The following is a 288,358-nucleotide window of genomic DNA, read 5'->3' as shown; positions in this document are numbered from 1 at the left end:
ATGTAAATTGTGTCAAAGCCACTTAACAGAAGTTGTAGTAAATTTGAACTGTGTCAGTCCAGTTTTCAGAGTTTCTTACATAATTGATCATAAAAGTCATTTTGGTCATATTGATAAGACACAGATTTGAAAGCTGTAAATGGCCTATTTTTATTCCTATATATTCACAATTACAACAAAATGTTTTCCTAAAATGTGTAAAGCAAACGCTCTGGTTACTAAAGTAACCCACGGAAATGCTATTAGTGGATTTGATTCAGAAAATCCACATATTGAGAGGATTCGGTTCAGAAGGCACTTGTCTGAAAGAGTATGGAATGGGCCAATGAATGCCAATGAATTGGCAGCGTAAGCTTGCGCAGTTGTGCTTCATTGCCAATTAACCCAGCATATAAGTACAGGTGGAGCAAGCAGACGTTATCCTTTTTAGCTGAAGAGACTTTGCTAACAGCTAAGGGACAGTCATTATGGCGATGGTAAATAGCATTTCCGTTCCGAGGGTTACTTTAGTAACCAGAGCGTTCCCCTTCGGGTGGGGAACTCCAATGCTATTAATGAATTTGATTTAGAAAATCCACGTATTGGGAGAACTGTGGACAACGCCATAATGACTGCACCTTACCAATGCCTCCGATGAGAGGATAGTCAAGCAAGCGTGACGCACCCACATCATGGGAGGCGCGGTCCTCCAACGTGTCCCTGGCCCTAACTTATCCCACTTCAACAGAAGTTTTACGGATTTAGGTATATTTTTTGGGTAGTCGTGAGCGTGTAGATAATTCTAGGAAATTATGACAGTACGTTGGGAAGCATGCAATCCTGATAGGTAGGATGCTGTGGAGGCCATCAGCTACCCAATGGGAGAGATAAGATGGCAAGATTACATATGGACTAGCCCTAAGAAGGGGGAGTGTGCATAAGAAAAGGGTTAGCGGAGAGGGAAGACACGGGTCCACCCGAGAGGGGGGACTGAACCGTGGCGAAATAGGCATATAGGATCACAATGTAGTGGGCCAGCAAGTGACTCCTCAGCTGAGTCAGTGCTGGGGGCCACGGAGGAATCTGCAGGGCTCACCTGACGGGGAACTTTACTGACAGATAAAAAGGCACAAAAATCTCTGTGTTAGGGAGAATGGCGCAGGAAGCGTGTTTCAACACCCTACCGAGTTATTTCCTCAATCACCAAAGGGTTACCTAATACCCTTGAGGAAACCGGCTCCACTTGCAGATTGTATAACCTTGCAAATGTGTTGGATGTCGTCCAGCCCGCAGCTCTGCAGATGTCTGTTAGAGAGGCGCCGCGTGCATGCGCCCAAGAGGATGCAACGCTCCGAGTGGAGTGTGCAAGCACTCCCGGGGACACGGCTCACCTCGACTTGAATAAGCGAGTGAAATGGCATCCACAATCCAATGGGATAATCTTTGTTTCGATATGGCACTTCCCTGCTGCCGACCACCATAACAGACAAAAAGCTGCTCAGATGATCTAAAGTACTCAGTAAGGTCCATATAGATGCGCAGAGCGCGAACTGGACAAAGTAAGGAAAGGGCGGGGTCTGCCTCCTCCGGGGGCAGCGCTTGCAGGTTCACTACCTGATCTCTAAAGGGGGTGGTAGGAACCTTGGGCACATAACCCGGGCGGGGTCTCAGGATAACGTGAGAGTAATCCGGCCCGAATTCCAGGCACGAGTCACTGACCGAAAATGCCTCCAGGTCCCCGACCCTCTTGATGGAGGCCAACGCGACCAGCAAAGCTCGAGTGATTCAAAGGGATCTGTGATTCGAGTGATTCAAAGGGATCTGTGCGCAAACTTGTGAGAACGAGGGCGAGATCCCAAGAGGGCATGAGAGGGGGGCCGGATGGATTAATTCGCCTAGCACCTCTGAGGAACAGGATGATGAGGTTAGGCTTTCCCACGGTGCTGCCAGCTTCTCTTGAAGGAAAGAGAGCACAACACTGATCTGGCAGTCTCAGGGGTCTTCTCTGTGAGAGATGCACCATTCAGTGAATAGACTCCACTTCAGGGCGTAGGCGTGCCTCATGGAGGGGGCTCTAGCCTGAGTGATGGTATTAACCACCGCACTCGATAAGTTAAGTCTTCCTCGCGTCTAATGACCACATGTGGAGGTTCCAAAGATCGGGGCGAGGGTGTTAGATGGTGCCCTGTCCCTGAGAGAGTAGGTCCTCTCTCAAAGGGATCCGCCAGGGGAGGGCCGTCGCGAGGAGGGAGAGCTCTAAAATCCAGGTCCGGTTGGGCCAGAGGGGTGCAACTAGCAGAACCTGTTCCTCATCCTGCTTGACCTTGCACAGTAACTGCGCGAGCAGGCTCACTGGGGGAAACACATACTTGCGCTGCCCCGAAGCCAGCTGTGGGCCAGTGCATCCGTGCCGAGAGAGCCCTTGGTCAGGGAAAAAAAGAACAACGGGCAATGAGCGATCTCGGGGGAAGCAAACAGATCGATCTGGGCCTCCCCGAATCACGCCCATATCAGCTGAACAGACTCGGGGTAGAGTCTCCATTCTATGAGGCGTATCTGCTGCCGTGAGCACATCGGCTGCACGGTTGAGCGTGCTTGGAACGTGAATGGCGCGCAGCGATTTCAGCCGTGGGTGACTCCAGAGGAGCAGACGGAGGGTGAGCTGAGACATTCGGCGAGAGTGCATACCCCCTATATGGTTGATATACGCCGCCGTACTGTCCATCCTGACCAGCACGTGTTGCTGCTCCAGCACTGGAAAAAACCGGTGGAGAGCGAGGAACACTGCCAACAGCTCTAGGCGGTTGATATGCCAATGCAACTAGGCACCCTTCCACAGGCCCGCGGCTGCATGCCCACGACACACGGCCCCCCAGCCCGTGTTGGAAGCATCTGTTGAAACAACAACATGACTGGACGCCTGTCCTAGAGGCACACCGGCCTGTAGGAACGAGGGGTCATTCCAAGGGCTGAGGGCGCGGCGACACAACGCAGTAACAGAGACTCGGTGTGTGCCATGCGCGTCTTGGGACTCAATCGTAAAGCCAGTGATGTGTGGCTGCGTGACGGCGGCTGCGGATGCCATATACCCCAGGAGCCTCTGAAAGAGCTACAGTGGGACCACTAGTTTGCCGTCGAGCTCTCTCAGACAGTCCAGCAACAGGCGAGCGTGTTCCCTGGAGAGGTGTGCTACCATGGTAACCGAGTCCAGCTCCATCCCGAGAAAAGAGATCCTCTGCACGGGGGCGAGTTTGCTCTTTTCTGGGTTGACCTGAAGCCCCAACAGGCGGAGGTGCCTAAGCACCTTGTCTCTGTGCATAATCAATTGCTCCCGCGAGTGGGCTGAAATCAGCCAGTCATCGAGATAATTGAGTATGCGGATGCCCGCGAGCCAAAGGGACGCTAAGGCACCCTCCGCGAGTTTGGTGAAGACCCGCGGAGACAGAGAGAGCCCGAAGGGGAGGACCTTGTATTGCGTTCGACCTTCGAACGCAAACCGCAGAAACTGACGGTGGTGTGGAAGAATGGAGACATGGAAGTACGCGTCCTTCAGGTCTATGGCTGCAAACCAATCCCGAGGACGAACGCATTGGAGAATGTGCCTCTGCGTGAGCATTCTGAACGGCAGCCTGTGCAGACAGTGGTTCAAAATGCGCAGATCTAGGATTGGCCGTGACTCACCGCTCTTTTTGGGTATGATGAAGTACGGGCTGTAAAACCCACTCTCCATCTAGGGTGGAGGAACTGGCTCGATTGCACCCTTCGCCAGGAGGACAGCTATCTCCTCTCGCAAGACAGCGGCGGACAGGGGGCTGACCCTGGTGAAATACACGCCCGTGAACTTGAGGGGCCGTTTCGCGAACTGAATCGCATAACCGAGTCTGATTGTGCGTATGAGCCACCGCGAAGGGCTGGCCCGCGCTAACCAGGCAGGCAGAGCCCTCGCTAATGGAGTCATCGCTACAATCACTGACGTACCAGCGGTGAGGCAGTGCGGAGTGGGTGTGCTGATCCGGGAAGCGCGAGGGTCCCGCGGAAGAGCTGGAGGAGAGCGATTCGCTCTGGCTCCGCACCCTGACTCTGGAGAGGGGGCTCGAGGGTTGGGGGAAAGGAGACCGTCCCCCCAGCGCTTGTGAGCCACTGGCGAAGCCCAAAGAACCTGCAAACTGGAAAGCAGCGCGTCCCGGACTGGCAAGGTTCGTGCTGTCACATCCGGGGAAGGGGAAAAGTGATTGATGTTTTCGTGGCACTGAAAAGTACCGTTGGAATAGGGGCCCCGCCCTCCAACTCGGAAAGAGCAAGTTTCCTCTTCTCCGGATGGCCTGTCTCAGGGACACTTCGCGGTCAATTTACCGGACTTAACAGCGCCCTGGGCAGGGGGGGCTGCCTGCCGTCGAGGTGTTCGACGCGCCCGCTTTGCCGGTGGCGCAGGCGGGGCAGCACTCGTTGGCAGGCTTACGGTCCCGCTGATAGATGACATTACCCATCGCATCCGACTGCTCTCTCACCGCCTTGAATTCCTGGGTGAACTCACCGACAGTGTCGTCGAACAGGCCAGCCTGGGATATGGGCGAGTCAAGAAAGCAAACTTTGTCGATATCGCGCATATCGGCCAGGTTTAGCCAGAGGTGGCGTTCCTGGACCACTAGTGTGGACATCGTCCTCCCCAGCGCACACACGGCGGACTTAGTAGTCCGAAGAGCATAGTTGGTCACAGTGCGCTGCTCGTGTAACAAGCCTGGGTTAGACCCGCCCTTGTGCAGCTCGACCAGCGCCTGTGCTTGGTAGCGCTGGTAGGTGGCCATCGCGTGCAAGGCGGAAGCAGCCTGGCCCACAGCCTTGTAAGCTCTGGCTCAGAGGGAGACAGACAACCTACAGGCTTTGGTCAGGAGAGGGGGCGGACCCTGCCAAGTCTAGGCACCACGTGGGCAAAGATTGACTGTGATAGCGCGCTCCACCGACGGGATCGCCTCATACCCCCTGGCAGCTCCACCATCAAGGACGGTGAGGGCGGAGGGACACGCAGCATGGGCAGAGAAAGGTGCCCTCCAAGACTGCGTGAGCCTACTGTGCACCTCGGGGAAGAAGGGGACGAGAGACTTCGCCTTCTGGTCCTCTACGTAACACCCATGTAGTCTGTCCGGCTGCGGAGCTTGGGGATGAACCAACTCCAACCCCACAGACGAAGCAGCCCGGGAAAGCACCGCTAACATGTCCGCCTCAGGATCCGTTTTGACGACACTCACCTGCCCGGAGGGGGCGAGCGGGGTCTGGATCTTCGTCGGACAATGAAAGCTTACCCTCCGATGCCGCGGTGGACGTCTGGTCTCTGGTGTCAGCGAGCGTGAGAGCTACCATCTGGTTAGACGGATCACTCCCACTGCCCGAAGCTTGGATGGAGCGCTTGGAGGAGCGGGAGGTCCGCAAGCTCTTGGGCGGCGGATTATCTCCCGCTGGGACCCTCAGATCTGCCCGAGTGCCCGCTGCAGAGCAGGACGCAACTGGGGTGGTTCGCTCTCTTATGAAAGCTAGCCGCGATCTTAGCTGCGCAATGGTCAGGGCATCGCAGTGACGACATGAACCGCCCGCGAGCACCACATTAACATGTTGGATCTCCAAACATGTAATGCAGTGATCGTGTCCATCATCCGGAGCCAGGAAACCCCCGCATCCAGAAACGCACAGTCGGAGCGCCATCCTGAAAAGGATGTGCTGCACGACTGTGTTGCTCTTTTAGGAGAAATGCAACTAAACGCACTGCTCTGGAGGAACGGACCCAAAGAATGCCAGGCAAGGGAAAAACCCAGCTCATGCATCTGCCGCCGCGTGTACCCACTCTGGACCGGGAGACACTTGTTCGCTCGGAAGTCGCTGTGACCAGCAAGAGGAACCCTCATCGACTCGATCAGAAAAGTCTCTGAAGTGCAAAGGATAACGTCTGCTTGCTCCACCTATGCTTATATGCTGGGTTAATTGGCAATGAAACGCACCTGCGCAAGCTTACGCTGCCTATTTATTGGTTCGTTCCATACTCTTTCAGACAAGTGGCTTCTGAACCGAATCCTCCCAATACGTGGATTTTCTAAATCAAATCCACTAATAGCATTGGAGTTCCCCACCCGAAGGGGAACAGGGAATACTTGTTCATTCTGTGCCTGACTGGTAAACACACCAGAAAAAAAAAAGTTATTGGGTAAAAGCTGAACAAACAGCTGAATATTTGCAGATCGCTCCCTTCATAGCTCTGCTGATATTGTTTTTATTTATTTTGGAGATAATACACAATATGAATACAACAGAAAGACATTAAACTTTACAAATTTCATGTCCATTTTTGTAGGCTCAAAACAATAGTCATATCTAGATAAAATAGCCTAAGCTAGGCCTATATTGAAATAATTTAAAGAATTACAAATATCGGATATAATAAAATCACATTGAATAAATGAACCAATATAAAACTAACAAAAGCTCTAACAATTAGGTACTATATCAAACTGCCATATTAAACTTAATATTAAAAAGCCATATTAAACTCATTTTTCAAAAGCCTCTCTGAGAAAAAAAAAACATTTTAGATATTTTCTAAAAAACAATAAACACCGGACAATGTTTTAAATATTAATCATAAAGTATTTGGATACGATCATATTAATCTGCCTGATTCCCGCGGAAGTGGGCGGATTGAGTGACGTTCAATTCGGGGGATGTTCTGGGGGTGGGTTTGCGTGACGCGCTGTGAGCTACTATCCCGACAGTGGAAACGCGACATGATTTCGGCCTCACTGTTCAACCTCGATTGGCTCGGCCTGGCACGATAAAAGCACTGTTTTTTTTTATATTTATAACATTTGAATACAGTTCAGCAACATACATCACACGACCTGACAACAAAGGTAGCTGACAATTGACCATCACTAAATTTACCATCACCTCACGAATGAAAACGTTACACTGATTTCATACAGGGTTCATACAGCCTAATGAAAATCAAGGACTTTTAAGCACTTTTTCCAGCACCTACTTTTATTTTTGAAACTGACATGCAATGTATTGAACACCTGAAATGTATTCTCAGCAACCCATAAAACATTGCATAGGAACTATTAGCAAATTATTGTTATAATAAAATAAATGATGTAGCCTTCCCAGTATAAAATAACAGTAGCAGACCTAACTTTATAGCTACAGCTCGGCAGAGTCAGCACAGGTATAAAAACAGGTGGTTTTATTCCTGATGAGAATATTTATTGTTGTCAGACTTCACTTTCACATAAATACACCTGAATAAATCAATCAAAACTCACAGGTAATCAGGATAGCCTGTGCATGTAGGGGGAGTGTCGGAGGAGGGGAAGGTCAGTAAAAATTTGCATAAAAATGGAAGTTTGGGCACGTGCTGATTTTCACAGAGGCAAAACAAACACACAGATGCAGAGGAGAAAGTCAGTGACTGTGTTTACATGGACATCAGTAATCGAATTATTTGCCAAATTATGAAATGAATTTTAATTGCAGTTCTCTTTGCAATTGCAGTGGCTCTTTCATTCAGGAATTTCATTCATGCCCCGTGACAAACGAGATATTTGATTCGAGGAATTGCTGGAAGCGTGTATCTTTCATGCAATGCTTGTTGCAAAAAAAAAAAAAAAAAACCTCCACATTTCTCTGTAACTTAGATGCACTTGGTAGGTAGCGTCAAAAAGCCATGTGTGTGTTATTCCTGTCACAAAATTCGGCGGTAAGTTTGATTGTGGTACTAACATGTTTACACTCGGAGAGCAGCATTTACAGTTTTCAGTCCATAATATTATATAGATATTAACGTACGGTAAACATTATTAACTTAGAAATCATTTGACTAAGGTCTGACTTTAAACACTGAAAGAGTACTGCTGAATAAACAAACAAAAAACACTGGTCGCTCACTTACCATATCTGTAGAGACAGGATAATCAACACATACTGGAGCTCTGTCTTTTTTTAAAGGAGACGAGCAGCAAATCTGGATTTCACCATTTTCAGATGAAACCAAGTGTTACTCATGAATGAATGCAGCACACTCAGAGACGTCATAAGGTACTCCCAGGTAGATGTTCAGTCTACATGCTGGAATACACGCTAAAATCTCATGGCCGTGACGCAGCTTCAAAAATTCATTTTAAACCGGAAGTACGAATTTGCTCAAAATAACGCAAAAAAAAAAAAAACTATTTTCAATTTTTTTAGTGAAATATGTGTGTCCTAATAGTGTTTTTAGCAGTGTGGGACACATATAAGACTGTCAACAGCACAAAAAATGTGTTTTGTTGTTTCGTGACCCTTTAATGTCAGAAGTAGAGTATGGTGGTATTGTTATTTTGGACCATTGTCGAGTCTCACTAAAGCTATGGCAGTTTGCGTTCACTGAACAGTAAGAATGATTAATAAATCCATATGAAACAGTCCCTTAAAAGTCACGTCTCGCTTTCAGTTTCGGGCTTTGGCGCGTTTTGCACTCACACACAAAGCCCAAGTGAATCGCGCTCAGGCACACCTCTTCCAACCGGGAGAGGGGCGGCAAAGTGAACCGTGCTTGAGCCCGATTCAGCGCACTCACACTTCTCAAACGATCCGGGAAACGGGCCTGGGCACGGTACGGATGGCATAGTGTGAGTAGGCCCTTATCGTCCAATCAGCTTACTCTGCTGTGATTATAAGATCCTGGGGTGTTTCTAGAAAACTTAGTGAAAGCTTGTTTAGGAAGCCAAGGTGTGTCTGATTGGCGTTGGAACTAAACTTTCCAGGACACCGGACTTCCATGACTGAGTTTGGACATGCCTGCTCTAGGGGAACGAGACAGGGCTACTCTCTGTCCCCTCTACTCTTTGACATTGCCATTGAACCTCTTGCAATCGTATTAAACAACTCAGATGGCTTGCAAGGAGTTTTCAGAGAGGGACAAGAACATAAGTTCCTGCTATATGCTGATGATCTTCTTTTTCTGTCAAATCCAGATACATTTATTCCAAAAGCTCTTACAATAATTTCAGAACTGGCAAATGTTTCTAGATACATAGTCAATCTAGCAAAGTGTCTCCTTTTTCCTATCAATGATAGAGCACAGCAAATGTCCTTCCAATCCTTTCCATTTTCAGCAAGTCCTGATAAATTTGTATATCTGGGTGTGAGTGTGACACGCAAATATAAGGATTTGTTCAATAATAATTTTAAAACAACATTAGACAAAGCCAAACGAGACATGGCATGGTGGTCAATCCTTCCTTTATCTTTGGATGGGAAGATCAATTTCATTAAAGTGACACTACTACCAAGATTTCTGTTTCTATTTCAGACTGTGCCTGTTTTTTTAATGTCAAGTCATTTTTCAAGAAGTTGATTACTATATTTTCTAGACTATAAGATGCTACTTTTTCCCTAGGTTTTGACCATGCGGCTTATACAAAGATGCAGCTATTCTGTGGATTTTTCTTCCACCGCTAGGGACGCTCTTACCAGTACAATAAAAAAAAGATAGACGAAAAATTAATGCAAAGAAAAATAGACTGCGCTACTTTTTCTTTAGCAGATAGAACAAGCATGACAAATTACTAAGGATGTAACGGTATCAGAATTTCACGGTACGGTAATACCTCGGTATGAATGTCACGGTACGGTATTTATTGAATCATTTACAGGAAAAAACAAAACTTATGAAAATACTCCAAAAAAGTGCCAAAAGTGTCAATGACATACAAATTAGCCATCTATCAGTAAGCTTTGAAACAGGAACTTCAATTTTAATAAAAAAAAATTAAACCATGTAAAAAAATTAAGTTTCAATTTAGTATTGTTGAAAACTCTTCACATTCAACATTTAATCACTCACTCACTTAGATAGAGATGGGTTTAAAGGAAAATTATCATATAAATATAATCTGGTAAAAGCTGGTATCTCTGGGTATTTACAATGTCCCCTGCAACAAAAAAAACCCTCTGATTTGGGACTGAGGTTTCTGGGACAAGAGAGATATGACTTGGCCCAGGTTGACAGCAGTGGGTAACGTTGTGCATTGTCTTTCCCCCACTTGAGAGGACAAGCCATGAGTGAGATAGAGGTCTCATGTCTGCATCAATCTGAACAGTGTGCTGTGTTTCTGCAGTCCCCATGACTGATTATTACTACTCTACCTCCCGTTCGCTTCATTCGCCTGAGCAAATTTTCTCAGAAGACCTATAGTTTTACCGAGTCATGCGACTACGGTAATATCGAAAAAAATTTATATTGCGGTATGACGGTATTTACAATACCGTTACATCCCTACAAATTACTAACTGGAAACTATATTCAAATCCTTGCCCCTTCATCATGGAAACCACACAAAGAAGTTCATATGATGCAAGTTAAGTTGAAGGCCATCGAGCTTGCTACCCAGGAAGGAAACTGCGCTGCTGCACGCAAGCTTAGCGTCAACGAATCTATGGTGAGGCGTTGGAGGCAGCAGCGGGAAGAGCTCATGCAATGCCAAAAGTCGAGAAAAGCTTTCAGAAGACATAAAAGCAGTTGGCCTGAACTTGAAAATGTCCTGGAAGACTTGGTGAACACACAGAGAGCATATGGCCGAGGTGTATTCACTGTACAGATCAGACTGAAAGCCAAAACAATCTGCTTCAAAATGAACATTGAAGGTTTCAAAGCTGGGCCGTCATGGTGTTTCAGATTTATGAGACGTACCTGTCCAATAGAGCACGGACCACTCTGTTAGCAACTCCCTCCTGACTATCAGGAAAAAGTTGAAAACTTCCATAAATTCGTTGAAACAAAGATACAAGAGAACTTCCGGACCAGACAACATCAATAATATGGATGAAGTACCTTTGACGTTTCATCTGCCTTTGACCAGGTCTGTTAATGCCTAGTTCACACTAAAGGATTATAAGCCTGATTTGAGCCCGATTTGGAAGTTAACGAGCTCGCTGACAGATCGGGCTGTGATCGGGAAGAAATCTGCGGGTGCTCAGCACTCGCCGCTCTGTATGTGTGAACTACTGAACAACGCATCAACGGGGCTTGCTGACGCGTCGCAGACGGAAATCCAACATTCAACATGCTAAATATTCCAGAGCAGTCGGCCGACTCAACTCCACGTGTGGTCAGATGTAGTGACGAGCTGCAGCCAATGAGAGAGCATATCAGCATGAGCTGAATGCCTGTGTGTTCAGGAGCTCAGCAGAAACATTTGTGATTGGTCAGAATGGGCATCGGTGCACTCGCTTCACTCTGCGTTAGTACAGACATGAGAGTAGGATATATTAACAGTGGAACTAAAATTCTGTAACTTAGAATTACTATACTGGTCATTCTGACCGTTCTCATATAAAACGCCATATTGTCACAACATATTTACATTCAAAGCTATTATTGAGATATTAAAATTAAGCTTTGAATGTCTGGCATCATATTTAATGACACCATTACCCTAAAAATATAATATTTTTTTGGTAATACAGCCTATAAATATGTAGTTAAGATACTAGAACACTTAAGGTCTTGGCTTTCATTTTCACTTTCAAACAGGAGCTATTTCACTGCACAGAATATGCTGTTTTGAAAGATATCTGAAGTAAATTGATGTTTTTGCCATCAGAAAGTTTTGTTTATTTTAGCAGGAAGTTGCTAGGCAAGAAAATGCACACATATTGAAAGTCACAGCGAAAAGTATCAGACATGCATGCAGTCATTTTGACCAATATAGTAATTTAAGGCAGAAATGCTCAGTTCTTTACTTTTTTGTAACAAAAAAAATAACAATGTCAGAAAGAAATACACTGATAGTTAGAAAACGGCAGGGTGTTATAAATATGTTAGTTTTATTTCAAAGAGTTATAAAATTACAAAAATTAAAAACTCTCTGTATATCTATCTACTGGAACCTTGCAGATGAGTGATTAATCCGCTCATAAATCAGCTGATTTGACGATGTTTTTAAATGCTTTCTCCAAAGCTTGAAACGCTTTCAGTGATGTCATCAGCACACAAGCAACCAATAGTGTTCAGCTTTTTCTGATGACTCCTCCCTCAAATTTTGATTGGCTGTGGTTTGGTAGCTTGAATGAGCTGATGGGGAATGAGTTGTTGTCAGATCATGTAGTGTGTAACCCCCTTCTTGTGGATCATTCACAGAGTGTTGCGTAGTGTGAACGGCACAGCGATCTGCTGATTTTTAAAATCCTGTAGTGTGAACTAGGTTTAACAAGACAGGTGCATCATGCGTGTTGTTGAAAACAACTGGCCATGAGAGAACGCACTTCACCTGTGTTCTGGCATGCACGGCATCCGGACAAAAAATTCCACCAATGGTGATTTTTAAGCACATAACTACGCCCAAAGAACAACTCCCGAAAGGTATAGTGGTCAAAGTTAACGCCAAAGGTTGGATGGTGGAAGGCCTAATGAAGGAATGGTTAACGAAGTGCTACGGTAAGCCGATTTTTTCACCGGAAAATAACGCTGCTTGTTTTGGATGGCATGAGGGCCCACATCACAGATTCTGTGAAAGCAGCGATCAAGAAAACAAACTCCATTCCAGCTGTGATTCCTGGAGGTACAACAACGTATTTGCAGCCACTTGACATCAGTGGGAATTGGGCATTTAAAAGGTGCACTCCGGGTTAAGTGGGAGACTTGGATGACAAGTGGTAAAAAGTCTTTCACAAAAACTGGCCGCATGCAAAAAGCATCCTTTTCTGATGTCTGTCAGTGGATCCAAACAGCGTGGAGTGCTGTCAAAGAATCCACCATCACCATTGGGATCGAGCGGCGCACCTTCAGAGATAACTTCACTGGAGGATGAAAGTGACACGGAGATTGAGACTGATAAAGACAAATGTGACGAAGCGCTTCTGAGGCTGTTCAACTCCGACACTGAAGAAGATGAATTCATGGTTTTAGTGAAGATGATTAAAGTGACTTGTGGTTTCAAACACAGGAGAAATGAAGGTGAATACCAATTTTTTATGTTCTGTTTTAATCAGCAAAGTTGCTGCCGTGTTAAAAGGCAATGTTCGGAAATAATCTGTTCAGGTACATACATACATGTACAGTTTTTAGAACAAAATTGCTCTGTACATGCAGCAAATTTCAAAATGTTCAACATAGATAACTGCCATTTTCCCAGAGATGGGTTGCGGCTGGAAGGGCATCCGCTGTGGTGACCCCAGATTAATAAAGGGACTAAGCCGACAAGAAAATGAATGAATGATAACTGCGCCTTATAGCCCGGTGCGGCTTGTATATCTTTTTATACAGGTGCGCTCTATAGTCCAGAAAATACGGTACTTGTATTTCTACATTTCTCTAGGATAAGAAAATTCCGTGCATAAGAAAGGAACTCTAGGGAAAAAAAGAAGGAAAAGGGTGGATTGCCAATGCCAAATTTCTGCTCCAATTTTGTTAAATCCATTATTCCCCCCCCCTCTTATAGATTCAGCGTTCCAATGATGGTCTAGGAAGGGAGTTAACTGTGATAAGAACCTGTTTAAATATGCCATATTTATCTCATTTCAACAGTTGAGAACAGACATTGAGATTCCACACTCTAATTTAGGTAATTTTTATATGTAACTTCAAGTCCGTAGTTTCATTAAAAAACACTTCTCTCCTTCACTGAACCAACCAGAAGCATGCTGGATAGATGAATTGGTAAACATGGACCCATATCAAAAAGGTGTAATGTCCATGTTATATGAAGTGATCCAAAGAACTGCGTCCACTTCCCTAAATTTACATTTACATTTAGTCATTTAGCAGACGCTTTTATCCAAAGCGACCGTAGAAGAAGCTACATGAATCTTTTCTTTATTTAATAAATGACTTTCACCTCAGAGGACAATGCCAACACACAATGAACACATGGTGGCGTTTGAAGCAATGAGATGTGGAGAACAGACGCTCTTGACACGCTCCAGGCGCTCTGGAGGTAATTAATAATATAATAACATTAATACTGAAACGGTTGAGGTGTTTTAGAATGACCAAAACAACTATTCCTAATATTTTTTTTTAATGTCTGGGTAAACAGACACTTTTCCTCTTTGAACACAAAACATTTTCTTTTGAGAAACTTTTTTAAATAATTTGGAACAGTAAACATGTCAGGCATGTCATTCAATTGAATCCTTGACTTCTGCTGTCTTCTTTTGTTTCAAAAACACAGATTTCTTTACAATTTGAAACAGCATCTTTGGATATCTTTTCTGCTGAAGATACTGTTGTCCTGAAAAACTTGTAAAACAAAATGTAAAAAACAAACAAACTTACATATACAGATGAACGGTACAGCAGAAAATATTGGCGGTTTTAAAACCTTGACTTTTTTTAAACTGCGGCATACCTTGAAAGCGATTATTGTCCTACACCTCAGCAGCACAACACTGTTTTTAGGATCTAAAAATGTATTCTTTAAAAAAAATCTCAAGCAAAAAGATTCCAATTTCAATGTCTGCTGGTACTTGAAGAATATGGTCAATATTCTGATGAACTTCACACTCAAATGTTAGCATATCATCAGCATGCTGTAATCCATTTCTTAAGCAACAAAAGTCGTTTTAGACTAGTTTGTTGGCCAGTTGTAGTCAGTGCAATGCTAAACGTTATTGTTCCACTATGATTTCATTGTTTTGTCTCTTGTCGTCCCGCAACAACAACATATAGTTTAGAATACAATGTTTTATAATAATTAATTAATTTAGTGTCTATTTCATTCAGCATATTTCAAATTAGGGGCATCCACGTTTTCTGACATACTTTAAAGGGCCATGAAACCCCCTCGTTTCAGCAGGGTGTTTTCACACCTCTACTTCGGAAAAAGTCAGAAAAGCAGGCGTGTCCAGCTCTGTTTAGGGGGGAGTGTCGGAGGAACTAAAGTGGGATGGTGTGGGAGTGTCTATTTGGGCACGCGCGAGTTTCAGTCAAAATACTCACACGAGAAAGTGATGGTGTATTTTTTACAGTCATTGTGTTTAACCTACATGGACATCTGTAGTTGAATTATTTGCCAGATTATTAAATGTTGGACTTTAACTGCAGTTTGGCTCTTTCATTCAGGGAATTCATTCATGCCCCTCGCGACAAACGCGATATTTGATTCGAGGATCTGCTCTAAGCGTGTATTTTTCATGCAATGTTTGATACCGCACGGCGAATGAGAGAAAAAAAAGCTCCGCAATTCCCGGAAACTTAGATGCACTCGGCAGGTAGCGTCAGAAAGCCGCGTGTGTCACAAAATGCGGTGCTAACAAGTTTGCGCTCAGTGCAATAGTTAACTTAATTTGATACGAACAAACTGAATAAACAAAGAGCGCTGGTCGCTCACTTACCAAATCTGTAGAGACAGGACAATCACCAGCAACTAGAGCCGCGTCTTTATGAAGAGAAGACTACAAGCTAATCCGGATTTCAGCGTTTGCAGATGAGAACAGCTCTCAGGTAAACAATAATCCTCCTTGGACACGTAAGTTATTGTTGTCGAGCGTCGCGTACACTGTTAATCCACACGTGAGTCTGAGCTCTCACAGAGAGAAAATGAAAACGAAACTTAATGGCAGCAAACTATAAAAGCAACACTCCACGCTTGTTTTGCCAACACAACGTGGCGTCTCTGGTGTAAACAGTGACACTAATGAATATTAATGAAGTTGCAGAATAGAGCGCGCTGATTGGTTTGAACCAAGTCTTACTCATGCATTAATGCATCACACTGTAAGACGTAATAAGACACACTCTGGCACAGACGTCCAGTCTGCACGCTGGAATACAACGCTATTATGTCATGACCGTGACGCAGCTTCAAAAATTCGTTTCAAACAGGAAGTACGAATTTGCTTGAAATAACGCAAAAACAACCAATTTACACTTTTTAGTGAAATATAGGTGTCCTAATAGTGTTTTTAGCAGTGTGGGACACATATACGACTGTCAACAGCTCAAAAAATGTGTTTTGGTGTTTCGTGACCCTTTAAATCAGGGTTTCTACAGGTGTCACCAAGTTAAATTTAAGACTTTTTAAGACATTTTTTAAGACCATTATGAATGAAATTTTAGATTAAGGAATTTTTCAAATGCCCCAGATAAAAAAGATTTTTATTTGTCCTATCAAAAAATATAATATAAAATATTTAATAATACAATAATAAATCAATAATAATAATAACAATAAAATATTTTACATATTTCTTAGCAAAAGATCTTAAATATTGTGTAAAAACAAGAGAGCTCTACTTGGATCCACACACTTTTTTCCAAAATAAACTTTCTTTAAAATAAAAAAAAACAAATTAACAAATGTTTTACTAACTATAATAACTATACTAAACTATATTATAACTATATAAACTATAAAAAACTAAATCTATGCACAACAATCTGTCTAGGTCGATGTCCTCAGCAGAAAAAACATGGAGCACGTTTAAACAAATGAAGCACGAAAATAATTAAAGCATTATGATAAATAGAGTTAAAATGACCTTTTTGAATGAAAAGTTTAAGGTTTTATTGAGATGGATTGTTGGTGATTGTATGGGTTTCGGCCAGATTAGGTAGCAAAACATGAAAAAAGGAAAATGAAGACTTGTTTTAAAAAGATTTAAGACCTACAACACAATCTTTCAGTAAATTTAAGACTTTTTAAGGCCTAAACTTTTAGGTTTTTGAATTTAAGACATTTTAAGACCCTGCGGGTATTAAATAGATCATATCTGTTAGAACTAGTAACGACTACTAAAAACAAGTTTAAACCCATAAAGAAGTTGATGAAAAAAGGGAATTGTGATCAATGTGACATTTGCAAATGGAAAGTACTAGGCCAACACCATCACTGCAATAGCAGATATCTTCTATGAGAATACTGTAGGTCAAATATCATCAGCTCAGTTAAACTTTTTTAATTTATTGTTTTTATTTGTTTTATATAGCGCCAGTGCTCAAGGACATTTTACAAACAGTAGGAGAACAAGAAAAGCAATAAACTTAAGAAGGTTGAGAAAATGAGAGACTAATAATACATTAAAATAATGACAAAAGACACGAGAACAAGTAACAAATAAAACTCATTCCTGTTTTTCAATGAGTGCTTATGTGAATTTAGGAGAACTAGGCAGCACACTCAGGGCTGCAAGATGGATTAATTTAGTATTCTTATTATTAAAATATATCTGAATGAGGATCAAATGACTGAGTTGGTCTTTGAGAATGAAAACCAACCTGTTTGTTCCTGCAGATCTTCCTGTTTGACTGTGAATGCTTCTTCAATCTTCACATCTTCACTCTCCTCTTTAATAAACGCCATCTTTATAACAGTGTGGAGATCAGTCGCTTCAGCAGGAATTTTTCTCTGTTTGGACACTTTATCCTGTTTAAACTGAACAAAACAATAAAAATGTCCTGTTTAAAATAATTAAAACAATGAACAGAAACAAAATAACTTCTCTTCAACACTTGCTTCAAATGTTTCTTTATATGAGAGTCCTTAACAAACAGAAATCAGGTAAGTCTGAGCAAGAAACAATAGCCACAAATGACCTGATGAAAACTAGTACTACATTTATTATATATAGTGATGTATACTTCGAATAGAATGACATTATGCTATTTAATAAATGAAACTTTCATTAAAACACGTATTACACACTTTACTGTTGCTGTATTCAAACTTTAACAAATGTTGTTAATTATTTTCTTTGTTTTATTCATTTTATTGTCTGCTTACAGCAACGCTGTAGCACCTATTTGCACAAGACAAGAATTTCCTCTTGGGAACAAATAAAGTTTATCCTATCTTATTCAAACAATAGACCTTACTGTGAGTAAAATAATACTTCTTTGTATAAAGGGTTAAAATAATATTGTCAACAGCAGGTACATCTAGCATTAAACAAACAGACTGAAATTTTAATCAGTCGGTTTACATCTGTGTAAAAGCTTTAAAAACAAACCTTTCTCCAGTTGAATCACAGTGTGGGAGCGGCGCAGCCTTATGACATCACACCACCATGCCACAATAAAAGTCCCCCCCCCCATTTATTCCTTATCATGACTTATTGTTACATTTCTCCCTTGTTTTCCACTTTATACTTTATCTGCTTTTTGTTTTGTACTTGTAAGACCATCATTTATGTTCATTGAATAAACCCATTTACCCCCACTAGATCTTTGCCTTCAGGTAGGTTGGTAAGAGGTTGCATTTTCTTTAAACGATTGCATTTCTTCATCCATAGCTTTAACTCATTTACTTGCATTCACTGATGTTACCACCTCTTTGTATGTTTGAATGGGGAAACATAAAATTCTCCAAAATTGCCTGCCAGGTTCCAACCTATATATGTAATAGGTTGAAACTTATTTGGGATACAGTCCATTTGTCAGGATAAAAACAATATTTATAACCAAATAAACAAACAAACAAACTAACTAAACAGTTGTGAAGAAGCTTTTTAAAATGACTGAAGAACTTAATACAACGTTGAACAATGCATCCACACATGTTTAGATTTTACATTTTATAATGTTAGCATTCAGATATTATTTGAGTGTAAATTCAGAATGTGCAACTCTCCTTTTCAGTCTTCAATGAAGAAGTGGGATGAGAAATCGCCTCAGTGGGTTTTTCTTTGTATGTTGTTGTTAGTAATAATCCCAATGTTGTCACGGTCAGTGAGGGGAAAAAGAGCGAAGACCCAATAGCAGAAAAAATGTAGGATTATTTATTATAAAATACAAATAAAAATAAAAGGCAAAACAAAACTACCCCGAAGGGGAAAACATGAATAAAAAGGCAAAAACAAACTTGACAGGGCTGGCAGGACAAAACAGGACTGGAGACAACAAGACAGAGTAATATCGACGACGAACTGGCAAAGGACTGAAAACATGAGAGGGGTTATAAAGCAAAAAGTAAATTGACACACAGGTGAACATGACAAACTAATAATGAGTTTACAAGGAGGGTGGGACTAGACAATAGACGGGAGAGCGCAGCCAATGAGAGAACTCATTAACCGCATGTTCATGACAAGACAAGCACAACACTGAAGCACAAGACAAAAGCACGTGACCACAATGTAAACACATAGCCACGTGCTTTGACAACAGACGCAAGACACGAGCACACGATGAATGAAAACACTTACCGTGCGCTCACACACGCAACGTGCATGCTTCATCCCAGCGCCGACCAAAACCGAAACCAACAAGACTGAGACGCTGGGAATGAAACACCACGCTGCTGACAGACGAAAACACAAACACGAGTACAAGAGCGCACGCGTCTGAGGGACGCAGAGCGCGCGTGCGGCTGCATCAAGCAGGAGCGCGCACACTCTGCGTACACCCACGACGGCGCGCGCGCACACAGAGACAAAAACAGGACCAGACATGGGTAGTGTCCGAGGTCTGCCACCAAAACAAGAATTTACAAGACCAGAGTGGCAGAACCCTGACAAATGTAGGAATCTAAAATTGTAGTTTTTCCTCCAAAGTTGTTTTCTTATAGCAAAATAAGCCAATGAAGATTCTTTTAGGAACCCAGAATATATAGATGCAACCCTGCTGAGCTACTGGATCTGGAATGTGATTGGATAAGACTCAATTGGCCCCCATTAATGCTAGTATAAAGATGCAAATGAGCAGTGGGGAGCAGTGAAGACTCGAGACACATTACTGTAGAGGATGGGAAGTTCAGCAGCTTTACAAACCAGTTTTACAGAGAAATAATGATGTATTGGGAAAATAAGTTGACTTTAGCCATCTTTATTTGTTTTGTTGCTGTTGTTTAATAGGACTTTTGATGAAAGCTTTTTTTTATTTTGGCTGCTGCATTTTGTAGTTAATGTCGATACACTTATGATATGTAACACATTTCAATTCATTTTTTCCCAAGCCTGGTTAAAAGGTAGTCCAAGAGTTGTGTGTTGTTTTTGCAGAAGCTTCTCAGAGTCTCTTGGCTGAAGTCTTTGTTTAAAGATGCAAATGAGCATTGAAGACTCAATTCATACCGATTTCTCAATACACACAACTATATTCACTTATTTAATAGTTATAGAAGATTTATACTATTAAACTGTGATATTTTATCATTCGTTGAAAGAAACAATTTCTAAACTTCACAGTGAAGTTTTAATTATGTTAAGTTCAGTCAATACATTGACATGAGCTAACTATTAGTAATGTTTTAGTTATTTATTTATCACTGAACTTGTTCTTTATGTGAGTTTAGAGTCCTTTATTTCTCTTAAAGCACATGCTGCTCATTACTGACTTTTGTAATAGTCAACACACTCTTAACAGATCAATTATTTCTTTACAAAAATGTCTATAGATTTTAACTATTGAAATGTAACTTGTTTCTGTGCCAATTCTTTTTCTTTTTTTTTGCCTCTTATTCACCTGGTATGTATTAAAGATGTTTTCCCCTCTATTTATTACTTGTGTTTGTGCAAACAAATATGCATAGACATTCACAAAAGCATATATAAGATACCATGTGACAAAACCTTTTCCTTTTAACACAGTAAAGCGATCACATACTGTGATGCATCTAAATATTTATAATCAGAAAATAATTACATCTCAAGTTAAATTATTGTATAGGCAGTTTATACAGAATAATTCAATGACGAGTTCACTTTCATAACTACACAATGCAGAACTTTTAATGTGATTAACCTGCTCCACCTACACCAACTACAGCATTTCTCAGACTTCTTTTTCACAATGGTGTTAATTACAGTGGTGAACGTCACATAAAACAACAACTGCACTTACTCCTTTAACCTGTTTGCAACAATGAATTTTAAATATCTGTGTAACATATTCATTTAAATAAATGGCTCATCATTGTGTGCAATCATCTTTAGTAATAGCTGCCTGACCATTAACTGAATAGGACCATTTTACATATAAGAAACCCGTTAACATGTATAGCTGTTCATGCCAATACCAACTTGATAGACTATTACATGAACATATTACATGAACAGGACCTGCCTTACATCTCTTAAGACAAATAAGCATAGTGTCTATAACAATACATGCTTGATTCTCCAATCACTACATCTGAATCGTGCCTTTTGACCTGTTTTAAAAATAACAACCATTTGTAAGCATAGTTCTTCACTAATACCAGTTTACCTCAAATAATTACACATGTAAGTGCAGTGGGTAGCTCGATCGCCTCACAGCAAGAAGGTTGCATGTTCAAGCCTCAGCTGGGTCAGTTGGCATTTCTGTGTGGAGTTTGCATGTTCTTCCCGTGTTCGTGTGAGTTTCCTTCGGATGCTCTGGTTTCCCCAAAGTCCATAGACATGCGGTATGCATGCAGTGTGAATGAGTGTGTATGCATGTTTCCCAGTAATGGGTAGCAGCTTGAAGAGCATTCGCTGTGTCAAGCATGTGCTGCATAAGTTGGCGGTCCATTCCACTATGGTGACCCCTGATTGATAAAAATAATTAAAAAAAATGAATACATGAGTAATATCACACAAGTAGCAGTGCGATGTTGCCTTCTATCCGTTTTTGTATTTCTATTTGTTGTAATGGCCAGTTGTTATTGCAATAAAAAAAGAATAAATACATTTTTAAAAAGCAGTGTAATGTGGCTGTAGGCTGTATGTCAGCACTGATGGGAGGCGTGTTTTACAGTGTACACTAAGCACTCAAGAACGATTGTCCCTCTACCTGTTGTTTAATCTCCTGAGAACTTTGCTCATCTTCAGAACTCAAATGAAGACTATTTAGATGAAGTCAGAGAGCTCCTTCATCTGTCATAGACAGCAAAAGTCCCGAGATGCTCAAAGTCCAGAAAAGAAACCAAAAACATTTTTAAAACATGTGACATGACTTTAGTGGTTCAATTGTAATCGAGTTTCAAGAACATTTTGTGTGCAAGAAAATGTTGAAAAAAGCAGCCAGGTCCAAAATGAGAACAGCTGAACCATGTCTGTTTTTGCCTCCGTATTCTCTTCATTTGCATTCAGCAGACGAAACTCAAACAGGTTTGGCTCAAGTAGAGGATGAGTAAATGACAAAATTGTGATTTTTATGTGAACTATCCCTTTAATGCTTCTGTAAGTAAAGGTAAATTAAATATTATTACTGAAGATATTGCTAAAGAATTGCAGGAAACGTGGAACACAGATAACAAGAGACGACAATTCATGTGGAAAAAAGGAAACTCTATATAGACCTATGATGTTGTAGAAATAGAAAAGAAGAGGTTATAATTATAAGGATGAGATTTGGACTCAGATATTATTTATTCATTTTCTTGTCAGCTTAGTTCCTTTATTAATCTGGGTTCGCCACAGCGGAATGAACCGCCAACTTATCCAGCAAGTTTTTACGCAGCGGATGCCCTTCCAGCCGTAACCCATCTCTGGGAAAACTCAGATATTAATAGGAAGTAATGTGTTGCAGACATACAAATCATCATAAGTGGATTAAAAAAGTTAAGAAAATGTTTAGATTCAAGGTTTGTGTGAGAGAAAGCAGATATAGTGTAAAGTAAAAACCATGGGAGAAATATATCAATAAGTCATGACTGCAAAAGTAAGTGGCAAGAAAGCTAAACAAGAAAAGACTTTTATTTTGGCGTGTGACGTCATCAGGCGGCGCCGCTTCAGCGCTATTCAACTGGAGAAAGGTTTGTTTTAAAATGTTTACTCAGATATAAATCGATTTAAAGTTAAAGTTCGAAGGTTTTAGTTTGTTATACGATGCTACATTATGTTCCTGCTGTTGGAAATATTTTAATCCTTTATTCAACGTAGTACTATTTTATTCTCAGTAACCGAGGGCTATTGTTTGAATAAAGTAACAGAAAAGTGTGTAATAAGTGTTTTAAAGAAACGTTTTGTTTATTACTCTCATATAAAGAAACCGTTGAAGCAAGTGTTGAAGAGAAGTTATTTTGTTTCTGTTCATTTTTTACATATTTTAAACAATAGAGGTAAAGTTAATTTTATATTCACACATTCGTTCATTTAGCAGTCTCTATATTGTTTACCATGTTACTTTGAATATTCGAGTGGAATTAGCATGCAAGTATGACTTGAAAACAACATTAACACTGTTTATTTGATTGTGAACAATGCTGTACTTTGATAGTCATTGGCTGCTTATATGATTTCACTATTTAGATTTTGCAAATAATACTTTAATGAAATTATATTATTAAGGGGGAAGTCTGAATGTGTAAATATAAAACCAACTTTACCTCTATTTTTAAACCGGGCATTTATATTGTTTTATTCATTTTAAACAGGATAAAGTGTCCAAACAGAGAAAAACTCCTGCTGAAGCGACTGATCTCCACACTGTTATAAAGATGGCGTTTATTAAAGAGGAGAGTGAAGATGTGAAGATCGAAGAAACATTCTCAGTCAAACAGGAAGATCTGCAGGAACAAACAGGTTAGTTTTCATTCTCAAAGACCAACTCAGTCATATAGAGGTAAAGTTGGTTTTACACATTCGTTCATTTAGGAGTCTCTATATTGTTTATAGCATGAAAGTATAACTTAAAATCACAGCATTTGACTGTGAACAATGTTGTACTTTGATAGCCATTGACTGCTAATTGGATTTCACTATTTAGAGTTTGCAAAAATAATTTTATGAAATTATATTATTGAGGGGAAAGTCTAAATGTGCGAATATAAAGCCAACTTTACCTCTATAATTAAATCCATCTTGCAGCCCTGAGTGTGCTGCCTAGTTCTCCTAAATGCACATAAGCTCTCATTGATAAACAGGAATGAGTTTCTTTCTTGTTACTTGTTCTCATGTTTTTTGTCATTATTTTATGTATTATTAGTCTCCCATTTTCTCTACCTTCTTAAGGTTATTGCTTTCCTTGTTCTTCTACTGTTGGTAAAGCGTCCTTGAGCACTGGCAAAATATAAAATAAATAAATAAAAACAATAAATTAAAAAAGTTTAACTGAGATGAGGGCGAGGCATTGGCGCAGTAGGTATTGCTGTCGCCTCACAGCAAGAAGGTCGCTGTTTCGAACCTCAGCTCAGCTGGCGTTTCTGTGTGGAGTTTGCATGTTCTCCCTGCCTTCGCGCGGGTTTCCTCCGGGTGCTCCGGTTTCCCCCACAGTCCAAAGACATGTGGTACAGGTGAACTGGGTAGGCTAAATTGTCCATAGTGTATGTGTGTGTGTGTGTGAATGTGTGTGTGGATGTTTCCCAGAGATAGGTTGAAAGGGCATCCGGAATATTAAAGGGACTAAGCTGACAAGAAAATGAATGACTATAACTGAGCTGTCGATATTTGACCTACAGTATAGTAGTATATCATAGAAGATATCTGCTATTACAGTGATAGTGTTGGTTTAGTACTTTCCATTTGCATATGTCACGTTGATCACAATTCCCTTTTTTCATCAACTTCTTTATGCGGTTAAACTGTTAGAATTACATCATTATTATAATACCTAATTACCAGGGCTAATAAAAATTTTAGGCCTTAAAAAGTCTTACATTTACTAAAGTATTGTGTTGTAGGTCTTTATTTTAATTTTTTTTAAAAAGTCTACATTTTCCTCTATTCATGTTTTGCTACTCAGCCTGTCCAAAATTACCAACAATCCATCTCAATAAAACTTTAAACTTTTTATTTAAAAAGGTAATTTTAACTCTATTTATCATAATAGTTTAATTAATTTTTCTCACAATAACTTTTGTTTAAATAAGCTCCATGTATTTACTGCTGAGGATATCGACTTGCATAGATTTATTTTATTATAGTTTTTAAAACTTTTCAAAATATTTGTAAATTTTTTAAAATAATTTTTTAAAGGTTATTTTGAAAAACAATTACAAAACAATACAACTAGAGCTTTTGTTAAGAAATATCGAAAATATAGTTTTTTTTTTTTTCATTATTCATTTGTTATTGTATTATTAAATTAAAATATATTTTTTGAAAGGGCAAATTAAAATCTTTTCCATCTGGGCCATTTGAAAAATTTCTTTATGTCAGAAAGCTTGGATGCGCCCAATATTAAATATGCTGAATGAAATGGACACTAAAATAATTAACTGTTATAAAACATTGTACAGTATTCTAAACTATGTGATGTTGTTGAGGGACGACATGAAGCAAAGCTAACAATTTATAGTGGAACAATAACGTTTAGCATTGCACTGACTACAACTGGCCAACAAACTAGTCTAAAATGACTTTTGCTGTTTAAGAAATGGATTACAGCATGCTGATGATATGCTAACATTTGAGTGTAAAGATTGTCAGTATTGACCATATTCTTCACGTACCAGCAGGTGCCGCCATTGGACGGCATTAGGCACAGGACAATGACACTTTTCAAGGTATACCGCGATTTAAAAAAAGTTTTAAAACCATTACTTCTGCTGTACCATCCCTACGTTTTTTTTACATTTTGTTTGAAGATTTTCAGAACAACAGTGTCTCCAGCAGAAAATATATCCAAAGATGCTGTTTTAAATAGTAAAAAAAAATCATTTGAATTATTTAGCCTGAAATGTTTACTGCTCCAAAATACTGAAAATATTTTGTGTTCAAAAGGAAAAAAAGCTTTGGTTTTTTAACCAGACATTTAAAAATAATATATTTATAAATGGTAATCACAGTACTGAGAAATCTTGATATTTTTAGTCGAGGTTATCATACCGTCAGAATCTTAAACTGGTCTGTGAGCCAGCACATATAGTAAGGGGCATACAAAAAGTAGATTTCCAAAATAATTATTTTTAATAAAGTCAAAAAACTTCTCAAAAAATAAATGAATGAAACAATTAAATCAATTGAAAAATAAATAAACTAAACAAAGAAAACAAAACTGAGTTCAAACCAAACTAATCATGAATAAACCAAAAACAGAACTCCTTGAAATGACAAGACTGACCACATTTATACCAGAGGGACTAGTCCACAGTAAACAAGAAGGGGGAGACAAAAACAGACAATTTACAACAACAATAAACTAAGTCAAATATCTAAATACAAATCTAAATATTAGTTAAATAAATTCTAAATTAGCAAAACTAAATATAAATCTGAACAAACACTGCAAATCATTAATGAACTTAAACTAAAGATCAGCTCTCCCTCCAAGCCATTAAGCCAATGGTATCGGCTAGCGGAACCAATAGACGGCAGTTGGCGGCACGTCGGCCCTTTAGTTTGTCGGACTACATCCAGAAACTCCGTTCCTCGTCGGCACTGCAGCACGGTAACTTAAACGCAAAACAAAACTAAATTAACAAAACATACACCACACTGGCCATCACATGGCCCATGCTTAATGCTGCTTGATGTTGCAAAGTCATTCATTCAGTCATTTTCTTGTCGGCTTAGTCTCTTTATTAATCTGGGGTCACCACAGCGGAATGAACCGCCAACTTATCCAGCAAGTTTTTACGCAGCGGATGCCCTTCCAGCCGCAACCCATCCCTGGGAAACATCCACACTCATATACTATGGACAATTGAGCTTACCCAATTCACCTGTACTGCGTGTCTTTGGACTGTGGGGGAAACCGAAGCACCCAAAGGAAACCCATGCGAAGGCAGGGAGAACATGCAAACTCCACACAGAAACGCCAACTGAGCCGAGGCTCGAACCAACGACCTTCTTGCTGTGAGGCAACAGCACTACCTACTGTGCCTCTGCTTCGCCCCTGTTGCAAAGTCATATTTTCTAATTTAATTATTTTTCTTTGTATGTATAGTCATGAACACATTTGTTTGTGGAGAAAGTAGCCGTTTATTAGTCATTAGTCAAATAGTCACTAGTCATTTCTCCAATAGGCAACTGAAGCTTTAAAACAATAGCATATGAGATCAGGGCCCCATTTCAGAAAGGAGGTTGAGTGAAAATTCAGAGCATTTTAACCCTGAAATGAGAGAAACTCTGGTATTTGCGTTTCAAAATGGCAAGTTTGTGAAAACCGAGAAAGCAGGGTAAGTCAAGCCTGTTTCTGAAAGAGAGGTAACTTGGTAACATACTCTGTGAACCTAACCAGGTCAGCAGGTTTTATGCAGTTTTGAGTTTCTGTAGGTCTCTTTTTCTTTTTTTTTAAAAATTAAGCAGCATTTCTCACTTAGCCCTACATTTCCAGCCACCTATTTTTATGTGCATTTTGGATAGGCTATGAGCATTAAAAAACTGTTGACGGAAACATGATATGCACATAACTTTTGAAATATAGGCATAAAAAAACATGCGCTTAATCTTCACCACATGTTCATTGTATCAACATTGTCCTCTGAGGTGAAAGTCATTTATTAAACACAGAAAAGATTCATGTAGCTTCTCCTTCAGCAGTAAATTCTGTTTTTACTGTTGAGTTTTGGCATCAGGAAGTGACGATTTTGTTCTTTTTGATTCATTGAATGGAACCGCTGATTCATTCATTAATTTTTTTTTGGCTTAGTCCCTTTATTTATTAGGGGAGTCACACCGGAATGGTCCGTTTACGTTTTGTTCATTTGTTTTCTATTTTTAAACGGAATAAAGGAAAGGAAAAAAACAGCCGTTTTTCCATTTTTCTTTGGCTGACGAGAAAATGAAAAAACAAGATTTTGGTTTAAGGTAGGAAAATGGATAAACGACTTTAAAATTCATTTTACACATGTAGGTGGTGCTGAAATGCCCACTTTCCTCTAATTGGTCAACTAAATCGGAGCTTGTGACAACGCCCTCAAAATAAAATCCTTACACGCAGGCTTTAAATTATTATTATTTAACTATATATAAACAAAGGTTACATATTCTATCACTTGAACCACACACAGTTAGCAGGCTTACATTCATTGCACATGTATAAATTAAATAAAAATGTAAATTAGTAGTATTCTTAGACATTTTGACATTAAAATATGGTCATAGTCACTGCCAAGCTTCTTACTGCTGTGCACCTGATGCTGAGCAAAGATAGCCTTTTCCGAGCAGCACCTGGTTTACATGATTGTTTCAGGGCTATTGTAGGCCTAAATAATACTCTGTATAAAATAATAATTTATTATTATTATTAATATTATTATTATTATTTACTTAGTTATTTAATGGTTGTAAGGGCCAGCGTAAGAACACATTGGACCCTGCATGGGGCTATAATAAATAGTACCACTTGTTTCTATTGGATTTTCTCCTATTTTAATTTAATATATGCCTTTAGCCTATTGTAATTATATTTTTTGATAATTATTACTGTTTTATTGCAACGTCAAAAGCCTGTCTTATTATTATTATTTTTATATAATATTTTATATATTTTTGTTATTATTTTGTTGTTGTTGCTGTTATTATTATTGTAGCAGGGACAATGCCACGGGTGTGGCAGAGTGTGCCGGTGTCAACCAAAGTGGCATCTCGCACCTGAAAATAGATGCCTTCGTGCTCAAGCGTAAGCATAAAACTTGCACAGGAAAAAGTAAAAAAAATAGTGCAGCATTATTCTCAGTCAGTGTAGGCTGAAAAAAAATTAAGATCGCCAACATTTCAAGGGTGGTTTTATTTTCAGTTCATTGCTGTGACGCGCTATATTTCACGGAGGCTGCATGAGACTGAAAGCGCATCTTGCTTATTTTCTCTACTTAAAAAAGCACAACTTTGTTGTTAATATATATGAGTGTACATATATTTCTATACAGACAAGTTTCTACCGTTCTAGTAAGTGTGGGGCATTATTTTACAGTGGTAAAGTGGATAATTTCTTGGCAAATTCGTAATGATTCACTTTGTTTATTAATAAATTTCATAGTTATAAAATAACTAATTAAAGAATGTTAACACTTTCAACTATTCAGGATTATTTATTGCATCAAAAGTCATTTCAAAGTAACATTAAATGTACGTATAAACTGCTTAATTTGTGTGTGCAAACGCCTATGATGCAAAAAGCTTATTTAGACCAGTATAGGCCTACTAAATGCAACGTGCATGTAAACTTGAGACTTAAAATGTCTTAAATGACTAAATTTAAGTCTTTTTAAGTTTTTAAATCATTTAAGTTTAACTTAAATGATTTAACTTAAACTTTAAACTTCAAATCAACAGAGTGTGGAAAATAAAGTGTTTATTAAATGGAGGTCAGGTGTTTATCTTAATTATAACTATTAAATTTATTAAATATTACGACACTATAATTTAGTGGTGTATTGAAGAGTCTAAAGGGATATAAAACATCTAACATGCATATCCATTCTCAACGAGTTTCTGTGTTCTGCATCCTTCACAGACCGAGTTCTTATTCCGAGGTAATCTGTAAATATTCTGTAAAGAGTCTGTAAAGGCTGTTCTGGCACATTATTGATTAAAGGTGAAACTGACCAGTGCAACGGATGATTTGTCATTTAGAGTAAATACAGTTTTAATACAGGTGGAACTATGAATATTTCAATTTAATTTCATATTATTATTTTAATAAACAAAAAAACAAACCAGTTTGTGTTTTGGCGCTGCATGCAGCATATTGTGGATCTTATTTTGAAGCATTGCACTTCAAATGTTATTCTTCCTTTTTATTTTTATTGTATTTTTAATATTTTTAATTATACCAAATAAAATTGGTTCTAAACAGATACATTTTGCTATAGGCTACGATGAAGTGTATATTTTTGTACACACAGGTCCTATACAAAACTGTGTGGATGGATGATTTGTTTCTCAGTGAAAAAGCACTCATTTAATAAGCTAAACAGGCCAAAATGTTGTTTAACCTGCGTCAAACTGGATGGACAATTTACAAATATATTAAATACAAAGGCTGGTTATTTTATGCAATGAGGGACACTATAGGCTAGGGCTGAAACGATACACCAAACCCACGATTCGGTTTGTATCACGATTTTTGACCCAGAATTCGGTTCGTATCACGATTTTTTTTTTTTTTTTTCGTGTGGGGTGGGAAAAAAAAGATTTTTAAAACTATTTTTTATTAAATAACATTGGAAAAATCTTTATAAACTAAACATCAAAGAACAATATTAACTATGCAAATTATTAACAATATAAATAGCCATATATAAAATAAATAGCCAAAGCTATATCACTTCTGTTTTCTTTGTAACAAAATACTGTTGAAAAACCAAACAGAACTAAACTCCATTGTGTAGATGGTTCAAGCATATTGAAAATTATTTTTCAATCAAGTTCTCTTACATAGAAAAAGAAAATTAAATGGCTACTAGGGATGCTCATTTCGTTAATTTTGCTAACTGACAACTGCCGCTCATTAATCGGTTATTAACGGTGAACTGGTCAGATTACTATTAATTTTATATTAAACAAATTGACGTGTCTATTTTGTGTCTGACACATTAAATATTGCATTTTAAAATACTGATTTATTTTTATATATTAATAGCGGAACAGAACAACAGAGCATCTTCACGCACCTGCAGTGTTTAGCACAGAAGAGCAGAATAATCTAAATAAAATGAATAAAATAAATAGGACTGCCCTAAATTATTTTCACTTAAATAATTAATTTATATTACAAAACGAAAATACTGACTGATTCTTTTTAATAACCGGTATATAGGCAGTTTTTTTTCCAATCATATGTTTTTTTCTTTCGTCAAATCAAAATAGCTAACTTCCTCAAATTGCCCGCTCCACGGAAAATATGCATTTATTTAATGCCCCGCTGTTATTATTATAATCACAAAACCTTTTACATTTTTAATGGAAATCATTATTTTAAAGAATATGTCCTGATATAGTCTATGGTTTCCTCTCTCTCCCTCGCGGTTCAAGTGCGCGCGCTGCGTGATGAAAAGACAGCAACAATGCGCGCATATGTGGACTTTTTGTTTTGTTGTTTAAATATGATATTGCATTAATCTGCGTACATGCTTTAAGCTGTAAAATAAAAAGTAAAGCCTATTTGTTGCGTTTATTACGCAGATCCAGGTCAACATAAGCGCTGCAGCATCAACAGGTCTGTATCAAACAGCAATTTTCTTCTTCCATTTTGCTTCTTTGGCAAATGTGTCTGTAGGCACGGGTTATACGTTATCGTCCCGCAAAATAAGTATGCCTTGCAGTTAAACAAGTGGCCGAAAACGAGGCGCACCTCACTGCCTTTATGTTGACAAGGAAAAAAGAAGAGGCGCGGTCCTCTTATGAAACGACTGAATCAGCTGGGTATCGATTGTGCAAAAGTGTTGCTGTCTGTGTTGTTACAATTGTAATATTTAATACTATTGTGATATTCAAGATATGTATATTCATACAGCTTTGGATAACTTAAAACAACGATTAGACCATCAGAGCGGTGTTAATGCGTCCTGAAGTAAAGCGAAACGGCTATAAACTCCAGCAAGATAGAGTGATTATATGCAGAGCCATATACCTTTATCTCTAAATAAAGTATAACTATAGAAACTGTGTTCATCCTAACTTAAAGCTTCGTCGTGTTTTCTGACCTCACGCACCTGTCAGTCAGCACTCTCAAAGGTTCAGGGCTTGCGAGGGCTTAAACGGAGCAGTGCTTGTAATGTCTAACGAAAAAAAGTGTTAATTAGCTCAACTTTTGCAGGCACGCGTGACGTTATTAGAAAGGTAGTCACGGGGTGTGTCACGATTCTCCCTTATCACACCGCGACACAGGATCGTAGATCTGAGTGTCGCGATTTCGATTTTATATCGTGTATCGTTACAGCCCTACTATAGGCCTATTACAAATTAAAGAAAATTAATTGCATATTAAAACGAAAATATATAATACAACAACAGATCCTACTTCGTAAGAAATGACTTTAGATATTGTAAATAAGCATCAAGTTTTGTTTGAGATTGCGTCCTCTAATTCATTAGTGTAGCCATAAAAGAGACTGTACATCAGAAATACTGGGTGCCTTATTTATTGTCAAAATAATGTGCAAAAAAATAAAATAAAAAATTTCTTATCACTTACCTTATATGTAAAATAAGCAGGGCCAGCTGTAGCACTTTCTAAGAAGAGCAAATGTCAAATTTATTTTGTTATTAGCGCAACGCACATGCAGCGAGCTCATCTGTTTGTCGGAACTACTAGGCACTATTTATTATCAACTATAATGTGTTTAATTAGTTAATTTGAAATTTATTTCATTATTCCAGCAATAATTGTTGAGTGAAAGAATGCGCTAGAAATATGCATTGCGGCTCACTTTATTGTACAGGCTTATTGCACTTAAACTTTTTTAGGTTCGGCTCTCGAATTAGTAAGGTTACGAGTAAATGTTATTTAAAATATTTCGCAAAGCCTGCCATGTAGCCTACAATAACAGCAAATTACAAAAAATAATAAGACAAGCCTACTTTGGCGTTGCAATAAAATAGTATTAATTATCAAATAAATTATTTTAATATATAATTAAAATATAAAGAGATAAAATAAAAACAAATGGTAACCTTTGTTTTTATAACAGGGCCTAATGTGTTCTTATTCTGGTTCTGCTAACAACTATTAAAAAGAAAAAGAAAACTAAACAATAAAAACACTAGTAAGTGATAATAATAATAATCATTATTATTATTATTATTATTATTATTATAAAGCCCTTGCTCTGAAACAACCATACAAACCAGGTGCTGTTCGGAAATGGCTATCTTTGCTCAGCATCAGGTGCACAGCAGCAAGAAGCTTGGCAGTGAACTATGACCTTATTTTAATGACAAATGTCTAAGAATGCTGCTAATTTACGTTTTTATTTAATTTATACATGTGCAATGAGTGTAAGCCTGCTAACTGTGTGTGGTTCAAATAATAGAATATGTAAACTTAGTTTATGTATAATTAAATAATAATAAATAAAAGCCTGCGTGTAAGGCTTTTATTTTGAGGGGGCGACGTCACAAGCTCAGATTTGGTTGACCATTTAGAGGAAAGTGGGCGTTTCAGGATCGCCTACATGTGTAAAATGAATTTTAAAGTCGTTTAACCATTTTCTTACCTTAAACAAAAAAACGAAAATCCAGCCAAAATCTTGTTTTTTTTTTGTTTTCTCGTGAGCAAAAGAAAAACTAAAAAACGGCCGTTTTCTCCATTACATTCATTCTGTTTGAAAATGGAAAACAAATGAACAAAACGTACACGGACCATACACTGACCGTTTTTGTTTTCTGGTGATTTTATTTTTTGCTATTCAAAATAAAAAATCTAATCATTTTTGAATTTTGTTTTTTTATTTTTCACCACGAAAAAGAAAAATGAGCTGTTTTTTCATTTTCGTTTTAAAATTCAAAAACCAAAATCAAAAAATGGCTCGTTTTTCAATATCCATCTCTAAAATGAAAATCCAATAACCAAAAGATACACTGACGACTATACTACACCTGTCTTATCTGCCTCTGAGCTAACTTACCTTAACTGTCTCTATCAAATGTCCAGTCTGCATCATTCTCTTGGTCACTAAAACCCATCTCATCCTCACTTTCATCTGCAGGAATAGCTTGTTCTGTCCTTTTCTTCTTTCACTTACCATAGAACATGGTGTTGCTCGCCAATACACTGTTCCCTGTATTGATATCTATTCAAAAGTAGTATTGCCATTAAAACTAGATTTTATCCATAATGCAAATGCCATTAACACAAGTAATCAACATTATATTACCAGCATTCATGTTGTTATTGTTACAACTTAAAAGTTCACAGCTGACCTTCTTAGCTAGCTAATCCATTGCAATATTGCATGTTCCACTATTGCACAGTGTTGCCATTTGGCAACACACACATTTGATCGCTTTACAAAAAAATTATTTGATAAAAAAAATTTGTGTTGTGAATGTCATCATATCTTACTGGAGGTGATGTTTTATGAGGAGGTGATTTTTTTGTGGATCTGACATAATTTGATACTTTGTGTAAAGTTGTAGGACATTTAAACTTGCTTTCAGTTGTGTATAATACTAGAAGTGTTTAGCCACTGTTTCCTTGGTTACTATAAGAGCTTGTGTAGCAAACGCGGACGGTTTCGCGTCGTCCGCCTCAGTTTCGGCCCTTGTTTTGACTCTGGATGCGTGTCCAGCTGAATTCAATTAGCTAGTGCTTTGGGGTTGTACCACCGCGGCAGTTCACCGCGGCAGCGGTCGCGGCAGCCTCGTGTGAAGACCGACGAGTGTAAAGACCATCGACTCTACCTGCGCAACTCCACCGAGCAAAGACACCGACAAAGCACTTGAGTACTTTACTTTCTTGTTTTACTTTATCTTTACACTTATTCTTGCTGTCAGTGCACTTTTATTATGTGTTTTCTAATTCCTGTTGTTACTAACACTCGCAAAACACGGGAGGTACGCTGCAGGCGTAATCCTCACAACCTTCGCTCAATACATGTATCTGCTATTTCACAACTCTCTCTCTCCGAGGGCCTCTGGAATTGTCAATCAGCTGTTAACAAGGCACATTTTATTACCTCCATAGCTACATATTCTGACTATAATCTCATGTCTCTAACTGAGACCTGGTTGAGGCCGGAGGACACTGCTACACATGCTACTCTTTCTGCTAATTTCTCTTTTTCCCACACTCCTCGTCAGACAGGGAGAGGGGGTGGGACTGGACTACTAATTTCCAAAGAATGGAAATTTACTCTGATACCCTTCCTGCCAACAATCAGATCCTTTGAATTCCATGCAGTCACCATTATCCACCCCTTCTACATAAATGTGGTTGTCATCTACCGCCCACCAGGTAAATTAGGTCACTTCTTAGATGAACTGGATGTTCTTCTCTCATCTTTTTCTAATATTGACACTCCCTTGTTGGTGCTAGGTGACTTCAACATTTACGTTGACAAACCGCAAGCTGCAGACTTTCAGACTCTGCTTGCCTCTTTTGACCTAAAAAGAGCACCTACCTCTGCTACCCACAAATCAGGTAATCAGCTAGACCTTATTTACACACGACACTGCTTCGCTGATCAAACAATAGTAACTCCACTACAAATATCCGATCATTTCCTTCTGTCCCTCAACATCCACATTACTCCTGAGCCATCACACACTCCAACACTGGTTACCTTTCGCAGAAACCTACGATCTCTCTCACCCAATAGACTATCCACCATTGTTTCAGACTCTCTTCCTCCATCTTGCAAACTCTCTGCACTTGATACGAACAGTGCCACTGATACACTCTGCTCCACACTAGCATCATGTCTAGACCGATTATGTCCTCTTGCATCCAGGCCAGCCCGTGCCAGTCCTCCTGCACCCTGGCTCTCGGATGCTCTCCGTGAGCATCGCTCAAAACTTGGGGCTGCAGAGAGAATTTGGCGGAAAACTAAAAATCCTGCACAGCTCTTAACATACCAAACTCTTCTGTCCTCTTTCTCAGCTGAGGTTACTTCTGCAAAGCAGACGTATTACCGTCTGAAAATCAACAATGCCACTAATCCTCGCCTACTTTTTAAAACATTTTCCTCCCTCTATCCTCCTCCTCCACACGCATCCTCCACACTTACTACTGATGACTTTGCTACATTCTTTTGCACCAAAACTGCAAAAATCAGTGCTCAATTTGCTGCACCTACAACAAACACGCAAGGTACACCACCAACACCACACACACTCACCTCTTTTTCTTAGCTCTCTGAGTCTGAGGTGTCCAAACTCATGCTATCTAGCCATGCAACCACCTGTCCACTCGATCCCATTCCCTCTCATCTCTTGCAAGCCATCTCTCCTGCAGTCATACCAACACTGACTAACATAATTAACACATCTCTTGACTCTGGTTTATTCCCCACTTCATTTAAGCAGGCTAGGGTAACCCCACTGCTAAAGAAACCCAACCTGGACCATACGCTACTTGAAAACTACAGACCAGTATCCCTGCTTCCATTCATGGCCAAGATTCTGGAGAAAGTAATGTTCAATCAAGTCCTGGACTTTCTTACTCAAAACAATCTCATGGACAACAAGCAATCCGGCTTTAAGAAAGGCCACTCAACTGAGACTGCCCTGCTCTCGGTCGTGGAGGATCTCAGACTGGCTAAAGCAGACTCTAAATCATCAGTCCTCATTTTGCTGGACTTGTCAGCTGCTTTTGACACTGTCAACCACCAGATCCTGCTATATACGCTTGAGTCACTGGGCGTTGCGGGCACTGTTATACAATGGTTCAGATCTTACCTCACTGACAGGTCATTCATGGTGTCTTGAAGGGGAGAGGTGTCCAACCTACAGCATCTAAACACTGGGGTACCTCAAGGCTCTGTTCTTTGGCCACTTCTCTTCTCCATCTACACATCATCTCCAGGACCAGTCATCCAGAGACATGGATTCTCCTACCACTGCTATGCTGATGATACCCAGCTATACCTCTCTTTTCATCCTGATGATCCCTCGGTTCCAGCTCGCATCTCAGCCTGCCTGTTGGATATTTCACACTGGATGAAAGATCATCATCTTCAGCTGAACCTCGCAAAAACTGAAATGCTTGTAGTTTCTGCCAACTCGACTCTACACCATAACTTTTCAATCCAGATGAATGGGGCAACTATTACTGCATCCAAAATGGTGAAAAGCCTTGGAGTAACGATTGATGACCAACTAAGCTTCTCTGACCACATTTCTAGAACTGCTCGATCGTGCAGATTCGCACTCTATAACATCAGAAAGATCCGACCCTTCTTATCTGAACATGCAGCTCAACTCCTTGTTCAAGCTCTTGTTCTCTCCAAACTGGATTACTGCAACTCTCTAATAGCTGGGCTTCCAGCTAACTCTATCAAGCCTCTTCAGCTGCTCCAGAATGCAGCAGCACGAGTGGTCTTCAATGAACCTAAACGAGCACATGTCACTCCGCTGCTAGTCCGTTTGCACTGGCTGCCAGTTGCTGCTCGCATCAAATTCAAAGCTCTGATGTTTGCCTACAAAGTGACTTCTGGCCTTGCTCCTTCTTATCTGCGCTCACTTCTGCAGATCTATGTGCCCTCCAGAAACTTGTGTTCTGTGAATGAACGTCGCCTCGTGGTTCCATCCCAAAGGGGGAAGAAATCACTTTCGCGAACGCTCACGCTCACGCTCAATCTGCCCAGTTGGTGGAATGAACTCCCTAACTGCATCAGAACAGCAGAGTCACTCGCTACTTTCAAGAAACGACTAAAAACTCAACTATTTAGTCTCCACTACACTTCCTAATCTGCAATTGCCTCTCTGAATATCACACTAACTGTATCAAAAAAAAAAAAAAAAAAACTAATACTACTAATACTTCCCTTCTTAGACTTTACAGACCTGAAACTTGCCTATACCCCTTATTCATTGTTGCTCTTATTTGTGTAAATTGCTTCCTTGTCCTTATTTGTAAGTCGCTTTGGATAAAAGCGTCTGCTAAATGACTAAATGTAAAATGTAATGTAAAATGTTTTTATTGACGTTTGCATTTGCATTTAGCAACTACTCACAATAAACGCCAGTCTGTCAGAAATAGCACTACAGAAAAACACTGGATGTCATGTGACTTAACCAAGGCACATCATTGGCTTCACTAAGGTCTTCTCTTTCAAACAAAAAAAAAATATGTTGGTCTTAAAGAAATAGTGGCAGGGAAATGAACATAAGTATCATGTTGCCATAAGGTTACACCGTGCAGTAGAGGGCTAGTACTTGTGTGTATTTGCATGTCTAAAATATAAAATAAGCATTAGACAGTTAAAACACTGCATAATTGTGATGATATGATGAGCTAACACTAACTTGTCATGCTTGTCACGCTGGATAACGAGTAAAACACCAGCACCAGGGACAACAACATGGTCCTCACTTCAAATTGAAACATAAGTAGGAATTTGTAGTGATTTACCCTGATCTCTCTTCCTCCTCATCCCTGTCTTTGAGGCGCTGAACTCATTATCAGTGTAAAAAAGTAGAGAGAGACCGTGTTCACTCCACGCTGAACTGAAGTGTTTTTTTTTTTTTTTAAACATTCAAATGTCTCTGTGTCCCGCGACACAACGAATCGATTATGAAATTCGTTGCCAACGCTTTTAGTAATTGATTTTTATTGGTTCTGTTGTTGCAGCCCTACTAAAAATGTTTATGCTTAAATGTTATGCTGTTAGGGCATGGAACGATAACCATTTTTAATGTATAAAACCGCCAAATGGTATATTTAAGGTTGTTTCTCCGTTTTAAGTTTTTTTTTGGACAACAGTATCTCCAGCAGGAAAGATCCAAAAATGCCTTTTTATCTGGCATTTCTGCATATTGTCAGCTATATAAATTGTCACCACGTAGGTCTTCAGCAAAGCCTCAGGACATGCACAAAGGCAAGAAAACAAAGAAAAAAGTACAAATTAATGAAAACAAGTAGGAAAGTATGTCATCTTGCCATCTCATCACTTCAGTTAACAGCAAACGAGGCATTAAGCATTTGCATAAGTTCATTCATTTTCCTTCAGCCCAGTACCTTTAATTATCAGCAGTTGCCACAGCGGATTGAACCACCAACTTATCTAGCATATGTTTTAAACAGCGGATGCCCTTCCAGCTGCAACCCAGTACTGGGAAGCAATAGCATAATTTAAATACAATAATGCAGCCTCACTAATATAAGCGTGAATTATGCGTACTTGCAAGCAAGTCACAAATGTTTTTAATCGAGTGGAAGATGTACATGAGGGAACACAACACAAATAATCTAGAGCGAGTGCATTTGATGATTTGCATTTAAAGCCACAGGCACAAAAAAACTTGGTTTTCCTCTGACCCCCAAAATGAAATATTCTGCAAGGTATATGATCTGATTTTGAGCTGAAACCTCAGACACATTCTGGGAACGCCAAAGACTTATTTTACATTTTGTTAAAAAAATAAAAGGGTTAATTATAGGAACCCTGTAAAGGGATAGTTGACGACAAAATGAAAATAGCCTCACCGTTTACTCTTCCTCGTGTGGTTTTAAACCTTTATGAGTTTCTTGATTCAGCTGAACACAGAAAAAAGATATTGTGAAAAACTCTAGTTTTCTTTGTGTTCCAGAAGAAAGGAAATGTTTAAAACTGCATGATGGAGAGTAAATGGTAATTTTTATCATTTTCATTTTTGGGTGAAACATCCATCTCATGCTTCTCGCTTTGAACCTTCAAACTAAAGTTAACTTTTTTTTCATTTAAAGACCTGATGGTGCTGAAAGAAGAGACTCTTCATCAGAATGAAAAGGAAGAGAAACAGCAGTTTGAGAAACACCAAGTAATAATGACTGATGAAAAACCCACACTGTCTAAAAAGACTTCATCACGTGGAAGACCTCGGAAATCCAAGTCTATGTGTAATTACAGCTGTACACGGTGTAGAAAGAGTTTCAGTAAAAAGTCAAACCTTGATATTCACATGAGAGTTCACACTAAAGAGAAACCTTACACCTGCAAACAGTGTGGAAAGAGGTTTGGTTATATACAAGGCTTTGAAAACCACATGAGCATTCACACTGGAGAGAGGCCGTACACATGCCAACAGTGTGGAAAAAGCTTCTATCATGCAGGAAACTTTGCAGCGCACCAGAGAATTCACACTGGGCAGAGGAAGTATACATGCCAACATTGTGGAAAAAGCTTCTCTAAAACAGGAAACTTGGCAGTGCACATGAGAATTCACACTGGGGAGAAGCCTTACTCTTGCTCTCAGTGTGGAAAGAGTTTTAAGCAAAATGTCACCCTTAAAATCCACATGAGAACACACAATGAAGAAAGAATTTTTACCTGCACACAGTGTTGGAAAAGTATTTCTCAAAAGCACTACCTTGACATCCACATGAGGATCCACACTGGAGAGAAACCTTACACATGCACAGAGTGTGGTAAAAGTTTCCCATATAAAGGCTCACTCAAACACCACATGATAAGTCACAGCGGAGAGAAGCCGTTTGCATGTGCTCAGTGTGGAAAGAGTTTCACAACCAAAGCTAGCCTCATGAACCACATGGATGGTCACACTGGAACCATAGTGTTCACATGTGATCGGTGTGGAAAGACCTTCACACGCAAAGACTCTATGAAGCAACACATGAAGACTCACTCAGGAGAGGATCGTTTAAGATGCAGTGAGTGTGGAAAGGGCTTTAAATGTAAAAGAAGTCTCAGCACTCACCTGAAGCTTCACAATGCAGAGCAAAAATGAGGCCTTGTCCAGCGGAGCTTGGGGCTCTTTCCCAGGACAGCATGTCAAACAAGTGTGAACTCTTGAATACATATCAAGTTACTGATAATGAAACCCTTGGAACGCCTGAAGATTTAAACTCAATAACTGAAGAGGGGTGAGGATGTGCCAGGTTGTGAGAGTTTCTACAGGGCTGCATAAAAAGCTGAATACCTTTATATGTGTTTCAAGTTATTATGAACTGATTATTTTATTTTGTGCAAATTGCACACTTCAAACTAATTTTCGGCTCTGAATATAGAATTAGAAAGATTAGGGAGGAGAAAGTGTTAAGGGAGATGCAGGGAACACTGTCCTACACGCTTAAGCCTGGTTTATAATTGATGCGTCCGCTTGTTTGCTTGAGTGCGTGCAGCAAATGTGATGTCATCGCGGAGTTTGCAGAGGTTTGCTTTGGGTAAACGCGACATAATTTCGGCCGGCGGAGTGTATGTTTTTTTTTTGAGACTCAAGCAAACAGTGCGCGCAGCGCCAGATTATGATTTGAGTTGAATATGAATCACTTTGAGCAACAGTACGCAATGGTGCCGCATTTGAGACTTTGCCTGAAACGTACGCCTGCACAGACATCCTTATGATCCATGATCATAGAGATCACCAGATGACCAATAATTCTTGGCTAGAAATTGCACCAGCCATGGGAAAGAGGACAGCTTTTGTTAAAAGTTTGTAAAAACCTGAAGGATGTTCTTTAAAAGTCAAAGAGGCCATGGCAAAAGTGGAGACCCAGGTACATAATTACAGACAGGCCCGGATTGGCTAATCGGGAGGACCGGGAGAATTCCCGGTGGGCCGATCCTTTTTTTGGCCGCGAGGGCCGGTGTCCCTAGCTCCAGAATCTGTTGCTCTCAGCAGTCACACTTTTTAAAAATAATTTATTTATTTACTTGACCACAGCCTTCTTATTATTTTACCGCAGCTCTGCTCTTTTTATCTATTTTCTCGTAGCCTCGTGAGCAGGATGCAGCCTGCAGGTTATATAGCTTGCAGATGATATAACTAGATAAGTCACCATTCACCGTACAGCTGTTGTGGTACAGTGGTTAGTACGGTTAGATAAAGACGCGGCCAACCTGGGTTTGGTCCTTGTCTGAGTAACAATTTTTTTTTTTTCATTTTTATTGTTAAGACATAATACTGTAAGGGTTGTTGAACATTTGAAGTTCTGAAAGAGCTGTTTTCTCAAAAAAAGACGTGATAGTGTAATTAGAAACTGAATTGGAAATAACCTTATTTTAATATAGTCAGTGGTGAACTGAGGTGGGCCGGTCTGAGGCTTGAAACTCCAGGGCTGAAAAAGAGTCCCACTCCGGCCCTGATTACAGAATATGTTTTTCCATTAGTCGCAGGTTTTACACTGATTTATACGTTACAATTTTAAATTTAAAACAATTTGATATCAAAACTATAATTAAGGAACAAATTATTTTTTTGATAACTGGAAAGGAATAGTTGACCCTATTGGCTTACAATACACTGATGCCCTGTTTTTCTAGGCTTTATTTGTGATCATGGTCAGAAGTGTTGGACCATTATTCCCTTTTTAGCATAAGTATAGGACAGAAACTAGCCAGACAATAATGTGTGAATTGTGGAGTGGGCTAAATCTAAAAAAAAAAACATGTATTTTTTAGTCAGTGTACTTTTTTGCTTTTATTTTTGCCATAATAAAATATATTTGTAGAGCAGCCCATGTTCTTTTGTCATTAATATTTTAATAAACTTCAATGGGTAAAACTGTCTGAGATATGAACAAAAGAAAGTGATGCATCAAAGTTTGATTTAAAAAATCTTGAATGGTTCTAAAAATGCTTATAATAATTCAAATAACTTATAAACACAATAAAAATAATTAGCTTAAAAATCTTGAATGATGGTAATGATATGACGTAGTTCCGGAAATTTTCTACTACTTTGTTTATTTATCTGACTTCATGGTCAGATTCTTTTGGCCGCCCCCTGTCGTTTTAAAGAATATCACAGCAAAGAATGCGGTGAGTATAAAAGCCTTGTCCGCGTCGTGAGGTGTGCGCGCAGTCAGAGGAGGTGTGCGATGTGGTGCCAGGTGAAAGTATAGCTTTAGATTGTGTTTTCGATCATTCACATTGTCGGATTTCACTCGTGTGAACAAACAACCATTTGCCTCAAGTTTTGGGCTTTTGTCTGCAGTTTCACTAAACTTGTTGGAGAATGAAAGTCCGCCTAAACTTGTGCGGTGTAAACTTGCCATAAGGCAATGACTGTGAGCAACTGAAGCAGACTCCCTAAAGCCCTGTTCAGACTACACAATGCCATTTGCCTGTTACGACAGATCAGATTTGTGTCAGATTATGAGATTTTGACTTGATCAAATCTTGATGTGTTGTGGGTAACAAATGAAGACAAGTTTTCTTCATGAAGACAATTAAACTGTCTGTACACGACTGGTTGCCTTTAAATATATGTTCATGTGAAAACTCCCACATTACTACAAATAAATTGTTGTATGGGAAACCCAGTGTCACTATTGTGAATGAGAGCTTAAGTAGTTTGTTGTAATTCCAGTACTCAACAGACTACTGAAGCACTTCATTTATGAATGAAAAATTTTATAAAGCTAAAAAGGTTATTAACCAGGTAATGCTGTGTACAATTTTTCTTAAGTTTTACCAAATTTAACTAGTTTATAGCAAACAAAAAAAGGTTTACATGGATATTGACATGAGGCATTCTGTCATGTACATGAGTATATGCAATTGTAGAAAATATGCTCAGTGTTTTCAGTATAACTTTGCCAAAGTTGACAAAAGTTATCCTCAGTATCAAATATTAATCTCAGAAATTATTTTGATGGATACACATCAGTAATCATTTTAAACTTAAGCTCTTTAATTTTGGGCAGAATTGGGTAAGAAATGTAACTTGTTCTTATTTTTTCTAATTCCTGTGAATTAAAATCTTTAAAAATGAAATGAGGTCTGAGCTGATTAGGATTAAGCTTTTGAATAAAAATATTCCTTAAAAACTTACTACATTTTGGATCTCTAAAACATAAATTGACCAAAAACAGAGATGAAAGAGAAAACATTACAGAATAGTGTGAAAGAATACCTCTGATCAATACTATGATGTTTTTAGGAATAACATTAACAAATCTGTAAAACTCTTTAGAATGACAAAAAAAAAAAAAAAAACATGTTTTAAGCAGAAGTTTTTGGAATTAAGAATGTCACCATGGCTATCCTTCCTATCCAATAAAGAAAAAAAAATCCTAAAATAAAGACTTATTTCGATATAAAATAAAAAGATTGTTTCATAAACAAGTTTTATGAGGACTGAAATTGTGAAAAAAATCTAGTCTCAGCACAATAGGACCTGCTGGTGAAACAAAGACCAAATTTAAGGTTTATTTGGGCTAGAAGTGGGTTATCATTATTTCACTGCTGTCAGAGTCAGGGATAATTCTATACATTATTATTTTGTGTTCTCTAGAATTCTCATGAAACTCGTGAAATTAAAATTCATGCAAAATATTTTTATAAGATCTTATTTCGCTGATTGATTTCTGTTATTTATTTAAAATATTTGCATAATAATAATAGTTTTATAATAATAATAAAACTTTTATTTATTTGTAATATAATTATATTTAAAATGACAACTTTGTGAGCCTTGACCAATGCATTTACCAAGCCGCTGTCAGCAAGACTCACTTTGACACTTCTCTGCAGCATGTGAGCGACACAGTATATATGAACACATGAACTGTCGCTCACATGGGTTAAAGCTGTGAATGAAGACATGCAATCGTTAAAAGAAATTGTAACCTTTACTCTTACCAACCTAACTAAAGGCAAAGAAAAAGGGGGTAAATTGTTTTTTTACAATTGAGAGAGATAGTGATGGTCTGACAAATACAAAACATGGTATTTTGCCAAATGGTACAGCCAGCAAAAAGGTGTGAACTATGACAAGATTTTTTCTCCAACTGCTAACATGACTAGTATAAGAGTGTTAATGCAAAAGCTGTGCAAGAAAATCTGATTGTTCACCATTTATTCATTTTCTTTTCGGCTTAGTCTCTATTAATGTGGGGTCACCACAGCGGAATGAGCCGCCAACTTATCCAGGACATGTTTTACACAGCAAAGGCCCTTCCAGCTGCAACCCATCCCTGGGAAACATCCACTCACACACACAAACACACTCACACTAGAGTCAATTTGAGCTTTTACCCAATTCACCTATACCACATGTCTTTGGACTTGGGGAAACCGGAGCAAACACATGCAAACACATTGAGGACATGCAAACTCCACACAGAAATGCCAACCGACCCAGCCGAGGCTCAAACCAGTGACCTTCTTGCTGTGAGGCGAACATGCTATCCATGGGCCACCGCATTGCCCCTGATTGCTCACCTGATGGATGTAAATGCAGCATATTTATATGCACCAATAGAATGTGACATTTTTTATAGAAACACCAGAAGGTTATAAGTAGGCCCACATAAAATCTGTGTGCACAGAAATCCGCAGAATTTAGCCCATCATTGAGTCTATTTATTTACTTGTATAAATGTGTGTACATTTATTTATTTTTTCAGTTTTTCATTAATTTCAGTAATATTATTAACTAATATGAAAATGTTTATTTAATTTATCTACAATACAGTGTGTAAAGTAATATTTTCTGTCTTTTAGTAGAGATATTATAGAAGAGACTTGTTTTGTTTACCAAACAAGTGGATCTAGATAGATTTGCATTGTAAAAAGCTTTTAATTAAGATACTCCCAAAATAACACCACATAAATCCGCAGTTTTTATTTATTTATTTATTTTTATACAAAATTCTCAGAAGAAATAGCAAAAAAGGTCAAGATTCTGTTTGGCCCTAGTAATGAGGTAAAATCTGAAAGAAAGAGAAACCGGTGTGTAAATTGAAAATAATCACTTTATGGACTCAAGCAGTCAGGCAGGAACTAAAACAAAATGTTGATTACTTGGGTGAAGACATTTTTGCCCCTCGTATTCTTCAGTATATCTTCATTTGCATTCAGCAGAAGAAACTCAAACAGGTTTGGAACTGGTAGAGATGAGTAAATGACAGAATTGTAATTTTTGTGAACTACCCCTTTAATGCTTCTTTAAGGTAAAGTTAAATATGATTCCAGAAGATAAAGAATGACAAGAAACAGACACTAAGAGAAAACAATTCATATATAAAAAACTCAGGAAGTTGTAGAAATAGGAAAGACCCTAATCACAAGGATGAGATTTAGTAATGTGTTCTAGACAGGGCCGGATTAACCATTGGGCCTTATGGGCACAGGCCCAGGGGCCCGTGCGCACTAGGGGCCCCTGCGAGGGGGGAGAAAAAAAAAGACAATTTCGGAGTGTCTTTTTTGGCCAATTGCAAATAGCGCATCTAGTTGGAATAAGCTATTCAGGGTTTACGCCCATCGATGCCTGATTGATAGAGACAAGACAAGTATAAAGCTGCTGTTATCAACAGTCGCAGTGGCGTACCTTGTAAGGCGCCCCGCATCGTCTTTTGACGCGATTAATCATAAACTCGGTTCGAATCCACCAACAGCTGAACTCGTGCTACTTTTTTTCTCCCCTTTACATATCAGATTGGAAATATATTTATTTTTAACAGGAAGGAAACATTTTTTAAAAATAATGCAAATGTGATATAAAGTCACAAGTGTCTCGTGGGTATTTAATAATGTTTAGCCTTATTATTATAGGTGACTCCCTCTCTGCAAAAACTATATTGCTTAGACAACTGTATTTCCTCTGAGCCAAAAAGTCGGGAACACATATTAATATTATTATTATATTTAAATTGCCTTTCTATCTTTAACTAAACAGAATGCTGTAATTGGTCAAGCGCGGAAACGTCAGTTTTGTAATAACCCGCACTAAACTGAGCGGACTTTAGTGTAACGTTATATCTGTCATAGATCAAAAATGAGTGGACAAGTGGATTTAGCAAACGCGAGAGAAAGAGGAGAGGAGGCATCTTTATTGAGGCATTTTCCATACACACCATCTTTAAACAGACCCATGATCAGGAGAATGAGGGTACAGAAGAAGACGTTATGGTAACTTTAAATGAGTAGCTAGCATTAACCAGGCGGAGGGGGCTAACGGCAGCGCAGCGCGGACTGGATTCATTGTGTAAGAGACAGACAGAAAAGGAGAGAGAGAGAGAGGGAGAGAGAGAGAGAAAGGCCTAGAAGAGGAGAGAGACGGGAGAGAAGAGGTATAGTGTCTGTGATTTCGGATACTTTTAGGTTTATAATCAAGTCTTCATCACGAGAAGAGTAGAGAAAATACAGGGAGAGGAGGAGAGAGACAGTAAATCAGTGTTTGTATTATGAAAGACTCAGATTCATAGAACTCAGATTCATAGAACTGGATTGGAGAAGCATTGTGCGTTATATGCCATAGCAATAATATGCTTTATAAGTTTGTAAAGGCAATACATTGAAATACCCTTAAAAAAAAAATTTAAAAAAAAAAAATAAAAATATATATATATATATATATATATATATATATATATATATATATATATATATATATATATATATATATACAGTATGGCCACGTAGGGGGCCTTACAAGACAATGTGCCCAGGGGCCCCTGAGTTCTTAATCCGGGCCTGGTTCTAGACATGCAAGTCGTCATAAAGTGAATTAAAAAGGTTTTTCAAAATTATCTTTAAAATGTTTTGATCAGCTTCAAATACTAAATATGTCTGTGTGTGTGAGAGAGAGCTGATATAGTGTAAAGTGAAAACGAGGGAGAAATTTATCAATAAGTCATGACTCATGACAGTAGCAAAAAAAAAAAAAGCTGAACAAAATGACTTTTATTTTGGCGGGGTGCTGTGACGTCATAAGGCGGCGCCGCTTTTGCGCTTTATTTCAACAGGAGAAAGGTTTGTTTTCAAGCTTTTACACTTATATAAACCGATTGATTACAGTTTAAGGTTTTTTCATCCGATGCTAAATTATGTACCTGCTGTTGACAATATTATTTTAACCCTTTATACAACGTTACTATTTTACATAACTTAGAGGTAAAGTTGGTTTTATATTCACACATTCTGACTTCCACTTAATATAATTTCCTAAAAGTATTATTTGCAAACTCTAAATAGTGAAATCATATTGGCAGCAAATGACTATCAAAGTACAACAGTGTTCACTGTCAAATAAACAGTGTTAATATTGTTTTTAATTCACACTTGCATCGAATATTCAAAGTAACATGGTAAATAATATAGAGACTTCTAAATGAACGAGTGTGTAAATATAAAACTAACTTTATGGTTTATATTACCTATATTGTTTGAATAAAGCAACAGAAAAGTGTGTAATAAGTGTCCTAATGATGAAGGTTTACTTGATTCAATAGCGTAATATCACTCCATTCTAAGTATACATCACTATATATAATAAACGGAGTACTACTTTTAATCAGCTCATTGTTTCTTGCTCGGACTCACTCTTTTACTTGATTTCTTTTTAATTACTCTCATATAAAGAAACTGTTGCAGCAAGTGTTGAAGATAAGTTATTTTTGTTTCTGTTCATTGTTTTATTCATTTTAAACAGGAAGTGTCCGAACACAGAGAAAAACTCCTGCTGAAGCGACTGATCTCCACACTGTTATAAAGATGGCGTTTGTTAAAGAGGAGAGTGAAGATGTGAAGATTGAAGAAACATTCACAGTCAAACAGGAAGATCTGCAGGAACAAACAGGTTGGTTTTCATTCTCAAACACCAACTCAGTCATTTGATCCTCATTCAGATATATTTTAATAATAAGAACACTAAATTAATCCATCTTGTAGCCCTGAATGTGCTGCCTAGTTCTACTAAATGCACATAAGCACTTATTGAAAGATAGTAACAAGTTTCTTTTGTTACTTGTTCTCATGTCTTTTGTCATTCTTTTATGCATTAGTAGTCTCCCATTTTCTCTACCTTCTTAAGGTTATTGCTTTTCTTGTTCTACTGTTTGTAAAGAGTTCTTGAGAGCACAGGCGCTATATAAAATTAATTAAAAATAATAAATTAAAGTTTAACTGAGCTGACGATGTTTGACCTACAGTATTCTCATAGAAGATATCTGCTATTACGGTGATAGTGTTGGCTTAGTAATTTCCATTTGCATGTCATGTTGATCACAATTCCCTTTTTCCCCTCAACTTCTTTATGGGTTTAAACTTGTTTCTAGTAGTTGTTACTAGTTCTTACAGATTTTATCTGAGTTAGAACACACAAGACTCACACATGAACATTTACTCAAAGGAGAAGAACCACCAAAATGCCTTTATTGCAACAGAAACCAAACAGTTAAACATATTCTTGTGGAATGCCCCATTTTTAATGTTATTAGACAACAATATTTATCTGGAGAGACTTTAAAGGAAATATTTTTAAACGTGAATCCATCTAAAGTTGGAGAATTTTTATCAAAAGGAAATCCTAAAAAACGGTTTTAGATTTTTTTCTTATATATTATCATTATTATTATTATTTATATGTTTTACCTTGTACATTATTTATTGCTGTTGATGACTTTTAATTGTTAGAATATTTTTACTTGATCTATTTTCCTTTTGCCATGACATAGCCATAGACGCTGAAATGGCAATAAAATTAAAACTCTCTCTCTCTCTCTCTCTCTGAGTTAGAACTAAATTAATGTTATAAAAACTAATTACCAGGGCTATTGTGTTTAAACAGGGTTTATGCGGGGTTGTAAATTACAAAATCAAAATTTTAGGCCTTAAAGTCTTAAATTTACTGAAATGTTGTATTGTAGGTCTTAAATCTTTTTTAAACAAGTCTTCATTTTCCTTTGTTCATGTTTTGCTGCTCAATCTGGTCAAACCCCATACAATCACCAACAATCCATCTCAATAAAACAGTAAACTTTTTATTCAAAAAGGTCATTTTAACTCTATTTATCATAATGCTTAAATTGTTTTCCTTACAATAACATATGTTTAAACGTGCTCCATGTATTTACTGCTGAGGACAGACTGTTGTGCATATTTTTTTTAAAAAAATTTTTAAAAACTTTTAATGCACTTGTTAATTGTTTTTTTGTTTTTTTAAAGAAAATTTATGTTGGAAAAAGTGAAGTAGAGCTTGCTTGTTTTTACACAATATTTAAGATCTTTTGCTAAGAAATATCTAAAATATTAAATGTTTTTATTATTCATTTATTATTGTATAATTAAATGTATAAAATTATTATTATTTATTTTTTGATAGGGAAAATAAAATCCTTTCTATCTGGGCCATTTGAAAAAATCTTTAGCCCTTTATGAGTCTAAAATTTCATAATGGTCTTAAAAATGTCTTAATGTCTTAAATTTAACTTGGTGAAACCTGCAGAAACTCTGGTTTAAAGTATGTCAGAAAACGTGGATGCCCCCAATATTAAATATGCTAAATGAAATGGACACTAAAATAATTAACTGTTATAAAACATTGTACAGTATTCTAAACTATATGATGTTGCTGTGGGATGACATGAGACAAAACAAACACATTATAGTGGAACAATAACGTTTAGCATTGCACTGACTACAACTGGCCAACAAACTAGTCTAAAAATGACTTTTGCTGTTTAAGAAATGGATTACAGCATGCTGATGATAAGCAAACATTTGAGCGTAAAGTTTGTCAGTATTGACCAAATTCTTCACTTACCAGCAGGCACCGCCATTGAAATCTTTTTGCTTGAGACTTTTTTTTTTAAAAGATGAATTTTTAGATTCTAAAAACCGTGTTATGCTGCTTAGGCATGGGACAGTTTACAAGGTATACCTCGGTTTGAGAAAAGTCAAGGTTTTAAAACCGCCAATATTTTCAGCTGTATTGTTCCTACAGTATATACTTTTTAAAAATGTTTTATTTTAAGTTTTTTAGGACAACAGTATCTCCAGGAGAAAATGTATCCAAATTATGAGGTTTTAAATTGTAAATAAATCTGTATTTTTAAAACAAATGAAGAAAGCAGTTGTCAATTATTCATTTGAATGATTTTGCCAGACATGTTTACTGCTCCAAGATATTGTAAAAGTTTCTCCAATGAAAATATTTTGTTCAAAGGGAAAAAGTACAGTTAAACCATGATATTTTTATTCAAGCTTATCATACCGTCAGAATCTTATACTGGCCCATGCCTAATGCTGCTTGATGTTGCAAAGTCATATTTTCTTATTTTATTGTTTTTTGTATGTATAGTCATGAACACATTTGTTTGTGGAGCAAGTTTATTAATCCTGGTCATTTCTCCAATAGGCAATTGAAGTTCTAAAACAATAGCATATGAGTTCAGGGCCCTGTTTCAGAAAGGAGGTCAAGTGAAAACTCAGAGTATTTTAATCCTGAAATGAGAGAAAGTCTGGGTTATCATTTCAAAATGGCAGGTTTGTCAAACTTGAGAAAGCAGGGTAAGCCAGTTTCTGAAAGAGATCTAACTTTAACTGCGAGTCAGTTACCGTGGTAACTTACTCTGTGAACCTACCTGGTCAGTAGCAGGTTTTATTCTCTAAACTCGTGAGTTTTTGTCAGTCTCCTTTCCTTTTTCTCGCTTAGCCTTACGTTTCCAGCCACCTATTTTTAAGTGCATTTTGGATGGGCTATGAGCATAAAAAAATTGGTTGATGGAAATGTCATGATGCACATAACTTTTGAAATATTGGCATAAAAAACATGTGCATAACTGAGTAGGATAAACTTTTTATTTTATAAGAAAAGATAAAACTTACGTAAACTACGCAAGCACCTTTACTGAACAAATTCCAGTTTGTGCATTAAAAAAGGTTGGTTATAAGAGATTTTATGATGATACAAATGTGTGTGAATGCACAAACCAGCAGGCTGAGCACACTGCAGAGCGTCTAAAATGTTGTTTTGGTCATTCTAAAACACCTGAACCATTTCAGTATTCATGTTATTGTATTATTAATGATCTCCAGAGCATCTGGAGTGTGTCAAGAGTGTCTGTTCTCTGCATCTCATGGCTTCAAACGCCACCACATGTTCATTGTCCTCTGAGGGGAAAGTCATTTATTAAATAAGCAAAAGATTCATGTAACTTCTTCTGCCGTAATAAATTCTATTTTTACTGTTGATACTTGGAACCAGTTAATCAGGATGTGACGATTTTGTTCTCTTTCATTCATTGGATGGAAACGCTGATTTATTTGTGTATTTTTCATACAATATTCCAGTTTTGCAAATAAATTTAGTTCTCATTTTTGGATGGAAACACAGCTATTACCAACATTTCAGTCTCACAAAGAACAGTACGTCACGTATGAGAATGGCTTGGCCTTTAATGAATAATTAGTTTAACATTACAGACCTTCGACAGGGACATGTACTGTATCTATAAAAGCCTTCTCACATTCTTATGTCCATGGAATCGGATTCTTTATGGCTTTAGCCATGTCTTCTAAAGACATTCCTCTCAGACTTCCCTTACATAAATTGGGAACCAACTTCATTGGACCATTTCCCATTATCAAGGTGTTCAGTCTAGTGTTGGTTCAACTCAAATTAAGTCTAAGTTTAAAAACATTCATCCAGTCTTTTTTTCAGGTGTCTAAGATCAAACCCATGATTCTCTCCCCACTGCACCCCATAACCTCTGCTCCTCTGCCTCCCAGACTGGTTGAGGGTGCACTCACATACACAGTGCACTGGCCCCTGCATGTGAGGAGGAGAGGTAGAGAAGTTATCAGTATCAGGTAGACTGGAAAGGTTATGGTCCACAGGAAAGATGTTGGATTCCGGCTCTGGATATTCTGGACCGCTCTCTCATTGATCAGTTTCATTAGTTCCATAGTGAGTCTTAAGGGAATGCCAGGGGCCGTTCTTGAGAGAGGGGGTACTGTCACCGTACCTCACGCTTTTGCTCTCTTCTCCTGTTCTGGGTTACAGATTATCTCATGTCATCTGCTTTTATTTGCAGTCACAGAAGCTCTCGTTTCCCTTTTTTCCTGTTTATACCACATCATTCCCTTCATGTTTGTCAGTATGTTATCGATAATTTGTGTGCATATTATTTTGTTACTCGCCCTGTATTTGTGTCCAGGACCGCTAGTGAGTGAGTGTCTGGTTGTTTTTTCCCATGAAACTTTATCAGCACTCACCCGACCGGGTGTTTACTTTGATTTTTGCTTTTTCCGTTTCTCACTCCTTAATAAACCCTTGTTGTTTTTCTGCATTTGATTCAGTTTTTTTTGTTTTTTGTTTTTTTTACTTATGACACAAGAATTTTCTTTTTCATTTGTGTTTACATGTCTTTAGATTTTGGCATGATGTCTAGCTTTTGAGGCTCTTTTTGTCTACTTCAGACAGGTCCTATTTAGGTAATTTCTTGATTGAGAACGTGTGGTAGTTATCAGGTCTGGGTGTGGCTAGAGAACTTGAACCCGGTGTGATAAATAAAGTTATGTTTAATGGGGAAAAACATTTTCACACAAGTCTGTGTAGTTCAGTGTTTTGTCTTCCTTTTAAGAATAAAATTCTTCATTTAAAAACTGCACAATGCATTTAGTTGTTATCTTTGTCTAATATTTACATTTGTTTGATGATCTGAAACCGTTAAGTGTTAGTATTCTGCATTGCATTCATTACATGCAGATTACTAAACCAGAGAACATTTGTCATCTAAAGGTGCAGGTTTAAGGCTTTATGCAGATGTTATGCAGATATGTCTCATGGCTGTGGGGCAAATATTCTCAGAGATTCAGCTGCTTTTTTTCTGACAGGTTTACCAGTCAGGCACAGAATGAAATAGCATTCCCTATCTGCTTTACAAGTTTTTCAAAAACATGTTGTTTTGTGTGATTACGAATATATACAAATAGAAACTGGCCATTTACAGCTTTCAAATTTATGTCTCATCAATATGACCAAAATGCTCTGGGATTAATCATATGAGTATCCGCTTAAATGTGTATGTGTGTAATGGACACTAGGAGGTTAATATGACAAGATCAATCTAAAAATGATCTGCTGTTTTTACATTTAATGTGCATCAAAATTAAAGTTTTCACTGAGAGTTTTAATGATTTACTAAAAGCTGAACTTTTTTTTATTATTTCAGACCTAGTTAAAGAGTATGAGAGGAGTAAAGAGGAGGAACATCATGTCGAAATTGAAGACAAAACTCATTTAGAGACTGATGATATTTTAAAAATGAGAGACAAGCGTTGTTTTACCTGCAATCAGTGTGGGAAGAGTTTGGCAAACAGAAGCAAACTAAAGATCCACATGAGGATCCACAATAGGGAGAAACTATTCACATGCACTCAGTGTGGGAAGAATTTCGACCAATCATCAAACCTTAATCAACACATGAGGATCCACACTGGAGAGAAACCATTCACATGCACCCAGTGTGGGAAGAGTTTCAGCAACTCAGCAAACCTTAATCAACACATGAGGATTCACACTGGAGAGAAACCATTCACATGTACTCAGTGTGGGAAGAGTTTCAGCCAATCATCATACCTTAATATACACATGAGGATCCACACTGGAGAGAAACCATTCACATGCCCTCAGTGTGGGAAGAGTTTCAGCCAATCACCATACCTTAATCAGCACATGAGGATCCACACTGGAGAGAAACCATTCACATGCAGTCAGTGTGGGAAGAGTTTCAGCCAATCATCATCCCTTAATCTACACATGAGGATACACACTGGAGAGAAACCATTCACATGTACTCAGTGTGGGAAGAGTTTCAGCCAATCATCAAACCTTAATATACACATGAGGAACCACACTGGAGAGAAACCATTCACATGCCTTCAGTGTGGGAAGAGTTTTAGCCGCTCAACATCCCTTAATCAACACATGATGATGCACACTGGAGAGAAAGAGTATATGTGCTTGAAGTGTGAGAAGACTTTTATTACAGCTGCAAAATTGAAACGCCACCAGAGGGTTCACACTGGAGAAAAACCGTACAAGTGTTCACAGTGCAGTAAGAGGTTTGCTCGCTCAGGAACCCTGAAAACACATGAGAGGATTCACACTGGAGAGAAACTGTAGACATGATCAGTGTGTACAAAGTTTCACTTAATCAGGGCAGCTTAAGAAACACATTGGATGGTTTCTGGTAAGGCACCGACACATGTAGCAGCATAGAAAGAGCGCTTCCATACACACTGGTATTAATCCTCCTTTTTACATCATATATAATAACCTAAACCATATTTAAATGACATGGAGGAGGGACAAAAACAAAAAGGCTAGGACAAAACAACCAGTAAATCCTGAAAAAAATGAAATTTACAGACATCAAAGCCTTCCAGAAGAATATTAAATCTGATTTAACCGCCTTCCAAGATTCTCTCACAAAAGATGTGAAAATGGAATTAAGTAACTGTAAACAAGAAGTCAATCAACAACTGGATGACCTTATCACGGACCTAAATGCAACGACAGAAAAGGTCAACGAAGTGGGGCAGCGAGTTGGAGAATTTTGGAGGAGAACATTGCTGAGATGAAAGAAATGCTCAATCAATCCATTCAAATACAAGAAAATTTAAAAGAGAAACTGTGAGATCTAAAAACACACTCCCGTAGAAATAATAATCAGATTTTTGGAATCCCGGAAGGAAGCATTCTAAATGAAAAGGGAATTAAGTTCTAAACACCACCGCCGGCAAAACTTAAAATCTTTTTGGTAAACGGGCAGATCATGTACAATTCAATGACGGAGGCATCAAGAGATCTGAAAGAAAAAGGACTGATAAACAGCGAATAAGAAACTATTATAGGAATCCCTGGGAAAGAGAAACAAAGACCTTGGCAAAAGGTTGGAGTGACATGGAAGAAAAGTATGGAAAAACATCAAGCGAAGATCCGGGAAAAACTGTGAATTTTAAAGGGACAACACTAGCTTTGTTTGAAAGGGTAAAACCTGACAAATCCTGACAAAAAACTCTAAGAGACTGGTAAATCTTCTTGACTTGATTCACCGATAATGGACCAAGGTTATAATAGTTTTGGATTTTTCATTAGTTTTAGTTTCTATTTCGTTTTGACTTTTTATTTTAATTTTTTTATAATGTATTTATTAATTTTTAAGCAAAACAGATACAACAACAAACAAGTGAACAGAACCTGGGGAGAAAGAAAAGAAAGAAAAAAAAAGGGGGGGGGGGCATTCATTAAAGTAGCGATATTGCATCCTTGTTAAATCAATCCTCTGATGATTATGGAGGTTTTGTTTAAACCCATATGTAACAAAAATGGATCCCACCTCTCATGAAATAAAACATCTTTGCCATGTAGGACACAAGTTAAGTAGTTAAGTAGGCAAACAGAAGGGGTGAGAGAGGGCAACCTTGTCTTGTTCCTTTCTCAATTTTGAACATAGAGGATCTACAGCCATTAGTGAGTACAGCACTAAAAGGCTCATTATACAATATTTGTACCCACTTAATAAATTGTTCACCAAGACCAAATTTATGTAACGTATGGAATAAAAAGGGCCATTTGATGCGATCAAACGCCTTTTCCGCATCTAATGAGATCACAAGACCTTCTACTGATTGTTGTTTAGCAAACTGAATCACATTCAAAAGACGTCGCATGTTATTTACCGAGTTACGGCCTACAATAAAGCCAGTTTGGTCATCCTTTACTAATACAGGAAGAAAGCCTTCAAGGCGGGTGGCCAAAATTTTTGAAAGGATCTTCAGATCTACATTTAGCAGTGATATGGGGCGATATGACGAACAGTACTCTGGTTGTTTTCCTTTTTTCAAAATTAATGATATATTTGCCTCTCTCAGTGACTGTGGTAGGCGGCCTTTTCTAAAAGAGTCATTAAACATATTTAATAATGGATCCACTAATAAGTCTTTGAATTCCTTATAGAATTCACAACTAAGTCCATCTGGACCAGGTGCTTTCCCAGATTGTAAACTCTTTATTGCTGCTAGAACCTCATTTTTAGATATAGGGGCATTAAGGGGTAATGACTGATCTTCGGATAACGTGGGGAGATTAAGTGTCGAGAAGAAAAGCTCTGTGGTTTGCAGGGCTGATAGTGGAAAAAATTCCTGAGCCTGAACTTTTTTTCCTTGCCCCTGAGGTGAGTAGGGGTGGGGGTACTATGTATGCAACGCACTTTTAACACATAACTTGTGGGCCCCTGGGCCCAAATATATTAACAGCCGATGTGTAACCCTGATCATCATTATTGTCAAGTGGCTCTTTTTAGACACATGCCAGTAATGTCAGTGACACATGCCAGTGTCAGTGATCTTGTGACATGTGCCAGTAGGTGTCAGTATAAGCACGTTATAAGCACATTAATCTTATAAGTCTCTTTGCTTTAATATTTAGAAATCATTAGGCAAATGACACCTGTTATCTTACATGCATATATGTTATGAGTTTTCAACATGCATTTTATTATAACTTTTTAAAGGATATTATTTAAAATACCTTTAAATGAAAATAAGTTAAATAATAAAATAAATGAATGAATTAAAAACATAGAGAAGTCCATATTGTAGGGAACAAAGGAACTGCCAGGATGCAATAATATACAGTACAACAGATAAGTGTAACCCCTCCCATACATAAGCATGCCACAATAAATTTGACTGACATGTACTGTCAAATGACTATATTACGTACGGAAGTATGACTACGAATACATAAAATAAATGCGTTTAAATTAAAACATCGTGGAGTAGCTCAGCAAATAAACTAACTTGCGACGCGATAAATTAGGTTAAAAGTCGCGTAATGATTAAATATGGTTTTGCTCGTGTTAATTAATGTCATAAGCTTCGCCGGGTGTCGATGTCACTGCAGTGACATGCAGCGCGACACTCTGAGTGACACAGGTCACTACACATGCCACTAGCGAGTGACACATGACAGTGGAAAACCGGACGTTAGGCTTGCCATGATAGACGGTGTTGACGGTGATACCGGTGTTAAGACGCAACACCGGTGACATCACTTTTTCACCGTGACACCGTCCCCACATTTTTTTTTTTTTTAAGTATTGTTTTTTTTTTAATTATTTAAATATTTATTTGAATTAAATGGGAAACATAATTCTAAATAATTTACCTAAGATGAGAGCATGCACTATAATTATCATCTGATCATAGCTACAATGCGTCATATTTCATTTATCACATCAAGAGAACAAGAGGAGTCGAATTTACAGAAAGAGAATGGCGGACGGATAAGTGTCAAAACGCAATGCAAAAGCGCCCGTTTGGCTATATTTTGCAAAAAGAGAACCTGAAGACGTAGGTAAATGAGGCAATCTGCAAACTTTGCCTGACAATGGTGGCAGCAGTTGGAGGAAACACAACTAGTTTATACACTCATTTTCAACACTTGATGTTCAACTATGTGTGGGTCCCGGGTAGATAAGATCAATAGCCATAAATGCGCAACGCATACTGATTTTTAAAATCACGCGACCATCATCTCACAGTTTAATAATAAATTATCTTTTTTTGCAATTGATTATTATGCGTTTAATGTAAAAAAAAAATCAATGAAGAATAGGCCGACAAAGGAGTGGGCTAACCAGTGTGTGCGCGCGTCTTTTATCACTGAGGACGCTCTCTTCAAAAACCGAAAGTTGCTTCGTCTGTCTGGCAATATTTCGGCTTTTAATAAATGAAAAGTTAATTTAGATGAGTCAATATTAAAAAATGCAATAAAGTAACTGAGACGTGCGGCCACACATCAAATCTGAGGTCTGATCTCATCTCTCTCTCTCGCTGTCATCCAGACACAGACGCCTAAGTCGCAAAACTGAGGCTGGTACCAGCTGACAGGTAGAATTGCTGAACCCTTGCGAAATCTGTCAGAATACAGCAATGAAATAAACATGCATAAATGTCTTTGAGCCAGAAAGTCTAGCTAGGATATCTCAAAACGCAATTGGAGCCGTGGAGGAGTTGTGTATTTCTGTCGATTTGTTTTATTTCGTTAAGTAATAATTTAAAGCTTTCTATAAATATATTTATTATGTCTGTGAGGCATATACATTTTGCTTCATTTTGTTAAGCGCTCCTGTTCAAAAACCAGACGACAGAAAGCGCATCATTTTGGTTTTCTTTATTTTATAAAAACGCTGTAACGTTTTTTGATGTATTACTCGTACTTTGTGAGCAAAAATGACGGATAACTTTAAATTGCTCCCACTGAAAAAATGCAAGTGATTGCTCTGGCGCCTCGATGTCCTGCAAGCTTTTTATAAGCAAACTATGCGCCTAATAGCACACATTCTTTAACGTTTAAGCTACCATTGTTTTATACTTTAACTGTTTTATATCTTTTATTTTAGGCAAGTCGTGATGATCTGAGAAGGCAAACTGATCAAACAGACAATGATGGTCTTCCGCTGCTGTTCGTTAAAAAAAAAAATATTTTTAACGAATAAAAAATGCTCCAAACGTTTTTCTAAATAAGCTGAATAAAAAACGAAACTAAATATAAACACTTTGCCATTAGGCTACATACAAAACTGAACTATTTCATAGCTGAAACACTAAGTTGTTTAAGGAGAAGGGGGAAATATATTTTTGTCCCGTCTATTGCTTCACCGTTATTTCGAGAATAAACCCAGCGTAAATATGCAGATGTCATTCCCAAAACATATCAGCGTATATGTGCCGAAAACGAAAGTTTCATACAAATTCTGAATGGATTATTGCCTGGAAAGTGCAAAGCACGCTCCTCTTATTATCACTAAAAAGCGTCACTAATCTTAGTTCATAGAGATCTCACAAAGATCCGTTTTATTTATAAAGCTCTCTAATTTACACAATTAATCTTTTATTTACATGGCGTCTACACTCAAAAGATGATTCACGAGCACACAAAATGGCACTTATAAAAACCAATCCGGCGCTTTCAGCAGTGAGTGAACTCTGTGAATCTAGAGAAATGACAGATCAATATCCGTGAACCTGATTTTTTTTTTTCCCCGCAGCCACAGTACGCCGGAAATCCGGCGTGGTGCCGGAACGCTATCACCCCTGGGTTTGTGTTGTGTCCCCTTTTAGTTCTGATTTGTAGAACTTCTCAAAAGAATCTTTAAATGTATTATTAATGAATATGCTGTCCATAGAGTGTTTACCGTTACTGTCTATAATCGATTGTATAGATTGAGAGTAAGATTTTTTCTTTGTTAGGTGTGCTAAATATTTCCTAGCTTTATCCCCATGTTCATACATTTTCTGCTTAGCAAAGTGAATTTTCACTTCTGCCTGTTTTGTTATAAGAGAGTCTAACGCAGACCTTAGCGCCATAATTTCCTTTAGTTTAACAGGGCTTGGTTTATTAATGTATGTTCTCTCAGCATCCCTAAGCTTAGACTCTAAAATCTGTTTTTGTTCCGCTTGTTTACGCCTTTTACTATGTGTGTACTCTATTATAATGCCTCTAGAAAATGCTTTGGTTGTTTCCCATAATAAGGATGAATCTTCAGTTGAGACCGATTTGATGGACATAAAAGTGTTGAATTCCTCTGTAAAATATGTAATAAAGTTATGATCAGCTAATATAAATGGATGAAATCTCCAACCACTGGCTTTATTATTTTGATTTCCAAAGGAAAATTCAGTGAAAACTGCCGCGTGGTCAGATATTATTATATCTCAGATTTTGCAAGATGTTATGTGCTCCAACATATTTTTGGGAGAGAATAGATAGTCTATTCTCGTGTGACAACTATGAACTTTTGAAAAATAAGTGTACTCTCTCTCTGCAGGGTGGCAAGCCCTCCAAATATCTACATAATCAAAGTCTTCACACAGGGCCTTAAGTGTTTTAGCCTGTACTGATAGTTTCCCTGCTGGGAATTTATCAATAATAGGACATAAATGGCAATTAAAGTCACCCCCAATGAATAATGATTCAACTCCCCAGTCTGCTAATTTGGCAAAGGCTTCAGTAAGAAAATTATTTGGGTGACCAGGAGGCCAATAAATGTTCATGAAGGAAATTTCTTCCCCATGTAAAAGCCCTTTTAGAAGTAAATAGCGCCCTCTAGTGTCTTTAATTACTTCCACCGATTGAAGTGGCACACCTTTTTTAATTAAAATAACTACACCCCTACTCCTTGAAGTAAAAGAGGAAAAATGGGCTTGGGCATAACACCCCTGCGAAAGCTTAGTATGTTCTTGGTCATTTAAGTGGGTCTCTTGAAGTAATGCAGCGTCCACCCCCTCCTTGTTTAGATAAGTCAGGACCTTTCTTAACAGGTGTGTGAATTCCATTAACATTCCAAGTACAGACCTTCAGATTTACCATTTTAAGTATATATTAAACATAATGTGACCTCCATTTATATAGATAAGGTTGCATGAATATCGTACGAAAAGAAAGGAAAAAATAAATAAAAAAGAAGGGAAAAAAGAACGAAAATGAAAAAAATGGGGCGATAAAAAAGGGATTCATCCAAGTATACAACAAACACAAAACTGGAACAATAGAACAGTCATTAAACATCAAAATATTTCACACCAGCTCTCGTTATGAGAGTAACTTTGAATTAGAGGCTCCTTAACAACAAAAGGAACTACTAAGAAAACTCCTACCTAAATATTAAGCGGTAGTGCCGCTATAAAAATCAGCATGGTTTTAATAAACCGAACAGTACGCCTTATTGGCCAATATTTCTCAAATACCCAGATAAATTCACAATGTCTGCCTTCACGTTAATGTGTGAGTGTCTGTGGTATGAGTTGGGGGACTATCACGCAAGTGGTCTCCCATCAGGTGATTCAGGTACTATCGGTAGACGTTGCATTCAACGAGTCTAGAAATGCCACAACAGCAGCTGGGTCATAAAACACCTTCACTGAGCCATGAAAGTTTACCTTGAGGAGGGCAGGGTAAATTTGCCTGTATTCCGCGCCTATGGACTTTAGGCGTTTCTTGACTTCGTCGAACATCCTGCATTTACGGAGAACGGACGCGGAGAAATCCAGAAAAATCATCACTGTGCTGTCTCCAAATTAAAGTTAAAGGAGAACCTCTGGATCCCAGCTCCCACGAAGCATTTAACACATGTTGTTTGTCTTGGAAATTGTGAAATCTTACCAGGATAGGATGTGGTCGTTGTGTGGCGGGGGGTTTCGGAGCGAGGGACTGGTGCGCTCTTTCTAACTTTATACGGCCCTCTTTTGTTGGGATGGCGAGGGTCTCAGGAAGCCATGACTCGAAAAATTGCGATGGATTTTCACCTTCTATGCCCTCAGGTAATCCGACAATTCGGATATTCTTCCGTCTGCCCCTGTTTTCAAGGTCGTCCGCCCTTTCATTCAAATCGTGCACAAGTTTCTCCAGACTTTGTAGTTTAGTTTTGAAAGGGGACAATTCGTCTTCCACCTCAGATATCCTGGTTTCTGCTTCTGCAATCCTTTTATTATGCTTGTCTAGCTCCACGCGCTGCATTTGCAGTAGCTGTGATATCGGGTCCATTCTATCATCTATGAGTTTAGAGATATTAGCTGTAGTCTCTGCTACCGCGTCCGACAGTGGGTTTGTGGATGAGCTCGTGTTAGCGCCGTCAGGATGTTCGTTAGCCTCTTCACGGCTGGTAAACTGCGTTTTTTTTTTTTGTGGCATATTTTCCGATTGCTTCAGAAAGTAGTCATCTATGTTCATACTGAAAAATACTGAGTCTGCGCGGGTAAAAACGTAACCTACTGAAAGTTTTAAAATAAAATATGACAACGTGACACTACCGCTTAACTACACACAGCCTTCCTTCAAGCCGCCATCTTGGAACCTCAACTCTAGCACTTTTAAAATCACATGGTATTTTCCCTTGTTCAATAGATAAATTTAAAATATGTGACACCAAGGGGGCAATCACTTAAACCGAGTCTTTAAAAAATCTAGCAGGAATATTATCAATTCCAGGAACCTTATTTAATTTTAACTCACTAATAATTTTTAAAACTTCACTTTCTGTAACCCGTCTCAGACTAAAAGAATCCGGCAAAATGCCCTGTTGTCTATAAAAAGAAATCACTCTATCTTCGTTGTAAATATCAGGTTGCCTTGGAAGCTGACCACATAATTTTTTGCTAACAATATAAAATACTGATTAAAAGATTCGGCAATATCCTTTGGATGAACTATTAATTTGTCTTCTAACTTTAAGTCAAATTTAGATGATTTTCTACTTTTAGCATTTGAATAACCTAGATTTCTCAGTACACCCCAAAGTTTTTTTGGATCAAATTTATTTTCATTTATCTTATCCTTAAAAAAAAAACTTTTTGCTTCTCTTATTTTGTTCCTAACCTCATTTCTCTTTACTTTATAAAACTCATAACTGCTACACTTACTATCCTTCCTAAACTTGGCAAAACTCTCATCTCTTATCTTTAACAGTTGTAATATTTCATCTGTAATCCAAGGGTCTGATCTTTGTTTAACTCTTATTTTTTTTATATGGTGCTATTTTATTCAAAGCCTTACTTAACAGATCCTTAAAACATTCCCATGCTGCCTCCACATCCTCAGATCCCCATACCCCGGACCAATCAACTTTATCCAATATATCACAAAATAAATTAGGACTATAATTCTTCATTGACCTCACTAAAACAGTATTATGACCCATAAGCTTCACCTTTTGCACTTTTCTACATAAATATACCAAAAAATGATCACTCATACTACACTCAATTACACCACTACAACTTATCTTAGCTGAATCAGATGTCAGAGTCAAATCAATAATAGACAGCGATTTGGGAGTAATTCTAGTTGGTACCTTAATAATTTGCTTCAATCCAAAAAAATCTGAAAAATGTTTAAAAGCCTTATACTACACAGAGTCCACATTTAACATCAGTGTTTAAATCACCACATTTTGCCTTTAAAGATTTTCTTAGGGTCTACGATTACGACAGATAGACTTGATGGATGACAACATTTCAGCCAGTTCAACAACTTTAAAAGGGCAAAGAAAATAAGGGTGGTCTGTGTCACATCCACTGAGAGGATGAGAAGGCGAACCGGCCAGCCGATTGGTGGAAAAAGGCTGTTTGTAGTGATTGACGAAAGCCATTTTCCGCACAAAAGAAAAGTATGTTTCAGCATTAGCAGCTAGACCTAAAAGAGAAATATATTTTTAAAAAGTTCTAATTTTAAGGGATATGTTTGTGTTTGTCTTTTTTTGTTTTTAGTATGGAAGAGGACAAATGGCTGGTGCATGGAAAAGAAAAAACTGGGTCTTTGGGATGTTAAGTGTGAGGCATTCTCAACGGCAAAGATCTGGGAAACCTTTTTTTGCGTCTTGTGGAGAGAAGATCTCGAAAACATCTAGTCCCCCTTGTTGCACATCATGTGAGGCCTGGGTCATCAGTTGTTAGTGATGAGTGGCGTGCCTACCGATACTACCTGCACTAGGTTACAAACATTACACTGTCAACCACAAGAGGTGGTATGTAGATTCCTGCACTGGTGCCCACACTCAGCACATCGAGAGGGCTTGGAGATCGTACAAGGAGCAGATCTGGAGACTTAGGGGAAATAGGACTGACAGTTTGCTTTCTGACCACCTTGCAGTGATTGAGTGGCATGAATGGCTGGCAAAGAAACACCGTAAGTGTTATGTCACTTATTTGGTTGACGTCTTGATGTTTTAATGCACATTCATGTTCTTGCTTATTTTGTTCATTTTGCTGCTTATAGTTTTTTTTTTTTCTGAAATTGCTCCAATAAGATGCTGCCCATACAAAGAAAGTGAATTTAAATTTCACACAGTGAAAAATGTTAATTAAACAGGTAGTTCACCAACAACAACAAAAAAACTGTTAATGAATAAATACTTCAACCACCCATTTTTATTTACTTGCTCGCAAATGGTTCCAAACCTGTTTGAGTTTGTTCTGTTGAACCACTGTTGTAACCAGTGATGTCTGTAGTGATTATTTTTTGTAACATGGGCGTCAAGGGTTACAGGATTTTAGCATTCTTCAGAATATCTCTTTTTTGTTCAACAGAAGAACTTAGGTAGGTTTAGAACCACTTGAAGGAGAGCAAACATATTTTTTTCTTCTATTTTTTGGTGAACTATGCCTTTACTTACTCAGCTTTATTTCAATCTCCTGAAACATTCATTTATCTTCAGAAAACAAATAAAAATTTGGTGAACTATGCCTTTACTTACTCAGCTTTATTTCAATCTCCTGAAACATTCATTTATCTTCAGAAAACAAATAAAAATTTGGTGAACTATGCCTTTACTTACTCAGCTTTATTTCAATCTCCTGAAACATTCATTTATCTTCAGAAAACAAATAAAAATTTGGTGAACTATGCCTTTACTTACTCAGCTTTATTTCAATCTCCTGAAACATTCATTTATCTTCAGAAAACAAATTAAAATTATTTTGATAAAATCTGAGGCTCTCTCATACTTCTTACCGTACGTTCACACCGAAAGCGGCGAGAGCGTCAAAGTAGCCGGAAGTCATTCATTTTCAATGAGAGCCGGCGGCGATAGGCGGCGAGGAGCAGCGCGGCGCGTCTTCGCCGGCGTGAGCGTCGAGGAGAGTTGAAATGAAGTCAACTTTATGGTAATGAGCTATGACGCGGTTCGGCGGCAAGCAATCAGAATAAAGACGTCCATCGATTGATAGCAGTTCAGAGAACACAGACCTGTGAACTTTGGTTCCGACCACAGTTGTTCCCATGGGTTTGATTATTGCGGTCGCCGGATTTCCAATTATTTACAATTTTTTCCTACAGGAACATACATTAAATAAGTTACTGGCGAGTTACTGATGTGCATTAATGTTATATAAATTTATCTTAAAAAAGCGGGAATCTCACGCGATGTGACAGTACAAAACAGTACTGCTGCTTCAGGATATTTCAGACATATGGACACATATTGGATAAATAGAGCAAAGCCACACCACACGCAACTTGATCTTCCATTGTTGTATGAATTTGATAAGAAGTGCGCAACATTTTCACGCTAGAAACATGTTTTATGCAAGAATGTAACTGATAAGCTGCAACGGCTCCTTTAAATACTAGATCAATGTAGCGAGTTTTGACGCTCTCGCCGCAGGAGCTGAAGGCAGAGAGCGTTGTAGCCAGGGCGGCCAGAGCGACCTTGGACGCTCTCGCCGCTTTCGGTGTGAACGTACGGTTAGACAGCAATGGTCCAAGACTCTCAAAGTCCAGAAAAGGAACCAAAAACTTTGTCAAAACATTGCATGTCACTTCAGTTGTTTAACTGTAATTGCACATGGAATGTTTTGACAGTATTTTTGGTCTCGTTTGTGGATGTCTCGGAACCATTGGTTAATATGGAAGATGAGGGAGGTGTCAGATTTTATCCAAAATGTTTTGTTCTGAAGATTGACTAAGGTCTCAGGGAGTTAGAATAAGATGAGGGTAAGTGATTATAACGTTTCATTTAAGTGAACCATACAAAATAATTAATTCACAACATGCACTTTAAAAGTTGAAGACACTGAAATGTTTTATAATGTTTTATTGTTAAATGATGGTGTTGTTGTTTTTTATATATATATATATATATATATATATATATATATATATATATATATATATATTGTATTTTGACACTCCTTTAATCCAGTGTTCCACTAAATCTGCTATTCTGTAATCTGCTAATCTCCTGAAACTTATATTCAGCAATGTTTACATTATTTACATGTATTTCTCTTTTTATGTAAGATTGAAGTGTTTTATGTTTACATTTGAAGTGGTTGTATGACATTTCTAGAATGTACAAGTAGCTATGTAACTTACTTGGTTGACATCTTGATGTTTAAATGCGCATTCATGTTCTTGCTTATTTTGTTCATTTTGCTGCTTGTATACAATAGTTGTTTATTTATTTTTTGACATTGCTAAAGTTTTATTTTTTTCTATTGATATGGGGATGAGTAATTTTGGTATCTTGCAATAAACATTTATGTTCTGAATCACTCGTTCATTTCCTTTTTCTCATATTGTAACTGGGCATTTACTTGTCGTTTATAAAGCATTAACTAAGCAAAAATAGTCCTCACTAGATTTGGTCACAATCAGGTAACTAAGAATTAATAAATGCTTAGTAGGTACAGTAATTAATAATGAATTTTAATAATAAAAAGCCACCAATTGCTCTTAAATAAATGATTTGTAAATAATGCACTACTTCATTATAGGTAATGAAAAACGGATCATTAATAAAGTATGAAAATGCAAGTATTAACCCATTTGTTAACACATTATATATGCGCTTGTAAGTCAAGAATACAGCATTTGTAGCTGCATTTATAAACTGCTTACTAATGTTTAGTAATGTAGAGTTAATGCTTAACAAATAATGAACCAAGCATTAGTTAATGCTTAATAAATGGTTCATAGTGTGTAGTTATTATAAAGTGTTACCGATTATAGTATATACAAAAACAGAAATATAGAGTAATAATTACTTTGAATATTAATGGGTTACTAAATCCAATCAAAAGAAGCAAACTCGTGGCTAAAATGAAATGAGAAAAGCAACAGATAAACTTCTGGCAAGAGAAACATCTTTCTGATACAGAACATAAGGTATTAGATAAAATGGGATTTAAGGTTTTCTTTTCCTCTTATAATAATGGTCGTAAACGAGAAGTAATGACATTTTTCTCAAACAACATCAACTTCCAATTAATTACTAAGATTACTGATAAAGAAGGACAATATAACCTAATTAAAGGAACTATCCAACAATACGAAGTTACATTATATAGACCACCTGAAAAAGACAAAGCATTTCTCAAATAAATATTTACTATTTTAGCCAAGGCGTCAGGTATGTTAATCTGTGGGGGAGACTGGAATGTACAAATTCATCCTAAATTGGACTCATCGTCTAATAAGATGATAGACGATAGATGTATGAAGAGACATATACCCTCTTAAAAAAGAATATACTTTCTTCTCTTCCGCCCACATGTCTCATTCTAGAATTGATTATTTTTTTATGTTTGGGTCAAATCAAGATAAAACAAAAGACTGTAAAATAGGAACAAGGGGCATCTCAGACCATGTATATTTAAAATGATTAAACATGTGTTAACTATTCGAACTATTCAAATATTTAAAGTATAATGATAATGGGGAGGTCACCTAGTATCCTATGGGATGCAGCTAAAGCTGTTTTGCAAGGTAACCTTATAATGTGGGGATCAAGGGGAAAAAAACGGAATTACTTAATAATCTGAATATACAACCTAAAGAATAAGAGACTAAATATGGTAATAAAAAAGATCCAGATATTTTTTTATGAGATCAAAGAAATTTCACTCAATGAAATATTTGATGAGCAAGTACAATTAAAACTTACATTTTTAAAACAGCAATTTTTTTGAAAATGGTCCAAAAGCAAAAAAGCTCCTGGCATGGAGAATAAGGAAACAACAGGCAGAGATGAGTATATTTAAAATCAAATATCCCAAAACTAAAAAGTCATGTCATAGATTGGAGGAAATACAAAAGGCTTTTTAAAAATACTATAAAGAATTGTATATTTCAAAAGATAATATTGAACTTGCAAACATACAAGCATTTTTACACACATTAGATTTACCATCAATTGAATAAATACAAAATAAAATCATAACTCGAAAAAATAACTAAATAAGCAACGCTATATCAAAACCTTAAACTGTGTGCTGTGTATAAAATCCTGAAATCACTCCATGAGTAGCTTCAGCTGTGTGTTAGCAATCAGTCAGGATCAGGAACCAGTGTGAGTGTGTGTGATGGGCAGGCACTTTTTTCCAGGGGTTTCAGTACAGCGTAACCGCTACTGCGTCATCGGGTGGGCGTGGCCTATCTGTGAATTTGCATAGGTCACGGATCATGCGCAGATTGTGAAAACAGCCGTTTGATTCAGATACCTGTACGTATTCGCAGGGGTTTCGTGTCCAATGCCTTTTATATGCAGTACTAAATAGCTGTCCTGATCGCAGGTGTTTCTTGTGAAGTCAGTGTATGTTATATTAAACAATTAACTTAGGATACCTCTCAGATTACATTAATACTGTTATAACTTAAGATACTTGTCCCGATCCCACGGCTTTTGTGCCAAATACTTTATATATCATATACAGTAACATCAGATACCTGTCCTGGTCCCAGGTGTTTCATGTATGATCACTTTTATATTAGTTAACATCAGATACCTGTCCTGATCTCAGGGGTTTCATGTATGATCACTTTTATATATATTAACATCAGATACCTGTCCTGATCTCAGGTGTTTCATGTATAATCAATTTTATATACAGTAACATCAGATACCTGTCCTGATCTCAGGTGTTTCATGTATGATCAATTTTATATACAGTAACATCAGATACCTGTCCTGATCTCAGGTGTTTCATGTATGATCAATTTTATATACATTAACATCAGATACCTGTCCTGATCCCAGGGGTTTCATGTATGATCAATTTTATATACAGTAACATCAGATACCTGTCCTGATCTCAGGTGTTTCATGTATGATCAATTTTATATACATTAACATCAGATACCTGTCCTGATCTCAGGGGTTTCATGTATGATCACTTTTATATACATTAACATCAGATACCTGTCCTGATCCCAGGGGTTTCATGTATGATCACTTTTATATATAGTAACATCAGATACCTGTCCTGATCCCAGGGGTTTCATGTATGATCAATTTTATATACAGTAACATCAGATACCTGTCCTGATCTCAGGGGTTTCATGTATGATCACTTTTATATACATTAACATCAGATACCTGTTCTGATCTCAGGGGTTTCATGTATGATCACTTTTATATTATATACAGTAACATCAGATACCTGTCCTGATCCCAGGGGTTTCATGTATGATCACTTTTATATTAGTTAACATCAGATACCTGTCCTGATCCCAGGGGTTTCATGTATGATCACTTTTATATACATTAACATCAGATACCTGTCCTGATCCCAGGGGTTTCATGTATGATCACTTTTATATATAGTAACATCAGATACCTGTCCTGATCCCAGGGGTTTCATGTATGATCAATTTTATATACATTAACATCAGATACCTGTCCTGATCTCAGGGGTTTCATGTATGATCACTTTTATATTAGTTAACATCAGATACCTGTCCTGATCTCAGGGGTTTCATGTATGATCACTTTTATATTATATACAGTAACATCAGATACCTGTCCTGATCCCAGGGGTTTCATGTATGGTCAATTTTATATACAGTAACATCAGATACCTGTCCTGATCTCAGGTGTTTCATGTATGATCACTTTTATATACAGTAACATCAGATACCTGTCCTGATCCCAGGGGTTTCATGTATGATCACTTTTATATTAGTTAACATCAGATACCTGTCCTGATCTCAGGTGTTTCATGTATGATCAATTTTATATTATATACAGTAACATCAGATACCTGTCCTGATCCCAGGGGTTTCATGTATGATCACTTTTATATACATTAACATCAGATACCTGTCCTGATCCCAGGGGTTTCATGTATGATCACTTTTATATTAGTTAACATCAGATACCTGTCCTGATCCCAGGGGTTTCATGTATGATCACTTTTATATACATTAACATCAGATACCTGTCCTGATCCCAGGGGTTTCATGTATGATCACTTTTATATACATTAACATCAGATACCTGTCCTGATCCCAGGGGTTTCATGTATGATCACTTTTATATATAGTAACATCAGATACCTGTCCTGATCCCAGGGGTTTCATGTATGATCAATTTTATATACATTAACATCAGATACCTGTCCTGATCTCAGGGGTTTCATGTATGATCACTTTTATATTAGTTAACATCAGATACCTGTCCTGATCTCAGGGGTTTCATGTATGATCACTTTTATATTATATACAGTAACATCAGATACCTGTCCTGATCCCAGGGGTTTCATGTATGGTCAATTTTATATACAGTAACATCAGATACCTGTCCTGATCTCAGGTGTTTCATGTATGATCACTTTTATATACAGTAACATCAGATACCTGTCCTGATCCCAGGGGTTTCATGTATGATCACTTTTATATTAGTTAACATCAGATACCTGTCCTGATCTCAGGTGTTTCATGTATGATCAATTTTATATTATATACAGTAACATCAGATACCTGTCCTGATCCCAGGGGTTTCATGTATGATCACTTTTATATACATTAACATCAGATACCTGTCCTGATCCCAGGGGTTTCATGTATGATCACTTTTATATTAGTTAACATCAGATACCTGTCCTGATCCCAGTTGTTTTGTGTATGATGACTTTAAATAAAAATAGAAAATAAATATGAGTTAGTTTAATTAACTAAGATCGAGAAAGAAAAATTAACCACGATTTATTACAGAAAATGTGGTATTTATTTGTTTAAACATGACTGAATACCATATTTTAAACTACAAAAACACGGTTAATCTTACCACAACCATTATTATTTGGTTTAAAATGGAAGTACAAAAGCCCAGAGACAGTAAAACGGAGTAAAACGAGGTCAGCCATTTTTGCTAATGAAATCTTTAAAATATAACATTATAAAAACAAAAAAATAACCTGTATGATTGTTTTTTTCCCTCGTTATCCACCGCGGTAAGTTCTTTATCCATAATCATCCTGTTTGAAATGACCGCGCTAAAAAAGAACCTGTACTGCGCATGCTCGGTGACCTCTCAGTATTGTTTTTTTTTTTTAAGGGGGCGTTTCCCAAACACCGACCGAGCCACGCCCATTTTACGTCGTGGTAATGAAACCCCTGGAATTTAGTGCATGCCGTGTGTGATGCATGACTGGAATGACATGTAGTCCATAAAATGGCAGATTTGTAGTTCTATGTGATCTGTTTTTATCAGTGATCTGCACAGGTTGGATCTTATCTATGTGTGTGTCTGTGTTTTTCATCTGACTGTTTTTTCCTCATGTCTCAAACAAGTTGTGACATGCTTTTCAGAGGTGAAAAAAAAATTCCGACCTGTTGTTCAACTCAACAGTTCAGCGGAGGAACAGAAAGATCTGCAGCCATTATTTGAGGTGAGAGTTTGCTCTTTCTGTACTTTATATCATCTATGAGTGTCATCTGATTATTCGTCTATCATCTCTTTGTGTTTCTGAGACTTTACTGCTGAGTTAAAGACATTTTGAGGATTTAATCTCCACCTTTTAATGTCGAGTGTGTTTCTGGATGAGGATCACAAAAAGCAAAAACCTTCTCATTCTGATATTAAAATCTGTGTTTTTATGAGTGATCTGTGTGTTTATGAGCGATCTGTGTGTTTATGAGCGATCTGTGTGTTTATGAGCGATCTGTGTGTTTATGAGTGATCTGTGTTTATGAGTGATCTGTGTGTTTATGAGTGATCTGTGTGTTTATTAGTGATCTGTGTTTTTATGAGTGATCTGTGTGTTTATGAGCGATCTGTGTGTTTATGAGCGATCTGTGTGTTTATGAGCGATCTGTGTGTTTATGAGTGATCTGTGTTTATGAGTGATCTGTGTGTTTATGAGTGATCTGTGTGTTTATTAGTGATCTGTGTTTTTATGAGTGATCTGTGTGTTTATGAGCGATCTGTGTGTTTATGAGTGATCTGTGTTTATGAGTGATCTGTGTGTTTATGAGTGATCTGTGTTTATGAGTGATCTGTGTGTTTATTAGTGATCTGTGTTTTTATGAGTGATCTGTGTTTATGAGTGATCTGTGTGTTTATGAGTGAGTCTGTGATTCTCAAACTGTGTTTCTTATCATATTGCTGTGAACTCTGAGAGAAACTCACCCGACAGCTTTATTATGATGTAAAACGGTGTCTACATTATTCATTACAGACTCTTTCAATAAATTGAGCAGCTTTTCTACCTCAGACATGAACGGTCATTTACTAAGCTCACATCATAGGCTCAAAGAGTCACAGAAGCTCTTCAATGTAGAAAACTTAAGCTGCAATAACAGTATTCATGAATGCATTTAGTTTGTTTTATGAGTGTAAATTTGTGGAAAAGAAGGGCTGAGCATCTTTATAACACAATAGTGATTTACAGTACAGTGAATTCATATACTCTTATTTGTAGATACATGAACTGAAAACCCTGAAGAATCTCAGCAGTCAGACCGGTTTCATGTGTGTGCCTGAAGTGTTTCTGCTTTAGCTGATTCTGATGATAAACAACCTTCTGCTGTGGCTACAACATTAACTGTTTTACATTTATCTATACAGTTTTATTTTTCTAAATACTATTAAACCTACATTTCAGAGATCTTGAAATTTCTTAAAACAAAAGCAGAAAACAAACTAAGAAATTCTCCTCTAAAATAAGGAAAATCGTTTTTAAAAGTACATTCTTTCATTTTATTTTTAGCTTAGTCCCTTTATAAATCGGGTCACTACAGCGAAATGAACACAGTGTTGCAAGATTGGGCGGGAAAAAATGACATAGATGGATAGTGAAAATTTGGGCAGTTTTGCAACGGCCTGCCAGCCCAGGTCTTCACTCCCCTCAATCAGAGACTTTCTTGTTGTAAGGCAATCATGCTACCCACTGTTCCTGAGAACAAGACACTGAATATAATTGTTTCACATTTGTACTGAATTGAAGTAATGAAATGAGGACTATTAGATTTATATGGAATGACTATTCAGTATTCACAAGTTTAGTTAATTTTTTCAATCTCATTACCTCACATCGGGTTTTATCCCTATTTGCATTATTGATTCTGGGATCAATCTCATGGTCTGCTGAAGAATGCAGTGAATGTGCACTTATCCTGGCTATCTACACCGGGCTTGACGTAGCGGCTCGTTCTTATCCTGGATCAGCAAATGTGCAAAGCCTGTTTCAAGCCAAAAGCGTAAGCAGAGTGTGAGCAGCGCATGTTTTTTGGGTGTCCATGTTAACAGATTAGAGCTTTCATGCCGCACGCAGGAGCAGTGCGTCAACGCGAGGCGTGAGCTTTCGACGTGGAGTCTATTTTTGCCGCGCTGCTCACGCTCAATTAAAATAACAGTGCATTGATAATGACAAAAACACATTGAATGACAGTAAAAAGTAGCAATTTTACACAATAAATGCATCAATCACACACACACTCTACGGACAATTTAGCCTACCTAATTCACCTGTACCGCATGTCTTTGGACTGTGGGGGAAACTGGAGCACCCGGAGGAAACTCACGCAAAGGCAGGGAGAACATGTAAACTCCACACAGAAACACAAACTAAGCATAGGATCAAGCCAGCGACCTTCTTACTGTGAGGTGACAGCACTACCTACTGCCTCACCATCAACAGTATCAACAGATTTATATATAGTCAATCAAATTAACTTAAATGATTAAAAACTGCAACAAATATTTATTTAGGCCGAACTACAAAACCAAATGTAGCACAATTTTAGTATCCATTTTGCTTAAGTTGCACACTAGTGTTGCAGGAGAGGGGAAATAGAAGTGGCCGCTTTAAGACTGCTATTTACGGGAGTTGTAGTCCATAGCGAAGTGTATTGTGTAGGGATGTAACGGTATCAGAATTTCACGGTTCGGTAATACCTCGGTATGAATGTCACGGTACGGTATTTATTGAATCATTTACAGGAAAAAAAAAACTTTAGAAAATACTCCAAAAAAGTGCCAAAAGTGTCAATGACATACAAATTAGCCATCTATCTGTAAGCTTTGAAACAGGAACTTCAATTTTAATAACAAAAAATTATTAAACCATGTAAAAAAATAAAGTTTCAATTTAGTATTGTTGAAAACTCATCACATTCAACATTTAATCACTCACTTAGATAGAGATGGGTTTAAAGAAAAATTATCATATAATTATAATCTGGTAAAAGCTGGTATCTCTGGGTATTTACAATGTCCCCTGCAACAGAAAAAAACCCTCTCATTTGGGACTGAGGATTCTGGGACAAGAGAGATATGACTTGGCCCAGGTTGACAGCAGTGGGGTAACGTTGTGCATTGTCTTTCCCCCACTTGAGAAGACAAACCATGAGTGAGATAGAGATCTCTTTGCGGTACAAGTCAATGTCTGCATCAATCTGAACAGTGCTGTGTTTCTGCAGTCCCCATGACTGTTATTAGTCGTATTCCCCAACTTGCAGGCACGTGCACACATAGGGCTCAACCTGTGCAGTGCACATGCCCTTTTTAGTCTTGGATAGAAAATGCCCTTCCAAAACGATCAAAAGTGCCCCCGCGACGCGACACAACCTCCGTCCAGTCCAGCCCTTCAGTAGGCGCGCGATAACACCTCTCTTGGTATGCGCGCTCAACCCCCCCCCCCCCCTCGGCGCTTTACAATACGCGCGCCACAACACAGCTGATCAGAACGCGCGCGACAGCACCGCTATTCAGTACGCGCGCGGCGACAACACCCGCTTTAGATTCGATCATTTCCATCTTTTTTTCATCTCCGCTACTAGCAGCACACTCCATTTCCGCATTACTGGATCTGTAGCGACAACAGACTGCAAAGGATTATGGCCACGCCGGGGCTGATGGGAAATGAAGTTTTAGCTACCTCCCGTTCGCTTCATTCGCCTGAGCAAATTTTCTCTGAAGATCTATAGTTTTACCGAGTCATGCGACTTCGGTAATATCGAAAAAAATTAATATTGCGGTATGACGGTATTTACAATACCGTTACATTCCTAGTATTGTGGGTAGTTTAGTTCGACACGCATGCTGGATGATGTGAGCTCGCTGTGTGCTGTGCAGCTAAAGCAGAGGAAGAAAGTTTTATTCAGCTTTCTTTTATGTTTCACTGTTTTATGGAGAAAATAACACTAGTTTGATCGTGTATAAATATCATTATAACTATATTGTATACATATTATTATAACTTGGCCTACAACATCCTGACAATCATCACCAAATTACATGATATCACAGGCGATTGTCTTCTGAGTGCACCAGACATGAATGACGCTCCTCATAGAGCTTGAGAAGCACACAGTACTGTATGATCTATATAATTTGTAAAATAAAGACTTGTAGGTTAAAGAAACAGCATAGAAGTAGGTTGCCGCGGGCCTTGGTGCAAGGCAAGGCAAGTTTATTTATATAGCACATTTCATACACAGTGGCAATTCAAAGTGCTTTACATAAACAAGAATAAAAGAGACAAGTGTGAAAAGTAAAAAGAAATAATAAAAATGATAAAAATAAGAATAAAAGTTAGATAAAACAGATAAAAATTTGTTAAAATGTTATAAGATAATGAAAAAGAAGAAAAAAAAACACAATAGTGCGATCTGTCGGACGCAGCACAGTGCTCATTCAGTAAAGGCACAGCTAAACAGATGTGTTTTCAGTCTTGATTTGAACATGCCTAATGTTGGAGCACATCTGATCATTTCTGATAATTTCTGGAACAGATGAAACATTTTTTTTAAAAGTGTATATAGAGAGAGATGGGTAACTAGATAGATTAAGATAGATTGATCTCTGCAGCAGCTGCCGAAGAACTGCGCGCTGCAGATGCAGCTGGTGTGAAAGGCAAACGCCTGTGTGCTGCTTCTGCTCTTCATAAGCGCTGCGCATGCACTGCTTTCACTTACGGTGTGAAACAGGCGTAAGCCAGAAGGACCCGATTAAACTAGGTCATGCTGTGCTTTTTCTATTATCCTGGTTTTCTTTATTCCACTTTTGTACAATTCCCCTCTGGTCAGCGTCTAGTGAGTTTCTTATTTTCCTTTTTGTTTACTGCCCTATTGTTTGTTTTCCCCCATCGTGGAGTTTTCCTTTTATGTTTATTTCTCTGTTTAAACATTTTGTATACCTCTATCTGAGAAGAACCTCAGTTGACTGTTTGGTAATAAGTCAGAATTATTTGAAATGGATGGCTCAGTGGTACATCTCTCCAGTCACTACACCAGAGATCTAGGTTCTAGTCTGGGTTGTGACAATATTAATCATCATTTTTGAAACACTTTAAACAGCATTTGTTTAAATTTTGTTTTAATAATGAAAGATTATTCTGCACGCACATGTTAAACCTACTATTACAAGACATTCATTTGAGATGACTGTGCCTCTGGTTAATGACTGCAGGCTTCTTGTGCTCTGAGAATGTCTGCAACATATTCAAAGGCTGACATCAAGTTTTCACTTAAAGTGAATTTTAAGTACCAAATATCATGAACTGATACAATGTTCAGTTTACAAAATCATAGTTTAGTGCAGAAAAATGTAAAGTCTTTATATGCAATAATGTGTTCACGTGTGACTGCAATTAGCAAACAGATTTTGACTGCATTAGTAACTACACAGTTACCTTTAAACAAAAGAAGATGCAGCATAACATCAAATACTCTCAGTTCATCTTGGACTTGAACACAGATGCTACCAACCTCCACAATGGTGACACACCTGTTGCTGTTTTTTTTTTTTTTTTTTTTGATTTTACGGAAAAATACCAGAAGCTGTGGTTGCCAATAATCTGCTGTTTTTAACATTCATAAATTCAGTTTACAGAATATTTTTGTTAAAAACACATTCCACAGTCTGTATTTTTTATCGAACTGCCAGCACTTGGTGGATGATATGTACCCCACTGTTAAAAATTGTCCTGTTAAAAAACTGTAAAATACTGGCAGCTGCAGTTGCCAGCAATATACTGTTATTTTACAGTATGTTGCTGTAAAAAATACTTGGACTACACTGATATACAAAATACTCAAGTGAACTCATTTTGTTTACTGACAGCAACTGCCTCAAATTGGCCAACTGCTGTATGAGTTTATGAAGTATTATGCTATATATGCTTAAAAGGATACTTATAATGATAACTTATTTTAGTTAATTAGAAAAGTTCAGTTTAACTCAATTTTTTTAAATTTCACAACAGCACACATACATGTAAATCTGGAAATAACACAGAGAGATTCTGACTGCATCAGCAACTAAACAGCCGCCGTCTTTAATAAATAAACATCCAGAATAACATCAGCAGTTCATTGTTCATCTTTAACTCATACACTGGCTCTCCTCTCCTCCACAACAGTGACACACAGAAGAAATTTGCTTCAGGTTTTACAGTAAAATGCAGGTTTTTCCTTTATTTAACAGTAAACTACTGGCAGCTGTGGTTGCCAGCAATATACTGTTTTTTTTTTACAGTCTGCTTCCGTAGTTTAAATTAACAGTATATTACTGTTAAAATACATTTTACACTGTGTTTTTACCTCTCACACCTTTAACCCTTTAAACCCCAGAGCAAATACTTCAGTTTTTATTGAAGTGTCCACACTACTGAGTGTTCAAGAAACATGGAGCAAAGCTGAAGTAAATTCATTAATTGAATTATATTATATTATATTACTAATTAAATGATAATTGAGGATTAGCGATGAACAAATTAAGAAACACTGAAGGGAAAAAACAAGAACAAAACATACAAAACTGCAATTTTAGTCACAGCTTTTTAATGAAATAACCTGAAGGTCAACAAATGATTAAATCATTTAAATTATCAGCGGATGATTAAACAACTCTACGAACATCATATTTAGCTACACTTATTACTGAAACGTTTATTTTTATGTAACATCTTCTAAAGTTCTTCTTGAGAGAAAGGGTAACATTTTACGTCACCATCATGGAGAACAGAGTTTGCTTTAGTTGGGCTCTTAGCCCTGACATATTTATCATTCATATATTTTGGCTGCTGCAATTGTTAAGAACTTTGTTTAAAAAGCTATTTTGATGTGGCAAGCCAGCCAAAACCCTAAATAAGATCTGGTGATGTTCACATTACTATTAAATGGCAGAGTCTGTTTTAATTTAATAGAATATAATTTACTGCTCCTATTCAATGTTTAATCTGTTGTTTCACATTACATGTGGCAATGATTTCTGAAAGAAAGAGACATCAATAATCAGTGTATGAACCTCAACACAATTAACAGTTTAACTCACAAACAGGCAACTAATAGTCTAAACATAAACAACAGCAGAATCAAACACAAATAAAGAAAACTGTGAGACCATTATACAACGTTTATTCATGCCACAATGCATGCTGGGATATTTGTACTGTGCCATACCCAGCATTGCAGCATGAAACATTTGAACTGTTACCATTGTTGAAATACAAGGTCTGATTCATGAGGTCTGAGTGTGTCTTTGTCATAACTGAGCTGTTTTTGTAGGTTAGTTCCTAACTGTAAAGTAATTACATAAGTATCTTTTGTTTCAACTTATTAATTAAATAAAAATCTGCAACTAAGCATAAAAGCTATTACATGAGGCCCTTCATCCAGACCTATACCAAAACCTTTAGGAGAATAAATTTCAGACAAATAGATTTATCTATTGACTTTCTACTTTATTGCTATAATAAAAGTGTTTTGTAAACTCTGTATTATAGCAGTTGGAAAGTCTAATTAAATGAGTTCAAGGGTGAAGAGCCCAACTAAACCAGCCCCTCACTCCATTACGGTGAAACAAAAAACACCTTAATTTCTGTTGGATCTCAATGAGAATAGTATGGAAGTCAAATCAGTCAGTAATAAGTGTGTGTCTGCTGTTGTTTGTGGAGTTGTTTAATGATCCTCTGCTGAGACTGAAGCTGTTTTATTTAATTTTTTTTATTTAATGTTATAACTCAAGTCACTGTTTGTATTTCTTGTTTCTTTTCTTCAGAAATTGTGATTATTAACAGCAGGTGTTCATCAGTGTCCGAATTCACTCATTAGTGTTCATTAAAACTGTCAGGTGAACTATATTAGTGAACTAGTTGATGGAATAGTAAACAAGGGCACAAAATGTGATTTCAAACACAGACTTCAAAATGTTGAATCTGAACTCTGTTAGCTCACAGTTTTCTGCAGCTGGTTACTTTCTCGATAACCAAAATGTTACCCAGAATGCACTGTTTTTAACAGAATATTACTGTTTTAGTGAAAAAACATTATTTTACCATAGAATCTGACCGTTTTTAACAGCAATTTTTTACAGTGTACATGTATATAAATAATGAGTGCATTGTACCTAATGATTAATGTGAATGTATCTAGATAGTAGTTAATGAGATTAAAATAAAGTGCAACTGAAAAAAGAAACTCAAACAGGTGAGGTGAGAAAATGCTCACAGAATGTTCAGTTTTGTGTAAACTACACATTATATTCAGAAAAGAGTTTTTTTTATCAATTAAAAGTATTTTCTTTTATATACAGAACTTCTAGAAATGGCTTGAAGGAGAGGAGAGGAAGTGGGAAGAGGAAATGAGAGTAACTCGCCATACAGGAGACGAGGAGGAGATGTATGGTGTCTGCTATTTTCTCCGTGTCCAGTGTTTCTACTGCTTCAGGTAAAGTCACTCATGTAAACCCCCACAGGTGCTCTGATAATGCTGCAGCTGTTTTTACTCTTATCTGCTCCGTTTAGGGTGTTTGAGATAGATGTTTTTCACTGAACCCATGATGTGCCGCTTCTTCAGAAACAGAAGTGAAAATGCTGAGTCTTTGGTTGCCATTTTAATCAGACAGAATCCATCATTTACAATGCAGTATAGCTTTTTGTCATTAATGTCTTGACAATAAATGTGTATGATTTATGTAAATCTGTATGTATGATTATATTTTAATCATATACAAAGAGATGATGGTAACACTTTACAATAAGTTAGGAATGGGTTAAGGATAATGCGGCCCTCCAAATCATGATATAATTATACATTAACGTGTTATGAGTTCATGGTGGTTAAATTAAGTATAAATCAAAGTAGTAATTGATACATTAATTAAAAGTCAAGCATGTACTAACAAGTAATTAACAAGTAAGGTCACTGTTATTCAGACATGAAGTTCTGTGACACACACATCTGTTTGCATGTTTACATACTTGTATTTGCTTGATTTTGTTGACTGGTGGGTGCACCAGATGATGCAAGATGGGCCTCAACTTCCCCTGCTTCTCAATTCATTTTTCAGTCTCAGTTGTCCAAACACTGCCTATAGATATAAAATCAATGGATCAGTGTGTTCAATTTTATTGACTGATGGGTGCTTTGTGATGATGAAAGATAGGGATCCAACTTTCAGCCTTCTCTTCTTTATTAGTACCTCAGTCTCAGTTTTCCAAACACTGGATATTGATATAAATACAATGAAACTGTTTATTTAAACAGAAAGTACCACATATCTAGCAATGTATTTGCTGCATAATTGCAAGTTTAATTGCCTAAATTATATCCAGGGCTTGACATTAACTTTTTTTTGATCACCAGCCACTGTGGGAAGTAGTTTTCCACCGTTACTAGCCATTCGCCATTTTTTACTAGCCACAATTTCATTGTTGGAAAAATATATTTTATATGCATAAATTTGACATTGGCATGCTAAAATTGCTTGATTTAAATTATTTTTACATGCCTCCTTGTTCGTTTCACTTTTTGTGTGTGTTGTGTGTGTATACATAAGCAAATATGTTGTGGTTTCATAGTGTTGCAGTGCAATTCGTTTTATTCCACAGGACTTTTCAGGGCTCAACACTATGAGGATTTACCCATTTTTTTCTCTGGCCACACCAAAATAATTATTTCCTTAACCCAAATTTAAACAATGTGTCAATATATCGCTGCATGCATACACTTTTTATTCAGCAAAGAAATGTTCTTAAAAAAACTATTGACTTTTAAAAAAATAATCTTATGTATCTAGAGCAGGGGTGTCAAACTCAATTCCTGGAGGGCCGAAGCCCTGCACAGTTTAGTTCCAACCCTGCTCCGACACACTTACCTGTAGGTTTCAAACAAGCCTGAAGGACTCAATTAGTTTGATAAGGTGTGTTTAATTAGGGTTGGAACTGTGCACCATGCACCATGTGCACCATGTGCGTGATCATAATAATAATAATTCTTCATTTGTATATGTATTTTGAACACTTTAAACACTTTACATATTGGGGGGAATTTCATCCAGCACCAGTGTGCTGCATCCACCTGGATGATACGACGGCAGCCATATAGCGCCAGACCGCACACGTGATGAAGCCAATTATAACATGGGAATGGTTAAGAGGCCATGGTAGGCAGAGGCCAGTGGGCAAATTTGGCAATTTTGGGATTTTTTAAAAACCAGAGAGTCTGGATTTCGTTTAAACGTAAGACGGCACTAACTGATCAGTACACTGTCCCCGTCACTATACTGGGGCATTAGGACCCACACAGACCATAGGTTGGGTGCCCCCTGCTGGTCTCACTAACACAACTTCATCCTCTCATTCGGTCCTTACCTGCTTTCTTTTGCACGCGCAAACAGTTGTTTTTGTCAGTCGTGCTGCTTCTTGATTCTAAGATCACATTTGCAAGCACATTGAAAAACAGTCTTAAACTAAAATAAATTTTTTTTGACGAGCCAGCGCTGAAAATTTGAAAATGACTTTTAACCAGCTAAAGTGGCTAGTGCAGGTGTCTGTCTAACCTGCCACAGCTGAAATCTACTTGCAATTGGCGGGTAGGCGGGTGTTAATGTCAAGCCCTGATTATATCTAGTTTCCATTTAAACAATGAAAACCAGACACAATATTTTTTTTTCAATTATAATAATTAACATACTTTCATTAGTTTTCAACTTTCAACATCTTTATCTAAAAATAAATAAAAGAATGAAGCTGCATGAATCAAGATCAACATAATGAACAACTAAAAATGAATAAACTTTACAATTACTGGACAACCGATTGCTGACATTTGAAAACTGTATCCAGCATCTTTTGTTTTGTATTCTCTCAATTCTGCGCTGCAGGGGTCTGTATATTTAAATATATGCTGGAACAGGGAGGAGCCAAAAACTAAATATTTGCATTAAAAAGCAACTGATTCTAAATTAGACAGGCTAAGCAGAAATTTAGTGGGAACTAAAGCACTTCTACACTGCGATGACGTTAAAAAAATAAAAAATAAATAGATCCGGGGTTTTGAGTGCAAGTGTAGCGCCACCCTCAGGTCACCCCATCACTACAACTGCTTAGACATCCGAGTGAATCTGAGGGAAAACGTGGACCAGTACTGTAGGTTCGTAGGAGCATAAATGAGAGACTGACTAAAGAGAACAGACAACAGAGATTCGTTTCAACTATAATGAACTTTATATAATAAAGAAAGAAAGAAATAAAAATATAAATAATAATCAACTTAATTTCTCTTTCCAGAGGGAAAAAAACAACAACAATAAAGAAGAACAACTTCTTTCAAAGAAAAAAACTTGGTTATCAATAAACCTTTTTTAGGATAATAACAAAATGAAAACCAAATAAACAAAAAGAATGAATTGTCTCTGAAGTCTCTTTTTTTCTTTCCTTGGAAACTTATTTAATATTTTCTTTCTGACAACTAAACTATCTTATTTATTTCAATTTTATGGATTTATATATATATATATATATATATATATATATATATATATATATATATATATATATATATATATATATATATATATATATATTTAACTATTTGTCTTCACACTAATACAGTGCAATTGAAAAACAATGATGAAACAATATATATTCTCAGAAAAAAAAATGATAAACAGTTCAGTAAAGGCTAATTCCAACAGTCTTTGTTGTATATTTTATATACCAGTCTCTGAAATCAAGAGGAAAAGTATTACGTTTCGATTTCAATCCATAAATTGAGGCCTACTGTCCTGCTGCCTAGAACATACCACAGTTCAGGTGGAAAGGAAGAAAGTGTGATGCCAGCTTACTCTGTCATCCAGCACAGTTCTGTCATGAAGATGATACATTAAACAAAAGGTGCAATCGCCGCCATTTCACCGTGAATATGTTCCATCGAGATCTGTTGGGTGGCTCGCCATCTCATTGCACGCGATGATCGTGTCCTCGCTGCATCCGCGTCAATATTAACTCAATATCGCAAGAACAACAAACAATCAGGTCCGATGAATCAATATCAATGTCTTTCTAGACGTTCAGGCGAGTTTTAAAGACAGGATTCCACTCGTTTCTCACTGGATTAACTCTCCGATCTCTGCTTCCATGAGCTCGCTTCTCTTCCGTTTCTTCCTCTGACGTCACTGACGTTGTTCACGTTGTTCCGCTGCACGCATTTCCTTTCACCTGATAGGTCAGTGGTGAGCTCAAATTTAACCTCTTAAGGGCTAAGTAACAATATACATCTTCACAATTCACAAAATTCAGAAAATAAAACTAAATCATTTACAATAAACAAACAGGAAACAAAAAACACCTTTAGATAATTTTAAGATTTTAACTTGAATTCTGTGAAGTACTTTTAAATTAATCTATTAATTTGGTTTTTAATTTATTAATTAAGCTTAATGTATATCATTTTATATTTGCATATACTTTTATTCCTATTTGTAATACTATGGATTACACTCTTTTATTCCTATTTGTAATTACTATGGATTACACAAGTAACTTTAAAGGGCATCTTATTAGCTGTGTTTCAAACCCACATGCATGGCAAACCACTTCAGAGGTACTTTCAAAATACTTGAAAGTATTGAGTAAAGAAATAAATACTCACCTCAAATAGCTGCCAGAGTCATGTGATTTCTCAGGGCAGCCGGAGCCATGCGACTCTCTAGGGCTGCCAGATCCATGACTATCCAGTGCCTGCTGAACCAAAGTCTCCTGACCAGCTGGGGTTGTATACACCGCCAGTGCTTCCTGAAACGTACGTTCTAAATAGTATGAATGTGAAAAGTATGAATGGAATTCGGACGTACTACATCCGCCATTTTGTCATGGTCACGCGACCTACCTGCGTCATTTGAGTCGATTTAATCCCGTTCATGAATTTGCTCGCGGGGCATCATGGGATAGCGCAGCGTGCATGGGATGTGCACTCCAGAATTTTGCCGGAAGTAGTAAGTCATCCGGGTACTTCTCGCATACTGATTTTCGAATTCTATGAATTTGGACATACTACTCGGCTCGCATACTGATTTTACCATACTATATAGTATGGAAGTATGCGGTTTTGGACGCAGCCAAAGCTTTCTGACCCACTGGGGTGATCTGAACTGTCAGTGTCTCCTGACCCTTACTATAAGGGAGATACAAATAAGTTATATAAAATAGATTAAAGATTAGAGAATAAATATATATACCAGGGGTATCCAAACTTGGTCTTGGAGGGCAGGTGTCCTGCAAAGTTTAGTTCCAACCCCAATCAGACATACCTGGGCTAGCTAATCAAGCTCTTACAAGGCATTCTAGAAACATCCGTGCAGGTGTGAGGCAAGTATGAGCTAAAATTTGCAGGACTGAGTTTGGGCACCCCTGATATATACACACTGTTAAAAATTGTCCCGTTAAAAAACAGTAAAATACTGGCAGCTGCTGTTGCCAGCAATGTACTGTTATTTTACAGTATGTTGCTGTAAAAATACATGGACTACATTGATTTAAACAATACTCAAGTGAACTCATTTTGCTCACTGAAAGCAACTGCCTCAACTTGGTCAACTGCTGAATGTGTTTATGAAGTAATGTGCTATATATGCTTAGAAGTATACTTATAACGATAACTTATTTTAGTTAATTAGAAAAGTTCGGTTTAACTCTAATGTCTTATTTTTCACAACAGCACACATACATGTAAATCTGGAATCACCAGAGAGATTCTGACTGCATCAGCAACTAAACAGCCGCTATCTTTAAATAGAGAAACATGCAGAATAACATCAGCAGTTCATTGTTCATCTTTAACTCATACACTGGCTCTACTCTCCTCCACAACGGTGACAGACAGAAGAAATTAGCTTCAGGTTTTACAGTAAAATACTGTTTTTCCTTGATTTAACAGTAATCTACTGGCAGCTGTGGTTGCCAGCAATCTACTGTTTTTTTACAGTCTATTTCCGTAGTGTAAATTAATAGTATATTACTGTTAAAATACATTTTTACACTGTGTTTTTACCTCTCACACCTTTAACCCTTTAAAGCCCAGAGCATATACTTCAGTTTTAATTGAAGTGTCCACACTACTGAGTGTTCAAGAAACATGGAGAAAAGCTGAAGTAAATTCATTAATTAACTGACTAATTAAATGATAATTGAGGATTAACAATGAACAAATGAAGAAATACTGAAGGGAAAAAACAAGAACAGAACATACAAAACTTTAGTCACAGCTTTATAATGAAATAACCTGAAGAACAACAAATGATTAAATCATTTAAATGATCAGCGGATGATTAAACAACTCTACAAACATCATCACCAGCTACACTTATTACTTAATACATGTATTTTTGTATCACATCTACTAAAGTTCTTCTTGAGAAAAAAGTGAAAGTTTTACGTCACCATCATGGAGAACAGAGTTTGCTTTAGTTGGGCTCTTAGCCCTGACATTTTTAACATTTATATATTTTGGCTGCTGTAATTGTTAAGAACTTTGTTTTAAAAGCTCTTTTGTTGTGGCAAGCCAGCCAAAAACCTAAATAAGATCTGGTGATGTTCATGTTGCTATTATATGGCAGAGTCTGTTCTCATTTAGTATAATAAAATGTACTGCTCCTATTCAATGTTACATCTATTGTTTTACATCATATGTCTATATATGGCAATGATTTCTGGAAGTTTTTAAGAATATCTTGGACAATAACACTGCTCTATGGTGTATATCGCACTCAAACAGACATCAATAATCAGCATATGAACCTCAATAATGGTGACAACTAACAAAATTAACAGTTTAACTCACACACAGGCAACTGAAAGTCTAAACATAAACAACAGTAGAATCAAACACAAATAAAGAAAACTGTTAGACCATTATACAACATTTATTTATACCGCAATGCATGCTGGGATATTTGTACCGTGCCACTCCCAGCATGCATTGCAGCATGAAACATTTGAGATGTTACCATTGTTGAGATACAAGGTCAGATTCATGAGGTCTGAGTGTGTATTTGTCATATTTAAACTGTTTTTGTATGTTATTTCTTAACTGTTAAGTAATTACAGAGGTATCTTTTCTGTTTCCACTTCTCATTAATTAAATTAATACCTGCAACTAAGCATAAAAACTATTGCATGAGGCCCTTCTTCCAGATTTATACCAAAACATTTATCAGAACTAATTTCAGATAAATAGATTTCTCTATTTATTGACTTTCCAACTTTATTGCTATAGTACAAACATTTTGTAAATTCTGTATTACAGCAGTTGGAAAGTCTTCTTAAGTAAATTCAAGGGTGAAGAACCCAACTAAATCAGCCCCTCACTCCATTACGGTGACACAAAAAACACCTTAATTTCTGTTGGATCTCAATGAGAATTGTATGGACGTCAAATCAGTCAGTAATAAGTGTGTCTGCTGTTGTTTGTGGAGTTGTTTAATGATCCTCTGCTGAGACTGAAGCTGTTTTATTTTATTTGATTTTATTTAATGTTGTAACTCAAGTCACTGTTTGTGTTTCTTGTTTATTTTCTTCAGTGATTGTAATTATTAACAGCAGGTGTTCATCAGTGTCTGAATTCACTCATTAGTGTTCATTAACTCTGTCAGGTGAACTATATTAGTTAACTAGTGTATGAAATAGTGAACAAGGGCACAAAGTGTGATTTCAAACACAGACTTCAAAACATCGAATCTGAACTCTGTTAGCTCACAGTTTTCTGCAGTTGGTTACTTTCTCGAAGAGAAAAATGTTACCCAGAAAGCACTGTTTTTAACAGAATATTACTGTTTTAGTGAAAAAACATTATTTACCGTAGAATCTGACCGTTTTTTAACAGCAATTTTTTACAGTGCAGTCAGCATAAATAAGCAGACCGCCTTTTAAAAATCAATATTCTAATGTGTTTATCATTGCATATAGACAATCTATTTTGTGTATTTAAACAAAACAGTTTTATTAAACAGTTATATTCATTAAAATAAGAGTTTGATGACTGACATATTTCTGTAATAAAAAGATAATTTAAAGAATTTAAATTCAACTTGTCATAAGCCAGGTTTTATCTGGGCTCCTCTGTCCAGTCTGTTGTCTGTCTCAGCTGTAGCCCTACACAATCAGGGCTGGCGAGAACTCATTACTCACCTGTGGCTCTTTTCATCTGATTTCCTCCTCTACATATACTCGCCCATTTTTGAAGTTGTTTGCCAGATTATTGTGATTTCTTATCAGCATACTCTGTGTGATTCTTCTTACTATAAAACCAACCTTCAAAGTATCCTTCTAGTCCAGTCTTGTTCAAGTGAAGTTAATCGTTTATTGCCATACCTGTGATATGCACAGTCTCCTTTTGTAACCCCTCTCGGCACGGGTCCAGAGGGAAAAGTTTCTGTTGCCAAATATACCCTCTCCATAAAGCGTACCTTCCGTGGTCTCGCAGATTTTTTTTTTTTGTGGTATTTGACATGCTTTTAATACAGCGCTTTCTGCATCCTGATTAGCACATTGGGTTCTGGGTCCTGATTATTGCATTGTGATCTGAATGGCTGTAGACCATATTCAAACAATCTCCTTTGGGCCGTGTCTCCTGTAAAGGACAGAATGTGTTCAGCTCAGTGTCGCCAATTCAGCGACTTCGGTACTATATATACAGATTTTTTAGAACCCCTTAGTGACAAATCGTCTAAGAAGTGACTAGTGACAAATCTAGCGACTTTTTTCTGTGTTACTAGAGATTTTTATACTCACATGTGTCCATACTGTACCGTTCCTACCCTGCTTTATGAGCTGCGGGTGATGCTGTCTGACCCTCCCCTTCCTCAGAGCACTCACATACAGGCAGCCCAGTCCTCGTACAGCGGTCTCTTACACCTGCAGCCTTTGAGCTGATCACCTATCTGCGTACTGATGGCAAATGATTTAGCACCACGAGTGAGGTATTTCCCTTGTAAAGTCAAACCGATTTGCTTCTCCTTTGTTTTAAATTTAATTATTTAATTTGAACATACATATGGCTTGTACTTTCCCTTGGTAAATCTGGATGCCTTTGGAGGAGATGATGTAATTGAGGAACTGCACTAATAGTATGTGGGCATTTTTCTAGTTTAATGAATAACTGGTGTTGTCTGAGGCACTGCAGAACTTGGGTGACATTTTGACGAAGTTCAGTTAGATTCCTGGAGTATATGAGGATATCATCTATATAAATGATCACAAAGTGGTGAAGAAATATTTAGAGAATCTCATTCATGAATGTTTGGATGACGGCTGGTGAAGAAGACGCACTGGTAAGAAAGTGGATATGACTGGGAAATGAGGGGAATTTACAGCACGATAATTGATACAGGGCCGGAGACTTCCATCCTTCTCACCCACAAAAAGAAGCTCAAAGCTGACAGTGAGGTGTATGGTTGAATGAATCCCTGTTGGAGTCAGACACATAGTCCTCTATTGTCTTGCACTACGAGATGGACAGGGGATAGGTTCGATCTTTGGGGAGCTTAGCGCCAGGCAGCAGGTTGATCGCACAATCCCATTGTTGATGGGTTTGGTGGCTGCCTGCTTACTGAAAACATCCTGGATTGCCAAGTGATCAGGTGGTACTTTCTGTGTGCACTGGGCTGCAGCGCTATCAATGCTGGTGGCAGATATGGGGAGAGACATAGACATGGAGACTGGGGGTTTCACGGGTACAAAGAGTTAAAAAATCTAAACTAGATGTACAAAACAGTAACCTTCGGACTTCCGGTTATGGCGGCAAGGTGAGCAAACACGTTTTTCTCGTGCTTAATTGCTTTTCAATAAATCCTGCATAATATTCCAGAGAGAGGTCATATTAAGAGACTAAATTGTAAGCATAAGAGTAAATCACTTTAAACATGCCAAAAAAAGGTAACCTTCAAGGTACACCCCAGTGATGGGCATGTGTACTCAAGAGTGTAGTATGCCAGGGTCCTTCAACAGTAGACAAATGTGTGCGATTCTCCCCGTCTCACCTGTCATCTTAAGTCTTTTATAAAACTGGTTGTAATCGTTTTCTGAATCGTTTGTGGTTTATTGAGGTGAACATTTATTAAAACACTCCTGTGTGATGATACAGGAACAAAAGTTACAGAGTTAAGTATAGAGGAACAAGAACCATCTACATTATTCCTGGTTAGTAAGTGCTACTTAAAAGAGTGACAATCAATTTTCAACTTGTAGCTTTTTAAAATGTAAATTTTCTGCTCACAGGGTAATTTCAGTATTTAAAAGAATAAATAAATGCTTAGGTCCATATGTTAATTGTGAAACTAATTCAGATGTTGTTGTTCCTGTAGCTGTGACTGAGTGAAGCACGATGGCCAATGCTAAACAGCTGCTCAAGAACTCACTGGATGAACTGGTAGAAGCTGAACTAAAGGAGTTTCAGTGGTATTTAATAAATGACCATAGAGATATTTCAAAAGCTGAAATGGAGAAGGCAGACAGGTTGAAGACAGTGGATAAGATGGTGTCATGTTTTGGACCAAAAGGAGCTGTGAAGACCACAGTAGACATCCTGAGGAAAATAAACCAGAATGAGTTGGCTGAAGAGCTGGAAAATAAACATAAGCAAGGTAATTTTTAATTTCCTATCAAACTTTACAAATGTGATCATTTGACTCACAATTTTATCAGTTTAAAATGTTCATATTAAAACCCTGTCCTAGCAATGGTTTTTGAGTCAGATGTATTGTCACAACATTTATTGCACAGCTTCTTAACCAGGGAAGAATTGCACTAGCTGATCCTAAGTTCTGTCTTAAACTGGAATGTAAAGTCCACACTAGAGGCTTAGTAACTACTAGCTAGTCTGTAACTAAACTTGTTCTTAATTCAGTTGCACCACATGTTCTTAAGGCAAAGCATATTTAGTAGGTCGTAAGCTCTCTCTAAAATTATGCATAGTAGCATTGAATGACCTAATATAAAAGGCATTTAAATCATTAAATTGCTTTAAAATTATGCAAATAATGCATCTATATATAACTGTCCTATGACAAATTACATTTTTATAGTACATCACAGTCAGTCACTATAACAGATGATGCATACACGCAAAATACATGTTATCAAACATTAAACTTGATTTTTTTTTTATATACTACACGTGAAAGAGAACAGAACTTGGAGAAAAAGTCAGTCATGAAGAAATTCTCGTTTTAATTTATGGATAAAATTAAAACAAAACACTCCTTGATAGAAAATTAAACTCTTTTTTCACAGACTGAAAAAAGTGAGATTTGGGAGAAAAAAAGGCTGCGAGTAGAGGGAGATCATTCTTCATTATCCTTGATGTAAACTAATCTTGCTGTCATCTCTTTTATATTGCTATTCATGGGGGCATGCTGCTGTAAATATGTTTTTGGAACGTAGCGTTACGTTTAAACGAAATTCAGTGGTGAAACACAAAAATATTTAGTAGTAAGTTGTAACACTAAGTTTTAACTTACATTTAAACTTACACACTGTTGGTGCAACTTGCCCCACATGAGCAGTCCTAAATTGGGCATTGCTATGGACAACAGTGATTATCAATCATAATGCTAATGCGTACAAATGGGTGCCTACATTTCACATTATCAACATTTGTGGCCTTCAGGAAACTGCATGTCTGCTCGTGCTGAAGGTGAATATATTGTTTGTCTTCGTTCATCTGAATTTGTTTCTTAATTTATACGTGCAATTGTTCTTCTTTGTAATGTGAAGCACAGAACATAATTATGTTTCACTTTAATAAAAAAAAATTCCTCTCTCTTTTAAAGGTGCAGTTTTAGAGACCTGTAAATCTCCTCCTTTTGATTACACAAACACCAGCCGTGAACTAAAGAAAAAATTAAAGGAGGACTATGAGAAGATATTGGTTGGTAATTCACAGACGGGTCATAAGAAGTACCTGGAGGATATTTATACTGATCTATATGTGGTGGAGAATGAGACTGGAGGAAGAGAGAGACAGCATGAGGTGATACAGATGGAGTCAAAACACAACCAACAGGATAGACCACTCAAGTGCAATGACATGTTTAAAGTTCAGCCTGACACAGGTCGAAAACACAGAAGAATCCTGACACTGGGGATCGCAGGGGTGGGAAAAACTGTGTCTGTCAATAAATTCATCCTTGACTGGGCTGAAGGAAAAGACAATCAGGAAATAGTCTTCATATTTCCACTGCCATTCCGTAGACTGAATCTGATTAAAGAAGAAAAGTACAGTCTCATAGGTCTGCTTAACAAGTACTTCTTTAGTATATCTGGAGGACTGAGCTCTCTTCCTGAAAAACAAGGCAAGGTCATGTTCATCTTTGATGGACTGGATGAATATCGCTTTAAATTGAACTTCAAAAAGGATGATGGATTTACAGATGTTAATAAAGAAATGACTGTGAGTGAGATAATAACAAATCTCTTAAAGAGACATCTGGTGCCCTCGTCCCTTATGTGGATCACATCCAGACCAGCAGCATCCAGTCTGATACCCCGAGACCTCATTGATCAGGTGACTGAGGTGCGAGGATTCATTGATGAACAGAAAGAGCATTACTTCATCAAAAACAGCAGTCCTGAGGTTGCTAGAAACATCATCGGCCACATCAAGAAATCCAGGAGTTTGTACATCATGTGCCACATTCCCGTCTTCTGCTTGATCTCTCTCACTGTTCTTCAGCCTCTGCTGGGTCAAGAGAGCAATGAAAAAACACCCACAACTCTCACAGGGATGTACATCAACTTCTTACTGTCTCAAAAGCAACAGATGAAAGAAAAATACAGAAATGATACTGAATCAGAAGCCAATGCCTGTTCTTTTGATGAAATTGTTCTGAAGCTTGGGAAACTGGCCTTTAAACAGCTGCAGAAAGGACAACTGATTTTCTACAAAACAGATCTGGAGAAGTGTGGGCTAGATGTCAGGCAAGGTTCTGTGTTCTCTGGATTATGTACTCGAATGTTTCAGGAGGAAAACCACTATTCAGGGGAACAGGTGTACAGTTTTGTTCATCTCAGCGTTCAGGAGTTCATTGCTGCTCTCTATGTGTTTTTCACTTACAAAAACAAAAAGGCAAATCTATTTCTTGATTCCTGGAAAAAGGAACTGAAATGGAAACTCTCTGAAAAGCCCCTGTTTAAACTTCATACCGCTGCAGTCAAGAAGACTTTACAAAGCAAGAATGGACACCTGGACCTTTTCCTCCGGTTCTTGATGGGTCTCTCTCTGGAGTCTAATCAGAGTGACATGAAGGAGCTTCTGCCATGGCTGAAGCTCAAAACTGGCATGATCAAAGACACGACTGACTATATCAAAAAGAAAATCGAGGAGGAAAATTCAGCAGAGAGGACCATCAACCTCTTCCACTGTCTGAATGAACTGAATGATGACTTTGTGGAGGAACTCCAGAAGAGTCTGTGCTCTGGAAATCTTACAGCACAGGATCTGTCCTCTGCTCAGTGGTCGGGTCTAGTTTTTGTGCTCCTGATGTCAGAAGAGACTCAAGAGAAGTTTGAACTGCAGAAATACAGAAGATCTGATGAAGCACTGATGAGACTGATACCAGTGGTCAAAAACACCACAAGAGCACTGTAAGAGTTTTCTGTATACACTTATGCCTGTTTCACACATCGATTTGAGTTATATTCATGCAGTGCAAAAACAGCACAGACTTTTTGTGCTTTTACATAAAATATGTATTACTGATTACCTGCTGTATACATTATCAGTTCTCCTTATATACTTCATTATTAGACATTCTTATCAATACTTTCCTAATTTTGTTTTTACACCATACAATAATATGATCTTCCCTTAACACATTTAAATGTTTAACTATAGACGGTGTGCACTTCAAAACTGGGAAGGGAAATTAAATAATTGATTTAAAATTTTTATAAATAATAACTAATGATTAATTATCACACAATTGTCAACTAAAAATAATTTTATGTGTATTTGTAAAGTTCATTTATAAATTAATTCCGAGAGGATCACATGCTTAGGATTGACCACTGCTGGTCGCGCATTAGCTAATGCATGATTTACCAATCGGATGATTCCTGACTCATTACAAATAACCAGAGTTCCTTACCTCTGTCATCTTCAGCTTGAAGAATCCCCTCTTCCATCCCTACTTCTCCTTTCTTTTCCTTGATAGGGCAGTACGGCAGTCCAGTGGTTAGCACTGTTGCCTCACAGCAAGAACGTCACTGATCCAAGCCTCTAACAGGCCAGTCGACGTTACTGTGTGAAGTTTGCACGTTCTTTCCGTGCTCCCATGAGTTTTCCACAGGTTCTACAATTTCCTCCCACAGTCCAAAAAGCTTGTGACATAGGTGAAATGACCAAACCAAATTAGCACCATAGACAATCTCTTAATCAGCAGTATATCTCTCTGTAGCAATCCCTAATGTGCCATTAGCCATAAATAGCAGAGGAGTTCTTAAGATCTACCTGAGCTCAAACCTCCCTCTCGCCCTCTGAGTGGGAGGGAGCCCCGGGCTCGAGGATCTTATGAGCTCAGGACTCTCTCATGGGACAGCATGCCAAATACGCTTTATTATCAATCATCAACTAAGTGTGAACTCTTGAAACAGCCTTGAATTCTCTCTTAAGTATTTACAGAGTACATATAGTGATTTTTCCTTTGCCCAAACTAAAACCCAACATTCAAATGTTTTTGTCACAGCTCTGCATTACCTTGGCTAGCTAAATGCAAAATCATTATTTTCTGTTTTCCTCACAGCCTACAATGCTGTAATCTCACTGCTCAGTCTTGTGAGAGTTTGTCTTCAGCTCTACAATCCTCAAACTGTGTCCTGCGAGAGCTGGACCTGAGTAACAATGACCTGCAGGATTCAGGAGTGAACCTTCTCTCTAATGGACTGAAGAGCCCAAAGTGTAAACTGGAGATACTGAGGTAAAAAACTTCATCTTTCTCTGATTTCCTTAATTGTAAAGTACTCTCAGTCATCAAATGTCAAATTATATTGGACAGACCTCCCAAAGATGTTTAGTGATCATTTCAAAATTAAAAATTCAGAATGCATTGTTCTAAATTATTATGCACAGCAGAGATTTAAAGATTTTTGTAAAGTAGTTGTAAAGAATCAGGTTTAGTAGTGAAGTATGCATTGCGCTCCAGCGTTATTTGATTTTGGTTGTCTAGAGCGAGAATGACGTAGACTAAAACTTTATGTGTTACACCACGCCGACCAAAAGGGTAGTCTTGGTAAACTTTAGGCAGTAGAAACGCAAACCCATGACCCGTTTCGTACTGTACCAGTCAATGGAAATGGGCCCTTAGGTAAGAGAGAAGAGTGAGTTGATCAGGGCCGCTTTCTTTCTCTCTCAGCTAGGCACACATTATATCTGATCGCAAAGCACAAATTTGAGGTTAGTAGTGTCAGCATGACTATCGATAGTCAATAGTTTCTCTTCTGATATTTGGAAAAAAGTGTGAAGTTAACCTTAAGGTCATAAAACCCTCGGCTGGGGCCTCATGTACGAAGACTTGCGTTGAAATCATACTAAAACATTGCATACGCACAAAGCTGTAAATGTGCGAACGCAGTAAAAAATTTAGATGTCTGAAACACTGTGTACGCCGAATCACACGCATATTCTCTTTGTACAACTGAATGAACGTGAAACTGAGCGCAACATGCACGAGCGCAAAACCCCTCCCTTCCTCCTCCCCCACATGAATATGCCAATGACTCTACTTTGGCAAAACCCAACGAAAAAGCAATGGCAAAAGCAACCAAAAAGAGAAACTTTGAACAGAATGTGAATTGGAGGTGCTGCTTTCGGAGGTTGCAAGTTTGGCCTCCGGAATGAATAACAAAAGAAAAAAATAGAGGTAACAGAGTTTAGCAGTTGGGTCTGAAAATCGCTCTGAGTGGATTAAAAAAGAAATAGTGCGATGTAAAGCTGTAAAATTTTGTAATGTCTTCAACAGCGCAAGTGGCATAGCTTGTAAAACGCATGGCATCATGTTGTGACACGCTCGAGCATAAACTTGGTTCAAATCCAGCTTCTGATAAACTCATTCTTTTTTCCCCCCGCTACATATCTGATTTTGCCTATATTCTTCATCACGAGGAAGACAAGTAGGAATTATTAATAAGTCTGTGCATCATATTTTATTTGCACATTTATTCAATGGAAATGTTTCTGATTCACGTATGCAAATTCATCTTCAGATGGTGCCTTTAAAGCAATGTGTGTGCAGTAGATCGCTCCGATTACATTGGGAAAAACTGCGACTGCTGCAAATTGCTCTTTAATGTTTGGCTGGTCAACTGCATGGTATGGAAACCTTATATACCTGCTAGACATGCGGATGAACCCGTCTCATACAGCTGCCATTACACGGCTCAAAGACACTTTGTAGAGTGCAATTTAACACAACTGCCTCTAGGAGTCACCAATGGAAATAAAACAGACACACACACACAAGAAATGAAGTTGGCGTGGACCTGCGCATTTCCACGTTTATTTCATCGTTAGCAAATCTTAAAGTGAGCGTGAAACGTGGCGTACGCAAAGTTTTTGTGTATGAAGCCATCAGCTGCAGAGAGCTCAACACACTTTCACTTTCAGAAACCTCACGTGCAATTGAGAGAGTTCTGAGTTTGCTGATCGAGTCTGAGTTTCTGAGAAATTGAGAGAAAGCTGCCTCCTACAGAGACAGTCATTTCTCCTGTATCCAGTGTGAGCGACAACGTGAGCAGTGGTGGTCAAGCTGGGTCCTTTCTTCTCTCTCTGGGCGTTTCACAGGGTACTTTTAAAAGAGAAGTCTAACGAAAGAGCACTTTCCCTAAGAAAGCAACACGGTCAGATAACTCATCTTTTACAAGATGCATTTCTGACAAGTCAAGACGTTTTGACCATGCATTTCAGAATGCGGTGGTTTCTGTCTTCGGATCCATCCTTCCCCCGTCTCATGCCTTCTTGGAGATCTCTCTGTAGCCTCTTCTGTCTGCAGCGAGGTCCACTCGATCCATTCAACTCAGTCTCTTTAAAGGTTCACGAAACCCTCAAGTACTTTTTTTGAGATTTTAACAGATTTGTGTGTTGAGCATCAGTTAGGACAATGTTAGCACATGTTAGCTTTAATTGTGGGGAACACCGGGTAATTTTGAGCTTTTGGGGCAGGAAAAGCTTTGAGGCAGGATCAAAATCTGCGACATAGCGGAGAACTGCAAGTGTAAAGATGACGCGTCGGTTTTTTCATTATTATTCATAACGGAGTTTTCTTATCCTATGAGAAGAGCCGGCTTCTTAATTATTCATGAGAGCACGTGCTTTCCAAGCTCAGCTGAGAAATCCTACGTTGATGACTGGGTGAGACGCGTCCACGGACCCACGGCACACAGTATTTAGCCATTCATGAAGGGTCGTATGTGTTTGTTTCCATGATCCATGGGGTTTGTTGTATGTTTTTCCCTGCGATCCTATCAGGGCCGAGACTGCAAAAGTGTGTGTGTGCTGCAAGCATTTTTGTCGGGAGAGCAGTACGAGAATTGGAGAATGGCGGACATTGTCTTTCATCAGGAGTTTGTTCACATTTAGACACATCACCGTGCTGCTGTGTTCGCCTAAATCCTCCAGATTACCAGCAGGGCTAATGGTTAAAATAGACAGGGTAGAGAACTGCTGCACTGAGTCTCCATTAGACTCGGGCATTGAGGGAAAAGTCCTCATTTAGTGTTTATATGAACACGATTATCTTTATAATGATATAAATTGTGGTTATCTGTATATGAAATTACAAATGTAGCAGCAGGACATTAAATTACTGTTTATTTATTTGCTTTTTAACTTTGTAAACTATAAAGTCATAGTTCTCCGCATGGTTTGTGTCTCATTTTGTGAACCTACTGACAACATTTGCTCACTCCCCTCCTTCTCCCCTGCTCTGCTGGCCACACCCACTCCTGCCCGTTGCTCTGAGGTGAGTATTCTGAGGTGGACCTGAACCGAAAGTGGGGGGTGTCATGACCCTTTAAGATTTCTGTTCATGTAGACAGCTCTGCTGGTTGCGTTGGCATTAATACAAGGGTCAGATATCTGGAAGCATTTTAGGTCAGTGAATCATGCAGGGAAATTAGACCAGTCTACTCTCATGTTTTTCTGAGCCCCTGGCCCAACTATGTGCCCGAGGTTCTCAGCGTTCACTTTTAGACCAGGTAATGAACCTGCAAGCATTGCCTGTGAATGAGGCAGACCCAGCCCAATTCATTATTGTGTCCTATTCTTGCACTGCGCTTATGTGACCGCTAAACAAGGAACCTTGCTTCCTCCTTTGTGTTTGCACATGGCACCTCTATAATTGACAATTATAGAGCTATGGGCTGGGAGACACCTAACACATTAATGAGATTTATATAAATATATTTATTTATATATATATATATATATATATATATATATATATATATATATATATATATATATATATATATATATATATATATATATGTGTGTGTGTGTGTGTGTGCCAACAACTGAGCATTGCATTCTTTAAATACTGGAAAAAGGAAAAGTGCATCTACATTTAACTTTTAGACTATTACAGTACTTATTTAATAATTAGAGATTAGTCTCTGTGAGTTTTCTTTTCCAAATAGTGAGCGCCACTACTTCATCTTCTTGGTCAATATCATCTGCCTGTAAGACTTCTGCATTCTATGGCGGTTTGCTCGAAGCAACAGTGCTGTCAAAATTTACAGCGAGCAAGTTTTTAGCTGTGTCATCAACTATAGCAGCCACCATTTTAGTTGATAATCTACTGAAGCAGCCGAAGTGCCCTTCGCTTTAAGATAAGCGGAAATAATGTAGTGGAAAATTATGCTGGATCTAAAAAAAAAATTTATTGGTTGCAAAAAAGAAGCCTAGGTCTTCGAAGTTCTCAAGTGAAGCAGTTTGTTGTTTCAGCAGAGATGGCTGATCGAGCCCCCCACCTGTTTCTACATATCTTATAGGTCATATAACATGTGCTTAAAATGTTTACATATGATCTTGTTGTTTTCTCTTTCTAAATGATTCTCGTTATGTATGTTATTTTAGTGAGGGTTGTTTTCATCTTGGTCAAAACATACATTTGTCTAAATGTATTGCATATGCTCTGTCTGCATGTTCTCACTCAATTTTAAGGCCCTGTATGTCTGTGTTACTTCTTTGCATCACTTGAATCTATGCATTTCTATAAGTTTGAACAGTGTATTTTTATAGTAATCTATATACTTGTTTTAAATATTTAATGAATCGATCATTTGTTTGTCATTTTTTTTATTTGTTGTGCCAAGCAAAACTGTATTTTTTTCATAAGCAGGATGATATGGGTGGAACAAAATGTAGAAAAGAACGTAGTTGCATCATTTTAAGCTCTGCAAGCAAGAATATTGGTTGATTTTAATTACTATAAACGAATGTATGATTGTGTACCTGAGGAGTGTCAGGCTCCTGTGTTTTTGTCATGTGACTTTCTCCATGTGCTCCTTTGATCTGTTTTCCTGGCGTGTTAGTGACATTTGTCAAACTAATGTGATCTGTGTTTGTAGATTGTCTGGCTGTATGGTGACAGAGGAAGGCTGTGGTTTTCTGTCTTCAGCTCTGACTTCAAACCCCTCACACCTGAGAGAGCTGGATCTGAGCTACAATCATCCAGGAGACTCAGGACTCAAGCTGCTCTCCCAAAAACTGGAGGATCCAAACTACACACTGAACAAACTCAAGTATGTGGAGGAGCAAAAACATGTTTTACTACCGTACAGAGCCAATGAAATGCAATTAGCATCAAACCAGAAGCGCAAATAACAAGAATACAAATAATATAAATGTTTAAAAATATGTATGCACAACTTGCATACATGAGATTAAGGGTGGAGGGTAGGTTTGGGGGTGGAATATAGACAGTGCAGTATATAATGAGTAAAAGGTGTATTATAGCGAGGTATGCAGAGGCTGTAAGTTACATGATTTAAATTTGTGTTTTTAAAATGGCGGATCTAGTGAGTATTGTTCAGCGGTTGAGCTTGTTCTTCAGTAAGTTTACAGCTGAAGAAAAGAATCTGTTCCTGAGTCTTCTGGTGCAACACTGAATACTTTAGATGGGAGTGCATTGAATATTTTGTGACTGGGATGAGAGGAATCTTTCATCATATTCTTTGTTTACTTTAAGCAGTGTCATGCGTAGGGCTGCATGATTAATCGAAAAAATATCACAATCTCAATTCAACCCTACACATTATCCTAATTCAAACGGCATTAAAAGTGTCACATACTCTATTTATAAGGCATAACTCACCCAAAATGTTATTCCTGTCTTCATGTAATGATGTATTCACGGTCATGATATCACACGTGAGCTGACGCACTGTTTGTTTACTGCCGAGAAAGTGTGCGTGCACGCAAATAACACTTACTTTAGTAAACACAACTTGCAATATACTGTGAATAACAGGTAATAAAGTTGTAAATAATGTTTAGTTTGTTGCACAGAGCGATCGTTTGAGGGCCGTGCGGGAGGTTTGATTTGCATGTATGTGTTTTCTCACAGTGACAGCAGCCATGAGCCGCACTAGGAAGTAAAAGTGAAACCTGTGCGCACATCATTTACAGTTTTTTACAATGGCTATGACAATTTTTTCAATAAATTTAACAACTTTTCTAAACTCTTAACATGATTAGGACAACATCCGTCTTTGTTGACTATACATTTTACGCATTTCTAGTTGCTTTGACACAAAATGCAACCAGTTAACACCAATTTAAAATGCTTGAACTTCTTTTACACACAAACTCAACCAAGACCAAAACAATGTAATATTACAGTCAAATTTACAAATGCTTTCACGCAGTATGTCAGAACAGATAACATCATGTTCTAAACAGAACTTACATAGGATAAAGTCAAAGTGAACAGCTGTTTATATTGTCAATAGGAAAATATTCTCTGTATTTTATTCCATTGCCAGTGAGAAACAGCTTATTGCAGTTTTATATATATATAGGCTATATAGGTTCTATATATCAATTGAAACGCAAATAATATATATATATATATATATATATATATATATATATATATATATATATATATATATATATATATATATATATATATATATATATATATATATGACAGCTGATTCCCATCTAGAAACCACATTTTGTGTTGAGGACTTTTGAGGTTTTTGAAAGGAACAGTGAGTGCATCAAAGAACTCGGTCACCAATGCGTTCAGGTAAGGTTATGCAATACAGTCATTACTGTACTATACACAGAGTATTTTGCAGTAAACTACTCTAAAAACCTGAAGTTGATTAGTACATACAGTAGACATAAAGTACAGTACAACATTAACATACACTGTGTCTAATTACTTTTAGAGAGTTATGGAGTTGGAGGCCAGTCAAGTGCCACATGAAATTACAGTTTTTAACAATGGCTATGACAGTTTTTTTCAATACATTTAACAAGTTTGCTTAACTCTTAACGCGGCAACACACCTAAAATACACAATTGGCAAAACAGTTAATTTCATGCTCAAAATCACACATTGTAAACTAAACCACTAAACTACTTTTCAAAAAACAATAATAAACGAACACACTACACCATGTCTAACAAAACACTGTAAACATGTTTCAAAATGACATAATTGTTCAAAACACAAACACATGTTCTCTTTCCAACAGAAACATTCAGTCAATCAGAACACACTGATAATAAAAACATCTGCTGACATTACAGAAACTGCATTATTTTTGTGTCAGGTCTGCCCTTATATTTGAAGCCTCTCTACAGTTTTGTGTTGTTGGGTTTAGTACAGTAAATTCATGCATTTTATTTCTTATGCTGCAGAAAAAATAACGACTATCCCAGAGTAGCTTTAAAAAATTTACAGTTTACTGTTTGTAAAAAAAAAAAAAACAGACACAGAATTGCTGCAGTACAGACTTTATATGCAAAAGGACATTACTGCAAGATATACACACCAAAAAAGCACCGCAATGATAATAAAAAAAACAAAGTAACCTTCAATTCTGCCCGGTCTTCTGCATTTGCCCAACTTCTTCTTCTTCTCTGGCCCGGCATGGTAACGGTGGCCCTTTGGCCTATTATGTTTCTCCTACGGCGATGCCTTGTTGAAGCCAAGTTGAAGCCAGCCTCGTCAACATAATTTCATGTGGGACTTGATTGGCCTCCAACTCCATGACTCTAAGAGTAATTAGACACAGTGTAAATGTTTCACTGTACTGTATAACTAATGTAGGCCTATGTACTAATGAACGCCAGGTTTTTAGAGTAGTTTACTGCTAAACACAATGTGCATAGTTATCACTATATTGCATGACTTTACCTAGACGTGTTGGTGACGGAGTTCTTTGATGCTCTCACTGTTCCTTTTAAAAACCTCATGAGTCCTCTTTTAGAACATACAGTATAATCATGTGATTTGAAAAACCTCAACACATGAGTGTGGTTACTAGATGGGAATCAGCTGTGATATATATATATATATATATATATATATATATATATATATATATATATATATATATATATATATATATATATATATATGTATATATATATATATATATATATATATATATATATATATATATATATATATATATATATATTATTTGTGTTTCAATTGATATATAGAACCTATATAGCCTATATAGGTTCTGTTTAGAACATGATGTTATCTGTTCTGACATACTGTGTGAAAGCATTAGTAAATTGGACTTTTGAACATTAGTTTAGAGGTTTAATTTACAATTTGTGATTTTGAGCATAAAATTAACTGTTTTGCCAATTGTATATTTTAGGTGTGTTGGTGTGCTAAGTGTTTAGCAAACTTGTTAAATGTATTGAAAAAAATCACAGCTTTAGTGAGCTGTTTTCAAATGCCATTATAGCACCGGTACCTTGGTCGTCATGATTTGTGTTTGAATGTAGAAGGCGGAACTCATCAGCGGGATACTGAGCCCAGAAGGAGAATTCTGCATTGCATTTATATATTGCATATGAATAGTTGGCTCATTTAAAAGTGCACATTTCAGGCTTCATACAGGCATGCTTCTCATGTCTTTGAGACAGATATTGACAGAGTTTGTAAATAGACATATAATTAGCTCAGTTGCCGGGGTCCAGTTGTGGTTTCTTAATTTAGACTTAATCTCACTACATGAAAGTGTATGTGACAGGCTTGATTGATTGATTGATCTAGCTCAGGGGTCGGCAACCCAAAATGTTGAAAGAGCCATATTGGACAAAAAAAAAACAAAAACAAATATGTCTGGAGCCGCAAAAAATTAAAAGCCTTATATAGGCCTTATAATGATGGCAACACATGCTGTATGTATTTATATTAGCTATATTAGCCTACTAAAAAAATGACTTCGTTGGCTACAAATACATACTGAGCCTTCATGATTAAATGTTCATTTCCCTGCAGTGCATCCTGTAGAGAATGACGCGCCACGTGACTACTCTGTTGTACGATGCCGTCTCAATTTTAACTTAATTACAGTATATTAATGAATTATGTTTAATTTTCAAGTTTAACTTCATTACAATATTAATGAATTGTTTAATGATCAAGTTTAACTTCATTACAATATTAATGCATTATGTTTAATTATCAAGTTTAACTTCATTAAAATATTAATGAATTATGTTTAATGACCAAGTTTAACTTCATTACAATATTAATGAAATATGTTTAATGTTCAAGTTTAACTTCATTACAATATTACTGCATTATGTTTAATTATCAAGTTTAACTTCATTACAATATTAATGAATTATGTTTAATGATCAAGTTTAACTTCATTACAATATTATTGCATTATGTTTTGCTTTGATGAAATTAAAGAAATGCAAAGAAATCAGATTTTTTAATGTTTTTTTATTTATTTTGAGGATTCAAAAAAATAACATCAAAATGAACGTGCACAACGTGCCCCTTATCTGGACAACAAACAGTGCAATAAAACGCAGCCTGCCATTTCCATTTCAAGATCAGCTCGAGTCATTCCTGGGAATGTGCTCAACAAGGAAGGGACAATCTCCAAGGGTGTGTGTCAAGGAAAGACAGTCTCGTTTTTTCCTTTCGCAACTCACAAAATCTGCTCCCAAATGCAGTTTGCATATCAACGATCGCACCTTGTAAATAATCACCGTTGAGTTAGTGATCGGGATGGGCTTCTTTGAATTCTCTCAGGGAGGGAAAATGAGAAAGCGTGCCCCGCTGTACATCTTTGGCAAAGACAGCTTGCGCTCCATGGCGCATCACACAGCCGCCGGTTTGTTTACAACAGCTACCTGCCTGGCATCCCGCCCTGATAGAAACGTGTGTCGCAGGCTATGACGCAAATCTTCGTTGACAGAAATGTTGAAATTAAATATTCTACACACTTTTACAGCATTGGAAAACGTTAAGATTGTTTGTCCTCCTATAGAAACCATATTAAAACAAAAAATATATTTACCTCCCTCATCGTTTTCCATTTTCAAATATTTTTTGAAAAAGTTCCAGGGAGCCACTAGGGCAGCGCTAAAGAGCCGCATGCGGCTCTAGAGCCGCGGGTTGCCGACCCCTGATCTAGCTCTTCCTATTCTATAATTTTGAAGCACTGTAGATTATATTGATTTACTGGTATGTTTAATGAATCTGAAGTCTATTTTTAACATCCTCAATTTTCTGTCTGAAGCCTTCTAGTTTATCATTGAAAGAATTAATCAAGTCATTATTACTAATTTGCGGTGGGACTCATTGTAACATATCTGCAAACTGTGTCATTAGCATCATGTACGTGGATGTTAAAGTCTCCTACATTTAGTGTTTTATCAGTTTTGACTATTAAGTTGAAAATAAAATTAGAAAACTCTTTTAGAAAAATGACAAAGGGTCCTGGGGGTCTATATGCGGTGATTAAAGCAGGAGATAACAGTTTTTTGTTTTTTTCATAATATCCAGAAGCATAATATTAAGCGCTAATACTTCAAATAAGTTAAACATAAGTGAGTTTTTCTGGTTAACATTTAGAATATTACTAAAGGCCAGTTTAATGAGCCTCGTGTTTATATAAGTATCCTGGAAGAGTTTCTTCATTTAAACTAATATAGTCATTTTGTTTCAGCCAGGTTTCAGTGAGACAGAGTGCATTAATAATATTATCTGTTATTATTTCATTTATGATAACTGCTTTAGGTGCTAGTGACCTGATGTTTTGGAGACAGAGCTTTAAATAATGTCTATTTTTTAACTCCAACTTTTAATTTTAAATGGATTGTTTTCTGGAGCAAACAGAACGCTTATTTCTTGATCTTATAGTATGAGGAACAGACACAGTCTCTATGGGGTTAGCCAGATATACATTTCTGTGATGGATGAGAAGAGGCTATATTGCTATTATGTGAATTTTACTTACTATTTAGACAGAACGAAGTAGGATACTCTAAAGTAGTTATTAATGCAGTTATTAAAGTATAAATATAATGCAATAATTAGCTAATTACAATCAAGCATAACAGCTGTCTAATGTAAACATGAATGAATTAGTGTACATAATTAGTGATGTTTGATGTGTTTATTTGTGACTGCTGCTGCTAAAAATAAAGTGTGTTTAGTGATTGTGTACTGACTGAATGTCAATCGGTGTGTGTTTATAGTCTGGATCATGGAGGAGAGAAGTGGTTTACAGCGGGACTGCACAAATGTACGTCTAAATACACACACATACACGGCTGTGGTGAGTGTTGTTGTGTTATAAATGTCTCTTCTTGTGTTCAGATGCCTGTTTCCTAACACTGGCTCCAAACACAGCACACATTGAACTCAGACTGTCTGAGGAGAACAGAAGGGTGACCCGAGTGGGAGAGAGACAACAGTATCCTGATCATCCTGACAGATTTGATCATCATGCTCATGTGTTGTGCAGAGAGAGTGTGTGTGGACGCTGTTACTGGGAGATTGAGATGAATGCAGGAGATCGTGTGGATATAGCAGTGTCATATAAGAGCATCAAGAGGAAGGGACGAGGTTATGAGTGTGTGCTTGGACAAAATGCTCAGTCCTGGGCTTTAATCTGCTACGTTAACAGAGTCGCATTCAGACACAATATGATAGAAACTCGTCTCCCAGTAAAGTTGATGAGCAGGAGAATAGGAGTGTTTGTGGATCACAGTGCGGGAACTCTGATCTTCCACAACATCTATAGAGACTCAATGAGCCTCATCCACTCAGTCCAGACCACATTCACTGAGCCGCTCTATCCTGGGTTTTGGGTTGAGTATGGATCCTCGGTGAAACTGTGTTAAAGACTGATGGGAGATTTACCCAGAATCCTCTGCAGGATCAGTCAGTAGCAGTGAGATGATCTACAGTCTCTTCTGTGTGTGTGTGTGTTTCTTTTGTTTTCATCAGTTATGATCATCTAATTTTGCCTCTACATCTGTATTCTGAGCGTTCACACACACATTCACCCAGTACAGTCATTCTCACACTGTAATCTGCTTTGTTTTGTACATCAGTAATCAGGTGAACTTGAGCTGATGTCTGGATTGCTTATATAAACTGTAGGAGTTAATCATTGCTTGTCTGGATAAGTGTCAATAATATTAGACCTCCATGTTATTTCAGAAATATGTCATTGTTTAGCCCTGTACTAATGCAGGGTCCTCAAGCCGCTCACACTTACCTTAATAACATTACCATAACACTTACCATAGCTGCGGGACGCGACCAGATTTTTGCGGCGCGGGAATAAATTTCCGAATAAATTGGTTGAGCGGTCGGTAACTGGTTTAATTTGGGACGGGAGCGGGCCGTCTAGCAATATCACTCCCGACTCCCGAGCGAGCACGCGTATGTATGTCTGTAAATGAAATAGCGCGATGCTGTGTTTAGCTTGTTTGTTGCTGTGTGTGTGTATGTGTGTGTGCCCGCGCGAATGAGAGAGAGCTTTGCCTGTGTGTGTGCTTGGTGCTTATGTTTGTGTGGGTGTGTGTTAGTGCGTGAGTGCGCGCGCGAATGAGAGAGAGCTTTGTCTGTCTGTGAGTGTGTGTGCTTGGTGCTTATGTGTGTGTGTGTTTATACAGACAGCTTGTTATAGGCTGTCCGGACTCTGTATAGGTGGGTGGTTTTCGGTTTTGTTCTCCCATTGCTCCTTAGCGTGATCGGGCGCGGCGGTCGGGCAGCGGGACAACAAATGCTGAATGTAAGCGGGAGCAGTCGGGTTCGAGCTAGAACCTGGCGGGTGCGGGATTCAAAATTTAGTCCCGCGCAGATCTTTAGATCAAAACATGACCTCTCTGGACAGAAGTTTTAAACATGGAGCAATCGCTCGCTTTTGATATGCGATCTCCAAAAATGTATATAAGGCTATTTTAGAATGAGCCTTTGTTGCATATAGTACATTAACAATCACTGCATATAAATTCAATTCTTGCATATCCAATTTTAGACCTGCATAAAATGTAAACTGTCCAATGCAAGTAATATTGTTGTGTGCTTACCTACTAACCTGTTCTTGGTTAAGGCTGGGCCTTTTATCCCCAAGAACCCCATTTTTTGTAGTGACTGAGCATTTCGACATCTCCTCTGCCGAAAAAAAACAAATCCATCAACGCCCTTGTGAGTTTCTTGTAGCTTTCTAGTTTATTTGTGTATTCCAGGGCATGGGGGTTGAGCAAATCAGTAACTGACTTGTTCTGTAAAAATGAAAAAATATTATAATACAGTCACATTCAATCTAATTATCTGTTGTAGGAGTCCATCTATTAGCCCAATGACGAAACTAACAGCATGGTCGAAGGTTTAATGCATGTAAGCCTTTTCTAGTGCTTCTGAAAAGAATTTTATTATTTATTAGAATTTATTTATATTAGTTTTTTTTAGCTCCGAATTCAATCTGACTCCAATTTAAATGATCCTAAAATTTAGATTGTATTTCTAATTGTTGGAACGGATCACATTCATCGTTTATGATTTAATTTAGAGTTTTGATATTTTCTGAGGTCCGATATTCTAATTGTACGTTCATTAGGGACAGAGATGTATAAAGTACTAGAGACCCATACTTAAGTAAAAGTACAAGTGCTTTATCAAAAATTGACTTGAGTAGAAGTAGAAGTGCTCTTTAAGCATCATACTTAAGTGGAAGTACAAAAGTATTCAACATTTTTTGTACTTAAGTATTACAAGTAGTTTATTTCAAAATTTACTACTCAAGTACTGAAAGTAAAAGTACAAGTATTGTGTAATGTAGTTATTAAAGAAAGCAGTCAAAATACACTTATTGTTTTGTTTATTTTAAATATCTTTTTGGGGTACTTGATTAAGCAGAACGAAAAGAAACATGGCTTATCATACTGTTTTTCTCTGTAAATAGTTTCTATGGTACAAGAGCTCACATCGTCAGGCCCTTTAACCAGAAAATGCCTTCACTGATGAGATAATTCAGCATGTTCACTCACATACATACTTTCTCTCTCTCACACACACACACACACACACACAGACACACACACACTGCCCTGCACACACCTAAATGTACACTCTCTCCCCACTCTCACACATTCATACACTCTCACACACACAGTTCTCTCTCTATCTCTCTCTCTCTCTCACACACACATTTTTGTGAATTGTGGGGACATTACATAGGTTGCAATTGTTTTTACACTCTCTCTTACACACACACACACACACACACACACACACAGAGAGAGAGAGAGAGAGAGAGACGCACACACAGGTACAATCACACTGTTGTTTTCTCTTACACATTATTCACTCTCACTCACACACACACAAAGACACACTCACACTTTGGGAGTTTTGAAGTTTGATTGCTTTAAAATAAAAAGCTTTAAACTAAACAAGCAAACTAAATCCTGCTTCACAAATTCACTTGATTTTGATTTTATTGTAAAAAAAAAAAACAGGAAAATGTGTATATTACTGTGTTAAAGGAAAATCTGAAATATTTTGTGGCTTATGGCTATGATTTAGTAATAATTTTTATTTATTTTTATCATGTTTTTAATGAAATTGGTCTTACAGTTCATATTTTCTGTAGTATATTTATTAATTCTGGTACTTTTACCATAAACCAACATCTCAACCATTTGGTAGAGGCTGATAATTTAGAAATAATGTGATGTGTTGAATAAAAATGCACTTATTGTGTTAACTAGCGACATTAGGAGTTAAGAAATGTAATAAAAAAAATTCTATTGCTTTTGTCTTGGTGTGACAGTTAAAGGGGTTTTTGTAATAAAATTTTGTCCTTTAATACAGCAGTCAGATATACGAACTGTGCCCTTAATTTGACCTGCTCAAAGAAAACACTCTTCCTGGATGTATTAAACAAAACTCATGCACAGAAGACAGCACGAGCATTTACAGCTAATAAACTCATGTCAATATTATCCCGCCTGCTTTTTGAGCGCTGACAGGCGGGTCTTACACGGCTATGATTGGTTATTGTCCTCAACAGAAAGGGCTTTAGAAATATAAGCGCTGTTCACCCATGGCGGGAAGAATACGCGATTATCACAGGTAATAGACACAGTGGAGAAAACTTGGCACGCTCATGTCTGGATCCACAGCTTTAACAGCTAGGAAGAGAGGAAGTTACCTTACAAACTGGCCAGCGGGTCAAATGTCCAAAGTGAGAGAGCGAGAGATAGGCAGAGGTGAAGTTTTACAACATTTCTCCCTAATAGTAAACTAGCGGCTGGTATGCTGTGCCGCCTCGCACTCGCGCCTCCGTCCTCCGCCATAGTATTGCGACATCGCGCATAGGAGATAAATGACGTCATCACGTAATAACCGGGTATGACCTATTACTGAACTGATATCAATCATTTTGACACCCCTAGTAACGAGTAACGATGCAGCACATAAAAAATCTATCGGAGTAAAAGTATTAAACTCATGTAAAATATGTACTTAAGTAAAAGTGGAAGTAGGAGAAAAAAATAATACTCCAGTAAAGTACAGATACTGCCTTTTAGTACTTAAGTACAGTAGTGAAGTAGTTCTACTTCGTTACTATACATCTCTGATTAGGGACCAACATCGCTCAGAGTTCCACGCCCCGGGTTTGCGCTTCTTCTCACGGACAATATGTCGACACTCTGAAAATAGTCAGAGGATGCAGGATAAACTATACTTAAATAGGCTGGTTGCCTAACGCTCACCTAGTCTTAAAAAAATAGATCCTTAGCCAAGCCCATACAACTTGCTGCTTTCAGTGGTTAAATAATTAAAAGGTCTACATGTTATAGGCTCTCTATGGCTACGAATAATCAAATGCGCCAAATTAATCAATTCAATTATGCCACAATAAAGGTAATGAAGACTCCTCTAATCTACTGGATACAATGAATTCTCAAAACTCCAGAATTATTCAAAACTTAACATTTTATTTGTCAGGTAAAATTGTATTCTGCCAATTACATAATAAATCATCAGGAAGCCAATTCAGAGATGAGACTAACAATATAACATTCATTAATCAAAGAAAAATCAAACAATTATAGATGCATACCTGACCAGAGAAATACATTGCAGCATAAGTCCCAGAGATGCTGCAATGGGGTGTCTTTTTACAAGATCTCCCCCTGTCCTCAGGGGCGGACTGGCCATCTGGCAAACCAGGCACTTTCCCGGTGGGCCGACGTACTTTTTGGGCCGGGCTGATCATCGTCTTATGATCTGATCGGCCCATAAAAAGCTTTGCAGCCTATCGTTTTTTTTTCTGCCTTATTAATTCACGCTTCTGTGATCTGTGACTATCTGAAAGTAGATGCTTTTTTTCCCAGACAGACAGACCGGGCCGGCCCATTTGACACTCTGCAGCCCATTGGTTCTTTTCTTTACTGACATTTGGCTGGCCCAATCACAAACTCCTATTTCGGACTCCGTGTGAGCGTGCGTCGTCTGTGTGTATTTGTCAAAATAGTCGAGAGTCAGAGAGAAGAAACGCAAGGGAGGCGCAGAGAAATCGCGGGAAATACACCGGCGTTTCATTTAGCGGTTCTGAAAAGTTCTCTGTTCATTCTAGTATACGGTTAAAAGCACAAATCACGTGACCACACACTCTCTGCCAAGACCTTCAGCCAGTAATTCAGCGGGTGAGCATAAACCCCAGGTGAGAGTATAGTGCATGTCAGACAGTTCATCTGCTGGATCAGGGGCCTGTTTCAGAAAGGAGGTTAACTGAAAACTCAGAGTTTTCTCACCCTGAAATGAGAGAAACTCTGGGTTTTCCATTTCAAAATGGCAGGTTTGTTAAACTCGAGAAAGCAGGGTAAGTCAAGCCTGTTTCTGAAAGAGGTAACTTTAACTCAGAGTCAGTTACTGTGGTAACTTTGTTAATCTAACCTGGTCCAGAGCAGGTTTTATTCTCTAAACTCAGAGGTTCTGTCTGTCTCCTCCCCTTTTTTAAAGATGAAGCGGTATTTCTCGCCTTAGCCTTACGTTTCCACCCACCTATTTTAATGCTCATTTTGGATACGTGCATAAAAACGATTGATAGAAAAATTAATGATGCACATAACTTTTTAAAATATGTATAAAAAACGCGCATAACTGAGTAGGATAAACTTTTATTCGATAGAAAATGTGCGCATAAACTACGATGGAAAATAAAAAAATCTATGATGAAATCATAGAAAAATCTATGATGAAACACTTTTACTGAACAAATTACAGTATGTACATAAAAAAAATCATGATCATATGATAATGAAAATGTGTGTAAATGGACAAACCAGCAGGCTGAGCACACTGTAACACGTCTTAAATATTGTTTTAGTCATTCTAAAATGCCTTAACTGTTTTAGTATTAGTGTGTATTATTAATTACCTCCGAACGTCTGGTGCGTGTCAAGAGTCTCCGCATCTCATGGCTTCAGACGCCCCCACGTGTTCATTGTGTTTCAGCATTGTCTTCTGACATCGAGGCAAAAGTACATTAATTAATAAATAAATAAAGAATTAATTGACGCAGCTTCTTCTACCACAGTAAATTCTGTTTTTACTGTTGATATTTGGTGCCAGTTTAATCAGGAAGTGACAATTTTTTTTCTCTTTGACTCGTTGGATGGAATTTTATTCGCATCTTTTATGCAATATTCCAGTTTTGCACATACATTTATGTAATATATTTGGATGGAAACATAGCTATTGCCTACATTTTAGTCACACACAGAAGAACTGTACGAGAATGGCTTATCCTTTTTTAATATAAATTCACCTTGCACATGCACTGTAACTAGATTAATGGGATTATTATTCTTTCTAAAAATTATTTTTAGTACTGCTTACCTTCTAAATGTTATATTAACCTCTATCACTTGATCAATAAAAAAGGCAGACACACAAGTGCACTGTTAAATCATTTAAAACTAATAAATGTATAAAAACGTTTAGAAAAATATATATAAACGTCACAAATTACTTATTTTATTATACTTAAATATTTAAATACTTAAAAAGTGAAATTAGGCATTAACTTGAGCAGCTGTTTTCCCACGCTAACTGTCTCTTCTTCACTGATGGTTGCTTCTTTTCAAATATATACGCTCATATTTGCTATAACTTTGCATGAGAACATCAAGTTCAGCTGGAGAAAGAAATGGTGATCTCTTTTATAAGATGTTGCCATGGTCACTCGTAATGTCTGCGCTCCATTGATAATGCCTTTTTAAAGTCACGGTGTGCGCGCTTAACTCTGAGTTGGTCTACTCGAAGTTGATTGATTGAGCTTTTAATCTCTCTGTAAATCAACTCAGAGTTCAAGTTTAAACTCTGAGTTGTTTGAACCTCCTTACTGAAACAGGCCCCTGATCTCACTATAGTTGTTAAACGTGATATTCATGTTGTTGTCTATATCTAACAACTCTTCTGTCTTTTGAATCACTTGTTCTCAGTTAACTGTTTTGGCAAAGTGCAAAGATAAGCTAATATATTAATTTATGTAACCACATACACTGATTCTGCACATTGACTGATTGCTTACCTTTATCGTTTAAATTTAATGTACGTTATACTGTTATAATGGCTATTATTGATTATTAAAACTGATATTCTGCAAAAGAGACGGGGTAAAGTTAATTATTTTCAATGGAAATGAAATGAGGCAGTTATATTTAAGCCCTGTTTTGTTATAAATATGCAGAGTGAAGATGACGCTCATATAAATATGCAGCTACATGAGGCTGTTTGGTGTCTGTTAATCATAATATCAAAATGAAACAAATTTGACTTATATTATGTTTTGATTGTTTAGATTGTGAAACAGCAAGCAGGGTGATGTGAAAGAGGTTATAAAGTACACTGTTCCCTTTGAAGATTTACCCATCCCACCAAACACTAGACGTTGTGCGGAAGTGCAGATCACGTATATTTTGCGTCTGTCCGTCCGAGACCATATCTGCACGTCGATTCGACGTGCAAATCTGATCGACATATTGACGTCGGACTACGACCACTTTTGGACATGAATTCAACGTTTAAATCTGACCTGTTTTGGATGTAAGTTATACGGTTGATTTAAAAAAAAAATTAATGCATTATTGTATTAGAGTGAAAGTCCGATTCCCTTATTTAAGTCAGCACAAGGTCTAGCGCAGAATACATTTTGTTGAGGAAAGAAATTATATTGTATGTATGTATGTGTGTGTGTGTGTGTGTATACATACATATTTATAAATAATAATGCATATGAAATAATATATAAAATAATGTTGTTGTTTTTTTGTTTTGTTTTTGCAAACTCTTCATTCAAATGTATAAGAAAAGTAAAGACCAAAATAGAGATCAAAATAGTGAAAGTATTAAAATGCTTACTCAGATCACAGCAGCAGCAAATCAGACGAAAGACTATATAAATATATTGTCAACTCTCAAAAGATTTTTTAAATAGCCAAATGTAATAAAGAGAAAATTTCACTGGTAATAGGTTTTGCATTAATGATCAAATGCAATTTATGCTGCATTATCTTTTATGACAGATTTAAAGAGCACAATTTAGACAGTTCTTTTTAGATTGTGCATATAGAAAACGTTGAAATAATGCAAGCATAGAACAAAAGCTATTGAACAAAATATCGAATTAATGAAAAAACAGTAGCCAAGAGTGCCTCCACACACAAATATATGCAAAATGCAAAGCAGCATTCTTATCTGCATATTACTGGTTGATGCTTATTGCCTGCTATTTTGGTGAAAGAAAACCTTAACATGTTTACTGCTAAATTATTTTAAGCCTGATATACAAGCTTGACAATTAGTAATTCCGTTTATAAAGAGGGGTGATCCAAGGTTTTGTCATTTAGATCTGACTCCAAGTCACTGATTGAAGTGTACTACACACCTAACTATTTTTATATTTTAAAACAAATTAAATCTCCAATAAACGTGGCGAAAGTGACAATTGCTTAAATTACAAACAAATAAATGAATAAATAAATAAATACCTGATAAATGTAATCGAATCGAGTAAAATAAAAACATTACACTATACAAATGGTACAACTTAATGCACTTTATTACTAACTCTACACATATATAACCAACTTTATATGTTGTTGCAAAAGAAAAGGATTCACTGAATAAATGATCACATTTTAAAGCATTATTCACAATATTAGTCTCATTAAAAATAAAGTGTTGTACTTTATAATACTCTGCAAATTAACTACAAAATCAGTGTGCAAAAATAAAGCACTTCAAGAACAAGATGTAAGTGTATTTATATATGTATTTTAATTCACTTTTTGGTTAGTAGTAGTCTAGTGTTGATGTTGTTAATTCTTTTTTGCAAAGTTGGCTATTTATTTTATTTCTTGGATTTGATAAAAATGTAATCATTGCCTCATAAACTGGTGATGTCATATGTATTTAATTACTTTTAAAGAAAAATTTTGTAATTGTGCAGTTCAAGTGTGCTTGAATGGCACTTTTCACAATAAACTGAAGCAAAGTATGCAGAAGGAGCCCTGCCCAATTCTGTGATGCAATTTTGAGTCAAAAACGCAGCGCTGTGAGGGGTCAGCTATCACGGTCTAATCGTCAAAATAAAGAGAATACATCCAATAACATATTCTCCTTGGAAGACAGAACTTCAGAAAGCAAGGATTTTGAAATCAGAAACGACATAGGACTGACCTTCCAGGTAACCAAATTGCATTTATGTACAAACATTACTGTTGATATTAGCCCATTGTCTAATAATTTATTTGAATGTCAGCATGTTTCTATCAATCATCAGAAGCCAGAAAAAAAAAGATAAGCCAATGATGGCATAAAGACTGCCTTTTGATGACTGATAGCCACCCCTCTTGTTATCATGTTGAGCTAAAGAAAAAGTAAATACGGAACTAATGTTCAAAAATGAATAAATGTTTGAACAAAGAAAAAACAAACATTTTCATATTTTATCTATTTTAAAATGGATTTATTTACTTAGTTATGGTTTTTACAGGTTTTGTCCTCCATGTTCAATTTATCTGACTTGTTTCTTGATCTCCTTTGTTCTCATGGGCTCCACACAGACGTCATGATCAGTGTTGGGCATCTCTGTGACATGAGGAGCAGCTTGTGGATTATGTACAGGTGTATGTAGATTATACTGTTTACAGAGTCGGACAATAACAAAAAATTACTAACAAATTAAAATTAAATTCTGTCCTAAATTTTACTCTAGAAAAAATCTGATTTTACTTTAGCCTGTGAAACTATTGGTGTCATAATCTGTATGCAAGTATGTGACTTAATTTGTGAAATTCTATGTTTTAACTTTTGTGTCTTCATAATTCGTTTGTATTTGGACCATGTGTGTCCAAAATAAGGTAAGATTAAAAAAAAAAAGTATAGCATATTTTTGTTTGTATGTTAATTTTATACTGTGAATGAATAACAAGTGTATTTTTGTACCGTTAATTTTTTTTAAGTTTAAAAGTGCATAGAAGACTGTTTGAATTGTACTAAAATGCTAAAAATGTATTTTGTAGCATATTTTAGTTAAAAAAGCCCAGTTGAGTACACTTGATCTTGAGCTTAACTACTATGAACTACAAGTATATTATAAAAGTGCTCTAAGTGTACATATAAAGGCAAACTTATAAATATTTTAAATAATTTATAAGTGTATTTTATTTGTACAGATAGTATATTTAAAAGTGCAATAAAGATGGTTAGCATTCTATAAAAAGTGTTATAAAATATATTTTTCGAAATAGGTAGTGTATTAAAAGTATATTTTAATTTAATTCAATGGTGTGTCAAATTAGCAGTCGAGTAAACTTAGGGTGTACTCACACTAGGCACGCTTTACTAAAATCGTGCCAGGACGCGCTTCTCCCCCCTCCCCTCAGCTCGCACTCACATTGCAATTTTACTTTCCAAGCCAGAACATGCTTATGTCATCGATGATGGTACTGTTTAGTTAGGAAGAGAAGCACTGTTGCTCACAATGCTTCAGTTATATGGTTTTGTATTTTTTTTAAGTTGTCTGATTTGCAACGACTAAGCATGGGACAATAGCCATTTTCAAGGTATACCGCGGTTTGGATAAGTCAAGGTATTAAAACCGCCAAAATTTTCTGCTATATTGTTCCTACGGTATATGTATAATTTTTTATTTATTTTTTTTTTTTTAGGACAACAGTATCTCCAGCAGAAAAGATGTCCAAAGATGCTGTTTTAAATTGTAAAGAAATCTGTGTTTCTGAAACTAATGAAGACAGCAGAAGTCAATGATTCATTTAAATTATTCAGCCTGACATGTTTACAGCTCCAAAATATTTTTAATGTTTCTCAAAGTAAAATATATTGTGTTCAAAGGGGAAAAGTTTTTTTTTAACGCAGACATTTAAAAATAACTTATTTTAGAGCAGTGATCACAACATCGTGAAATTTTTATCCAAGGTTATCATACCATCAAAATTCTCTACCGGCCCATGCCTAGCAGTGATAAACAGTCAAATCTTTTGCCAAACAGATCCTCCGATTTTAACGCTCATAAATGTTCATGAAAGTCATCATGCTGTATGTATTAGAAGGTTGCTGAAGGTGCAGCTGACAAGCAGTGAGGGGTTTGCGTCGTTAATAAACTATGACAGTTCACATTCATTAAAAAGTAACAATGATTAATTAATCCACATGAAACTGACATCCCTTAAAAATTATGTCAAGTTTTAAATTTCGCAATTTGCAGTCACACTACAACCTTAGTGTGTCCGAGCATAACCGAACAACAGTTTGGTGAAGTGATGCCATGTGATGGCAGTATTGCAAGCGGTAAAGTTAGTCTAATTCTGGAACACACTCTCTGATATTAAAATGCACCTAACCGTCAATGACTGAAAATGAGTCAGGCAAAAATAAGAAAAATTGACTCTGTATGTTGTGTGTTTAAGTAAGAATAAACAACAAAATACTTCACCAATATCGGACAGAAAGCAGTAGGTCTAATATGCCAAGAAAGTATTGCAGTTTTTAAAGACTACAATCTAAAAGGATGATCACACGCAAAGCGATTTATGCGTTAAGAGGTGCCTATTTTGAACGGTTTACTATCGGCTGCGACGGTTTTGCGAGCTGCTTATGTGCTCTACACACCTCGCGTTTTAACCACCGGCTGCGCCTCACGTTTTTACCGTAGCCGACTCCAGACTTTGACACCCTTGCGAAGAGAGGGGACCAGGCTCATTGTTCACATTAACACACTCATAATAACTTGACTTAGAATAAAAAAAGACTAAGATTCTTCTTTCGTTTTATCTCATAGTTTTATGATTGATATGAGCATATTTACACAAGCTCAAATCAGATTGTTGTAAATTTGACTCAAATTATATAATAATTGCTGGTTAAATGAGTTTTTGTCATAGAATATATTTTCCATGCACATCCACTTTAAAAAGTTATTTTATCAAAGTTTTATCAAGTTTTATTATGATTGAAATATTCTAAAAGCAGTGCAAATTAGATTATTGTAAACTTGACTGAATAGTAAACTTTAAGAATTATTTATAATGTTTTTATATGAGATTTGTTTTCTATCAGACAATATCTTTTCTATTTTCCACAGTAAAAATTATTACATTATTATTATTATACTTTATAAGGGATTATTTGTTGTTGATTATTGATTATTATTATTGTTTTATGATAATTGAAAAGTAAATATAAATAGCAGTGCAAATTAATTTGACTTGTAAATTTGACTTAATAATATAAAAAAGTCAGTTTTGTGTTAATGTGACATGTTGCTGTCTGATATTACAGGTTTCATGCATACTGCCACTATAAATAAAGTTATTTTTTGAAGAATTTGACAAGTGGCCCTTCACTTAGTTTGCAAAACTTGATGTGGTCCTCAGGTCTAAAAAGTTTGCCCACCACTGGTATAGAGTGTGTTGAGAGTGCTGGTTATTCAATCCCAACATGTACAATCCCTGCTAGTACTGAGACTGAATCTTCATCCATCTGAACACAAGTCCACTTCTTTAACCATTAGTGCCAAGCTAAACAATAGACAGGAGGTTTAACCCATAATATCCAATGCTGATGCACCCAGGGGTTGGGGTGAGATGGTTGCAGTCAATCCTTCCCTGAGCCAATCCTTCTCAAGAAGTCTAATGGTCCTCATTGAAAGTTTGGAGAGACCCCCTCGTAGTCACTGGACCCTAGTAAAGATGAACACAAAAAACTATCATAGTGTTGGGCTGTAATACCATTCTGGTTATGACAAGATTGTCTACACAATCTTGCTGTATTGTTTACTCACAAGTAATGATTGGTCGCCAACATAAACAAAAAACAATTAAAGGTGCTGTATGTAAGTTTTTGATTCTTCTAAAGCATAAAAATTCCATAACATAATAAACATGTCAAGTGAACATACATGTTTATGATAATAATAATGTGGTCATTTTAATAATAATTTCAACATGTTGTCAAGCCTAAGTAAAGCGAAAGCATAATTCTCTTGAACAGCTCTTGCAATTATAGCACATTTGTAATCGGCCCATTGATACTTTCACTTTTCATAGAAAGATTAGAAATAGGGGAAATACTTAAACGGAATGATCGCTGGACAAAATTGTAAAATCCAGGAGAATCCTGGTAAAAAACGGGAGGGCTGACAGGTATGGATTAAACGCATCAATACAGCGCTTCAACAATTCATAGGCTACGTGATTTATTCATTTATACGAGTGGCAATAGCCTACCGTGATTAGGTGCGACTAAGATCAAATCTTAATAAGTACACAGTGGAGTTTGCATTAACCGCACACAGAGACTAACTTTAATTATATTCTAGCTCCAAACTTCAAGCATGGAAAGTCTTGCGACATCTGAATCACGTCCAAATTAGCCTAAATCTGAGGTAACAAACGAAAATGAAAGCCACGGAGCTTTACAAAACAAATAACTATATATATATATTGAAAACACACTTTAAACGCATTATTTTTAGCATCTGATGACCCGATGCACTAAATTTTCTAAGCACAGCAGTGTGCTTTTACACTTCAGAGAAGTGTAGAGCTGGTCACATTGGTGTTATTGTACACAAAGATTTAAACATTTTTTTCTTTTATTATTTAGTAATTGTTCTGCGTACCACTAGACGGAAGTCCGCATACCACTAGTAGTACACGTACCACAGTTTGAAGAAAAAAAAGGCTCCTACATCTTGAATGGGCTTTGCGTGAAAAAATTAAGAGAATTAAATTTTTTATATGAATTTCACATTGTACATGGCAATGAGTTATCGCATAATATTGCATAATCAAAAACAACGTAAATATTGTTGCCAGAAAATAATACTAAAAAGTACCTGTCTGTGGGAAAAGAGACAACTTTACCTCTATACAGTAGATCACGGTGGACTCCACACAAAGACTGCCAAGGAGTATCTAGATGAAAAAACAGAACAGAACTCTGCATGAGTCAGGTGAGCAGAATATAATTTGCTGTAAATAAACAATTTTCAATTAAACAAAGCACATAGCCTCTATGAATTAATGTATACATAAATGAAATTTAGGGACTTAATACACTCAGGTGTTTTCATAACATTGCCAAACAATGGGGACAATTGCTATACTATGAGAAACAACCAAAGACATGTGAAATATTTTTTTTTAATAATAATAAATTATATTCTTCCTGACATCAGAAAGTTAAGCCTTTGTATTATTGAATCAATTTACTAATAAACATTAAATATAAAAAATCTCATAAAACAACATTTTAAATTACACACAAATAAATAATTAATGTTGCTTTGGATGATTTTCCACTTAATATTAAAATACATTAGCATACTGATACTGATATTATGTACAGTAAGTGTCTTTCCTCAAATTTCCCAAAGATGTGACAGAACAGTTGTAGATTTAAAGGGATAGTTCTCCCAAAAATTTAATCTACCATTAATTAGGGAAATTGAACATTATTTACAATATTAATGGCTTTTGATCAAAAGCTTCCTCAAACAGTACTCACGAATGTCTGCATTGCATTTGTAGTATTGTCACGTTTCTGCAAGGGCACACTCCTTGCTAAAAAAAAAAGCTACACACTCAATGGCAGACATTTATGAGTACTGTTTGAGGAGACTTTAAATTAAAGCTAATAATATAGTAAATAATGTTCAATTTCTCACACAGACCGGTAGTTTTACTTCACAAGACTTTGGTGTCACCAGGTGCAATGGCTATTGATTTAGACTTGTTTGTATGTGTATTTTAAATCTAAAAAACAAAAATCACTATTGGCTGCCATTTATATGAATCAGCATTGAGCACAGATTCAGCCAAAACCCTTCTTTAATATTCTACAGAAGAAAATGGGTAACTACATCTTTGATGAGCTGTGCATGAGTAAATTAATGGGAAATTTAGATTTTTGTCCCTTTAACAGTTGTAAGGAAATTATTTAAGAATATGTATGGTGTGTTGCTTTAATGTTTTAATAGTACAATTTATTTTTAAGTTGAACAGATCCATCAGTGGAGGACACCATGGAAAAACCTGTATGATGTATGTATTCAGCATTTTACATTTAGTTCAACATGCAGTATATACAATTCAAACATGAAAAGCAAGAAAAAAGGACTGACTTCAGATTCCACAACACACAAAAAAACTGTTAAGTGCAAAAATCAATGATGACATGCTGGGATATGCATGTATAAAAATAAATGCATTTCACCAAAATCAATCATTATTAAAGCAAAAATCATAAATACTGTACTCTGTTGCATTAATATAAAAATTTATCATTTATTATTTTTTAAATTAATTTTACAATAATTGATTGTAAGACAACCAGTTTTCCGGTAAGTTATGTGCTGTAGTCTTTCTTGTTATTTATTTTAATGCTTTAAACAACATACACGAGAAAACAAACATTATAATACTGTATAAATATAAATAAAAGTAAAAACGTACAAAATGTAATGTATTGTAATTTTTTTATTAAATTAATAAAAAAATATTCTTACAATTATGGACAAACCTATAAATAAAAGTAATATTATAGGTACAATTTTTTTGTGTTTAGAGAATAGATTTAAATCGCAAACTATTATATAATGTTGAGGGTGCACTATCATCATCTGTTTACAAACAGCCGTTGGTCATGTTGACACGTCACATGACCACCGGCTGTTTGTACACAGATGATGATAGTGCACCCTTAACGTCATTTTTTTATAATAGTTTGCGATTTAACTCGATATTAATCTGTAAATACAAAAAATATTGTACATAACAACCCTGTTCAGTTGTTACACTTGTTATTATACGTCTGTTTACATATTTACTTGTTTTGCTTGGTTTTAAGCTCAAGGTTCATTTGTCAGTTGTTGGTAAGTATCATTTATTAACGCTAACGTTAGCCTTTCGACGTCGTTAGAATTAATTTATTTATTTTTACGCATGTGCCATCTCTTTAATGATTTTTTTTATGTAAAACCCTAACTTTTTGGCGCATTACCAAATGTTACGTTACAAATGTTTAAACGGTGTTTTTTTATGACCAAAACCCGTTAATCTGTGTCGACCATGGCTTAATTACATTAACCGAATGTTATTAATTATTTATGTACTTATGTTACTGTAGTAAACCATGGTTAATTATCGAAAAAGTTAACTGACGTGGTCTATCAGCTGTTGGAGCGGGAAAATTGAATGTGTCTGATTGGTTTGGGCCATCAGCGCTGAGAAAAGTAACACGTTACGTTAAATGATTTATTAAATTAAGTTTAATAAGCATTACGTTTGATACGGTTAGGTTTCATAAACAAGAAACAGACTTTACATGATATAATCATGAGACTCACTCCATCCCTGAGGACTAACGTTAACTGCGTTAGTTAGTTAGTAACCAGTTTCAAAATGCTATCATAAGTTAAATGGAGTGTTTGAGCGTGTGAGAGCGAGAAGTAATGGTCAGCATTACATACTAAGGCGTGCTATAATCGCGTTTCCCCCCCACAACGAAAATCACATCCAATTTACTATGTGATAAAATAATGCTATGAATGAAAAGAAATAAAGCACCTTGTCGAAAAAGTAACTCGTATTACCTATAAACCCCATGAAGCTTGTGGTCGTCGTCGTCCTCCTCCTCTTCTTCGCATTGTAATTCGCACAGTTAGGCTATTTTACTATAGGTGTATTACTGCCACCTATTGATTAGGAATATGGGTCAAAAACAGGAGCACAAACTACCCTTGAGCCAACTAAATTCTATCACATAAACCAGTGTCTTTAAAATATCAATAAGAATTTCAATTTATTGAAATTTTCTTTAATTATTTTCTTAAAACATTAATCGAATTGATTTAATAATTTTCATCAAGTTCAGCAAACAGTACATTTATTACAAATATATATACTTTCCAGTTTCATGTCCCTATATTCTGTACAAATAACTTTTAAGACTATTATTATCAAACTTAAATATTATTAGCTTTGTCACTTATATTTCCTCCCATTGTTCTAAATTTGCCAACAAATCTTTGAATATTGTAGAATCTGTAGAAAGATCTTTTTTTTTTTCTATTTCAAAATCTAAAAAAACATCTTACTCCATGGCCCAGTAATTTTTTACAGTAATGTTAGCTCCAAAGATTTTTATGTTTTTTTTTCCTGCATGGCTTCATTACTCACCCTAGACCACATGTTTTAAACTCCATTAATTACACCATTATATCTCAGTAACATAAGTAAATAAATAATTAAAGCTTACCTCTTAGTTCTGCCCACCAAGCCTGCAAAAATAAAGTTAAAACTATAAAAATTTTATTATTTAATCATTAAATTAAATTAATTAAATTAACTGCTTTTTTAAATTAAATGCAGTTCAATTTGTTTTATGCTTGTGATTCAAAGCTGTATATTCATCATCATTACCACATTCTTCAGTTTCACATGATCCTTCAGAAATCATGATATAATGCGTTGCTGTTGTATTATAATCAATTTTTATTGGAAAATTACTAATGATGCTTCTTACAATTATCAGTGCTGAATATATTTTTTCTTGCTTCATTATAAACTGATCCATTTTACTTTTCAATGAAAAAAGCCAGTTCAAAATAATAGCTTTTCTTTGCATTTTTACATCATACATCTCAAAAAAGACTTCACATAGAACTATTGTTTGTATCTTTGATTTGTTTAAATCAATAATGATAAAAATTACATCTTTAGACTCCTGCATTATCTAACTTTCTAACATGTTTTTGTTCCCCTCTGCTTGTTTCTCAACATCTGCTGAATACTAGTCTAAAGTGTTCTTTTTAGAACCAGAGAGGCAATCATCTTTGGCTTTGTAAGTATATTTTGTGATAAATTTGACAACACCTTAATTTTTGTGCCTGTACATCAATGAAAATCTACTGAATATGTTTTTTCTTATTTAATACATTGCAGACATTTTTATTTATCTCAGACATAAATTTAAGGCTTAAAAATAATAAAGTTTGCTTTAGCTAATTTGGCTTTAGATACTTACCAGTTGAATTACGTAATGAAATTACTGAACAGCCAGAGTAAAGATTTCTGAAGACATTTCCAACATCGAAATTATATGATCCAATGCCAACCTTTAAAATAAAAAACAAACAAACAAATAAACAAAAAAGTTGTTCATATTTTGTCTGTGGTAAACATTGACACTGACATTGAATTGTCTTAGTTTTTATAAAGTTGTGATATATAATATAATCTTATAATCTATAATCCAATCAATATAACATATAATCTACAAATAATAGTTTATTTCTGTTTACTCCGGTTGTAAATTTACAACCAGAGTAAACAGAAATAGCCTGTACATTTATATGCCTGCTTCCTGTATGAAAAACAAAAAGTTAGAAGAGGAAATACAAAAAAACAATACATTAACGTTGCTCTGAAACTGTTAGTGCTGGGTTTTTGCAGCTGGGTATATTTTTTAGGTTGTTGTTGTTGAATGTATCAAAATGAAACGAGAACAGGGCTTTAGGCTACAATTTTTAAGACAATTTAATGTAAAACACAACAGACCCCTGAGACCTTGGAAAAACAGGTGAGCTTAAAGGGTGGCATAGAGATCTGGTTAAGAATGTAATTAATCTTGTTAATGTGTTCTAATTTTGTCTCCTTAAAAATGCAAGTGTTTGCATATGTTTGTGAATTATTACAATTGTATAACAATACACAAATTATTACATGAACACATTTTTTTAATAAGCTCTGTTGGAATGCACACTGGAAGGTTTAAACAATTGTATTAATTGTTTAATTGAGACCTTTGAGTCTCGTCAATCTAATTCAACAAATGTTTTTTTTCTTCATTTTTTTTTTTCGGCAGAATAAACTTGAAATGTAATGTGTTATGTTCCCTAACACGTAATTCAGAAACTCAGTCTTTTGGCTCACCTGTCATTGTTCCTGACAATTCATTGGTTATTCTGACACATCACGCATAAACTAAAGCTGAGCTATCTATATTGGACCAGAACATAAAAAATGTTATTTCATTTCTCCTTGGGTTAAGAATTGTTCTTTCACCACATGAAGCAAACCTCGTTCAATCTCATTAATAAAACTGATTGGACTGTAAGAGCAGATTGGTTATTATAAACAGATTGTGATTGTGAGCTGCCTGTCTATTTGGATCTGTTGTGTTTGTGACATTGCATAATATATTATGCAATGTCACAAACAGACAACAGAATTTATAAATGCTGCAAATGGGTCCTCAGTTCCTTGACCCCTCATTCCAAATACTCCTTATTTTACAGATGGCTTATTTGAAAACATGGCGAAAAAGAAAAAGAGAACTGAATCAACTTCTGCAGGACTCAGACAGTGAGGACAGTCTGCCAGGCATTCCAAATGTTTTGGAGAGTGACAGTCAGCTAGAGAATACAGATAGTCTGGACAGTTTCAGCAATAATGAGAAGTCAGATATAGAAAATAAACAAAATGATGAAGTGAATTTAAACCTGGAGGATGACTTGAGGCAGTGGGCCACAGACAACAGAGAAACACACAGATCTGTAAATCAATTGCTGTCCATTTTGAGACAACAAGGGCACACGTTACCCAAGGATGCAAGGACACTTCTTGATACACCACAAAAAAAAAAAAAACATCTGTTGATAAATGTGGTGGAAAGTATATATATTATGGATTAGAGAAGGGGATCCAAAAGTTTTTAAGCCAGTTAGAATCTGATGCTGTACACCTCAGCATAAACGTTGATTGAATTCCTCTTTCTAAGAGTAGCAACATTCCGTTTTGGCCAATACTAGCAAAGATAAGCCATTTTGACCCATTTATTGTTGCTATTTATTGTGGACAAAAGAAGCCAAGTCCCCTTGAAGAGTTTCTGTCTGACTTTTTGAATGAATACAAGCAACTCCAGGATAACAGGATAAGTTATGAAGACCAAACTTACACTGTCCACATTGCTGCTGTGATCTGTGATGCCCCAGCAAGATTTTTGAAATGACAAAAACTCATATGACAGTTGTGAAAGATGCATAATTAGAGGTGAGCATGTTGAGGGAAGAATTGTGTTCAAGGAACAGGAATGCTGTCTTCGTACGGATGAGGCGTTCAGCAGAGCAGAGTACAGCAACCACCAAACCGGTGTCACCCCCTTGATTTCTGCATCAATTCCTCGCATAACCTCTTTTGTTCTGGATTACATGCACATGGTCATCCTAGGTGTAGTTAAACGTCTTATGCAGTTTTTGACAAAAGGTCCAAAACAATGCCGGTTGTCTGTAAGGCAAAGGGGTGATATATCCGAACAACTTAATGCATTTAGAGGAAAGATGCCCAGTGAATTTGCACGGCAACCCCGAGGTCTACATGAATTGGACAGGTGGAAGGCCACCGAATTACGGCAATTTTTATTGTACACGGGTCCCGTAGTACTAAAAAATGTGCTGTCGCAAGACAAATACAGCCATTTCTTGTCACTATCTGTGGCCATGTCTATAATGCTGGAGCCAGATGATGAAATTCGAAATGCATACTTTCAGTTTGCTCAAGACTTGATGAAGCACTTTGTCAAGTGCAGCGGAGACCTGTATGGAAAGTTTTTTCCAGTGTACAATGTGCATGGACTAACACATCTTCATGAAGATGTTAGACACTTCAACCGGTCACTAAATGAAATAAGCTGTTTTCCTTTTGAAAACTACTTGCAAAAAATCAAAAAGTTAGTGAGGAATGGAAAAAGTCCACTAGAACAGGTCACCAGGCGTTTATCTGAAATGGAACACGAGAACAACCTGAGCAAAGCACAACATGCCACACAGCCTCTGCTGTCACTCAAAAAAAAAGACTCCTGTTTTCTCTTGAAAGATGAAAGGTTTGCTTTCATTCAAGAAAAAAATGATGATGGAACTTTCATTTGTAAAGTTCTTAACCAGTGCTACACTTCTGCATTATTTAATCAGCCATGCAGCTCCAAACTTTTAAATATAGTGTGCATTAGAAATGAACAGGGCAGGATGAAAAGAAGAGTACTGCACCAGACAGAGCTCCACCGCAAGGTGGTCGGCCTTCCACAGAAATCTGGGGGTTATGTCCTCATACCCCTACGCCATGGGACTGAGCATATTTGATAAAGGTTGGAATTAGTCTAATTTCCATTATAATTAACTGCAGAAGAGTGCTCTAAATTTGTTTTAATCAAGTATTCGGTAATCAAGTAAACGGTAAGAAAATCAGTGAGATAAACTGATTTTCATAGATTCTGCTAGAACCACTTGAACTTCTGAAACTGCTTCATAGTCTGGAAAATGCATTAAATTTTCTTTGCCCACCCTCCACAAAGCTTACCTCTTTCCATTGCATACTTGCCTTCAAACCTCCACCGCTACTTTATCTAGCTAGTGAGTTCTAGCTACACCTGTTCCTAATCACATTAATCACCTTCAATCTACTAAACTCTTGGAACCATTTCATCGCCTGGCTTGAAAATGCACAAAAATTTCTTCGCCAGCCTTCCTCAGAACTCAATTCCTTCCATTGCATACTTGCCTATCAACCTCCACTGCTACATTTTTTTTAAATATTAATTTTAATCACTTATAAGCTGAGTCAATATTTATATTTATTTTTGTGTGCATATACAGTAGATTGTACCCCATCAGGGGCGGACTGGCCATCTGGCAGACCGGGCACTTTCCCGGTGGGCCGACGTACTTTTTGGGCCGGGCTGATCATCGTCTTATGATCTGTTCTGCCCATAAAAGGCTTTGAAGCCTATCGTTTTTTCTGCCTTATTAATTGACGCTGCTGTGATCTGTGACTCTCTGAAAGTACACTCTCAAAAAAAAGGTAGCATTTGTAGCTGCAGTTATAAACTGCTTACTAATGTTTATTAATGTAGAGTTAATGCTTAACAGATAATAAATTCACTAGATGCTAATGTTTAATATATGGTTTATAGTCTGTAGTTATTATAGTGTTACCAAAACTTCAGTTTTTCAAATGTTATTTGTTTTTTCTTCTACTAGATGAGTATTCCTCATATGTGAATAAAAGCCAAAACTTTCCAACCTTTTATGACTTTCTTTCGTCTGTTGATCACAAAAGAAGATATTTTGAAGAAAGCTGAAAACCTGTAACTATTGACTTCTAAAGTAGGAAAATAGATACAATGCAAGTCAATGGTTACATGTTTACAATATATAAAAAAAGCAAGTCAAAGATAATGGTTGAGTGTTACCAGCCTGCCTTATATAGAAATACTCCAGTAATTTTTTGCCCTTCTATTTCTTTTTGTAAACAGATAATACCATGTATAATTAAGATATAATATAATAATCTACCTGATGAACGAGGTGAAGGTCTGAGGCTACTCTGTGTGCCAAAGTGAAGCACAGTTGAGCGAGAGGCCCGTGGAGGGAAAGCCTTCAGCTCCGGGTCAGCATCACTGCTGCAGATGCATCTCCCAACGCCTTATAAACACACCACATGACAATAAATTAATTAGCTAAGCAAACAAAGTGCTGTACTGCAGGCTACTCCAACATAAACACATTGCTTTGCTTCTAATTACTCAAATGATCATGCTTACTGATTTGAAAAACAAGTTGTCTTACCATGTACAATTCTCATTTTCATCAAGCTGCATCTCCGACTGATCCAGGAGCATGTATTTCACCATTTTTACATCAGCTTTCGGTCTTATCGGATTCATCCCATTTTACGAACACAAATCAACCAAAATAGCAATGGGAAACTTGTGGACTTGATATGCTGATATTAATGCAATAATATACTACGATGATGATAATTTTCACCAAAACTAACAACCAGTGCTACTCTGCTTCACTGTAAACAGCATGCGCCTGTCAGATTAGTCCCCATTCTGACGTCACCGGGGTGGTGAAAAAAAAAGCGGATTTTACGGAAGTGGGAAAACAGACTCTTTTTTTTTTCAAATTTGTGCCCCTGCGCTTCGTAAAACATTTTTATATGGTATTTTATGGTATTATAGAGTATTTTCACAAACGATTCTACCTTTTTTTTTAAAATAGTTTTTTAACCTACAATATGCTCTTTAATATTTGCTCTTTATATGAGAAATAGGCTATAATGTTTAAGCGGGCCTAAATGCATCTCCCGAATATCCTACTCAGTGATGCTGAACTGTTTGCCTTCTTTAAGACTTTCTATTGTATCAATTAGGCTAAGACTGCATGAAATTATATAAAAGGGAAGTGCGTTTGGTAATGCGCACTGAGATTTGTGATGCACACAGAAATATGTGCTCTGTACTGAATTAGCTTCTCTTTCATCTAATGCAGCTTGAATGGTTTAAAACTATTACAACTGAATACTTTTAATCACAACTGTACAGGAACCTGGCTTTAATAAATTTGCAACAATTAAAAAAAAAAAAAAATTTTCACATTGTCATTATTGTGGTATTGGTTTTGTGTGTAGAAGTTTGAGGAAATAAATGAATTTAATCTATTTTGGAATAAGGCTGTAACATTAAATAAATGTGGAAAAATTGAAGCGCTATGAATACTTTCAAGATGCACTGTACAAAACTTCCAGTACTTTTCAAAGTATTAGAAAAGGTTTTATAAAACTGCAGTCTTTTTTTTTTAAATCTACATGGATTTCAAGAAGTGTTCCTGGTTGTGACAGTTATGCACCTTCCAAGTTGAGTTCCTAAAAGGCAATAAGCAGGAAGAAGAAGAAAAGGAAGAACTGAAAGAGCTCAGATTGTGTTTCTGCTGCACAAGAGCTTCTGTACTTCTGCATGTAAGTTTGATACTTCTACCATTACGCTTCATTACGTGTCATTTCAACACTGTGTCTGAACACTTTATTTATTAATGTTATGGAAGTGTTTTTAATCAGCATGTCCCTGTCTGCTGTGTTCAGAGTTTTTGTGCGGGTGTATTATGCCTAGTTCAGACTGCGTGATTTTAGCCCCGATTTTGGCTCGCCGACAGGTTTTGAGAAATCGCCGACAAATGCCTGAAATCACTGGCAAATCGCTGCTCGTGCACGTGAGTGACAATCACACAGTATGAACGATCAAAGACGCGATCTGAGAGAATCGCCGATGAGTCGCCGATGCCTGCGAGATATTTGGCGTGCTAAATATCTGGAGCTGTCGGCGATTCAAATCATGCCGTGTGAATTGAGTTTTGACTGAAAATAACATGAGCGATCGCCTATAGCCAATGAGAGAGCAGCTTTCACTTGTGTGTGCGTGTGTGTATACCTGCTGCAGGCCAGCGGGAGGCTGGGGGAGAAGTTAAAAGCACTCATTTTCGGTTTATTTGGACCCAGTAAATGACTGCGGTCACGCCATCTGCGGTTCAGAAAGAGACGGTCACGCTATCTGTGCTTTAAATTGAGGTGCGCGTCTACTTGGCGTTTCGCGGTAAATTTAAGACGCGTGTGTTTAATGCGCTGGAGTTTTAGAATGTTGTTTCACTTTATTTCGTGAGAATGAATTCAAATGATATTTGCGAGTTTAAAACATAATTAACAGTATTAAAGTCATTACCCAGCTGTCATGACTATTAACACTCCTTTTCATATTTAAAATCTACTATTTAGGTGTTTACTGTGTAAGTTTTATTGGTTTATTTGTATTTTTCTGTAAATATTTTCCCCCTTTTCATGTGGAATGTTGCTAAATTATAGAAAAAAAAATATTGTATAAATTTATTTTTTCCCTACTTAAATATAAATATATAAGTAATATGAAAAGCATGTAAAATACAAAAATCATGAAAAATACAGTGTTTTTACTGTATGGTCCTATTAGAAAAATCATAAAAAAATAAAATCTAACTGTTTTCTGCCAACTCCACCAAATTATTGTTCTACATGTCCTTCACTGTGCCCACTTTTCATATCATATTACTGTTGTATATTTTAATAATAGCGTGCTAAAATCGTGAAAAATACAGTGTTTTTTTACTGTAGTCATTAGAAAAATCATAAAAAAATATCAAATTGTTTTCTGCCAACTCCACCAGATTATTGTTCTACATGCCTGATGTACCACTGTACCCACTTTCATAACATATTACTGTTGAATATTTTATTAATAGCACGCTAAAATCATGAAAAATGCAGTGTTTTTTTTTTTTTACCATAGTCATTAGAAAAATCACAAAAAAACTAAATCGAATTGTTTTCTGCCAACTCCACCAGATTATTGTTCTACATGTCCTGATGTACCACTGTACCCACTTTTCATAACATCTGTTGAATATTTTAATAATAGCGCGCTAAAATCATGAAAAATACAGTGTTTTTTACCAGTCATTAGAAAAATAATAAAAAAAAACAAATTAACTTGTTTTCTGCCAACTCAACCAGATTATTGTTTTACATGTCCTGATGTACCACTGTACCCCCTTTTCATAACATATTACTGTTGAATATTTTAATAATAGTGCACTAAAATCAAGGAAAATGCTGTATTTTTAACTGTATGGTCATATTAGAAAAATCATAAAAAAACAAAATCAAATTGTTTTCTGCCAACTCTTTCAGATTATTGTTCTACATGTCCTGATGTACCACTGTGTCCACTTTTATATCATATTACTGTTGAATATTTTAATAATAGCACGCTAAATTCATAAAAAATACAGTGATTTTACTGTATGGTCATGTTAGAAAAATCTTTAAAAAAAATAAAATCAAATTGTTTTCTGCCAACTCCACCAGATTATTGTTCTACATAATTATATTGTATTTTATTGCTTAATTTGCAGTACATTAACCTCCAATAATGAAGTAAAAAGGGGGGAGGTGATAAGCCAATCAGCCAGGTTTCTTAAAGAAACAGGACCCTTAATGACTGGGTGTAACGGGGAGACTGACACGGAGGGATCCATTTGCAGTATTTATTAAGTCACACTTAATCAACATACAGCACGCACGACTGTGCGAACATACAACATACACGTCAATGAATAAGGGCTGGCGATTGACAGACACAGTGTGATTACCAGGCATGGGTCAGAGGCAGGCAGCGTGATTCAGAGTCCGTGTAACAGGCTTTGGTCGAGGGCAGGCAGCGACTATCAGAGTTCGTGTAACAGGCTTTGGTCGTGGGCAGGCAGAAGGCAGAGCAGAGTCAGGAAACGGGCTGAAGTAGTAAACGGGAGATCAGGCAGGATAGACCGCTTAGAAATGCTGGCCGGGGCTAAACAAGACTTCGCCCAGATGAGTGAGTGTGAGCTGCTTATAAAGGGTACGTGGGTCATTAGCGGAATGGAGATCAGGTGTGCTAGAATCAGAGGAAAAGGATGACGTAATGTTAGAAGTCCGGAGATGGTGGCCTCTGCTGGCCAGCAGACTGGGACCGAGTCGGTGACACTGGGTGAACATTAAATTATGTGAATGTTTAAATTGTACAATTAAAAAAAAAAAAAAATCTACATTGTTATATGAATTAAATTATTAAATTTGTTAAATAAATGGTTTAGTAAAATTGAAACACTGAAGTATTTTAAATGAATACAATAAATCTTTTCACACAGACTGTTAATGTGTGGGCCATGTCCTTAGAAATACATAACATCTATTTAACTTAATTTTGACAAACAAGCCCCATTAAAAGGAAATTCTACAGTCTAAACTATTTTTTTTAATGATTTGTTGTATTCATTTTATTTAAAACAATCTAATTTGGCTATTATGTAATGAACTAACATTTTTTTATTTACAAAAAAACTGAAAACTATATGAAAAGTGAGCCCAGTGTAGAACAATAATATGGTAGAGTTGGCAGAAAACAATTTGAAAAAACACTGTATTTTCCATAATTTTAGCACACTATTATTAAAATATTCAATAGTAATATGATATGAAAAGTGGGCACAGTAGTACATTAGGACACATAGAACAATAATCTGGTTGAGTTGGCAGAAAACAATTAGATTTTATTTTTTTTAATGATTTTTCTAATATGACATATAGTTAAAAACACTGTATTTTTCATGATTTTAGCGCGCTATTATTAAAATATTCAACAGTAATATGTTATGAAAAGTGGGTACAGTGGTACATTTGGACATGTAGAACAATAATCTGCTGGAGTTGGCAGAAAACAATTCGATTTTGTTTTTTTATGATTTTTCTAATATGACCATACAGTTAAAAACACTATTTTTCATGATTTTAGCGCGCTATTATTAAAATATTCAACAGTAATATGATATAAAGGTGGACACAGTGGTACATCAGGACATGTAGAACAATAATCTGGTAGAGTTGGCAGAAAACAATTTGATTTTGTTTTTTTATGATTTTTCTAATATGACTATACAGTTAAAAACATTTTTTCATGATTTAAGCGCTATTATTAAAATATTCAACAGTAATATGATATAAAAGTGGACGCAGTGGTACATCAGAACATGTAGAACAATAATCTGGTGGAGTTGGCAGAAAACAATTTGATTTTGTTTTTTTATGATTTTTCTAATATGACCATACAGTTAAAAACACTATTTTTCATTATTTTAGCGTGTGATTATTAAAATATTCAACAGTAATATGATATAAAAGTGGGCACAGTGGTACATCAGAACATGTAGAACAATAATCTGCTGGAGTTGGCAAAAAACAATTTGATTTTGTTTTTTTATGATTTTTCTAATATGACCATACAGTTAAAACACTATTTTTCATTATTTTAGCGCGCTATTATTAAAATATTTAACTGTAATATGATATGAAAAGTGGGTACAGTGGTACATCTGGACACATATAACAATAATCTGGTTGAGTTGGCAGAAAACAATTTGATTGTGTCTTTTTATGATTTTTCTAATATGACCATACAGTAAAAAACACTGCATTTTTCATGATTTTAGTGCACTATTATTAAAATATTCAACAGTAATATGTTATAAAAAGTGGGTACAGTGGTACATTTGGACATGTAGAACAATAATCTGGTGGAGTTGGCAGAAAACAATTCGATTTTGTTTTTTATGATTTTTCTAATATGACCATACAGTTAAAACACTATTTTTCATGATTTTAGCGCGCTATTATTAAAATATTTAACTGTAATATGATATGAAAAGTGGGTACAGTGGTACATCATGACACATAGAACAATAATCTGGTTGAGTTGGCAGAAAACAAGTTGATTTTATTTTTTTATGATTTTTCTAATATGACCATACAGTAAAAAACACTGTATTTTTCATGATTTTAGCGCGCTATTATTAAAATATTCAACAGTAATATGATATAAAAGTGGACACAGTGGTACATCAGGACATGTAGAACAATAATCTGGTAGAGTTGGCAGAAAACAATTTGATTTTGTTTTTTTTATGATTTTTCTAATATGACCAAACAGTTAAAAACACTATTTTTCATGAATTTAGCGCTATTATTAAAATGTTCAACAGTAATATGATATGAAAAGTGGGTACAGTGGTACATCAGGACACATAGAACAATAATCTGGTTGAGTTGGCAGAAAACAAGTTGATTTTATTTTTTTATGATTTTTCTAATATGACCATACAGTTAAAAACACTATTTTTTATGATTTGCGTGCTATTATTAAAATATTCAACAGTAATATGATATAAAGGTGGAAACAGTGGTACATCAGGACATGTAGAACAATAATCTCCTGGAGTTGGCAGAAAACAATTTGATTTTGTTTTTTTTATGATTTTTCTAATATGACATACAGTTAAAAACACAATTTTTCATGATTTTAGTGCGCGATTATTAAAATATTCAACAGTAATATGTTATGAAAAGTGGGTACAGTGGTACATCAGGACATGTAGAACAATAATCTGGTGGAGTTGGCAGAAAACAATTTAATTGTGTTTTTTTATGATTTTTCTAATATGACCAAACAATTAAAAACACTATTCTTTATGATTTGCGCGCTATTATTAAAATATTCAACAGTAATATGTTATGAAAAGTGGGTACAGTGGTACATCAGGACATGTAGAACAATAATCTGGTGGAGTTGGCAGAAAACAATTTGATGTTATTTTTTATGATTTTTCTAATATGACTACAGTAAAAAAACACTGTATTTTTCATGATTTAGTGTGCTATTATTAAAATATTTAACAGTAATATGTTATGAAAAGTGGGCAATAAATTGCTATTTTAACTGTTTTCTAACATGCACAGTTAAAGTCAGAATTGTTAGCCCCCCTGTTTATTTTTTCTCTAATTTCTGTTTAACAGAGAGCAGATTTTTTTCAACACATTTGTAAACATAATCGTTTTAATAACTCATTTTTAATAACTGATTTACTTTATCTTTGCCATGATGACAGTAAATAATAATAGACTAGATATTCTTCAAGACACTTCTATACAGCTTAAAGTGTCATTTAAAGGCTTAACTAGGTTCATTGTGATGCTGCTGCTCTGACTAATTTAAAGATGAGCCCTCTATCTCTGCATTTTTCAGCTTGTTGAACAGTTGTGTGCTTTTATACACAGTTGCAAAACTATAAACATGTGCTTTTAATGAAAGAAATGCATCTTATAACTTTTTAATGCATTTTTTACTCTTCATTTGCAAAAGAAAATGTATATATCATGGTTGGTTTTCTTGTGATCAAATTTCACAGCCATGTACTATGAATCATTGACAGTTGGTAAATACACTGCAAAAATTCTTTCCTTTTTATTGTTTTTGTCTTGTGATTTTTTTTAGATATTTGAACTAGCAAATACAAAACGTTTATACAAGAAAAAAAGCATATTTTATAATGTAAGCAACACAGCTACAGCAAATAAAATTGATAACGCGCATTTTAAATTTAAAGTGTGCAAATAATCAAGGATTAACGATAATTTATCATATTGTCTGCACCAAGGGGGCCCCAAATAAAATTCTGCTTAGGGCCCCCTAAAGGCTTGGGCCGGCCCTGCCTATGATCTTCAATATGATCATGTCTCCTGAATCCCGCATTTAAAACACGCTTTACAGCACCGCTCGACGCGGATCGCTTGATTTCAGTGTCTGCGCGTTCACGGTCGCGTGCATGAGCGGCCAGGGCGTTCCCAAGTGAATATTTCGCCGAAATTCCCCCTGGTGACTATTTTCGGTACAACACCGCCCTTCAGAAACGAAAGTGAAAGTGTTTAGTTGTTGTGTTGCAGTTTTAAACAACCAGAATTCATCATTTACCAACGCAGAACAGCTTTAAATCTTTAATGTCTGGACAAAACCTGTAAGCTTTATGTGAATGTGTGTATGATGCTATTATAATCAAACGGATGACGCTGTGATTTTTCATTAGTGTAATGATTCATCAGACATTTCTGGATCCATTTGCACACTTTAATAACAGTAAGATATCACAGGTGGGAACTCACAAACATCAGATAGAATTGGAAATTTTCAGTATGATAGTCGAAGAGCAGGCGAGGGTCGGGATAAGGAGAGAGTAATCGTAAACGAGAGACAGGCAGAGATTCGAGGCAGGCGGCTGACAAAAGGAATCAATATAACTACGCACTGGTCAGGGCAGGCAGATAGCTTCAGAAACGGTAAGACAGTCCAGGTCGATACACAGATAGGCAATAAACAACAAGGTAACGCTCAGAGATGATGGCCGGGGCTAATCAAAAATTTTGCATAAAGGTGATGGTAAATAAGCCTCTGTAACACTGCTCTTACATGTTGGATGTGTTCCTCCACAGTATTAGAGTAGATCAGAATGTCGTCTATATAGATGATTACCCACTGATCCAGCATGTCACGAAAGACATCATTCATAAATGCCTGAAAGACGAATGGACTGTTGGCCAACCCGAAGGGCATCACGGTGTATTCATAGTGCCCCCTGGTGGTGGAAAACCCGGTTTTCCACTCGTCTCCCTGCTTTATCCGTATTAGATTATAGGCACTCCGCAAGTCGAGTTTGGTATAGATTTTAGTCTGACGTAGTTGTTCTAGGGCTGCTGGTACCAGAGGAAGAGGATATCGATATTTGACTGTGATCTCATTGAGACCACGATAATCAATGCATGGACGCAGATTACCATCTTTTTTCTTAACGAAAAAGAAGCCGGCCGCCGCCGGTGAAGTAGATGGGCGAATGAATCCTTTTCCTAGTTCCTCCTGGATGTAGGAGTTCATGGCTTCTGACTCGGGCTGAGACAGTGGAAATATTCTTCCCTTGGGAGGTATCGTGCCTGGCAGCAGCTCAATTGCACAGTCATAGGGGCGATGAGGTGGTAAGTGAGTGGCGCATTGCTGGCTGAACACCTCGGTCAAATCAGAATATACTGTTGGTAATGTGGCAAACTCTTGATCTTGTAGGGACTGTATACTTATTGTCTGGACAGGAAGCTTAGTGATCTCATCAAGGCATTGATGTAAACAAGTTGAGCCCCACTGGAGTATCTGCCCCTTCTGCCAGGAAATGTGAAGGTCGTGCTGGCGCAGCCAGGGTAAACCGAGAATTACAGGATGTCTAGATGGTTGAATTATATAGAAATTGATCCTTTCCTTATGCAGCGCCCCGATTTGTAAATTAATGGATGTTGTGACATGCTGGATCCTTCCATTTCCATTAGGACGTCCGTCTAGCGCTTCCACTGCAAGCACAGATTCACATGGTAGCAACGTTAACTTATGACGTCTAGCAAATTCCCATGACATAAAATTACCAGCGGCACCTGAATCAATTAGGGCTGTAGAATCAATACCCCAATCCGCCTGAGACATGCTTATTCGAATAGTTAAACTTGATATGTTAGAAGATGGTAGACTCACCGATTGAGCTGGAAAGACCGTGCAATTAATGCGTCGATGCCCAGATTCTCCGCAATATAGACAGAGATGGTTCTGCAATCTGCGTTCACGCTCCTCTGGAGTTAATTGAGTGTAGCCAAGTTGCATGGGTTCATTCTGCGTCGGTTCGAGATCAGGGAGGCGTCGCAGCTGCGGTACTCGGCGTGCTCTGATAAGATTATCCAGTCGGATTGTGATTTCAATCAATTCACTAAGAGTTTTACCCTCTTCGCGACAAGCCAGTTCTGACTGTAATTCAGCAGATAATCCCTTACGAAAAAACAGCTTAAGAGGGTCCTCACCCCAGTTTGTTTGAGCTGCCAGCGTACGAAAGGCGAGTGCATACTCAGCTGCTGTTCGCCTTCCCTGAACAAGTGTCAACAGCTGCTCTCCGGGGCTCTTCCCATCGGCGGGGTGTTCGAACACTGCTCGGAATTGTGTCAGGAAATCCTTAAAGGATATAAAAGTGTTACCCTCCGGCTTCCATATAGCTCTAGCCCATTCCAGGGCTTTTCCAGAAAGCAGAGCGCATACAAAGGCGATTCGGCTGGAATCAGTGGGGTAAAGAAACGGTTGTTGATCAACAAATAATGAACATTGCAGTAAAAATCCCTTACATTTGGAGGGATTGCCGTCAAATTTATCGGGGAAAGCCAATCTGGGATTTACTGCAGACTGTGGCAGGGGATCGAGGGGCATACTGAGAGGCAAAGGAGGAGGGGGAGAAGGAGCGGTCGAGGGGTTAACAGGTGCGACATGTAGCCGCTGTACAGCTTGAACAAGCTCCTCGGTTAAAGTGGTCAGTCGTACCAGCTGTTGTCGATGAAGGGCTAACTAGGCTCCCTGAGTGGATAATTCGGACGATAACTGTAGTAGAGTTGCTGGATCCCTTTGTGGCGAAGTTTTCTGTAATGATTCATCAGACATTTCTGGATCCATTTGCACACTTTAATAACAGTAAGATATCACCGGTAGGAACTCACAAACATCAGATAGAATAGGAAATTTTCAGTAGGATAGTCGAAGAGCAGGCGAGGGTCGGGATAAGGAGAGAGTAATCGTAAACGAGAGACAGGCAGAGATTCGAGGCAGGCGGCTGACAAAAGGAATCAATATAACTACGCAGTGGTCAGGGCAGGCAGATAGCTTCAGAAACGATAAGACAGTCCAGGTCGATACACAGATAGGCAATAAACAACAAGATAACGCTCAGAGATGATGGCCAGGGCTAATCAAAACTTCGCACCGAGTTAAGGATGTGTGCGTTTATATAGAGAGTCTGAAATGGGTTTCAGCTGTATGTAATCAGTCCCAGTCGAGCATTGGGCAGATTAGAACTCAGGCGATGGCTCCCTCTGGTGGTCAAACGAGGAACGTTCATGAGTGGATATCACAACAATTAGTTTACTCATGATGAGCTTCTTGATTTAAGTGTCTCAGCTGCTGATCTATTCCTGCATTCAGCTGAATTATGAAGGCTGATCAATGACTGGAGATTTGTGATTGTTCATCAGTTTCTTCTAGAGTTTCTGCTGGAGATCAAACTCTTCAGGTCCATCATGGAGGACAAACACACACCTGGAGATCTGGATTTGTCTACAGGATGCAGGTATTAGACCTACACTTGACATTTCATATGATTATTTTCTACAGGATATTATATTTACTCTCTGTTAGTTGTGTTTTTAATCTGTCAGAATATTTAACATACACAGCCAGAAAGATTTTGTACAATCATCATGAAAAGTATCATGAAGTGCTGTTAAAAAAGTGTTTTAATGATGAAATGTTGAGTAAATCTGGTGTGTTGACTCCAGTGTGTGCAGCGCTGAACTTTAATCTTCTCTGTTTTAGTTCAGTTCATCAGAACAGAGCAGAAGCAGAGCCCAGCTGTGTGTCTATGAAGAGTGACGTGTCTATGGATCCACCAACAAATTTTAAGAGTGGAAACACAGGACCTGCTGTCAGGTAGATGATCTCTTTAATATCTGCGACTGATGAGTATTTTCATAATAAATGAATCAGATGTTAGATGTTGTATCTAAGCTCTGCAGGATAGTGCTTGAAGATCTCCGCTTTACACTTCAGGCCACAATTGATGGTGTTAACAAGCCAATCAGCGATTTATAAATAGTTAGTGAGGTAGAAGGTGGGTTTAGGTTTTGGGTAGGGTTAGGGATCCACAATAAGATCATACTATATGACTACAAATGAGCAGTTCATATGTTCACATTACACAGATAATAAGCCGGTAGTTAATAGTATGAATTGTGAGCTAAACTAAAGTGTTCCCGATCTCCTGCCATAAAGGGCTTTTCCTGCACACTTTCCCCTGCTGTTTCTGTGCTGTACTGATCAGCCATTCCTCTGATCTGAGTCTGTTTTCACTGAAGCACAGTCATCATCATGTTGTGTTGGCCTCATAGATGCTGCTGATCAACACATTTGGTTTCTAGAATTGATATTTCTCGAGTTCTCCTGCTCATTCAGTCATGATAGATGATGGTAAATGAACTTGTCTTGCTGTCCTCAAAGTCTGGACTGGAGCTCTGCAGACAAACCCCCAATGAGTGACCTTCTGAAGACTGAGTGATGAGGAGGAGGATAAGGGGAGCTGCTGGAGGCGGGAATAACAGTCAGCTGACACAGTGCAGTTTATACTGCTGCTTATATAGTCATGTGATGATGATTGACACGCCTGTATGATTAAGCTCCTCCCACACCTACACAGTGGACTTCATTCAGTGATTTGATGATTAGTTTCAGCTCTAATCTGCTCTAATAGTGCTGCATTGCTGCTGGACTTTCTCTACTAGAAATGAGCCTTGATCTGTGTTTGCTGATATTTCCCACATTCAGACAGTTTCTGTTCAAATATAAAGGAAATTAATTTAAGTGTTTTTGTAAATGAAGAATGATTAATATCAGGTTTGTGCAGTGTGTGCAGCGCTCAACTTTAATCTTCTCTGTTTTAGCTCACGTAAGAGGAAGAGAGCAGAAGCAGAGCCCAGCTGTGTGTCTATGAAGAGTGACGCATCTATGGATCCACCATTAAAATTTAAGAGTAAAAACACACAACCTGCTGTCAGGTAGATCATCTCTTCACACACGATCACACAACAGCATTTATATGATTCTGTGTTTCTAGAAGATCAGAAAAACAAGTATTACATTTACAGGAGACTTTAAATCTGAATGTCCACACACTCACATCTGATCATTAGTGAAGTACTAATAAACTATTAATACTCAAACTGTTAGAGTTAGTAGAGTGAGTTAACAGGCTTTTACAATAGTCAGCAAAGTGTGGATAATCAAGAGAAAGATTTTAGACGAGATGAATGAACAAGTTCTGTGAGACAAACACACCACACAGTCTTTATTGTAACAGAGGCCAGCTAGTAAGTGTTGTGCAGGTAAACCTCACTCTTCTGACAGCACTAAATGTGCTCTAGTGACAGACGCTAGAGGCCATGGTCTTTAGCCTTCTTGGTAGAGCAATTGACTCCCATGCGGAAAGTCGCCGGTTGGATCCCAGCTCGGAGCGGGTTGGGTGGTGTAGGACCGGCAGTGTTACACTTGTGCTCTCTCACATTTTCATCCTAAAAGATTTTAAATGTCTTCAGTGAGCATCCAGCATCATTGTGAATAAAGGATATCAAATGATTAAAGTGTTACATTTAATAAATGACAAGTACTATTAAATGTTTACAGCCTTTTGAGCAGTAGATGTGATCAGTGTGTGGTGTTTAAATTAAATCTGATTAAATCTGTGTATTGTGTCTCGGCTTGTTCAGAGAAATCACACATGGCTTCATTAGAGGATCTTTACACTCACACTCATTGGTTCTTTGTGTTGTTGTTGTTCCTGCAGTGTGGATAGAGATGATCAGACTGGAGACCTGCAGCAGGATTCACTCCAACCAGAAAAGGATGAACTTCAGAGAGTCAAAGAGCAGCACAAAACCACCATGAAGAACAAGTATGAGAGATTATTTGAGGGAATCAACCATGGAGAGACTCAAACCTTCCTGAACAGGATCTACACACAGCTCTACATCATAGAAGGAGAGAGTGAAGGAGTGAATGAAGAACATGAGGTTTTACAGATGGAGAAAAGAGCCAGAACAAAACCCTCACAGCACACTCCAGTCTACTGCAATGACATCTTTAAAGCCTCAGCTGGAGCAGGACATGAGGTGAAGATCAAAAAGGAGAAAGCCCAGATCAAGACTGTTCTCACTAAAGGCATCGCTGGAATCGGGAAAACCGTCTCTGTGCAGAAGTTCATTCTGGACTGGGCCGAGGGAAAAGCCAATCAGGATGTAGATTTCATGTTTGTGCTTCCATTTCGAGAGCTGAACTTGATCAGAGATCATCAGTACAGTCTTCACAGACTTCTGCTGGACTTTCATCCTGAACTTGAAGATCTGGAGCCCAAGATTTATGAGCAGTGTAGAGTTGTGTTCATCTTTGATGGTCTGGATGAAAGCAGAATCACACTCAACTTTTCAGATGAGGAGAAAGTTTGTGCTGTGACTGAATCTTCATCAGTGGCTGTGTTGATGTGGAGTCTCCTGAAAGGAGATCTGCTTCCCTCTGCTCTCATCTGGATCACCTCCAGACCAGCAGCAGCCCATCAGATCCCCTCCAGATACATCAAGCGTCTGACAGAAATTCAGGGATTCACTGAGCCTCAGAAGGAGGAATATTTAAGTAAGAGAATCAGCGATGAGCATCAAGCCAGCAGAATCATCTCTCACATAAGAAGAGCAAGAAGCCTCCAGATCATGTGCCACATACCCGTCTTCTGCTGGATCTCCTCCACTGTGCTTCAGAAGCTCCTGGAAGAAGATGTGAGTGCAGAAATCCCTCAAACTCTGACTGAGATATACATCCACTTCCTGCTGATTCAGATCAACATGAGGAAGCAGAAGTATGAAGAGAGAGATCCAGAGAAACTCCTGCAGTCCAACAGAGGAGTGATCCTCAAACTTGCTGAAGTGGCTTTCAGACAGCTGATGAAGGGCAATGTGATGTTCTATGAGGAGGACCTGATTGAGAGCGGCATAGACGTCACTGACGCCTCGGTGTATTCTGGGATCTGCACTGAGATCTTCAAGGAGGAATCTGTGATTCAGCAGAGGAAAGTCTACAGCTTCATCCATCTCAGCTTTCAGGAGTTTCTGGCTGCTTTCTTTGTGTTTTACTGCCATTTAACAAAGAAGAGAGAACTGCTGGAGTTGATTTTAGGATATTCATATGATCAATATCTAAAGTCCAGCTCTGAGAAGTCTCTGTATGATCTGCTCAGTTCAGCAGTAGATGAAGCTGTCAGGAGTAGTAATGGTCATCTGGATCTGTTCCTGCGGTTCCTGCTGGGCGTCTCACTGGAGTCCAATCAGAGACTCTTTCAGGATCTGCTGACACACACAGAGGAGAGCTCAGAGAACATCAGGAGAATCACACAGTACATTAAAGACCAGATCAAGAGAGATGACTATTTCAAGAGAGCGGCTGAAAGATTCATCAATCTGTTCCTCTGTCTGCTGGAGGTGAAAGATCAGACTCTGGCCAGAGAGATTCAAGAGTTTGTGAAATTAGACAAACACTCAGAGGAGGAACTCTCTCCTGCTCACTGCTCAACAATCTCCTACATGATTGAGATGTCAGAGGAGCCGCTGGATGAGTTTGAGCTGCAGAAATTCAACACATCAGCTGAGGGAAGACTGAGACTGATAGCAGCTGTGAGAAACTGCAGAAGAGCTCTGTGAGTATTCATTGATTGATCACAGAAGACACACATCAGTCTGCACTGAAGACTCAGATCAGTTTAGTGAATCACTGCCCTGCTTTAACAGAAAATCTTTAGCTGGCCATATCGTCCCCCTGTGAGATCGCTGATACACCATATTACTGCATGGGGACGCAGCGGCAGTGTTCTGTTTCCTTATTTGCTCATTTATTTCAGCATTTCTAAACGTTTTTAACAAACTTTTCTTGACTTTTTACTCACACAAATAACATTTGTACTTATTTAATGATCTACTTTATTTGCTTTACAGTTTATCCTGGAAAATAACTCAAATCCCTGTGCTCCTCCAGCTGAATAGGACATTTGTTGATGTGTATTTGCTCAATTCTTACACAGTGTTGCTCTTGGATAATTGTGTTTGTTTTCTGATCAGAGAAATAGTGTAATTTTAGACACAGTATTGCCGTCTCGCCGCAGACATGCCTCTAATATTACATTTACTGTAGGCCTAAACACTAAACTTTACACTGAGCTCAGTAAAATGCTCTCTGATTAGTTATTAATAATCTGTTCAATAATTCATTACAGTCATATGAATGGGGAAACACAGCTTTAGTTTAGTTTAATTTAGATATAATAAATAAATAAAAAGAAGATATTTTCTTTTTATGAGGGTGGTATGAGGGCCCAATGTCCACAGGTGGGGGTTGCAGCACAACACCATGGTACAACACCATGAGGTAGCCTGACTGCCATTAGGTACTGAGATGAGATCCTCAGACCCCTTGTGAGACCAAATGCTGATCTGGTTGGGCCTGATTTCCTCCTAATGCAAGACAATGCTGGACCTCATGTGTCTGGAGTGTCAGCAATTCCTGCAATTCACTACAGTTTTGAGTGTGACTCCAAATCCAGTCCTCCATGGGTTAATACATTTGATTTCTAGTGATCATGTCTGTGTGATTTAGTTGTCAGCACATTCAACTGTGTAAAGAGCAAAGTATTTAATAAGAATATTTCATTCATCCAGATCGAGGATGTGTTATTTTAGTGTTTCCTTTATTGTTTGAGCAGTATATATATATAGTTTATTTTCAGTGTTGCTTTTATGACTGTAGACTGGACTCATGAACACAACACTGCTCATTTCTCACTGCTGATTTTGTTGCTCTTTGTCCTCTACACAGACTACAGTGGTGTAATCTCACTGTTCAGTGCTGTGAGAGTTTGTCTTCAGCTCTACAATCCTCAAACTGTGTGCTGAGAGAGCTGGACCTGAGTAACAATGACCTGCAGGATTCAGGAGTGAAGCTTCTCTCTGATGGACTGAAGAGTCAACACTGTAAACTGGAGACACTGAGGTAAAATAAAAACATTTCCATCAAATAAATGCTGCCACAAATGACTTTTCCATTGTGAAATGCTGTAAAGTCTGATGAGGTAACGAGCATATGCTGTGATGTATTTTATTTCTGTTTATTTTTTGTGAATATTTCATATTTAATGTGAAGTCAAATATGAGAAACCCTTTTTATATCAGATATAATATTGCTCTTTAGTGTAATTTCTGCTGAAATGATCATTGATTGGTGTTCTGTGGTGTTTTTGGGGCGTGTCTAAATGAGCTGTTTCTGCAGATGTTCAGCCCATCACTGAGTCTCATTATTTACTGATGTTAATGTGTGTAAAGTTATATTCAGTCAGTTTTGTATTAATTTCAGGAATGTTATTGACTAATATGTAGATGTAGATGTGATTTATTTATAATACAGTTTGTAAAGTCGAATTTTCTGTCTGTTAATATTATATGAAAGACTTGCTTTCTTTAACAAATATGAGGATCTGAATGGATTTAATTTGTAAACATTAAATAATAACAGTTAAAAAGTTTTATTTTATTTTATATAATACGTTTTTTTTTGTTATGATTGTTACTTTTTTATATCATTCTGCATAAATCTGCATATATTTTTTTACAAATTTCCCCTCAGAATAAATCTGTCTGGCCGACTCATTTTGGTCCAGAGATCTTCTCTTTAAAAAGTTTATGTAATAATGAAATACAAATGTTTGATCTTCCTCCATGTGACCATCAAAGCAACTCTGAATAGTTAAAGGAGTCTTTTCCTTTTCCCTATGAGGAGAAATTACTCATAATAGGCACTTCAATAATTACATCACACTCACACACAATAATACAGTGTCTTTTACTGTCCTCTACACAGACTACAGAGCTGTAAACTCACTGTTGAGTGCTGTGAGAGTTTGTCTTCAGCTCTACAATCCTCAAACTGTGTGCTGAGAGAGCTGGACCTGAGTAACAATGACCTGCAGGATTCAGGAATGAAGAAGCTCTCTGATGGACTGAAGTCTGTAAACTGTAAACTGGAGACACTGAGGTAAATGATTCTCCACTCAACAACATTAAAAGTGTTTTGATTGAGATGGAAATGTCCAGATATATTTAAGAGCATTAGTGGAGAAACTACAAAATGCTGCTTTTCAAATGAAAGTTGGTCTTTTCCTTAACAGTTCAGGAAATTAGTGTATTTTAATGATTATTTTATTTAATTACCTCTTTATTTATATTTTATATTTTTAATGATTATATTTACAGTTTATCTGTGAATTGGTTTATTGGAGCAGGTTTGACTGGCTCTGATCATTTGCATTTTGCAGGTTCATAAATATATGCAGATGTTACTACTTCAATGTGTTCCTTTTACCACCATTCATACCGCGGCGACGGCGGTACTTGATGCGCCAGCAGCATTTGACCGCTGGGTGGCACTTTAACCACAGATATTCAGCTTTGCCTTTTCACAGTGCTAAACAGACTGTTCTGTAGGCGTAGCTTACTGTATGTGATGTGATGTGTTCAATTAAAATATAATTTTAATTAAGTTTTTCTGGTAATAGACATGCTCTTACACTTTACTATGCTGTAGAAAAGATACATGGTGAGAAGTCAAAAAGCAAATATAAGAATTAAGTTTAGCCTTCAGTGCCCGATTAAATTGCGTTGGGGTGAAAATAATGTTTTGATTTCTTTGACCATCATGGCAATGTTGTTACCTCAAATCTTAAACGTGCACGTATGAAAAACAGCAAAATAATATAGATTATCCTGCCGGTAGAGCACATCACCTCACAGTTGTGAACTTGCGATCACCTCAACTTACATTTAAAATTTGCTTACCTGGTTTATTGTTAACTTTAAGTGCAAAGAGGATTCGTTTTGGAAAATAGAATTGAAGAAATAAAAGACAACTAAAATAAAAGCACAAACATTCAGTAAAATAAGTAGTCTTAAATAAATAAATAAATAAATAAAGCAGTTTTTTAGCCTAAATATAGAGAGATGTAGTGTTTGCTATTTTGATAGGACTAAGACAAGACATTTTCATGTTTTTAATTTACGTTTTTATTTACATTTTCGTTTTTGTTTATATTTTACTATCTCATTTTATGTTTCAATTATAGTACATAATAATAAACGAATAATGAAAATAAATAAATAATGAAAATAGGACATAAATTAAGTCTGGCAGGTTTATTTTTTAATAATTTAATTTCAGTTCCGTTTTTTTGTTTCAAAACGTCAATGTTCTGCTTTAAAGTAGCTATAACTGTTGTTTTGTTTTTTTTGTTTTGTTTTTTTTTTTACTTAATGGCTCAGTATGTTTTGTATTTTAATTTCATATTCAGTCACCTTGCATATGCGTGTGAAATATAATGCCGCATAACCGCGGAAAAAGAAGAAAAGGATGTCAGTTAAAGCTAATTAATCAAAATTAGCTATATTAAAATACAGCATTTATGTTAATACAGGCAGAATGTGAACAAACTCAAGGTACAGCTAAGATATGGGCTTGCCTTTTTAATGCATTTAAAAAGATTAGCGGCATTTTTATAGGCTACAGGCTACTATGGTGTATAACAAAGTTTTTTTTTTTTTTTTTTGGATGGTAAAGGACAATGCACATTATGTTATTGATGTAAACTTAGGCTAAAACTTACCATTGATAAATGTGACCTACCACAAGCAGATCACCTAAAGTATAATAAAAATAAAGTTGTCGCAGGACATAAATTAAGTCCCGCAAGTTTAGTTTTAATATTTTAGTTTCAGTACTGTTCATTTTTTTCTCAAAACGTCAATAGCACCTTCAATAATCTAAACATTAAAGATGGACCGCAAGATGTGCTGAGTGGCTACATGTGAAGAACGATGGCAAAGCTAAGTGTGATTATTGTAATAAACTAATAAGTTATAAAGCAGAGTGCCCCGACCAACAGGACTAAGCATCTGCGGTTGGCTCATTCTTCACGATTATAGAATTAAAATAATGGCGTGTTAGGTTCATTGTGCATCCCGCAGGTGCAACCAACAAGAGTTGTGCACTTTAGTTTAACTTTTTGAGCGTTATAAGCAGTTCGGTGTTAGTTTTTAAATAAATGTATCAAGCCGAAACTAAACAGTGCATTCTCTCCGCCTCCTCGTTTATAACCAGCTGGACACGCTGCTGAAGCAGGAGAGACACTCCGTCATTCATAATCTTAGCTGATGTATCCGAGTCGAAAGAATATATTAAAGAGAAATGTTCTTTTAACAGTCCCGATGCGTTTAATCTTTTTTTCCCTGTCATTTCTCTTCAGCAAATTATACTGTTTTAAAGCTGCTTGATTCTTTTAAAATCGAAAGTAGAGCCGGTCAATTGGTGTTTTTTCATAAGATACTCCTTTATGAATGTTTTATTTCATGAGTAGTCTTTAATGTTCTTTTTAATAGTTTTATTCTATTCAAAGCAGCACCTAGATGCGAAATTATCCTCAAAACGTGGCATGAGAGCGATGCAAGTCATGTGTCGCATAATTGCCTTTTTTTCTGATCTTTTTGCATAAAGGTTATAATCAAAAGACAGGTAATTTAATTACTTTCGATGTGCTAAAATATTTGTTAAACAAATGTTATTTTTAAAAAAAGCATTTGCAATGTGCTCTGACAGGTCAAATCCGATTCTTTCTCTCTTTCAAGTTCAAAGCAAATTTGAATGCCAAAGGATTTTAGATATGCATATACAAGACTATGTAGTATATTAACATCAACAAATTAATCAAAAAAGTAGCAAATGAGAAATAAATGACAGAAAAGTTGATAAAAACAGACATTATCTCTAAAAGTTATCAGAATTGCAAGATTAAAACAGCTGAATATAGGCCTAAAATAAATCTAGAAAGCAGCTACTGCACGCTGATATTTATTCTTTTTTTTCGAATAACGAACAATTTCAACCGCGGGGAGATACCGACAGCTTGATTTGCAGTATTTTCTAACATGTTAGAAGCGGGCAGCGGACAGCAGCTAGCCGTAGAGACGGGCCGGCACAAAACAACATGGCTGCCGGTGGAGAAGCGGCTGTGCCCTCAGCAGCTGATTGAGACGGAGCTGCATATCCCTACTGAGTGCACTAAATACTCCAAGATCCGGGAGAAATTCTACCCGATAATCCAACACATACAAAACAACTTTGAGTCCCTGTCGAACAGAACCCATCTTACTGGGGGAGTGTGTGTGCTGCTGTGTGTTCAACCAACAATACCAACTGTCTCCAACACACAAATACTGGAACTCTTTATGTGGACTTACTTTTGACTACTATTATTACTTTTATCCTGTTTAATGTTATCAAAAATCTATTTTTATTTTTATTATTCTATTTTTTTAAATTATATTTTTATTTTTATTAATCATTTTTTTTATTATAGGCCCATGTTATATTCATATTTGTCTTGTTTGTGCGACGCAACGCTGCACTGCTTTGGCAAAACGAATGTACAGTTCCCCTTCGGTTGGGGATCTTCAGTGCTATTAAGTGGATTTGATCTTTGTGAAAATCCACGAAATGGAGGATTCGGTTCAGAAGCCGCTTGTCTGAAAGAGTATTGAACGGGCCAATGAATGCAATGAATTGGCAGCGTAAGCTTGCACAGGTGTGCTTCATTGCCAATTATCCCAGCATATAAGCACACCTGGAGCGAGCAAACGCCATCCTTTTCGCTTCAGAGACTTTCTGATCGAGTCGATGAGGGTTCCTCCTGCTGTGACCAGCGATTCTGAGCGAACGAGAGCATTCTCCTGGTCCAGAGTGTGTACATGCAGCGGCAGACGGTCGAGCTGGGTTTCTCCCTTGCCTGGCGTTCTTTGGGTCTGGTCCTCCAGAGCGGTGCGTATAAAGTTGCAAACTTCACAGAAAGAGCAACACAGTCGTGCAGCACGTCCTTTTCAGGATGGCGCTCCGACTGTGCGTTTCTGGATGCGGTGGTTTCCTGTCCTCGGATGATGGGCACGGGCACTGCGTTGCATGCCTGGGGGGTCCAGCATGTTAATGCGCTGCTCGCGGGCAGTTCATGTCGTCATTGCGATGCCATGACTGTTGCGCAGTAAAGATCGCGGCTAGCCTTTGCAACAGGGCGAACCACCCCAGTTGTCCCCTGCTCTGCAGCGGGCACTCTGGCAGATCTGAGCGTTTCAGCGAGAGATAATCCATTGCCCACGGGCCCGCGGACCTCCCGCTCCTCTAAGCGCTCCATCCAAGCTTCAGGCGGGGGAAGCGATCCGTCTAACAGATGGTAGCTCTTACGCGCGATGACACCGGAGACCAGACGTCCACCGCGGCATCAGAGGGTGGGCTTTCATTTTCCGATGATGATCCAGACCCGCCCGCCCCCTCCGGGCAGGTGAGCGCTGTCACTACGGATCCTGAAACGGACATGTTAGCCGTGCTTTCCTGGGCTGCTTCGGCCGTGGGTTGGAGATGGTTTATCCCCCAAGAGTTCCTTTCTTCCCAGAGGTGCACAGTAGGCTCACGCGTTCTGAAAAGCACTTTTTTCTGCTCGTGCTGCGTGTCCCTCCACCCTCACCACTCTTGACGCGGTGCCTCTTCTTGGCAGGGTCCGCCTCGTCTCCCATCCAAAGCCTGTAAGTTATCTGCCTCCCTCGGAGCTAGAGCTTACATAGCTGAGGGCCAGGCTGCTTCCGCCTTGCATGCGATAGCCACCTACCAGCGCTACCAAGCGCAGACGCTGGCCGAGCTGCACGAGGGTGCGTCCAACCCAGGCTTACGAACTCCGCACCGCCGCCGACTTAGCTCTTCGGAGTCCGCTGCGTGGGCGTTGGGGAGGACGATGTCCACATTAGTGATCCAGGAGCGCCACCCCTGGCTGATATGCGCGAAGTCGACAAAGTCCGCTCTCTTGACTTCCCCATATCCCAAGCCATGTTTGGCGACACCGTCTGTTAATTCACCCAGGAATTCAAGGCGGTGAGAGAGCAGTTGATGGGTGATGTCTTATCGGCGGTCCGTAGCCCGCTCCACCCGCCTACGAGAACTGCTCCGCCCCCGCACACGCCTCTGGCGAAGCGAGCGCGTCGGGCAACTCGGAAGCAGGCAGCCCCCCCTGCCCAGAACGCCGCTAAGTCCGGCAACGGACCGCGAAGTGTCCCTGGGACAGGCCATCCGGAAAAGAGGGAACTTGCTCTTTCCCCGCTGGAGTGCGGGGCCTCATTTCCAACAGCACTCTTTAATGCCATGAAAACATCATGAAAGAGCACTTTTCCACTTCCCCGGATGTGACAGCCCGAAATCTGCCAGTCTGGGACGCTATGCTTTCTAGCTTGCAGATTTGTCGCGTTTCGCCAGTGGCTCACGAGCGCTGGGAGGCCGGTCTCCTTTCTCCCACCTCTCGAGCCTCCCCTCCGGAGCTCGGGTGCGGAGTGAGAGCAAATATCTCACCTCCATCTTTTCCGTGGGACCCGCGCGCTTCCCGGATCAGCACACCCACTCCGCGCTGCCCCACTGCTAATATGTCAGCGATTGTAGCGATGAGTCCATTAGCGAGAGCTCTGCCTGCCTGGTTAGTGCGGGCCAGCTCTTCGCGGTGGCTCATACGCACAATCAGACTCGGCTATGCGATTCAGTTCGCGAAACAGCCCCCCAAGTCACGGGTGTGTATTCACCAGGGTCAGCCCCCTGTCCGCCCCTGTCTTGCGAGAGGAAATTGCTGTCCTCTTGGCGAAGGATGCAATCGAGCTGCTCCCTCCAGCCGAGATGGAGAGCGGGTTTTACAGCCCACACTTCATCGTGCCCAAAAAGAGCGGTGGGTCACGACCAATCCTAGATCTGCGCGTTTTGAACCGTTGTCTGCACAAGTTGCCGTTCAGAATGCTCACGCAGAAGCGCATCCTCCGGTGCGTTCGTCCTCTGGGTTGGTCTGCAGCATTAGACCTGATGGACAGTTTATGCGGTTTGCGTTTGAAGGTCGAGCTTGGCAATACAAAGCCCTCCCCTTCGGGCTCTTTCTGTCTCCACAGGTCTTCACCAAGCCCGCGGAGGGTGCCTTAGTGCCCCTTCGGCACGCGGGCATCTGCGAACTTTCTTGACGACTGGCTGATTTTTGCCCTCTCTTGGAGCAATTGATTATGCACAGAGACAAAGTGCTCCGGCACTTCCACCTGTTGGGGTTTCAGGTCAACCGAGAAAAGAGCAAACTCGCCCCCGTGCAGAGGATCTCTTCTCTCAGGCTGGAGCTGGACTCGGTCACCATGGCAGCGCGCCTCTCCGGAGAGCGCGCTCAGCTGATGCTGTACAGTCTGAGAGAGCTCGACAGTAAAATAGTGGTCCCACTGAAACTATTTCAGAGGCTCCTGGGGCATATGGCATCCGCAGCTGCTTCACGCCGCTCGGATTACTCTATATGAGACCACTTCAGCACTGGCTTCACGATCGAGTCCCCAGACGCGCATGGCACGCGCGCGCACACCGAGTCTCTGTTACTGCGCTGTGTCGCCGCGCCCTCAGCCCTTGGAGCGACCCCTCGTTCCTACAGGCCTGGGTGTCTCTAGGACAGGCGTCCAGTCTTGTTGTCGCTTCAACAGACGCTTCCAACACGGGCTGGGGGGCTGTGCGTTGCGGGCATGCGGCTGCGGACCTGTGGAAAGGAACCCAGTTGCATTGGCATATCGCCTGGAGCTGTTGGCAGTGTTCCTCGCTCTCCACCGTTTTCTTCCGGTGCTGGAGCGGCAACACGTGCTGGTCAGGATGGACAGCATGGCGGCGGCGGCGTATATCAGCCGTATGGGGGGTATGCGCTCTCGCCGCATGTCTCAGCTCGCCTGCCGTCTGCTCCTCTGGAGTCATCCGCGGCTAAAAGAATTGTCTAGATGCTCACGACTTCCCAAAAAATATATCTAAATCCGTAAGACTTCTGTTGAAGTAGGATAAATTAGGGCCAGGGACACGTTGGAGGACCGCGCCTCCCATGATGTGGGTGCATCATGCTTGCTTGACTATCCCCTCATCAGGGGCGTTGGTAAGGTGCAGTCATTATGGCACTTTCCATAGTTCTCCCATTTCGTAGATTTTCACAAAGATCAAATCCACTTAATAGCACTGAAGTTCCCCAACCGAAGGGGAACGTTCGAGGTTACAGAAGTAACCCTTCGTTCCCCGAGGAGGGGAACGGAAGTGCTATACTCCGTCGCCATAATGACTGTCCCTTAGCTGTTTGAAAGTCTCTTCAGCTTAAAAGGATGGCGTTTGCTCGCTCCAGGTGTGCTTATATGCTGGATAATTGGCAATGAAGCACACCTGTGCAAGCTTACGCTGCCAATTCATTGGCATGCATTGGCCCGTTCAATACTCTTTCAGACAAGCGACTTCTGAACCGAATCCTCCATTTCGTGGATTTTCACAAAGATCAAATCCACTTAATAGAACTTCCGTTCCCCGAGGGGTAACTTCTGTAACCTCGAACGTTACTTGTCATGCCAATAAAGCACCTCAAATGTGAAAATAGCCTAGGCAACAAATAACAAATAGTAGTCTAATAATAACACAAAAAAATGCCCTTTTCATTTTCATACAATAGACCTATGTGTGGGTTTTGACAATATGTGTTTATTAAGCTATAAAGATTTGCCTATCAGATGAAATGCATAGTGAAATATGAAATAAATGTCTCTTTTGCTGAATATTTAATAAATCTATATATTTAATATTTTAAAATTCAACTCCGTTTTGCCCAGAGAAACAGGCGCGCGGCACTAGCGGACATGGGGTGCTTTCCCAAAAAAAGACGTACAGTAACTTGCGGCTGAACTACGCACAGTTTGGGGGAAAAAAAAGGATATAGTGATGCATTTTTCCCAAAACCCCTAGTTTCTCTGTCGCAGATCCATCATTTGAATCACGTTAGTTATAAGTAAAACGCACATATTGATAAAGCACACCATCATAACGAGGGCATAAAAATAAAGACAACCTAAACATATTTTTAATTGTTTATTTATTTAATGTGATTTTTTTTAGCGGAATGAACCGTCAACTTATCCAGCATATATTTTACGCAGTGGATGGCAGGAGGGCCAGCTGGGGCTTCGGGACGGAGTGAAAGGAGAGGCGGACTTTGCCCTGAGTCTGGGAAAGATGGCTTGCCGTCATTACACTAGTTTTCCAATTGCACACGAGTTACATGCGCCAAACACACAAACAAATAAATGAATAAGGGAAAGAAAACATCTAGCCTTATAGGCTGAGGTCTTTTTGCTTATAACCGCCCTTATGTTTCCGTTTTAAATTTAAGGCTGTTGCATAAAATAATACAATTTTAATTTATAAGTGACTTTGCTGCGCCCCCTTTTGATGTTTCAATAACGCATAATAATCTATACACCATATTAAAGACACAGCAGACATAAAGGTTTTCAAGAGTTTTTGTCAAGTTTAAACGGTGTGTTTGTGCGTGTTTATGTCTGTATGTGTGTGAGAGCCCGAGCAAAAGAGCTCTCTCTTCACAGCTCTGTTGATGCTGCGAGCGGCTTCTTTCTTTTCTTTATTCATTTTGCAGATAATACACTATATGAATACATCAGAAAGACATAAAACTTAACAAATTACGTGTCCCCTTTTGTAGACTCAAAACAAGTCAACTAGGCCACATTGAAATATAATTTAAAGAATTACATTATCGGATATAATAAAATCACATTAAATAAATAAACCAATATAAAACAAGCAAAAGCAAGCTATAACAGTTTAGGTACATAAATAAACCGTTAAAGCCAAATTAAACTTTCATTTTACAATATATTTTCTTTTAAAAGATTTTAGATATTTTCTAAAAACAATAAACACCAGAGAAGGTTTAGAATATTATTTATAAAGTATTTGGATACGATGATAATAATCAAATCGTGCAAATAGAGCATTTTTGGGGAGAGGGAAAGCAGAATATTTGAATTAATTGAAAAATGAAATTTACATTAAGAGCTTTAGTGTAAAGCTGCCGAGTGCAATGAAATAGGCTATAAGCTATATTTTATTACTTGCTCTTATGTGCTGAAATACTTAACACTTTCCTTAAGACAACAGAATAATATGCAACATCTAAGTGTCATATAGCCTATAAGGAAAAATTAACACGTTTCAGGTCTCTCCAGTGCATTTGGGCTGAATGTTTGACTGAGTCTAAATGAGGATGTTATAAAATACATTTTCTACCAAGTTATTAACGGAGACCACTGGATGCACGATGCCAACAGTCGGGGGACGTTCTGGGGGCTGGGTTTGCGTTACGCGCTGCGAGCTACTAGCCCGACAGTGGAAATGCGACATGATTTCGGTCTCACTGATGCCCATTAACACCTGACAGACAAGCTTTTGGTTATGAGATGGGGTAAGGGGTATGTCTCCACCCACAAGCGTTTTTCACAAACATGGTTACACAAAATCCAAAACTCCGAGGACAGATGGCGTAACCGTAGCAAAACCTATGCGTTTTAAAACCAAACCGCATTAAATATAGGGCCTTATGAAAATGAATGTTTCTATGCACAACAACTTCTGGACTGAACTACTTGTTATTTAAAATATCTATATTACGCTCTAGCATTCGCCAAAACGAATATATTTGTACGTAAAAACACAGAACCTAGCCTAGCTGAATAGGGTGTTGCCTGCTGAGCCATGACAGCAGCAGACAATTCCGCACGACCATAAAGCCTTCACCCGACAGTTATTTTCTAATATTCACAACGCGAGCCACAACAATAGACTTGCCATGCCCATCATCCTTACAGACAACTTCGCTTTAAACTGTATTAAGGTCCCATTTACACTGCACAGCAGTTTTATATAAAACGTTAATGATACATATAACAGGCTACATTTTGATGGTGAAATAACCTTTTAAACGATGGCTTTTTATTTCAGTATTCAAACATTAAATAACGAATGCATCAAGTGAAATAACGAATATGCAAAAACACATGGATATAAATATAAAGGACTATTATAATTAGCAAAATGCTGCTCTATTTATCTTTGTATTTTTATAATTTTATTATTGTTATTTTTAATATTTTGAATTAATTAAAGCTATAGACAAATACTGCTTGACATTTTAGAAAATGTTTTGCGTATACCCAGTACTGAGAACAAACAAACAAATGCACATGGCTTGTTAATCAATTTAATCAAGCTCTAGCCACGAATAAAATAATAGACTATTTTATTATTTTAATATTTTAGACGACGGGTTAGTAATTATATTATAAATGGTTATGTTCAGGTCAATGAAATAATAACTTTAATAATTCTGCTTTGCATTTTTCTATGCATTACTAACATCACTAAACCAGACATTTGTTTTATAAGTTAACCAAATATTTGCAGAGATTCAGCAGTTTTTTTTTTTCTGATGTGTTTGCCAGTCATGCCAGTCAGTGAAAAAAAAGTAACTGTGGCCCTGTTTGCAGGTATTCAGAATCGTTTTTATTAATCTGATGCAACTTTTATTATTTACAGGACATAAAAATGCAATTAAAAGTTTCAATTCAATTAAACTCAATTTATAAAAAGAATAGCCTATTTTTATGTTTCATTAAATAATGAAATATATAACTAATTTCCTTTATTTCTGATTTTACCATGCATTTAAGTCTGTTTTACAGTTGTAATTTGTGCATATGCTTTTTTAAAAAATAACATTCGTTTAACAAATATTTTAGAACATTGACAGTAATTACATGACCTGTCTTTTGATTAAAACTTAATGCAAAAGGATCAGAAATTGATCGCGCACACACAGGAAAAAAAGGCAATTATGCGACACATGACTTGCATCGCTCTCATGCCACGTTTTGAGGATAATTTCGCATCTAGGTGCTGCTTTGAATAGAATAAAACTATTAAAAAGCACATTAAAGACTTTACTCATAAAATAAATCATTCATAAAGGAGTATCTTATGGAAAAACACCAATTGACGGGCTCTGCTTTCGGTTTTAACATAATCAAGCAGCTTAAAAAAATAATTTGATGAAGAGAAATGACAGGAAAAAAGTAAAAAAAAAATAAAAAGATTAAACATATCGGGACTGTTAAAAGAACATTTCTCTTTAATATATTCTTTCGACTCGGATACATCAGCTAAGATTATGAATGACGGAGTGTCTCTCCTGCTTCAGCAGCGTGTCCAGCTGGTTATAAACGAGGAGGCGGAGAGAATGCGCTGTTTAGTTTCGGCTTGATATATTTATATAAAAACTAACACCGAACTGCTTATAACGCTCAAAAAGTTAAACTAATATGCACAATCCTTGTTGGTTGCACCCGCGGGATGCACAATGAACCTAACACGCCATTATTTTAATTCTATATTCGTGAAGAATGAGCCAACCGCATATGCTTAGTTCTGTTGGTCGGGACACTCTGCTTTATAACTTAGTTTATTACAATAATCACACTTAGCATTGCCATCGTTCTTCACATGTTGCCACTCGGCACATCTTGCGCTCCATCTTTAAACAAATGTTTACATTATTGAGGTGCTCTCCGGCGGCGAAGTTTCTGGCAGAGTAGCGAGTGAAAAAATGTGCTTGCAGAAATTGGACAAGAGGAATAACATTTTAAATTATATAACAACCATCGTATTCTTTCTAATCCTCGCTCAGTTTTAATACAAGTTGTGTTTTTTATATTTGTGGCTGTGAAGTTTATTAAGAATATATATATATATATATATATATATATGTATATATATATATATATATATATATATATATATATATATATATATATATATATATATATATATATATATATATATTGAGATACTGAGCCATTACAAGTAAAAAAAAAAAACAACAAAAAACAACAATTTTACTTCAAAGAAGAACAGACGTTTTGAGAAAATAACTGAACAGAACTGGAACTAAATTATTAAAACTAAACTTGCGGGATTTAATTTATGTCCTGCGACAACTTTATTTTTATTAAACTTTAGGTGATCTGCTTAAGGTAGGTGTAACAGAAATTAGCTAATTTTATGAATATTAATAATCAACAATAACGGTTTATTCTTAATTATTAATATTCTGGCTTAAGCTTCAGTCAATTTGGTCAAACAAACATATTATTGTATATGATCCTGTCCGCACGACCGAGCTGATTCTCAGATTATGAATATTAATTATCAACAATAACTAATTATTATTAGTCATTAATATTCTGGATCAATTTATTGTTAATTTGACCAAACAAACACAAGCAGAGCCGCCGCTCTTCCGAGCGGACACGGTAATGATCTATTCATTTAAAAAAAGGGGAATTTAATTGCTACTTCTTGTGAAGTAGGTTAATCATTCATAAGTTTTAAACAACTTATAATAGCTAGGCAGGGGAATCTGCCTTTCAGTGACTGTAACGGGGAGACTGACACGGAGGGATCCATTTTGCAGTATTTATTAAGTCACACTTAAACATCAACAACTCGCACGGCTGTGCGAACATACAACATACACATCAACGATGATTAGCAGATAACAGAGGCAGAGTGATTACCAGGCTTGTGTCAAAGGCAGGCAGCGTGATTCAGAGTCCGTGTAACAGGCTTTGGTAAGGGGCAGGCAGCGAGAATCAGAGTCCGTGTAACAGGCTTTAGTCAAGGGCAGGCAGAAGACAGAGCAGAGTCGTGAAACGGGCTGAAGTGGTAAACGGGAGATCAGGCAGGATAGGACGCTCAGAAATGCTGGCCGGGGCTAAACAAGACTTCGCACTGAAGTGTGTGTGTGAGCTGCTTATATCTGGTACGTGGGTCATTAGTGGAATGGAGAACAGGTGTGCTGGGATCAGGGTGAAATGGATGACGTAATGGTTAGAAGTCCGGAGATGGTGACCTCTGCTGGTCAGCGAGGGGAATGACTGGGACCGAGTCGGTGACAGAGCCCCCCCCCAACGAACGGCTCCTGAAGTGAAGCAATTCTCGACGCCGGGGTCTTCCACGGGGGCGAGGGGCCGGCATCTCCGGATGTTGTGAGTGGAACTCTTCCAGTAGTGTGGTGTCGAGGATGGCCTTGCAGTTAATCCAAGATCTCTCCTCCGGGCCGTACCCCTCCCAATCAACGAGATATTGGAGTTGTCCACCCCGGCGTCTGGATCTCAGGATTTCGTGGATCTGGTAGGCCTCCTCACCATCGATCATGAGAGGCGGGGGACCCTGTTCACCGGCTGCCACCTCCCTATCCGCCTCGGCTGGACCAGCAGCAGGCTTGAGCAGAGAGACATGGAAAGTGGGGGAAATACGAAAATGATTAGGGAGTGTCAGTCTGAACGAAACAGGAGATATTTGTCTTTCAATCTGGAAAGGACCCACGTACCTGGGGCTGAGCTTCTTGCAGGGCAGCTTGAGGCGTAAGTCACGGATGGAAAGCCATACCCATTGTCCTGGGGAATACATGGGACCAGAACGTCGGTGTCGATCAGCTTGTTCCTTGAAACGCCGTACGGCGTGAGAGAGGTGAGTGTGAGCTGCGTTCCAGACCTCTTCGCAGTTTTTAAACCAGGTATCCACCGCAGGGAGTTCAGAGGTCTCGCCGGACCAGGGAAAGAGAGGAGGTTGGAAGCCCAGCACGCATTGAAATGGGGTTAATCCAGTAGATGCCTTTCTGAGGGAGTTCTGAGCATATTCTGCCCACATCAGAAATTTAGCCCATTCATTCTGGTTCGAATGACAGTACGTGCGGAGGAACCTGCCGATTTCCTGGTTCAAGCGCTCTGTCTGCCCGTTGGATTGGGGATGATAGCCGGATGTTAGGCTAACATGGATTTGGAGGTTTTTAAAGAATGCTGACCAGAGTCGGGATGTAAACTGGGGACCTCTATCCGACACGATGTCTTCGGGGAGACCATAGTAACGGAACACACACTCGCATAGTAACTCGGCCGTTTCCATGGCTGTAGGCAGTTTGGAGATGGGAATAAGGCGGCAGGATTTTGAAAATCGATCCACTACTGTGAGGATGGTGGTTTTGCCCTGAGATATGGGTAAATCAGTAATGAAATCTATTGCGATGTGTGACCAGGGACGATGTGGCACCTCCAGGGGTTGGAGTAATCCAGCTGGACGGTGACGGGAGTGTTTAGACATTTGACAGGGTGAGCATTTATTGACGAAGTTAATGACATCTTTGTGTAAGGATGACCACCAATAGCGGGATAGAATCAGTTGTACGGTGGCTGTGCTGCCTGGGTGACCGGAACTGGGGTGGTCATGTACCTCGGAGATGAGCCTTTCTCGAAGTGACGGGGGAACGAAGATTTTATTCTCTGGACAGGGCTGTGGAGATGGATTGGTTTCGGCGGCTTGAAGGATCTCCTGTTCTATATCCCACTAGATAGGAGCGACAATTAGAGGATCTTTGATTATGGGTTCATCATGGTATTCAGAGGTTTCATCGTCTGAGAGGCGGGACAGAGCATCTGCTTTGATGTTTTTTGAGCCATGGATATAGGTGACTTGGAAGTCGAATCGGGTGAAAAACAGCGCCCATCTTGCCTGTCTAGGGTTCAGACGTTTACAGGAGCGGATATATTCCAGGTTTTTGTGATCGGTGATGACGGTGAAAGGATGTTTTGCGCCTTCAAGCCAGTGTCTCCATTCTTCTAGCGCGGCTTTCATGGCGAGGAGTTCTCGGTTTCCCACATCGTAGTTCCGTTCAGCGGAGTTGAGCTTGCGAGAATAGAAGGCACAGGGATGGAGCTTCTTAGTGACTAGGGATCTTTGAGACAGGATGGCTCCAATTCCAGTGTTGGATGCGTCAATTTCAACTACAAAGGGTTGCTCGGGATCAGGATGACGCAGAATGGGTGCACTGGAGAAGCGAGTTTTGAGCTGAGTAAATGCTCGGACAGCGTCTGGGTTCCATTTAAGGCGAGCGTTGTTGGCTTTTACCATGTCGGTCAGTGGAGCAGCGACTGAACTGAAGTTTCTTATGAATCGCCGGTAGAAGTTAGCAAAGCCCAGAAATCGTTGTAGTTGTCTGATGGTTTCGGGTTGTGGCCATTGTGTCACGGAGTCGACCTTTTGCTGGTCCATGGCCACGCCTTCTGGACTAATGATGTAACCAAGGAATGAGATGCAGGTCTGATGGAATTCGCACTTGGAGCTCTTTGCATACAGCTGGTTTTGAATGAGGCGTTTGAGCACTGCCCGGACGTGCTGAATATGCTCAGATAGCGAATTGGAGTAGACCAGAATGTCGTCAATATACACTATGACCCACTTGTTGAGCATGTCTCTAAATACCTCATTTACAAATGCCTGGAACACAGAAGGACTGTTTGCTAGGCCGAAGGGCATAACGAGGTACTCATAGTGGCCGTCGATTGTAGAGAACCCGGTTTTCCACTCGTCTCCCTGTCGTATGCGGATGAGGTTATATGCACTACGGAGGTCCAACTTAGTGAAATACTGGGCGGATCGGAGTTGCTCAAGGGCGGCTGGAACCAATGGCAATGGGTAGCGGTATTTAACTGTGATCTCATTTAAGCCTCGGTAATCAATGCATGGGCGCAAGCTGCCATCCTTCTTCTTGACGAAGAAAAAGCCTGCTGAAGCGGGTGAAGTAGATGGTCGAATAAAGCCCTTTTCTAGTTCCTCAGAGATGTAACTCTTCATAGCTTCAGTTTCAGGTTGAGAGAGGGGGAAAATGCGACCACGAGGGGGCGTGGTGCCGGGTAGCAGTTCGATGGCACAGTCATTTTCACGATGTGGAGGGAGCTTGGTAGCCTTCTGTTTATTAAATGCCTCAATTAAATCATGATAAGCATCAGGAATGACAGAGTTCAGAGTCTTCGGTCTTGTTAATTGTGTTGATCTGGACAGGGGAAACAGAATGCAGACATTGGGTAAAGCATTGATTGCTCTATTTTGTGATCTCACCAGTTCTCCAAGAGACTTGAGGGTCATGCTGTTGTAGCCATGGTAGCCCAAGAATTACAGAGTGTTTGGGGGAGTTGATGGCAAGAAGGGAAATCTCCTCTTCATGGAGAGAGCCTGTTTGAAGAGAGATTGGCTGAGTCTGGAATTTTATACGTCCTTCTCCCAAAGGGCGCCCGTCTACAGCAGTGATGGCTATGGAGGAATCACAGGAGGTTAAAGGAATAGAGTGAGTGGTGGCAAACGTGTAATCAATAAAGTTGCCAGCGGCTCCTGAATCGATCATGGCCATAGTCTCAATCTCATCTCCATTGCTTCTCAGAGTGACAGGCAAATTCACAACATTATTAGTGGTAGTGAACATAGTGGTTGCACTCACCGAGAGGGTTTTAGGGAGAGGCTTGTTGGGACATAAAACCTTCGTATGACCTGGAAGCTAGCAATAAATGCACAGGTGATTTCTTCTCCGTCGTTCTCGCTCCTCTGGGTTCAGGCGGGTTCTACCCAATTGCATGGGTTCAGCGGAGGTTTCAGGGGATACAGGACTGGAAGCAATTGAGCATAGCGGATTGCGAGTGCGGAGGAGAGTGTCTAACCTTATGGAAAGCTCGATTAGTTGATCCAGTGTTTTTCCCTCGTCACGACATGCCATCTCTCGCTGCAATTCTGGTCTTAGAGCCTTTCTGTAGAGCGTGGCAAGAGGATCATCAGCCCAGCCAGTTTGCGCTGCCAAGGTGCGGAACTGCAGGGCGAACTCAGCTGCGGAGCGATCTCCCTGTTGGATGCACAATAGCTACTCGCCAGCGTTACGACCACCCTCCGGATGATCGAACACAATGCAGAAACGTTTGAGAAAGTCATTAAACGAGGGAAATATCGGGGTACTGTCTGGCCAAACTGCAGTAGCCCAGTCTAGCGCTTTCCCAGTGAGCAGAGAGCACACAAAAGCAATTTTCCCATTCTCGTCCTTAAACAGATGGGGCTGTTGGGCGATGAACAGTTTACATTGCAGTAGGAAGCCTTTACATTTTGCTGGGTTACCTGAGAACTTGTCAGGAAAAGCCAATCGAACTCCGGAAGTCATCGGGGGTTGTGCAACAACAAGTGGACTTGGAGAGTAGTTGGCGGTGGGTTGCGCAGTGGCAGCAGCTTGCAGGTTTTGGAGGGATTTCACCAGTTCGTCTGTTAACTGAGTTAGATGTGTTAGTTGTTGTTGGTGTGTTGACAATACCTGAGCTTGTGTTGTGACTTCGTGAGACAAAACCTGGATGGCTGCGGGATCCGTGTTGGGCGAAGTCTTCTGTAACGGGGAGACTGACACGGAGGGATCCATTTTGCAGTATTTATTAAGTCACACTTAAACATCAACAACTCGCACAGCTGTGCGAACATACAACATACACATCAACGATGATTAGCAGATAACAGAGGCAGAGTGATTACCAGGCTTGTGTCAAAGGCAGGCAGCGTGATTCAGAGTCCGTGTAACAGGCTTTGGTCAGGGGCAGGCAGCGAGAATCAGAGTCCGTGTAACAGGCTTTAGTCAAGGGCAGGCAGAAGACAGAGCAGAGTCGTGAAACGGGCTGAAGTGGTAAACGGGAGATCAGGCAGGATAGGACGCTCAGAAATGCTGGCCGGGGCTAAACAAGACTTCGCACTGAAGTGTGTGTGTGAGCTGCTTATATCTGGTACGTGGGTCATTAGTGGAATGGAGAACAGGTGTGCTGGGATCAGGGTGAAATGGATGACGTAATGGTTAGAAGTCCGGAGATGGTGACCTCTGCTGGTCAGCGAGGGGAATGACTGGGACCGAGTCGGTGACAGGGACATTTTCTCATGAGGCAAACAATACAATTCATTTGATTATAATGGGATTTATTGACTAGTCAGACAGATAACGAACAAATGCACAAACATACATTAAACATAGAACAAAGGTAAACCAAGTGGAGTTATCGGGTCTATCGAACGTGTAACAACAAAGAGAAATAGCAAAGCGAGGAAATAGAGATTTCAGATAAAAGAGTGACAAAACTTTCAGTTTCACTCGCACCTTTAAGGACCACCAAGATTATAAAAACAAAAACACATTTTTTGATAAAAGTGGCACAGCTTAATCACATAACTAAAAATACCTGGACTTTCATGTCTAGAGGTCTCTCTCTTTATGCGAGTCTCTCTTCCGTTGTGATGGAAAATCCTTTGATGTCCTTCTTAATGCGTTGAGTTTGTTATACAGTTCTGAGGAACGCGATCGCAAACTTTAAACTGAGTTTACTTTGCCGGAAAATAAGAAAAGCGTGGCAGGAAAAGTCCATGCGGCATAGAAGAGCCGCGTGGCCCTCCAAAGGGGCCACCTTTGATGGGTTCTTTGTTCGGACTACTCTGCTCAGATGTTGGGGAGAAGTCTGGTTATACCTGCGGGTCACGTGACAACCCGTTCAGCATTCTTGACCAATGATTTCAGGGCAAAGTTTGAGCGGGAAACTTCCTTTGTCTCGAGGCTGCTCGTATGCAAATTTGAGTGTCCGCCCAAAGCATGCGGACAGGCATTAATTCAGAGCATTAAAGAATGCATGCCGTACTAATTATTATCCTGCTCTATGCATCATGTGTTGAAAAAAGTCAGCAGAAACCCATCGGTACAAGTTAAAAGTACATCAACATAATTTTTCATATCCTTACATTATTTATGCTTTGAAAAGGCCTAAAGGGAACAGGCATACAGGTTATAAGAGAGGTTACACAGGTAAGAAAAGTCAGAAATGAGATAAAAAGTTTACAAAACATAACACTTTAGTTTTGTGCTGGTCCAGGATTTCTGAGTGCATTTTCTTTCTGTCGGAACAGCCTCGTGGGTGTGTGTGTGTGTGTGTGTGTGTGTGTGTGTATTTGGGCAGGAATGTCTTTGAAGCTCTAGGCCCCCCTCTCTGGAAAAGCTCTAGATAACCCAAGATGTCACGGAGGCAGACTTCACGGAGCCAGTGGTCGTAAACAGTCCTGTAGACTGAACCCAGATCGTTTTCATGGAATGTTAAAAGGAATGTTTACCTCCAGAATACATGTTACAATATATGTTACCAGTTATGTTACATAGGTCAATTTTTTATTTATTTTTTTTGCTTTTGATGAAGCAGCATTCAACTTAAGCTCAATGTCGGCAATGTCTTTAAATAAATAATTTATTTTGTCGTATTTTCATTATTCATTTATTTTCATTATTCGTTTATTATTATGTACAATAAGTCAGACATAAAATGAGATAGTAAAATATAATCAACAACGAAAATGGAAATAAAAACAGAAATAAAACATAAATAAAAATGTCTTGTCTTAGTCCTATCAAAATAGCAAACACTACATCTCTCTCTATTTAGGCTGCTTTATTTATTTATTTATTTATTTAAGACTACTTATTTGTACTGAATGTTTGTGCTTTCATTTTAGTTGTCTTTTACTTCTTCAATTCTATTTTCCAAAACGAATCCTCTTTGCACTTAAAAAGTTTACAATAAAGTGTGTTAACAAATTTTAAATGATTAATGAAGGAATTATAATGCTTTGACTTATTGTTTAATATCATTTACAAGCATAGTAGCATATTTAAAGCTGCTGTATGGGCTATTCCTGTCTGTTCGCATCCCGTCCCTTTGCGCCCCCTTGCGGTTCATTCCCAAACTGCGGTCATACACTATAAACAGAGCGGCACCTATTTCAAATGGCGGCGGTACATGCTGCGGCGTTAATAGCCACTTTGAACTCTCACCTACTGTAAAGTCTTGTGGTCCTCTTCTCTGAACTGAAATTTAGCAGTTTTCCTACCTTTCAAAGTATTCAAGAATATATTAAATGCCATTTAATATTCAGTTTTAATAAATAACAATAGTTAATAATTCTAACTGACACAAATTCCAATAGTTTAGTCATATTATTAACCTCATAGTTTGATTTTACATCAGATGAATGACTAAAGTCACACTGTTAATGTAATCTGTGTTCTTCTTTCTCAGACTGGTCATGTGTAATCTCACTGTTCAGTGCTGTGAGAGTTTGTCTTCAGCTCTACAATCCTCAAACTGTGTGCTGAGAGAGCTGGACCTGAGTAACAATGACCTGCAGGATTCAGGAGTGAAGAAGCTCTCTGATGGACTGAAGAGTCAACACTGTAAACTGGAGACACTGAGGTAAATGATTTTACACTCAACAACATTAAAACGTGTTTTGATTGAGATTGAAATGTCCAGATATATTTAAGAGCATTAGTGGAGAAACTGCAAAATGCTGCTTTTCAAATGAAAGTTGCTCTTTTCCTATACAGTTCAGGAAATTAGTGTATTTTAATGATTATTATATTTAATTACCTCTAAATCTTTATTTATATTTTATATTTTTAATGATTGTATTTATAGTTTATCTGTGAATTGGTTTATTGCAGCAGGTTTGACCGGCTCTGATCATTTGCATTTTGCAGGTTTATAAATATATAAAGTCTTGCGGTCCTCTTATCTGAACTCAAATTTAGCAGTTTTCTTACATTTCAAAGTATTCAAGAATATATTAGATGACATTTAATATTCAGTTTTAATAAATAACAATAGTCAATAATTCTAACTGACACAAATTCCAATAGTTTTGTCATATTATTAAACTCATAGTTTGTTTTTACATCAGACGAATGACTGAAATCACTGTTAATGTAATCTGTGTTCTTCTTTCTCAGATTGGCCATGTGTAAACTCACTGTTCAGTGCTGTGAGAGTTTGTTTTCAGCTCTACAATTCTCAAACTGTGTGCTGAGAGAGCTGGACCTGAGTAACAATGACCTGCAGGATTCAGGAGTGAAGCTTCTCTCTGATGGACTGAAGAGTCAACACTGTAAACTGGAGACACTGAGGTAAATGATTCTCCACTCAACAGATACAGTTTCATATTTGGTTACCAAATGTGGATCCCCATTCAGTGGATTGGCAGAAGAAAAAAACAAAACATTTACAGGGTTGTGATTTTAATCCTAGCTTTAAGTGAAGTTTCATAAACTAATTTTGAGAGGAGCACGTGATATGATTGTGCACCGCTGGCCGCGCATCCGTAATCAGTAATAATCCAATCAGAATGATCCTAGCTTAATATAATGGATCACTTTCTCCTCATTGCACTACCTCGTTTTGGAAGATCTTCGTTTTGGAAGAATGCTTCCCGCTACAAACGGTCCAGCATTTAAACTACGCTTCAGCATCGTTCAACCTTCTGGCATGGAAGAACAAACAACAATCAACAACAACAACAACTTCTCCAACCAGAACCCCGCTCTCCTCAAAACTCCAGCAGCTGCCTCGCCAGCAATCGAGCCAGAATCCCCGCAAGAAGCCGGCATATCAACTCTTCCATCTTCTACTTCATCTGCCCCTCACTACACAAGCAACAACTTTGTCTAAACTTATGACGCCGGCGATTCAAGCCACCGGAATGAAGCTGAACTCACTGATCACCTAACGTTAGCGGTCCACTTTTGGTAACGTGCATGCTTTAAAGGGAATTCTGGCTAGATCAGCGTGAATAGAACGCTTTAAATGAAGAACTCACCTCTCAGCCTCCCGCTGGTCAGCAGATCCATAACATTCCGACAGCTGAAATAGTCCGAAGGCAAATGACCAGGCAATCTAATCCATAAACATATGTCCACAACACCTTCATTCGTCGATATACATCCATGAAAAGGTGCACTGATATCCAAACCAGCTGCTGGTGAGAGTGGAGCCATACTTTCCATACTTTCGCCGCCGGCCTTTGCACTCTGAACTCTTGACCGTGACTCCAAGGAGCTAATAGCTTAAAGGGGAAGTATCACCATCCAATGAGCTTTCCAAAACTGGAGATGGTCCCGCCTTCTCTCCCGACAAATTCATGAATGGACTGCGTGCAGAGACTTTGATTCCGGCCAAATAAGCTTAAGATTTCTTATCATGTTGAGATTACAGACATGTTACTTATCATGGATAGAGTAAAGCCATGAACCAGTATATGTATATGCATATACTTGTATATGCAGAGGGTTTTTTGGTATCCACTTTAAGTCATCAAAACAGGACCTGGACAATCCATCCTCATATCCACAGACTTTTTCCATCCACTTTCCTACTGATTCCGTGGCCAGCCATTGATGAACTGTTTGCTGAACTTGATCTTTCATGTGATTCACTTAAGGACTGTTGGTATCTTTTTTGGATTGCTATAAATACTGGATTCAATGAGAAAGACACTTATCGAATGCTTATTTCTGTCTAATAGTGATCATTAATGAGTTGACTGCTGATCATTTCATATCCCCAGTGTGTAACAATAATTATTCATACCTGCTGTCATATACATTTATTCTAAATACACATGAATCTCTGAAAGTTGTTTTGTGGTCTCTCAATTTCTTTAATGTAGCTTCAAAAAAAGTAGTTGTTACATATTTGGCGCCCGAACAGGGACAAAATCTGATTGAATTCTTGAGAGATGCATTCTGCTTTCTTTGAGTCATGTTTTTGTTAATGTGTCTATGAGGCCATAATTTCAAAAGTCCTAACATTACACTCTATTTCAGCATTCTAAAGTTGACATTATTTGAAGAGCTTTAGTAGCTTCAAAATGGCTGCCTTGGCTAAAGAGACAGAGGGTGATGATTCTTTGTTACCTGATTATTCTTCAGAGCCTTTCACTACTCATCGAGAGCCTATTCAAGACCTTATTCATTCTCTCGCTAGCTTGTACTTGGAAAATGAACCTGAAATTGGTGAACAAGAAGAAGGGGATTTTGATGATTCTTTGTTACCTCCTCCACCTCCTACAATTGAAGATGATGATAGCTTGTTAACAATGATTATGGCCACACGAATGCATAAAGTTGAAAGTAGGGTTGAAGCATTTGAAAATTCCTCTGATGTTCGTTTCAAAGACATTCAGCATCAGCTGAATGAACAAAGTAATAGGATAGCTGTCATTGAGAGTCAGGTCCAGCACATGCTAAAGCAGTACCAAGATCACCCCATAGATGTACAACAGCTCGAGAATTCGTTATCTACCATGTTAAAGAAGGAGTGTACCCAAGTGAAAGATACTTTAGAAACAAAGGTTCAAGAGTTGGGGCAAGCAATTATGGATTGCCTGAAACGGAGAGATGGACAATTGAAATCATTAATCCAGCCTTCTGGGGGTGCAACGTCTACTCCACACTTCAGCCACACCCTATTAGACCATGGATCTTGTCGTCCTGTACATTTTAAGACTCCTATCAAGCTAGAGTTTCCAAAATTTGGGAGTTTAGATGGGGAAGACCCTATTACATACCTGGAACGATGTGATGAATATCTGGCTGTACAACCTTTAAATGACTCTGAGATCATATCCATGCTTCCTTCTGTATTGACACACACAGCTAAAGACTGGTGGGTAGCCGAGAAGAAGAGGGTAAGAACATGGACACAATTCAAGTCTGTTTTTCTTCAATCTTTCTTAGCAGATGATCATGATGTTGAAGTGGAAAGAAGGATCAGAGAAAGGAAACAAGGGGTTGATGAAAGTATTCGAACATTTGCCTACCAGTACAGAGCATTATGTCTGAGACTGAAACCTTCCATGACAGAGCGTGAGATTCTCCAAGCAGCACTACGGAACTGTAACCCAAGAATAGCAAGCATTTTAAGAGGTACTGTAACTACTGTAGATGAGTTGGTACGTGTAGGAACACTTATAGAAAAAGATATTAATGAAGAAAGATCATTTTGGAGACAGAGGCACCAAGAAGCTAATGCAAAGTCCACTGAGGGTAATAAATTTTTTAAGGGCCGACAGTCGAACCCTCACATAGCTGTATGTTCTGATAGCAGTGAAAGATCTCCTGTCACATTAACATTGCCCTTAACCATTAAAGGTCATCAATATCAAGCAATTCTGGATACTGGGAGCACTTACTCTTTAATTCAAGAGTCCTGCTGGAAACGACTGAAATCAAATCATGAAGTTTTGCAATCGAGTCGAGGACAGTCTTTTTCTCTTGCAAATGGATGTGTACAATCAGCCTTGGGGAAGATAGCTTGGCAGGCTACCATCCACGGACATGACTATCCTATCAGAGCATATGTAATGAAAGATTGTGACTTGGCTTTTCCTGTTTTGTTGGGCCTGGAATTTTTGAAGATGTCTGGAATCACAGTCGATTTTAGAAATTCTTCCTATTCTTTACCTGAAGAATATGGGGTAATCCACTCCTTCACCTCTTCCTCCCCTTCACCAATAGTAAGTCTGCACCTTGCACTACCTCTAATACCAACGCCTTCTACTGATCTAACCATTATAAAGGAGTTAGTGGATCGAGCTGATGTCTCTAAAGCCCATAGACGTCAACTAGAAGGACTGATGCTTGATTGGCCCACTGTATGCACTGAAACTTTAGGTCAAACCAACTTGATTCATCATCAAATCCATACAATTGATGAAATTCCTGTGCGAAAGAAGGCCTATCCTGTTCCAGTCAACAAACAGAAGTTTATAGATGAGGAAATAGCAAGAATGCTTGACAAAGGCATTATAAGACCTTCTGTATCTCCATGGGCATCACCAGTTGTACTTGTGCCTAAAAAAGATGGCAGTACCCGCTTTTGTGTTGATTATAGAGCTTTGAACTCCAAGACTCCTCTTGATGGGTTTCCAATGCCTCAAATTCAGGATATCCTTGAGTCCTTGTATGGAGCAACCATATTTAGCACATTAGACCTCAAATCCGGCTACTGGCAGGTAAAAATGGATGAAGATAGCATCAAAAAGACTGCTTTTGTCACCAAAAATGCCCAATATGAGTTTCTTCGTCTTCCTTTTGGCCTGCGAAATGCTGCTGCAACCTTTCAGAGGCTCATGAACAATGTTCTGAGAGACTACATGGGAGAGTTTTGCTTTGTCTATCTTGACGACATTGTGGTTTACTCAAAAACCATCCAAGATCCCTTTCAACATCTCAAGCTACTCTTTGCAAAATTGCAAGACTCTGGTTTAACACTCAATCTCAAGAAATGTTCTATGTTGCAGAGGACCATTACTTACCTAGGACATGTTGTTTCTGAGGAAGGAGTACGGACTGAAGACACTAAAATCAAAGCAGTTCAGGATTTTCCTGTCCCAAAAAATCTCAAAGAGGTACAGAGATTTTTAGGTCTTGCTAGTTGGTACCATCGGTTCATTTCTCACTTCTCAGAGCGAGCTGCTCCATTGTATGCACTGAAAGGTAAGAATGCAATCTGGAACTGGACAGTTGAATGTCAAAATGCCTTTGATGATCTCAAATATCCACTACAACGAGCACCAGTATTAATGCCCCCGGATTTCACCAAAGTCTTTAGAGTGCAGACTGACGCCAGTGACATAGGACTAGGAGCTGTATTGACACAGGATTTTGATGGTGCAGAACACGTCATTGCCTATGCTTCACGTCTTTTACATGGAGCAGAAAAATCATACTCCACTGCAGAGAAGGAATGTCTTGCGGTCGTGTGGGCTGTAGAGAAGTGGAGGCAGTATTTGGAAGGACGAAACTTTGAAGTACTGACTGATCATTCTGCCCTGACTTGGGTATTCAATAACCCTAAACCATCTTCACGCTTAACCAGATGGGCATTACGACTACAATGTTTCAGTTTCCTGGTCAAGTACCGTAAGGGGTCCTGCATTGTGGTACCTGATGCCCTATCCAGAGGTATACCAGGGCAAGAGGTTGTAGGTCATATTGCCATCTGCCAGGCTAACAAGACTGATCCTAATTTGCCAGTCAGGTGGGATGAAATTGGGAAAGCTCAGAAGCTTGATTCTTCTTTGCAAGCTCTGTGGGAAGCAGCTAAGCAAGCCACCACAGATTCCAGCCGCATTGCTTATTGTGTACAGAATGACTACCTCTTTCGCAGGGTGCCTACCAAAGATCAAGGGTGTGTTTACCAACTAGTCATCCCTGCATCACTGAGAGAACAGTTTTTACACTTCGCCCATTCAAATCCACTGAGTGGACACTTAGGAAGGATGAAAACCTTGAAGAGATTACTTGACAGTGTCTATTGGCCTGAAATCCGGAAGGATGTTTGGAGCTTTTGCACCCAGTGTAAGACTTGTCAAATATATAAACCGAGAATCTCGAAACTGTCTGGATTGTTGCAGTCAACACCCGTAGTAGAGCCTGGCTATATGCTTGGAGTGGATCTAATGGGTCCTTTCCCAAAAAGTAATCGATCGAATGAATTCTTATTAGTCTTTGTGGATTATTGCAGCAAGTGGGTGGAACTTTTTGCTTTACGATCTGCAAAAACTCACCTCATAACTAACATCCTGACAAAAGAGATGTTCACTCGATGGGGAACTCCAGCATATCTCGTCTCTGACCGCGGCCCTCAATTTACAGCCCAATTGCTCAATGAGACCTGCAAGCGATGGGGAGTGGTTCAGAAGCTCAGTACTGCCTATCATCCGCAGACCAACTTAACTGAGAGGATAAACCGAACCCTAAAAACAATGTTGTCCTCTTATGTCCATGACAATCACCGTGACTGGGATAAATGGATCCCTGAGTTCAGGTATGCCATTAACTCAGCATGGCAGGAAAGTACGGGTTTCACTCCAGCTGAAGTTGCTTTGGGACGCAAGTTGAAGGGTCCTCTAGACAGGCTGATCCAGAGACCACCTAATCCCGACCATCTAGCATATAACACCCTTGAAAGGCAGAAAGCTTTCCTTGAGCAAGTGATTGCAAAGACCAGCCAAGCACAAGAGAGACAAGGAAAATACTACAATCAACGTAGAAAACCAATGTCCTTTGAGGAAGGAGATTTGGTTTGGATCCTCACACACCCTCTGTCTCGAGCTGCAGATTCCTTTATGGCCAAATTAGCTCCGAAATGGCAAGGTCCTGGCAAAATTGTAAAAAAGGTAAATAATGTCAACTACAGAGTGGTAATGCTTGATAAACCCAGTCAATGTGATACTTACCATGTGGAAAAGTTGAAGGAATTTTATGGAACTGTATAACTCTTTTCTTTAGGGGAAGGGGTGTGTAACAGTTTTCCTGTTACTATTTGAAATATCTACCTGTAGTAGCTATCTCACCCATTAGAGGGCGATCTAGGTAGTAAGTCTCCAATCTGCTTAAAAGGAGGTAGAGAAGAAGCAGTAGGCAGGAAGTATGGTGCCTAGCACATGGAAAGGCTTCTTCACTGCGCTGTTGTTTGTTGCCCTTATTTGAGGAACATTTTTGTTCTTATATCTCAGATGTAAGTAGGCCTGTTTTTTTGTATATATTTAGGTTTTGTACATATGTTTTGTGTGGTGTTGGCAAGGTTTTGATTGTATGTTTGTTTATATGCAGAGGGTTTTTTGGTATCCACTTTAAGTCATCAAAACAGGACCTGGACAATCCATCCTCATATCCACAGACTTTTTCCATCCACTTTCCTACTGATTCCGTGGCCAGCCATTGATGAACTGTTTGCTGAACTTGATCTTTCATGTGATTCACTTAAGGACTGTTGGTATCTTTTTTGGATTGCTATAAATACTGGATTCAATGAGAAAGACGCTTATCGAATGCTTATTTCTGTCTAATAGTGATCATTAATGAGTTGACTGCTGATCATTTCATATCCCCAGTGTGTAACAATAATTATTCATACCTGCTGTCATATACATTTATTCTAAATACACATGAATCTCTGAAAGTTGTTTTGTGGTCTCTCAATTTCTTTAATGTAGCTTCAAAAAAAGTAGTTGTTACAGTTTAAAAAACTTCTATATCAGTAAGGGGTTTAAACTCCACTCCATCATCATCTCACCAGCTCTCCAAGAGGTAATTCCAGGACTTCCAGCATAGAAACGCCCCATACGCTCAGTTCTCCTTCTAATTACCACCCTGCAGGAGGACAAATGCCCACTTCTACAACCCTCGCACATTGTGACATTAAGTATTGGAACATGCATTAACAAAGGCGCTTCCATTCACAATCATCCATACACTTAAGAAGACTCCTCCCACGAATATCAGCCAATACAATTAATCATGTCTGCTGTACATGTGCCATGTTGCTAAGATTTCATTTCTAATTCTCTCTTGTTTTCCATTTTAGAGTTCAAGACTGCCAGCTCCTAAAACTGCCCTCATTCAACCCATCACACTCTTCATCCATTCCTAATGCATTTACACTCTTCGCAAAGATACTTTCCGCCCATACAGCCCACACCCTTGATACCATATTCACACTAGACTTTGGTTCAGAGATGTTCTAAGCTAACAATAAATTTCATCTCACATCCCATCACAGCATAGCTGATCTAATTTTGCAGGATGAAGAATTCTCTTTCTTTATTATGCAAACAGATCAATTACACAAGGACATTCTAGGACATTAGCCATTTTGAGCGCCATTCCCCGGGCGCCGACCCCCGCAGGGGTCAGTCACTGCCCCCCCCCCCCAGGCCACTGAAACTCATTATATATATATATATATATATATATATATATATATATATATATATATATATATATATATATATATATATCTATGGACTTTCGTTTATAGATATATATTTATATAGAGCGCTGTCACTCCCCGCTCTATCTCCAGTCGGAGTGTTCCACGAGCATCGACTCCAGCAGGAGTCTGGCCAAACTTGCCACTCACCCTCTAGCAGAAATCTCCACCGCCCAAGTAACACTTCACGATTTCTGCTAGAGTTGGCAAAATAAAATAAAATAAAAAATTGCTGCACCCAACTCCAGCAGCGCCCATTCTGACTCACAGAAGTCTCCTGATCACCCCCTCCAGGCCTTAGATTACCCCATTATATATATATATATATATATATATATATATATATATATATATATATATATATATATATATATTTATATACTCTCTTATATATACATATATATTTATATATAGCGCTGCCACTTCCCTGCTCTATCTCCGTATGGAGTGTTCCTCGAGCATATTTTTGACTCTTAATGAGCCAACCCCGCCCACCCCTTATGGCCCCCCTTCACTAATCTCCCCCCAACCCCCTCCCCCGCTCTGGCTTCCACAGGAGTCAGTTTCAAACTTTGCTCCAACTGGAGCCCCCTACTCTTTCTTCATTCCTTAATTACTATATCCAGCAGCCGGATATAGTAAAAACTTTCTAGCTTTTTGGGGGAAATTCTTTGAAATACTCGGCTGCTGTCCCGAGCTAGAGGCATTTTTTTGGGGAGCGATCGAGACCTACCTGATCTCGGTTCTCCTGATATGCTTCTAGACCGGGCGGGAGCCCTGGGCTCAAATATCTCCGAGCTCAGGGTTCTCTCCCGGGACAGCATGCCAAACCTGCTATAAGTGCCAAGCATATCTAAGTGGGAACTCTTGAATAATGTATGTTTATCTATAAATATATTTAAAAGCTTTACTTAGTCTATTATGAAATGCTGCACTTTCAGAGCTTCTCTTTTTCCAATATACCCAAATGTGACTTAAAGTTAAAGGAATCAGTTTATTTTAAGGATCTTTTGTCAGAGGTCTGAGTGAGAGAGAAAATGGTTCAGACACAGATGCAGGTCTCAGCAAAGTTTATTGAAGCCCACACACTCAAGGGGCAAAAAACTAGCCAACAAAACAATCTTCAAAAAAGGAAACTAAAAATTCCTCCGTAATGGAGTTGGCAAAAAAGCCCAAAGTTCACAAAAAACTCAAAACTGAGAAATAAAGTCTCCAAAAACGATTAAATAAAACTACTCCGGAGAGGTTAGATGAACAGTCTTCAAGAGGGTGCAATACCCTGATACCCGACAGGGGGCGATGAATCCGGCCGCCGCTGACTGGGACAGAATGGCCACGAGGAAGACTGAGGCTTGGAAGCCGGCGAGAGAGTGTTGAGGGCCGGCAGGATAGAGACGGTGAGTCAGATGGGCGGCAAAGCAAAAACAGACGGGAACAGGCTTGAAGGCAGATGGAGAAAAAACACTTTAGGAAAAATCAACAGGATGACATCAGACACGACAAAACTCACAGGATATACAAGGAACAGGACTAGACCAGGAGATCGCCAGACATGCCTGAAGGGGAAAAACTACGATCTGACACAGAACTACGATCAACGGAGGGATAAATAGGGGGAGAAATCAAGGAAACCAGGTGAGTGAAATTAGTTTGATAGACTAATGGAAAGTAATAGAGCAGATGGGTGGGGAAGCGAGAGGTAAACAAAGCAGGGTATGAGTGATCAAAACAATACGAGTGAAAGGGAAAGAGTAACACAAAGATCGAACCGGTGATCAGACCGAGATTGTGACAGTACCCCCCTCCCCACGGACGCCACCAGGCGCCCTAGGGAGGGGGCTCACCTCGTCTCCGACGAAATTCCTCGACCAACCCCCGGTCCAAGATATCCCGGGCCGGGACCCAGCTCCTCTCCTCCGGGCCATAGCCCTCCCAGTTCTCTAGGTATTGGAAACCACGACCCCTGCGTCTGACGTCCAGTAACTTTCTGACAGTATATGCTGGAGCACCATCCACTAGACGGGGGGAGGGGGGAAGGGGTCGGGACAGTGGGAACAAGGGGGAAGTACAAAACAGGTTTAACCCTAGAAACATGAAAGACTGGGTGTACCCGACCAAGCGTAGGAGGGAGCTTGAGCTGAACTGCCACAGGACTCAACACCTTGGTGATCCGGTATGGGCCAATGAACCTGGGAGCCAATTTACGTGAGGCTACCCAGAGAGGCAGGTCCTTGGTAGACAGCCATACTCTTTGACCACTAACATAGCAGGGAGCGGGAGTCCGATGACGGTCAGCCGCTGCTTTGGTCCGTCTACTAGCCTGGGCCAAGGCTTCCTTGGCTCTACTCCAGGTACGTCGACACCTTTGGACAAAAGCCAAGGCAGACGGGACCGCAGCATCGGGTTCCTGTGCGGGGAAAAGAGGTGGTTGATAACCAACAGAGCACTGAAATGATGACATACCTGTGGAGGAGACTGGTAGAGTATTATGAGCATACTCTACCCAGGACAGTTGCTGACACCAGGAGCTCGGATTCTGGGATGCCAGGCAGCGGAGAGTGCGTTCCAGATCCTGGTTTGCCCGCTCAGACTGCCCATTGGTCTGAGGATGAAATCCCGATGACAGACTCGTAGAGGCCCCGATCTGTCGACAGAATTCCTTCCAGAACCGGGAGACAAACTGGGGACCCCTATCAGAAACAACGTTGACTGGAAGGCCATGAATCCGGAAAACGTGGTCCACCACCGCCTGAGCAGTCTCCTTGACTGAGGGCAATTTGGGAAGAGGAATGAAGTGGGCCGCCTTGGAAAATCGATCCACCACTGTAAGGGTGACAGTGTTCCCCTTCGATACTGGTAACCCAGTAACAAAATCAAGGGCAAGGTGTGACCAGGGGCGGGAAGGGATGGGAAGGGGGTGGAGCAGACCAGTGGGAGGCGAGTTAAACCTCTTGTTCTGGGCGCAAACTGCGCAGGCAAACACAAACTGCCTGACATCCCTGGCCATGGATGGCCACCAGAATCGCTGCCGGATGGCTGCCAGCGATCTCCGAACTCCTGGATGACAGACTAACTTGGATGAGTGACCCCACTGGATGAACTGTGAACGCAGAGCAGAAGGGACAAATAATTTGCCCGCTGGAACTCTCTGAGGAGGTTGGCACTCTCGTAAGGCCTCCAGGACCCGACTCTCAAGAGAGGGAGGCCACCACCACACCCCTGGGCAGGATGGTGTCCTTTGAAACCACCCTCTCTCTGGGGCCTCAAACAGGCGAGAGAGAGAGTCGGGTTTAACGTTCTTGGACCCAGGCCTGTACGAGAGTATGAAATTGAACCGGCTGAAGAAGAGAGACCAGCGGGCTTGTCTTGCATTGAGCCTTTTGGCAGAATTTATGTATTCAAGGTTTCTGTGGTCTGTCCAGACCACAAAAGGCTGCTCTGCGCCCTCCAGCCAATGGCGCCACTCACCCAAAGCGAGCCTGACTGCCAACAACTCCCGATTGCCTATGTCATAGTTTCGTTCCGTGGGGGTCAAACGGTGGGAGAAGAAAGCACAGGGGTGTACTTTCCCATCCTGAAGAGATCGTTGTGATAGGACTGCGCCTACTCCGACCTCAGAAGCATCAACCTCGACTATAAACTGCTGTTTAGGATCTGGAATAGATAAGACAGGAGCAGAGATAAAACGGGACTTGAGTTTATCAAAGGCCTCCTGAGCCTTATCCCCCCACCTAAACAGTACCTTGGAGGAGGTCAGTGCTGTTAGGGGTGCAGCAATCTGGCCAAAGTTCCTGATGAAACGCCGATAAAAGTTGGCGAATCCCAGGAACCGCTGCAGTGCCTTGCGAGAGTCTGGATTTGGCCACTCGGCAACAGCCCTTACCTTTGCAGGATCGGCACTGATCTCACCCGCCGAAATCAAAAACCCCAGGAACGAAACTGACTGGGTGTGGAAGACGCACTTCTCCGCCTTAACAAACAGTTGTTTTTCTAAGAGTCGTTGCAGCACCTGGCGAACATGCTGAGTGTGTGCCTGCAGAGAGGGAGAGAATATTAGGATATCATCCAGGTACACGAAGACAAACTGGTTTACCATGTCTCTCAACACGTGATTGACCAGGGCCTGGAAGACAGCCGGGGCGTTGGTCAGACCAAAAGGAAGGACCCGATATTCAAAGTGTCCCGTGGGTGTGTTGAAGGCTGACTTCCACTCATCCCCCTCCCGAATGCGAACCAGATGATAAGCATTACGGAGGTCCAACTTGGTGAAAACTTGGGCTCCCTGTAAGAGTTCAAAGGCTGAGGACATAAGAGGTAAGGGGTACCTGTTCTTAATGGTGATGTCATTCAGCCCTCGATAGTCAATACAGGGACGGAGGGAGCCGTCCTTCTTCTTGACGAAGAAGAACCCAGCTCCCGCTGGGGATGAGGAGGGGCGGATGAGGCCGGCTTTAAGGGATTCATTAATATACTTGTCCATGGCCTCTCTTTCAGGACGGGACAGAGAATACAAACGTCCCTTAGCCGGAGAAGTGCCTGGGAAGAGCTCAATGGCACAGTCGTAGGGTCGATGCGGAGGCAAGGAGGTGGCCCGGGACTTGCTGAAGACCAGGTGCAGGTCGTGGTACTCCGCCGGAACCCCGGTCAGATCCACCGACTCCACCTGTAACACAGAAGACACAGAAACAGGAAACGGGGCAGGACCAAGACAAGACTTAAGACATGATTGACTCCAAGACAAGACAGAATCTCCAGACCAATCCACGTGAGGACCATGCTTTACCAACCAAGGATGCCCTAAAATTATAGGTGCATTGGGTGAGTCTAAAAGATACAGCGTGATGACCTCACGGTGATTGCCGGATACAATAAGACTTACACTAGGGGTAGTGTGAGAAACAGTGGCAATAAGAGTACCATCAAGGGAATGGGCAGAAACAGATTCAGCGAGAGGGATGGTCGGGATTTCCCCACTGGGCGGCCACAGAGCGGTCCATGAAATTCCCCTCTGCCCCAGAGTCAATGAGAGCAGAACAGGAACCAGAAATGCCGTCATACTGGACCACAACAGGGAGGATGGTGCGAGATGAGGGGGAAGAGAAAGGAATAGCGCCCACCAGGATCCCTCTTTTCACTGATGAGCTTTGGCTTTTACTGGGCACTTCGCTGCAAAATGCCCCGGCTTGCCACAGTATAGGCACAGACCCTGAGCCAGGCGCTGCTGTTTCTCATGAGACGTGAGATGGAGACGTCCCACTTGCATGGGTTCATGATCCGATGGAGGTACCATGGTGGAAAGGGACCCGGGGTCCTCTCTTCTGGTTGAAGAGCGCAGAAGCCTTCGATGGTCTCGACGGCGAAGACGGCCCTCTATGCGAAGCGCCAGGTTTGTGAGGGTGTCAAAATCTTGAGGTAGGTCGTGGGTCGCCAGTTCATCCTGGATGTCCTCATCCAGTCCAGCCCGGAACATGGCATGACAGGCTCCCTCGTTCCAATCACATGAGGCCGCCAACTTCTTGAGCTTTATAGCGTACTGAGTGACAGACTGACCTTCCTGACGAAGACGAGCTAATTGATCTGCCGCCTCCTGGCCCCTGGCAGATCGGTCAAAGAGTCTGATCATTTCATGACGGAGACTACTAAAAGAGGAAACGCATGGTGCTCTGGCCTCCCAGACAGACGTTCCCCAGTCGCAAGCTCTGCCCGTGAGAAGGGTAAGTACGAAGGCCACTTTAGTCTCCTCCAAGGCATAGGTGCGTGGCTGGAGTGTGAAGACCACCGAGCACCGGGACAGGAATGCCCGGCATGAAGTAGGATCCCCATCATAGGTAGGTGGATTGTTGCAGCGTGGTTCAGGGGCCTGATGGGACGCCTGGGCCCCCTGCAGGGTCTCGAACTGAAGCTCGTGTAGACGGGCCGTGAGATCAGCCACCTGATTGGTGAGATACTCCACTTCTCTGGAGGTGCTGGTGAGTCTTGACTCGTGCTGACCCAATAAAGCTCCTTGCTGAGTTAAAGCCGACCTGACAGAATCTTGGCCTGCTGTGTCCATCGTTGGTCAGATCGTACTGTCAGAGGTCTGAGTGAGAGAGAAGATGGTTCAGACACAGATGCAGGTCTCAGCAAAGTTTATTGAAGCCCTCACACTCAAGGGGCAAAAAACTAGCCAACAAAACAATCTTCAAAAAAGGAAACTAAAAATTCCTCCGTAATGGAGTTGGCAAAAAAGCCCAAAGTTCACAAAAAACTCAAAACTGAGAAATAAAGTCTCCAAAAACGATTAAATAAAACTACTCCGGAGAGGTTAGATGAACAGTCTTCAAGAGGGTGCAATACCCTGATACCCGACAGGGGGCGATGAATCCGGCCGCCGCTGACTGGGACAGAATGGCCACGAGGAAGACTGAGGCTTGGAAGCCGGCGAGAGAGTGTTGAGGGCCGGCAGGATAGAGACGGTGAGTCAGATGGGCGGCAAAGCAAAAACAGACGGGAACAGGCTTGAAGGCAGATGGAGAAAAAACACTTTAGGAAAAATCAACAGGATGACATCAGACACGACAAAACTCACAGGATATACAAGGAACAGGACTAGACCAGGAGATCGCCAGACATGCCTGAAGGGGAAAAACTACGATCTGACACAGAACTACGATCAACGGAGGGATAAATAGGGGGAGAAATCAAGGAAACCAGGTGAGTGAAATTAGTTTGATAGACTAATGGAAAGTAATAGAGCAGATGGGTGCGGAAGCGAGAGGTAAACAAAGCAGGGTATGAGTGATCAAAACAATACGAGTGAAAGGGAAAGAGTAACACAAAGATCGAACCGGTGATCAGACCGAGATTGTGACATCTTTATAATTAATTACCTCTGAATTATTTATTCATATTTTATATTTTTATATTTATATCTGTTGTGTCCTGGTGAAGTTTAGACATGCTCTGCTGTATGTTCAGTTTGCAGTTTCTTCTAAACATATAAAAGTCTCACGACACTCTTAATATTATCTAAACCAGTGGTCCACAACTGCGGACCGGTCAACGTGAATCCACTGTGTACTCATATGGAACTATATTAGCACATTGCTCCAACATTACAATGCTATTATAACATCAGGAAGTAATAACTTTATTAACATATTGCTCCAACAATATAACATATTATAACATCAGTAACGCTAAATCAATGGGAGCCCTGAGCTTGTTTCTTTACAACGAGATGGTCCATAGAAGGAAGATTGCTGGAAAGAGTGCGTGCACGTCTAGAACGTGCTGAAGTGAGACGTCTGCTTTAGCCAATCAGAACAGTCAGACGCATTCACATCCGCGCGGTTTATGAGAATAAAAGCCTTTGAATATTTTTCCAGACACATTTAGCTGCTAGAAATTAGTCACATAACGTTTATATGTTCACTTTAATGCCAACCGTATAAATAATTATCGATAAGATGCTTATAATAAGCCGTTGTTTGTTTACCTTTAAGCTTTGCATGTGCTTGTGAAACAGCCCGTGGGCGCCAGCACACACACATACAGTATCATGTACATCTCGACATGCGAAAGTGTTTCTCAAACTCCTTTAACAGCAAAGACTGGTGATCGTGCACCAGCTTGGTGAGTGAGGGTGCAGGCTCAGTCTCACACAAAATCTGCGCTAATGTTTGAAACACGTCCGATATGCCTCTGTTCACGCGCTGTCCCCACAAATCCAGTTTAAATGCAGCTTCTTTATCTGCCAACTTAAAGATAATTCATTCTTGTTCAGCCCGGTACTGATTGATCCACGCACCAGCACCCGCCTGGGGGTTGGGGACCACTGATCTAAACCATTACAATAATATGAAGACACACTATAAGCATGTATTCAGCAGTTTACTGTAAGAGACCTGGTGAACTGATGTATTTACTACACATGCATCTGAAAATAACCCTGATTACTCCTTCACATGAAGCAATATATTGACTGAAGATCTTCTGTCAGAAAGGCTGTGTGTGAAGGAGAGTCAGCGCACATGATTATTGATCAGGTGTTTCTCAGCTGACAGAATAAAAGTCCCCTAATGCTCCATCAGTGTGAATGTGACTGTCAGGCTGGTGAAAGAGACATTAAGAGTGGGTTTGTGTTTGTTTTAGTTTATTTACATCATCGTCCACAATATAATATACAAATGAAGATCAGGTCATGTTCTGTTGCTCTTTATACAGTAAAGTTTGATCTACAAGCTAAAGTTGGTGACTGTCAGGGCTGTAGTACTCGAGTCCAGACTCAAGACGTTTCTTTCTATAGTCTAGGACTCGCTAATATTTAGACATGAACTTGGTCCAGCAATAGCCATTGGTTGAGTGTATTTGTCTGGAAAACAGGAAACATCACTGGTAAATCCACTGTGAGTCTATAATGGGTACTGACACTCTCGTGTGATACGCTTGTCTGCGGCTGGGTTTTATTGCTCCTCCTCCATATAAGTGCCCTGTTCAAGTGTGCATTAGTCACTGTCACCCAGACACATGTGGGACACCGCTCTATTTCTCAAGACTCCTGGCTGACAGACATCTAGAAAAAAAAAAGTCTGGACACCTGATTAGGGCTGGGCGATGTGGATTTGATTAGATCAGGTTAGATTAGATTAGATAATCCACATTATTGGGGAAAGATAATCTAGTGAAGTGATCAAGTAAATGTCGGCCCAGTCTGTAAGTGTAAATGGTCTAGTAATAACACGACACTTCCCTTTAGATTGTAGATGAATGCATATGCTAAAGCTTTATTTCATGTGTCAGTCGCTCCATCTCACCCACAGGAACAGGCTGACAGACATCTAGAATGACTTTAACACACAAATAAAGCAAACAAAGCTCCAGACATGTGAAGGAGAGATCGGGCCTTTTGCTCATGAGTATAATCTGAGGTTTAGACCCCCTCACACGCTTTAGAGAGGAATGTGTGAGTAAAAGAGAAAGCGGATGGCCAATCATGAGCTGCGGCCTCAACACATTAAACACATATTAATCTGAGCACTGGCTAGACAGTATCTATAGGCTGTATCATATTTGCTTGTCCACAGTTTTAGTAGTTAATAAATGCGTCTTGATGATGCTGTGATGTAGGGCTGGACGAGAGTGTGACGCTGCATTGAGTTTGTGCTGGGCATCCTCCAAGATAGGCAGCTCAGCACCTATCTGTTGCTCTGTCCCGCCTGGGTGTTTCAGAGGAGTTCAGCAGCGTTTCTTTTCCTCTTCAGAGATCGTGTGTGTGTGTGTGTGTGTGTGTGTGTGTGCAGGCTGGCAGTGGTGTGGGATCATGTCTCATGACAGATGTGAGGGGAGAGACGAGATTATCAGATATGAAGATATCTTTAAAGGCGATTATTAATAAATATTGTCTGACATCACCCAGCTCTACACCTGATGTTTTGCAGTCATACAACCGGCTGTAATCCTGCATCTAGGTGTCGATCATCTACACAACACACTTATAATGTTTTAAAACATATAAATATATAAATATAAAACATAAAAATCAGGATGTGTGTGTTCATCACTGCTGTTGACATGAGCAGAAACAGCAGTCAGCATCTTCACAACACAAAGAGATGTGTGATTGTCCAACTGTGTGATGTGGACTATTGCTGTGTTTGTAGATTGTCTGGCTGTATGGTGACAGAGGAAGGCTGTGGTTTTCTGTCTTCAGTTCTGACTTCAAACCCCTCACACCTGAGAGAGCTGGATCTGAGCTACAATCATCCAGGAGATTCAGGAGTCAAGCTGCTCTCTGAACAACTGGAGGATCCAAACTACACACTGGACAAACTCAAGTATGTGGAGCATCACTGGCCTTGTGCTTTTACACTGAATGTCTTTAAAAAGACACTAGAAAGCTCTTTTGTGATCAGCTTCAGTTTTCTGTGAGGGTTATGGGGTGAGGACAGACAGAAGATACAGCTTGTAGAGTATTCCAGTCATGTCTATGAAGAGCAAATCATTGAGTGTGAAATGAATCTCCTCTGTAAATGTTGGAGTGTATTGGCTCAGTTACAGTGACATTAAGCGGGACACACTGTACAGTTTCAGCATTTGAGCTGAGCAGAGAAACTTCTTCCTCCATTTCTGCTGAAGAATCCTACAATATCAGGTCAGGAATAGGGTTGGGGATTGAAGATGGATTCAGATTCTGGAATCAGACACTTGGATTAATGTTCAGACTCTTGTTCTAAAATCAACATCTGGATTCCTCTTCTCTGTGCACACATGTGTATTTTTCACTTGCTAATCTGTCAGGAACTTGGGCGCTGGCGAGCAGCTTTAATAATCTGAACATAGTTTAGAGATGGACTGCAACATGTGCTCAAAGGCTGCATGTGCTGAAGAACGAAGGCAAAGCTAAGTGTGATCACTGTAATAAATGAATGTTGCAGCAGGGTGTCTCCATCAACATGAGCAGTATCTGCGCTCGCTTCACCAACAGCAGAGGAAAAGAACGCACTGTGTTACATTCATTGTGCATCCCGGCTCAACCAACAAGTGTTGTGTGTTTTAGTTTAAGAGTTTGGAGCGTGTAGCTGAGCAGCTCAGTGCTAGCTTTAGCTTATTAGCTGAGGGGGAAACTAAACAGCTCATTCTCTCCATCTGTGTGTGTTTACAGTCTGGATCATGGAGGAGAGAAGAGGATTACAGCAGGACTGCACAAATGTAGGACTACACACACACACGCATGCGCAAGCACACGCACAAGCACACACACAAGCACACACACACGCACACTCACACAAACACTCTCACACACAGGCATGCACGCACGCACACACACTCTCTCTCTCTCACACACACAGAGGCACGCATGTATGCATGCACACACACACACGCATGCACGCACACATGCACACAAACACCCACACACACACACACATACACGCAAGCATGCACACTCACACACACACGCAAGCATGCACACACACACACACGCGCGCACTCACACAGACATACTCTCACACACACACACAAACATACTCTCACACACACACACACACGCGCACACACACACACGCACACACATACACATGCACTCACACAAAACACACACACACACACACACACACGCTCTCTCTCTCCGTCACACACACACACACACACACACACAGAGCTGTGGTTATAAATGTGTGTGTTTTTGTGTTCAGATGTCTGTTTCCTCACTCTGGATCCAAACACAGCACACACTCAACTCATTCTGTCTGAGGAGAACAGAGAGGTGTCCCGAATGGGAGAGAATCAGCCGTATCCTGATCATCCAGACAGATTTGATGTCTGGTCTCAGGTGTTGTGCAGAGAGAGTGTGTGTGGACGCTGTTACTGGGAGATTGACTGGAGTGGAGATGGTGGTGTGTTTATATCAGTGTCATATAAGAGCATCAGGAGGAAGGGAGTAGGTGTTAAGTGTGCGTTTGGATATAATGCTCAGTCCTGGAGTTTGATCTGTGATTCCTCTAGTTTCATATTCAGTCACAATAACACACACACTGATCTACCAGTGAAGCCGCTCAGCAGTAGAATAGGAGTGCTTGTGGATCACAGTGCAGGAACTCTGATCTTCTACAACATCTATAGAGACACAATGAGCCTCATCCACTCATTTCAGACCACATTCACTGAGCCACTCTGCCCTGGGTTTAGGCCTAGTTCTGGAACATCAGTGAAACTGAGCTGAAGACTGACGAGAGACTTACCCAGAATCCTCTGCAGGAGCAGTCAGCAGCAGTGTGCTTGTGTGTGTGCACATGTGTGTGTGTTTGCGCGTGAGAGAGAGAGAGAGAGAGTGTGTGTGTGTGTGTGTCAGTCTTCATCAGTGTCATCATTGATGTTTATGAAGTGTCCTCCAGGATGCTGCTGTGTTCAGATCAGCTCATTCTTGTCTACAGATTGATCTTCTTCATTGTTTCTCTGTTGCTTGAGCACAAATAATAAAAGTCAATGTCAAATCCACTGCTGATATTAGAATGTGATGATGAACATGGAAATGTCTGAATCCTGTCTGAATCTTTGTCAAATCTTGAATCAACTGTAGAGAAATCTAGCAGCTCAATGAATAAAGGAGAAATGAAGTGTGACGTTTGTTTCTGCTCTTCTTTTTCTTCATGATTTGACTTGAACTGAACAATAAAAACACATTTATTCCAGTATTGATGTGTTCATGTTAGTTGATGACAATAAAGTTGTTCTCTGTTCTTGTTGACTCTCAGCATTAACTGATGTTCACAAGCACAACTGTGGATTAATAATGCTTCAGTAAATGTCTGATCACTCTCATTCATTACGAGTCAGTAACTAGGATTCATAAATGCTCATATATTTTTATTTTAATCACATATATATATATTAATTTATCCATTTTCCTTCTGCTTATTCCCCTTATTTATCAGGGGTAGCCAAAGTGGAATGAACTGCCAACTATTCCAGCACATGTTTTACACAGCAGATGCCTTTCCAGGTGCAACCTAGTACTGGGAAACACTCACACATAGACCTTCAGGTAAATTTAAGTGAAGCTGAAGTCAAAACTATAATAAAGATACAGACAGAGAGTTTAAGGCAGGAACACTGGGATATAAATGACTCAGGAAGACATCTGTATACAATGCAATGGTGAATCTGTGAAGGAAGAGAAATGGGGAATAATCAGAGGGAGGAAATGGTCATAACCGATCTATGGATCCAAACTACACACTGGACAACACTGAATGGCTACACACACACAAAGCTATTTTTCTGAAATGCAGTTTTCTGTCAGGGTTATGGGGCTAAGATATGCAGAATATACAGCTTGTGGAGTATTACAGGCATTTTGTCTATGGAGAGTGTGTGAACCTGCAGAGAGCTAGCCAGTAGCTATCGCTGCAGCTCTCACATGGTCATGCACTGATGCTAAGCTAAGCATTTAGCCCTGAATAAGTCTGTAGTTTTTATTCATAATGGGTTTACAGAGGTCTTTAAATTTAATCTTTAATAAACCACATAAGGGAAATGATTAATAACAGTATAAAACTATCTACATACACTCTTAACAATTACATCAGAAATCACACTTCAATAATTGAATTATTTTGAGCTCAGTCTATTTAATACATATTTCATTTTAATAACATTTCTATAATAAAAACATTTTAAAAACAGCAAATGTACATGAATTAAATTTTATTAATCAGTTTTTCATTAAATTAGATTAAAGTTTTGTTGTGCTCTTTGTGTAGTAAACTGTTAAGTAATCATTACATTTATACATGTTTATATATGTTTAATTAAATTTAATGGGAATCTGTGTGTTTACAGTCTGGATCATGGAGGAGAGAAGAGGATTAAAGCAGGACCAGACAAATGTATGTACACACAGACACACACAGTTATAGTGAGTGTTGTTGTGTTATAAATGCACTCAACTCATTCTGTCTGAGGAGAACAGAGAAGTAAAGTGTGTGTGGGTTTGATTGACTGGAGTGGAGATCATCTGTGTATATCAGTGTCATATAAGAGCATCAAGAGGTCATGAGACTTGGTTTGGATATAATGCTCAGTCTTGGAGTTTGTTTTGGTCGTCTTCCAGTTTTTTATTCATTCAGAATGATACAGAGACTCGTCTCCCTGTACAGCCACTAAGCAGGAGAATAGGAGTGTTTGTGGATCACAGTGCAGGAACTCTGATCTTCTACAACATCAGTGAAGACACAGTGAGCCTCATCCACTCAGTCCAGACCACATTCACTGAGCCGCTCTGCCCTGGGTTTACTGTTTATCGCGAATCATCAGTCAAACTGCTGAAGACTGAGAGACAGAAGAGAGATTTACCCATAACCCTCCGCAGGATCAGTCAGTAACAGTGAGATTTTCTGTGGACTCTTCTGTGTATGTGTGTGAGAGAGAGTGTATGTGTTCATATATAAAAGATATTTAAAAAAAAAATCTGAATACTGTGTGAATCTTTGAAATACATAATCAACACCTTACAATTCTGAAATCAACTTCAGAGCATTAGTAAATGTATGACAATTATCACACAGTCAACCCCCCACCAGTCTCCTTGGTGGACAGGAGTTTGGCTAAAGGAATAAAATGGGTTGCCTTGTAGAACCCACCATCGTCAAAACAAAGTTAGTACCTCTCGATTGAGGTAAGCCAGAGACAAAACCAGGAGTCTGTGACCAGGGGCGAGAGGATATGGGAAAGGATTGTAACAGACAACTGGGCAGCTGATTAGAAGTTTTATTCTGGGCACATACTGCACAAGCCAACACAAACTGCTTGATGTCCTGGGTCATAGATGGCCACCAAAATCACTATTGAATAGTAGCCAGCGACATACAGACTCCAAGGTGACAGGCTACTTTGAACTCATGACCCTACTGAAGGACTTCTGGTCTTAACCTAACTGGCAAAAAGAAGCAACTACAGGAACCGCTCCAGAGCTTTCCATGAGTTGGGGATTTGCCGCTCGGCTACGGCCCTTACATTAATGTGATCAGCCCTGATGCCCTTCGTTGAGACTATATGCCCCAGGATCAAAACAGATTTGTTGTGGAACATATACTTATCTCCCTTGACATAAAGCTGGTTCTGCAGCAGCCACCACAGCACCTGCCAGACATGCTGAGCGTTTACCTGTTTGGAAGGGGCAGAGATGAGGATATCATCAAGGTACAAAAAGACAAATCTATTTACCATGTCCCTCAGCACATTGTTGACCAGTGGCTGAAAGACAGCTGGGGCATTAGTAAACCTGAAAGGTAAAACCTGGTATTCAATGTTTCGTGTGGGTATGTTGAATGCTGTCGTCCACTCATCCCCCTCATTTTTCCAGATTAAGGCATTGCAGAGGTTAAGTTTTGTGAAGATCTTGGGTCCCTGCAATAACACAAAGGCAGAAGATATCAAAAACACAGGGTACCTGTTCTTAACAATGAAGTAATTGAGACCTCTGTACAAGGACACAGAGAGCCACTTTATATCAAAGAAGAACCCAGTCCCAGCTGTAGAGGAAAAGGGGCGAATGAAGTCAGCTTCTATAGACTCTTGAATGTACTTGTCCATGTCCTCTCTATCAGGAATAGAAAGGAAATACCACCAACCTCTGGGCATAGAAGAGCCTTGGACTTTGGCACAATCATATGGTTGGTGGGGAGGCAAGAACATGGCCTGGGACTTGCTGAAGACCTGGCACAGATCATGGTACTCCGACAGGACTACAGAGAGATCTAAAGCTTCTAAAGATCTAAAGGACACGAGACAGCACCCTGACACATAGCAAAACAAGACTGACTCCAAGATAACACAGCCTGTTATCTATATGTTATATATTATCTATATAACAGATACCTGACTAGTGACCTCACGGTGATTGCCAGAGATAATTAAATTTGCAGATGGAGTGGAATGGTGATGGAGGTGATGGTAAGATTAATTAGGAAGCAGACACTGATAGGGGAAGAAAGAGAGAATGCAGGAATGCCACAGGACAGTGGTACTGTTCATAAAGTTGCCCCTGCTTCAGAGTAAATCAGGCCACAAACAAGAATGGATGACATCTCTGAGCTGGAGTGAGGCTATCAGCGAGGTACAATGTGTGGGGGTATCAGAACAAGGAAAGGTGCCCACCAGGATCCCCTGGACTACTGGTGAGTTGGGCTTTTAAAGGAGATCCCACAGTACAGACACAAGCCCCTAGCCAGAAAACAGCCTAGATGCTGTTTCTCCTGGGTAGTTAGTTGCAGTTGTCCATGCAGCATCAGTTCCTGGTCAGAATTTGGTGGTGGAGTGTGGAGAAAACTTGAGACACCCTCATCAGACTTCCAGGAAGGGCAAGTTGCTTGCTGAAGTTGACTGCGATGAAGGCGACCCTCAACCCAAAATCAACCAGGGCATCAAAAAAGTTATGGGCAGGCCCTGCCTTTAAAGGGGGTGATCGTGAATGCCACTCTGGATTCCTCAGTGATGTAAGGATGAGGCTGGAGAGCAAAAACAAGGAAACAATGGCAGAGGAAGGACTAACAGGAGCTGGGATCCTCAACATAGGCTAGTGGGCTGTTTGTATGAGGCTCAGGTTCAGGGTGGAGAGGAATGGCTGCCTGCCTGACGTCTCTAACATTAGGCTGACGCTGCTGGACTTGAACGTTGAGTTCAGTTACAGGTTGTTTAGAGAGATCAGCAGGAGGAGAAACTAAAACAAACTAGGACATTTGGAGTCTAGATAAATGACAAGACACAAGAAAACAATACAACTCTTAAGAGTTCTTTTTTGGTTTTGATTTTTGAGTATATGTTGGGTTGTAAATGAGCAGATGTTATTAATGCATACCTGCCAACATTTCTGTTTTTCCTGGGAGTCTCTCGTATTTGAGAACCGTCTCCCGGAAAACTCCTGGAATTTCAGGAGTTTTGATGTGAAATTTTTATTTGTTTAGAATTGGTTTAAAATCTGTCATTTAAATACATTTCGACATGCATTTTCAAATAACTTCTATAATGTAGAGATCAAAACAGTTTTCAATTTTAGACGTAATCCCAAACTCTTATAAAAAGTCCCTAATATTTTCAGCACGTAAACTGACAATGTATATTTCAACACACATTTCAACAATGATTAAACTCCTGTGACTTCCTCTGACAACAACATATTTAGTCATTTTTAACTGTTTTTTTTTTTGTGTAGTGATAATAAATGCTTTATCTTAACAATGGTTTTTTACTCTTCTGCTGATAGTTTGTCAAAGCCCTGGTTGTGGCATACATCTCATTAAATTATGACACTATTGGAAACTTGATTTCAGTAATTCAATTAAAAGGTGAAACTGGTATATTGGATTGATTTATCACAGAGACTGATTTATTTCAAGTGTTTATTTTTTTCCATTCTGATGATGCTTACAGCTAATGAAACCCCACAATTCAGAATCTCAAAACATTTTACTATATGATGGCCAATTACTTTTTTTAAAGGGATTTTCACACAGAAATGTTAGACTGCTAAACATTATGAATATGCTTGGTCTGGGCTGTTTTTGCCTGAATTACTCCATCAGTGTTTACAATACTCCACAGATCCTTTATGAGTTTTCTGGCCAATCCAGTACAGGGATATCATGGTTCTTAAAGCAGGTATTAGCACATTTGGTGGTGAGGGCAAATGTCAAGTCCTACTGGACTGTCAAATCAGCATCTCCATGAATCTGTCAGCAGAGGGAGCCATGAAGTCAATAGTATCTGACTGCAGACTAGCATATGCACCTGACACACCCAGTCTCAGACACAATGCACTCAATGGAGCTGGTGACGTCAATGTGAGGGGTATGGATGCTCCCCAAACCACCACTGACTGTGAAAACTGAACACTGGACCATACAAAACTTTCATTCTGTTCCCGTACTTTCTACTCCCAGACCTTGATTTCAAAATAAATGCCAAATTATACTTTCATTTTATGAGGACTTTGGCCTATTGGTCCTTTTTGTCTTTAGCCCATATAAGACACCTCTAACACGGTCTCATGTTTTCCTCTATTGTAAGTAACACCTGGCGAATCTAGTGTTGAGCTCAGAGTGCATACTATTAATAATTCACTATATGGACACTGAAGGTTTATTCTCACTACATTATGTTGTACTAGCTGGAGCTTCCTAAAATGGCACTAGCATATTACATCTGACAGTAGTCAAGCTCTGAGGAAAAACAAGAGTATCCTATTATATAATATCATAGTATCTATACCAATAACACCCCTCAGATTCTTTCTGCTGTATTCTCAACATGCCATTTGACCATGACAATATTTAAACCTTTCCTCATAGTTGTCCTGAAGCCACAGATAAACATTCATTCTTGTCTGAAGGCAAATTTGAAAATCTTTATTGAATTCTCATAGTAGGAGAAAAAAATAATGTAGAATTCAATGGTAAAAGGTGTCGAGCTTTCTTCTAATTAAGGTCTTTTGTGTTTAGCAGAAGAAAGACAAACCGGTTTGGAACTCAAGAAGGGTGAGTATATTATGACTTTTTTCACTTTGGGCTGAGCTATCTTTTTCAGTATTGTTCAGAGACCTCTCGGATTTCATTTCAAATAAAAATTGTTATCTTCTTGAAAACTTGTGCTCAGAGAAACTGCTCAAATATTGTCTGTTCTAGTGGCGTGTTCTCCCAAGGACACGCCTACAGTCGGGAGAATCCCATGAATATTAATGTCAACACCACTCGGTGGAACCAATAACATTTCAGGATATACCTGTAGGAGCGCACAGGTGTGTTTTAGTGAACTGAAGAGTCAAAGAGCTCAAATTCTGTTCCTGCTGCACAAGAGCGTCTGTACTTCAGCATGTAAGTTTAATACTTATACCATTACGCTTGTTAGTGTTTGGTAAAGACCATCCTGTAAACAGGAAAAAAAATCCAAAATGCTGATGTTCTTTAAACAAACTGGATTTAACCCATAACTGTGTAATGATATCTCAGTATATTGTCATCTCCAGGTGATGGTCAGCGGCTGATTGTTTCCCTTAAAGCTCTGCTAATGTCTGCATTGGTGTTTTAGCTGCAGTATAGCAGAGGAGCGAGTAAAGGACTCTCTCTCAGAGAAACACAGGTATTGACTCTGTTTTTACACCATTATTTCTACACTTTCTCTGAAGAACAAAGACTAACAACAATGCACTTATTTGTGTTGCTATTGCCTGATCAAATGATGGACAAAGCTTCAGGAAATGTTTTAAGAGTGTTTCGATGTGCATGTGATGCTTTTAATGCGCACACCTCTTCATATGACATAATCACGCCACCGCTAACCCGACCCCTCACAGTGACGTCACTACCTCCACTGAGTGCAGTCTCAGCTTGCTCATGCAAGGCTGTATCCAGATACTATTGAATGTGTTGAGATCAATGTAGGTTATAAACAGCTTGGTCTGGTGTCATATTTACCAGAGCTGAATATACTTAATGTGTCAAGTTATAAGTCCTGTACAACATCAGAATTAACCGTAGAACAGTTTCAGCAGACCTGATCAGACAGACCTTCAGTCAACTATTAGTTTGTGCTGAATTAAACTGAACAAACTCATATTTGGCTGATAAACTCTTAAAGGAGACTGAAGTTTGCCCATAGTTAATTTCTCTGGTGTGTTTGTGTGTTCAGTGTGAGATCAGGATCATGTGTGTCCAGCCCTCTGAAGAGTGACTGGTCTAAAGAGGATCCACCAGAGTTCAGTGAGGAAACACCATCACCTGCCCAAAGGTATTTTATGTTTTAAATGCACTTCAAAGTATGTTGAAATTGTTTTATGCTATTGGACAGCTAATGATTAAACTGATAGAATGTGAATTGTCAGGACTCCTGTTAGGTTGTAAGTACATTTAAGACTTGTTTCAGTTGTTGTGTATGGTTTGAGGACTTGTTTTCAGCTGTTTGTGTAAAGTTGTAGGACATTTAAACTTGCTTTCAGTTGTGTATAATACTAGAAGTGTTTAGCCACTGTTTCCTTGGTTACTATAAGAGCTTGTGTAGCGAACGCAGACGCGGTTTCGCGTCGTTCGCCTCAGTTTCGGCCCTTGTTTTGACTCGGGAGGCGTGTCCAAACGCCAGGTAACCACTATATAGTGAGCACGCTAGCATTAGTCGGCAGGAGAAGCACTTTAGCATCTAGACCAGCAGCCTGTAAGTACATTTAAGACTTGTTTCAGTTGTTGTGTATGGTTTGAGGACTTGTTTTCAGCTGTTTGTGTAAAGTTGTAGGACATTTAAACTTGCTTTCAGTTGTGTATAATACTAGAAGTGTTTAGCCACTGTTTCCTTGGTTACTATAAGAGCTTGTGTAGCGAACGCAGACGCGGTTTTGCGTCGTCCACCTCAGTTTCGGCCCTTGTTTTGACTCTCGAGGCGTGTCCAGCTGAATTCAATCAGCTAGTGCTTTGGGGTTATATAAACAACTAGTTAACCGCGGCAGCGGTCGCGGCAGCCTCGTGTGAAGACCGCCTCGTGTGAAGACCGACGAGTGTAAAGACCATCGACTCTACCTGCGCGACTCCACCGAGCAAAGACACCGACAAAGCACTTGAGTACTTTACTTTCTTTTTTTTAACTTTATCTTTTGTTGTCAGTGCACTTTTATTATGTGTTTTCTAATTCCTGTTGTTACTAACACTCGCAAAACACGGGAGGTACGCTGCAGGCGTAATCCTCACAACCTTCGTTCTATACATGTATCTACTATTTCACAACACTCTCTCTGTGGGCCTCTGGAATTGTCAATCAGCTGTTAACAAGGCAGATTTTATTACCTCCATAGCTACATATTCTGACTATAATCTCATGGCTCTAACTGAGACCTGGTTGAGGCCGGAGGACACTGCTACACATGCTACTCTTTCTGCTAATTTCTCTTTTTCCCACACTCCTCGTCAGACAGGGAGAGGGGGTGGGACTGGACTACTAATTTCCAAAGAATGGAAATTTACTCTGAGACCGTCCCTGCCAACAATCAGCTCCTTTGAATTCCATGCAGTCACCATTATCCACCCCTTCTACATAAATGTGGTTGTCATCTACCGCCCACCAGGTAAATTAGGTCACTTCTTAGATGAACTGGATGTTCTTCTCTCATCTTTTTCTAATTTTGACACTCCCTTGTTGGTGGTAGGTGACTTCAACATTTACGTTGACAAACCGCAAGCTGCAGACTTTCAGACTCTGCTTGCCTCTTTTGACCTAAAAAGAGCACCTACTTCTGCTACCCACGAATCAGGTAATCAGCTAGACCTTATTTACACACGACACTGCTTCACTGATCAAACAATAGTAACTCCACTACAAATATCAGATCATTTCCTTCTGTCTCTCAACATCCACATTACTCCTGAGCCGCCACACACTCCAACACTGGTTACCTTTCGCAGAAACCTACGATCTCTCTCACCCAATAGACTATCCACCATTGTTTCAGACTCTCTTCCTCCATCTCGTAAACTCACTGCACTTGATTCGAACAGTGCCACTAATACACTCTGCTCCACACTAGCATCATGTCTAGACCGATTATGTCCTCTTGCATCCAGGCCAGCCCCTGCCAGTCCTCCTGCACCCTGGCTCTCGGATGCTCTCCGTGAGCATCGCTCAAAACTTCGGGCTGCAGAGAGAATTTGGCGGAAAACTAAAAATCCTGCACAGCTCTTACCATACCAAACTCTTCTGTCCTCTTTCTCAGCTGAGGTTACTTCTGCAAAGCAGACATATTACCGTCTGAAAATCAACAATGCCACTAATCCTCGCCTACTTTTTAAAACATTTTCCTCCCTCCTCTATCCTCCTCCTCCACCCGCATCCTCCACACTTACTACTGATGACTTTGCTACATTCTTTTGCACCAAAACTGCAAAAATCAGTGCTCAATTTGCTGCACCTACAACAAACACGCAAGATACAACACCAACACCACACACACTAACCTCTTTTTCTCAGCTCTCTGAGTCTGAGGTGTCCAAACTCGTGCTATCTAGCCATGCAACCACCTGTCCACTCGATCCCATTCCCTCTCATCTCTTGCAAGCCATCTCTCCTGCAGTCATACCAACACTGACTCACATAATTAACACATCTCTTGACTCTGGTTTATTCCCCACTTCATTTAAGCAGGCTAGGGTAACCCCACTGCTAAAGAAACCCAACCTGGACCATACGCTACTTGAAAACTACAGACCAGTATCCCTGCTTCCATTCATGGCCAAGATTCTGGAGAAAGTAGTGTTCAATCAAGTTCTGGACTTTCTTACTCAAAACAATCTCATGGACAACAAGCAATCCGGCTTTAAGAAAGGCCACTCAACTGAGACTGCCCTGCTCTCTGTCGTGGAGGATCTCAGACTGGCTAAAGCAGACTCTAAATCATCAGTCCTCATTTTGCTGGATTTGTCAGCTGCTTTTGACACTGTCAACCACCAGATCCTGCTATCTACGCTCGAGTCACTGGGCGTTGCGGGCACTGTTATACAATGGTTCACATCTTACCTCTCTGACAGGTCATTCAGGGTGTCTTGGAGGGGAGAGGTGTCCAACCTCAAGCATCTAAACACTGGGGTACCTCAAGGCTCTGTTCTTGGGCCACTTCTCTTTTCCATCTACACATCATCTCTAGGACCAGTCATCCAGAGACATGGATTCTCCTACCACTGCTATGCTGATGATACCCAGCTATACCTCTCTTTTCATCCTTATGATCCCTCGGTTCCAGCTCGTATCTCAGCCTGCCTGTTGGATATTTCACACTGGGTGAAAGATCATCATCTTCAGCTGAACCTCGCAAAAACTGAAATGCTTGTAGTTTCTGCCAACTCGACTCTACACCATAACTTTTCAATCCAGATGGATGGGGCAACCATTACTGCATCCAAAATGGTGAAAAGCCTTGGAGTAACGATTGATGACCAACTAAACTTCTCTGACCACATTTCTAGAACTGCTCGATCGTGCAGATTCGCACTCTATAACATCAGAACGATCCGACCCCTCTTATCTGAACATGCAGCTCAACTCCTTGTTCAAGCTCTTGTTCTCTCCAAACTGGATTACTGCAACTCTCTACTAGCTGGGCTTCCAGCTAACTCTATCAAGCCTCTTCAACTGCTCCAGAATGCAGCAGCACGAGTTGTCTTCAATGAACCTAAACGAGCACATGTCACTCCGCTGCTAGTCCGTTTGCACTGGCTGCCAGTTGCTGCTCGCATCAAATTCAAAGCTCTGATGTTTGCCTACAAAGTGACCTCTGGCCTTGCTCCTTCTTATCTGCTCTCACTTCTGCAGATCTATGTGCCCTCCAGAAACTTGCGTTCTGTGAATGAACGTCGCCTCGTGGTTCCATCCCAAAGAGGGAAGAAATCACTTTCGCTCACGCTCACGCTCAATCTGCCCAGTTGGTGGAATGAACTCCCTAACTGCATCAGAACAGCAGAGTCACTCGCTACTTTCAAGAAACGACTAAAAACTCAACTATTTAGTCTCCACTTCACTTCCTAATCTGCAATTGCCTCTTTGAATATCACACTAACTGTACAAAAAAAAAAAATACTAATACTACTAATACTTCCCTTCTTAGACTTTACAGACCAGAAACTTGCCTATAGCACTTATTCATTGTTGCTCTTAGTTGTGTAAATTGCTTCCTTGTCCTTATTTGTAAGTCGCTTTGGATAAAAGCGTCTGCTAAATGACTAAATGTAAATGTAAATGGTTTTGTTTTGGCATTGTTTTGCCTCAAATACTGTGCTTTCTGACCCAGTATCGCCCCTTTGTATTCAGTTGATTCAGGGGTGTCTTGTGACATGCTCCTTTGTTCTGTTTCCTGCCTTGGTTCCCTCATTATCATGCACACCTATGTTGATTATTATTAGTGTGTATATATTTAGGTTTCTGTGTTTTCTCAGTCTAATTCCCTAACATTAACCCTCCACATTCATATAGCCAAGATCTACTTCCCGCAGGCCCAGAGTGATGGCTTCAGTCCCTGACTGCCTGCCAATCATGGCTTTAGTCACAAAACATGGCCCATGGCCATTGCCATCCTGGTTCCTTGCTCCACTGGTCCCAATCTGACTCCTTGCTCTGTAGGATCCTCTCATGATCCTTGCTCTGGCAATACAAGTCTAGATTCTAACTCTGTCTGCATTTCACAAGCTACCCAACCTTTTGGCCCCAGTCCAGCTCTTAGCCTTGTTGATGAGCCCTGTACCCAGCCACACACATCCCAGGCTTGCTTCCAGCCCAGTTTCCCCCCAGTCTGATGTATAATAATGTAATGTCAGAATTGTATAGTCTTTGCTTATGGTTTTCCTTTGTCGATTGCACTTGCCGAGGATTCCCTTTTGTGTGTGGTGACACAATGAAAATGTATAGTGAGAAGGATTATTTTACCTAAACTTCCTGCTTTGCTACTGTACGGACGTCTTTGCCTACTGCTCCGCTCTTTGTACTCTTGCTTTTATACCTTATACCCTAATTTTAACGAGCCTATCAGCACAGTGCTCAAAAACACGGCTTGAAGATCAGCATTTATTCTACAAACATTCTGGAATATAGCTTTACTAACAAGAGGGGAATTACCGTCTAAACAATCCTCCTGCTACCAGCTACCAGCTGCTTACATTCCGGAGACGGGAAAACACGGCTGTGAAAATGCCTCTGGATCGGATTTATTCAGATTCTCACTGCTGTACAAACTGCCACAAACTTCTACAAAGGATTGCAGTTCTTGAAACGAAGTTGCTTGCGATCCGACCAGAACTTCAGCTTCATTGTGGATCCTCTCAGCACACAGCTGGTGAGTCCCATAAATCTGTTCCTGCTACTGTTTTGAGCACAAAAAAACTGAATAAAACTGTTGAAAATGAGGATTGGCATAAACAAAGTGCGAGACCAAAGGGTACTCGCGGGGTCAGATCATACGCTGCAGCATTAGCGTCTTCTACCCCAAATACAGCTCGGACTCAAATACAGCTTCAGAACAGATATGAAGTTTTGAGTAATATGGGTGAAGAATCCCCAAATGCAATCAGACAGAGATTGCATGTTTTAGCAACTAATTCTGCATGGAACAGAGGATCAAGGCCGACTAGACAGCGGCATTCTGCTCTGATCACACCTGAGATAAGAACACTAGTAGTAGGAGATTCAATAATCAAGAATTTCAGAAGCAGATCTACAATGACATACTGCTTTCCTCATGCAACAGTTTCTGATGTAAATAAAGAACTTGAAGAAATTCTGAAAAAGCACAGTACTGCAAAACAGATTATCATCCATGTGGGGAAGAATGATATTCGGAAGGAACAGTCAGAACTGCTCAAGAAAGATTTCTGTGAGCTCTTGGAAACAGTTGAAAGATTGAAGGTTCAGCCGTTCATAAGTGGACCACTCCCTGCAAGAGGGACAAATATGTTTTCACAGCTTCTTGGTCTAAATGTATGGACTGAATTTCATTGACAACTTCAATGTCTTCTGGAACCAAAGACAACTGTTTACATCAGACAGCCTTCATCCAAACAAACTTGGTGCAAAGGTGCTAAAGGACAATATATTTTTCTCCCTCCATCATCCATCAGCTGTGTACGCCACTGAACTGAATTGCACTCACACACCTAGCAAATGTCCGGATGACCACAGGACCTCAAATCAGCTCCTGAGTGGACTTGTGGCTGACGAATCACCCAAGGACAGTGATAATGCTACGCTGCCAAAACACCCAATGTTGATAGAAACACTATCAGTTGCCCTCTGCTCAACACAGGCAGACTGTGACACATCAGAACAGCATCAAGTCTCGTCACTCAAAAATGATCCTCAGGAAAACATATTTCTGCAGACAGAATCTCCAGATGCACAGCCTCTGTCACCGGACACGTTCTCATTGTCACAATGTTCACCATTCTTGGAATTTTCAAAAAAGATGGAGGAACTGGTGTATGCTGGAACTAAACTTTCACACTCCATTGCCGCAAGCCCCCAGTTATCAACCAAAAAGCAGCCTGCTCCACAACCACCTATGAGCCCACCTGGAAGAGCCCTCCGATTTTTGCCACACCGCCAGGGCCCAAACAACAATGCCCCATATTCAGCTGGTGAACACAAGAGCTCTCACTGATGTGTGTCGGGGGCCTGCTTAGATAACAGTGTCTTTATCAAATGTTTTCAGAACAAGCAGGAACCTAGTGTGTCTGTAGCTTTCTCTAAGCAGATATGTGTTGTGTTAAGTGACAGAAAAGCAAAGACTTCTTTTGGCCGTAAAGCAAATAATTCAAATCTAGTGTCTATTTGAATTATTTATATACCAACCATAAGTCTAAACCCCACCTCATGATAAACTTTTGTGTATCGTAAAGGTCTACGCCGAACACAACCATTAACATTACCTATTTGGAAAGCCTTACATTGGAGCCCGGATAACTCAGTCGGTAGAGCATCAGACCTTTAATCAGGGTCCAGGGTTCAAGTCCCTGATTGGGCGTATAGGACTTTTCGTGGAGCCACAGCTTTTGCCGTTGAGCTATCGCTTGCTGAAATTTTCATCTAGATGCACAACATGTGTACTGGGCATGAGGACATGGCTGTACAGGCAGTGTTGTAGTCGTGGCCGAGTGGTTATGGCGATAGAATTGAAATCCATTGGGGTCTCCCTGCGCAGATTCGAATCCTGCCGACTACGTCCAGGCAGTGTGCAGACCTTAGTTTGCGACCTTCCATGATTGTTTGCAATTCCATTGTTTCTTGGGAAAAGGGATGTGCTAGAAGGGAAAAGCAAAACAGCAGCAGATGCCAGCTAGCTGCCCTGTGGGTTTTCCATTTTTAAAGACATATGACAGAGAATGAATGTGCAGCGGCTTTCCCGTAGCTCGCCGTGATCGTATAGTGGTTAGTACTCTGCGTTGTGGCCGCAGCAACCCCGGTTCGAATCCGGGTCACGGCAGGTTTTTCAAGGTGACATTGGCGTTGCACTCTGTGTCGCCATCCTTAATCTCCAGCCTCCTTTTAGTGCAGGCTGTGCTACTGGAACGTCCTGGGCTGCGTTTCCCGATAACGATTGATCTTAGCACTTAAGAGCGTTTTCTACGAGTCATTTTGCGAACGTTCGTTATTGTTTCACGTGCGTTTCCCAAAAATGCACTTAACACAATTGCACGTAGCCCAGCTTTAAGTGCAACTTAGGAGTCGCTATCCGTTTGTTAAGTGCTGAAATGTCACGCTATAGAATGGCTCGTTATTGTTGCACATGTTATAGCAATCCATATAATTCTTCTTCTACTTGTGTGAATGTATATTCAACTCGAATAACATAAAAAAAATATTTTTGAGCCAGTTTAAAAACATAAATTAACTGGAAATGTCGTACTGTAAAAACACTGTCTTGCTCCAATCTCGCATAAAACTAATTCTAACAGTCCTTGCCGGAAATGACATCAGCATCATTTTCGATATTTATATGAAACCTTAATTAAGTAGAATTATTTATCAATTTCTTTATCAAAAATTGCTTATCTCACATCAAAATAAATAAATAAGTAAATAAATAAATAAATAAATAAGCTCTTACATTTATTTTTGAAAAGTTTAGCCTAATTATTAATTATTATTATTTGTATATTGAATTGTGTAATGTGTAGAAAATATAAATGAATAGAGATATACGTACAAATAAAATGAATAATGACTTTGAAGAGAAGTAAATTGTAGGTGCAATTTGCCGGTTGTCCAGCAGGTGCCCTCATAACTCTGTCTCCTTACGATGCACTTAAGGCTTTACGATTACTCCAGAGCACTCGTAGATCCACGAAGAATTTCAAGTGCTACTTAAGTTACGATGCTTTTGGGAAACAGACCGTAATATTAAGATCAGTCGTACGATCATTTCTACGAACTTCTTAGGCTTACGATGCTTTTGGGAAACGCAGCCCTGAATGTTTCCTAAAGTGTGGAAGACTAGGGATTCGATATGAGCAACGGGACCTTTGATGCCAGCATGCTGTTTAGATAAGCATTGATCAAGTCACACTTCTAAGGCATAGAAGGAATCTTTTCAATTGTTAAGTCTCCATTCATTGCCATAACAACAGAGAGAACTTCTGCAGTTGCTTTTGATCCATTTAATGTCTCCTACATGACATGGAGTCCTATCTATTGTGTTGTACTGATGTCTACACCTACAACAACCATAAACCCAACCTCACAGTAATCTGTTGTGTTTTAGCAAAATCTACACCAACCATAAGCCTAAACCCCACCTCACGGTAAACTTTTGTGTACCGTAAAGGTCTACGCCGAACACAACCATTAACATTACCTATTTGGAAAGCCTTGCATTGGAGCCCGAATAACTCAGTCGGTAGAGCATCAGACCTTTAATCAGGGTCCAGGGTTCAAGTCACTGATTGGGCATATAGGACTTTTCGTGGAGCCACAGCTTTTGCCGTTGAGCTATCGCTTGCTGAAATTTTCATCTAGATGCACAACATGTGTACTGGGCATGAGGACATGGCTCTACAGGCAGTCTTGTAGTCGTGGCCGAGTGGTTAAGGCGATGGACTTGAAATCCATTGGGGTCTCCCTGCGCAAGTTCGAATCCTGCCGACTACGTCCAGGCAGTGCGCAGACCTTAGTTTGCGACCTTCCATGATTGTTTGCAATTCCATTGTTTCTTGGGAAAAGGGATGCCCTAGAAGGGAAAAGCAAAACAGCAGCAGATGCCAGCTAGCTGCCCTGTGGGTTTTCCATTTTTAAAGACATATGACAGAGAATGAATGTGCAGCGGCTATCCTGTAGCTCGCCGTGATCGTATAGTGGTTAGTACTCTGCGTTGTGGCCGCAGCAACCCCGGTTCGAATCCGGGTCACGGCAGGTTTTTCAAGGTGACATTGGCGTTGCACTCTGTGTCGCCATCCTTAATCTCCAGCCTCCTTTTAGTGCAGGCTGTGCTACTGGAACGTCCTGAATGTTTCCTAAAGTGTGGAAGACTAGGGATTCGATATGAGCAACGGGACCTTTGATGCCAGCATGCTGTTTAGATAAGCATTGATCAAGTCACACTTCTAAGGCATAGAAGGAATCTTTTCAATTGTTAAGTCTCCATTCATTGCCACAACAACAGAGAGAACTTCTGCAGTTGCTTTTGATCCATTTAATGTCTCCTACATGACATGGAGTCCTATCTATTGTGTTGTACTGATGTCTACACCTACAACAACCATAAACCCAACCTCACAGTAATCTGTTGTGTTTTAGCAAAATCTACACCAACCATAAGCCTAAACCCCACCTCACGGTAAACTTTTGTGTACCGTAAAGGTCTACGCCGAACACAACCATTAACATTACCTATTTGAAAAGCCTTGCATTGGAGCCCGAATAACTCAGTCAGTAGAGCATCAGACCTTTAATCAGGGTCCAGGGTTCAAGTCCCTGATTGGGCGTATAGGACTTTTCGTGGAGCCACAGCTTTTGCCGTTGAGCTATCGCTTGCTGAAATTTTCATCTAGATGCACAACATGTGTACTGGGCATGAGGACATGGCTGTACAGGCAGTGTTGTAGTCGTGGCCGAGTGGTTATGGCGATAGGCTTGAAATCCATTGGGGTCTCCCTGCGCAGATTTGAATCCTGCCGACTACGTCCAGGCAGTGTGCAGACCTTAGTTTGCGACCTTCCATGATTGTTTGCAATTCCATTGTTTCTTGGGAAAAAGGATGTGCTAGAAGGGAAAAGCAAAACAGCAGCAGATGCCAGCTAGCTGCCCTGTGGGTTTTCCATTTTTAAAGACATATGACAGAGAATGAATGTGCAGCGGCTTTCCCGTAGCTCGCCGTGATCGTATAGTGGTTAGTACTCTGCGTTGTGGCCGCAGCAACCCCGGTTCGAATCCGGGTCACGGCAGGTTTTTCAAGGTGACATTGGCGTTGCACTCTGTGTCGCCATCCTTAATCTCCAGCCTCCTTTTAGTGCAGGCTGTGCTACTGGAACGTCCTGAATGTTTCCTAAAGTGTGGAAGACTAGGGATTCGATATGAGCAACGGGACCTTTGATGCCAGCATGCTGTTTAGATAAGCATTGATCAAGTCACACTTCTAAGGCATAGAAGGAATCTTTTCAATTGTTAAGTCTCCATTCATTGCCACAACAACAGAGAGAACTTCTGCAGTTGCTTTTGATCCATTTAATGTCTCCTACATGACATGGAGTCCTATCTATTGTGTTGTACTGATGTCTACACCTACAACAAACATAAACCCAACCTCACAGTAATCTGTTGTGTTTTAGCAACATCTACACCAACCATAAGCCTAAACCCCACCTCATGATAAACTTTTGTGTACCGTAAAGGTCTACGCCGAACACAACCATTAACATTACCTATTTGGAAAGCCTTGCATTGGAGCCCGGATAACTCAGTCGGTAGAGCATCAGACCTTTAATCAGGGTCCAGGGTTCAAGTCCCTGATTGGGCGTATAGGACTTTTCGTGGAGCCACAGCTTTTGCCGTTGAGCTATTGCTTGCTGAAATTTTCATCTGGATGCACAACATGTGTACTGGGCATGAGGACATGGCTGTACAGGCAGTCTTGTAGTCGTGGCCGAGTGGTTATGGCGATAGACTTGAAATCCATTGGGGTCTCCCTGCGCAGATTCGAATCCTGCCGACTACGTCCAGGCAGTGCGCAGGACTTAGTTTGCGACCTTCCATGATTGTTTGCAATTCCATTGTTTCTTGGGAAAAGGGATGTGCTAGAAGGGAAAAGCAAAACAGCAGCAGATGCCAGCTAGCTGCCCTGTGGGTTTTCCATTTTTAAAGACATATGACAGAGAATGAATGTGCAGCGGCTATCCTGTAGCTCGCCGTGATCGTATAGTGGTTAGTACTCTGCGTTGTGGCCGCAGCAACCCCGGTTCGAATCCGGGTCACGGCAGGTTTTTCAAGGTGACATTGGCGTTGCACTCTGTGTCGCCATCCTTAATCTCCAGCCTCCTTTTGGTGTAGGCTGTGCTACTGGAACGTCCTGAATGTTTCCTAAAGTGTGGAAGACTAGGGATTCGATATGAGCAACGTGACCTTTGATGCCAGCGTGCTGTGTGGATAAGCATTGATCAAGTCAAGCTTCTAAGGCATGGAAGGAATCTTTTCAATTGTTAAGTCTCCATTCATTGCCACAACAACAGAGAGACCTTCTGCAGTTGCTTTTGATCCATTTAATGTCTCCTACATGACATGGAGTCCTATCTATTGTGTTGTACTGATGTCTACACCTACAACAACCATAAACCCAACCTCACAGTAATCTGTTGTGTTTTAGCAAAATCTACACCAACCATAAGCCTAAACCCCACCTCACGGTAAACTTTTGTGTACCGTAAAGGTCTACGCCGAACACAACCATTAACATTACCTATTTGGAAAGCCTTGCATTGGAGCCCGAATAACTCAGTCGGTAGAGCATCAGACCTTTAATCTGGGTCCAGGGTTCAAGTCCCTGATTGGGCGTATAGGACTTTTCGTGGAGCCACAGCTTTTGCCGTTGAGCTATCGCTTGCTGAAATTTTCATCTAGATGCACAACATGTGTACTGGGCATGAGGACATGGCTGTACAGGCAGTCTTGTAGTCGTGGCCGAGTGGTTATGGCGATAGACTTGAAATCCATTGGGGTCTCCCTGCGCAGATTCGAATCCTGCTGACTACGTCCAGGCAGTGCGCAGACCTTAGTTTGCGACCTTCCATGATTGTTTGCAATTCCATTGTTTCTTGGGAAAAGGGATGTGCTAGAAGGGAAAAGCAAAACGGCAGCAGATGCCAGCTAGCTGCCCTGTGGGCTTTCCATTTTTAAAGACATATGACAGAGAATGAATGTGCAGCGGCTTTCCTGAGCTCGCCGTGATCGTATAGTGGTTAGTACTCTGCGTTGTGGCCGCAGCAACCCCGGTTCGAATCCGGGTCACGGCAGGTTTTTCAAGGTGACATTGGCGTTGCACTCTGTGTCGCCATCCTTAATCTCCAGCCTCCTTTTGGTGTAGGCTGTGCTACTGGAACGTCCTGAATGTTTCCTAAAGTGTGGAAGACTAGGGATTCGATATGAGCAACGCGACCTTTGATGCCAGCGTGCTGTGTGGATAAGCATTGATCAAGTCACGCTTCTAAGGCATGGAAGGAATCTTTTCAATTGTTAAGTCTCCATTCATTGCCACAACAACAGAGAGAACTTCTGCAGTTGCTTTTGATCCATTTAATGTCTCCTACATGACATGGAGTCCTATCTATTGTGTTGTACTGATGTCTACACCTACAACAACCATAAACCCAACCTCACAGTAATCTGTTGTGTTTTAGCAAAATCTACACCAACCATAAGCCTAAACCCCACCTCACGGTAAACTTTTGTGTACCGTAAAGGTCTACGCCGAACACAACCATTAACATTACCTATTTGAAAAGCCTTGCATTGGAGCCCGAATAACTCAGTCAGTAGAGCATCAGACCTTTAATCAGGGTCCAGGGTTCAAGTCCCTGATTGGGCGTATAGGACTTTTCGTGGAGCCACAGCTTTTGCCGTTGAGCTATCGCTTGCTGAAATTTTCATCTGGATGCACAACATGTGTACTGGGCATGAGGACATGGCTGTACAGAAAGTCTTGTAGTCGTGGCCGAGTGGTTAAGGCGATGGACTTGAAATCCATTGGGGTCTCCCTGCGCAGGTTCGAATCCTGCCGACTACGTCCAGGCAGTGAGCAGACCTTAGTTTGCGATCTTCCATGATTGTTTGCAATTCCATTGTTTCTTGGGAAAAGGGATGTGCTAGAAGGGAAAAGCAAAACGGCAGCAGATGCCAGCAAGCTGCCCTGTGGGCTTTCCATTTTTAAAGACATATGACAGAGAATGAATGAGCAGCGGCTTTCCCATAGCTCGCCGTGATCGTATAGTGGTTAGTACTCTGCATTGTGGCCGCAGCAACCCCGGTTCGAATCCGGGTCACGGCAGGTTTTTCAAGGTGACATTGGCGTTGCACTCTGTGTCGCCATCCTTAATCTCCAGCCTCCTTTTAGTGCAGGCTGTGCTACTGGAACGTCCTGAATGTTTCCTAAAGTGTGGAAGACTAGGGATTTGATATGAGCAACGGGACCTTTGATGCCAGCGTGCTGTGTGGATAAGCACTGATCAAGTCACGCTTCTAAGCCATGGAAGGAATCTTTTCAATTGTTAAGTCTCCATTCATTGCCACAACAACAGAGAGACCTTCTGCAGTTGCTTTTGATCCATTTAATGTCTCCTACATGACATGGAGTCCTATCTATTGTGTTGTACTGATGTCTACACCTACAACAACCATAAACCCAACCTCACAGTAATCTGTTGTGTTTTAGCAAAATCTACACCAACCATAAGCCTAAACCCCACCTCACGGTAAACTTTTGTGTACCGTAAAAGTCTGCGCCGAACACAACCATTAACATTACCTACTTGTAAAACCTTGCATTGCAGCCCGGATAACTCAGTTGGTAGAGCATCAGACTTTTAATCAGAGGGTCCAGGGTTCAAGTCCCTGATTGGGCGTATAGGACTTTTCATGGAGCCACAGCTTTTGCCGTTGAGCTATCGCTTGCTGAAATTTTCATCTAGATGCACAACATGTGTACTGGGCATGAGGACATGGCTGTACAGGCAGTCTTATAGTCGTGGCCGAGGCGATGGACTTGAAATCCATTGGGGTCTTCCTGTGCAGGTTAGAATCCTGCCGACTATGTCCAGGCAGTGCGCAGACCTTAGTTTGCGACCTTCCATGATTGTTTGCAATTTCATTGTTTCTTGGGAAAAGGGATGTGGTAGAAGGGAAAAGCAAAACGGCAGCAGACGACAGCTAGCTGTCCTGGGGGCCTTCCATTTTTAAAGACATATGACAGAGAATGAATGTGCAGCGGCTATCCCGTAGCTTGCCGTGATCGTATAGTGGTTAGTACTCTGCGTTGTGGCCGCAGCAACCCCGGTTCGAATCCGGGTCACGGCAGGTTTTTCAAGGTGACATTGGCGTTGCACTCTGTGTCGCCATCCTTAATCTCCAGCCTCCTTTTGGTGTAGGCTGTGCTACTGGAACGTCCTGAATGTTTCCTAAAGTGTGGAAGACTAGGGATTCGATATGAGCAACGCGACCTTTGATGCCAGCGTGCTGTGTGGATAAGCACTGATCAAGTCACGCTTCTAAGGCATGGAAGGAATCTTTTCAATTGTTAAGTCTCCATTCATTGCCACAACAACAGAGAGACCTTCTGCAGTTGCTTTTGATCCATTTAATGTCTCCTACATGACATGGAGTCCTATCTATTGTGTTGTACTGATGTCTACACCTACAACAACCATAAACCCAACCTCACAGTAATCTGTTGTGTTTTAGCAAAATCTACACCAACCATAAGCCTATACCCCACCTCACGATAAACTTTTGTGTACCGTAAAGGTCTACGCCGAACACAACCATTAACATTACCTATTTGAAAAGCCTTGCATTGGAGCCCGAATAACTCAGTCAGTAGAGCATCAGACCTTTAATCAGGGTCCAGGGTTCAAGTCCCTGATTGGGCGTATAGGACTTTTCGTGGAGCCACAGCTTTTGCCGTTGAGCTATCGCTTGCTGAAATTTTCATCTGGATGCACAACATGTGTACTGGGCATGAGGACATGGCTGTACAGGCAGTCTTGTAGTCGTGGCCGAGTGGTTAAGGCGATGGACTTGAAATCCATTGGGGTCTCCCTGCGCAGGTTCGAATCCTGCCGACTACGTCCAGGCAGTGAGCAGACCTTAGTTTGCGATCTTCCATGATTGTTTGCAATTCCATTGTTTCTTGGGAAAAAGGATGTGCTAGAAGGGAAAAGCAAAACGGCAGCAGATGCCAGCAAGCTGCCCTGTGGGCTTTCCATTTTTAAAGACATATGACAGAGAATGAATGAGCAGCGGCTTTCCCATAGCTTGCCGTGATCGTATAGTGGTTAGTACTCTGCGTTGTGGCCGCAGCAACCCCGGTTCGAATCCGGGTCACGGCAGGTTTTTCAAGGTGACATTGGCGTTGCACTCTGTGTCGCCATCCTTAATCTCCAGCCTCCTTTTAGTGCAGGCTGTGCTACTGGAACGTCCTGAATGTTTCCTAAAGTGTGGAAGACTAGGGATTTGATATGAGCAACGGGACCTTTGATGCCAGCGTGCTGTGTGGATAAGCACTGATCAAGTCACGCTTCTAAGGCATGGAAGGAATCTTTTCAATTGTTAAGTCTCCATTCATTGCCACAACAACAGAGAGACCTTCTGCAGTTGCTTTTGATCCATTTAATGTCTCCTACATGACATGGAGTCCTATCTATTGTGTTGTACTGATGTCTACACCTACAACAACCATAAACCCAACCTCACAGTAATCTGTTGTGTTTTAGCAAAATCTACACCAACCATAAGCCTAAACCCCACCTCACGGTAAACTTTTGTGTACCGTAAAAGTCTGCGCCGAACACAACCATTAACATTACCTACTTGTAAAACCTTGCATTGCAGCCCGGATAACTCAGTCGGTAGAGCATCAGACTTTTAATCAGAGGGTCCAGGGTTCAAGTCCTTGATTGGGCGTATAGGACTTTTCATGGAGCCACAGCTTTTGCCGTTGAGCTATCGCTTGCTGAAATTTTCATCTGGATGCACAACATGTGTACTGGGCATGAGGACATGGCTGTACAGGCAGTCTTGTAGTCGTGGCCGAGTGGTTAAGGCGATGGACTTGAAATCCATTGGGGTCTCCCTGCGCAGGTTCGAATCCTGCCGACTACGTCCAGGCAGTGAGCAGACCTTAGTTTGCGACCTTCCATGATTGTTTGCAATTCCATTGTTTCTTGGGAAAAGGGATGTGCTAGAAGGGAAAAGCAAAACGGCAGCAGATGCCAGCTAGCTGCCCTGTGGGCTTTCCATTTTTAAAGACATATGACAGAGAATGACTGAGCAGCGGCTTTCCCGTAGCTCGCCGTGATCGTATAGTGGTTAGTACTCTGCGTTGTGGCCGCAGCAACCCCGGTTCGAATCCGGGTCACGGCAGGTTTTTCAAGGTGACATTGGCGTTGCACTCTGTGTCGCCATCCTTAATCTCCAGCCTCCTTTTGGTGTAGGCTGTGCTACTGGAACGTCCTGAATGTTTCCTAAAGTGTGGAAGACTAGGGATTCGATATGAGCAACGCGACCTTTGATGCCAGCGTGCTGTGTGGATAAGCATTGATCAAGTCACGCTTCTAAGGCATGGAAGGAATCTTTTCAATTGCTAAGTCTCCATTCATTGCCACAACAACAGAGAGACCTTCTGCAGTTGCTTTTGATCCATTTAATGTCTCCTACATGACATGGAGTCCTATCTATTGTGTTGTACTGATGTCTACACCTACAACAACCATAAACCCAACCTCACAGTAATCTGTTGTGTTTTAGCAAAATCTACACCAACCATAAGCCTAAACCCCACCTCACGGTAAACTTTTGTTTACCGTAAAGGTCTACGCCGAACACAACCATTAACATTACCTATTTGGAAAGCCTTGCATTGGAGCCCGAATAACTCAGTCGGTAGAGCATCAGACCTTTAATCAGGGTCCAGGGTTCAAGTCCCTGATTGGGCGTATAGGACTTTTCGTGGAGCCACAGCTTTTGCCGTTGAGCTATCGCTTGCTGAAATTTTCATCTGGATGCACAACATATGTACTGGGCATGAGGACATGGCTTTACAGGCAGTCTTGTAGTCGTGGCCGAGTGGTTAAGGCGATGGACTTGAAATCCATTGGGGTCTCCCTGCGCAGGTTCGAATCCTACCGACTACGTCCAGGCAGTGCGCAGACCTTAGTTTGCGACCTTCCATGATTGTTTGAAATTCCATTTTTTCTTGGGAAAAGGGATGTGCTAGAAGGGAAAAGCAAAACGGCAGCAGACGCCAGCTAGCTGCCCTGGGGGCCTTCCATTTTTAAAGACATATGACAGAGAATGAATGTGCAGCGGCTATCCCGTAGCTCGCCGTGATCGTATAGTGGTTAGTACTCTGCGTTGTGGCCGCAGCAACCCCGGTTCGAATCCGGGTCACGGCAGGTTTTTCAAGGTGACATTGGCGTTGCACTCTGTGTCGCCATCCTTAATCTCCAGCCTCCTTTTGGTGTAGGCTGTGCTACTGGAACGTCCTGAATGTTTCCTAAAGTGTGGAAGACTAGGGATTCGATATGAGCAACGCGACCATTAATGCCAGCGTGCTGTGTGGATAAGCATTGATCAAGTCACGCTTCTAAGGCATGGAAGGAATCTTTTCAATTGCTAAGTCTCCATTCATTGCCACAACTACAGAGAGACCTTCTGCAGTTGCTTTTGATCCATTTAATGTCTCCTACATGACATGGAGTCCTATCTATTGTGTTGTACTGATGTCTACACCTACAACAACCATAAACCCAACCTCACAGTAATCTGTTGTGTTTTAGCAAAATCTACACCAACCATAAGCCTAAACCCCACCTCACGGTAAACTTTTGTGTACCGTAAAGGTCTACGCCGAACACAACCATTAACATTACCTATTTGGAAAGCCTTGCATTGGAGCCCGAATAACTCAGTCGGTAGAGCATCAGACCTTTAATCTGGGTCCAGGGTTCAAGTCCCTGATTGGGCGTATAGGACTTTTCGTGGAGCCACAGCTTTTGCCGTTGAGCTATCGCTTGCTGAAATTTTCATCTAGATGCACAACATGTGTACTGGGCATGAGGACATGGCTGTACAGGCAGTCTTGTAGTCGTGGCCGAGTGGTTAAGGCGATGTACTTGAAATCCATTGGGGTCTCTCTGCGCAGGTTCGAATCCTGCCGACTACGTCCAGGCAGTGCGCAGACCTTAGTTTGCGACCTTCCATGATTGTTTGCAATTCCATTGTTTCTTGGGAAAAGGGATGTGCTAGAAGGGAAAAGCAAAACGGCAGCAGACGCCAGCTAGCTGCCCTGGGGGCCTTCCATTTTTAAAGAAATATGACTGAGAATGAAGGTGCAGTGGCTATCCTGTAGCTCGCCGTGATCGTATAGTGGTTAGTACTTTGCGTTGTGGCTGCAGCAACCCCGGTTCGAATCCGGGTCACGGCAGGTTTTTCAAGGTGACATTGGCGTTGCACTCTGTGTCGCCATCCTTAATCTTCAGCCTCCTTTTGGTGTAGGCTGTGCTACTGGAACGTCCTGAATGTTTCCTAAAGTGTGGAAGCCCAAGGATTCGATATGAGCAACGCGACCTTTGATGCCAGCGTGCTGTGTGGATAAGCATTGATCAAGTCACGCTTCTAAGGCATGGAAGGAATCTTTTCAATTGCTAAGTCTCCATTCATTGCCACAACAACAGAGAGACCTTCTGCAGTTGCTTTTGATCCATTTAATGTCTCCTACATGACATGGAGTCCTATCTATTGTGTTGTACTGATGTCTACACCTACAACAACCATAAACCCAACCTCACAGTAATCTGTTGTGTTTTAGCAAAATCTACACCAACCATAAGCCTAAACCCCACCTCACGGTAAACTTTTGTGTACCGTAAAGGTCTACGCCGAACACAACCATTAACATTACCTATTTGAAAAGCCTTGCATTGGAGCCCGAATAACTCAGTCAGTAGAGCATCAGACCTTTAATCAGGGTCCAGGGTTCAAGTCCCTGATTGGGCGTATAGGACTTTTCGTGGAGCCACAGCTTTTGCCGTTGAGCTATCGCTTGCTGAAATTTTCATCTAGATGCACAACATGTGTACTGGGCATGAGGACATGGCTGTACAGGCAGTCTTGTAGTCGTGGCCGAGTGGTTAAGGCGATGGACTTGAAATCCATTGGGGTCTCCCTGCGCAGGTTCGAATCCTGCCGACTACGTCCAGGCAGTGCGCAGACCTTACTTTGCGATCTTCCATGATTGTTTGCAATTCCATTGTTTCTTGGGAAAAGGGATGTGCTGGAAGGGAAAGGCAAAACAGCAGCAGACGCCAGCTAGCTGCCCTGGGGGCCTTTCATTTTTAAAGACATATGACTGCGAATGAAGGTGCAGCAGCTATCCCGTAGCTCGCCGTGATCGTATAGTGGTTAGTACTCTGCGTTGTGGCCGCAGCAACCCCGGTTCGAATCCGGGCCACGGCAGGTTTTTCAAGGTGACAATGGCGTTGCACTCTGTGTCGCCATCCTTAATCTCCAGCCTCCTTTTGGTGTAGGCTGTGCTACTGGAACGTCCTGAATGTTTCCTAAAGTGTGGAAGACTAGGGATTCGATATGAGCAACGTGACCTTTGATGCCAGCGTGCTGTGTGGATAAGCATTGATTAAGTCACGCTTCTAAGGCATGGAAGGAATCTTTTCAATTGTTAAGTCTCCATTCATTGCCACAACAACAGAGAGACCTTCTGCAGTTGCTTTTGATCCATTTAATGTCTCCTACATGACATGGAGTCCTATCTATTGTGTTGTACTGATGTCTACACCTACAACAACCATAAACCCAACCTCACAGTAATCTGTTGTGTTTTAGCAAAATCTACACCAACCATAAGCCTAAACCCCACCTCACGGTAAACTTTTGTGTACCGTAAAGGTCTACGCCGAACACAACCATTAACATTACCTATTTGGAAAGCCTTGCATTGCAGCCTGAATAACTCAGTCGGTAGAGCATCAGACCTTTAATCAGGGTCCAGGGTTCAAGTCCCTGATTGGGCGTATAGGACTTTTCGTGGAGCCACAGCTTTTGCCGTTGAGCTATCGCTTGCTGAAATTTTCATCTAGATGCACAACATGTGTACTGGGCATGAGGACATGGCTGTACAGGCAGTCTTGTAGTCGTGGCCGAGTGGTTACGGCGATGGACTTGAAATCCATTGGGGTCTCCCTGCGCAGGTTGGAATCCTGCCGACTACATCCAGGCAGTGCGCAGACCTTAGTTTGCGACCTTCCATGATTGTTTGCAATTCCATTGTTTCTTGGGAAAAAGGATGTGCTAGAAGGGAAAAGCAAAACGGCAGCAGATGCCAGCAAGCTGCCCTGGGGGCCTTCCATTTTTAAAGACATATGACAGAGAATGCATGTGCAGCGGCTATCCCGTAGCTCGCCGTGATCGTATAGTGGTTAGTACTCTGCGTTGTGGCCGCAGCAACCCCGGTTCGAATCCGGGTCACGGCAGGTTTTTCAAGGTGACATTGGCGTTGCACTCTGTGTCGCCATCCTTAATCTCCAGCCTCCTTTTGGTGTAGGCTGTGCTACTGGAACGTCCTGAATGTTTCCTAAAGTGTGGAAGACTAGGGATTCGATATGAGCAACGCGACCTTTGATGCCAGCGTGCTGTGTGGATAAGCATTGATCAAGTCACGCTTCTAAGGCATGGAAGGAATCTTTTCAATTGCTAAGTCTCCATTCATTGCCACAACAACAGAGAGACCTTCTGCAGTTGCTTTTGATCCATTTAATGTCTCCTACATGACATGGAGTCCTATCTATTGTGTTGTACTGATGTCTACACCTACAACAACCATAAACCCAACCTCACAGTAATCTGTTGTGTTTTAGCAAAATCTACACCAACCATAAGCCTAAACCCCACCTCACGGTAAACTTTTGTGTACCGTAAAAGTCTACGCCGAACACAACCATTAACATTACCTATTTGGAAAGCCTTGCATTGGAGCCCGAATAACTCAGTCGGTAGAGCATCAGACCTTTAATCAGGGTCCAGGGTTCAAGTCCCTGATTGGGCGTATAGGACTTTTCGTGGAGCCACAGCTTTTGCCGTTGAGCTATCGCTTGCTGAAATTTTCATCTAGATGCACAACATGTGTACTGGGCATGAGGACATGGCTGTACAGGCAGTCTTGTAGTCGTGGCCGAGTGGTTAAGGCGATGGACTTGAAATCCATTGGGGTCTCCCTGTGCAGGTTCGAATCCTGCCGACTACGTCCAGGCAGTGCGCAGACCTTAGTTTGCGACTTTCCATGATTGTTTGCAATTCCATTGTTTCTTGGGAAAAGGGATGTGGTAGAAGGGAAAAGCAAAACGGCAGCAGACGCCAGCTAGCTGCCCTGGGGGCCTTCCATTTTTAAAAACATATGACAAAGAATGAATGTGCAGCGGCTATCCCGTAGCTTGCCGTGATCGTATAGTGGTTAGTACTCTGCGTTGTGGCCGCAGCAACCCCTGTTTGAATCCGGGTCACGGCAGGTTTTTCAAGGTGACATTGGCGTTGCACTCTGTGTCGCCATCCTTAATCTCCAGCCTCCTTTTGGTGTAGGCTGTGCTACTGGAACGTCCTGAATGTTTCCTAAAGTGTGGAAGACTAGGGATTCGATATGAGCAACGATACCATTAATGCCAGCGTGCTGTGTGGATAAGCATTGATCAAGTCACGCTTCTAAGGCATGGAAGGAATCTTTTCAATTGCTAAGTCTCCATTCATTGCCACAACTACAGAGAGACCTTCTGCAGTTGCTTTTGATCCATTTAATGTCTCCTACATGACATGGAGTCCTATCTATTGTGTTGTACTGATGTCTACACCTACAACAACCATAAACCCAACCTCACAGTAATCTGTTGTGTTTTAGCAAAATCTACACCAACCATAAGCCTAAACCCCACCTCACGGTAAACTTTTGTGTACCGTAAAGGTCTACGCCGAACACAACCATTAACATTACCTATTTGGAAAGCCTTGCATTGGAGCCCGAATAACTCAGTCGGTAGAGCATCAGACCTTTAATCAGGGTCCAGGGTTCAAGTCCCTGATTGGGCGTATAGGACTTTTCGTGGAGCCACAGCTTTTGCCGTTGAGCTATCGCTTGCTGAAATTTTCATCTAGATGCACAACATGTGTACTGGGCATGAGGACATGGCTGTACAGGCAGTCTTGTAGTCGTGGCTGAGTGGTTAAGGCGATGGACTTGAAATCCATTGGGGTCTCCCTGCGCAGGTTCGAATCCTGCCGACTACGTCCAGGCAGTGCGCAGACCTTAGTTTGCGACCTTCCATGATTGTTTGCAATTCCATTGTTTCTTGGGAAAAGGGATGTGATAGAAGGGAAAAGCAAAACGGCAGCAGACGCCAGCTAGCTGCCCTGGGGGCCTTCCATTTTTAAAGACATATGACAGAGAATGCATGTGCAGCGGCTATCCCGTAGCTCGCCGTGATCGTATAGTGGTTAGTACTCTGCGTTGTGGCCGCAGCAACCCCGGTTCGAATCCGGGTCACGGCAGGTTTTTCAAGGTGACATTGGCGTTGCATTCTGTGTCGCCATCCTTAATCTCCAGCCTCCTTTTAGTGCAGGCTGTGCTACTGGAACGTCCTGAATGTTTCCTAAAGTGTGGAAGACTAGGGATTTGATATGAGCAACGGGACCTTTGATGCCAGCGTGCTGTGTGGATAAGCACTGATCAAGTCACGCTTCTAAGGCATGGAAGGAATCTTTTCAATTGTTAAGTCTCCATTCATTGCCACAACAACAGAGAGACCTTCTGCAGTTGCTTTTGATCCATTTAATGTCTCCTACATGACATGGAGTCCTATCTATTGTGTTGTACTGATGTCTACACCTACAACAACCATAAACCCAACCTCACAGTAATCTGTTGTGTTTTAGCAAAATCTACACCAACCATAAGCCTAAACCCCACCTCACGGTAAACTTTTGTTTACCGTAAAGGTCTACGCCGAACACAACCATTAACATTACCTATTTGGAAAGCCTTGCATTGGAGCCCGAATAACTCAGTCGGTAGAGCATCAGACCTTTAATCAGGGTCCAGGGTTTAAGTCCCTGATTGGGCGTATAGGACTTTTCATGGAGCCACAGCTTTTGCCGTTGAGCTATCGCTTGCTGAAATTTTCATCTAGATGCACAACATGTGTACTGGGCATGAGGACATGGCTGTACAGGCAGTCTTGTAGTCGTGGCCGAGGCGATGGACTTGAAATCCATTGGGGTCTCCCTGTGCAGGTTCGAATCCTGCCGACTACGTCCAGGCAGTGCGCAGACCTTAGTTTGCGACCTTCCATGATTGTTTGCAATTCTATTGTTTCTTGGGAAAAGGGATGTGCTAGAAGGGAAAAGCAAAACGGCAGCAGACGCCAGCTAGCTGCCCTGGGGGCCTTCCATTTTTAAAGAAATATGACTGAGAATGAAGGTGCAGTGGCTATCCTGTAGCTCGCCGTGATCGTATAGTGGTTAGTACTCTGCGTTGTGGCTGCAGCAACCCCGGTTCGAATCCGGGCCACGGCAGGTTTTTCAAGGTGACATTGGCGTTGCACTCTGTGTCGCCATCCTTAATCTCCAGCCTCCTTTTGGTGTAGGCTGTGCTACTGGAACGTCCTGAATGTTTCCTAAAGTGTGGAAGACTAGGGATTCGATATGAGCAACGCGACCTTTGATGCCAGCGTGCTGTGTGGATAAGCATTGATCAAGTCACGCTTCTAAGGCATGGAAGGAATCTTTTCAATTGCTAAGTCTCCATTCATTGCCACAACAACAGAGAGACCTTCTGCAGTTGCTTTTGATCCATTTAATGTCTCCTACATGACATGGAGTCCTATCTATTGTGTTGTACTGATGTCTACACCTACAACAACCATAAACCCAACCTCACAGTAATCTGTTGTGTTTTAGCAAAATCTACACCAACCATAAGCCTAAACCCCACCTCACGGTAAACTTTTGTGTACCGTAAAGGTCTACGCCGAACACAACCATTAACATTACCTATTTGGAAAGCCTTGCATTGGAGCCCGAATAACTCAGTCGGTAGAGCATCAGACCTTTAATCAGGGTCCAGGGTTTAAGTCCCTGATTGGGCGTATAGGACTTTTCATGGAGCCACAGCTTTTGCCGTTGAGCTATCGCTTGCTGAAATTTTCATCTAGATGCACAACATGTGTACTGGGCATGAGGACATGGCTGTACAGGCAGTCTTGTAGTCGTGGCCGAGGCGATGGACTTGAAATCCATTGGGGTCTCCCTGTGCAGGTTCGAATCCTGCCGACTACGTCCAGGCAGTGCGCAGACCTTAGTTTGCGACCTTCCATGATTGTTTGCAATTCTATTGTTTCTTGGGAAAAGGGATGTGCTAGAAGGGAAAAGCAAAACGGCAGCAGACGCCAGCTAGCTGCCCTGGGGGCCTTCCATTTTTAAAGAAATATGACTGAGAATGAAGGTGCAGTGGCTATCCTGTAGCTCGCCGTGATCGTATAGTGGTTAGTACTCTGCGTTGTGGCTGCAGCAACCCCGGTTCGAATCCGGGCCACGGCAGGTTTTTCAAGGTGACATTGGCGTTGCACTCTGTGTCGCCATCCTTAATCTCCAGCCTCCTTTTGGTGTAGGCTGTGCTACTGGAACGTCCTGAATGTTTCCTAAAGTGTGGAAGACTAGGGATTCGATATGAGCAACGCGACCTTTGATGCCAGCGTGCTGTGTGGATAAGCATTGATCAAGTCACGCTTCTAAGGCATGGAAGGAATCTTTTCAATTGCTAAGTCTCCATTCATTGCCACAACAACAGAGAGACCTTCTGCAGTTGCTTTTGATCCATTTAATGTCTCCTACATGACATGGAGTCCTATCTATTGTGTTGTACTGATGTCTACACCTACAACAACCATAAACCCAACCTCACAGTAATCTGTTGTGTTTTAGCAAAATCTACACCAACCATAAGCCTAAACCCCACCTCACGGTAAACTTTTGTGTACCGTAAAGGTCTACGCCGAACACAACCATTAACATTACCTATTTGGAAAGCCTTGCATTGGAGCCCGAATAACTCAGTCGGTAGAGCATCAGACCTTTAATCAGGGTCCAGGGTTCAAGTCCCTGATTGGGCGTATAGGACTTTTCGTGGAGCCACAGCTTTTGCCGTTGAGCTATCGCTTGCTGAAATTTTCATCTAGATGCACAACATGTGTACTGGGCATGAGGACATGGCTGTACAGGCAGTCTTGTAGTCGTGGCCGAGTGGTTAAGGCGATGGACTTGAAATCCATTGGGGTCTCCCTGCGCAGGTTCGAATCCTGCTGACTACGTCCAGGCAGTGCGCAGACCTTAGTTTGCGACCTTCCATGATTGTTTGCAATTCCATTGTTTCTTGGGAAAAGGGATGTGCTAGAAGGGAAAAGCAAAACGGCAGCAGACGCCAGCTAGCTGCCCTGGGGGCCTTCCATTTTTAAAGACATATGACAGAGAATGAATGTGCAGCGGCTATCCCGTAGCTCGCCGTGATCGTATAGTGGTTAGTACTCTGCGTTGTGGCCGCAGCAACCCCGGTTCGAATCCGGGTCACGGCAGGTTTTTCAAGGTGACATTGGCGTTGCACTCTGTGTCGCCATCCTTAATCTCCAGCCTCCTTTTAGTGCAGGCTGTGCTACTGGAACGTCCTGAATGTTTCCTAAAGTGTGGAAGACTAGGGATTTGATATGAGCAACGGGACCTTTGATGCCAGCATGCTGTGTGGATAAGCACTGATCAAGTCACGCTTCTAAGGCATGGAAGGAATCTTTTCAGTTGTTAAGTCTCCATTCATTGCCACATCAACAGAGAGACCTTCTGCAGTTGCTTTTGATCCATTTAATGTCTCCTACATGACATGGAGTCCTATCTATTGTGTTGTACTGATGTCTACACCTACAACAACCATAAATCCAACCTCACAGTAATCTGTTGTGTTTTAGCAAAATCTACACCAACCATAAGCCTAAACCCCACCTCACGGTAAACTTTTGTGTACCGTAAAGGTCTACGCCGAACACAACCATTAACATTACCTATTTGAAAAGCCTTGCATTGGAGCCCGAATAACTCAGTCAGTAGAGCATCAGACCTTTAATCAGGGTCCAGGGTTCAAGTCCCTGATTGGGCGTATAGGACTTTTCGTGGAGCCACAGCTTTTGCCGTTGAGCTATCGCTTGCTGAAATTTTCATCTAGATGCACAACATGTGTACTGGGCATGAGGACATGGCTGTACAGGCAGTCTTGTAGTCGTGGCCGAGTGGTTAAGGCGATGGACTTGAAATCCATTGGGGTCTCCCTGCGCAGGTTCGAATCCTGCCGACTACGTCCAGGCAGTGCGCAGACCTTACTTTGCGATCTTCCTTGATTGTTTGCAATTCCATTGTTTCTTGGGAAAAGGGATGTGCTAGAAGGGAAAGGCAAAACAGCAGCAGACGCCAGCTAGCTGCCCTGGGGGCCTTTCATTTTTAAAGACATATGACTGCGAATGAATGTGCAGCAGCTATCCCGTAGCTCGCCGTGATCGTATAGTGGTTAGTACTCTGCGTTGTGGCCGCAGCAACCCCGGTTCGAATCCGGGCCACGGCAGGTTTTTCAAGGTGACATTGGCGTTGCACTCTGTGTCGCCATCCTTAATCTCCAGCCTCCTTTTGGTGTAGGCTGTGCTACTGGAACGTCCTGAATGTTTCCTAAAGTGTGGAAGACTAGGGATTCGATATGAGCAACGTGACCTTTGATGCCAGCGTGCTGTGTGGATAAGCATTGATCAAGTCACGCTTCTAAGGCATGGAAGGAATCTTTTCAATTGTTAAGTCTCCATTCATTGCCACAACAACAGAGAGACCTTCTGCAGTTGCTTTTGATCCATTTAATGTCTCCTACATGACATGGAGTCCTATCTATTGTGTTGTACTGATGTCTACACCTACAACAACCATAAACCCAACCTCACAGTAATCTGTTGTGTTTTAGCAAAATCTACACCAACCATAAGCCTAAACCCCACCTCACGGTAAACTTTTGTGTACCGTAAAGGTCTACGCCGAACACAACCATTAACATTACCTATTTGAAAAGCCTTGCATTGGAGCCCGAATAACTCAGTCGGTAGAGCATCAGACCTTTAATCAGGGTCCAGGGTTCAAGTCCCTGATTGGGCGTATAGGACTTTTCGTGGAGCCACAGCTTTTGCCGTTGAGCTATCGCTTGCTGAAATTTTCATCTAGATGCACAACATGTGTACTGGGCATGAGGACATGGCTGTACAGGCAGTCTTGTAGTCGTGGCCGAGTGGTTAAGGCGATGGACTTGAAGTCCATTGGGGTCTCCCTGCGCAGGTTCGAATCCTGCCGACTACGTCCAGGCAGTGCGCAGACCTTACTTTGCGATCTTCCATGATTGTTTGCAATTCCATTGTTTCTTGGGAAAAGGGATGTGCTGGAAGGGAAAGGCAAAACAGCAGCAGACGCCAGCTAGCTGCCCTGGGGGCCTTTCATTTTTAAAGACATATGACTGCGAATGAATGTGCAGCAGCTATCCCGTAGCTCGCCGTGATCGTATAGTGGTTAGTACTCTGCGTTGTGGCCGCAGCAACCCCGGTTCGAATCCGGGCCACGGCAGGTTTTTCAAGGTGACATTGGCGTTGCACTCTGTGTCGCCATCCTTAATCTCCAGCCTCCTTTTGGTGTAGGCTGTGCTACTGGAACGTCCTGAATGTTTCCTAAAGTGTGGAAGACTAGGGATTCGATATGAGCAACGTGACCTTTGATGCCAGCGTGCTGTGTGGATAAGCATTGATCAAGTCACGCTTCTAAGGCATGGAAGGAATCTTTTCAATTGTTAAGTCTCCATTCATTGCCACAACAACAGAGAGACCTTCTGCAGTTGCTTTTGATCCATTTAATGTCTCCTACATGACATGGAGTCCTATCTATTGTGTTGTACTGATGTCTACACCTACAACAACCATAAACCCAACCTCACAGTAATCTGTTGTGTTTTAGCAAAATCTACACCAACCATAAGCCTAAACCCCACCTCACGGTAAACTTTTGTGTACCGTAAAGGTCTACGCCGAACACAACCATTAACATTACCTATTTGGAAAGCCTTGCATTGGAGCCCGAATAACTCAGTCGGTAGAGCATCAGACCTTTAATCAGGGTCCAGGGTTCATGTCCCTGATTGGGCGTATAGGACTTTTCGTGGAGCCACAGCTTTTGCCGTTGAGCTATCGCTTGCTGAAATTTTCATCTAGATGCACAACATGTGTACTGGGCATGAGGACATGGCTGTACAGGCAGTCTTGTAGTCGTGGCCGAGTGGTTAAGGCGATGGACTTGAAATCCATTGGGGTCTCCCTGCGCAGGTTCGAATCCTGCCGACTACGTCCAGGCAGTGCGCAGACCTTAGTTTGCGACCTTCCATGATTGTTTGCAATTCTATTGTTTCTTGGGAAAAGGGATGTGCTAGAAGGGAAAAGCAAAACGGCAGCAGACGCCAGCTAGCTGCCCTGGGGGCCTTCCATTTTTAAAGAAATATGACTGAGAATGAAGGTGCAGTGGCTATCCTGTAGCTCGCCGTGATCGTATAGTGGTTAGTACTCTGCGTTGTGGCTGCAGCAACCCCGGTTCGAATCCGGGCCACGGCAGGTTTTTCAAGGTGACATTGGCGTTGCACTCTGTGTCGCCATCCTTAATCTCCAGCCTCCTTTTGGTGTAGGCTGTGCTACTGGAACGTCCTGAATGTTTCCTAAAGTGTGGAAGACTAGGGATTCGATATGAGCAACGCGACCTTTGATGCCAGCGTGCTGTGTGGATAAGCATTGATCAAGTCACGCTTCTAAGGCATGGAAGGAATCTTTTCAATTGCTAAGTCTCCATTCATTGCCACAACAACAGAGAGACCTTCTGCAGTTGCTTTTGATCCATTTAATGTCTCCTACATGACATGGAGTCCTATCTATTGTGTTGTACTGATGTCTACACCTACAACAACCATAAACCCAACCTCACAGTAATCTGTTGTGTTTTAGCAAAATCTACACCAACCCTAAGCCTAAACCCCACCTCACGGTAAACTTTTGTGTACCGTAAAGGTCTACGCCGAACACAACCATTAACATTACCTATTTGGAAAGCCTTGCATTGGAGCCCGAATAACTCAGTCGGTAGAGCATCAGACCTTTAATCAGGGTCCGGGGTTCAAGTCCCTGATTGGGCGTATAGGACTTTTCGTGGAGCCACAGCTTTTGCCGTTGAGCTATCGCTTGCTGAAATTTTCATCTAGATGCACAACATGTGTACTGGGCATGAGGACATGGCTGTACAGGCAGTCTTGTAGTCGTGGCCGAGTGGTTAAGGCGATGCACCTGAAATCCATTGGGGTCTCCCTGCGCAGGTTCGAATCCTGCCGACTACGTCCAGGCAGTGCGCAGACCTTAGTTTGCGACCTTCCATGATTGTTTGCAATTCCATTGTTTCTTGGGAAAAGGGATGTGCTAGAAGGGAAAAGCAAAACGGCAGCAGAAGCCAGCTAGCTGCCCTGGGGGCCTTCCATTTTTTAAGGCATATGGCAGAGAATGAATGTGCAGCGGCTATCCCGTAGCTCGCCGTGATCGTATAGTGGTTAGTACTCTGCGCTGTGGCCGCAACAACCCCGGTTCAAAGCCGGGTCACGGCAGGTTTTTCAAGGTGACATTGGCGTTGCACTCTGTGTCGCCATCCTTAATCTCCAGCCTCCTTTTGGTGTAGGCTGTGCTACTGGAACGTCCTGAATGTTTCCTAAAGTGTGGAAGACTAGGGATTCGATATGAGCAACGCGACCTTTGATGCCAGCGTGCTGTGTGGATAAGCATTGATCAAGTCACGCTTCTAAGGCATGGGAGGAATCTTTTCAATTGTTAAGTCTCCATTCATTGCCACAACAACAGAGAGACCTTCTGCAGTTGCTTTTGATCCATTTAATGTCTCCTACATGACATGGAGTCCTATCTATTGTGTTGTACTGATGTCTACACCTACAACAACCATAAACCCAACCTCACAGTAATCTGTTGTGTTTTAGCAAAATCTACACCAACCATAAGCCTAAACCCCACCTCACGGTAAACTTTTGTGTACCGTAAAGGTCTACGCCGAACACAACCATTAACATTACCTATTTGGAAAGCCTTGCATTGGAGCCCGAATAACTCAGTCGGTAGAGCATCAGACCTTTAATCAGGGTCCAGGGTTCAAGTCCCTGATTGGGCGTATAGGACTTTTCATGGAGAAACAGCTTTTGCCGTTGAGCTATCGCTTGCTGAAATTTTCATCTAGATGCACAACATGTGTACTGGGCATGAGGACATGGCTGTACAGGCAGTCTTGTAGTCGTGGCCGAGTGGTTAAGGCGATGGACTTGAAATCCATTGGGGTCTCCCTGCGCAGGTTCGAATCCTGCCGACTACGTCCAGGCAGTGCGCAGACCTTAGTTTGCGACCTTCCATGATTGTTTGCAATTCCATTGTTTCTTGGGAAAAGGGATGTGCTAGAAGGGAAAAGCAAAACGGCAGCAGACGCCAACTAGCTGCCCTGGGGGCCTTCCATTTTTAAAGACATATGACAGAGAATGAATGTGCAGCGGCTATCCCGTAGCTCGCCGTGATCGTATAGTGGTTAGTACTCTGCGTTGTGGCCGCAGCAACCCCGGTTCGAATCCGGGTCACGGCAGGTTTTTCAAGGTGACATTGGCGTTGCACTCTGTGTCGCCATCCTTAATCTCCAGCCTCCTTTTGGTGTAGGCTGTGCAACTGGAATATCCTGAATGTTTCCTAAAGTGTGGAAGACTAGGGATTCGATATGAGCAACGCGACCTTTGATGCCAGCGTGCTGTGTGGATAAGCATTGATCAAGTCACGCTTCTAAGGCATGGAAGGAATCTTTTCAATTGCTAAGTCTCCATTCATTGCCACAACAACAGAGAGACCTTCTGCAGTTGCTTTTGATCCATTTAATGTCTCCTACATGACATGGAGTCCTATCTATTGTGTTGTACTGATGTCTACACCTACAACAACCATAAACCCAACCTCACAGTAATCTGTTGTGTTTTAGCAAAATCTACACCAACCATAAGCCTAAACCCCACCTCACGGTAAACTTTTGTGTACCGTAAAGGTCTACGCCGAACACAACCATTAACATTACCTATTTGGAAAGCCTTGCATTGGAGCCCGAATAACTCAGTCGGTAGAGCATCAGACCTTTAATCAGAGGGTCCAGGGTTCAAGTCCCTGATTGGGCGTATAGGACTTTTCGTGGAGCCACAGCTTTTGCCGTTGAGCTATCGCTTGCTGAAATTTTTATCTAGATGCACAACATGTGTACTGGGCATGAGGACATGGCTGTACAGGCAGTCTTGTAGTCGTGGCCGAGTGGTTAAGGCGATGGACTTGAAATCCATTGGGGTCTCCCTGCGCAGGTTCGAATCCTGCCGACTACGTCCAGCAGTGAGCAGACCTTAGTTTGCGATCTTCCATGATTGTTTGCAATTCCATTGTTTCTTGGGAAAAGGGATGTGCTAGAAGGGAAAAGCAAAACGGCAGCAGATGCCAGCAAGCTGCCCTGTGGGCTTTCCATTTTTAAAGACATATGACAGAGAATGAATGAGCAGCGGCTTTCCCATAGCTCGCCGTGATCGTATAGTGGTTAGTACTCTGCGTTGTGGCCGCAGCAACCCCGGTTCGAATCCGGGTCACGGCAGGTTTTTCAAGGTGACATTGGCGTTGCACTCTGTGTCGCCATCCTTAATCTCCAGCCTCCTTTTAGTGCAGGCTGTGCTACTGGAACGTCCTGAATGTTTCCTAAAGTGTGGAAGACTAGGGATTTGATATGAGCAACGGGACCTTTGATGCCAGCGTGCTGTGTGGATAAGCACTGATCAAGTCACGCTTCTAAGGCATGGAAGGAATCTTTTCAATTGTTAAGTCTCCATTCATTGCCACAACAACAGAGAGACCTTCTGCAGTTGCTTTTGATCCATTTAATGTCTCCTACATGACATGGAGTCCTATCTATTGTGTTGTACTGATGTCTACACCTACAACAACCATAAACCCAACCTCACAGTAATCTGTTGTGTTTTAGCAAAATCTACACCAACCATAAGCCTAAACCCCACCTCACGGTAAACTTTTGTGTACCATAAAAGTCTGCGCCGAACACAACCATTAACATTACCTACTTGTAAAACCTTGCATTGCAGCCCGGATAACTCAGTCGGTAGAGCATCAGACTTTTAATCAGAGGGTCCAGGGTTCAAGTCCCTGATTGGGCGTATAGGACTTTTCGTGGAGCCACAGCTTTTGCCGTTGAGCTATCGCTTGCTGAAAGTTTCATCTGGATGCACAGGCAGGCAGTGCGCAGGACTTAGTTTGCGACCTTCCATGATTGTTTGCAATTCTATTGTTTCTTGGGAAAAGGTGATGTGCTGGAAGGGAAAAGCAAAACGGTAGCATTTGCCTGCTAGCTGCCCTGGGGGCTTTCCATTTTTAAAGACATATGACAGAGAATGAACGTCCAGCGGCTTTCCCGTAGCTCGCCGTGATAGTATAGTGGTTAGTACTCTGCGTTGTGGCCATTTAATGGAAGTTGCCCAGCCAGCAACGATATGTCGGGCCCAGATGGACTAACTACGGGTTCCATGGGAACTGTGTGGGCATGGGCTTTGGCTGGGTGAAATCAGAAGGTCCCATGTACGTTTTCTAGAATGAGTCCCACATAGGAAGCCCATATGAGCTTATAACATGGGCGCCATAAGGGACAGGCATGGGCCAATTGGGCATGGGTTTGATCTGGGAACACATATATGGGTCCTACATGGAATATTTATGGGCCAAGTCGGCATGGGTTTGATCTGGGAACACAAATATGGGTCCTACATGGCATATTTATGGGCCAACTGAGCATGGGTTTGAACTGGGGACCCACATATGGGTCCTGATTGACATATTTATGGGCCAAGTGGGCATGGGTTTGAACTGGGAATGCATATATACGTCCTGCATGGCATATTTATGGGCCAAGTGGGCATGGGTTTGAACTGGGAATGGATATATGGGTCCTGCATGGCATATTTATGAGCCAAGTGGGCATAGGTTTGATCTGGGAACACATTTATGGGTGCTGCGTGGCCTAATTATGGGCCAACTGAGCATGGGTTTGAACTGGGAATGCATATATGGGCCCTGCATGGAATATTTATGGGCCAAGTGGGCATGGGTTTGAACTGGGAACACAAATATGGGTCCTACATGGCATATTTATGGGCCAACTGGGCATGGGTTTGAACTGGGAATGCACATATGGGTCCTGCATGACATATGTATGGGCCAACTGGGCATGGGTTTGAACTGGGAATGCATATATGGGTCCTGCATGGCATATTTATGGGCCAACTGGGCATGGGTTTGAACTGGGAATGCATATATGGGTCCTGCATGGCATATTTATGGGCCAAGTGGGCATGGGTTTGAACTGAGAACACAAATATGGGTCGTACATGGCATATTTATGAGCAAAGTGGCATTGGGTTTGAACTGGAAAAGCACTGGGGGAAGGGCTGCTCTTGGGCCCGTAAGGCCCTTGGCTCCACACCCTGCCTGTCCCAGGCGGCTGGCTGCATGGTGTTGTCAGCGGTTGCCATTTTCGGCCCGATGGGGCCTGCCCATGCAGCTGTGAGGGGCTCTTGCGGGGGGCTTTTTTCTTCCACCACCTGGGTGGAAGCATGTCCATCTCTGTGGTGTGGTGGTAGGGAACATGTGCCGTGGGGTTGCTGCTGCTGGCCAGGGTACTGGGTTTCCTGGCCTTCCTGGGATACGTACAGAAGTATAGAGTTATGACAGTCCCGTGTTTCATTTAAATTTTTTATAGCTGTTATGCATTGATTAATCATCATTCATTATTAGTGTTCTAATAAAGTTCAGGTTAGTTATAATGTGTTGATGGCCATCATTTCAATCTGTATGTCCTGGCGAGTGACGCTAGGGGACGATTAGTGAGCAATACGTGAGCCGCAGGAGGTTTCACGCATTCATGAAGAAGTCACACTGCCAGCACTGAAACATTGTTCACAGTATCTTCTCAATGTCTGTGTTTGTTCATATTACAGATTGTGCAGCGTGACAACAATAAAAACAATATTATGGTGCCACCAGAAATCTCCGCCTGTTCTGTGTGCAACATACTGTTACGCTTGCACTATCACACATAACTGAACACGCTTCACCCCTCATTTTCAGCATGGTGACACTATCACTGCGTCCCCTGGTAAACATGTAAAGGCAAGGCACGTTTATTTGTATAGCACAATTCATGATACAAAACAATTCAAAGTGCTTTACATAAAACATTACAAGCATTAAAGTGCAGAAAAAGCATTAAAAAGTAAAATAATAAAGAGCATAATTTCTGTGAGTGTAAACCGTGTACATTGATGGCTACTGTTATTTAGCTTTTCTTTTGCGTGTGTGTGTGTGTGCTATTGTCATGATCACCAGCAATCTAGTGGCTGAAGATCACATAGGACTACAAATCTGCTGGTAAATGGACTACAAGAACCAGTCATGCTTTACACACACATCTGGTTCCAGATCCTGAGGGATTTCATACACACAGCTGATGCTGCTTAAGTACTGATTACACACACATATATACAGCTCACTTTGAGACACTCATTTCTGAGTCTTGTTATCTGTTTAATGACATTACAACGTGGTTTCCTTTGTCTTGTTTTTCTGTGTTTTTGATCCTCGCCTTGTTTATTTGTTATTGTGTTTTCTGCAAGCCTTGTGACCATTTGCCTGTCTTTTGACTACAATTCTGGATTGCCCTTATACATCTGTTAGCCATTGTATTGACCACTGCTTGCCTGACCATTTTAATAAACCTGCATGTGGATCCGCATCTCTGTTGTCAGTGTCACATTCCTGGTTTCAGATATAAATCTGTGGACTCGTGCATGAGTGTACAAACTTTTTGTGCCATGTTTGTTGTTTACTGTATTATGAGTGTGTTTTGTGTTGTATTTTTTTGGAGTTTTTTTTAAATATATTTTTTAGTTTACGTGTAAGTTGTGACATTGCTTTATAAAAATAAGTTTTGTTGTTCAATTTAATATATTTCTTGGAGTCCAACACATCAAGTGTCTTGTATTTATCTTCCTTTTAATTTTTTTTCTTAGACTGTTTCCCTAAACCATTTGGCATGGTTGAGCTTAAATAGGCCTTTTATAAATTGCCCAGTTAGGATAAACATAAGTTGCTTACAGAGCCCACTTCAAGCCCATTTGGGCATCCATGGTTGAATCCTGGTGAAAGCCCACTTTAAACCCCTTTAGGCAGGTGGGGCCCAAATGGGTCTGACATGAATTACACAGATAAGACCCTTACAGATCCCACCTAAAACCCATCGGGCATCATGGCTGGCCCCCATGTGAATCCCAAGTGCAAGCCCATTTAAAACCTTTTTAGGTGGGGTCCAACTGGGTCTTTCATGAATTGCCCGGTTAAGACACTCATAAGATTCTCAAAGATCCCACTTAAAACCCATCTAGGCATCCACGGCTGGCCACCATGTAGATCCCGGGTGGAAACCCACTTAAAACCCCTTTGGGCAGGTGGGGCCCAAATGGGTTTGGCATGAATAGCCCAGTTAGTACCATTACAGTTCCCACTTTTAGTACGTCTGGGCTTCCCCCGGCTGGCCCCAATGTGGTTCCCGGGTGCAAGCCCATAATGGGGCCCACATTTGATGCCCATGAAGCCCTCATTTGGGCCCCACATGTCATTGCTGGCTGGGACAGAGACAGAGATCAAGGCTGTCGTCATAGAGGCCAAGAAGGAGTTGTCCGAATTCTGTCACAGAGGACGTTTCTGGGAGTTTGGAAAAAATTGTGACCTATTAGACTCTACTAATCCTCTTGCCAAGTTTGTAACTCTGTTATGCTTCTCTGATTTGATAAATCTGGCTTCAAATTAAACATCTGCACATATTTAGATATAAATATAAATTATTGCTTGTTGTTTTGACCTTATTTATGATCCTTGTTTTAGGATGATTGCGGAGATGCAGTCAAGGGGGTTGGTGATTAATAACTTACCTTCAGTCCTCCCAGAATCAGCTCGATCTACTATATCTTCTGTGCCTCAAAGCTCTGGAGGTGCAGAAAGTCCATTGTAGCCTCCAAATGAGCCCTTATCTGACAAGAGCTCTGGAGAGTACTACCAGAGGTACAGTTTCAAATCGGCATTCCCAGAAATTAAATGTACACTGTGGAAATGATTTCTCTTTAATATACAAAGTCATTTTGCTCACCTGCTTTTCTATTTCAGCACTGGTGGACCGATGTTTACCTCTTCCGTGAGGGTGGAAGTGGTCAAAAAAGGCTTATACAATAAGCACTCCATTGACCACTCCCTTCTAACAGGATTTAATAAATACCTTTACACTGATCTAGGATATAAAAACAGCAAACAAGTAGTAAGTCCATTAACCACTTATGCCTAGTTCAGACTGCGTGATTTTAGCCCCGATTTTGGCTAGCCGACAGGTTTTGAGAAATCGCCGACAAATACCTGAAATCACAGGCAAATCGCTGCTCTTGCACGTGAGTGACAATCACACAGTATGAACTTTCAAAGACGCGATCTGAGAGAATCGCCGATGAGTCGCCGATGCCTGTGAGATATTTGGCATGCTAAATATCTGGAGCTGTCGGAAAGTTTTGACTGAAAATAGCATCAGTGATCGCCTACAGCCAATGAGAGAGCAGCATTCACTTGTGCGTGCGTGTGTGTGTGTATACCTGCTGCAGGCCACCGGGAGGCTGGGAGAGAAGTTAAAAGCGCTCTTTTTCGGTTTATTTGGACCCACGAAATGGAGGAAAAACTAGTGGAGGTTTGACAGGACTCAGGAGCAACTGTGTCTGTTTGACGTTTAATACAAAAAGAAATTAGTTTATTATCAACGTTGAGGAGAAATGGCTAATTCCCTTTAAAACCCAGGTGAGCAAAAATGTACATGTTCTTCCCCATTAAAGGCTTCTTTCTCATTATGTAGTTAATAACAAAAGATATACTAAGTGTTTTTGGCTGTGAGACGTAGTTTGGACGAAGTTGTCGGCGATTCTTCCTATAGTAAAGTCATGCAATGTGAAAGTCCCTGTCACCGATCCATCTTGCAGTGTAAACAAAGCAGCGACGAAGCGCAAGCCCAGATAGTCATGCAGTGTGAAAACATCTGTGACATGACTACTTTGAAAATCATGCAGTCTGAACTCTGCATTAAACTCTGCGTGCCCAGTACCAGGGACAAAATGACGTCATCAGGAGAATAACTATAGATTTAAGAGGTCTGCCTGCATCAATAACACCATATGACCTACTGGGTGAAAGCTAAGAATGTCTATTTTCAACTGATACACATCACTTTGATATTTGTTGTACTGTACCAAAATTATTTACACTTAATTTACACTATCTCAAGCCCCCCTATTTTGTATTGTTCAGTATGCATATTTTTCACATCGCTAATATAAGACACAGATTGGCAAGTAATACATCAAATTAAAGCTCTCATTCCCAATAATAATAATCCATTGCTATTTTTATTGATTTACAATCACATATCCAACAGTCTTCGAATGAATCATCAAGTATAAACTCGTTTTTTGTAAACATACAAGAGAAATTATTGCTTATTTGCTCTGTGAGCTGCCGGAGATAGCACAGATAGGTAAACAAGTTACATCATCTTTTACCTTAGGTTGTCCTCTGCAAAATGAGTCTATTTTCAGCATTTCTGAGGAAGTGTGCATCAGTAAACCCCTGCTGTGTCTTGTAAGTGCCAAACGCAACAAATTAGGGTCAAGATATTCCAAAATTTGGGAAAATATGATAGCTTCAACCTATCCAGATGTGCTACATATAATTGAAGATGAGATTCTCGGCTTTACACTGATGTATCGCAAGCCTTGATCAGCCAATCAGTGACTGAGATATTGCATGACCAACGGGAAGAGAGGTGTCCAAAACAAGAGTGCGTAAAAGTCACAGGTCAGACGCACAATACCTCAGCATGCAGACTTGTTACAAATGGCTTCTAAAAAAGGAAACGAACCTCAGAAAAAGTTTTTTTTGTTGGGGCAGAGGAAGTTTTGGAGGAATTAGATCGAGAGGATTCAGACTCTGAAAGCGACTCAAGTTTTGATTCGATAAGGGAAGCTGCTTTTGTTGATGGAAAGGATTATGATCTGGACAAGTAAATGTTTACCCAATCCAAATGTTTTTATATACATATTAATATATTATATACAATATATTTAATTGTATCATAATGTATTGTTCATGATTGCGCTTGCTAGATGCTTTTTTTTCCTCTATCGCACACTGCGCCTCGTGCGCTGGCTATTGTTGTTGTTTGTGTTCGTCACAACTGAAATAGTGAGAAACGAGTGTCCAGATGTTTACTAGCTTATATTATATAAGCTAACACATGCATACACCTATGTTTGTTTGTGTTGCAGTTGTAGTTCATCAAATAAAGATGATAATGATGAATGGATTCCTTGAACGAGGGACAGGCAAACAAGCCCCTCAACTTCAACATGCACACCTCGGCCCAGCACAACTCCCACCACTTCCCCCACTGCAACCCCCACTACATCTGGGCAGAGAAGGCGCAGGGGCAGAGGTAGAGCTAGAGGCAGAGCTGGATCATCAGCACGGGGGAGTGGATCTCAGCAGGCTGCTGCTGCTGCTTCTGGTGAGGAAAGTTGGCATAATATATCAGAGGCAGATGAGGAACCAGCAGTAATAGCCTTTGCCCCAAAACGTACACCAGGGCCTCAGCTGGTCACTACGTCAAGCTACTCGCCACTTGAGCTTTCTCCACATCTGTCGTGGACACAAAAATAAGAAACACAAATGAACATGCTGCACAAAGGTCTAATGCTGGCAAAAAGTTCCTGTGGATACCGCTCACCGTCAAATACTTCATTTATATTGGAATTCTACTATACATGGGACTGAAAAAAAATCAAAGACATTAGTAGACTACTGGGAAAGGTTGGACATTTACAAATTTCCCTTTCCACAATTTGCTCTCACGGGCTCATTATCGGTCCATATCTTGGAACCTTAATCTGTCTAACCTAAAGGACGATGAAGCTAATCAACAAAAAAGGGAACCCCAGACTACGACAGACTCTGCAAAATAAAACCGCTGTGTACGGACATTGTTTCAGCATGCCAAACCAACTTTCATCCCCTCAAGCAGATGGCTGTTGATGAACGTATGGTTGCCTCTAAGGCCAGGATTAGTTTGAAGCAATATATGAAGGACAAGCCGACAAAGTGGGGATACAAACTATTTGTCCGTGCTGATTCAATTTGTGGATATACCTGGAACTTTTTTGCATATGAAGGAAAATCCACCTCTGTATCTTGAAAAGGCTTGAGCTATGAGTCGGTCAAACAACTTTTAGATTTCTCAATTCTAGGACAGGGATATCAGGTATTTACGGACAATTTTCATACCAGCCCAGCCCTCCTAAGTAATTTACTTTTGAAAAACACCCAGGCATGTGGAACCATACGCCAAAACAGACAAGGCTTTCCGAAAACTAAAATCAATGACCTAGGCAAAACGGCTAAAAAAGGGGACATTTGGTGGATTAGGGATGAAAAGATACTGTTTGTGAAATGGATGGACACCAGGGAGGTCACCATGTGTTCAACAATTCACAAATCGTACAGTGAACCGACGGGTGAAGAATGATGAAGGGAACTGGAGAAGTAAACAGATTCCTGTTCCTACAGTGGTGCTGGAGTACAACAAATACATAGGTGGTGTTGACTACTCTGATGCAATGATTGGTTATTACAATATTCTCCATAAAACCAGAAAATGGTACAAGACCTTCTTCTTACATTTTATTGACATTGCTGTCGTAAACATTATTCACAGGGAGCTTTCAAATCTCCAAAACAAAACCCCTCTGACACAAAAAAAGTTCAGAGAAAATCTAATCATGGAAACGATCAAAGACACCATAGAGCAGTGGTTCCCAACCTGGGGTCCACAAGAGTTAACAAGGGGGGCGCAGGAGAGGATAAGTGTTGAGGTAGGAATAAAAATGCTCCACTATTATATAGGGCTGTAAAATTTATTGAAAATCCGATTTCGATTTCAAACAATTATAATAAAAGCATTAATCGAGATAAAGATTATTGCATCATATATCGCCCCCTTTCCAGTTGTACACGTGTTGCTCTTAAAAGCGCGGAAGAGCGCGTACTTATGTGTGTGTGCAGCACGCACACTCAGTCAGAAGCATACGGCCGGTCAGCTTTCGCAAACTAAGACGAGCAGAGGAGCGCAGACATCTAAAGTCATCTTAACGCGAGCGCTTTAATGGTCAAATAGGTGTCAACGCGGTGTTTAGTTATTATTTTTTATTAACCCTCATTTGTGTAATAAACAAACGAGTTGAGGATCAAAAGACACGTGAAAGAGAAACCAAAGAGACAACGAGAAATATTCTTGCTGCCGCCTGTTTTTATGATTATTAATCAAACAACGAGAAAAATCCCTCACTTGTCTTGACTAAAGGACTGCTGTAGCTAAAGTGTTATTCTTACAGTGAAGATGCTTAAAGCAGTTTGTTTAATATTTTTATTCTGTTGTATTTATTTCTCTTTCCTTTGCAGGGTGGAAAAAAAACTGTATATATACACTTGAAGTCAGAATTATTAACCCTCCTGAATATTAGCAACCCTTTTCCTCCCAATTTCTGTTTCATGGAGAGAAGTTTTTTTTTAAAACTTATTAATAGTTTTAATATCTCGTTTTTAATTACTGATTTCTTTTATCTTTGCTATGATGACAGTACATAATATTTAACAAGATATTTTTCAAAATACAAGCATTCAGATTAAAGTGCAGTTCAAAGGGTTAATTAGGGTAATAAGGCAAGTCATGGTATAACAGTAGTTTCTTCAGCAGACAATCAAAAATATATATTGCTTAAGGGGGCTAATAATATTGACCTTAAATTGGTTTCAAAATATTTAAACCTGCTTTTATTCTAGCTAAAATAAAAAAATAAGCCTAGAAGAAAAAATATTATAGGAAATACTGTTAAAATTCCTTGTTCTGTTAAACATAATTTGGGAAATATTTATAAAAAAAATATTTCCCAGGAGCGCTTATAATTTTGACTTTAACGTGAATATGATTTTTCCCAAAATTAAGCAGCCCTACTATTATATATGTATTTTTAAGTACCAAATATATATATATATATATATATATATATATATATATATATATATATATATATATATATATATATATATATATATATATAAAGAAAAAGGTTCGGAACCACTGCCATAGAGCCGTCCTCAGCAGCTGCACCACCCCAAACGTGCCTGCCTGGCTACCTTGGAACAGATGCCACAACTAACAGAAAACTCTGTGTGATATGTACACTGGAGGACAAGAAAGTCAAAACTCCAGTTTACTGTAAGAAGTGCAATGTTGCACTTTGTTTTGTGTTGACCAGGAACTGCTTCGAGTGCTGGCACGTAGAGGGACACTCCAGCTAATTTATTTATTTATTTAAAAAAGTTTTTTTTGCTCCCTTGTCCTGTAGACAAGGTTTCTTTTTTTGCCACGGAGTTTTTCCCCTTCCAAACAAGATTTTTTTTGCCACTAAGGTTTTTAAATTTTTTTTTTTGAAGGATATGTTTGCACAGTTATTTATTTATTTGTTATTATTCGAGCGCTGGCACACAGAGGGACATTCCAGCAAATTTTTTATTGTGTTTTTGTTCTGTAAAAACTTTTTTTTTTTTTTTTGCCATGGAGGAGTTTTTTCCCCTCCGAACAAGGTTTTGTTTTTGCCACAAAGGTGTTTTATTGTTTTTGAAGGATTATGTTTGCACAGTTTATTATTATTATTTACAAATTGACACTTTATTTTTACTAGTCATTTTTTGTTAGAATTTCAGTTAAATGTTTGTACATTGTATTACATTTTAACTTGTTTTTTTTTTTTAGAAATATTGATTGTTGCACTTTACATTTGCACAATATTTATATTATATTTATGGTGTGAAGATTGTTTGATAATTGAAAAATAAAAGGAAAAAAGTACTACTGTGTCATTTGCTTTTTTTGATATAGTGTTATGATTTTGATGTGTTTATCAAGAAGTAAAATTATGATATCTGTGATAAAAAGCCTTTTAAAATCTTGCTTTTTTTTCTTTTGACAGGTAAGAAACTTGGTGATTTGAATTACAGAAAAGTTGTGATTTCCCACCCTTCGTTTGAACTAACATAATTATTGCATACTACATGATAAAAACAAAAATCTTTTTTTTAGTGTCTCCTGACAAATGCTGGTAACAATCAAAACAATCTGCAGTTTGATGGAGCATACAGGGCCTGAGTTATACACTTTCTAAATCAGGCTTTATAACAAAAAAACAAAAGTGGTTTGTGTTGAGGTGGTTCAGCATAGGACAGACAACATGTATAATAATAATATTCATCACTTACAGCAGTTCTTTTTGTAATTTCAAAGGGTTTTTTGTAAAATGACATTGAGATATTGCATTTATTGTACTGTATGAGGGCATGGGGAGACTTCAAAAATAGGTAGGCAGAAATAAAAAAAAGGTATTTTTCCTCCTTGCAGTTGGAATAGAATAACTCCTACATACAATATTATAAAGAAAAAAATTCCTGTGTTTGCTGACACCTGCTGGAAAGAAATAAGACTATTTTTAGGGTGCTGGATCATGCCTGAGTTACACATTTCCAAACTTCAGTTTATAAAAAAAAGTGCCTTTTTTGTATGTTTATTATAACACAGACAATATTTAAAACAATTGTTTTCAATTTCAACTGTATTTTATGAAATTTCAAAGGGTTTCCTTCAAAATGATACCAAACTTTTGTATTTACACCTCAGCAAGTGGGTATGGGAAGCTTTATAAATCGGAAGGCCAAATTCAGGCGGAATTACCCCAAATAGCCCCAGAGCTTAACTGGTTAAACAAGTGAAAGTATAAATGTAAAAACTTGTGTATGGGTATTGTTTTATGCAGTACAGTTTATCTTAATGTGAAATGAGTCCTTTCAGGTGGAAACAGTGTCCAGGTTCTTGCATTACATGGACCCCACTGAGCCAAACTTGATGTTTGTTCGGCAGGTGGAGAAAGTGCGAGAGTACTTTAACATCTTGTCAGATACAAAGCTCTCAAAATGGACAGTGTTCAACTACTCGAAGAGTCTCAAGAGGTCAGTAATGTGGAACCACCACAAGCGTGCCATGTACATGTTAACTAATCATGTCAGCTGTGCTGTGTTCTGACTGTAACAAACCCATTTTTTCTCTCTTTTCAAGGTTCATGAAATACATTATTACCTCCACGGACATTCACCACAACAATCCATCTCTGTTCCAGGACTGTAAGAGTTTTATGGATGTGCTGTATGGGATACAGAGTGGCATGTCCAAAATAGTGAGCATGAAGGTCACAGCAAAAAAAATCTGAGTTTGGTTGTGGCAAAGAAATTTTGCCAAAGGACTGCCTTGCTGTTTTGGTGGCTGCATTTAAAGATTTCCAGGCCGTGATATGCAAAATGCAGGGCCCAGGAGCCATTACAGGGGACTGTTTGACTAAAAATGAACGGCTGCTTGTCCTATACTACCTGGAGGCTGTTATCATGCTGAAGCTAGTCCAGCGGCCTGGAATTGTGACACACATGACTGTAAGTGTTTGTTTTTCCCTAAATTGTCTTCTTTGTTCTTATATGCTTCATCGATGTGCAAAACTGTCTGTTTGCAGGTTGAGGATTGGGAGGGGAGAAGCTGGATAGAGAATGGTGTCTGTGTTGCAGTGAAGGAACACAAAGTACTGTTGTCACACGAACAGGAACTTGTAAGTTTATATTGTCTTTTATATCATAACAGCAATAATTATGTTGTATCAAAGTCAGATTTATTTTTGACCTTTCTTTAACTAGTGGTTCGACTTGTACTTCAATGAGGTGCGGCCAGTAATGCTGCAAGAAAACCGCACCAGCGATGATGTGGCAGCTGATTCATTTTTTGTGTCAAGTAGTGGGAGATTAATTTATAATCCCTCCAATGACTTAAAAAGACTACATGACAAGTAAGCAACATTACACCTGTCTTTAACTCTTCATGTTCATCCGTCCACTTTTTGCCTTCTTACGATGCCTTGTGTTTCAGATACAGTCTCCCCAGTGTGACGTGTGGCGATGCCCAGAGAGCATTTGAGGCAGCAGCACAAAACCTGTCAGATGTGGAGAGAAATGTGGCAGCTGAAGGAAACTACATGAGGAGAGCATTTTCAGATCTATTTCTGGCTCTAAGTGTGCTAGATCAGCTCGCTGGGAAAACACCGTAAGCATCTAACAACTGAGATGATCCTTATTTGTAAATTTGCAACCCACAGCCTTGCCTTTCATTGCTTCAAAATTAATTTTTGTGTGATCTTATAGAAAAAGGTCCAGTAGAGCTTCCAGCTGTGAGACAAGGGTGGACGAACAGACGGCCTACAAAACTCTTGAGCAGTTCTGTCCAGTGACTCTGGAGGGGCCTTCTCCAAAAAGGGCACGCAGGACTAAGCTGTGTGGCTCAGAACATGAGAGGCACTGCTATGACCGCTGACGTAGCGAGCAGCTCAAGCTGCGTGAACTGCATGCTCTCGGTGAGTATACAGATGATTAATGACACAAACAGGGGAATTGAGTGAGAATAGCCGAATACTGATGTGTTTTGTGTTTCTAGAACACTTTGCTGGACAGCAGCCACCAGAGTCCAAAATAAGCCGCTGGATGGACAAACAAGGGTGGACGTCAAACGTCCCACAGGCTGCAGTGGTTCTGAAGCAGTGGAAACCTGTTGCCAGGTTGGACTTGGTCATCGACAGCAGCTTTGTGAAAAAAATTATTTAGTCTCAACGCTGGAAAGGACTGACTGTCAGGCCCGTCCCTGACAAGGGCGATGGTGTTTTCACCAAAAGACCCTTTCAGATCGGGGAGGTTGTCTGTGAATACCACAGCGAGCTGGTTAGCCATGAAGATGGGATGGCAATTGCTTCGACAAGCGCCATCAGAGCTGGCCATTTGTTTTTTATAAGAACAAGCAACATGAAGCCATGTGCATTGACGCACATGAAGAAAGTTGCCAGTGCCATCCGTCACTCCAGCAAAAGAGCCAATATTCGGCCCAGGCTGTATGTCCTTAATGATAGAGACATCATTCTCTTCATTGCTACAAAAGACATTTTGAGTAATGAGGAGTTATTCTACGATTATGGCTCAAAGAGGAGATCTTTTGCTGGGAAAGGGCTGGAATTGGACTGGATGTAAAACAACATCTTTCCATCCCCCATACTCACTCACTTCTAACATGTCCATCTCCAAGTTTCCACCTGTGGCCATGTTCTCTCCTCTCTCTCTCTGGACAACCATCACTGCTCTTCTCACCCTGGAGAACTCTTTCTGCACTGCCAAGCAACAACATTGCTCTCCAAATAGAGACTTGGCTGTAATAGGCTGAATGTGTGGGCCTTACAAACCATTCACCTTTAATTCCAGAGAACTGTATTTTCTCTTACTGACTTGTTTTTTGCTTTTTTTTGCTCATAAGTTTTCTTTACGCAACAGTGAGAGTGTGAGTAGGCTACTCCATATTCTCTCCTCTCTGTCTGGATTCTGTACAACACATGTGGAATTACAGCCTGGTAAGTACGCTCAAACTGCGCTTAACCCTCCCTTACACCCATCTTTAAGTTTCAACCAAATTATTGTGCACTTTTTGGTTGTCGTCTTCTTTTTGTTTCAGATTACCAAGGCTTTTAAGGTCAGCAAACATGAACCTCACTGCTGAGAATTAACCTGGCATCTTAATTCTTCATTACCTATGTTGTCTCTATGTTGTTTGATTAATGTTCAGATTTTGTTCATTTGTTTGCACTTGTATGTACTGGAAGTTGTTTATTTTCTTTAGTGTTGTTATTACTTGATATTACTATTATATATACAGTCTTCTACTGTGCCGTTATTTCACATTCTTATTAAAAAGTTGCAGAAATGACCCAGAGTCACAAAGTTCTGTTTCAGTGGATTCATATTATGCTTTTTAAACAAATTTTTATTAAATAAAAGTAATAAAATAACTAAGACACAGTGTTTGGCATATGTTTAACAAATCATTCCAACTATTTCATTTGAAAATGTGTAATACTTTAAAAGAAAAAAGAAATACACTTCATTATTTAAAACATATGAAGCTTTTTCAGATAAGTGCAACACAAGTGCAACACTTGAAAATGACATGATAGCTAAAAAAAATAAGGAAAAAAAAGGAAAATGACCGAGAAAAGTCATTTTCCTTTTTCCATGTGATCAGCCGAGACAAAAAAGAAGGAATCCACAAATATCCACAATATCCTGGAAAAAACACTGAAATAATGGTCTCTGTATGAGAGCTGCTCTTTGAAGAGAATAAGGCAGCTAGCCTAATTAAAAAAAGATAGTTACAGTCAAATACAATAATAATTTGTTTTAGCAAAGAGAAAAAAGTCAATCTATTTTGGACGGAATTCAATGTAAAATGTAAGACATTATTTATAAAGACAGACCGGCCTATAGAATTATTTTTGGAGTGTTTGAACATGAATGGCAGCTGTTGTTTTTGATCTAACAGCAGCAAAACTACATGCTGAACGCTGTGAGCTTGCGTCAGGATAATGATGATACATGAGCCAACTTTTTTTTTTTTCCTTTTTCAAAACAAACAGAGCAATAAAAAATGGGTTACGTGTCAAAGATCAACAGGCTCCAAACATGTAAACAATAAAAGCACCACAATGAAATTAAAACAAGACTTTTCTTCTCAACCATTTACCCCAGTATGCAGAAATGTTATAGGCTTGTTATCTCAAGTTAAATGTCAGTACTTCCATGTCATACACCTCTTTAACAATATCATACCATTCGCCTACAGATGGAGGATCTTCCTTGAGCTATTTCTTTGTAATGGCCTTTTTGCTAGTTGTTAGTAGTGTGTTAAGAAGATACACATCATTTTTGGTATTTCTGCAGAGTAAATTCTCAGGTACATAGTTTTAAAATTACATTAATCCCATAATTAGATTTATATCTATTTAAATCTTGTGTATAATATTACAGTTCCAAAATATTTTGAAATGATCTGCCAATACATTTCCACATTTTCTCCATCATTCACCATATTTTGATCTCTAGTTTAAAAGTATTTTATTTTAGATGTCATAAAGAACTTGATTACATTTTCTAAATAAATTCCCTCTATGAATTAATTGTGATCATCTGTGTTTCCCAAATAGTTAACCATTCCTCATTTGCTATTATTATATTGGCTTCTCCTTCCCATTTCTGTCTGATACACATCGTTGAGTGTTTCTATGTTAATGTCAGACAGGAATAAATTCTTGATACTAGTTTTTTTATTAATCTTTTTTTTGTAAGCATCTATAAATACCTGCACTCCTGTTGTTTTTATGTCTTCTGAATCTCTTATGCTTTTATTGAAGTAGTGTCTAACTTGAAGGTAATGGAAAAAGTCTTGTTTATCCAAGTTATATATATATATATATATATATATATATATATATATATATATAATATATATAATATATATATATATATATATATATATATATATATATATATATATATATATATATATATATATATATATATATATATATATATATATTTGAAAGTTGTTGAAAACCTTCCTATTCAATTGTATAGATCTAAAGGTTGAAGGAGTCGTCTGTTCAAAAACTTTTTTATGGTTTCTGTAATGGGGAAGTATTTTATTTTATAGATATCTGATAGGTATGCAGGGATTTGAACTCCAACATATCTGATATGTTGTTATATCAGATGTAAGTTATGTACATGTAACTCATGTAAGGTATGATTACAGCATTCAAAAAACATTGACATCAATTGTTCTTTGAATATTTTATACCATTCTGCAATAAAGCCATCTACGCCTGGTACTTTAGATGTTTTAAGTTTTGATATAGCGTTGCTTATTTCTTCTATAGTTTTTTTTTTTTTTTTTGAGCTATGGGTTTTATTTTGTATCGATCCAATTGATGGTAAATCTAATGTGTGTAAAAATGCTTGCATGTTTGCAAGTTCAATATTGTCTTTTGAGGTATATAATTCCTTATAATATTTTTGAAAAGCCTGTTGCATTTTCTCCAATTTATGACATATCATTTTAGTTTTGTAATCTTTGATTTTAAATATCATCCTCTCTGCCTGTTGTTTCTTTATTCTTCATGCCAGGAGCTTTTTGGACCATTTTCATAAAATTTTAAAATGTAAATTTTATTTGTACTTGCTCATCAAACATTTTATTGAGTTCTGCTTTAACTTCTTTAACCCTAACTCTATTATTAAAATATCTGGATCTTTCTTATTACCATATTTAGTCACTTATTCTTTAAGTTGTATATTTAGATTATTTATGTAATTCAGTTTTTTTTCCCCTTGATCCCCACATTATAACTTTACCTCGTGTAACAGCTTTAGCTGCGTCCCATATGATACTAGGTGACACCTCTCCATTATCATTATGTTTTAAATATTCTAATAGTTCTTTTTTAACATATTCTACACATGTTAAATCATTCAAATAATTAGGGTTAAATCGCCAAAATGTCTTTTTGGGTTTATTGTCCAGGTAAACTGTTAAATATAATCCTGCATGGTCTGAGATGTCCCTTGTTCCTATTTTACAGTCTTTTATTTATATTCAACTGACCCAAAAATAAAAAATAAAATAATCAATTCTAGAATGAGAAATGTGGGCAGAAGAGAAGAAAGTATATTCTTTTTTAAGAGGGTATATGTCTCTTCATACATCTATCGAGCCTAATTATTTCATCAAATATCTTATTTGTCTAGTTTCTTGACTAATTTGCTTATTAGACGATGAGTCCAATTTAGGCTGAAGTTGTACATTCCAGTCTCCCCAACAGATCAAAATACCTGATGCCTTCTTGGCTATAACACTTAATATTTATTTGAGAAATGCTTTGTCTTTTTCAGGTGGTCTATATATACTAACTAATGTAACTTTGTATTGGTCGATAGTTTCTTTAATTACGTTATATCCCCCTTCTTTATCAGTAATCTTAGAAATTAATTTGAAGTTGATTTTATCTGAGATTAATGTCATTACTCCTCATTTACGACCATTATGAAAAGAAAACCTTCCCATTTTATCTCATTTCTTATGTTCTGTATCAGAAAGATGTGTCTCTTGCCAGAAGATTATCTGTTGGTTTTCTCTTTTAATTTTAGCCACAAGTTTGCTTCTTTTAATTGGATTTAGTAACCTATTAATATTCAAAGTAATTACTCTATATTTCTGTTTTTGCATATACTATAATCAGATGTTATTGCGAAGATCACAGTGACCGGAACATGAAAAACACAAACATGAATATCTTGAACAACATAAAAAACATTACGAAAAAGATCTCCAAACCTTGAAGTCTTAAATAACTTCTTAATGTGAGGGGAAAGCCTTCCTTTTCTAAAAAACCCTTCCTTGCTGTGCCTACTGCACTTCATGTTATTTAAATATGGTTTAGGTTATCATATATGATGTAAAAAGGAGGATTAATATCAGTGTGTATGGGAGCACTCTTTCTATGCTGCTACATGTGTTGACACCATACCGGAAACCATCCCATGTGTTTCTTAAGCTGCCCCGAATGAGTGAAACTCTGTAGACACTAGGGTTGGGTATCATTTTTTTTTTTCTGATACCGGTGCTAAACTGATACTTTTAAAACGATACCGGTGCCAAAACGGTGCCTGAATTGATACTTTTTAGCCACAAAATGATGGTGGACGACTCTTCAAAAATATTTTATTTGACAAAATATTTTTTATAAATCATTTTAATAGAACAATATAATTACAGTTTAAAGTAAATATCAGTTCATATTGTATTACATTAATACATTTCCTTTGATCATTTGTTGGTTAGCATGAATTTAAGATTTGCATTATGCAATTACATTAGCTTACTATTAACCTGTGGGGGGCAGGCAGGGGCCATGTACTTTTAGGAGCACATTTTAACAAATATATATATATATATATATATATATATATATATATATATATATATATATATACATCACAAAATACTTAAAACATTATTCAAAGTCATTTGTTTTTATGCATCACTCTGCAGTCTTCATAAACTAGATAATTAAATAACTTAAACCCAAAATAATCTTCCTTGTTCATTTATTCGACAAGTAACATTGTATTGGTGTAGGAGAACACATTTCTAACATTCAAGTACATCAAGGCACATTGTTGCACCTCTCAACTTTAACAGGCCTACAGTTGAAGTCAATTTATTTTGTCCTAACATTCATTTAAAATAATGTTTCTGAAAAATTTTTACAGTGTTTCATTAAACATAATTATTCTGGAGTCATAATAAGTCGTATTTCTTATTGTTTACTTCATGAATAAAAGCCGTTTTAAATAAAAAATAAATAAAAATAAGGTCAGTATCATTAGCCTCCTTAAGAAATATTTACTGTATATTTTTGATTTACACAACGAATCAGTTACAAAATAATTTGACTAATTATTTTAACTTTCGTAGTTAACTGATTAAGTCTAAATTACACTTTAATCTGAATAAAACACTATAAAATACTTAAAGGGACTTTGTTGAATACAACTGTCTTGCAAAATATCTAGTAAAATGTTCTGCACTGATTGTCAGCATAAAAAAAGTAGCGTTAGATATTAGAAAAGTTAAACTATTATGTTTAAAAATGTGTTGTAAATAAATCATGTGTTCAAGACGGAAATCAAAAATGAAACGAAGTCAAAACTAAACGAGTTGATTATGACTTACATGATAGTGACTGAAAACTACATTTGATCAATGTGTTACATCTGTTCTACATGTGTCATTAAGTTTGACATGTTTCCCCCTTACACGCACTTTTGTAAAGACAGTTGCTGTGTAAGAATCCTTGCTTGTAAAAAACACTTTAGAATGCTTAGTTTAAGCAAATTGGATGAACGTGATCACGTGTTGATCTGAAGAGTGTCGCTCTCGCTCACCGAAAACCACTGTCTCCAGGCTGAATGCGCTGTTCTCTGCGCGTTGCATGCATCTGTTCCCTAGCGACAATAACAATTGCCTGATATTGCCTGTCCGTATTCCTCAAAGGTGTTTAGAATTAAATGTTTAGTGATGCTGTGACAATGCCTATATTTGCCTTTTTTCATGCACCACTCACGTCCATGCCGCAGCACCGAAACTAAGCACTAGGGCTGCTCGATTTTGGGAAAAATAATAATCACGATTATTTTGGTCATAATTGTAATCACGATTATTCCAAACGATTATAGTACTCCTGAGAATTTTTTTAAATAAATATTTCCTAAATTATGTTTAACAGAGCAAGGAATAACATTATTTCCTCTAATATTTTTCTTCTGGAGAAAGGCTTATTTGTTTTGTTTTGGCAAGAATAAAAGCAAATTTAAATATTTTGAAACCTCTTTTAAGGTCAATATTATTAGCCCCTTTAGGCAATATATATTTTTGATTGTCTGCAGAAGAAAGTACTGTTATATAATGACTTGCCTAATTACCTTAATTAAGCTTTTGAATCACACTTTGAATTTTAATGTTTGTATTTAAAAAAATATCTACTAAAATATTATGAGCTGTCATCATAGCAAAGATAAAATTAATTTGTTATTAGAAATTAATTATTAAAACTATTATGTTCAGAAAACTTCTTTCCATTAAACAGAAATTGGGGGGGAAAGGGTTGCTAAAATTCAGGAGGGCTAATAATTCTGACTTCAACTGCATATATTGTTTTCCTCCCTGCAAAGGAAAGAGAAATAAATACAATAAAATAAAAAATATGAAACAAACTGTGCTTTTAGCATCTTCACCGTAAGACAAACACTTTAGCTACAAAATTCTTCATTCAAGAGCAAAGAGGGATTTTCTCGTTGTTTTATTAATCATAATAAAACAGGCGCCAGCTGTGCTCTGTCACTTTAATGGTTTCGCTTTAGCGTGTCTTTTGATCCTCCTCATCTCGTTTGTTTATTACAAAATGAGGGTTAATATGAATAATCACTAAACACCGCGTTTTGACACTTATTTGAACATTAAAGCGCTCACGTTAATGACTTTAGATGTGTGTGCTCTCTGCTCGTCACAATGTGCGAATGAGACCAAGTGCAGACCGCATGCTTTTGACTGTCTGCGAGCCGCAGGCCGCACACACAAAAGCATGCGGTCTTTCGCGCTTTTAAGAGCAACAAGTGTAGACAACTGGACAGGGGGCGGTAAATAATGGAATAATTGTTTATCTCGATTAATGGTTTTTCATAATCGTTAGAAACCATAATCGAAATCGGATTTTCGATTAATTGCACAGCCCTATTAAGCACCGAAATTCATACACTGATTTAATACCGGTACATACCGGTTGCCAAGGTACGGTTTCGGTACCCAACCCTAGTACACACTGATCATGTCTACAGTTTATCTCCAGTGTGAATCCTTTGATGTCTTTTCAGGGATCCTGAGTGAGTAAATCTCTTACTGCAGTGTGAACACTTGTACGGTTTTTCTCCAGTGTGAATCCTCTGGTGCCGTTTCAATTCTACAGCTGTAATAAAAGTCTTCTCACACTCCAAGCACATATGCTCTCTCACACCAGTGTGAATCTTCATGTGGTTTTTAAGGGATGATGATTGGCTAAAACTCTTCCCACACTGATTGCATGTGCATGGTTTCTCTTCAGTGTGGATCCTCATGTGTAGATTAAGGGATGATGAGTGGCTGAAACTCTTCCCACACTGAGTGCAAGTGAATGGTTTTTCTCCGGTGTGGATCCTCAGGTGTTTTTTAACGTATGATGAATCGCAGAAACTCTTCCCACACTTAGTGCAAGTGAATGGTTTTTCTCCGGTGTGGATCCTCATGTGTCTATAAAGCGACGATGATTTGCTAAAACTCTTCCCACACTGAGGGCATGTTAATGGTTTCTCTCCAGTGTGGATCATCATGTGTAGATTAAGGTATGATGAGTGGCTGAAACTCTTCCCACACTGAGTGCATGAGAATGGTTTCTCTCCAGTGTGAATCCTCATGTGAGTCTTTAGTTTGCTTTTGTTTGCCAAACTCTTTCCACACTGAGTGCAGGTAAAACAACTCTTGTCTCTCACTTTTACAATACCATCAGTCTCTAAATGAGTTTTGTCCTCAATTTTGACATGATGTTCCTCCTCTTTACTCTCCTCGTAGTCTTTAATTAGGTCTGAAATGAAAATAAGTTTACTTTTTAGTAAATCATTAAAACTCAGTGAAAAGGCACTAAAAACATTGGCTTCACAAATCTTAATTTTGATGCACATTAAATGTAAAGATCATATTTAGATTGATCCTGTCATATTACCCTCCTGGTGTCCATTACACACATACACATTTAAGTGGATTCTTTTTTGATTGATCCCAGGATCATTTTTGGTCAAATTGATGAGACATAAATTTTAAAGCTGTAAATGGCCAGTTTCTATTTGTATATATTCGTAATCACAACAAAACAATTTGTTTTTGTAAAACTTGTAAAGCCGATAGGGAATGCTTTTTCATTCTGTGCCTGACTGGTAAACCTGTTAGAAAAAAACAGCTGAACATCTGAGAATATTTGCCTCAGACATATATGACACATGTATAATATCTGCATAAAGCTTTAAATCTGCACCTTTAAATGACAAATGTTCTAGAGGTAAGTAATCTGTATGTAACAAATGCAATGCAGAAATCTAACACTTAACTGTTTCAGACTCAACTGTTTTTATTAATTAAAGGAAGACAAAATACTGAACTACACAGCCTTGTGTAAAAAAAAATTCCCATTAGAAAAACTTTAATTTATCACACCGGCTTCAAGTTCTCTAGCCACACCCAGACCTGATTACAACCACACATGTTCGCAATCAAGAAATCACCTAAATAGGACCTGTCTGACAAAGTGAAGTTGACCAAAAAAAGCCTCAAAGCTAGACATCATGCCAAAATCTAAAGACCTTTAAACACAAATGAGAAAGAAAATACTTGTGTCACGAGTTATTAAAAAAAGAGTGAGCTCAAATGCAAGTCTTTATTGAGAAGCGAGTCTTGGAAAAAGCAAAAGTCAAAGTAAACACCCGGTCGGGTGAGCGCTGAGGAAGTGCCGTAGGAAAAAACAACCAGACACTTACTCAATAGCGGTCTTAGAAACATACAGGGTGAGTAACAAAATAATATACACACAAATGATCGACAACATACTGACAAACATGAAGGGGAATGATGTGGTATAAACAGGAAAAAAGGGAAACGAGAGCTTCTGTGACTGCAAATAAAAGCAGATGACAAGAGATAATCTGTAACCCAGAACAGGAGAGCAAAAGCGTAAGGTATCACAGGAGGATGTCGCATCAAAGATTCAAGTGTTACCACTCAGTAAGTTATGTCACAAGACTCGCATCACTTTATTGTGGCTTTGAGGCTCAATGGGATTCCAATTACTGGCCAAAGTTATATAAAATTACACTTTATTACAATATATATTTAGAATATAAATATATATAATGTATACTATATAATATTAAATTAAATTACATAAAACAATTAAAAGGACAAATTCTGCACCTTTTGGCCATGGGGGGTGGTTCGTTCGAACAACCCGAAACGCCCTGCCTACGGGCATGGCACAGTGATCTGTGTCGTTACAAGGGCTTTTCCCACAGCTGGTGGAGGAGAGTTTCATTGTTTTCACTGTAAAATCCTCACCGCGTGCGCAGATTTAGGAGACATTTATGCAGAATGCATCTTTGCACCTAAAAACGCCAAACGCAGCACCAGGAACAGATTAAAACAGTTGTTATGTGATCTTAAAGTAAAAAAGCCTGCAATGCTTGCCCCGCCTTTGTGCTCTTCTTATTGGCTCACTGCTCTACAACTGAATGCAAATCATTGGTTAATATCAGCTGTCAATCACTCTGTCAATGCCTTCTGCCTTCAGATTATAGGAGCTACAACTGCGAAAATGTGAAGCGCTAAAGATGAGAAAATGAAAATAACAGACAGATTTACCTAAAGTTATTAATAACGGCGCATCTTATTAGTGATCATGTTCTGAATGTTAATCCACCATTTAAACTTTTCCAAGAGTGGATAAAAGACTTCTAGTGGCTTCAAGTCTGCAGGTAACAGTGTTTGGCACTGAATCTACACATTTAAGCGCGAGAGGTATTGTATAATCCTTCATTTAATCCTCACGATGCTGTCAGCCGTGCAAGCGGCAGCTATATGTAACATTTAACACAGCTCATGAAAAGACTGTTATTGCTATGAAGATGACATGCAAATAATAAGTTATATATCAATATAAATGTGGGGTGGGACGATGGATCGTGATGCCGGCTCAGCATCGTGAAGTTTGTCGGCCATCGGCGATGGACAATGGCATCTTAAAAAATAATACAATTGATCAGCTACACTCAACATCATCTTCTGAAGAGCTTCATAAGAAAATACTTATTCTGCAAGCGGAATGACTCCTTGAGGATCTCCACATAAGATCACGCCAGATTCATTATGAACATGGTGAATGAGCTGGCAGGTTATTGTGTTAGCAACTGAAACAATCCTCAGCAGCTGGTGTTATAGCAGCAGTTAGTAAGGATGATGGCAGTATTATTACTGAACAACTGGGTATTAGTGATCAATTTAAAAACTTCTATAAAACTCTTTAAAGCTATGAGGTAAACTAAATTGAACATATTGAGAGCTTTTTTAATTATTTAGAATTACCATCCCTCTGTGATTCAGATCAGTTGACAAAAGAAGGAATTTTAACACCTTCTGAATTTGAAAATACAATAAAAAAAATTAAAAAAATCAGAAAAGCACCAGGCCCTGATGGCTTCCCGGCTGAGTTTTATAAGAAGTTTTCTGCAAAGTTAACACCCCTGTTGTGCAAGGTATTCACTAAAGCTCTTGTTTCGGAATCACTTCCCCCTTCATGACATCGGCTGTTATTACAGTACTTCTTCAAAAGGTTAAGGATCCACTTAAATGCGAATCTTATCGTCCGATCAGCTTACTCTGCTGTATAAAATCATGGCTAAAGTGCTGGCAATCAGAGTGGAGTCAGTCATGAGAAAGATAATTCGGGTACGGGTCACCTTTATCAGGCTTGATACAGATACTTTACACACAAATACTTGTGTATAAATGTTTATTACTAACTTTTCTATGAACATTAGTTGATTATAACTGCAGATCAATGACAGTGCGAAATAGCCTACTGTAACGTCTGTAATTATATAAAGTAAATAAATAAATGAAGATATAAGAACACATACAGCCCCTTACAGTCTCCGATATGTTACCAACTACAGAAGAACTACACAAAGCAGACATTTCGTCCTTAATTAGGTTCAATACAACACAAAGTATAGCCTACAGTCAGTGAAAACCTCTCATCTGTGTCTGTAATCTTCAGCCACACATGAAGCCTCTTTTAGAGAGTCTATCCATCATTCCCAGTTAATATTAGTTCAAAAGGTGATAATAAAGATTAAGACAAGGCAGTTTGTTCACGTTTGCTGAAGAAATAACATGCTCCTTGGCTTCGCCTTTTTTCCGCACTCCACTCCCGCGTTTGTCCTTTTCTTTCTGAATGTGTCACAGAATGTGTCCCGCGTTTGTCAGCTTCTCACAGGATCGGGTTTCCAAAGCTTGACAATAATCAAGCGCATATATTATTATCAGCTCAATAAGTTTGTTATTTCAGATAGAGACGCGCGGCGAGCACAAGGAAGAAAGCGAAACCACTCGGGCTTCAGACTAGCTCGTAAAAAACTATGCGGCACAGGGTAAATCTGCTCTTCTCCATGGCTTTGTGGCTGTTTATCAAGATGACGACAGGGTTTGTTTGAGCCCGGATCGACCATGGCTGCATATGTATATAATTCCGCAGTAATCTCTCGCTGTGTATTTCAAACATGGCGGGTTCTTTGTCTACATTCTGGCTTTTTGTGTCTACGAATGACGTATCTCTGTAAACCAATAACGTTCAGCTGCACGTCTAGGTCTGCCTTTTAGGGCCTACTCACACTATGCCATCCGTACCGTGCCCAGGCCCGTTTCCCGGATCGTTTGAGAAGTGTGAGTGCGCTGAATCGGGCTCAAGCACGGTTCACTTGGCCGGCCCTGGCCCGGTTGGAAGAGGTGGGCCTGAGCGCGGATCACTTGGGCTTTGGCACGGTACGCTTGTGTGTGAGTGCAAAACGTGCCAAACCCCAAAACTGAAAGGGAGATGTGACTTTTAAGGGGCTGTTTCATATGGATTTATTAATCATTCTTACTGTTCAGTGAACGCAAACTGCCGTAGTTTATTAAAGACAAGAACTCCTGCACGACAGCTGCGCGCCTTCAGCAGACCTCCTCATTCCTGCAGCACGAGAGCTTTATGATTGTTTATGAGCGCCAAAAGTGGCGGATCTGTTCGGCGAAATATCTGACTGCGTGTCACCGCATCCCTAAGGACTGTTTGGCGAAATATTTGACTGCATGTCACTGCATATCAAATGACTGAAACAATATAACTAGAGAAATCTCTACTGTGCTGCTGAGAGAGCGCTTCTCACTGAACAGCGCAGAAGTGATGACGTAAGCATGCCCAGGCCCGTTTGTGGTGTGAGTGTGGGCCGTCGGGGCAGACGGGAGGGGGGACAAGCGTGCTTTGGCCCGGTTCGAGGCAACTGTACCTAGTGTGAGTATGGCCTTAGTGTTTGGGACCCTTTCGAAAGGGTTCCAAAAAAGTGGTACGGTACGGTTTGGTTCGGTACGCCTTTTGACAGTGGAAACGGCCATAAAAGCGTACCAAACCGAACCACTCAGTGGTAACGGTCCATAAGAGCTTGATTAACATGGTAAACAATATAGAGACTTCTAAATGAATGAATGTGCGAATATAAAACCAACTTTACCTCTATATGACTGAGTTGGTGTTTGAGAATGAAAACCAACCTGTTTGTTCCTGCAGATCTTCCTGTTTGACTGTGAATGTTTCTTCAATCTTCACATCTTCACTCTCCTCTTTAATAAACGCCATCTTTATAACAGTGTGGAGATCAGTCGCTTCAGCAGGATTTTTTTCTCTGTGTTTGGACACTTTATCCTGTTTAAACTGAACAAAACAATAAAAATGTCCTGTTTAAAATAAATAAAACAATGAACAGAAATAAAATATCTTCTATTCAACACTTGCTTCAACAGTTACAAATAAGTAATCAGGTATGTCCAAGCATAAAGGTAAAGTTGGTTTTATATTCGCACATTCAGACTTTTCTCTTAATAATATAACTTCATGAAAGTATTATTTGCAAACTCTAAATAGCAAAATCATATTAGCAGCCAATGACTATCAAAGTACAGCATTGTTTACAGTCCAATAAACAATGTTGTTTAGAAGTTATACTTGCATGCTAATTCAAATCGAATATTGAAAGTAACATGGTGAACTATATAGAGACTTATAAATGAACGAATGTGTGAATATAAAACCAACTTTACCTCTATAGTCAGAGCTATAAAGCAGTGGTTCCCAACCTGGGGTCCGCGCCCCCCTAAGGGTGGCGCCAGAGTTTACAAGGGGGGCGCGGGAGAGGATAAGTGTTGAGGTAGAAAAAGGCATAAAAATGCTCCACTATTAAATAGGGCTGTACAATTAATCAACAATTCGATTTCGATTTCAAACGATTATAAAAAAGCATTAATCAAGATAAACGATTATTGCATCATATACCGCCCACTTTCCAGTTGTACACGTATTGCTCTTAAAAGCGCGAAAGAGCGCGTGCTTTTGTGTGTGTGCAGCACGCACACGCAGCCAGAAGCATGCGGCCGGTCAGCATTCGCTCTCATTCGCAAACTGAGACGAGCAGAGGAGCGCAGACATCTAAAGTCATCTTAACGTTAGCACTTTAATGGTCAAATAGGTGTCAAAACGCGGTGTTTAGTGATTATTTATATTAACCCTCATTTGTGTAATAAACAAACGAGTTGAGAATCAAAAGACGTGAACGAGAAACCATTAAAGAGAGAGCGGGAAATATTCCTGCTGCCGGTTGTTTTTATTATCATTAATCAAACATAACGAGAAAATCTTTCTCTGCTCTTGACTGAAGACTTTTGCAGCTAAAGTGTTTTTCTTACAGTGAAGATGCTTAAAGCACAGTTTGTTTCATATTTTTATTCTATTGTATTTATTTCTTTTTTCTTTGCAGGGTGGAAAATAACTGTATGTATACACTTGAAGTCAGAATTATTAGCCCTCATGAATATTAGCTAAATATTAACTTTTCCTGCCCAATTTCTGTTTCATGAAAAGAAGTTTTTTTTTACTTATTTCTGAACATAATAGTTTTGATATCTCGTTTCTAATAACTGATTTCTTTTATATTTGCTATGATGACAGTACATAATATTTTACTAGATATTTTTCAAAATACAAGCATTCAGATTAAAGTGCAGTTCAAAGGCTTAATTAGAGTAATAAGGCAAGTCATTGTATAACAGTATATTCTTCTGCTGACAATCAAATATATATATTGCTTAAGGGGGCTAATAATTTTGATCTTAAAATGTCAAAATCTCAAAATATTTAAACCTGCTTATATTCTAGCTAAAATAAAACAAATAAGCCTAGAAGAAAAAAAATATTATAGGAAATACTGTTAAAATTCCTTGTTCTGTTAAACATAATTTGGGAAATATTTATTTTAAAAAAAATTCTCAGGAGCGCTAACAATTTTGACTTTAACTGATAATCGTTTTGAATAATCATGATTACAATTATGACCAAAATAATCGTGATTATGATTTTTCCCAAAATCGAGCAGCCCTACTATTATATATGTATTTTTAAGTACCAAAATAAATAAATAAATAAATCAAAACACATGCTTAAAATTACAACATAATAGTGAAAATAATTAAAATAAATAACTTTAAAAAATTTTTTACATTTTATTCACTTGCGCAATGTGCTTGTCCAACTTCTTGTAAAGGCAAAGCAAAACAAAAATGGCAGAGAAAAGTAAATGCAGTGATTCTTCAGAGGCGAAGAAAAAGATTAGACAGTATGACAAAGCCTACCTAAATTTTGGTTTTATTGAAGGCCAAGACAAGTTAAAACTGATTAATTTATATTTTCTATACATATTATATATTAATATTACACAAACACACACATACAATATATAATGTTTGTATATGTTCATAGGGGGGGTCCCCAAAGAAAAAGGTTGGGAACCACTGCTATAAAGAATGAGCTGATTAAAACTAGTACTCCGTTTCTCATACATAGTTATGTATATTTAGAATGGAATGACATCATGCTATTTAATCAATTAAACCTTCATTAAAACACCTATTACACACGGTTTCTGTTTATTTAGTTTATTCAAACAATAGCCCTCATTACTGTGAGTAAAATACTACATAGTATAAAGTGTTCAAATAATGTTGTCACCAGCAGCATTATGCATTAACAGCATAATTTAGCATCAGATGAAAAAAGCCTAAAACTTTAATCAATCGCTTAATATAAGTGTAAACGCTTTAAAACAAACCTTTCTCCAGCTGAGTCCAGGGCAAGAGCGGCGCAGACTTATGACGTCACATCACGCCAAAATAAAAGTCTTTTCTTTTTTTTTTTGCTTTTTTTGCTACTTGCTGTTGCAGTCATGACTTCTTGATACATTTCTCGCTCGTTTTCCACTTTCTCTCCCTCTCTCTCTCTCTCTCTCTCTCTCTCTCTCTCACACTCACACACACACATTCAGTATTTGGAGTTGATCAAAACCTTTACTCTAAACATTTTTAAGACAATTTTAAAAAACTTGTTTAATTCACTAAGACTAAGTGTGTAAAGCAGAAAATCTAAAAGGTATAACAAATAAACTGATGGGTGTTTTGAGCTGACACTTTACAGACACATTCTAGAGACACAAACTTATATTAAATGCTGAAAATGGGTAAAATAGGTGCCCTTTAAGTATAAAAGTACCCATTACTACTTCATGTTTTAATTTCAGTAGCTTGGTCATTATCACTAAAAAGTGCCTTTGATGTCCCATGATTGAACAGTATTATATGGAAATAATGTGCAATAAAGAAACTGATGTTTTGATATAATTGGTTAAACCTTTACACACATGCAGGTAGAATTATCAGTGTTTTGAAATATGTTTTTGTACATTTTTGCGTCATTCTTTCATTGAATGGATGTGATTTTGCCATGTCCACACACTGCTTAGACAACTTCAGTAAGTTTAAATGTTGGTAAATTAGATTAAATTAAAAAGATTTAGAAATTTTCTCTTTGTCTTTAACAGATTGTTTAACAAAATCATTTTAATAACTTTTATTTTATTTTCATAATATTATATTAATCATTGTGCACGAGTCCTTGAAATTTTTGTCCACCCTGTCATGATGTGGTAAATGCCCCTTTAAGACCCCTCTGATGTACTCATTGGCATCCTCGTGCCCAATTTGCTTTTCTTCAGAGGAGGTGAAAACATCTGCTGTGCACACAGTAACTATCTACACTTATGTTTGCTTTTTTTCCTCATATTGTGTTTGAAACTGAATGTTGTCAAGATTAAAGAGCATATTGTAGGTTAGACACCCCAGTGAGACAATGTGTGTAAGAGTAAAGTAGGAACTAGATTTTTTTAAAATATACCCCTGCTAAAAAATCCAGCTTAAACCAGCCTAGGCTGGTTGGCTGGTTTTAGCTGGTCAACCAGGCTGGTTTTAGAGGGGTTTTGGCCACTTCCAGGCTGGTTTCCAGCCATTTCCAGCCTGGTCTTAGCTGGTCAGGCTGGAAAATGACCAGCTAAAACCAGCTTGACCAGCCTGGTTTAAGCTGGACATAGCTGGTTTTGGCTGGGCTCCCAGCCTGCTAGGCTGGTCAAGCTGGTTTTAGCTGGTCATCTCCCACTCACCACCCACGTCCTCAGTTAATCATTTTAAAATTCACCGTATGATTTATGATATAACATAATACAGAAAACCCAGCCACATTTGCAGACCCCTGGATAGTGAACTGCAAACCATCTCACAAAACTTATACAGTAGACTGTACCGTGTACAGCTCTCATTTTCATCGAGCTGCTTCTCCGACTGATCCAGGAGTGTTTTTCGCCGTTCGCGTCAGCTATAAGTCTTATCGGATTCATCCCATTTCACGAACCAAAATAGCGACAGGAAACTTTTGGACTTGATCTGTTGACAGGCTGGAGTTTGTGCAGTTCCCATAAACACAATAATATAGCATGATGATGATAAATTACGGCAAAACTAACAACCATTTCTGCCATTAGCTCCTCTGCTCCACTGTATACAGCGCGCGTCTGTCAGATAAGTCCCGCTTCTGACGTCACCGGGGTGGTTAGAAAAAAAAGCGGAAGTGGGAAAACAGACACATTTTCTTTAAATTTGTGCTCTTGCACTTCATAAAACATTTTAATATGGTATTTTATGGTATATAGAGTACTTTCACAAATGATTTTACCTTTTTTTGAAACAGTTTTTTAACCTACAATATGCTCTTTAATATACTTACGAGGTACTTTCCGTGTTGAGTCTGGTTGTTACCCCCTTATTACCCAAGCATTACAGTTTGTTCTCTTATACCTACACGTACGTTCATTTTACTAATACCATACGTACACTGAAGTACACCGTTATTTCACTGTACTTACGCGATACTTTGCGGGTTGTAAAAAGTAACATATGAAGAGTTTAATTACAAAGTGAGATATATCCATTTTAAAAAATGTTGGTTATTTGACATTATTATTTAAGACACCAAACTTGTTCCTGGAGGGCCGGTGTCTTGCAGATTTTAGCTCCAACCTTAATCAAACACACCTGAACAAGCTAATCAAGGTCTTGCTAGGTATACTTGAAACATCCAGGCAGGTGTGTTGAGGCAAGTTGGAGCTAAATCCAGCAGGAACACCGGCCCTCCAGGACCGAGATTAGTGACCCCTGATTTAAGACATCAACAGTAAAGTTCATTCACACTTTTTGTACATAAAAATATTACCTGAGCTTAGTGAACACAATATTTTCAAATCCGCGATATTTTTTATTTAGTTTTATGTCCATAAATAGTTCATAAATAAGTCAAAAACCATGCCAAAATGCAACATATTCATCTTAACATTGTCAAACATCTTAAATTAATTTTAAAAATTATATATATATATATATATATACATCATAAATATATAGAATAATCTATACAAAGATTGATTAAAAGATTTTTATTAAGATTCTGAGACTCTTAGCTTTGGCTAGAATGTGCATTTTTTCGCACAACACTATATATCCACCTTATGCTATATTCTAAGAAAAGCTAAAGAATCATTGTTTTTTTAATAAGTAAGATTAAGTTATGTAAGTGAAGTTACATAATCGACTTGTAGCTTGTTACAGAAAGAGTGGAGGGCGGCTCCATTTGTGTGACTGTAGCTTGAACTGCGGTCACACTAGAGTTTGAGCTTGTGAAATTCTGTTGTGCGGCGTTGCGAAAAGGAGCGGGATTAAACTCGATGATTAGACATTTAAAAAGTGAGCAATTGCTTAATGTTTTAAATTTCTGTCTACAGAGGTCATGTTTTGATCCTCGATCAGTCTCACGCAGTAAAGTGATGCAATTTCGCAGGTCAGAGTTCACAAAGCTGACGCATTCGCATGAGTATAAATGGAAATCTATGGGAGGAAAAGCCCAGAGTGACCGCAGCTTAAGGCTTCATATTACATCAAGAATACATTGAATAAATGCACATCAGGTTTACTCATGTGCTTATAATCCACTGATAACACTGAGAAGTAACTTCCTTGATGAGCACGGTATAGGATGATTTGCAAGTTACCACAGCACATCATGGATCCTAATTTCCTAGCTGAGCTTAGGGCCTACCTTCTTTTGGGTGAATACCCCCAAAAATGCTGATAAACACCAGCGATATTGCATAATTAGGAGAGCATCAAACTTCACTATGGCAGGTAAGGAAATTGGCATAACTTAAAGATAAATATAAGAACTGTCTGCAGTGTGTGCTGCATGTAAAATGATTGGACGATATTTAGCTGAGATACAACTATTACAATATAAAAGAGATTTCATATATGACGTGTAATTACAAATAAAACATCTCAATGGAAAACAATCTTTTCCTAATCTTTTTCTCCTAAAGAAAAGAATCTATAATTTTGATCTGTACAATGTATATTTTGCCCAACCTCTACAACATTTAGGCTTTGTGGCCCAGGGTCACATATATTTGAGAAACCATTTTACTCCTGTATAGGAGTAAGAGCTGGGTTTAGATATATGTTTTAAAATATATATTTTCTGCACATGACGTTTTATATTACATCAGAAAAAGGGCTCTGATAAAGAGACAAAATGTAAAGTTGTGTGTAGCATAGAGGAGGCTGACCAACTTTTCAAAGAATTTCATGCAAGCAACATTGGTGCACATTGTGGGCAACTTAAGACAAGAGATGCGATTTCTTAAAGATTTTACTGGCCTGGCATGTCAGAAGACAATGAGAAATGGGTAAGCTAATGCACTTTATGAATACTTCAGTTCAATGAATTTATGAAATCAAAAAGTTGCATTATTTTTAACTTAATTCATATTATCATTGTTTGAGGTTTCACAGTGCACTGTTTGCCAAAAAAGCTAGAGAGATCTAAAACATGAACCAGATTATATTCCAATCAAGGTACTAAATCCATGTTTCTAACATTGGCTGTTTCTCAATATGCGTTCCTCAGCGGTCTTGCGTCCTCGTGTTCTCATGCAACGTCATCATCAGCTGCCTAAGTTCAGTTCCAATACTCAAGACCGCAAGTACAGAGGACGCATGAAACTTCCCGGATGTGATCTTGATATCGAGGATGCACCGATGCAGACTTGAGCACCGAACTCGCTCTGGAAGTCCCAGAAGTCATTGCGACTGGAGGTGGGAAGCGCGGCATTTTATTTAGATTTATTATTAAAGTTCAGAGATATCACTTATTTACCTCAGGAGTTTCCCTAAATGAAACGGTGAAAGTAAACATTACCATGGACATCTTAATACAGGAATAAACACATTAAGGGTTGTTTGTTTGCTGAAATTCGTATTAAAATTTGTTTTATTTATATTCTGCAGAGTATATTTATAATGTTTTTTTTTATGCAAAGTATATATTTTGAAGAGGGGAAAAACAATAAATCGTTGTATGAGTGCTGTAATGTTTAAATAATTTCCATTTAAAACTCGTGAAGGTCACGTGACCATCAGGAAGAACGCAGCATCCCATTTCTCAAATGACGCATTCTCTGCCCTTGCGGTCTCCTGAGTTCGTTTTTCTTAGGACACCTGGCAAGACCGATCTCCACAAAAACACAAGTCCGTTCTCTGCGTTCTTGGAATTGAGAAACAGCCAGTTTAATTGTCAGGGTTTTTGTGCTTTCTTTGTCTCCCTCTTGTGTCTGTTTATTTGTGCGCAGTTACACCTGTTACCAATTCCCTTGTTTCTCTGTCCCCATTGCTCTCACCTGCTCTCCCTGATTATTTGGCTATTCTATCTCCCCTTCTCCCACGTTCTGTGCTTAAAATTTGGTTGGTGTCAGTAAGCTTTCTAAGCTACTTGTCCTACCTGTATCCAAGTTTGTTGAATCTTGTGAACTTCGTCTCGTCGTGCTCTGTCTCTACCTGTTTGTTCCACTGTGCTTTGGCTCACCTCTACTCTGCCCACAGTCTGTGCTTGAGTAAAGCCAATCCATCCAATCTCCTGCCTGAGGTCTGTTCTATTATATTCAACTGTTTTGATGAGGAACCTTTGTGTTCGACCTGCCACCATCTACCAGGAGAAGGCCCTGTATTTTGACTGCCTGTGTTAAATCTGTTACAAATGAGTGACTCTTTCTCATGAACTCTAGAACAGGAGTTTTGTCTTCCTTTGGTTGAAATAAACTTTGTTGAATTTCTCCCTTGCTCCTTCAGAACACTGGCATTAAACTTTTGACAACAGTACAAATGTAAGATTTGTATTAAAGCGATATTTCACCCATAATTGAACATTCTGCCATCTTTTATACACCCTTCACTTGCCTAAAACACATTTGCATTCCTTTATTCTGTTAAAGGAAGATATTTGGAAAAAACAAATGACTGAAAACAAATGGTGAGGTAATTATCATTTTGGGTGAACTACCCATGTAACATTTTGCATACATCTAACAAAATGTCCTATTACAGTCCAAATGTTAAAAATCAATGCTAACCTTCTGTTTTTGTTTGGTTTGACAGACCAAGGTTCTTTTTGAGCTTGTTGGAGTAGATTTGTTAGGGAAGCGGGTGAAAACGGACCAGCAAAATCAGTATATTTTAGTCTTCATAGACTATTGCACAAAATGGGCTCAGGCATATCCGCTCAAAACCAAATGTGCAGCAGAAGTAGCACAATCCTCTCAAATTTATATATCAGCTTGAAGTCCCCAAACGGATTTTAACAGATCAAGGAATGGAGTGTCAACGCTAAGCATTTGGATTCTTTGAAGGATCCAAATGTTCAATTAAAAGTCAAAATTATTAGATTTTTTTCCTCAAGGAATTTTTCAAAATATTTCATTCATGTAGTCTACAGAACAAACCACTCAGGCATGTAACATAGTGAGGGAGACAACACGGCTAAGTATAATCAAAAGAAAAATTTAACACTGTTGAAATAATATAATCAATATATCAGTATGTTCAGTGTGAAATGCAAGTGAACGAATGTGGTAAATGTTGTCAGAAATGGTGTATGGATGCAAAACAGCCTAATGCCCAAATTGATGCGCAGCTTTGGCCAAGTGAATGGACAGCGGTCTGGACCAACTCTCTGCTGGGGTTTAAATAATGGCGCTGACCTGCATCAGGTGTGCTGAAAGCACGCCCCCAATCTAGAAATCAAATCAAACACACAGAAACACAAAACAACGCAGTCCTAACACGTGCCTAGTTAACTTAATTAACCTAGTTATTTCTTGGAATTGTATTTTAATATGAATACTAGTATCTTGTTAATTTTTTAAATATGTGCTGTCATCATGGCAAAGATAAAATTATAAGTTTAATAATGACAATATTTCTGTATATTGGGGGGGGGGGGGTAATAATTCAAGGGCTAATAATTCAGGAGGGCTAATAATTCTGATTCCATTTATTTTATATTAAATGCACAGACACTTTGTGCAGTCAACAAAGATTACTAAACTAATAAACTGTTTATATACAACTTTAGATCAACACTGAAGTCTGCCAGATACTTGGAATTAAGAGGAGTCTCTGTGCTTCATACCACCCTCAGACTAACGAGCTGGTGGAGAGGCTCAATGGTACAATTTAATGGCAACTAGTCAGTGGTACCAAGCTAGACACTATTTATTTATTTTTTTTTTCTATTTTTGTGGTAACAACAAGTAATGATACAAATTATATAAAACACCAGGAGAACAGCAAAGAGAAAAAGAGCAACAGACAAAGAAAATATGAAAAAAAAAACATCTTCAGAGACAGGGGGAACAACTGAGGCAAAAGAGCAAAGGAGCAGTGTGGTAGAAGAGCAACGTGAAATTGAACTTTCAGAGACGGAGAGACAAGCAAGCAGTCTAGAGATACCAAGACAGAGACCAACAGAAAGTAAGAATTAGTTTTATCTACAAAAGTAAGAAGCTACTTATAGGATTTTTTTCAGAATTTACTGCTTGTCTATTAAAATTTATTGTGTATTTAAACATTAGATGTAACTTAAGTTGTGTTTTTTATGTTTTTTTCTCCAGGCAGGTGATCAGGTAGAGGCAGCAGAAGGAGCAGCATTAGGGCCATGGCTCTTATCAGACAAAGCAGAGACCACACCTGCCAGTCCACAAACTGGAGAGCTGGGGACTAATCAGAAAAGAAGAGGCAGGAGACGGGTTGCCAATCCTTCAAAATGGAAAGATTCTACCCGCAAGAAACTTAATCAGGAGGGCAAGGAACATGTCAACTTTACAAATAAAATGGCTTCAGCCAAACATGTGAGAACTTTGAAGAACTGTACTGTCGTGTAAATTCAAATGTGCAAAAAAGTTACCCCAGCTGAAACAGAGTTCTACGAATTGAGTCAAAACAGAAAATATGACTTTATAGCCATGACTACAGACTGCAACAAAACAAAAAGGCATACTTGTGATGAACCACAAAGAAAGCGTACCAACTCATTTAGGTACTATCTAAACTTAAGGGGTAAAAAAAGTGAGAGTCTGTAAGCTGTTTTATCTGGGCACTCTTGTCATTAGACAGAAACCAGTGTACACATGAAAAAAAATCTGAAAATGCCAAAACCCGATCAAAGGGGGAAGCATCCAAAAAAAAAAAATGCATGGATGCAAATCAGAAAGAGGAGGTAAAGGCACACATCAGTTCATTTCCTGTTGTTGAGTCACATTACTGTCGTGCCAACACAGAAAGGCAATACCTTGAGCCAACACTCAATGTTTCAAGGATGTATGATATCTAGACTTAAATGCAGTAAGAATAGAAATACTCCTGTGAAAGAATCGTATTATCGATTAATATTTAACACAGAGTTTAACCTAAGCTTTCATGCCCCTAAAAAAGATTGATGTGATCAGTGTGAAGCATATGAGACCGCTGTAAAGCAAAACACCAAAGTGATGATTACAGACGAACAAAGCATATGGCTGGCAAGACAGCAATGCGTCAGGAGCGTACATGCACAGCCATATTGAAAAGGCAATGGCAATGTCTGAATTCTATTCACCGTTGTCTTTCTTGTGTTTTAATGAAGGTGAAAAGAAACAATCCATATGAAATAATACAGATGAAGAGTACTGATTTCTATGACTTTAAGGCATGTTCCAAACTGTTTCAGTATAAACCGATTCCATTCTCTGAGATGTCTCAGCTTGTGTTTGATCAGTGTCCATACACTTCATTACACAAAGTCACATGCACAGTCTAAAGTTACAGTTGACCTAAGAGGTGCCAGGAGACAAATGAGAAGCCTGCCACCTACTTTCCTCTTACCCAAACCAAGGATACTCCCCAAACAGAGCACCATTTCAGAGGCCAAGATGGGTGACATTAAGGCCATGTTCAAATTCATGCCACTAGCAGATAGACAGTATTATACTGCTGTGTTGAATAAATAAAAAGAATGCTTTTTTAACAAAGAAGATGAACCAGTTGAAGCACCTATTTACTAATCTTTGGGATGATGAACAAGTTTAAATGCATAATTTATGATCTTAAAAAATGAAAATATGTCTGATTTTGAAAAATGTGATGATTTAAAAGGCTGTTTTGACATTGCGATGATTTTTAAAAAAATTTACATTGTTGAAAAAAAAAACACTTGTTAAATAATGTAGAAACATACATTTAATTTATTAAACCTTGTTAAACAACTCATTTGCTCATTGTCTGTTTTCTTTAAAGTTTTTAAATTTGATATTAAGCCTTGAAGGGCAAACAATTAATTTAATTCATGGGGTCTTAATTACAACAATAAATATTACAATATTAATTATATAAAGTTAACGTCTGCACTGAACAATATTTTAGCATATTTGATTGTATGTTTAATTTGAACAAGAATAAAATATTCATCCTAAAACTTAAATAAACATTATAGAAAGCAAAAATGGAACTTTCTCATACATCAACATACTGTTACAACACCATTTTTTAAAAATAAATATAAGCAGACTGATTGTATTAATGATCTGCCAGATAGAACCTTATAATTCCAAGCGGAAAATGACTTTTTAGAATGAGAAGGTTCTATCTGCATTTGCCCTGTTTATTTTACCCAATTTGCAAAATGAAGAGAATTTTGATAATTTACATTTAGAGTACATTTAGGGTATCTGTCATGTTCATGTATGAAAGAGAATTGTAACACCCATATTGTTTGCTCTATAGAATGCAAAAACTTTGAAGCTCAATATCTCAAAATCCTTTAGAACACAGATAGAACCTTATAATTCTAAGGTGAGGAATTACTGTCATATAAAGACACTGTTAAAGAGATGTTATTTTGTTTCTATTCAAAGTTTATTTTAAACAGAACATTTTTATTGCTTTGTTAATTTTTAACAGGATAAAATGCCCAAACGCAGAGAAAAACTATAAATAATAAGCCATGACTCATGAATAAGAGTAAGTGGCAAAAAAAGTAAAAAAAAAAAAAAGACTTTTATTTTGGCGTGACTTGTGACGTCATAAGCATGCGCCGCTCTCGCGCTGTGATTCAATTGCAGAAAGGTTTGTTTTAAAGCGTTTACCTATATATAAAGCGATTGATTAAAGTTTCAGTGTTTTCATTCAGTGCTAAATTATGTACCTGTTGACAATATTATTTTAACCCTTATACAACGTAGTACTATTTACTAAAACTCACAGTAATGAGGTCTATTTTTTGAATAAAGATAGGATAAACTTTTTGTTCCCGAGAGGAAATTTGTCTTGTGCAAAAAACTGCTATAAGCAGACAATAAGATAAATAACACAAACACAACAATTAAGAACATACTTGAATAAAGTAAAAGTGTGTAATAAGTGTTTTAATGAAGGTTTAATTTATTAAATAGCATATTGTCATTCCATTCTATACATCACTATATATATATGAAATGGAGTACTAGTTTTAATCAGCTGATTTGTGGCTGTTGTTTCTTGATCAGACTTATCTGATTTCTGTTTGTTAATGAATCTCATATAAAGAAGTTATTTTGTTTCTGTTTATTGTTGTATTCATTTTAAACAGAACATTTTTATTGTTTTGTTCATTTTAAACAGGATAAAGTGTCCAAACGCAGAGGAAAAACTCCTACTGAAGCAACTGATCTCCACACTGTTATAAAGATGGCGTTTATTAAAGAGGAGAGTGAAGATGTGAAGATTGAAGAAGCATTCACAGTCAAACAGGAAGATCTGCAGGAACAAACAGGTTGGTTTTCATTCTCAAACACCAACTCAGTAATTTGATCCTCATTCAGATATATTTTAATAATAAGAATACTAAATATAATCTATCTTGCAGTCCTGAGTGTGCTGCCTAGTTCTCCGAAATGCTCGTAAGCACTCATTGAAAGACAGGAATGAGTTTCTTTCTTGTTGCTTGTTCTCATCTCTTTGTCATTATTTTATGTATTATTAGTCTCCCATTTTCTCTACTTTCTTAAGGTTGTTGCTTTTCTTGTTCTCCTACTGTTTGTAAGGTGTCCTTTAGCACTAAAAAAATCCTTGGGCACTAATGTCATTTTAAAATTATTATTGAACAAATCCTTATATTTGTGTGTCACACTCACTATACAAATTTATCAGGACTTACTGAAAATGGAAAGGATTGGAAGGACATTTGCTGTGCTCTATCATTAATAGGGAAAAGGAGACTCTTTGCTAGATTGACTTTGTATCCAAAAACATTTCCAAATTTTGAAAATATTGTAAAAGCTTTTGGAATACATGTATCTGGAATTGACAGAAAAAGAAGATTATCCGCATATAGCAGGAACTTATGTTCATGTCCCTCTCTGAAAATTCCTTTTAAGCCATCTGAGTTCCTTAATACGGTTGCAAGAGGTTTGATGGCAGTGTCAAAGAACAGAGGCTAGCCCTGTCTCGTTCTTCTAGAGAGTGGAAAGCCTTTAGAAATTATATTATGGAATATAAAATTTTAACCAAGGAACAGAATCCAGGATCAAAACCATTTTTTTAAGTGCTGTAAATAAATAGATCTACTCTATTCTATCAAATGTCTCATGGGCATCTAAGGAAATTAGGACCTCTGGATTGGTATTATTTTTTGGTGAATAAATAATATTTAAATAAGCGATGAAGGTTGTAAGATGTAAGAACTGTCTCCCAACAATAAAACCAGTTTGATCTGGGTGAATTCTCTTTCTCATGACTGACTCCACTCTGATTGCAAGCACTTTAGCTAGGATCTTATAATCACAGAAGAGTAAGCTGATCTGACGATAAGATTCTTGTGGATTCTTATTCTTTTTAAGAAGTACTGTTATAACAGCTGATCTCATGGAGGGGTGAGTGATTCCGAAACAAGAGCTTCAGCAAATGCCTTGCACAACAGGGGTGTTAGCTTGGCAGTAAACTTATTATAAAACACGTATGGGAAGCCATCAGGGCCTGGTGCTTTTCTGGTTTTTAATTTTTTGATAGCATTTTCAATTTTAGAAGGTGTTGTAGGGGATCAACCTACGTTTTAATATTGATCAGGGGTTTATTAGCTCATTTCAATGAATCGGATCCTGAAGATTCGAATCACTGATTCGACTTAATTGAGTCAGATTGAATCAGATTAAAAGATTTACACTTTATCTACCATTTGTCCCGCAAATAGAAGACATCGTATCTTGCCAATCTTGTTAATATTATTTACGTGGCCAACGATAATAACATAACACAGTATTGGGTTGTAAGAATCAGCTCTTTGGTTTAAATCATGTTTAAACTTTGGGGATTCGAATCAAAGATTTGAACATGATTCACATAGAATTATTTAAAGCTTACACTCAACTTTAGTATTTGTCCAGCAAATAGAACGTTTAGTGTAAAGCAATCCTGTATTATATTATTACGTGGCCAACAATAACAATATAAAAACAGTATCTAATTATTTAATAAGCAAGGTAGCAGTATCTGAAGCTGAGGCATTAACTTATAAAGCACACAACACACCAACACGGATCTTAAAACGAAACAAAAGTTTATTGCTACTCTACAACACAAAGTACTAATCTAACGTTACGTAAAACAGACAAACGCACATACATACACACACGCACAAACAGTTTGAGGAGAGTTTTGACTGAGTGGATTCAACTTCTAGCCTTTTCTATGTTCTTAGCATTGCAACCTGAGAGAAACCATAAAAGCAGAGAATTTTGCTATTCTTTACTACTTAAACATAATTCACACCAGTGTCAGCAATGGATAGAAACCTTGTTTGTGCTACTTGCGTTCTGATGGAATATTGGTTTCATCGACTGGTCCAAAGGGAAATCCCGGCGAAGCTGATTGGTCAGCGTAGCAACTTCAGTGACGTGATGGAATTCCCTTGTCGGTGAAGAGGGGTTTCCTTAGTCGGTTGCTAGGAATACGGATGTTGGACAAGGCGGCGTTCGAAGTCCTTCCTGGGTTCCTGTAGTTAGGATGAGTTTCAGAGTTTGGATGTGTTGACCCGATGGCTTGTTGTTGAAGCGGTTGCACAAGCAGATCGGGGGTCGAGCCGGCAGCAAGTGAAGGTCGCGGTCTGCTCCGTGATGTAACGAGGCTTCCGGCGAGGCGATGTAGCGGCCACAGCACGAGAAGAGCGACGTCCGGGCAGCGACGGCGGTGACGACTGGCAAAGATGACCGGCAAAAGACGACGATGAAATTTCTTTGTTCAAAGTTTTATAGGCTTTGGTAGAGGCTGGGTCTACACAATACTTGTCCAATCAGATAAGGTGCGGGGTGGAGTCACACCCCAATTCTGCCCTCTAGGAGGCCGGGTTGACACCTGGTGTGGGTGCTGCTTTGATAGCATAGTGGTTAAAATAAAGTCTTATAACGTCAACACTTTTCATAGTATGGTTTCTTCATATAAACCAATGCATTTAAAATGTTCCTAGCTTTCAATCGATACCAAACAAAGTATTTCACAAACATTCTGTAGATTTCATTTGTCACTGAGGGCTATTGCTCAAGAACTATCTATAACAGTTTTGTTAAACACATGGAACATGTACACACAAAAACCTACAGAAACATAAAGTAAACATACATTACTCAAATAAACTGTTTTACTTAAATGTCCATTAAACTTTGGAAGCGTTTCTGATCGCTTCTGTATCTGCCTGAGAATGTGTATTCCTTGCAGACGCCAAAGGACAAGCGAACCAAAAGGTACTTCTCAAAAACCGGTTTGGTGGGTTTTTGATTGTAGAGCCTCTTATTGTTTTAGGGTGTAAAGTTAATTAACACGCAACTGTGATGTTGACTGGCTAGGTATCCTCTGGATTTGCCTTTTGCTGGGTGCCTGTGGATTGCTTTGAAAATGAAATCAATCTCAGACTCGTAGGCACCAACCAATCTTTTAAGGATAACATGGTCTGTGGCTTGTTCGGTTCTGGAACGATCCGTTGACTCACTACAGGGTTAACTTTTAGCAAGTTAACAAGATCTACAGCTCGAGGCAATGACTTAGAAGCACATAAACAAGAACACAGTTCTTACAAAATGAGTACAAAGATTTATTGAGCTACACTACGATACATGAAACTAACTACGTAATAAGCTAACAACAAACAAACGCACACACACATTCACACATACACACAGAGGCAGTTCAGAGGATGCAAAATAAGTTGTCAATGTCCTAAATTAATTCTAAGAGCTTAGAATAACACCTGAGAAACCACAAAAGCAGAGATATGGCTTATCTTTAACTGCTTAAGATCAATCTGCACCTGATCAGCAAGAGACAACATTAGTTTGTGTTACTTGCGCCCTTTTTGCTGAAGTCGAATCTCCCTTGCCGACTGGCCTTGGGGAAACACGGTGCTCCTGATTGGGTGGTGACTCGCTTCGATGATGTGTTTGGGATTCACTCGCTCGTGAATGGCTGTTGTCCTGGGTTACCTAGGTGACGGACTGCTGAGAGTCGGTTTTGCGGAAGTTCGTGCAGTTTCGTGAGTCACGAAACTTAAGAGGTTTGCGTGGAAGTTTGTGGTGACCCAATCGCGTGGCAGCGCAGTGTCCGGGCAGGCGAGAGGGGGCAAAGAGCAAAAGCATGCGCAAGCTAGCTGATGCAAAAAGCAAAGTTTCTTTGTCGCAGGGCGTTTTTAAGTGACCTGGTCTGGTTCATCCCCATGGCACTGTCTGCCAATGAGCAGTTGCCATGAAGAGTGGGGCCACACCCCGTACCGACGTAGGAAAGGTCAATAATTAACAGACTGCATGTAGATTTCACTTATAGAACTCTTGCAAGATTGTAATGGTAATGATAGAGTAATGGTAGTAGTGATGATGATAACAATAAAACTGTATATGTAAAAACTGAAAATAAATAAAACAAAAAGGGATTAAAGTTACTTATTAAGTGGAATTCGTCTGTTTAATGTCCCACACATAACACTGGAAAACCATTAGGAGCTTTTAATCCGTCTGTTCAATAACATACTTCTCAATATTTAATTTTTTTCTTTTTTCTCTGGTTAGTAAAATGTTTGTTTGGCCAAGAAACAACAGCTGTAATAGTCAGTTCCTAATTATGTGCGGCATCATATAGAGCCGACTGAATAAAGAAGATGCCATCAATTGTATTTGAGCTTATTACCCTGGGGTTTTACCGTACTATTCCACAAATTTCGCGGCTTTGGCTGGGTCAACGAACACCTCAGGCGCCACATCTCCATTCTGATGTATTTGCAACCTGGCCGGGTATCTCAGTCTGAACTTGACTCCTTTTTTACGTAGCGCTTGCATTACATCCTGAAAGGCATTCCGTTGAGACATGACCTCTGCTGTATAATCAGGAAAGATGAAAACCCTTTTGCCCTTATATTCCAGAGGTTGTAGTCTCCCGCGACGCAAAATCAATTCCTTCTCTTGGAAGTGGTGTATACGCGCCAGAATTGTGCGCGGTCTCTCACCCATGGCCGGTTTGGGCAGGAGAGACCGGTGCGCACGGTCCACTTTAACTGGGTTAGGAAAGTGTTCTTCCCCGAGGAGCTGTGGAATCAGCCGGGAGACAAAATCAGTGGGTTTACCTTCTTCCTCGTCCTCCTACGGAAATGTGTCGTCATGACCTGGCCTCCAGATCCATAACTTTGTCTCGCAGTTGCATATTTTGTTTGGATAGTTCAGAGACTTTAGTCTCTAAATCATGCAATCGCGTATCAAAGTCGCTCGCCGCAGTCTCCTGATTTGTCACACGGACCTGTAGTTCAGCCTGTGAAGCCACAAGTTTCTGGAAGTTGAGTTCAAAAGCATCGAAGCGATCATTCACACCTCGCAAGATTGACTCAGACATCTCCTCACTTATTTCTTTACATAAAGCATAAGCGGTGTCTGGTAGTATTTCAGACTTTTCAGGTGAATTGTTAGCATTAGCTCCGGCGACGTCGTCGGCGACTTTTCCTTTGTGTGAGGCACTCGGTTTTTTCATTTTCTAGCTTTAGCAGGAGTTTGGGATGTAAAAAAAAGCGTGAACACAATTAAAAGTATTAAAGTCGAACAAAAACACGGTAATTTAATAACTTAATTGAGGCCATCTATCCACGAGACATGCGCACTAGTGCCCCCGCTCCCGTCCTTCTTTAACTCCCGTAATGTGGAGATTTGAGCAGCGAGACCTCTCCTCAAGACCTTCGATTCAGTCCCTCAGCAGAGCCAGCTCCTTTTTTAACGATACTAAACTCTTTTTCCAGGGTAGTAAGAGAGTCAGAGTATCCACCCAACACAGACTCCAGAAAAGTCACTCGCTCTTACGCTGCTTCCACTCTGGCGTTAATGTGCTCCACATCATTGCGTAACTGTCCGAATCTGGTCAATTTAATTCCAAAGTTCATTTGACTGTGCAACGGCCTTTTCTTCAATTTAAGCAATCAAATTGGCCTTTAATCAATAGCTTGACGGCCCGCACTGTTATCACTTGCCGGGGCTGTCTATTTCTTAGATGCAGCTTGCTCATCGGGGTTACCATTAGCATAGAGGCTAGTAGCGGATTTTGCCTCTACAGATGCTTGTGCCTATATTCATCCTGATTCAAGTTGAATGACGCTCAGAACAGCTAGAATCAGACACTAAAACGCTTATTTTCCAGTATATGTAGGTTTAAGGTAATAGTATTTAGGATAAGAGCAATATTAAAAAACATTGTTTCACGTGAGGACCTCAACAGTTTGCGTCTTCACATGGTGCTGCTTTAACCGGAAGTCCAAAGCAAACAGTTTAACAATAATCACAATGAAGCAAAAAACCCTCAGCACATATAACTCAAATGAAAGTGAAAGAAAAAAATGCAAATGATTTCAGGCCAGCAGATTCGTCACATTTGAAAACGGGGAAAATAATAATGATAATAATAGGATGAGAAAAAACAAAACAAGAGAAATAAAATGAAAATTTGGGCAAAAAAAAAAAAAAACTTTCGCTTCTTACCCATGGAGTGAAGGGGTCAATGGAAATGAGAGGGGAATGGCGAATGTGGAGGTGTGGATGTGAAGGTTGAGGGCGTCTCAGTTGAGCCGCTGAGTCGGCTACTGACCTCATGCCAGTGAGATAAATCGGTAAGATGATTTTATTCCGAACACACTGCACTGAAGTCTTTGGTGATGCACTCGTTCAGACATCACAAGCACTTCAGTGACAAGACACAGTGTTTCTCACAGCCAGTCGTTAAGTTTACACGGCTCGTCTCGACCCAGTTTCTCTACTTGTTTCCCAGCACTGCAACATTTCAGTTAACTTCTCTTTCTTCTGCACACCACACAATGCTGCCCTCTTCAACTCTTCTCTTTCTTTATACTCTCACCCATTTTCTTTTTTGACGTCCTATGGGTGGAGACCAATTAAACAATGTTGACTTTAAGAGTTCATTGAGTTATTTTTTCTTTCTTTTTTTATTTCAAAACATTTTCCTAGAATATGTCAAAAATAATATCAGTCTGTTTGCTGAAACACAGAGAAAGTTTTGAATCCAGAATGGATGAAAATGACCCAACAGCACACAAGGGGAAAGGTGCACATTTCAGCCTTTATGCAGATGCTGTACAGGTGTGTCTCATGTCTGTGTGGCAAATATTCAGCTGTTTGTTCAGCTCTTACCCCAGAACTTTTTTTTCTGATGCATTAACCAGTCAGGCACAGAATGAACAAGTATTCCCTGTCTGCTTTAAACATTTTAGAAAAACATTTTGTTGTAATTGTGAATATATATGAATAAAAATAGGCCATTTACAGCTTTTACATCTGTGTCTTATCAATATGACCAAAATGACTTTTTATGATCAATTATGTAAAAAAACTCTGTATACTGGACTGACACAGTTTCAATTTGCTATAACTTCTATGGTAAGCGGCTTTGACACAATTTACATTGTAAAAGCACTAGATAAATAAAGATGAATTGTATCTGCTTAAATGTGTGCACGTTAATGGACCAAACAAAATATGATCTGATTTATTTTACATTTAATGTGCATCAAAATTACAGTGTGTGTAGCCAATATTTCCAGTGTCTTTTCACTTTTCAGCTTTTGATGAGAGTTTTTATGACTTATTGAAAACTAATGTTTTATTTCTTTCAGACCTAATTGAAGAGTATGAGGGGAGTAAAGAGGAGGAACATCATGTCAAAATTGAGGGAAAAACTCATTTACAGACTGATGGTATTTTAAAAAGAAGAGACAAGAATCGTTTCACCTGCACTCAGTGTGGGAAGAGTTTTGGCAGAAAAGGCATTCTTAAGATTCACATGATGATCCACACTGGAGAGAAACCATTCACATGCACTTGGTGTGGGAAGGGTTTCAGCCAATCATCAAACCATAATCGACATATGATGAGCCACACTGGAAAGAAACCATTCACATGCACTCAGTGTGGGAAGAGTTTCAGCCAATCATCACACCTTAATGTACACATGAGGATCCACACCGGAGAGAAACCATTCACATGCACTGTGTGTGGGAAGAGTTTCAGACAAACATCATCCCTTAATCTACACATGAGGATTCACACTGGAGAGAAACCATTCACATGCACTCTGTGTAGGAAGAGTTTCAGCATATCATCATCCCTTAATCTACATGTGAGGGTCCACACTGGAGAGAAACCATTCACATGCACTCAGTGTGGAAAGAGTTTCAGACAAACATCATCCCTTAATCAACACATGAGGATCCACACTGGAGAGAAACCATTCACATGCACTCTGTGTGGGAAGAGTTTCAGCAGCCCATCAGACCTTTCTAAACACATGAGGATCCACACTGGAGAGAAACCATTCACATGCAATCAGTGTAGGAAGAGTTTCAGCAACTCATCAGACCTTTATAGACACATAAAGACCCACAGTGGAGAGAAACCATTCACATGCACTCAGTGTGGAAAGAGTTTCAGACAAACATCATCCCTTAATCTTCACATGAGGATTCACACTGGAGAGAAACCATTTACATGCACTCAGTGTGGGAAGAGTTTCAGCCGCTCTTCACACTTTAACTACCACATGAAGACCCACACTGGAGAGAAACCATTCACATGCACTCAGTGTGGGAAGAGTTTCAGCCAATCATCAAACCTTAATAAACACATGAAGACCCACACTGGAGAGAAACCATTCACATGCACTCAGTGTGGGAAGAGTTTCAGCCAATCATCAAACCTTAATAAACACATGGTGAGCCACACCATTCAGAGTAATCATTCACTTGCACTTTAGCCACGGTAACACTGGACTTCTCTCCCCATAGACATCCATTCATACACACGCGAATGCGTCAGACCGGAAATGCAAGTTTGTGCGTCAAGTTTCGCAGTTCACTGCGTTGCAAAGTTTAAGCTTGGGGAACTCTGACCCGTGAAATCACTTTAAATGACTTTGTGAGACCAATAGAAAGAGAGAGAGACCATTAACCTGCACTCAGTGTGAGAAGAGTTTCAACCGATTAGCAAAGCTTAATGAATACATGAAGATCGTCCAGGTTACGTATGTAACCAACGTTCCCTGAATAGGGAACGGAGACGTGTGTCTGTATAAACAGACTTTGGGAGTGCTTTAGACGACCAATCTCTTCTGAAGATAGAATAATGGGCCAATGAAATGCCAATTGAATTGGCGGAGTTTAGCTCCACAGCTGAAACTGATGAGCCAATTAGGGCTATATCAGTCAGCTGTGTGAGTTAGCTTGTCAGAATTTTGCCTGCTGAAGAGACGATCACTCAGCTCTCAGCTGGAGACTCAGGTGCTGTGGCAGTGGAGACACACGTCTCCGTTACCTATTCGGGGAACGTAGGTTACGTACGTAACCTGGACGTTCTCCTTCATATGGGAACTTTGACGTGTGTCTGTATAAACAGACTTTGGGAGACTGTATGGAAAGCGCCACAGCAACCAAGCCCGTCACGCTTCTGATGTGCAGTTTCCCAAGCCAAAGCGTGAGCGCACTGACATCCCCAAGAGCGCAACCTTCCAACATCCCCTAGGCCCAACATATTACCATTACATGGGAATAAATGTTAAATCGGGGGTCGTAAGTGTGCTTTTACCTAGCTAATATAGACTAGGGATTTTTGGGAAATACGACAGTACGTTGGCAAAGCGTCAGTCCCCGCAAGGGGAGGATGCGGCGGAGACCACCTGCTATCCAGAAGGGGAGACCTGATGGTAAAGAGGCTAGCCAGTTGTATTGGCACGCTCGTCCTTCGAACCCGAACCGAAGAAAAGGGCGGTGGTGTGGAAGAAAGGAGACGTGAAAAAATACGTCCTTTAGGTCTATAGCTGCAAACCAATCCTTTGGACGGACGCTCTGAATCAAGCGTTTCTGTGTGAGCATTCTCCTTTCGCAAGACAGGGCGCTCTCGGGTATCACCCTCGTAAAAAGGACACCCATGAACTTGGGAGGGCGAATAGCGAACTGAATCGCATAGCCGAGTCTGACCGTCCGTATGAGCCACTGCAACGCGCTGAGCAGTGCTAACCAAGCCAGCAGAGCGCCGCTAATGGCACCATCGGAGTGCCAGCGGAGGGGCAGCTCGGTATGGGAGTGCTTATCCCGGGAAGCAGAGCGTCCCGAGGAAGAGCTGAAAATAAGAGAGTTTCTCTTACCTTCCTCCCTGGATCCCGCGGTGAGGCCGAAGTGAGAGAAAGGAGTCCGTTCTGCTGCATTCTGAGGGCCTGAGGCGAGGGGTCCCACGCTGCGAGCTGGAAGGCGAAGCGTCCCAGACTGGCAGTGTTCGGGTTTGCGCATCCGGAGAGAGAGGAAACTTCTCTTTTGGAAATTTGGTTGCCGCTGGCCCGAAGGCCGGCAGCGATGAGTTTAGAGTCACTGAGGACTGATGTAATAATCCTGGGCCCCCCACCGAGGAAAGAGCAGGTCCCCTCTTCTCCGAATGGCCCGTCCTGGGAACGCTTTGCGGTCCATTTACCGGACTTAACGGCGCCCTGGGGCGGTGCCAACACAGTCCCGCGGGAGGCTTGGCATTGCCGCTTGGCCGGTGGAGCGGACAGCGAAAGCAGAGCGGATGTTGAAGCCGCGGGTGGACGCCTTCGGCAAGGAGCTGCCGCAGCGGAAGGGGCAGCGGGAGGAGCAGTTTTCTGAGCCCGCTGATCGATGGCTTCACCCATCGCCTTGGACTGCTCTTTCACCGTGGAGAATTCCTGGGTGAACTCCCCAACGGTGTCGCCGAACAGGCCAGCCTGGAATATGGGAGCGTTAAGAAAGCGAGCTTTGTCAACATCACTCATATAGCGTTGATAGGTGGCTATAGCGTGCAGAACGAACGTGTGCTCTCTTAGGAAATTCTGCTCTTTCAGATCACCCGCGAAACGCCAAGGGGACAGGAAACCCAGCTCGTCCACCGCTTACACGTCTTCTCCCACACTGGTGAAAGTAAGCTTTCTTCAATGTTGGAAGTCAGCTCAGCAGAAGAGTTCTTCAGTCTCAGATCGGGTCTGAAGCAACAATTCTGACGAGCTAACTCACACAGCCGACTGACATAACCTTAATTGTCTCAGTTTCAGCTGTGGAGCTAAGCTCCGCCAATTCAATTGGCATTTCATTGGCCCAATTTCATATCTTCAGAAATGATTGGTCGTCTAAAGCACTCCCAGGGTCTGTTTATACAGACACACGTCGAAGTTCCCATATGAAGGGGAACCACACTGGTGTGAAAGAGTATATGTTCTTTGTGTGTAAGAAGACTTTTATTACAGCTCCAAAAATGAAACTGCACCAGACGATTCACACTGAAGAGACCGTACAAGTGTTCACACTGTGACAAGAGGTTTAATCGGTTAACACTTCTGAAAACAGAAGCAGATTTACACTGGAAAGAAACTGTACAGATCTGATCAGTGTCTACAGAGTTTTGCTCATTAGGCGCAGCTTAAGACACACATGGACAAAAAGCTGCACACATGACATGAATGCAGCAAAACATTTTCTCAAGTGCACAGGATGTTTTATGTCTGAATAATGTTTGAAAAGGCTGAGTGATGCTATACTTTTTTCAACACTCCTACACTGCAGTAGGTGGGGTTGTTAATGTGTTGTGCTCCTCGCGTTTACCGTAAACAATGATGGCGGCTGAGAGAAGAACAGTTTCATAAACATCTGGCAAAAAGCACCTCTGCGGCTTAAAATCTCTTTGCAAGTGATTGTACAGGTGCGGATACATCTGTACTCCACTCTCCAGTGTATTCATGCAGCTAGAGTTAATTTGGATGATGTTCTCTGTCTGACTCCCTGAACGAGAAACAAATCACTGGGAAGACACTGCACATCAAAGGTGGAGCTCCAGGACTGTTAGTTTGCAGTATACCAGGGCCTCAAGTTTAGAAAGCCCATTCAATTGTCCTGTGTTGCATCTTTTATCAGTAAAGTTTCTTTACTTTTAGGATCAAGATTCTTTCTAGTTTACTACATTTAATTTTTGAGTAGAATACAAACTTGATGAATATTTTATGATTTAGGCAGAGCAACATGTTTTAAGTTTTACAATATTAATACACTCTGATGATTCCACGACTCCAAATAGAAGTATGTGGTAAATCCCGATTGGATGCCTGCAGTACTCATTAATGGGTATATAAAAGTTGTTATGCTAGCTACCCCAGGACACTGTGGCTACTCAGGAGTTCTCATGTCAAGACCTGCCATCTCATTGTCTCTTTAACCTTATGGTTTTGTTTTGCATTACTTGTATTATTATACTTATATAATGTAGTTAAAGTGTTGTTGTGATTATATCCTAAGTTGTTTATCTTCATTAGTATCCCTAGACATTTGTTGGTTGCTTTGATTGATTGTTCTATGAGTTACATTTTATAATAAATAATTTGCATTCAGGCTATTTTGTTGGCTCATCTCTCTTTTTTAAGGTGTGACTCAAACAAGCGGGTCATAACACTTTGTAAAATGTGTCCGGTTTTATCCAAGATCTAGTCCTTTCAGTCATGACCATAGGTGAGAGTAGGAACCTAGATTGAGCGGTAAATTGAGAACATTGCCTTTCGTCTCAGCTCCTTCAACACAACAGAAAATCTAATTAACTGCATTACTGCTGCTGCACTGATCCATCTTTAAATCTTAAATTCCATTCCTCATGAAAAAAAAAAAAAAAAAAAAAACGCAGATACTTGAACTCCATTTGGGGTAAGGACTCTCCTCCAAACTGGACATGGACACCTTTTTCCAGTCAAGCACCATGGTTTCTGACTTAGAGGTGCTGTTCCATGTCACACTCAGCAGAAAACCATCCCACTGCATGCTAAAAGTCCATGTCCTATGAAGCCAAAAGGACAACGTTATCTGCAAATGTCAGAAACAGTCCTAGCCTGCACCTAGAATTCTGTAAGTAAATTATTATATTTTTTGAGATCAGCCTCAAAAATAGCACATTTGCAAAATTAACTGAATAAATAGATGGATGGATAGACAATGAAGTGGTGGAAAGGGAAATAGGATGACTTGTTCAACCATAAACCAAGATGTCGCTCTCTCAGGAGGCAGGGACCAGTGCGCGAGATGTCTCAGACGGAAGGCGTAATAATGAAATAAATGCTCAGGAAGCCTCAACTATTTTTAATCAACTGGCTGTTGCAATGTACTCCTATGCAACCTAGAGTGCTTATTGTTTCAGAGAAATTAATTGACTAAATTATCAAACTGTTTTAAATATTGCAAAGAAATATTTACAGGGATGTAGTGAATTAGAAAAGTAACTTGAGGAAGGTAATTCATTTTGAATATGATAGTTCATCAAGTGTAATACCCTGTAGGCATCATTTATGTTGACTGATTTTTCTGTTACAAAATAGTTTTAATTTATATAACCACTCATTCATGATGGCTGAATTCATCAGGATAAACAATATGTGATTAAACACACTGCAAAAGATTTATGTTCGAGTAAAAGAGATTTATTTCTGTTTCAAGGTTTTACAAAAATGAATAAAGAACGCAAAACTTTTCGAGAGACTGCAAAAACTTAAAAATATATATTTTCCTCCCACCCATTTTTTTCTTTCACCCATTTTTTTTTCACTCAGCCAATTTTTTTCTCCACTACATCCCTTCAGGGGTTCCGTACTATAGAACTTCTTAGTTATCTAAAGAGCTTCAAGTCAATTTAATTAATGGCCGACCTTTACTGTTTTTAAATAAACTGAGAATCTAACTTTTCTATTTAAAAAAAGGATCACTTTTATTCCATTTTTCTGAATAATCTCTCTATTTCTAATTATATTATCAAATATTTTCAATGAATTAAAGTCAGTTTGAATGAACAATTCAGTAACTAAGTAATTTTTTTCTGTAAATCATTTAATTTATCTTCTGAAATAAAGCGTTTAGTAAATCTCTTGCATTGATTTCCAAATCTCCACCTGTGTTTTGTGAACAGCAGTGTGTAGTAAATGAGTCTTTGATAAAAATGAAAGTTCAAAATAATAGCTTTATTTTGCATTACTTAAAACATTATAAATACCTGTACAATGGTTTAAAATCTTGCAATGTTATAAAAGCTATTACTTTAACCTTTATCTTTAATAATTGTAAGGATCATTGTTTGTGATTTTGTAATAATAACATCTGATCATAGAAACAGCAGCTCACCATGCTGAAAATACAGCTTTGGATCACAGTATTAAATGACATTTGAAACGACAAATAATAAAGCAGTTTGTACTGGAGTCACTAAGACTGGCTGCCTAGTTATCCAGTCAGCAACACTAAGGCGTAAAGTACAGTGTGTTTTACCACATAATAATGTTATCCTGATGAATTTAGCCATCATGAATGAGCAATTATACAAAGCAAAACTTTTCTTTTTTTCAGAAAGGTTGTTACATTTATCATATCAGTCAACCGAAATGGTGCTAACAGGGTATTACACTTGATGGAAATATCTTAACTGTTAAAACAACATTTTAACAGTATTTATTTTAAAATGAAAGTGAAACTGAATGCAACACTTTTCCGCTACCGACATCAACCACTAGATGGCGCTCGAACACCCTCAGAAACTCAAACCCCTTTATTGTGAGCCACATATATTTTCATTTCCCTTGATTCAGCCATGCCTCAGATATTCTCCAATGCATTTATGATCTTCTAAGACTACGACACAGTTTTTTAAAATTATAATATTATTTCACATTTTAACAGTTTTTATTTATCTCTTATCTTTAATTAATTAAGGATTCAGGATGTAGCTGATTGTTCAGGATGAATTTATTTTAAAGACTTTTCAATGTCATTTGCCAACAATATCTCCTAACAATAGCAATTCCTAACTTTTTGATTTAGTGGCTTGTACATAAATGTATAGGATCTCGTTCATACATTTTAGAACGATTCATTTGCTCATCCCTCAATGACGATTGAGTTTAGGGGTTAGGTTTGGTGCCTTCTTTTAAAAATCCTACATTTTCATAGATCTCAACTTGATATGAATTAGCCACTAAACAGTCAAAACATGAAATTTTTGTGTCTTGTGGGCTCAGGCTGCACCTGCAGAGTAGGACTAAACAGGAGCTTTAATCAGATTTAAAGTACAAATGTTTAATAAAAACAGGTGGCTTTGTTTAACATTTGGTTTAATTTATTGGACATGTGGGTCAAATATAGGACATTTGAGTAGCATATTTTTGCATTTAAATTAAATCTTTCAATTATTATTATTTTTGCATTTGCTTTAGAATTACGGTTACATTGCTTAATGCTTTTAAATACATTTATTCACTTTCATTTCAGAGGTTAACATAATTTGAATTTATTTTGTTCTTGTGTTGATTTACAGTTACCAATGCATTGCTTATGGATTTCAGTTAGATTCATTTAATTTAATTCACGAGAACAATCCTCAAATGTACTTGCTTTTTTAATTTTAAAGTAAATTTGAATTATTAAACTTGTAAACGTTACAAAACAATTTGGTAATTTCAAATAATATAATTAAATACTTAAAATAATTAATCAACTTCATTTATTAAATTACTTTAACAAATTATCTGAATCTACTTTAGTAACATTTACTTAATTCTTAAGTAAAAAAAATAAGTTTACTCTAATAAAAAAATATGTTGTTTTACTAAAATAAGTGAGCGTTTATTATAATTTAAGAATTAAGTAAATGCTGCTAAAAATAAGAATTAAATAATATAATTAAAATACTTATTCGATTTTATTTATACAACTACTTTATATTAATCTATGCTTTAATCTTGTATTAACAAATATATACAGTTGAAGTCAGAATTATTAGCTCCCCTTTTAATTTTTTATTAGTCTTTAAATATTTTCCAAGTGATGTTTAACAGAGCAAGGAAATTTTCACAGTATGTCTGATAATATTTTATTTTATTTATTTATTTTTTTGGAGAAAGTCTTATTTGTTTTATTTCGGCTGGAATAAAAGCAGGGATTGAGTTTGACACCCCTGACCTAGAGGTATTTTGTGGGCACCTGGTGGGGAAAATGTGTCAGTCCAGTGAGAAAGGGTTTACACATCTGCAAGGCCTGTCTTCTGCTCTGCTGGCATAGTGATGAGGAAAGTCACTAGTTTCTTTAACCAGGTCAAAGCAAGCAAGAAAAACTCTAGGTGTCCTCCAGGATGCTGCTGTGTTCAGATCAGCTCGTTCTTGTCTACAGATTGATAGTTTTTCATTGTTTCTCTGTTTTTTGAGCACAAATAAAAAAGTCAATGTCAAATCCACTGATGCTATTAGAATGTGATGATGAACATGGAAATGTCTGAATTCTGTCTGAATCCTGTCAAATATTGAATCGACTGTAGAAAAATTCAGCAGTTTAATAAATAAAGGAGAAATGAATTGTGATGTTTGTTTCTGCTCTTCTGATCTTCTTATTTGTGTGTGACAAAGAACACTGAGTTTTAATGTAAAGTCAAACAAGATTCTGAAAAAAATAAAATTTCAACTAAAGTTAATGTCTTATTTTCTCTTGATTTTTCATCTTTATTAACACTTGATGTGATTCTCCCTTGTATATTCACTGGACTCAGCTAATTTTGTATCTAACAGTAATATTCTGTACTAGTTTTAGCATCCTTATCATCTTAAGTTACTTGTTATATCATTTCCAGTACTGACTGATCTAACGTATGTGTTATTGTAAAGTGTCTTATTGAATATATGATCTAACACAGAGATCTCTAAGTCCCGTATTCATATAGACATTTAAATTGTTATTTAAATTCCTATTTTTTAGGTCCAACACTTATTTGTTTTCTTCAGAGAGCTCTCGGATTTAATCTCAAATACCTTTTTTTTACTTTCTCTAAATCTTCTTTCAACACACTTGCTCAAGTGGTTTGTGTGTTGTCTTGAGGAACCGCCCATAGTCAGGAGAATTTCATGAGTATTCATGTCAGCGTCACTCTGTGGAGCCAATATTTCAGGATATACCTGTAGATCACACAGGTGTGTTTTAGTGAAGTGAAAGAGTCATAGAGCTCAGATTGTGTTACTGCTGCACAAGAGCGTCTGTATTCTGCATGTGAGTTTAATACTTCTACATTGCGCTTATTCGTAGAGATTATGAAGGGTTTTGTGCGTGCGTGTGTGTGTGTGTGATTTAATTGTCTGATCCTGAAGCTTAAAGCCTCAAACACGGTGTCTAAACACTGTGACTTAAACTCACTGCCAAACAAAACTTCACTATTTAATCTTTTGATAGTGTTTGTATTCTTCTATATCAGACGATATCTATATCAGAAGACGAGACTCGATAATTTCAGATCATTCAGCACAAAAATAAACTTAAAACAGTGAGAGTCATGAAATCTAAAGTAAAGTTAAACCAGACCTTCCAGTTAAACAGGAAGAAAAACCTTATCAGAATCATGCTGAGGTTCCTTAAACAAACTGCATTTGACCATTAACTTTCAGCTGAGTTTAGTACTAACTAAAATAAGTAAATAAACCTAAGATTATCTTGACAAACTTTATACAATATGCATGTATTATATCAATTGTGAACAGAAATATCCAGGGTTTGTCAGATCAGGTTAACACTGGGGACTCCAATAGAGTATATTTATCTGCTGTGGAATGACTGCAACTCAGTTTGTGAAGTGAGCATTGATTGCTATAAAGTGTGCTGTTCTTCATATTAGTATATTGTCATCTCCAGGTGATGGTCAGCGGCTCATTGTTTCCTCAAAGCTCTGCTAATGTCTGCATTGGTGTTTTAGCTGCAGTATGGCAGAGGAGCGAGTAAAGGACTCTCTCTCAGAGAAACACAGGTATTGACTCTGTTTTTACACCATTATTTCAACACTTTCTCTGAAGAACAAAGACCAACAACAATGCACTTATTTGTGTTGCTATTGCCTGATCAAATGATGAACAAAGCTTCAGTTTTCACCTTCAGGAAATGTGTTTAGATCATTCTAGATTACAGACAGCTTGATCTGGTGTCATATTTACCAGAGCTGAATATGTGTCATGTGTGGGGTTTAAGGTCCTATACAACAACAGAATTAAAGCTGACCGCAGAACAGACCTTATCAGACAGACTTTCAGTCAACTATTCAGTTTGTGCTGAATTAAACTGAACAAACTCATATTTGTCTGATAAACTCTTGTAAAGGAGACTGAAGTTTCTCCTGCAGTTTATTCCTCTGGTGTGTTTGTGTCTTCAGTGTGAGATCAGGACCATGTGTGTCCAGCTCTGTGTCTCTGAATAGTGACTGGTCTAAAGATCATCCACCATACCTTACAGAGAAAACACCATCACCTGCCCAAAGGTATTTTGTGTTTTAAAGGATGTGTCATGCATGGCCTGTTTCAAACATTTTATGTAAACCAAACGTCCAGTAAAGAGAGTCATTCCTAAATGAATCAGTTGTTTGAATGAATCAAATGACTTTGGTGACTCATTAAAGGGCCATGAAACCCCCTCGTTTCAGCAGGTCGTTTTCACACCTCCACTTTGGAAAAAGTCAGAAAAGTGGGCGTGTCCAGCTCTGTTTAGGGGGGAGTGTCGGAGGAACTAAAGTGGGATGGTGTGGGAGTGTTTATTTGTGCACGCGCGAGTTTCAGAGTCAAAATACACACCCACAGCGGACAATGTGACTGTGTTTACATGGACATCTGTAGTCGAATTATTTGCCAAATTATTAAAAGTTGGACTTTAACTGCAGTTTGGCTCTTTCATTCAGGGAATTCATTCATGCCTCTCGCGACAAACGAGATATTTGATTCGAGGAACTGCTGCAAGCGTGTATTTTTCATGCAATGTTTGATACCGCACGGCGAATGAGAAAGAAAAAAACTCCGCGTTTCCCGGAAACTTAGATACACACGGCAGGTAGCATCAGAAAGCCGCGTGTGTTATTCCGGTCACAAAATGCGGTGCTTACATTTCTGCACTCAGTGCAATAGTAACTTAATTCGATACGAACAAACTGAATAAACAAAGAGCACTGGTCGCTCACTTACCAAATCTGTAGAGACAGGACAATCACCAGCAACTAGAGCCGCGTCTTTATGGAGAGAATACTACAAGCGAATTCAGATTTCAGCGTTTGCAGATGAGAACAGCTCTCAGGTAAACAATAATCCTCAGACACGTAAGTTATTGTTGTCGAGCGTCGCGTACACTGTTAATCCACACGTGAGACTGAGCTCTCACAGAGAGAAAATGAAAACGAAACTTAACGGCAGCAAACTATAAAAGCAACACTTCACGCTTGTTTTGCCAACACAACGTGGCGTCTTTGTGGCGTAAACACGGTGACACTAATGAATATTAATGAAGTTCCACAATAGAGCGCGCTGATTGGTTTGAACCAAGCCTTACTCATGCATTAATGTATCACACTGTAAGACGTAATAAGGCTCACTCTGGCACAGACGCCCAGTCTGCACGCTGGAATACACGCTATTATGTCATGATCGTGACGCAGCTTCAAAAATTTGTTTCAAACAGGAAGTACAAATTTGCTTGAAATAACACAAAAACAACCAATTTACACTTTTTAGTGAAATATAGGTGTCCTAATAGTGTTTTTAGCAGTGTGGGACACATATACGACTGTCAACAGCTCAAAAAATGTGTTTTGGTGTTTCGTGACCCTTTAAAACATTAACAGACACCTACTGGCAGTTTTAGGCCCCGTTTACACTAGTGAGTTTTAGTTTTAAAACGGCGTTTTAGAATGAAAACGATCCGCGTCCACACTTGCGTTTTACCCAGCGTTTCTGAACAGCTCTACGTCCACACCAAAACGCTGAAAACGCACATCATGTGACCACACATACACTCTCGGGCTAGCGCTGCAGCATTTCTACCCAGATGAGAGCTCTGCAGTTGTTATAGGCTCCGTTTTGTTATAAATATCCACACAGTGAAGATGATGCACATGCTGCATGACGCCTCAACATTTCTGCTGTCTGTTAAGTTGCTAAAATTAAAATAAAAATAGGCAGTTCCTTAAATCATGTTTACACTTTATTGTTGAGAAAGTGAAACATCGTAGCCTGGGTGATGTAAATGAAGTTATAAAGTACACTGTTCCCTTTGAAGATTTACCTGTGTCATCGGTATGGTCTGTTTTCCATTTCAAACTGAGAAGAAGAGACTGCAGCCTTGATCAAACTTGCAAAGTCTGAACTTACAAGGAGAGGATGCGAGACTGAACTGTGTGTGTGGGCTAATATTGAGGAAATATTGCTTAATATTGAGGAAAAGCCCCAAATAGATAGGCAAACATCTGCAGCCCCGCCTCTGTTTTCAGATGTATCCGTCTTTCCCCATTCACACTAAGACGGAGCAGCAGTGTTTTAGAATGAAAACGGCCCCTCCAGCATTTCCAAAACGCTCCGTTTTCGGTGCTCGAGAACTCCGGCGTAGTGTGGACGGATGGCGTAAACGTAGCAAAACTTGTGCATTTTAAAATGAAAACTTTTTAGTGTAAACGGGGCCTTAGTGTCTTATTCACTGGATATTTCATTCAATAATAATATCATATTTCCATGTCAATTTAGATTTTTCACCTTGAAATTTAAAAATAATTTAATCATATTAAACCCTTTATGAATTTCTATCAATTGTTGAACATAAAATATAATTTGAAAATATTTATTATCAAACTGGTACAAATATTTATTGATAATTTTGATTATGTACTGCGGTAAACCTGCCAGTGGTGTCAGCATCATGAAAAGGCTTTACTTACCAATGAGAGATGCAGCTTGTTGGGAGAGAACTATATAATAGACAGTTTTTAGGAAGACAGTCAGCAGGATAACAGCAAGACTCTTGCTGTATACTCCTCTCCCACGCAGACCCTTGACCGAAACCCCCTAAGCACAAATCCCGCACTTTCTACAATTGCAAATAGTTCCCTGCCAAACCACAGCGCCTGATCCCCAGGAAACAAGAGAGCAGAAGAACCCTCGAAATTGTGACCTGCAAAGGGCACTATGCGTTGAAGTGGTAGTCCCGAGTCCATCCAAGTCTCATGCCTCACCCAGCCTGTTACTCTGTAATCAACAATAGTGTCTTGTACTGGGTTGCTCGAGGGTTGGTGGTACCAAGTTCCCGGACTCGGGGTGGTGTCAGCCATACACACGTAGTCGAAAAAAGGGTAAGGACCACCCTTCTACAACTTCAAGAGTAGTACTACTGGCCAGGACTGGAAGCGAAGTTATGACACTACTGCCATCAGGTTCCAGGTTGAAAATATACATCCCCTTGACCTTCCCCTTAACCACCAGTGCTGCTTTTCAACCACACTGGTAGGAACATAGTGAGGTATCCATCTCCCTTCTCTCCAACTCTTTGATTAGAATTGGAGCTAAACTTTGCAGAACAATGGCCGTGCAGGACTGAAGTTGCCCATTCTTGTTTTAGATGGTTTACACAGTCATGACTCTTGTTTGTGATTTTCCAATCTAATTTGATGTGACACAGCAGTGGTGGATCACGCAAGTGACAAATCTTACAACCACTCCCAACTGTCTCATTATTTGCATTGATCCTGCATTATTTTTAGTGTTTGTAAGATATATCTGTATTTGTTTGCCTTAAAATGTATTGTTTCAGTAGTTTTATTTGTTAACAGTGTTGAATATGAGTTACCAGATGCAGGAGACAAAACTAACAGGACCCACAAGAGTTTCACAGGCAATCTCCTGTTGATCTTCCAGGTGGGACAAACTTAATTTGATTCACATTTTAATTAATATTAAAACAGACAAAATGGCTATTGAAAAAAAGATCCTGCTTCTGCAACATTTCATTTGTAAGAGTTATTTTTTATTTACTTATTTTCAAGAATGAAAATATATTTGATAAGGAATAATTGAATTTGGTCTGTTGAATTATTAGAAAATAAGACCAGAGTCTCAATTATCCCACATATCTGACCAAGCAAGTTTGTGTTTAATCTGTCTAACTTCTTGCCATAGATTTAAATATGTCTTCTTGACAGAGTAAACCAATCAGTAACCCAAAACAGATCATCAAAAAATATGGAATCATTCTGTTTTAACAAAGGAATGGATGCACTAGCATATCATCTTTGTTTGTACATTACGCAGTGTGTCCTGACTTGAAAGTCTCTCAATGATCTGTTGTAGTTACTCCTCCATCAGTTGATCAGAAATTTAGCAAGGTACTGAACTGTGATTGCCAAAGATAGGGAAAGGAAAAGAACCAGACCTGGGACCTAGTAAGCGTGGGTCCTATTTTTACTTGTGACCATTAGCTCCCAAATAAGCAGGAACAGACACCAGAATGGTAAGAGAAAACTGAAAGGGGATGCAACTTATATGGGGCTGAAAATGTCACACACCCAAGTTGCCTTCCAGTGCCAGTGTATGTCCCTTTGTCTTCAGGCAGGGTTTTACCTGCAGTTTTCCATCCATACTCAAACACCTGAACAAGCTCATTAAGGTCTTATTAGGTATAATTGAAACTTGCAGGCAGGTGTGTTGAAGCAAGGTAGAGCAAACTCTGCAGGGACACTGGTGCTCCAGGAACGAGATTGGTGACCCGTGATCTACAGTCTATTGGCTGCATATGAACAGATGCAGCTATCTGTAAAACAAAGAGCAATGTGGCCGTTTGGCCCATATAATTCAGAAATTGCCATGGTAAATCATTTTTAATGGGTTTTATCATTTAGCAGTGGGAGAGGGCTGCTTAAAAGTTTGTGTAACGATGATTTCTTTCTCCTAACAAACTTAACTATAGCACAAAACTAGTCACAGATTAAAAACAGGTTAGACAAGCATACTCTAGATTTGGACTATTCTTGGACATCTATTACAGTTTCACTCACTGTCCAAATTTAGCCATATGTTAGTTAGCCAATAATCTATGTTAAAATGCATATTAGACTTCTTTTCAACACAACAAAGTCTTGTTGGGATACTCTGGTTCCTACAGCTAGTATTCTGTTGTGTTTTGATGTGAATTTCATTGTATCTGAATTACATTTTTGGTTAAATATTGTTGTTCTCTTTTCTTCAATCATAGAATCTTGAGAGTAAAATTATCAGCTTTTTAAAGAATGAACTGGCAAAGTTTAAGAAAATCTTAAACAAAGAATACAGTCAAGATTTTTTAAAGAACTTTAATGAGAACAGAAGCAGTATCACAGAAGCAGCTCTTGATCTCACACTCTTCTTCCTGAGAGAGATGAAGCAAGATCAAGCTGCTGAGACTCTTGAGGGTAAGAGACTCATGGACATCTGTCACTTACAAATATAGCTGGAAAAGTCAAGACTAAATCTCTCTGTTTATTTGCTCCCGTGTTTAGATGAGCTGTTCTTCATCAATCAGCTTAAATGTAGCCTGAAGAAGAAATATCAAAGTGTGTTGGAGGGAAATGCTCAGCAAGGAGACTCCACACTTCTGAATAACATCTACACAGATCTCTATATCACTCAGGGTGTAAGTAAACAGGTCAACACTGAACATGAGATCAGACAGATTGAAGCTGCTTCCAGACGTCATCAGTCACTAGAGATGAAGATTGAATGCAAACATTTGTTTGAAGCACCTGAACAAGACAAGCAGATTAGAACTGTCCTGACAAAAGGAGTTGCTGGCATAGGAAAATCAGTCTCTGTGCAAAAGTTTGTTCTGGATTGGGCCGAAGGAAAAGAAAATCAAGACATAAACTTCATATTTCCTCTTCCATTCAGAGAGATGAACTTAAAGGAGAAAGAAAGACAAAGTTTAAAAGACCTCATAACTCAGTTTTTCACAGAGACTAAAGGACTGAACCTTACAAGAAGCACACGATTCAAAGTCCTGTTCATCCTTGATGGATTGGATGAATGTCGTCTTCCTCTGAACTTTGCTGGTAATGAGACGTGTCGTGATGTATCTTCAGCAGTCTCTCTGGATGTTCTCCTGACGAATCTCATCAAGGGAAATCTGCTTCCTTCTGCTCTCATCTGGATCACCAGCAGACCAGCAGCTGCCAGTAAGATTCCTGCTGACTGTATCGACCGGCTGACAGAGATACAAGGATTCAATGATGCCCAAAAGGAGGAGTACTTCAGAAAGAGACTCACAGACCTGAATCAGGCCAGAGAAATCATTGATCACATTAAACAGTCAAATAGTCTCTTTATTATGTGCCACATCCCAATCTTCTGCTGGATTTCAGCCACTGTTTTCCAGAATGTTTTGAAGGAGAACAGAAATACTGAACTGAAACACAGGGCTAATGTTGAAACACTGCAGGAATCTCCCAAGTGTCTGACACAGATGTACACACACTTTCTCCGTTTTCAGATCCAGCAGAGCAGGCGAAAGTATGATAGAGAAAACACACCAGATGTCTCCTGGGATCAAACCCTCATCCTTTCA

At 39.3% G+C, this 288,358-nt stretch overlaps 8 protein-coding genes, 2 long non-coding RNA genes and 34 other non-coding genes across 68 annotated transcripts in view; 41 read left to right on the top strand and 3 right to left on the bottom strand.

The window, feature by feature from the left end:
* The window catches only part of LOC137490857 (uncharacterized), a 21,465-nt gene extending 3,473 nt beyond the window's left edge, over positions 1-17,992 (bottom strand). For both annotated transcript variants that reach the window (XM_068219831.2, XM_073947544.1), the window contains exons 1-2: positions 17,950-17,992; positions 17,219-17,375 (exon numbers count right to left, since the gene is read on the bottom strand). In XM_068219831.2, coding sequence (XP_068075932.1) covers positions 17,219-17,303 — 85 coding nt within the window. In that variant the 5' untranslated portion in view covers positions 17,304-17,375; positions 17,950-17,992. The remainder of the gene's footprint in view (positions 1-17,218; positions 17,376-17,949) is intronic.
* Positions 1-55,492, top strand: part of LOC799039 (uncharacterized) — a 118,482-nt gene extending 62,990 nt beyond the window's left edge. For 3 of the 10 annotated variants that reach the window (XR_012402198.1, XR_012402196.1, XR_012402197.1), the window contains exons 3-4: positions 47,761-47,907; positions 53,285-55,492. This is a non-coding gene — a long non-coding RNA (uncharacterized lncRNA). Of the gene's footprint in view, positions 1-22,599; positions 22,653-23,273; positions 23,422-33,185; positions 34,865-38,973; positions 39,015-39,109; positions 41,838-46,960; positions 47,082-47,760; positions 47,908-53,284 lie in introns of those variants that run through there. The other 7 variants (XR_012402199.1, XR_011010890.2, XR_002458327.3 and 4 more) reach the window with 7 other exon arrangements.
* A 15,746-nt stretch (positions 55,493-71,238) lies between these two features.
* si:dkey-233e3.2 lies at positions 71,239-108,444 on the top strand. 4 transcript variants are annotated; one of them, XM_073946251.1, is made up of 9 exons: positions 71,244-71,285; positions 79,433-79,566; positions 89,480-89,758; positions 90,784-90,810; positions 90,947-92,759; positions 93,917-94,090; positions 98,739-98,912; positions 104,869-104,915; positions 104,990-108,444. In XM_073946251.1, exons 3-9 carry the CDS (start codon positions 89,500-89,502, stop codon positions 105,514-105,516), a joined length of 3,021 nt encoding a protein of 1,006 aa, XP_073802352.1. In that variant the 5' UTR covers positions 71,244-71,285; positions 79,433-79,566; positions 89,480-89,499; the 3' UTR covers positions 105,517-108,444.
* A 7,426-nt stretch (positions 108,445-115,870) lies between these two features.
* LOC103910480 (uncharacterized) lies at positions 115,871-129,617 on the bottom strand. 2 transcript variants are annotated; one of them, XR_012402383.1, is made up of 7 exons: positions 129,491-129,617; positions 127,848-127,931; positions 127,575-127,703; positions 123,251-123,341; positions 122,483-122,504; positions 119,089-119,139; positions 115,871-117,903 (listed from the first exon to the last, which is right to left on the bottom strand). It is a non-coding gene; the product is annotated as an uncharacterized lncRNA (long non-coding RNA). The 2 variants fall into 2 exon arrangements; XR_012402382.1 differs by lacking the exon at positions 129,491-129,617 and having other exon boundaries at positions 115,872-117,903; positions 127,848-128,638.
* Positions 129,618-138,474: 8,857 nt separating this feature from the next.
* On the top strand, positions 138,475-142,812 carry LOC560232 (novel nacht domain containing protein). The gene is given in 4 exon segments (NM_001123254.1): positions 138,475-138,647; positions 138,893-139,006; positions 140,014-140,127; positions 140,913-142,812. Coding segments are annotated over 4 exon segments (2,178 nt in total). The 5' UTR covers positions 138,475-138,597.
* Positions 142,813-145,025: 2,213 nt separating this feature from the next.
* LOC141381672 (stonustoxin subunit alpha-like) lies at positions 145,026-185,712 on the top strand. The gene is made up of 6 exons (XM_073947785.1): positions 145,026-145,245; positions 165,015-165,255; positions 165,792-165,965; positions 183,255-183,428; positions 184,256-184,302; positions 184,788-185,712. Exons 2-6 carry the CDS (start codon positions 165,089-165,091, stop codon positions 185,312-185,314), a joined length of 1,089 nt encoding a protein of 362 aa, XP_073803886.1. The 5' UTR covers positions 145,026-145,245; positions 165,015-165,088; the 3' UTR covers positions 185,315-185,712.
* A 314-nt stretch (positions 185,713-186,026) lies between these two features.
* Positions 186,027-239,059, top strand: LOC141381662 (uncharacterized). Of its 7 annotated transcripts, XR_012402218.1 has the most exons (12): positions 186,027-186,136; positions 186,934-186,980; positions 192,113-192,225; positions 192,775-192,873; positions 229,023-229,199; positions 236,386-236,753; positions 236,831-236,923; positions 237,009-237,157; positions 237,238-237,411; positions 237,510-237,718; positions 237,799-238,756; positions 238,858-239,059. XR_012402218.1 is itself a non-coding variant. In XM_073947658.1 (10 exons), exons 5-9 carry the CDS (start codon positions 236,625-236,627, stop codon positions 237,676-237,678), a joined length of 714 nt encoding a protein of 237 aa, XP_073803759.1. In that variant the 5' UTR covers positions 186,027-186,136; positions 186,934-186,980; positions 192,775-192,873; positions 229,023-229,199; positions 236,386-236,624; the 3' UTR covers positions 237,679-237,718; positions 237,799-239,059. The 7 variants fall into 7 exon arrangements, 4 of the variants coding, with proteins under 4 accessions (XP_073803759.1, XP_073803757.1, XP_073803756.1 ...); XM_073947658.1 differs by lacking the exon at positions 192,113-192,225 and having other exon boundaries at positions 237,799-239,059; XR_012402220.1 differs by lacking the exons at positions 186,027-186,136; positions 186,934-186,980; positions 192,113-192,225; positions 192,775-192,873; positions 229,023-229,199 and adding an exon at positions 235,366-236,279.
* On the top strand, positions 199,744-199,825 carry trnas-uga (transfer RNA serine (anticodon UGA)). Its single transcript has one exon. It is a non-coding gene; the product is annotated as a tRNA-Ser (tRNA).
* On the top strand, positions 200,015-200,086 carry trnah-gug (transfer RNA histidin (anticodon GUG)). The gene has a single exon. It is a non-coding gene; the product is annotated as a tRNA-His (tRNA).
* trnas-uga (transfer RNA serine (anticodon UGA)) lies at positions 201,669-201,750 on the top strand. The gene has a single exon. It is a non-coding gene; the product is annotated as a tRNA-Ser (tRNA).
* On the top strand, positions 201,940-202,011 carry trnah-gug (transfer RNA histidin (anticodon GUG)). The gene has a single exon. It is a non-coding gene; the product is annotated as a tRNA-His (tRNA).
* trnah-gug (transfer RNA histidin (anticodon GUG)) lies at positions 202,971-203,042 on the top strand. The gene has a single exon. It is a non-coding gene; the product is annotated as a tRNA-His (tRNA).
* On the top strand, positions 203,731-203,812 carry trnas-uga (transfer RNA serine (anticodon UGA)). Its single transcript has one exon. It is a non-coding gene; the product is annotated as a tRNA-Ser (tRNA).
* On the top strand, positions 204,002-204,073 carry trnah-gug (transfer RNA histidin (anticodon GUG)). Its single transcript has one exon. It is a non-coding gene; the product is annotated as a tRNA-His (tRNA).
* Positions 204,762-204,843, top strand: trnas-uga (transfer RNA serine (anticodon UGA)). The gene has a single exon. It is a non-coding gene; the product is annotated as a tRNA-Ser (tRNA).
* trnah-gug (transfer RNA histidin (anticodon GUG)) lies at positions 205,032-205,103 on the top strand. The gene has a single exon. It is a non-coding gene; the product is annotated as a tRNA-His (tRNA).
* On the top strand, positions 205,792-205,873 carry trnas-uga (transfer RNA serine (anticodon UGA)). The gene has a single exon. It is a non-coding gene; the product is annotated as a tRNA-Ser (tRNA).
* On the top strand, positions 207,088-207,159 carry trnah-gug (transfer RNA histidin (anticodon GUG)). The gene has a single exon. It is a non-coding gene; the product is annotated as a tRNA-His (tRNA).
* Positions 207,848-207,929, top strand: trnas-uga (transfer RNA serine (anticodon UGA)). Its single transcript has one exon. It is a non-coding gene; the product is annotated as a tRNA-Ser (tRNA).
* trnah-gug (transfer RNA histidin (anticodon GUG)) lies at positions 208,119-208,190 on the top strand. The gene has a single exon. It is a non-coding gene; the product is annotated as a tRNA-His (tRNA).
* trnas-uga (transfer RNA serine (anticodon UGA)) lies at positions 208,881-208,962 on the top strand. Its single transcript has one exon. It is a non-coding gene; the product is annotated as a tRNA-Ser (tRNA).
* trnah-gug (transfer RNA histidin (anticodon GUG)) lies at positions 209,152-209,223 on the top strand. The gene has a single exon. It is a non-coding gene; the product is annotated as a tRNA-His (tRNA).
* On the top strand, positions 209,912-209,993 carry trnas-uga (transfer RNA serine (anticodon UGA)). The gene has a single exon. It is a non-coding gene; the product is annotated as a tRNA-Ser (tRNA).
* Positions 210,183-210,254, top strand: trnah-gug (transfer RNA histidin (anticodon GUG)). Its single transcript has one exon. It is a non-coding gene; the product is annotated as a tRNA-His (tRNA).
* On the top strand, positions 210,943-211,024 carry trnas-uga (transfer RNA serine (anticodon UGA)). Its single transcript has one exon. It is a non-coding gene; the product is annotated as a tRNA-Ser (tRNA).
* trnas-uga (transfer RNA serine (anticodon UGA)) lies at positions 211,974-212,055 on the top strand. Its single transcript has one exon. It is a non-coding gene; the product is annotated as a tRNA-Ser (tRNA).
* trnas-uga (transfer RNA serine (anticodon UGA)) lies at positions 213,005-213,086 on the top strand. The gene has a single exon. It is a non-coding gene; the product is annotated as a tRNA-Ser (tRNA).
* trnah-gug (transfer RNA histidin (anticodon GUG)) lies at positions 213,276-213,347 on the top strand. The gene has a single exon. It is a non-coding gene; the product is annotated as a tRNA-His (tRNA).
* On the top strand, positions 214,036-214,117 carry trnas-uga (transfer RNA serine (anticodon UGA)). Its single transcript has one exon. It is a non-coding gene; the product is annotated as a tRNA-Ser (tRNA).
* On the top strand, positions 215,067-215,148 carry trnas-uga (transfer RNA serine (anticodon UGA)). The gene has a single exon. It is a non-coding gene; the product is annotated as a tRNA-Ser (tRNA).
* trnah-gug (transfer RNA histidin (anticodon GUG)) lies at positions 215,338-215,409 on the top strand. Its single transcript has one exon. It is a non-coding gene; the product is annotated as a tRNA-His (tRNA).
* Positions 218,144-218,225, top strand: trnas-uga (transfer RNA serine (anticodon UGA)). Its single transcript has one exon. It is a non-coding gene; the product is annotated as a tRNA-Ser (tRNA).
* trnah-gug (transfer RNA histidin (anticodon GUG)) lies at positions 218,415-218,486 on the top strand. Its single transcript has one exon. It is a non-coding gene; the product is annotated as a tRNA-His (tRNA).
* Positions 219,175-219,256, top strand: trnas-uga (transfer RNA serine (anticodon UGA)). The gene has a single exon. It is a non-coding gene; the product is annotated as a tRNA-Ser (tRNA).
* On the top strand, positions 220,206-220,287 carry trnas-uga (transfer RNA serine (anticodon UGA)). The gene has a single exon. It is a non-coding gene; the product is annotated as a tRNA-Ser (tRNA).
* trnas-uga (transfer RNA serine (anticodon UGA)) lies at positions 221,237-221,318 on the top strand. The gene has a single exon. It is a non-coding gene; the product is annotated as a tRNA-Ser (tRNA).
* Positions 222,268-222,349, top strand: trnas-uga (transfer RNA serine (anticodon UGA)). The gene has a single exon. It is a non-coding gene; the product is annotated as a tRNA-Ser (tRNA).
* On the top strand, positions 223,299-223,380 carry trnas-uga (transfer RNA serine (anticodon UGA)). Its single transcript has one exon. It is a non-coding gene; the product is annotated as a tRNA-Ser (tRNA).
* Positions 223,570-223,641, top strand: trnah-gug (transfer RNA histidin (anticodon GUG)). The gene has a single exon. It is a non-coding gene; the product is annotated as a tRNA-His (tRNA).
* On the top strand, positions 224,332-224,413 carry trnas-uga (transfer RNA serine (anticodon UGA)). Its single transcript has one exon. It is a non-coding gene; the product is annotated as a tRNA-Ser (tRNA).
* On the top strand, positions 224,602-224,673 carry trnah-gug (transfer RNA histidin (anticodon GUG)). The gene has a single exon. It is a non-coding gene; the product is annotated as a tRNA-His (tRNA).
* A 4,265-nt stretch (positions 239,060-243,324) lies between the features above and the next one.
* On the bottom strand, positions 243,325-253,834 carry LOC137490880 (uncharacterized). Its single transcript, XM_068219871.2, has 3 exons — positions 253,782-253,834; positions 251,176-251,335; positions 243,325-246,409 (listed from the first exon to the last, which is right to left on the bottom strand). Exons 2-3 carry the CDS (start codon positions 251,258-251,260, stop codon positions 245,625-245,627), a joined length of 870 nt encoding a protein of 289 aa, XP_068075972.2. The 5' UTR covers positions 251,261-251,335; positions 253,782-253,834; the 3' UTR covers positions 243,325-245,624.
* A 9,671-nt stretch (positions 253,835-263,505) lies between these two features.
* LOC137490865 (uncharacterized) lies at positions 263,506-276,354 on the top strand. Of its 2 annotated transcripts, none has more exons than XM_073947713.1 (4): positions 263,506-263,535; positions 264,070-264,220; positions 271,589-272,636; positions 273,299-276,354. In XM_073947713.1, exons 2-4 carry the CDS (start codon positions 264,136-264,138, stop codon positions 273,309-273,311), a joined length of 1,146 nt encoding a protein of 381 aa, XP_073803814.1. In that variant the 5' UTR covers positions 263,506-263,535; positions 264,070-264,135; the 3' UTR covers positions 273,312-276,354. The 2 variants fall into 2 exon arrangements, with proteins under 2 accessions (XP_073803814.1, XP_073803813.1); XM_073947712.1 differs by having other exon boundaries at positions 271,589-272,958; positions 275,116-276,354.
* Positions 276,355-280,902: 4,548 nt separating this feature from the next.
* The window catches only part of LOC796962 (uncharacterized), a 17,092-nt gene continuing 9,636 nt past the window's right edge, over positions 280,903-288,358 (top strand). The window contains exons 1-6 of one of the 4 annotated variants that reach the window (XM_021475729.3): positions 280,903-281,023; positions 281,660-281,771; positions 282,171-282,275; positions 285,597-285,681; positions 287,015-287,210; positions 287,298-288,358. The exon at positions 287,298-288,358 is cut by the window's right edge and continues 737 nt beyond it. In XM_021475729.3, the coding sequence (XP_021331404.1) occupies positions 281,728-281,771; positions 282,171-282,275; positions 285,597-285,681; positions 287,015-287,210; positions 287,298-288,358 (1,491 nt within the window). In that variant the 5' untranslated portion in view covers positions 280,903-281,023; positions 281,660-281,727. The remainder of the gene's footprint in view (positions 281,024-281,659; positions 281,772-282,170; positions 282,276-285,596; positions 285,682-287,014; positions 287,211-287,297) is intronic. The other 3 variants (XR_012402185.1, XM_073947416.1, XR_012402186.1) reach the window with 3 other exon arrangements.

This window comes from Danio rerio, chromosome 4 (assembly GCF_049306965.1).
Source record: "Danio rerio strain Tuebingen ecotype United States chromosome 4, GRCz12tu, whole genome shotgun sequence".
In the NCBI taxonomy this organism is placed as follows: Eukaryota; Metazoa; Chordata; class Actinopteri; order Cypriniformes; family Danionidae; genus Danio; species Danio rerio.
The sequence above is the reverse complement of the archived record's forward strand: the minus strand, read 5'-3'. Positions and strand labels throughout refer to the sequence as shown.

Coding starts and splice junctions, on each gene's coding strand:
- si:dkey-233e3.2 (XM_073946251.1), top strand. CDS start 89,500: ATGGCCAATGCTAAACAGCTGCTCAAGAACTCACTGGATGAACTGGTA. Junction 98,913..104,868: donor TACACACTGAACAAACTCAA/GTATGTGGAGGA, acceptor GTGTGTTTATAG/TCTGGATCATGGAGGAGAGA. Junction 104,916..104,989: donor TACAGCGGGACTGCACAAAT/GTACGTCTAAAT, acceptor TCTTGTGTTCAG/ATGCCTGTTTCCTAACACTG.
- LOC141381672 (XM_073947785.1), top strand. CDS start 165,089: ATGTGTAATCTCACTGTTCAGTGCTGTGAGAGTTTGTCTTCAGCTCTA. Junction 165,256..165,791: donor TGTAAACTGGAGACACTGAG/GTAAATGATTTT, acceptor CTTCTTTCTCAG/ATTGGCCATGTGTAAACTCA. Junction 184,303..184,787: donor TACAGCAGGACTGCACAAAT/GTAGGACTACAC, acceptor TTTTGTGTTCAG/ATGTCTGTTTCCTCACTCTG.
- LOC141381662 (XM_073947656.1), top strand. CDS start 193,837: ATGTATCTACTATTTCACAACACTCTCTCTGTGGGCCTCTGGAATTGT.
- LOC137490880 (XM_068219871.2), bottom strand. CDS start 251,260: ATGGCGTTTATTAAAGAGGAGAGTGAAGATGTGAAGATTGAAGAAACA. Junction 246,410..251,175: donor AGATCTGCAGGAACAAACAG/GTTGGTTTTCAT, acceptor TTTTCATTTCAG/ACCTAATTAAAGACTACGAG.
- LOC137490865 (XM_073947712.1), top strand. CDS start 264,136: ATGGCGTTTATTAAAGAGGAGAGTGAAGATGTGAAGATTGAAGAAGCA. Junction 264,221..271,588: donor AGATCTGCAGGAACAAACAG/GTTGGTTTTCAT, acceptor TATTTCTTTCAG/ACCTAATTGAAGAGTATGAG.